Below are 288358 nucleotides of genomic sequence, written 5' to 3' on the forward strand. Positions count from 1 at the left end.
ATAAATGACAAATATTTGTATGTGCAGTTTCAAGTTTCACATACAAATGTGATATGTTAATATCTCAGCTCCACTAATCAAATACCTAGTATGATTTTAAACTATGTCTTAGCCATATCTACATTTTAAATTTGAAAGAAATAGTGAATAATATTTTGGTCACTTAGGTGCAGAAGATGAAATCAATGTAAATATATACATTTGTTAATGAAATGTTTCACTGTTTTTACATTTCTACTCTTGGAAATCATAGTGTATATTACATTGATAGTTTGTTGCAGAACACATTGATCACATTTCCATCCTTGGTAGTTAGACCCATAATGTTTTGAATGGTAACATTTTGCATAGTTTGACATAGAAATGTATTATATGAGTAAAGATGACATGGATAAATAAGTGATTAATTTAAATATTTTCAATGTATTATTATATAGAAAAGACACACAATTGAAGTAGTCAGTGTGCATATTTTAACAAAGAAATTTGGTTTCCAGCTGCCCGTTAGATCTTACATCCCTAAGCGTTCCGGAGCTGCTATAACAGGACCACCAGCTGGGACCAAGTTTTTACAAACATGCGTCTGTGGGGGACATTTCAAATTCAAACTGCATAGTTAAATGCATATTCTTTAGGCAAATTTTTATTATGTGAATACCCATAAAGGAAAGTATGAGGGGCAAGCAATATTCCTTTTTACTACTAAATATTCCTTTTTACCATTCATTTCTCTGTCAGTCTTGAAGCTACTCAGAACATGCCACTGTTAGACAAGCACAGGATGCTATTCTACAGGTTGCAGGAGAGGGTTTTGATCAATTAATTGTCACTGGCCAGGGAGCATTGAAGACTTAAAAATGTAATTGCACAGTTATGCATTCTCTTTTGTGTTGGTAAATTTTCCAGAGAGACGTGTCACTGTGAGACGAAACTGCATTGATTGCCAGCATAGCTTGATATATTAAAAACAAAATGAAGCAGAACATAATTACAAAGTTTTATAATGATTCAAATTTTAGCTGATGTAGTTTTCTGCATCTGTGCCGCGGACATGAGTTTAGTCTCCTTTCGTGCATTTGTCAGATAGAATGTCCTGAATCTAAATACTTTTGCATTTCTTCATTAACCTACATTTTCGGGGGATTGTGTCTTTTTAACTCACTGGATTTTATTGGCTAATATTTAATGAGTGTTTCCTGAATATCCATGAGATACTGGTCTGTGATTTTCTATTTTATCAATCCACATTTTGTGGTAAAGATGATTCCTTATCATGAAACATATTGAGTATTTTAATGTTTTTTCTTATTTCTTATTTTTTAAACCTTTATTGTAGTAAGATTTATATTTTCAAAAGTATTACTAGTTAGAAGAATATTCCGAAAATCAATCTCTTTTTCTAATGAATTCCAAAAGTTGTTTTATTTAAAGATTGTTTTTCATCCACATCAACTTCTTAGTATTTCTATAATAAGTTGTTCATGGCATTGAATTTTGATTTTAATGATCAATAAATTTGTAGTGATTCCCCCACTCACATTTTTCGCTTAGCTATTTCTTTTTTCTCTTAGTTTATATCAGTCTTGCCAGGATTTAAAAATACTTACTTCTTTATGTATTTGATTGTGATTTAATTTATGTGTCTTTTAAAACACTCAGTGTGTTCTTCTCTTTTTTTCTTTATTGGATTCAATTTGTCAGTATTTTATTGAGAATTTTTGCATCAGTATTCATGAGGAATATTGGTCTATAGTTCTTTTTCTTAGTGTGTCTTGGGTGATTTGAAGTAACATTTTATAGAGAGATACTTCATCACTCATGATCCAGGATTATGAATTTATACTATTTTGATTTTGCAATAAGTTTGTATAAAAGAAAATATTAGGAAAACTAGATGTTACAGGATACATAAGATAATTAAAAAGCCAAGTATTTCTAAAGTAATGGCTCAGAGACCTTTTAAGTAGTTTATAATAATGTTATAATAGAAAATTATTTATAAATAAGCACACACTTAGATTTCCTTTGTAGGAATTATATTTGTGATAGCAATAAAAATAAGGAAATTTAAGTTCCACAATATGAACTTTGTTGATGTATCAGATGCAACATATAAACCAAGAATTAAGCTTCATTGAAATTGTGTCCAGCATAAGTCAACATGACAAATGTTATAGTACTTCTAAGAATCACAGACATGAGTATGTTATGTACTTTAATGATGGTAGGTAGATTAAAATCACCCCAACTCAATTTTACAGTTGAAAGCACTGATATAAGGAGACAAAATACATTATAATAAAAATTCCAATGATAATTGACTATAGATTTCTAATAGAAGATAGAGTTTATACTCATTTCTTATGCTCCTTTCTGAAAATTAAAAGTACAGTGCTTGAACAATGGCACCTTTATTAGACAGGGTCATGTGAGAGGGAAAAACAACATAGAGTCATTACCCTACATACAGGAAGACCTAAAGGCACCTCATGACTTCTGAATAAGGGCGAATTACCCTCTCCCAAGTTGAGTTTCTTAAGTGGTTATACAATACAAAGTAGTCAAACCTGAAACAATATACTTATATACAACAAAAACAGACATCAGTTTATATTTACATATCTGTGCACCTATATGTACATGCAACAATAATAATCAAAGGAAAAAGAATCCATGTAATTGAAAGACAGTGTAGGGTATGGGAGGGTTTGGAGGGAAGGGACATTGGGAGGGTTAAAAGGAGGAAAGGGAAGAGGAAAGTGATACATTTAAATTTAATTAGAAATTACTAAAACCATGATTCTTAAAAGAATATTGTTTTCCAATTTTTGAAAGCCCAGTTTTGTCTTTTTCTGTAGATTATTAAGTAAAAGTCTCTTTCATGACTTGACTTTTTCTTTCTTTTTTCTTAATAGTGTTCCAGCAGGAAACAGGAGATAGATTTAGAAAGTCTGGACTCAACACATACAATTTACTATGACAAGAGTATCAATGACTGGCTGTTATGAAAGAGACATCTATTCCTCAGGTTAGGAAGACCATGATCAACACTCCCGTTTGGTGTCTTAAATGGGCCATCACTAGACTCTTGGGGGAGACATTTCTTGCTGTATGTCCAGATGGTAGGCCACTCTTTGGAGTCTCCTTATAACGAACTAATTCCACTTGTGATCTCTCTACTCTTAGTACCTAGTCACCACCCAAAATCCTACCTCTCTTCATGACTTACCCTGTGGTTTGGGTTTTCATTGGGGATTTTAGAGGGATAAGCCACCCATCTGTAAAAAGCGACCATTCACAGTGTGGGCAGATATAACACTCCTCAGCAAATGATTCAACACAGCAGCATTGATTACAGAGTAGCTGTTATGTCCTGACACCTGCAGGCAAGGCATATGGAGACAGGGGCATCCAACTGGATATGAAACCGTGATGGGCTGGGGTCAGACTGGAGAGCTTTGATCTTCAATCTAGTGAGTAATCACACTAAGGCTACCTTTCTAAATTGAGCCAGTGACTGATAAATAGCCTGACCTCCATGCCAGATTCTCCACCTGCTGAAAATAACTGAATTTAGGAGCCCAAAACTCTACTGATGGGATCCAACATAAAGCAGGGTAAAGCTTAGTCATGAAGAGTCAATGATAATTCACACAACAAAATCGTACATCACCCTTGCATAGTGCTTTCCAGTGTTTGAATTATAATGCATATTATATGAAATATAAATACCTAATATTTCAAAATAATTTTGCATTCTACTTATGGTTTTACTAACACTTTAAAATAAACATTATTGATGATATTTCTTAAAGTTCATTTTGTTGTTTCTTGCAAGATGAAAATGTATACTAATATAATACATAATTATAGAAAAAGTCCAATGACAAAAACCCGGTAAATATTTAATGAATGTACAACAAAATGTCCAACATTTTTAGTAATAAATAAAAATTACACTGAAATCCACAGCACAATGTTTCTACTGTGTTAGAAATATTGTGCAATGGAAAGATTTTTCAGACATATTTCAATTAATCAAGGTTTGATGCTACAGCCTAAAGGTTAACACTAATGGCTGAAAGAGGTAAACATTCAGAAGCAATGTCAGTATGTAACCCTTTTAGTAAGAAATAGCAAATCCATGTATAGTGATTACTATATTCAGGGGCATTATGATAAAACCTTTTTCTTTCATTATCTCAGAGATTTTCACCTTAAAACCCATTAAAGACATTTTCTTCATTTTAAAATAAGAAACTCGAGATGTAAAAAGATAGCAATTTTGTCACATGTAATTTTTCAAAATTTTAATTCATGGTTCCTTATTTAAACTGTGTGTTTTACTAAGTTACAAGCAGAAAACTGGTTACAGTCACTTCTTGCCTCAATATCTGTGCATGGTACATGAGGATAAAAGGATGCTTCCCATCAAAGCATGGTCAAGGCAAAGAATTGGAGATGAGTTAGAAGCTGGGAACCTACCTAGTACATGGGAAAGCCTGGGACAGTATGAGAGGAATTTTCTTAATGTTGAAAAAAAAAAGAACAGTTTTCATCTGGTAGGTATTATGTAAAAGCAGAAGGAGTTATCCTAAATTTAAATTTGAGAATTGCCCAGAAAGAATTGAAGCAAGATTTGGGTGTTTGTTTGATTTTGAACTAAAGATGACTAAAAACCCCAGTGTTTTCTTTCTGGTGTGGTTTGGTTAGGCAAAATTAAATTAATAAATCACTAATATAAGAAGAGATGTTTTGATATTTTTTATTGAATTTTGAAACAAGGTTGTTTTAGATGTCAACCCCAGTTCCCTTTCTCTCCCACCCTCCCCTATCACCAACTCCCAACCCATCCCATCCCCTTTTTGCTCCCCAGGGAGCCTTCCATGGGGAGTCTTCAAAGTCTCCCATATCATTTAGAGCAGGGCCTATGCCCTCCCCCATGTGTCTAGGCTGAGAGAGTATCCCTCTATGTGGGATGGGCTCCCAAAGTCCATTCATATACTAGGGATAAATACTGATCCAACACCAGAGGTCCCATAGGCTGCCCAGTCCTCCTAACTAACACCCATGTTCAGATAGTCTGGGTTGGTCCTTTGCTGGTTTCTGAGCTAACATACTGGGGTCCATGAGCTCCCCCGTATTCAGATCCTCAGTTTATGTGGGTTTCTCCAGCCTGCTCTTGACCCATTTGCTTATCACTCCTCCCTCTCTGCAACTGGATTCTAGGAATTTGGCTCAGTGTTTAGCTGTGGGTGTCTGCTTCTGCTTCCATCAGCTACTGGATAAAGGCTCTAGGATGGCATATAAAGTAATCACCATTCTCATTATAAAAGAAGGGCATTTAAGGTAGCCTCTCCACTATTGCTTAGATTCCTAGTTGGGGTCATCCTTGTAGATCTCTGTACAATTCCCTACTGCCAGATTTCTTTTTATAAGTATAATGGCTCCCTCTAATATGGTATCTCTTTTCTTGCTCTCCTCTTTTCTTCCCTGGACTCAATCTTCCTGCTCCCTCATGTCCTCCTCTCCCCTCCTCTTTCTCCTAACTCCTTCTCCCCTCCCTCCATGCTCCCAATTTGCTAAGGTGATCATGACCATTTCCCCTTCTCCGGGGGAACATGCATGTCTTTCTTAGGGTCCTCCTTGTTTCCTAGCTTTTCTAGTAGTGTAAAATGTAGGCTGGTGATCTTATGCTCCATGTCTAAAATCCATATATGAGTGAGGACAGATCATGTTTGTCTTTTTGTGACAGGGTTACCTCACTCAGGATGGCTTCTTCTAGTTCCATCCATTTCCCTGAGAATTTCAGGATACCATTGTATAAATGTACCACATTTTATCCATCCATTCTTCAGTTGAGGGACATTTATGTTGCTTCCAGGTTCTGGCTATTATAAATAATGCTGCTGTGAACATAGTTGGACAGATGTCCTTGTTGTATGAATGTGCATCTTTTGGATATGTGCATAAGGGTGCAGTTACTGGATTTTGAGGTAGGCTGATTCCCATTTTCCTGAGGTACCACCATAATGATCTCTAAAGTGGCTGTACAAGTTTGCACTCTCACCAGCAGTGGAGGAGTGTTCCCCTTTCTCCACATCCTCTCCAGCATAAAGTGTCTTTGGTGTTTTTAATTTTAGCCATTCTGACAGGAGTTGTTTTGATTTGCATTTCCATGATGGCTAAGGATGTTGAGCACTTTATCAAGTATCTTTCGCTATTTAGTTCTGTTCCTCACTTCTTAATTGCATTATTTTGTGTTTTGGTGATTAGCTTCTTGAGTTCTTTCTATATTTTGGAAATCAGCCCTCTGTCAGATGTGGGGTTGGTGAAGATCTTTTTGCATTCTGTGGGCTGCCATTTTGTCTTGTTGACGGTATACTTTGCCTTCCAGAAGCTTCTCAGTTTCAGGGTGTCACATTTATTAATTGTTGATCTCAGCATCTGTACTACTGGTGTTATGTTCAGGAAGTGGTCTCCTGTACCAATTAGGAGCCACTGTGTATAGTATTCAGTCATCATCTTGACCTTGCTTTGAACATGTTTGATTAATGCTTCTATAATTGTGTTTGTAAGATAGCCACCACAAAGACAAGTGACAGAATGCCTGAGTATCTGAGAGCAGTTTCATAAAATCAGTCATCTCCAGCACAGAACCTATGTGCTGACTGAGATTCCTACAGGCATGACATTGTGACCAGGGTTGAAGTGTGCTTTGTTGTGCCCATTTCTGTGCAAGGCTTGGATCTGTGCCTAGAACTCTAATTCTGAATTACTATCCTGGTGTGTCAATTACCACATGGATAGTCAGAGCCACCACTGCAATTTTTTTTTCTTTTTTGCTTATTTTTATTTAAATTTAAACAATCTTATTTTATGTACCAAACCAAATTCCCTCTTCCTTCTATCCTTCCACACCCACTACCATCTCCCCATCCCACCCCAACCTGCTCCTTAGAGAGGGAGAAGTCTCCCATGGCGGATCATCAAATTCTCTCACATCATTTGGGGCAGGACCAAGGACCTCCCTGCTGTGTCTAGGCTGCTAGAGTATCACTCTAAAGGGAATGGGCTGCAAAAAGCTAGTTAATGCCCTAGGGATAAATACTGGATTTGCTAGGTGCTTCCTCCTTTCCACCAGGCTGTGTTTACTAGCTTGCTAAATTCTATTCCGTTCCCACCAGAACACAAAGACCATATGAACTTAGACTTCTGATTCTGTCTCAAACTCTTATTTCCTAAACTGTTCATGTTAGAAAGTACATGTACTTAGAAGCTGATTCAGGCTTAGTAAAACTGGAGACACATTATTCTAAAACATTAAGGAAAATAATATTTAAATATCAAAATTTACAAAATATTAATAACTGCCTGATCTTGGTGCCATAAGCTTGTAAATCTGCCACTAGGAAGCCTGAAATAGGAGGACTGGGATTTGAAGTCAAGCTGGACTACAGAATTAGTTCAAAGACAGCTTGAGAATTTATTGGGACCTTCCTTCAGAATAAAAATAAATTTTAAAAAGAGGCCCTGAGATATAGTTGTGTGGAATAGTGTTTTCGTAGCATATGAAAGCTCTGAATTCGAACCTCCAAAGCCATAAAAAAGAAACTAATAATAGAAATACAGAATAATAAAGATAACAGAATATAGTAATAATAGAACTAAATTATTTTGTTAAATTATATGATATCTCATTATAGTATTTTATATTTAAAAGGCTATATATTCTTGATACTTTTTTCAAGTGATATGAAAAGTAGAAAAATATCAAATATCTCTTTTAATGTTGTGTTTTTAAAATTAATGTTATATGGGAATTTGTTTTCTTATGTCTACACTGAAGTGTGGTTGACAATTTGTTTCTGTAATTGCAGCATGTGAAACATTCCATTTTATGAGATGCCTCACAACATTTTCAAAATGCACGATGTGCTACAAAGGTAGATTGTATAGCTTATTATATTCTCTATAAAGGAGGGACAAATCATCAAACTACTGGTCTCCAAAGAAGCTTGTGGCTTGGCAGCATCTATCTTTGCTCGCCTCAGGTGCCACCTGGCAAGGTTACTACTGCAAAAGTGTGAGTCCCTACCCATACATCTGGGAGAACCACACGGTGGCAAGCCACGCTTTGTAGCCATTCTTCAACTGTATATAAGGAATAATATGTGGCACCCTCAGTAACCTCTAAACAAAGTCTGTCTTTACCGCATACCCTGAGTAGTAACTGTAAAACCACCAGATCATCTTCAAAGTCCTCTAACAGAACACCACATATGGTGGAGAAGCCAGAGCTGAAAAGGGCCAAGGTGCTGAAGGTCCAGTTAGAAGGCCTCACTCTAACTGTCCCCATAGTTTTTCTCTATCAACGTGGATAGTACTGCTGGTTATTTCTTTTACCTTGATACCCCTGGGAAGTCTTAAGAGGAGCTGACTCGTCCATTTTGCTTGTGGAGTACTGGTTTCATTATAAACTTAGCTGTCATTATCTACTCCAAAGGTAGGCTGCACTGTCCCATTGAATGGCCCTGCACTGTCCAAGAGTCCCTGTCTTCTTTTATCCTTCCAGGTGAATTACTAGTCTGGGTTGGGACTGTTCTTTGACTTGTGGCCTTGAATGAAGCAAGGATAGAGCACACTACTCCTGGTTCAAGATGCAGAAATCCTACATTTTTGTATTAGTTACTTTCCTTGTTGCTCTGGTGACTTGCTTGATGAAAAGCAGCTTAATAATAGAGACTATGGTAATCAAAAATCAGAGAGGATACAGGTTATTAAGGCAGGGGTAGAAAGAAGGCAGGAAAAGGAGGAGGTCGGTCATATTGTACTAACAGGGAGCTAATCTTGAGCAGAAAATTGCCAGGTTGTAATATGTCAATGTCCACCCACAGTAACCAACATTTTTTTCTTTGTCATCAATGCTTCTCCTCTTGAAAATCCCATAACTTCCACCAAAGACACTACTACTCTGTTGGTACTAACTATTCACATAAACAATACCGTGTGGATAGTGAGATATAGGTAAAACCTGTGGATGCAAACCACAGAGGACTCAATGTTACCTTAGGTTCTTCACACACTTAGCCATTAGAATGAAAACTCATGATCGGAAAACTAACCAGTTTATGTATCTATTTATTTTAAAATATTTATTCTTATTTTGTGTTTTTATGTACTTGCATGCCTGTGTACAAGGTGCAGGCATTGTACCTGGAAGCCAAAATGGCCTGGAACTAGAAATTACAAGTGGTTGCTAACCACAGTGTGGATGCTGGGAATCAAACCCAGGTCCTCAGAAATTTCAGCAAGTGCTTTTAACTACTTTACTGGGTCTCTTCAGTCGTATATATTTTGTTATTATACATTTTGTGTGTATTGGTGTTACGTCTACATATACGCCTATGCACCGTAAGAATGTCCGGTGCCCGCAGAGGCAAAAATAGAGTAACAAATGTTTTATAATGAAAGTTATAGTGAGCGCCATGTGGTACTGGAAATCCATTTCCTAGCTTCTATAGGAACAGTCCGTGCTCTTAACTGCAGAGACATCTCTTTAGCCAGCAGCCAATTCATTTTTAATGCAAATTACAGAATTCAGTTAAGGTAAAGGAGGGCATTTTTGTCTTTTGTATTTGCTGACCCATTTTAAGTTATTAAACAGAAAGGCGTTTTAATATAATCTAAGTCCCTGAAAAGTGTGTGGAAACACGCTATTTATATTTTAATTGTCAGGAAAATGTATTTACAATATGGAAAGTTAAGTAGTTAGCCCCTTAACTAACTAAACAAAGTGTACTTGCTTAACTACGTCTGAAACATATGTCTCACTTAATCGCTTATTTAAAAAGGTATTATTATGAAAAAATATATTCAAATTAAAAGGGGGATGTTCATGAGCTCCTGTAAAATGATGGGAAACCTGCATTGGTGACAGATACAAGTGACTCATCTGTTCCGTGCACCAAGTATTACCTTGTACCAAAAAAACAACCAACATATTTAAATACTCTTACAAAGGACACAAGTAACAAGATTCCCTAACATTTCCTAATCTAGAGTGCCAACAGTCTCCATCTCATCACTGAATGATAAACTTTATCAAAACAGAAGAACCCTAGCTGTTCTTCCTGGCTGTTATTTATTATTTTAAAGGTTTTCTTAACCAGGCCTCTATTTATAAAATGGCTTTGCTGGTCACAGTACAGAGCTCGAGGTCCATTAATTCGCAAGCATTGTGTTGCTTCCCAACCGGTCCTGTTTACCCCATTGCCTTGGAGACAGGTCATAGCCATCAGCCCTGACTTCTGTTGCCCAGAAGAACATGTTTCATGCAAGTTCTCCTCCACGTCTGTCTTTTCTATTGTCTGAAGGAAGATAATATTCTTTTTCCATTTTCCTCCATCTTCTCCTACTCCTCTCTGCTCAATCTGACTGTACCTATGGGTTCTTTATTCTGGCATTTTTATTATAACTATTGAGCTACTTTCAAAATTAAGGCAGAATATTATTTTTTCTCACTTATGAGATAAACTATAACACAATGAAGTTTTCTCTGTGAAAGATCTACCCTGATTTTTGAAGATAAATTATGTTTAAAATAATACATTCTGTTTCAATGCCCTTATTTATTCCCTGATAAAATTTCAGTACATTCAAGGTTTGTGCCAGGACACAAAAATAACTTTTTTAGTGAGTTTGGAAAGGCTCACAAATGTATGGGTTAGTTATTATATGAAGTTAGAGAGAAAAGGAAAGATCATTATCTATGAAATAATTTGGGTTTAAAGCTAGAGAGGTTAAAAAAGTACCAATACTCTAAAATTTGCAGTTTCTGATGTTATTCTTAAGAGAAAGTTCTTTCACAACTATTTTGGATAATAAAGAAGTTTATTGCTAGGAGAATGAATATTTTTTTAAATTCATTTACAAATTGAAAAATTGCATCGAACATTAAATGAAGTTATTTCCTTCTTTCCTAGATTGAAAATGCATAAGGATTTATTGCAGTCATTAAACAATGCATTAAAATTACATTAAAGAACTTCGTTTTTCTTTCTAAAAAGCCTAAAATACTTTGAATATTAAACTCAAATATCTCCCCTCAAGGTATATTTAAAATAGGCATCATATTCTTAGGGAATCAGCAGTATGATTTTTAAAGTTTATTTTACTTAAGAACAAGATGTTTAACAAGAGCATAGCCAAACTTAGGGCAAAAAACAGGAGAAAAAAATCATGAATGTAGTCTATAAATGATGGAGTTATTAAAAAGAAAAAGAAAAAACAGTGAAGATGTGTGCTACAGTGTAAAAACAAATAATAGCAAGTTAAATTTATAGATGAATAATATTTTAATGTCTACCATTTTGTTAAAGGTTCTTTTTTCCAAATCAAGCCATGATTGTTTCAGTCTACATGACACTCAGTGACATGTTCATATGAGAAACATTTATGTTTTCTGGTGTACTTAGCACTGGCTGATTATGTACATTTTGCATAATGAACATATTAAAAACATGACTTTTCATTAACAATTTAAAAAGTATATTCAAATGGAGTAGCTCTTGGGAAGGGCTTAATGGGAGGACTGGTCCATTCTGTGCTTCCCTTGGGCTGAATATCCAATGCTATGGCTCCAGAACCATCCTTTCCATGGAGCCCAGCACGCAGACCACTGGGAACAAGCATCTGCCAGGGAACCAGGCAATGCCAAAGAGATGTTTTTCACCTACTTTCTAGTGATCTTTTGATTCATGGAAAATGTGTTAGCTATTTTCAACAGCAGCAACAACAGCAACAAATGAACCAAAAGTTAAAAGACAAAGTATCATTAAAATGGAAAAAAGGTAAATAGACCTCTGTGAAATAATCATCACAGGAGACTGAAGTGCTTTATGCTCAGGGCTTACTTCCTTCAGCCACTAGAATAAATTTAGAACAGAAGAAATATCAGGCAATGGAATCCTAGTATCTGCATCACAGAAATTCAATTTCAATCTGTGAACAATATCTCCACAGAGAGCATGCATAATGGACTCATGTAGATATGCTTGGGTTTGACATTCCTTCTCCAGGTACATTTTCTGCAAAGAGGTTAGAGAAGGGATGGTGAGGCCAGGAAAGATGAATAGTGATATAATGTTAGTCTGTAACATCTACACAATAGCAAAAGCAATTGTTACATTTTTCAAACTCCAGGGTACAAGATTTTTAATTATTTCTGCTAAAGGAGTACATAAAATTCCTCAGTAATTTGCAGAACCTTACACTCATTAAACATAAACATTAAATTTAAAAATAATGCCATAATCTAGAATTTTCTTTTGTAATACTAGGCTCTCTTAAACTCTGTGCTGTCTACAATTTGTGAGCATCTTTACACATTGAGACATTTACAGGCACAAGAGGCGATGAGAAAGAGACAATTATATCCAGATGTTTTTTGCATGCATACAGTTACTTCCACTATAAGCATAGAGTCCAATCTGTCATGTACATTTCTGTTCTTGTAGGGCTATTTCATACTTTTAGGGACTTTCAAGTAATTTAAATCATGCATATCCCATAATTTGTTACCCATTTTCCTCCTGACAGACTTAGTATTTTCTGCTTTTTGCTATTATAAATAATAGAGCAATAACATTCTTATAATTTTGCATTTATGTATATTTATGAGTATTTTTGTTGGATAGACTTAAAATGCACATTTTAAAGCTTGACAAATTACTGTCAGCTTCAAAAATCACACCGGCTGAAAACGCTGAACCTCTTCGTACTTCCATCAATGGAATGTGAAAGCAACAGTTTTCTTAGAGTATTTTTGTTATTATAATTCATTGTTTTAATTTCCAGTCCTATAATCTAGTCAATGAAAGTTGAAATCTTATGATCATACTTATCTGCATTACTTACTACTAACGAGAAAAACATTTTCATTTATTTGCCATGAATGACTTAGATGAAAAATCCTGTTTTTCTACTTTCCAAATTTTCCCATTGTTAGCTTTCTATGTCTTGTGAGTTACAGAATCTCTTTATAAATATTAAGCATTCATCTGCTGTCTATGAACTTTTCAGTCAGATTTTTGTCTTTTACCTATACTTATCATGAAAGTCACAGGCTGTTTCCAATGCTATAGATTTCTCTCCACGGATTGAAGGTAAAGCACTATTGCTAAAGGCATCACATGCTTATGTCATAAAACAAATTAAAAACAGATGCTGCTCACACAGTAGACTCATCTGTTCTGGTTAGCATTCATTGTGCTCAGTTTCTTCTAACTATGGACCCTACTGCTGCTATGATGTGGCCACCTGTGCAATGGTACAAATGTTACAAGAGTAACCAACCGTTTCTATTTGAATTTAAGGACTAGTCTGTGAGATATCCGACACTCTCTTACTACATGACATGGGGACTATACATCTTTCACTATGTCTAAAAGTACAACACCCTTTTGAGATTACTGGCAGGGCTGTGAAACAGCTAATACTCGGTGCTCTTAAGAAGCTACAGTGATAAATATATTTTAGAAAGTGCCTTTGTAGTTCCTTCAAAAGGAAGGAGTCAAGAGTCAGAGACTACATAGTCATAGACTATTGGTAAAAGCTGTAACTAATATTCTGTTAAGTGACCATAGCCACAATACGACTATGACTTGTTGCTGTACACATAGGTTATTGTGGCACTCAACCCTCATAGAAGAAAACTCTTCATTCCCTAGATGGTAATTAGCAGGGAGACCCCTCCGAACGGAAAAAGAATAGGGTTCACTTTACTTTTTCAGGAACCACAGAGATGCTTTCTAAAATATATTTATCACTGGGGTTTCTCAATAGTATGAATATTTATAGTTGTTCCATAGGCCTGCTAACAATCTAAGAAAGGTGCTGAAGTTCTGAAATTGTGAAAGATTCATAGTCTTATTTCATTTTGGTTTCAGATTATAAACTTTCATAATTAATTATGTTGAGCAAAATTTCAAATATATATTTGAAATCTATATTTATCAGAGAAAAAGGCAGGTCATTTTTATATTTGTTGGTCTTTCCTTTTCCTTCTCTGTTTTAAATTTCATTTTTTCTCTTTCCCTTTCTATAGACCCAGGGATCAAAAATAACATTTATGTATGTTATAAAAATGTTCTAACATTTATACCTTTATGTTTCACTCTTTCATTTCAAAATTTTAAGATAGGATCTTGATAAATTACTGGGGCAAGTCTTATGCTTGCCCTGTAGTCAAGGAAGACCTAGAACTTAGTTTATTTTACACCAGTTTCCTCAATAACTGATGTCACAGGATTGTGACTCTAGTCTCAGATAAATCTTTCATACATTTCCTAATCAACTTTCTTTGTGTTGTTGGTTTTCTTCTTTATTAAGTTTTAGATATTTGCTGCTTATTAATTTTCAGACAATTAAAAAAAGATGGATGGAGTAATAGTTGTTTTATACATTTATTAAATTTAATATTTAGCCTCCTTTTGATCTATTTCTGCATCTTTTAATACTTCATCTTCGCCGGGAGTTGATGGTGCACGCCTATAATCCCAGCATGTGGGTGGCAGAGGCAGGAGGATCTCTTGGAGTTCAAGGCCAGCCTGGTCTACAGAGTGAGTTCCAGGACAGGATCCAAAGCAATACAGAGAAAGCCTGCCTTGAAAAACCAAGAAAGAAAAAAAATATCTCCATAAGTATTCCTTTGCCTATATTCCCATAAGTAACCACCAATGATACTCATTGATTCACCAAAAATTAAAAGATTCTTTGGAATTTATGCATTATATCAGCATCTTATGTATTTATCTACCTTGTAGGATTATTAACCAAGGTTCTTTTGTTTATTTTTTAAGTGTTTGCTTTTTCTTGTATTATACATTGAGCTTATCGCTACTTATTTTCAAATATCACACTACTGTGCATATAATAAATTGATTTTATAAATGCTTCTTGCTGCTTTTCTCTACTAACCATTTTATCAACTTGTTACATATACATTATAAACCTCACAGGACAACAGCATTTTTGTTCAAATCTCAGCTGTCTTTGGATTGTATTTCACACACATGTAATATTGTTTATCTACCCCACTGTTTGGTTTGTAGATTTTTGTCCCATTGTCTGTATAAAGATTTCAACTTCATTTTTTTTTTTTTTTTGGACAGTTTCTTCACCATTTCTTTCCAAAGTGGGAAGGTAACAAGTGATTTTTGTTGCAATTGTATGGCTTCATCTTTGATTTGGAAATTCATATTTATATGGAAATGTAATTTTATATGCGTTTGTTTGACTCTGTTCTCTTTTCCATACTGCTTGGTTACCTCCAGCCTGGCTTCTTTTCTGTGAAAGATATACTTGTGGTAAATCCATTTATCACTTCCAAATGCTGCCCTCTCTCTTTCTGCATAGTTGGGTCATATATAAATGCACACAATAGCACATAAATGCCTTGCCATGATTATATAGTTTGACTATAATCAGATTCGAACATTGTTATTTATTATTCTCAAGTTATTGGAGGAGCGTCATTATCTCTAACACTCTTGGGCTCCTATCTACACTCAACTGAGTACACTACACAGGTCCTGATGGCAGCTAGGTTTCTCTGCAGCCCTGTAAACCTGCTGCCTTACAGACGCCCAGCTTCTCATCTCAACTATAACACCATGCTGGTCTGAATTTCATCTCATTGCAATGCTCTGCCTGCAAATTCATCCCAGAAAGGCTACCATAGAAGTCAAGGAGCTCATTCACCTATTTCTAATGTTTAGAAAAGATACTTTCTTTGCCTTAAATGTGAAATTCTGATTTGGGTTTTAGCTAGCTGTAAATTTGTATTCTATGCTTCTATCCTTATCATAAGCTAAAGTTATTTTATGGCTGTCTTTGTCAAGAATGAGACACAGTAAATCCTAAGAAGCATATCAGAGCAGTGTGTAGTATCCAAGAGAATGAAGAATATGACAACACAAGCAAGCACACTTAAGCTAAATACAGTCTTTCTCTAGGCATGTATAGTTTTTCTGTAGACTAATTATTCAAAGTTACAGACAAATATCTGTGTGTGCATGTATATGTGTGCGCGTGTATGTATGTTCTAATGCAAAGAATCAACTAATCTAAGAGCCGGTCTTTTGCAAAAATAAACAAGCATGAGAGACCTACAACATCTAACCAAAAGAAGGAAAGGCTCCAAATGAACTGAATCATAAATCAGAAATGAACAAGGAAACATACAACAAACACCAAAGAATGCCAGGGCATTATAAAGAAATACTTTAAAAACATTTCCCCTTAAATTGACAAACCTAAAAGAAATGAATGAATTTATGCTTCAGACAAACCACCAAAATTAAACCAAAAAGAGATCAACATCCTAAATATATTGATATATTGTTGATAACAGGTGAGGAAACAGAATTGAAAATAAAAAGCTTTCCACCAAAAAAAGAAAGTCCTGATACAGATGGATTCACTAAAGGGTTCTACCAAAATTACAAAACTATATGGCCAATCCTTCTTAGACTATTAAAAGAAAACAAACAACAAAGGGAGAACTACTGAACTTCTTTTATGAAGCTGTTATCACTCACACACTCAAACAAGGTGAGGACACAAAAATAACACCATAGCTGATATTCCAGCTGAATATGGATTTTAAAATGCTCAGTAAAATAAGTGAAACCCAATTACAATAATTCATCACAAAGATTATCTACCATGATCCTGTTGGGTTTACCTCTGAGATGTGTGTGTGAGTGTAGGGGGGATATTCAAAATATGGAACTTAATAATTGTAAGACAAAAATCACATGATAATCTCAATAGTTGTAGAAAAAGTGACAAAATGCAACATACATTCATGATGAAAGTCCTGGAGAATATAAGACTGGATGGAACATCCCTCAACACAATAAAAGCTAACCATGTAAAACATCATCATCATCATAAATGGTGAAAATCTTAAAACAATCCAATTGGAATCAAGGATGAGGCCGGGCTATCCACTATCTGCACTAACTTTCAACATGTGCTTGAACTATTATTTGGAGTCATGATGGAAATCAAAGGGTCACAAATTGGAAAATAAATAATTGCCGATGATATGATTATATTATAAAATCCCAAAACTTGTTCCAGAAATAATAAACAAGTTCAAAAATGTAGCTGCACACAGAATCAATTGCACAACTAAATAGCTTCTCTATACACCACCTACAAACATACAAAAAGTACATGGACATATTCCTATTCACAATAGCCTCAAATAACACAAAGTATCTAGTAATAAACCTAACCAAGGGGGTGAAGGGCCTTTATAGTAACAACTTTTAAAGTTGTGAAGGAAGATAGGGACACTACAAAATAGAATGACATCCCATGCTCATGGATTGGTAGAAACAGTATTAGAAAAATGAACACTCATTCTAGCAAAGACTGTCTACAAATACAACACATTCCTAATCAAATTTCCCATCACTCTTCATAGGAAATAAAATAATAATTATTTGCTTAGTATCAAAACCAACAAAATGGACAAGGAACATCTTTTAAACAGAATGTGTTTAAAATTATACACTTATTTATAAATACAGAACTTAGAATAAGCTTTCTAAAAATTTTTCCAGAGGCATCACAAATTTAAGTGTAGAATCTCAGGTAGTTATCCAGCACTATACCTTACTACCTGCTACCATCCTTCCTGATATTATGATCTTTCCTCTAGAACCCAAAAATCCAATAAATATTCTTATTGTGATGCTTATATACTTAGTTTTTAACAGCGTGAGTCATTATATAACCCAAAAATCTAATAAATATTCTTATTGTGATGCTTATATACTTAGTTTTTAACAGTGTGAGTCATTATATTTAAATTAATTATAAGTACTGGTTTCTTTTCAGATTGAATACATTTAAATCCTTTAAATAGTAATCATGTCTAGACTCTGTATTAACAGTATGATGCTTTGTTTAAATTAATTATTTTAAATAAGGCAAACACCAGAACAAGAATTTTCATTATATATTGCCAAAAGGACTGTGGCTTATTTGGTAAGTTTTCTGCTTAATTATTAGAGAAACTAATTCTTGTTGGCAGCCAAAGTAGAAAAAAATATTTTTTAATTGAATATTTCTTATATTAGTTTCTTGCCTAAACTTTAACTGCTTATTTAAAACTATTTCTTCCACTGAAACGTTAATTCCTTCATTCATGGTTATATTACCTTACTATTATGTACATTACATATTTTGATATAATGTTAATGAATTCTACATCTTCTTTAGTGATTCTGAATTATTTGATATTTGTTAATTTTAAAATGTAATCTTTATCAGCTTTGTATATTTCTGAGTTTGATTATCAGTTCAATAAAGACATAATTATAAAGATTATTAATAACGTTGCTAGTATTTACAAGTAATTCTATTTGGACCAGTCTGATGACTCAGCAGCTAACTACACTTGCTACCACACCTGACAATATGAGTTCTATGTGTGAAATCCACATGGTAGGAGGGAACAGACTTCTACCTTCTTGAAGATGTCTGCTGTTGTGTACTGTAACTTCATGGTATGTGCATATTCACACACACACACACCACACACTTATACAAACATACACACTGTAGAACAATCTTTATAAACTGTATAGATGTATTGCTCTCATTGTTGATAAAAAGCTGATTGACCAATAGCTACAGAGGTATTTCAGGGCAGAGAAAATGCTTGGAATAAGAGGAAAGAGTCAGAGGAGTAACTGGCTAGACAGAGAGGAAACAAGACATGCAGGAGAGGTAAAAGCCACAAGTCTCAGGACAATATATAGATTAATAGAAACGGGTTATTTTAGGTAGTAAGAGCTAGTTAGTTAGTAATAGACCCAAGCTATTGGCTAAGCATTTACAATTTGTATTGCGTATCCACATTGGTTATTTGGGAACTGGCAGATAGGAAGAATAGTCCACCTACACATACATATATAAACACTAATTAAATGAATAAATGTATATAGTAAAATAATTGAATCTAATATAAAGCCAGAAGCATATTAATTGTATAATTTTATATTTAATCAGTTTATTACCGACTAACCCTATCAACTTATCCCTTACAATTAAGTTTGCATTAAATATTTTACTTTACTTACAACTTACAGAATGCTCTCTATAACTGGTTTAATTTTGACCAATGTTAATTTCACTGCTGCCTTCCCAGCTTAATTCGTACTTGCCTTCCCTTTCTTAAGCATAGACCTCTAGTCCAAAGCATCTCATTCATTTGTTGGAGGCTTTAAGAGTTAACAGCTCATGATATTAAGCAAAAGTATATTTCCAATGGCTTCGATGCATAGATTACCCTTTTCTTACACACATTACCGGGGGACCAGGCCTCTTATTGTGCTGGTTAAACATTTACTCTTCTCTGTTGATTAAATACTAAAATAAATTAGACCTTTCCCATAGCTTAATTTTAGATATATGTGAAACCAAATATTACCCATTATCTCATATTCACTAGTTATGTCAGATATGCTTTGTAATTACTGCAATAGGAATCCGTACTTCAAAATTCATCACAATTGATTCAAATATTACTTTATTCAAATTCTGGTTTAAATGTTAATTTAATAATAATCGCTACCTTAGGCTGCATGGTTTCTCATTAGAACAAATTCTTTATCATGAATTGAATAATACAGTCTTCAAATAGAAATAATCTAAATTCTCCAGAAGACGAATGAAGAAAGCATAAACAAGTAAGTGGATAATACTCTGCTCTACAAAGCATGACTTTGCCTTGCCACAATGTGTGTGAGCATGGGGCGACATTACTCTCAGCTAACTTCTATATTGTAGTCATCATCTTAATATCTGCATATACCTCGCAACATCATGGTGTAAATCTAAATATACACATGAAAACATACTTGAAGATAAATGAATCCGTATTCTGCTTCCTCCCAGTGAAGAGTAGCAAGGTGTGGAAGCCTCACTATAACACACATAGGAGCATTCTTTCAAGAGATGGCTCAGCAATGAAGGGCACTCACTGCTCTTGCCAAAGACAAGCACCGCCATAATAACACACAATTACCCACAACTCCAGATCCAGGGAATCAGATGCCTTCTTCTGAATTTTCTGAGCATTAGACAGCCACACAGTACACTTACATATATGCAGGAAAAACACTTATATACATCAAGTAAATGATGTGAAGTAACCACAGAAACCAGAAATGTATAAAGGTATTTATTTTATGCAGGGATTGAGTGATTTGAGAAGGAAACGGCTGCCATGAACTGGTAAACAGAAAGAAGAGGATGTGGTTCCAACTAGGCAGAAGCAGGGAGTCTACATAGAAAGAAAAGGGGAATAGAGACAAATAACTCCAAGGCTGTTTAATAAAGCCTCAAGAAATCATATTATATTAAGCTTAACTAAATTTATGATATGTATGAGTATCAATATAAGCCATCACCCAAATACAGGGTGTTTAATGTTTGGAACTCTTCATTCTCCTGAGGGCCAGGACTCTTTTCCATTACCTTGCCTTTCTCTACAGAGTTTTCTGCTCATTCTGCCTTTAGTTGGACCTGCCACCTTTCTCTTCATGACCTTTCTCTTTCCCTTTCTATTTATGCTTCCTTGTTTTCTCTGTGTGACTGTATTCCTGATGAGTTTTCTTACAAGGCTGGCTCACTTTCTACTCTTGCCCTCTGTAACTAATGCTCGAGTTCTTAAAATACCACCATTGCTTTTTCATTTACCCCCAGTTCATTGGGGCTGCAAAGCTGATTTGTTTTTAATTAGCTCCTACATTTCTGGGGTGTGAATTCTACTCTTGTGTAGATCTAGAGGTCTGTCGTGGTAAGTCCCTAGAGCACATAGGCTGAGCTTGTAGTTTGTAGTTTGCTTATCAATTGGCTTCAATATATGGCCATCTTTATTCATTGACATGTGTAAGGAGTAATAGCGGCTTGCTTCAAATTTATGTTTTCTTTGGGTGGAGGCAGGCAAAATCAGGGAATAGTACTCTCCTCCAAACCTTTCTTCATTTACCTACATCCACAAAAATGTAATATCTGCACAATTTCTGAAGGATTCAACTATTGTCTTTGATATTGATATTGTATGCATTCTAATTTTTTCCTGATTCAATATGGATACAAGTAATTATCTTCTACATCCACTGTTTTTCTCATTATTGAAATTAATGTGCCCTTATTTTGTTCTTAATTTCTATTTACCAAAGGAAGAACCTACAGATAAGTTAATGAGATCTCCCTTAGGGAACGAATTTTTGTAATACCAGTTTAAATAAAATTTAATACTATTTCACAATTATTATTACCAATCTATGCATTTTAAAGTTTTCCCTCAACTTAACTGCAGATCAATTACTCCTTTTATTCTAACTTTAACATATGGGTGAATTATAAGGATTGCTTTCTTTCTCAAATTTGAAGGGATTTTCATAGGGACTTCCAACTATTGATTTTTTTCAGCCTAGAAAAATAACTGCTTTTACATATATTGGATTGTATTAAGTATGCACATTTATTATCTTAACTATTTAAGTATGCATACACTTTGCTCCAAATACAGTCTTGTAAATTGTTGTGTGGACTTGAAATGAATGCATACTCTGATAAACACATCTGTCGTTTTCTCTCTGTGGCAAACCTGGATGATTGCCATGTAAAACCTTTCATGCATTCATGCTTAACTTTTCCTATTTATTATCAAGGGGAAAATACTGAAATTTCTTGTCTTAATCCCTGGTTGTTTCTATGCTTTTCTTTGCAGTGGATCTTTTCAAAGTAGTCAGGCACAAACATATTTAAATTGCTGAATATGCTGTGTTAATTGATTTCCTTACTGGTACCTCATTATTAGTTATATTTTGACTCTGAAATCCATTTGATCTTGTGTTAATAAGTCCACCAAGTCCACCTCAGTGTTTTTGATTAGTGTGAAGTATATTCCATTTACCCTCATTTACAGTTCTGTGTCTTGGATGTTTGCCTTGCATGATACTGTTCGTATATAGACCTTTTTGTTTTTCGTGAATTCCAGCCATCTCGCTCCTCTAGTCATGTGTTTTAGACATTTACTATTACAAAATCTATCTAGTTAGGATTTGCCCTTTTATTACTACTCATTTTATCTAAACGTTCTTTCATTTCCCTAACATATCACTTCCTGAAATTCCATGAATTCGTTTTGAAGGTATTCCATTCAATTCCCTTTTTACTCATTTCTTAGTTATTCTTGGCACATTTTATATTGCATTTTAATGACATTCATCCTTCTGTCCCTAACTTTCACAGAAATCACTCACTGCTCTCTACTTATTTCTCTCTGCATGTTTTTTCCTTTTGTTATATTCTCTTTAAAAGTAGATTATGGAGATTAACACAGAAACCCACAACTAGTTATGATGCTGAAATCAAGAAACTGCAGAATGCTCAACCATAAATGGGACCTCTCTAACATGCCCATGCCTCCCAAGTCCCGCAGAGAAGCAGTCAACTCAACATCACCATTTCTGATACCATCTTTAGGAGTACTTTGTTGATTATGTTATATGTCATTAATTATCCCAGTGTGTTTTCCAACGGCACTACAATTCATATAGAAGATTGAAACTTTGTAATTGGATTCTGTAATTTATCCCCTTCATTTTATGCAATATGGTAGTATATTTTATTTGCAAACGTTTCATAATTTATTTTTGTTATTATATTGCTCATAGAATATTAACTTATTCATGTTTCAGCTGATTTAAAAATTGAATTGTCTTTAAGCTATACTTAGGTTGTGAGAAACAAATCTGCACTTGCTCATGTGTAGATAACATTTACATTTCAGTTAGTGTTTTTTCAGAGCCATCTGCCTGTCTAGGTGCATTTTCCCTGCAGTTATTTGGCATTTATTTTAGTGTAAGCCTGGTAGTCATGATACCGTTCAGCTTACATGTACATAAAGTATCATTTGGTTTAAATTTAGGCTTTCCAGGCTCAGTGCTCTGAAGTGACATCTTCTTCTCCTTCAATGCAATGGAAAATCTGCTTCATGAGTTTCACAATGTTTCCAATAAGATCTGCTCTACCGTGTCTATATTACCATTACATAACTCATTGTTTTTGCTGTAATTGATTTGGGGAGTCTTTCCTCCCTCTCTGGTTATTATTTGATTTTTTTTTAATTTTTGTCTGTTGTTTTGCACTATGTAGCCCAAGATGGCATCTAACTGAAACAGATCCCCAGTCTCAGCTTCCTGGCTGCTGGATCAGAGGTGTGTGTGACCACACTAAATTACTTATCTCTTAGTTGCATGGAGACACAAGTTATTCGTTCCTTTTCCTTTTCCTTGGGTCTCATTGAGATTCACAGATCTGTGAGTTATGCAGTACATCATATGCAGACACTATATAGTTTCCATTTCAATAATATGTCTACATCTTTCTGTGCAGAATACTCATATATTTCATTTATTTTTTCATAAGACTTTTTATTCAAAATCTTAAATTTTCTCATTAGTTGAATGTTTAATCTCATGAAATCTGTCACTAGGCCTTAAAGTTAACTAATAATTTCCTCTTCAGTATTTATTTTGTATTATATCTTTTATTTCCATCTCTAAGAGTTTTATTTAATTTTTTTCTAACCTTTCATGCATTACTAGTTAACTTGTGGAACTTATGTGATCATGCTTACTTTTGGCTGTGAGCCTGAGCCATCTCTCCAGCCCATGATTACTTTTGAACTTGATAAAACTAAAATCTACTTCAGTTCTTCATGTTTCTATTGGCTTAGCTTTCTCCTTGTTTTGTGTATCTTCTCACGTATTTGCATCACTGGTAGCCACCACTTGAAGACCTCAGGAGTCCAAGGGCTTGCTCTGAAAATTCTGTCCATTCCATTGTGTTCATTTGCATCCAGGAATGCATGGCTTCGGTTCAGAAACATGTCTGACATCTGTCTGCTTCCCTATCATTTTGTCATGGTTTAGGGAATTTTTTCACAGTTCTAAGTTCTATATATATGTCTTTAATTTTATTTGATGTATTTCCACCAGGTATCCATTGTCTGCTAACAGCAGTTTCTTTTCAACTTGTTGCATGATTTCATGCACTGAGAAATTAATTTGTTTTTATGTTGTTTGTACTTAAGCAAATGTGTAATTTCTATTTTTAAAAAGCATTTCCTTTATGTACAACATACAGGTATTCATAAAAAGGACAAATTGTTAAAAATATTTAGCAAAAACTTAATATTGGGGAGTTATTAATTTAATCTTAATATTTACATCTGATTGAAAACAATTATTTTGTCAAAATACACTTCAGTAAACAGATATGGTAGTCCCAGAAAAAAATACCCTTAGGAAAAGAAAGTAATTTCCTGTATTTGAATTACTTTTTTATTTTTAATATTGAGGTCTACTTTAAATAAAATATATTATAACTGAGTAAATTTTACTTACATCTGAAAAATATCCTAAGGTTATAAATGGATTTTATTTTATTTTACTGACTAAGGTTAAATATAGTCAAGAGGATATATTGTTCTACTGTGAAAGCAAAGTCATTGCAAATATTTGTGTTCTTAATAATAGATGATATAATTTATCTATTTGTTATTTTACTTTATGAGAAACCTTTAATATTTAACTGGTTCCTTTTTTAATATTGTTTCCAAGTGAGTAGATTATATACAATACACACTGAACAAAGAGTGTACTTAAAGCTGACATGGATACTGTATCACACAGATTTTTAAAATCACTTGGCAGTTTCAGATATATACAGTGTATATTTTGGTTACCCCCCACACACACACACACGCCCTATTTTTCTCTCTCCCACCATGAAAGTCTGATGGGAGATGTCATTCTGTATATGTTTCTCATTCTGTATATGCACACACACACACACACACACACACACATAAAGCACTGTTGGCCAATAGGAAAGCTAGATAGGCAGGACTAGGAGATGAGGAGGAAGGAGGAAATAGGAAGAAGGAGTCAAGATGAAGAGTCTGGAGACAGCAGGACGCCAGGCGGCTCTCAGAGGGTAAGAGGAGACCATGTGGAAATACATATGTTAGCAGAAATGGGTTAATACTTAAGACAGAGCTAGCTGATAAGAAACTAGTACCTGGCTAACAGCATTATATCAAATACAGAGTCTCAATGTGTTAATTGGGGCTGGCGTGGCGGTGAGACAAGACCAGGTGGCTTTAGGAAAAAACTTACTCCTTACAACAGACCCTCTTCTTTCCCATAAATTTCTCTCTCACAGATTCAAACTCTTCATTTTGTTTTGCTTTATGGTTCCATGGAATTTAACTAAGTCCATCTGTGACCACGGTTTTTGAATTATCTTTTAAAGTATACTGTGCTCATCAGTAGGTATTCAGTGGAATATTATGGCTCCCTCTCTCCCAAAGTTTGTCAGTTATCACTAGCTCTGCAGAAAGCAGTAAGGGTCTGTGAACCATTTTTTCCCCACTGTTCGATGACTGATGAGGAGGCATCAACTTCTGTACGCCCAGTGCCGATAGGAGCAGATGCTATGACTCCACAGTTACTACAGCTGTGCTTTCTTGAGATGAGAAGATGGCATCTGGGTGATGGGAGATGTCACTCTGTAAATGTGTTTCTCTTATTAGTGAATAAAGCAACGCTGGTCAATAGAAAAGCAAGATAGGTGGGACTAGGAGAGGTAGAGGATTCTGGGAAATGTAGGAGGGAGTCATGATGTGAGTCTGGTGTTCTCAGTAAGATAAGACTGTGTAGAAATACATGTATTGGTAACTATGGGTAAATAATTTAGACAGAGATAGCCAGTAAGAAACACTAGTAACCGAACAACAGTTTCATAATTAATACAGTGTCTCTGTGTGTTATTTGGGGCTGAAGTGGCTGTGGGACTAGGCTGGCAGGAAAGTATTGGTAACATCTGGGGTTGGGAAAGATTGCATAGCCTGTAATTGTGGCTGCTAGCAGGCCCACCAACCCAAGTTCTATCCCCAGCACATACATAGTAGAAGAGATCTAATTCCCACATACCCTCCCACATGTACACCATGAGGCATGTGAACACACAGAGATTAATGGGTAATTTGAAGACATTATCTCCATTCCTTAATCTATTAATACATTTTCTGGCTTTCTGTATTACAGATAAATAAAATATTTGAAAAGTAGCTATAATATATGAAAGAATATGACATTCTGTACCTGTTTGCCTTTCTTCATTTTGTCAAGCAAACCTTATTCACCAGAAGGCTTGGTGTTTTCCTCTTTTGATTCTGCGTATCTCAATAGCAGGGATAGTTTTCCTTTCAGAGATAAAACACTGTCACCAAGTAGCCACTTAGATTCCCACTGACAATTTTGTCTGTGAAAATGAGGCTTCCGGGGAAAAGTAGTAATGCTGCAACATTACCGACAGTTGATAGTGAAGAAGACACAGGCTGCACTTCCGAGGTTCCTGTGTCTGTTCCAGTAAAGTCTTAAGTGTGACTTAGCAGAGACTGCATAAAATAGAATTATAAATAAGGGCTGTCTGAATACTTGGCTTGCCTCTTAATGATTTGTCAGCTTGCATAAATTACCCCCTTCCTCTTAATTTATGATTCCAAAGCTAAAGAGTAAATCTTAATAAGTCATTTCACAAAGAATGAATCACTAGAATAATGCTTAACCTGTACCTGTGGCCTGAGACTTTGAATACCGACTCGCTGATCATGTGGAAGGCAAATTCTTACACAGCATGCCAGGCTCCATGTGGGGCCTATAGTAGAATTTAGAGGGTGTTAAATGCCGACAATGCCAATGTTTGTAACTATGCGACTACCAAAAGTTAACTTTGTAAAATGGCTAATGAGTCCAAAGTGTCCTAGTAGTGTTTGCCTTTTGTATTAGTTGGCTTCACACAATCTTACTTCAGGACAGACGGCATGCACGTTGTGGTTGTGAACCATCATGGCACGTGATGCCAGTATGTACCACCTGAGACACTCCAGCTCAGATTCCAGGCCAGGCTTTTCTTGTAGATCCGTTACTAATTTAAGTGTTTGCACAGTGCATGTGACGTTTCTGGGTCTTAAAGAAACATAGTTGTGTTGGCATGGAAAGTAAGACTTAGATTTTTTTCTACCAATGTTCTTGGCATGCATGCAAGTGTCAGACTGACATATTGTTAATCAACTCTCTCTGCATTGGACTTATTTTTAAGCTATTTTGGTGGCTCCTGATATGTATAAACACATGCAAAAATATGCATATGTTTAGTTAATATTGATTTAGAATTAAGAGTTTACAACTCTTTTTTTGAGATGGCCCTAAACATACTTCTGATGTTTTGTGTTATGTTTTCACAGGAAACAATGATCTAAACACACGAAATATAAAATTAATATAATGACGAATTGGGAAAAAATTGAAAATTCTCTCTGTATCAAACATTTAGCCCAGTTTTAATTCTTTATGTAAACTGGCATCAATCTCATTACTGGGCAGATTTGCTCTCCTATTGATAAATGGCAAGGTGGCAGGAAAACAAAATATTATTTTGAAATAAATATCTCTGGATCTTTATCACTCTGTATGTAAAATATCAAGTTGCTTGTTCTGGCCCGGGTTTCTGTCACTTTTCAACAAGGCACAGCTCAACTATGAAGATTATAGAGCTTATTGCATGTCTTGTATACATTCTGAGAACATGGTTTTCATAACTAAATTGGCTGCTTCAGATACAGGATTTCATTAATTAGGAAGATGACCACTTTTATGAGATATTAAAGTGAAGATTTTGATGAACCAATTAATCTTAAAAGATGCCTCATATTTCCTATAGAATAAATACTGGAGAGATAAATTTATTTCCCAACATCTGCTTAAAGGAGACATCTCCCCTTTGGAACAATGGCTTCATCTAATCTCATTTAAGATAAATTTCAGCTTCTATTATTTCCAATATTGTGTTCATCACATTTTTCTATAATTTAAGTGATAAAATATGCCCTGGAGGAAAACTAAGTTTTCTGTTCAAATAAGACAGACCAGGTTCTTGATACAAACTGCTATGTTAATATTTTGCAGATAAATTTATTATGAATAATGATTCATTTTCTTTGGAATTAAGGAGCTATTTCATAGCTCCATTCATCTTCCCTGGCAATATTCTCTTCCTCTTGCTCTGAAGCTTTAGTCCCCAGGCTACTAGAAGATACAATCTAATAAATTTTTATTTGGTAATTTTAAAAACTCCTGAAATAGTACAACATATATTCATGTTATCAGGAAAAATGTAGAATGAAAGCATATATATGGATCCATTTATTTAAAGCAACATTTACTTTGCTATCTAAGACAGAGGTGAGACTTATCAGTTAACAGCCTGATGTAATAAAATATGGGTCAAGTGTAACTGGGTAACAAAACCATGTTTATTTTCTATCTACCCTTGGTATATCACGAATATCTGTGTTTGGCACATTTGTCCTGGTGATGGCAGTCTTTCATAATGTGATATGCTGAGTCTTTTGATCTAATATTTAGGGAGGTAACTAATAGCTAGCAGTTCTGAGATAGTATAATGGTAGCCTGTTCAGTTAGAGGAAGATTAGTGGTAGACAATGCTGTTTCTAGAGTATACAAACTTACACTCACACCTGTATGCTTGAATATTGCCAACAATGAGGACTCACACACACACAAAAACAACTCTGTACAATCTACCAGAAAATGGACAAAGTTTATAGACTGATTTTACTTTAGAGAGATGTATAGTCAGAAATTGCAGTGCAATATTCACAATTATCTCATCCTCGATGGGAGATGTCATTCTGTAAACATGTTTCTCATACTGGTTAATGAATAAAGCACTGTTGGCCAATAGGAAAGCAAGACAGGTGGGACTATGAGACAAGGAGGAAGAGGAAGGAGGAGGGAGGAGTCAAGATGGAGAGTCTGGAGAAAATAGGACGCCAGCAGGCTCTCTGGTAAGATGAGACCACGTGGAAATACTAGATTAATAGAAATGGATTAATACTTAAGACAGAACTAGCCGATAAGAAACAAGTAACTGGCCAACAGCATTATATCAAACACAGAGTCTCGGTGTGTTAATTGGGGCTGGCGTGGGGGCTGGACAAGACCAGCGGCAGGCGAAAAAACCTACTTGTTACACTCCACATTTAATAAAGTATCATACCCAACCTCTACTACTATGATCCACACATTACACCTATATAAAACATGACCTCATCACAAGAAGATGATTATAAAGCTCCAATCCTATGACACCTACCTCTTTGCAAATAAAACTGACTTCTGTGAGCATTACATTGCATTGTTGATGGTCTATAAAGTATCATTAATTTTTGCATTTACATTTTTCTATGTGCTTCACAGTAAAGGCAATAACAGCACTAACAGATGAAACAAAACACCACTTCCCCATTTACTGAATGAATTTTGTACATGAGCACCTATCTCCTCTTCAGAATCTGCCACTATGCTTGTAAACATAAGAGAGCAGTCTCATTGTTAGAATAGAAATTAAGAGCAAAGAGTAGAATTCATGAATCCCAACATGCTAGCTTCTTATTGTTCCATTAATATTTTATGTAAAGCCTAAACTTCATGTGTAGGCTGCAGGTTTATATAGTTCTATGAGAAAAATAGTGACAATGGGTATTATATACACACATTTTAGAATTGAATTATGAGTAGAATGATCATGGCCTTATGAGCATTTTAGAAATTTATCTATGTTGTGCAAATTTAGAGTTCTTTCTTAAGTGCTGAAATTCTACTTATTACATTTATAATGTAGAAATCCTCATAATAAAAGCAAACAATGGAAAATTTAGGAAGAAATATTTTGGATAAGAATCAGAAACTCTAAATATATTAATATATTCTATTATGATTGGTATTTTTAATACATTCAATTTATATTCATAAATTCTATTAATAATTTGCTAGTGAAAACATTGAATAAATTAGGCAGTAAATACTATCTAGACCAGTTATAATTCACATATAGAGACCTTGCATTAATGATTACTATATAAATTACCTTGGTTACTGTAGTAAATACTGATGTTAATTATAATATTTGAATTTAAAATGGTTGTAGACAAGATGTGTTTTATTTGTAAATGTTTTTAAAATGTTTGTATATTAAGCAATCAGAATTTATCTTAATTTTTTATTAGTTTTTCCATTTCCATTTTAATGTATTAATAAAACAAAAACATTGTGTTTCTAATTTGCAATATATATGTACATATATATATTTCTTATAAATTGAAATTACAAGACAAAATATACCTTCATAGAGTATATTGATATTTCATTGACATCTTTTTACCTCTAACATAGGAACAGTCTGTGAATAAATACCATTGTGTAGGATGAATGAAAAGTTTTTAACACCATGGTAATCTCTGTGGCATAAAAGGAGAAATAATGACAGAAATAATGAGAACTTGCCTCATGTCATACATGCTCCCATTGAAAAAATAACCTCATGTGTGGTATTAGACAGAGGTATGTTATATATGTAACCACGAGCATTACTGAGTCAAATATAAAGCTAGATATGCAATTGCAACAATCTTATATTTATTTGCAAATTAACTAATTTTTTTAATAATTGGATTACTGAAAGTAGAATATCCCCACTCCTTATCTGGTGCAGACACTACTCCATTTCTGAGTGGATCTCACTCAAAGTGAAGGAGGACAGCCTCTTATTTAATGGCTATTCCTTTCAGGTTGTTTCCTGTTTAAAAAGCCACAAATTGTGTAGTATGGCGAATTTGCATCACAGTACACAAGGACTGTGAACAATAGTCTTTAGCTAATATTTATATTGAATTTATTAGTAATTTTTTCTTGACCTTTTAGGGTTTATTTCGAGTTTTTTAAGGTAACAAATCTGACAAGTAGCACTATAATGTATCTTTGTCCATTTCTGGATATTTGTGCAATTTGGAAACATTCTCTTTGCACTCTTGTGTGCTCACATTGCTGTTATGAACACATCTATTCTTTGTGTGTGTTTGTGTGTGTGTGTATGTGTGTGTGTGTGTGAGAGAGAGAGAGAGAGAGAAAGAGAGAGAAAACCTAGCTGATATTTATGGACTGAGTAGTGCTAGATAGCATGTCTGTGTCACAATACAATCACCCTGCTTAACCAGTGGGTACTCTATTTAGAGATACCATGATTTGACCAATACAGATAAACCTACAGCGTTTCCAAGAAAACCTAACTGTGAAAACAAACCATCACAAAGTAAAGACATGTAAAACATAAAGATTGCTCTTCAGATGTGTAAATACAAATATCACCTGTTTCCTTATGAACCTGAGCAACATTGTTCTATAACTCATGCCATCATATTGTATTTGAGACACTGGGAAAAATGGCTATAAAGGTAAATTATGAGGATAAAGATTGGCTATAGATTTTTTTTAATGAAACAGCAATGTTATAATTGTTTATGGTCTAGATAGAGTAATTATTCAATGCAGATTTATTTGATAAGGAAGTTTTGCAAAACGTATGCTATTATTTCATCTTCTTTCCTATTTTTCTCTTTTTGTTTAGTTACTCATTCCCCCCACTGGTATGCCTATTATTTCAAACCATTCCTAAATTGTCTATATAATAGAATCTAGTTATAGCTTTAAATATCACTTATTTTACAAAGTATTTCCATTTATGTAAATTGGCAAAATGGTATAGAGTTTTCAAACTCTTGTTATAAGCTATGTTTAAAAAGAAATTAATTCCCCAGGTCTGATATTTGCCTTTAGTCCCATTCCGTGAAAGATAGCTATGTTCAATTAACCATAGTACTAAAGTTTTATATATACCATAATGGTAGTTACAGATGTTTGAATCCTAAATAGGTTAAAGATTCATCATGCCAATTTAATATTATCATTATTAAACTACCTCTTACATTCTAAAAGGCTAGAATTTTTGCTAACTTACAGCTTCAGTAAAAAATACAACTTGAGTTTACTGAAGACTTAAGAATTGCCTGGAGGTGTTGGCAAATACCTTTAATCCCAGCACTCGGGAGGTAGAGGCAGGAGGATCTCTGTGATTTTGAAGCCAGCCTGGTCTACAATAGCCAGTTCCAGGGTGACCTCCAAAGCCAAAGAAGAACCAAAATAAATAAATAAATAAATAAATAAATAAATAAAAATAAAAAAGATCTAAGACAAAGCCTAGTATGTACTCAGGCTGTTTCTTTAACCTATCTTCAAGAGAACAATGTAATAGCCAACTTTTCTTTCATTGGATTTACCATGTGATCAACTTTTACATCCTATGGTAAAGTGCAACTGTAATCTTAAGCTATATACTCTTCCATGCTCTTGATCCAAGAGTACTACACGTGTGTCATAATAATTTTCTGAAAGCCACAAATAGGACAAGAATGGCCTTGCAAATGAATATGCACAATAAAGTTTGAATAGAACATGTGGATATTGCTTAGTAAATAAGAACATTTTGTATTACTGTTTGCTATCTGTGCCTGGCCATGTCTGTTGGAAGCAGTGAATCAATCCCTACTAAAACACTGTTTAAGGTATCTTTCTTTCAGCCTTCATCTAGTGGTTGATGGCGGCACAGGCAGACACCCACAGCTAAACACTGAGCCAAACTGGGATCCAGATGCAGAGAGGGAGGACAAGACCAGGCTACAGAAACTCACAGAGACAGCTGACCTGAACAAGGAGGAGCTAATGGACCCTCAGACTGATAGATGGGAATCCAGTATTGGACTGACTCAGACCCCCTGAGCATGGGTCTCAGTTAGAAGGCCTGGGCAGTCTAACAGCCTCTGACTGTGGAACCAGGATGTATTCCTGGTGCACAAAAGGACTTTAGGAGCACCTTCCCCATGGAGGGATACTCCCTTAACCTAGAGGGAGGAGGGTGGGCCTAGACCATACTTGACAGATTTTGTTGATCCCTTCTGGAAGGCCTCACTCTCCCTGTGGAGTGGGTGGGGAATGGGATAGTAGGGGGGATTACAGAGGGCAAGGGAGTATGGAAGGGAGAGGGAACTGGGATTGATATGTAAAACAAGAAAAATAAATAAAAATTAAAAAATTCTTTTTTTTCTTTCTTTCTTCCTTCTTTCTTCCCCCAGGTGATATTTTTTGTGCTGTTCAGCAAAGACAGCACAGGAAATATTTATAATGAATTAAGACACAGTGAGGCCAGAGTAGAAAATTGAAATGTGAGCTGTCTCTTCATTAAATGACAGCAAGAGATGGGTGATTTCTTTTCTTAATGTGACACTCCTGCATTGTTGTTGTCTCTGAGTTTATCATTAATATCACTAATACATTAGAATTTGCCATAATTTGCATGCATGACAGAACTCAAAGTTAGCCTGAAAACATGTACAATTTTTCATCTGTCAACACACTCTTGCCATATTCAGCAAAACCAGATACATTTCAAAGCTGTACAGATTTTCAGAACTTTTTGAGGACTCACGAAAGTATGTTATGGCAATTACTTTAGGTTTATTGTTCAGTTGTGCCAGGTCCATTACCAAAATTTAAAAATAAGTCACTAGAATTCTTTGCATTTTGTAAAAATTAACCTGTCACTATCAAACAACTCCTTGGCCCTATAACTATTACTGTTCCTTTGCTTTTTCCTCCAGACCCCTATTGCTAGCTATCTGGTTTGCCTCTGATTCTTGGCTAGAGTATATAATGGTTCTATGAACACAGGCATGCTACGTTCTGAGCTAATGTCGCAAAATAATTACCGCATAAAAGGATCTATTAGTTGTGTCAAGTCACTGAAAAAAAAAAAAAAAAGACTTAAACCCAGCATGTTTTAACAAAGACTAGAATGAGTATTTAGTCTTTACAAATTTGGAAAAAAATATTCTGATGTTAAAAATTTGGGCAGCTTGGAAGAGTCTAAAATTTTATTATCTTATAAAGTTAAAATTATATATAAGTAATAAAATGATTAAATTTTTTAATAGTGTAGGAGGAAGTAATAAACACACAAAGACTTATAGTATTTATAAACTGTTTGGCCTATTGGTCAGGCATATTACCAATAAATTCTTACAACCCATAATTCTTATATATGGTTAGCCACATGGCTTGGTTCCTTTTCTCAATATGGCTTTCTCATCTTGCTTCCTCTATGTGTGCCCAATGACTGAGTCTCTGTCTTTCCCAGAATTCTCCAGGTCTTGTATCTCCAACTATATGTCCTGCCTGGCTACTGGCCAATCAACATTTTATTAAACCAATATGGATAACAAAAATTTGACAGCGAATAAGAACATTGTCCCACATCAAATGCTTTACATGACTGTTGATATAGTTTAAAAAGTACATATTTTTATTTTTGCTATAAAGGTTGCATGTTTGATGCTAGTTGGTTCACAGGATTCATATGATTCTTCTGTTAGTTTTATAACAATTTAAAGCTTGAGATAGTATCAGAACATACATGCACACGCACACAAACACACACACACATACACAAATATACACACGCACAAAATGAGTACTATCCTCCTAGTACCGTCCACAAGGATGACCCCAACTAAGAACCCAAGCAATAGTTGAGAGGCTACTTTAAATGACCTTCCCAGATAATGAGATTGATGACTGCCCTATATGCCATCCTACAGAGTTCATCCAGTATCTGTTGGAAGCAAAAGCAGACTCCCACAGCTAAACACTGAACTGAACTCTTGGAATCCAGTTGCAGAGAGGGAGGAGTGATGAGCAAAGGGGTCAAGACCAGGCTAGAGAAACCTACAAAAACTGCTGACCTGAACAAGGGGGAGCTCATGGACCCGACTGACAGCTGGGAAACCAGCATAGGACCGACCCAGAGCCCCTGAACATGGGTATCAGTTAACAAGCCTGCACAGCCTGTGGGGTCTCTAGTAGTGGATCACTATTTATCCCTAGTATAGGAATGGAATTTGGGAGCCCATTCTGCATAGAGGAATACTCTCTCAGCCTAGACCTGCCCCAAATGCTGTGACAGACTTTGATGATCCTCCATGTAATGCCTCACCCTCCCTGGGGTGCATTAAGAGGATTGGATGGAGGGTCAGTGTGGGGATGGGATTGATATGTAAAGTAAGATTCTAAATTAAATTAAAAATACAAATACATTAAAAATATCCAAGAAAAGAAAACAAACTTACTAGGAAATTAATAAATTAGTATATTTAAACCTATAGCTGAACTGACTTCCATTAAGTTCCAAGTTATGGGTGGAGGGCAAAGCAACCCTCTGTGCTCATCTGCCCTGGCTGATTGCAGTGAATATGCAAGAGTCTAATACAATGCCATCTTAGTTATATACTAAAGAAAAGCCATTTGGAGTTGATGTATAGAGACTCTTCCTCACCCAGATGATGTATAGATTCTCTTGTATTCTCTTTAAAAAACTGCAAGTAAGGACATGTTCTGGGAATACTGTTATGTTTCCACAGAGAACCTGCTAGATTCAGCTTCCAGTAATCTCTGAAAAAGAACAACTTACTGTCTATTTCTTCATGCTACCCCACACTCCAATATCATAGACAGTTAATTGGCTTGGAGAAACAGTACTGATGAAGCAGTCTCACTGAAAAGAGACAATTCTGGGTTTGGGAACTTTTGCCAAAGCCTACAGAGCAGATGAGGCAGTACCAAGGTACCACAAATTCTTATACTACTTAGAATTATGTAAGCCTTTCTCAGCAATATTTGAACACAACTTTTGTTGTTGTTGCAACTTCTTATGGTTTTCTATGGATCTTTGTCATTGGAACGGAAATAAAGTTTGTGAAGTAGGAATGTCTATTTTGCAATCAATGTTAATGTAGGATGCCTGATGTTCTCTACGTGGATTTCAATCTACTTCTGCTATAAGTCAAGATTTTACCCCCATTCCTTTCTAGTTTCTTTAAAAACTTACCTCATTTGGGGGAGAGTATTTGCTCACTTTTGTGTGACATAAGGATTTTGTTCTGCACATTTGTAATATCTTATTCACATTTACTGTTTTCTCGTGCATTGCCACTTGTAACTATTCCCGGCTTATGTTCAGTTTGTTTACTTGAAGTGCTTCCATTCTTTGGTTTTCTGTCTCCAGGGGCGTTTTATCACTGACCTTTGTGCAGTGAAGGGACTAGTCTACCAGCACGAGGACTGCTCTCTGGTCTTCTGAACCCAAGGGAAAAACTAACACCATGGACACTCTATCACCCCAGCACTAGGGGAGCATGAAGGTGTTTGATTCTGAGCTCACTCACCACTGAATCTAATCAGTGATCTTCATGTTCACTGTGAGAATCTGTTGCAGAAAAAAATTGTAGAGGAGAGTGAATGAGGAAAGACCTGACATCAAACTCTGATCCCCATATGTAACAAGAATATCTCACACACACGCACACACACACACACACACACACACCTCACACACCTCTTACAGTTATCATCCAGCCAGTCTACATCTTCTTTTTAATTTTCAACTTTTATTTTCTTAAATGTCCATATTGAGCTATTTCTCCCATGCTTTCCAACCTTCCCCTTTTAGCCTTTCCCCTCCTGTCAGTCACCCATCCCCCTAGACTGACATGCATAAGTAATTCTTTGTATACAGTTTAAAAATCGAAAAAGCACAAATAGAACAAAACATCACATTTGCCTTTCTGAGACTAATTAACTTTATAATTATCTCTCATTTCTCTGCAAGCAACATAACTTTATTCTATATCATTGCTTGAAAATCACACACACACACACACACACACACACACACACACACACACACAAACACACAGAAACACAAAGTCAACTAGTTTTTGTTGTTGTTGAACTCCTAAGTTTTACCTTTAACTTTGCTATTGTGAAGAATGTCCATGTAAACATGGCTGTGTAATTATTTTAGTCACTTTTACACGTAGGAGCTATAGCTGGGTTATAGGATAGATTTAATTTTAGTTTGCAAAGGGTCCTCCATACCTGTTTTTGATATATACAATTACAAAACAAAATAATTATTGTTATGGACAAGCTTCTTTAGTATGCTTCAGCTTTGAAACAAATGTCATTTTAAATTTTCACCTTATTAAAATACTTGTACATGTGTGCAATTTTGTGTCTATGTAAAATCAGAGTACAGCTTTCAGAAGACAGTTCTCTCCTTTCACTGTGGGATTCTGTACTGAAATGATATCCTTGGATATATGTAACAAGCATTTTACCCTTGAGCCTTCACACTGGCTCCAAGAGACAAAACCTAAATCTTAACCATATTAAGGATATTATCTAATATCTTGTGTATATTCATAATTAGCCAAAGGTACCAAATCTTGTTTGTTGAAGCCTTATCAGACTAAATACAACTAAGTTCTTTGCATTGAACTTGATTTTGTCATCAATAGCATTTTAAAATAAAACACAAGATCTTTCATAAGAGGATGCATACAATCTAGAATTTATAACAAAAATATGAACATTTCAGAAAATGTTGATTGCATACTTGTGAAATTCATTACTAAAAATTCTTTTCTAAAATTTATGGCTCTGGAAATATGTGTGTGTTAATCACTAATACAAATGATGTCTAACACATGCCCTGGAAAAGGACTATTCTGCCATGAACTCCAGCCTAGAAAATACAGAGTAACAAAGAATGCTCCAATAATCCATATACCTAATAGGAAATGTGGGGATGATAAGTTTTTTATTCTGTGAAATATGTGAATCATAATAGTAACAGTGAAGATTTATTAAAGGTAGCAATGTACTAAGGATATTTTAAACTTTATTATGCTTTTAAATAAAATGAAGCTACCATCCCTTACAATAATGTTTGGTCCTGATAGGTGGGACCCTCGTGAAAAAACCTAACCATATTAAATTTAATAAAAGTCCTAAGACAAAGAACTTATATGTTTCATATTGTTGAAATAATTTGTATGTACACTACCACAGTAAATATTATAGAAGTGATTTCATGCAATATCATTAGGGAAATGGCCTTTGAGAGGTAATTATGGACTTTAAAAGGGACTTGCCTGATTCTTTATGTAAAAGTATTCTAGCCTTTATTTATATACAGAGTTAAAGCAGCAAGAATTAATTCAATTACCTTTCTTTGCTGAAGCTATATGATTAAGATGAGTTTCTTATGCATGAAGAAGTCCGTATTGATTTTTTAATTTTCATAATAGAAACATGAATTACTTCCTTTTAAAGGAATAAACTTCTAAAATGGGCTATCCGAGGTGCCAAACCGTAGATAATGAAACATTAAAATTTAGAACCAAAATGAGGCTAGAAAATTGATTCATTAAGTTCTCACAACTTCCATCAAATTATAAAATGAGGGGGAAAATTACAGTATATATGTCAGTAATTTAAAAATGATTTAACAAAAAAATGCAAGTAAAATTTTGTAAAATCCTGTACTTTATTACTTGAAATAAAATGATATTCTTCAAATACTGCTTAATTGAAGATTTGAGATATAGTACTTGAGCCAAGTGGTAACGACAAAAAATAAACTCACATGGCTCATGAGGTAATCCTACATCTAATTTCAGTATTCATTTATGAAAGTTAGAGCTTGGATTTCCAGAAACAATCCTTAGAAAGACTGAGCAAAGATCCCCAATTTTAGCCAGTGCAAGTGTAAGATATATCTATAATAATTTTTGTTTTAAAGAACGTTTCAATGCTTCCACTGGATAACTTCCAAAGTTGACAGTACTCTTCCTGTTCTGGCCTCTTACAAGAACTTTCAGTGCAGGAAGCAAATTTATCACTTGTTAGTTACCAAGTTCATGACTTCTCTGTTGTCACTTCCTAGGAAGAACTAAAACTTTTTTTTTTCTTTAAATTTGAAAAGAGCTTGATTTACATGTCAATGCAAGTACCATCTCCCTCCCCTCCTCCCCTACCCTCCCCCAACAAGCATCCCACCATTTTATGCTCCCCAGGGAAGGAGAGGCCTTCCATGGGGAGTCTTCAAAGTCTGTCATATCTTTAGCAGCAAGGACTAGGCCTTCCCCCATGTGTCTAGACTGAGAGAGTATCCCTCTATGTGGAATGGGCTCCCAAAGTCTATTCATATGCTAGGGATAAATACTGATCCACTACCAGAGGCCCCATAGACTGCCCAGTCCTCCTAACTGACACCCACATTCAGGGGGTCTGGATGGGTCCTTTGCTGGTTTCCCAGCTATCAGATTGGGGTGCATGAACTCCCCCTTGTTCAGGTCAGCAGTTTCTGTGGGTTTCTCCAGCCTGGTCTTGACCCCTTTGATCATCACTCCTCCCTCTCTGCAACTGGATTCTAGGAGTTCAGCTCAGTGTTTAGCTGTGAGTGTCTGCTTCTGCTTCCATCAGCTACTGGATGAAGAGTCTAGGACGGCATATAAGGTAGTCATTAATCTCATTATCAGGGAAGAGCATTTAAGGTAGCCTCTCCACTATAGCTTAGATTGTTAGCTGGAGTCATCCTTGTACATCTATGGACATTTCCCTATTGCCAGCTTTCTCTTTAAACCATTTTCAATGGCTCCCTCTATTATGGAATCTCTTTTTTTGCTCTCCTCTATTCTTCATCTGGCACAACCTTCCTGCTCCCCTTCTCTTTCTCCTCAATATCTCTCCCTTCCCCCATGCTACTGATTTGCTTGGGAGACATTATCCTGTTCACCGTCTCCGGGGACCATGTGTCTCTCTTAGAGTCCTCCATGTTTCCTGGATTTTCTGGCAGTGTGGATTGTAGGCTGGTAATCCATTGCTCTATGACTAAAATACATATATGAGTGTGTGCATACCATGTTTGTCTTTTTGTGACTGGGTTAACTCACTCAGCATGGTTTTTTTCTAGTTCTACCCACTTGCCTGTGAATTTAAAGCTTCCATTGCTTTTTATCTGCTGAGTAGTACTCCATTGTGTAAATGTACCATAGTTTCTCCATCTACTCTTCAGTTGAGGGGCATTTGTGTTTCGTCCAGGTTCTGGCTATTATAAATAATGCTGCTATGAACATAGCTGAACAGATGTCCTTGTTGTATCAACATGCATCTTTTAGATCTATGTCTAGAGTGGAATTGCTGGATCTTGAGGTAGACTGATTCTCGTTTTCCTGAGGAACCACCATACTAATTTCTGAAGTGGCTGTAGTAGTTTGCACTCCCAGCAGCATGAAGGGTTGTACCCCTTTCTCCACATCCTCTCCAGCATAAAAGGTCTTTGGTGTTTTTAATTTTATCCATTCTGGCAGGGGTAAGATGGTATCTTAGAGTTGTTTTAATTTGCATTTTCTTGATAGCTAAGGATGACAAGTACTTTCTTAAGTGACTTTCAGTCATTTTAGATTCCTCTATTGATAACTCTCTATTTAGATCTGTACCACTATTTTGAATCAGATTATTTGGTATTTTTGTAACTAACTTCTTGAATTCTTCCTATATTTTGGAAATCAGTCCTCTGTCAAATGTGGGGTTGGTGAAGATCTTTTCCAATTCTGTGGGCTGCCGTTTTGTCTTGTTGACTGTGTCCTTTGTCTTACAGAAGCTTCTCAATTTGAGGAGGTCCCATTTATTAATTGCTGATCTCAGTGTCTGTGCTACTGGTGTTTTGTTCAGGAAGGTATCTGCTGTACCAGTTTGTTCAAGGGTACCTCCCACTTTCTCTTCTAAGAGATTCAGTGTGGCTGGATTTATGTTGAGGTCTTTGATTCTGCAGTCTTCTACATGCCAGCATCCAGTTATGCCAGCACCATTTTTGAAAATGCTTTTTTTCCCCCATTGTATCATTTTAGCTACTTTGTCAACAATCAGGTATTGTAGGTGTGTCGGTTAATTTCAGGGTTTTAAATTCGATTCCATTGGTCTGCCTGTCTACGTTGTTTGTGGTTATTGTGAATGTTGATGTTTCTCCGATATCTTTCTCAGCCTCTTAATCATCTGTATATAGTAGGACCTGCCACATTACTGAAAGTATTTATCAGCTGTAGGAGTCCCCTGGTATAGTTTTTCAGATCACTTATGTAAACTAACATATCATCTCCAAATAGTAAAAGTTTGACTTCTTTCTTTCTAATTTGTATGCTCATGATTTCCTTTTGCTTTCTTATTGCTGGAGCTAGAACTTCAAGTACAATATGGAAGAGATATGGAGTGGACAGCCTTGTCTTTTTCCTGATTTTAGAGTAATTGCATTAAGTTTCTCTCCATTTAGTTTGATGTTGGTTTTTAGTTTGCTGTATATTGCTTTTATTGTGTTTAGGTATGTTCCTGTTATCCCTGATCTCTCCAAGACCTTTATCGTGAAGGGATGTTGGATTTTGTCAAAGACTTTTTTAGCATCTAATGAAATGATCATGTGGTTTTTCTTTTTCAGTTTGTTTATACGTAGTATTAAATTGACGGATTTTCATATGCTGAACTGTCCCTGCATTCTTGGGATGAAAACTACTTGATCATGGTGGATGATTTCTCTGATGTTTTCTTGGGTTAGATATGCCAGTATTTTATTGAGTATTTTTGCATCAATAGATCTCAAACTTAAAGAGCAACTTTATTCCTGTATTATTTCTTTACATAAAATTGAGATAACAATACATGTTGTCTGGTGCAGGCTGAACTGTGGACAATCAATTGTGACAATGGATGAGGGAATTATCTTTATCAATATATTTTTGTGTAAAGTATTTTAAATATATTTAAGTCACTGTGTATATATTGTTAATTTTCTATTATTAGAATTAAGGGCCCAGTGATATATTTAATCATGTGGCATTGCAAAGTAAAGATACCATGTAATAAGACAAAGAGATGTAGTTATTTTTAATATTTTTAACATGTTTCCTATTTATGAGTATTTTTTGTGTCTATGCACATGCATGTAGGGGTGCCCAGGGAGTCTAGAGGAAGGGACAGAGAAGTCTCTCTGTCCCTGTGGTTATGGATGGTTAAAATTAACCAAATATGTGTGCTAGAAACTAAACTCAAGTTATCTGTAAGAGCAGCTAACAGTCTTACCTGGGGGGGTCTTTCCTCTGTTGGTGTCATTCTTGGGTATATACTCAAAGGATGCATAATTATACCATGAGGACATTTGCTCAACAGCATTACTTGCAATAGCCAGAACCTGGACGCAAACTAGATTCCCCTCAACTTAAGATGGATAAATAAAATGTAGTAAATTTACACAATAGAGTACTCTTCAACAGAAAACTTGCAGACAAATGGATGGAACTCTAAAAACCATCCTTAGTGAGATAACACAGACCCAGAAAAAAAAAACACAGTATGTACTCACTCATAGAGGAATAACAGACATAAAATAAGGGATACCAGCTTGCAGACCACAACCCCAGAGAAGCCAGGAAACTAGGAGGTCCCTAAGGGAGACATACACGGATCCCTCCAGGAAGATGAAATAGACAAGATCTCTTGAGTAAGTTGGGAGCATGGAGGTTGAGGAAAGCCTGGATAGGGAGTCGGGAAGGGAGAGGGGAGTATAGGAGGAGAAAGAAGACCAGGGGGCACAGAAAGGATGAGTTGGGGGGAGGACAGAGGTAGAGCAAGGAGATACCTTGATTGGGGGAGCCATTATGGGTTTAGTGAGAAACCTGGCTTTATGGGAATCCCCAGGAATCCACAAGGACGACCCCAGCTGAGAATCTAAACATTAGTGGAGAGAGTACCTTAACTACCCTTCTCCAGTAATCAGATTGATGACTACCTTAATTGTCATCATTCCTCTTTCAACCAGTAACTGATGGGAGCAGATAAAGAGACACACAGCTAAGCACTGGGCAGAGCTCCTAGAGTCCAGTAGAAGAGACGGAGGAGTGATCAAATGAGCAAACGGGTCAATATCATGATGGGGAAACTCACAGAAACAGCTGACTTGAGCAAGTAAGAGCTCACTGACTGGACTGACAGCTGGGGAAACCGCTTAAGAGTGAACTAGGCCCTGTGAATGTGAGTGACAGTTGGATTGCTTGGGCAGCCTGTGGGGCCACTAGCAGGGGAATCAGTATTTATCCCCAGTGCAAGAATTGGACTTAGGAGCCCATACCCTATGGAGAGATACCTTGCTCCGCCTCGATACAGTGGGAGAGTCCTTGGTCCTGCTTCAAGTGATATGACAGAGCTTGTTGTTTCTCCATGAGGGATCTCATCCTCTCTGAGGAGTGGATGAGGGATGGTGGGGGCAAAGGGTGAGGGAGCAGGAGGGTAGGAGGGAGAGGAACTGGTATGTGAAGTAAGTTAGTTTTAAATATTAAAACAATATTTTTTTTGCTATCACTATCTTTATTTTTTTTCTTATTTTACATATCGATCCCAGTTCCTTCTCCCTCCTTCCCATGCCCATGAAAGAGTATTTTTACAAATAAAAACAACAAACCATGTAAAATCCTCATCTCGTAAGCCACATGCATTTAGGCATATGAAGAACCTGAGGATACTGTTAGAAACCGAGTAGGATTATAATTTTCAAAAGAGATTTTTATAAAATAGTAAGGAAGTAGAGAATACACTTGTGAAAGGATAAAAGCGTTATTAAAATAAACAAAATACCACTTAAAAGAGGACTGTTGGATATAAAAAGCCAAGTAGATGTCTGCTGACTTCGTGCTCAGAGTCACTCAGCAGTTTTTAACATTTCCCTCAGGAATTATGAGTAGTCATATTACCTGAAGCCGTCCCAAGATATGGAAAATAGACCATGTGCATGTGTGACAGAAGACAGTTATTGCAATAATAAAAAGGGTGCCTCATCTGGTGGGATGTTAAGCCTGTGTAACAGCCATTCATGGAGCCACTACTAAGCATTCTTACCCGAAAAAAAAATTCTTAACATTTTCAACACATGGTGATTTCAAAATCTCCATGCTAAGTGGAAGGAGGCTCACAAAAGGCTCATCATTTACATGGCATTCTGAAAAGCAAAACTTTTGAAATGGTGTCATAGTATCTCTAAGGAACTAACCCATGAGTACTTTTTAGAAATTCTTGTGGCATTTTTGCATCACTTACACATCACTTACTTATCAAAACGTATCAAATTGCACATAAAAAAACATTAGAGTGATTTTATATATATATAAAATCTTACTTAGCAAATAGAAGAAAATAATAGTAAGCTTAATGGGTCACCAAATGAAATAGATATCCATACATGTACATAGCTGTTAATTAGTATTAGTCTTGGATGGGAACAAATAGGATTAGTTCATAGTCACACAAATGAATAATGATAAGAAGCATTCGATTATAAATTTGATAACCACAAATCTATTTTATTTAAAAAATTCTTTCACAAGGTGAACTACATAAAACACACACAAACACTTAATGTTTTGTGTAAAATTGCTGCAAAGATTATCACAGCTTTCATTTTAGATATACTATATACATGTAAATGCATATATGTCTTAATTGGGGTTTCCATTGCTGTGAAGAAATAGATGACCACAACAACTGCTCTAAAGGAAAACATTTAATTTGGTTGGGCTACTTTTTCACAGGTTCATTCCTTTATCACCATTGCGCTACATGGTGGGTTTCAGGGAGAAAGAACTGAGAAGCATATATATTGACCCGTAGGCAACAGGAATTGTTCTGTGATGCTGGGAATAGCTTGAGACTTGAAGCTTGTCTCTACAGTGACACACTTTCTCCACAAATCCCATACCTACTCCTAAAAAGCCACACCTCTTAGTAGTTCCACTCCATGAGATTTTATGGAATCGATTACATTCAAACCACCACATTCCTCTCCCTGGCACCTATTAGACAATATCTAATATAAAATGCAATTGGTCCAACTTCAACTATCCCATTAGTTTATCACAATCACAAAACTGTTTAAAAATCCAATGTTCAAAGTCTCTTCTGAAATTATACAATCTCTCAACTGTAATCCCCCATGAAAATTAAAATCAGAGCATACACTTCCAAGACACAATAACAAAAGGTACATTACCATTCCAAAATGTAGGGAAGGGAACACAGAGAGGGAATCCTGAACCAAAGCAAAATCAAAAACCAGGGAAAACTCTCCATCTCCATGCCTGATGCCATAGTACTGCTCTTCAGAACTCCAACTCTTTTCAGCTTTGTTGACAGCAACACACTTACCTCTTTTGAGCTTGTACCATTCCTGGTTAGTAGCTTTCTGTGCCACGTATCCCACAACTCTAGCATCTCCACCTTCTTAGGGTGTTTGAGGCAATCACAGCTTCACACAATGGCCTCTCCTAGGGCTCCATTCAGGGACACCCCTGACACAGGTCTGGTCATAGTGTCTTTTCTTAGTCTTGTAGGAATATTCCATCACCATCTTCTTCTATTTTTAAAGGCAGAGCCACATGGACAAAGCTGCCATGTTCTACTTATTGGGGCTAGAACATGGGACAGTTTTTCAAATATAAGCAGCCACTTTTTATTTTTTCTCAAGCTTTCTGTATTTCATGGTTCCCTTCACTGCCTAAGCTGGGCTGTTCTGGAACCTTATATGTAGGCCAGAGTAGTCTCAAACTCAGAGATCCACCATCAATGCCTTCCATATGCTTCTGGTATTATAGACGTGTACCACCACACCTGACTCTAAGATTTTCTTTAATTCTTTTCACAAGTTGGAAACTTAGCTGGGTGAGATCTTGCCCAGACATTACTACTTCCTTTATTCCATTTCTTGATCTATTTTATCTTCTTGAAGAGAAGATTTAGCTCTATTCACTTCCTGGTGCTCATTTTCTCCTCAAATTGTACATTTTATATTTTTCCTCTCTCACTTCACTATTTTTCATTATAAGTATTTTTCAAGGTTAACCATAACCATATGACAGAGTCTACACTAGGCTCTTTTGACATTTCCTCGGCCAACACAATTAATACAAAATCTCTTCACTTTAGCCTTAGGCATACTATTCAAAAAAGGGGAAAAAAGCAACCACACTCTCTACCAAAATATTCAAGACCAGTCTTTAGACCAAATACTAACATTTTTCTCCTCTGAAACCCTTTGATTTATGGCCCCACAGTTCAAAGCACACTCAACATCACTGTCTTTCATACTCCTACTAGGATAACCAATATTCCTTCAAACAAAAGTGTAGTCAGGTCTATCACAACCATAATCCAGTCTTTGGTATCAATGTTTGTCTTTTTTTAGGGTTTCTGTTGCTGTGAAGAGACACCATGACCACAGGAATTCTTATGAAGTGAACAAATTTAATTTGTTCCAGAGGTTACATTTCCAGAGGTTTAATCCATTTCCATCATGGTGTGACATGGTGCCATTGGAGGCAGACATGGTGCTGGAGAAGGGGTCGAGAGTTTAATATCTTGACTCACAGGCAACAGCAAGTGGTCTGAGACACTGGCCAAAGCTTTAGCTTACATGAGATCTCAAAGCCAGCATCCATTGTGACATGCTTACTCCAATAAGGCCAAACCTACTCTAAAACTACATGCCATAATAGTGTCACTCTTCATGGGATTATGGGAATGAATCACATTCTAACTGCCACAAAATTCACACACACACACACACACACACACACACACACACACACACACACGTTATATACATATATATGTAAACAATTTATCTCTCTATGTGTGTGTGTGTGTGAAAACATACACAATTACATATAATTCTTCTCTTGTTAAAATCACATATGCAGATACTTCTCATCTCAATGAGCTTTAGTGAGTCCTGTTGATATGTCTATGTTTACCTGAATTTCTCCATAAGTAAATCTCTTAATTGAAGCTGTAACTTAATTACATAATTTTATAATTGTAACAGTGATTCTATGCATGGTAGCATTCAGCATAATAATTATCTCACTTTTTTATATGTGTGCTATTTTTTTCACATTTCAATGTATACTTAGTAGGAATACTCAGAAACATTTTGTTTCTTTTAACTCCTGCCTACTGGTTTTTATTTTAGAACACTCCTTTGCTCATGATTTCTGACTAAATGAAATAAATTATTTCTCACTAAATGAGTAAACTATTATTTTTTCTCACTATGCACATAAGCAGCATATATCTGCAGGAAACACTTTCAAAGAAAAAAAGTCAGTATGATGAAAATAAAATAATTACTTCAAATCATTCAAAATTGTTGATACGGCTTCTTTTGTCTTCTTCTTCTAAACTTGATCCCATGTTCTACTCTTTTAACAATGTAGTAATTTAGAATTCATCTACACAAGTTTTCACAAATCATGTAGCTAGTTATTATTAAAGGGAATTTAATTAATTTCTGGGGTAAATTCCAGATCATTATAAAAACCTGGAAGGGGACCATTTGTTCGTTTAATTAATAAATGGTAACGTGTGTTCAATTGTTTCTATCCAACATGAGCACAGTGCTGCTGATTATTGCTAAATGTGAAAATCTTGCCAAATGCAATCATAGGGAAACACTCAGGAAGATAAATGAGCATAAAGAAATATCAGCAGTGCCGCAGAAAGAATTCGGTAGAAATAACAGTAAATTAGGAGTAGATGTAATTCTACATTCTCTTTAGAGCTCCCTAGTTGGAAATAAGCAGAATCCTGCATCTATTAAATCCTGATAGGATTTACTTAATTTGATCTTGCTAAAGACAAATAAATGTTACATGATTTATGAAGATATTTTGCTTATTTTTTGTTTATGTCTCACTCTGTGTATCCCATGGTGTCCAAGAACTTATGATCCTCTTTTCTCTACTTCCCATATGTTGGGATTATTGGTATATGCCATCTAGATAAAGGGAAAGTTGTGTACTTCTTGTGCATGTTCATAGATGTTGAAGTGTATGAGCATGCACAGGCATGTATGTGTGACCATGTGTACTTGTGGGGGCCAGAGGACAACATCAGATATCATCATCAGGAATTCCATGCCCTATTTTGAGGCTGGGTTTCTTGTTGTTTGAAGCTCACCAATTATGGTAGAATGGATCTTAAAGAAGCCTTTCTGCTTACCCAATGATGGAATTACAAGAGCATGTCATCAATTATGTATTCTTATTGAGCCTTTAGCCCACCCACTAAAACCAACTTATGATGGGAGGAAGATTTTTAAAAAGCTAAATTAGGCAAGGATCATTAGTTCTAGGCTAGCATGGGCTCTCACTAACAAGCCCAACCTCAGACAAATAAGCAAGCATCACATAAACCAGGACAGTGACTCCAGAAAAAAACAGTAGAAAGCTGAAAACCATGAGCGTGTTGGATGTTAAATGATCATGTAAAGAATAAATGGGCAAACTTTACTAAAAATTTATTACATTAGTTTCTCCAGGAAGAAGATTGAAGGAGAAGTTATTCACTGGAAATGAAATATTAAAGGTATGTTAGGAAAGCAACATCAGGAGAACAGAGGTACTACTATTTAGGTCCCTAGACACAGTGGGTGACTTGTATCTATTTATATAGGAAATATGGAGAACAAAATTCCTTTACCCAGAAATGCCATGCTTGTATCAAATAAACTAATACAGTTTCATTTTTAGCAACATAAGAAGTATAGTTATACTCATGTGCTCAATAATGAGGCTGAGAATATTGAAACGAAATACTGTCTTAGAGTCAAACAGGAAACTAAAATTGGATGAAGATGTTCCAATTACTTTTCAGTTAGTTTTGGGAAATACAAACACTTAAGGATAACAGAATATGTTTAAGCTCAATGAAAAACATTAACTCTATTGAAAATTTCATATCCAGCAAAGATATATAGCATTAAATTAGTACAATAAAGGCAATTAAATAAAAATAGTACAATAAAGGCATTAAATTAGTACAATAAAGGAAGTATTTATAAAATGATAAATGTGTAAGTTTCTGCTAAAAGAGTTCTTAAGGTTTGGACCTGAAATGTGCCACTCACCTGTGTATTGAAGGATAGACCTCCAGCTTTTGGATTTATTGAGAGTATAAGAAAAACCAGAATGTAAGACTTAAGAAGAAGAAATCTGAGTGTGCTTTTAAGGTAGATCTTTGTTCCTTTTATATCATCTATCTATCTATCTATCTATCTATCTATCTATCTATCATCTATCTATCTATCTATCATCTATGTATCTATCATCTATCTCATCTGTCTATCATCTATATATATCTTTATCTCTTCTTCCCTTCTTTCCTCTTTCCAACCTCCTCTTACTTTCTCTCCTCCATACTTTCCTGGATCCTGCCTTCATTTCTAGCTATCAAGAATGGCCTCGTCACAGGCCCATTAACAGCAGATCCTAGGGACCATAGACCAAAATCTCTGAAACCATGAATCATAACAACCAGTTCCTCCTTATCATTGGTTTTATTGGGTGTTTTGTCACTGCAAAAGAAGACAAGCAAAGTTGAAACCTGATAATGGATGCATGCAGCTAAACTAAAAAGCAAAGAATAACGAAGGACCAGATAGCACTGATAGTACTCATCATCATAACCAGTGCCACTAACAATTAAATATAGCGGTGTTTCAAAAACTGTCTAATGCACAGAAGAAGACATTATATATTTACCACAGTCCCTGTGAGACTAAAATGATTGATTCATTGTTTAAATAAAGGCTGGAATTTTTTATATCACAGGAGGAAAGAAACCCTTTTTATATTTTTCACAATTATACAAGTGCTTATGTTTTAAAGAAAATTTACACTTTCTAGATTTGAAATATTATTTTCATTAGGTATCTAAATATGTTTTATTCATTGTTATGAGTTTACCTTCTCACTTTCAAAGTAATGAATAGAATAATCAGTATACATCAATTCCAGGAAATCTTACATTGGAATTATTTCCAAGGTAAAACACCCAATATTTTTTCAGTGTTTCATAATCAATAATAATTTGAGTTAGCAATATACCTTATAGTGTTTTTTTTTAGCTTTACTGTAATTCTAACTTCAATCCCATTTAAGAATACTTTCAGTATTTCAATAGTGATGCTGAAGAAAATGAAACCTGGACCTTGGCAGATAAGAACACTACAAAAACACTTGAGTTTGATTGTCAGTACCCCTTTCAGGCAGCCAGATCACAACCAACTGTAACTCCAGCTCAGTAGGATTGTGCTCCATCTCTAGTCTCTGTGGACACACACGCGCGGGTGTGTACACACACACACACACACACACACACACACACACACACACAATTTAAAAATTGAAAATAAATTTAACAAAAGGAAAGAGCTACCATGTTCTGGGGCCTACTCATGTAAATATTTTATTTGCTTTCCATAAAGTAAAAAAAAAACATTAATACTAAGGTAGTAAATTATTTTAACAAAAAAATTGAAGTCATTATTCCTCGACCTTATGGTAACTGTCACTACTTATGAGCAGTATGTGGTTGGTCTATAATGCATTTTCTTCAATGATGCGGCCACCGCCTCTTCTGAGTGTCAGCCGTACACACTTGACTTTTTCCACGGTTTCATTATGATATGTGAGGCCATGGTGGTCAGAAGGCAAACTCCTCCCTTTCAGCTTCTTCCCATCACATATTCCACATCTGAAGACAGAGGCTAGAGACCCAGACCAATTCATCTTTAATTTCCCCATTCCCTGTCTATCTCTTCACCTCTATCATAGTCTTCTTTGTGTTTCCATTTCTTTTAAAGCAATTCCATATTTGTATATGTGTTCATCTTTGTGATGATTTTCAATGACTTGGTCTGTTCTCCAACTTGCTGTTTCAATTCTCAGTTGTGTGAGGTGAACGTGATAACCATGACACTACGGAAACAGACCTTCAATTCTGAGTTGTAATCTGGAGACAAACTATTGACACAAAGCATAGTCTAAGGACACCTATGGCCAAAATGCAGAACACAGTCTGTGAGTGATCCGGGTGCCTCCCTGGAGACCTCGGTGACTTTGGTAGCACCACAGTCATGGTATGCCAGACAAGGCAGTTCTCACCATGTCAAAGACTGGCTTCATAACAGTAGCCTTTAAGTTCAGAGATGGGAAAATCAACAGAGAAAAAGGTAGCCTTCTGATTATGTACCCACATTTCATGTTGTGCAACTGTGTACTCTTCAGCTCATTTCTAGAACCACCTTGTTTACGATGCTAAAGTCATTTGAACTTGTGTGTTCACGTGCATGCCTCCCTGTGTGTCTCCATGCATAGATCACCACAAACTAAATGATGGAGGCATTAATTAACTATTACAAACAAAGTAAGAAATGTAAGTGTGTGAGTCAAGAATGTATACTTATAGCCCACAGTAAATTGTTGAGCCTAAGCTTCTCTGTGTGTGTATTGAAAAAGACATTTCCTCAGCCTGTGTCTTCATAGGTGCCAAAACCATCAAAAGATTTATCCTAAAACAGTGTATATTGGAAATTACCAAGAAGGAAAGCATAAATGCTAAAAACAGCATCTCCTGCCACCACCCCCCATAGATGTGGTTACCCCCAGGACATGTCTGTGTTGTTTTACATAAGGTCCTGTTCTCTTTTGAATAGTAGGACATATGTAGGAGGCTGATTTGCCAATGTAATTAATCATGTAATGACGACTCTTGTGTGTTCAATTTACTGCTGTTATGCTTGATTACACTTTACAAAAATATACCACCATTTCTAGTTCACATTTATTCCATTTGCCCTGAGCTAGAAGGCCAGAACACTCATAGAATAGACAAATATGAGAAATGTGAAGATATAATTTTTTTTCTAAAGCAGGATGTCAAGGACATATTAATTTTGGATGTCAGAAATGTTAGTTTGTTCAGTGAAGCTAAAAGCATATAAACATTTACTAACTGTATAACTTTGTGATAACATCAGCTTTTATGACAGCATATTTCAACTTCAGTATTAATATAAAGAACTTGAAAGTGACTTTTAGAAAGCTTCTTTACATTTCTTAAACATATGGCAGACAGATTTCCACAAAATGCTTACAGTGTTTACAGTTGAAATCATTCACACAAGCAGTATCAATTTTTAACATAATCTCTTGAGAAAACACCTCATTGCAGTTTAAAATGTATTTAATACTCTTAAGAATACTGAGACTTAAGGGATGTCCAACGTGGTCTTGCTTTGAGGACTCTTCATGCATATAAAGTTTATTATTCGAACCAAGTTAGCTGGATTTTTTTTTTGACACAGAAAATGGATGACTACAAGAAAACAGTCTCCACAGGACCCAACAGGAAAGTTGCACACAATAAACTTACAGTGGTTATGACAAGATGCACAAGACCTGTGCAAGTTCAAGCCAGACCAAATGTAAGCAGTCATCACCTGACCAATTTTCTTATATGGTATACAAGTGTTAGGGGGACCTTGGTGGATGTATGTGGAAATGGTGCTATTAGATGTGTGGAGTACTGTCACTCAAATATAGAAGGTTCGTATACACACTCTTCAGTGCTTTATGTGCGGAGATAAAATGAATAATAATTGGTAGTAGTGTGCATTGGCATTAGATTAATCAAATTATCCTATTGGTATGTTTCAGATCCTTAAAAATCAAAACAATGTTTCAGATTTAGCAAAATAATAGACTATCAACACATGGCATGAGCTGAGAGCCAGATGTTTCTAAGGAGGAACTACAATATTCTCATCATTTCCTATCTCCAAGCAGATATGTTAACATATTGTAGCATATTGAAACATAAACTTTAGTTATGTTTGTTACATAGTTATTATCTTTATTTAACTTGTAACCTGAGTTGGTTTCTCACATGAAATTTGAGGATCTGAACAGTTAGGGATGAGTCCTGGAAGCATACAAAGAGAGTATCAGGGAGGAATTCATTAAAACTGGGAGTCAGTCACTCTCAAACTCTAGGATTATTTAAGGAACTATTAGTTTCTGTTTATTAGCTTAGTACTAAATAACTTTCTGACCATCTCATATGAGGAAAATGCCTTAACACAGTCATACATTAAAAAAAATCCATAATCACCATTGTTCCCTGTTAGCATTGGACCTACTTCTAAACATGCATCACCATCTATGAAGTCAAATATATTGTGAAATCACAAGACTTTGTGAACAAGGTCTTCCTCCACATCCATAGCCATGCATCCCTTACTTGTTGCATTATTTCGGGAAATGCTTACTAGGAAGTGAAAAATGCATTAAGAAATGGCATGCCTTCAGTTGGAACGCTATATCTAGATCACAACTTGCCATGGGCCAAATGGACACATTAGCCATCAAAATGCACGGGTTTCATTCATCTTAAAGACTTTCAAAGCTCTGTAAAATGTATTTTGGGCTTTGGGGTACTTGCAATGTCAAGGACTTAGGACAATCCAGGAATCTCACTCATGATTGATGAGTTTCAAATTGGTTCAGGCACATCAAAAGATATTTTGGCAGTCACTCTCACATGGGGGATGTCCTTCTGTATATGTATTTTTTCTTATTGGTTGATGAATAAAACACTGATTGACCAGTAGCCAGGCAGGAAACATAGGCAGGGCTACCAGATGTGGAGAAAGCCGTGAAGAGGACACAGAGAGAGGTTGTGTGGGAGACACCATGTAGCTGTTGAAGGAGTAACTTGCTGGAGCATTCTCTTGTAAGATAAGACAATATGGAAATACTTAGATTAATAGAAATGGGTCAATAATTAAGAGAGAGCTAGCCAACAAGAAGCCTGAGCCATTGGCCAAAATGCTTATAATTTTAAGTCTCTAGGTGTTTATTTGGGGCTAAAGCAAGACAAGACCTTCTGTCTACAATTGTCATGTCAAAACCTAGCATCTTCATAGTTCTAAGCTTTTACTCAACAAATATAAAAAGTTAAGTATTAATTGCAGAAAGTTAAATTTGAAAAGTTAGTATTTTATGCATAATTAATGCAAACTAAAACAACACGTCTTTCCTTAAAGTACAAACTCAATGGCAAACCATGGTACTAATAAAGGATAACAACAATTAGGTTTTCAGCCACAATAATGCAATGGGAACCTCAAGGAGGTGAAAGATGCCTAAGGTTCTACACTACACATGACTCCGACTACGCAACTTTCTGAAAAAGGAAGAAATATAGAACAAGGAAATGCCAGTGGTTGCTAGGCAGATGTGAGGAAGAATAGGCAAACCACTGGGGAACCAAAGTACCAAACCAGCCCTGGGTGTTACTATAACAAGAAATGACTGGGCAATTGGAAAGGCCTAAGGAAGCTAATAAGTAAGCCTGCCACAGCTTTCATGGACTGGAACAACTTTTCATTGTTTACTTCTAAGACACAAACAGCCCTTTGGCAGTCTTAGAACAGCACATTTGCATGGCCTCCAAGAAACACCAAGCTTGGAAAACCCCAGTTCTTTGTAATGTGCAGCACAAAATCCTGTTTGACCTTTCCATGGGATGGGGATATTTGGTTTGCACTATGGTAGCAAGTAAACAAACCTGCCCTCTGTCTTCCAAGATATTATTCTGCAAGCCTCCTCAGAAATGAAGCCTGGATCAAAAGAAACAAGTGCCTGCAGTTGACAGGAAGGCCAGACATCATACCTGTCTCCCATAAATCTCATTTTCTAGAGGCATATAATTGTACATCAAAGCTATGATAGTATCTATAACTTGAATCAGGTAAGATTATGAATGAGCCTTAAAATTGTTGAATGGCAGATGAAAGAGATTCCATTATTATATTTGTTTGTAAATTCAATGAATTTGCCTGAACCAGAAGCTTATCCAATCATTCTAAACATGTTCAAATTGCCCTGAAAAATATCACTGAAAATATAAGTTGATCCCTGCATATTGTATCTAATGTATCCCCAAATAACCACTCTATTAACCCATTCATTAATTGGTTCCACCAAAATGTGAAATTAAAAATATATAAATAAATAAGCCACTTCCAAATAGAAGTTCATTATTACAGAGAAAAACGAAACTCCTGTTTTCAGTAACAAAGATAGGATGAGAAAATGCTTAAGTAGAAGAAGATAGAACTGAGGAACAGTTTTTGAAGGACAGAGAGTCATCAGTTATGTTCCCGAGTATTCAATCTAAATGAAAAGAGAATTAGGTGGTATTCAGACTTATTTTATACCCATGTTTCTACTCTGCATGTTATATTTTCCTTCCATGTTTTCCTAACACATTATGGGTGTTAAAATAGCCAAGATAGGAATTTCTTGTCAGAACTTCATCAGTCAGCAGTTGGGTGGGTAGGTAGGATGTCCATGGCAAGAAAAACGACACAAACTAAGCTGGACAGATTGATGTCCCTGTTCTCTATCTGAAGGAGCCAACTTTAGGATATAACAGAAGGGTTGCCTCATCATGAAATGAAGGAAACAATAAGGATTAGACAACAACATACCAGGTGGGTAATCAAATAGCTCACTGAGGAAAGGTACTGGCAGCCAAGGCTGAAGTCCTGAGTTCAATCCCTGGGGATCCACAGGGAAGAGACAGAGAACTTACTACCATACATTACCTTCCTACTGTCACAAACACACCTAAGTGTTTACACATATACACATATGTGCACATTCACACAAACACAAATAAAAAAATTTTTAGATCTTAAAACACAATAGAAAAGATGTTTACATTTTGAGGTAAGCAATGGATTGTAAAATCAATAGTCAATACAATCAGTGGTTTGTGGTAGGGAAAACATAATCTTTTTGCCTGAGCTCTAACAATCAGAAGAGTTGTTACTGATTTTTTTTCAGTCTTACCATTTAAGCACTCATGAAGATAAGCAATATAAAGTCATGAAAACAACTTCAGATATGACTGTGTTAGATTATAAATCATTGTGTTTATGGAATTTATTGAAAAGTTTGGAACTTCAGTTGTGTTGACTAGTGTCAACTTGATACAGCTATAGTCTTCTGAGAGGAAGAACCTTGATTAGGTAAATACCTTCAGGAGATAAGCGGGTAAGAATACAGGCAATTTTCTTAATAACTGATTGATGCAGAAGGGCCCAATGCATTGTGGGTATGGGTACCATTGGGTTATATTTCCTAGATTCTGTAAGGAAACTGTGAGAAGACCAAATGGAGGAAGCCAGTAAGCAACACTCCTTCACTGCTTTTACATCAACTCTTGTGCCCAGCCTGAATTTCTGCCTTGGCTTTCTTCAGTGAGCAGTGATGTTTGGACATGTGAGTCAAATAATCTTTCCTTCATCACAGCAGTAGAAAATAAGTAAAAAAAAAAAAAAAAAAAAAAAAAAAAATAGCCAACTCCCAAAAACACAATTGCTATGGGAAGAATCAGAACTTATCCAACTTTAACAAAGAAACAGACAAAGCACAAAGATTAAGAAAATGCTTACATCTGCCTGATGACTCAGCCGTAATCCAGTGCTTGAGACTCTTAAGACAAGAACTCTCATGTGCGCCTGTCTGATTATCGGCCGCATGGGGGGTATCATCCTAATGTGGGCTATAAGATATTGCTTCGAGAATATAAATCAATCAGTAAACCAATAAGCCATCACAATTACTCTCTATGCCTATGCAATGCTATGATGACTGAAGGAAGGTGATAAGAACTGCCACACAAGCTTCCCTGATTATCACATAGAAATTATCCCTCTTCTCTTGACAGCTATTGATTCTTTCTACTGAGTGTTTCTACCCATGCCTCCTACCTATGCATTGCTTGAATCAGGTGAGTTTCACAGTATAAGTTTCAGAGGTGCAGGGCCCAGAGTAAGAGCTCTGGTTTTCATAACACTATGCTAAGAGTTCTATCATTGATCATTGGCACTGTGCTAAGATCTCTGTATTTGATTATTAAAATGATAAAACACACCATCTTAAACAGTATAGGCAGTAAAGAAACAAAACAGTACAAGCGATATAGAAACAAAAATCTGATTAAAGTCAGGAAAATAAAAATCCTAAAGTGTAGAAATAGCCCATTTATCAGAAAATTTAACATGCTTGCATGCACCTATCAAGCAATACTAGAAATAGTATATATTGGTCCCTTGAAGCCCTTACTTTATACTACAAATTGTTTGCTTCTAAGAATGTTCCCATTGAGCTACCTAAGGACTGGTTGTTCAACAGAGCTGAACACATTAGAATAGAAGTGCTATAAGATTATGCAAACAATATAGCGATGTCATTGAAATCTCAAAATATATTTTAGAAGTAATGAAAATTGTAACTATCATCCCAGCACACCATGAGTGGCTAAATACATTTGAAGCCATGGAATTATTAAATAATGCAGTCCACTTTTGAAGATTTGGCCATGAATACATCCTACAAGTTGGCTCATAAAAACACAATTCAGTATACATAGATTGAAAAGAAAGCCAGATTTCTTTGCCATGGGATTTGAGACCTCAGTTTGATAAATTATAGTATTTTCGAAAACTTATTATAATGTATTACATATATGGCATATACTCTAAAAATAAAACTACATAACAGCTTATGTATTTTATGTATAGCATACTTTTTTTTTACAATATATTTAATGAAATACCTATCAACTGATACTCTGTGTTTCCATTTGGTCAATGGACAAACTTCAATTTCTAATAAATAATATCCAATCATGGAAAAATTCCGTAGAATTTCATCAATTCATCCTTTATCTTTGATTGACACCTAATAAGGTTTAACTAATCTGGTAAATTGGTACTTCAAATATATAATGCATATTTAAGTTCACCCTTAAATCTAAATACGGTCACTTATCAGCCAGGTATGCACTCTGTCCTGGAAACTCCCTTTCTCATAGGCTTATGATTGTTTTTGTTAAATAAAAAAGATTATATTGAGGAGCATAATATTTGTTTTCACGTTAAAATGTTCCTCAAACCCCTTTTAAAAATAAAACACAGTAGGTTAGGAAGACAACGGTTAGTAAAGAGATACCTTGAACATATGAGGTCCTAAGTTTAGTCTTCAGAATCTACATGAGAAAGACGCATGGTATGGTCAATGTTCATTCAATACCAGTGCAGGGAAGACAGAGCCTGTGAAAAAAAAAGCAAATAAAAAGTTTGGTAGCCTCAGCCATCAGGAAGAAAGAACGCTTGAGGCTATCCTCCTGCCTCCACACAGACATGTATTTACGACTACATACTCAAACACATTTGCACATATGCACGGACGTACATGTGGAAGTTTAAGAATAGGAGCAATGGAGTCCTTGAGTCTTCACTCCCTAAGGTCTTGACAAGCATTTTGTTCAGCACTCTTAGGTGGAACTCTTCAAACAAGATAAACGAAAGAGGGAGAAGTCGGGATGGATGTGAATAGGACTTCCATTTTTAGAATGGAGGATTGACACATGAAAAAAAAAAATCGAAATACAAATTTTGAAATGTGATGAACTGGAATTTGGAAGATGAACGGTTGCCAAAAGATGGCTTACTAATACATTGTTACTGACACACAAAAAGACATTTTCAGTCAATTGCTTTGATAATGATTGACTTGACAATGGCATTACATGGTCATATTTTCTACAAACAGGATAAGGTAAAACATGGCCTTATTGTCTTGATTCAAATACATTGAAATCAGTGAATAGATTGTAAGCATATGTTAAAATGCACCAGCGTTGTCATGGAAATAGAGTAATTAGTTCTATATTGATTTTTATTACAACCAATGCTTCATTTATCATGTTAAACAGATTGGTTATCGGTTGAGGAAGAAATAAAAGGGATAATTAGTAGTCTTTTAAAAAGACTTAGCAAAGCCTATTTCATTATAAATTCTAGACCCTGGGAATAAGATTGGATTTTATGACTAAGAAAAAAAATCTTTGGACAACTGATCATTTACAAGTCCCATATCAATAAAATCAGAGAAGGAAGTAATTAAGTCAACTGATAGAAAAAATTACAACAGGATTGTGAGAACTGAGTACTTATGGAATATACTTCTAAAAAGTTTGAATAACTGTGTAATAATTCTGATTAAAAGCACAATTCATATTTTTCTCCACATTTAAATTAAGTAATTCTCCAGTACTCTTATGTATAATGGATTAAGTTAGGAATAATAGTCATTGTAGCAGTAAGCAATAGTTACTGTGAGATGCACGAATAAAGACTTGTCCATCCTCATACTTAGAAATATCAAATATTAGAAATATTATTATTATTAAAATTAGAAATATTATTATTATTAAAGCTTTAATGAATTTGTAATTGGTGTTGTTAAATTTAAGTGAAAATATTGCAAAAAATAATTTGAGAACAGTTCTATAGTCAATTATATTTTATTATAGCTGTAGCCATACATGATACAATATGAACACATAAAATTAATATATGATTTGATTAGTAGAAAATAAAACTGGAGATTGAGATCATCCAGTTCAAATTTTATTTTCATACTGGTATAATTAAATTGTCTTAGTGTTTTGTTTCATTGTGTATTAAATAGAATAAGCATATTTTTCTGTGAAGCCCAAATTTTAGAGTATATAACAAAATTTTTACCCTATGAAACATTTAAATGTTTATGAAACATCAAGCTCATTGTTATAAAGAAATGCAACAGTGAATTATTGTAAGAAGACATTCAAAACTGGAGAGATAGCTCAATGTTAACCACATTACTCTTGTAGAGAACCTGTTTGTTTCTCAATGCCCATTGTAACCTCCTATAGCTCCAGTTTTGGACAATCCAACAACTTCTTCTATACAGATATACACACATGCACAAGCACATACACATACAAATATACAAACAATTAAAATTTTAAGAAAATTCAAACGAAAATGTGGAGGCGGGCATATAATTCTATATAATTTTTTTTATCAACATTTTTATCAGTCTTGGGATCAGAGGCAATTACATCAAAATGAAATACAAGAAACCAATAAAATGCCTCAATAAAATCTGGGTTGCTTAAAAACAGCTCTATTATTGACATTTATATATGTGAGAAATTATTTTAGCGGTGAATTAGATACTGACTACTGACAATAAGGTATTAAGTTTTTAAATTAATCATGGGAAGACGTAGTTGACTGCATACATGTGGCAGAAGTTAAGAGCATTTGTTGCCCTTTTATAGGGACAGGGTTCAATTCACAGTTCCAGGTGGTTCGAGGACCTCTTCCGGCCTCCTTTTACACCTCTGCACACAAGTCCATGTAGACATAGACACAATAAACAAATCTAAGTACTTTAAAAGGAAGAAACAAAGCTAAGGTAAAATATTCTGCTGCTGCCCAGATTGCTCAGGGAGTAAGATGATTGCGTTGCATATGTAAGATTGTGAGTTTGAATCCCCAGAACCCTTGGTCAAGCCTGGATGCTTCATAGCAGTGCCTGCATTCACTATTGTTCCTGAATGTACGCTGATGGTAGAGACAAGAGAGTTCTTCTCAGAAGCACAGGGGTCAGCAACCCTAGAACACACTTCAGAAAATTCAAGACAAAATGTGAGGACTGACCCCTGAGGTGATCCTCTGATAGCCACATGTACACTGTGCATATATGAACCCACATTTTCATTCCCAATAGTGTACACACAGAGGTCACACACACACACACACACACACACACACACACACACACACACACATTTTTGCCGTATAACTTCCCTGTCTCTACATCACCATGATGTGGTGAAACAAAGCAAGCAAAGGCAAGAGAAAAATCCAAATAAAAAATGTTACAGCCATACTCTGCTTGGCCCCGCCATGGCTGGCAGCATTCTGGAAATCTCTCTTGGTGAATTACAGATCATTTTTCCTCCCTTCTGTCAGGTGCCAATACCCCTCAAAAGAACTCCACCATGATGATCTCAACCCTCCTAAAGACCCCTGCACTCCCTTATTTTACCTGGGCAGCTAGTACTTCATGCATGCATTTTACAGACAAAACCATCTAGCCCATTGAAGGTCCAGAACTTTCAGGGTTGAATGATCAGAAACACAAGCAGTAGCACACTTGTATTCGTGCACAAAGGACACACAGGAAAGGAAATGTATCAACTTTCAAAGGCTGAGTTGAATTTTCTGTTTGCCTCTTCTTCTCATTACAATAGCATCTGTAAGGGGTCAGCTCTTCCTAACACATAAGAAGCAACTGAAATCAAGAAAGTAAATGTGAAACATTTGTGAGAAGAAGACCTTGGTGTACTGTCATATCTTATTAACTGTGTTTGTCGGTCACAGATGTGAGTATGCAGCTGAAACTAAGTATTCGTTTTCTGTTTCATCAGTCCTATTTTTCAAGCTTCATATAGCCATCCTCTGTAAATACCTGGAAAACCTTATTCATGACAGTTGGTAGACTTGAAGTTATTTTCTCCCATCTCATAAGTCTGCAGCACAACTTCAGAGTGTGGTTTTCCTGGGTGTCCATTTGATAGACTGAATTCCTCACTTTGCAAAAGTAGAAATGCTTTCCCAGAGGCCCATGGAAGTCCTGACGATGATATCTGTTAGTCAGGAATAGGTGAATTGGTACAAAGTTCCTGTGTCTATCACATAAGAGGAGACTTTTATGACTGTTCTTAAATTTTCGCAAAGCTCCCTAGCAGTTGAATCCCAGTACCTGTAACACTTTCTAACAGTTTCAGCATTGGCCCAGGGATAGCACCATTCACTTCAAACAGCACAGGATTGATTTTGAAATAAAAGGTTCCCTATGGGATTCAAAGGTTTCACAGTGACCCAGTAGGAAGCAATAAGCCTGAACTTTTAGGGGTTTATTTTACAACCAGGAGGTGTCTTAGACATACACGCCCGTAATGCTACTTGATAGACCTGGTTGACATTGAAACACTCAATTTGTTTTATTCCTTTTTCTTTAGTGAAACAAGACAATTGGCCTTTGGAAACAAGTTTTAGCCTATGGTGCCTAATACTTATAGATCCACACATAAAAATACGTTTATAATTAGCTATGTCCTGACTTTATACAATTCCATTTGAATTCAATTGCTTTAATGACTTAAACACATTAAGATGATAATTACCTGAATAATTGCCAATAATATTAGTAATAAAATATTTATGAGATTTATACCCACAAGTTTTAACATGGTGGTTGTTTAATTCCTCTATTTTACGGTAAAAATTATCTTTGACTTATTTTTTGCCATGTTAAATGTAAAAATGTAAACCATAGGTATAAATGTAAAAAGAGGCACAGTAAACACATAGACATTGTTGTCTTTTTTTTAAAACCCTGAAGATGATAATGTTGTAGACAGAAGTTTCTGCTCTCCAGCTGTTCAGCCCAAATAAACACACAGAGGCTTATGCTAATTATAATCTCTTTGGCCTGTTGCTCAGGCTTATTACTAACAAACTCTTACATCTTACATTAACCCATAATTCTTACCTATGTTTAGCCAGTGGCTTGGAACCTTTTTTGAAGTATGGCATTCTCATCTTGCTTACTCTGTGTCTGGCTGGTGACTCTGTCCCATATTTCCTCTTCCCAGAGTTCTCTCCTAGTCTGATGGCAGCACCTATCTTTCCTGCCTGGTTATGGGTCAATCAGTGTTGTATTAAACTAAAGATCTGAGTGACAATTCTTTGCAGTGTACAACAGCATTATTCCATATAATGTAATATTACTACTTGTAATAAAAGTAGTAAAATTGATAAAGAAAGCCTTAAAAGTCTATTTATTTTCTCTAAATCATGTCAGTCAGAAATTCTGTTACAATGACTGTTACCATAATAATAAAAAGGAATACTGCTCTTTTTGTAGATATATGGGTGTGTGTGTGTGTGGGGGGGGTGAATCAATACTCTTAAGCAGCTCTATAAATAAAAAAGCCAATATTCAGATCAAGAAGTGATCACAAGTGCAGCAGTGGCGGGATTATTTGGTAGTCACCAATTGCCTAGAATTTTTGAAAAAAAAAAAAAAAAGAACTGCAACGCTCTGCATTTAAAAGCTCTGTGTTCATTCATTGAGCCTCCGGAGTTCATTAAATCATGGGCACATGATGCTGTTAGGTACATCACACACACACATACACACACACACACACACACACACACACACACACACACACAAAAATAAACAAAATAAAACACATCTCAACACATTTCATATCAAGTAAGCATTCACTATAAGATGCCATTAACGCAAAGGAGTTTGTAATGGAAAATACATCAGAAGCTTTGTAGAACAAAAGCATGATTAGGTAAGTTCAAAGAAGTCTTATTGAAATGACTCCTCTATAATGCTAGAACATTGACCATGAGAAGGCACTGTTGGGTGAACATATAGGAATGGTGGGTAATAGTCAAAACAGATAACTAACAAATATCTCTTCAGATGGTCTTCAGTGGACAAGTTGAAATCTTCCTGGGTTTATTGGAGCATTTGGCAGAGATATAGTGTAGGGTTAGAACAGGATAACCTATGTTCATTTATTTTCCTGATTTTTAGTTGATCAGAGATAAGTATGAAGCTTAGTAAATTTTAATAAGATACATGTTTCAACTTTTAACACAGTCAGAGGAGGCATTTTCATCACTGAAATTCCAAGAAGTCAACAATATCCATTTTAAGAAAAATTTTCTTTAAAGGAACCTTATTTTTTTTCTGCTGCCAATACCAGGGGAGTGTGGAAACTGGGTTCTTTATTTTGGCAGTTTAACTCAAGTGGTAAAATAGAAGATTGTGAAGATTGAGCTTTCATTGTTACGTGTTTTTTTTTTTTTTTAAGAAAATACTGTTTGATTTTAGTATGACATGACACTATTGCTACTTTTTATTTGAACTTGACTCAGTAGATCCATAGTTATTTAGAGTGAAAGTGTTTATGGCACAAACATGAAGGAAAGTCTGAGGAACTTGAAATAGGATGTTGTAGAGCGTCCTATTGACAGGTAGTATAAGAGGCCCATAACAGAGACTGGCCTGGTGCAGATGCTCAAACAGAACATGAATTAACTTGTGGGATGATTGTTATTATATCAATACCCTTTGCTGTGGAAATTGTGAGCATATGTACTGTGGGATGGAGAGAAGAAAGAAGTTAGGGAGAGAAAATAGTTGTTAAGATATAACAATATCCCTGATAATAAGTTTGGATTAAAGGTTGGCTAATCTCCAAACCAACACGAATTGAGAAGCTATTCAGGAAAAAAAAAAATGTTCTAATTTGAATGGTACATTGCTTCCTTGCTTCCTTAAAGGGACCAGTTATATATTTAAAATTGAGTGTTAATGAGAATTCATAACAAAGCTTATTATAGTTTTAAAATAAAAAAAGAAGAAAATTGAATCTATGCCCATCAGAACAATTGTGAATACATCTCAAACGTATGGCTCATGTGAAAGTAAAGACATAAGGGCACGGTAACTATGAGAATTTAATTAAATGTGTGATTCCATTAAGTACTGTACAATAAGAATGGAGTAAGACAAACTATATACCTACAAAGAAGAGGTATGTGCCATAAAACAGGAAACAGGAGCATTAAAGATTTAAAGAATTACAATTAATTTCCACTTTTGTCTTTTGAATGTGTTTAAACATATTTTTGTAATTATGCAGAATAATGGAACTCTTTTTCATTGGAGTTTTGTTTATTCATTCATTCATTATTGTATGTGTTTGGATGTTTTGTCTCCATGCATGCCTGTGTACCTCATTCTTTCAGTGAATGCAGAGATCAGCAGACAGTGTTGATCCACTGGGACTAGAGTTTCTGATGCCTCTTAGCTGCTTTTGGAGCCTGAAATCTAAACCAGGTCTTCTGGAGGAGCAGGCAGTACTTTTCCCTGCCCAGTAATCATTCCAGCTCTAATAATACGATTCTTTATGACATTCTCCACATCTCCTGTTCTACTTTGTGTACATCCTTTCCCATATCTGCCCTCCTTTCTGCCCTCCTCCATCATTCCCTTTCCTTTCTCAGTGAGAATACACTCTATTTTCATGTCACAAACACATGCACACACACTTATACACACACCTACACACAAACTCATATGCATACAATTTGAAACAGAAACAGTGATACTTGATTTACATAGTATAGCTCAATTTTGCTTAACACGTTCTCCTTGTATATTCATTTTTACACGAGATGCAATTCTTTCATTAGAGCAACATAAAACTGTTGATTATAAAAATATAACTGTGTTGCCTCCTCCCTACTGTTGATGGACATCAAGGCTGTTTTGATAACTTGGTTTTTGTAAAACGTACTACATTTAAAAATGTTCAAGTGTCTCTATGCTGTGCTGACTTAGACACTCTGTAGTAAAAAATCGACCATATGATATAGTTCATTTTTATTTCTATTTTTCTGAAAACACTCAGTTGCTGACTTCTATGAGAACTTTGCTAAGTTTCATTCATATAAGTGATATGTAAGGACTCCTCTTTACTCAACTCATCAACTTTTGTCTTCACATATTTTCTTACGGATCACCACTGTGACTATGGTGAAATGGAATCTTGTTGCCCTGATAGAGCTGCTGTACATTTTTGCATGTATTTATTGGTCATTCCTGTTTCTTCTTTTCCAGATTTTTTAAATTTAAAATAGATATAATCTTATTTTATATATCAATCCCTTTCCTCCCCATTCTCCCATGCCCCCTACTGACCCTTATCCCATTCCTTTCCTGCTCCATAGAAAAATGAGACCTCTGGGGGATCAGGAAAGTTGTCACATTCGGGACAAGGCCAAGGCCCTCCCCCATGTGTCTATACTGAGAGAGTATCGCTCTATGGCGAATGGATTCCCGATGTCCATTTGTACACTAGGTATAAATGCTGTTCCATTACCAGGGGCCCCATAGACTGCCCCCATAGACTGTCTCCTTTCACCCACATGCAGGAAGCCTGATTCCTTCCTATGCTAGTTTCTGAGTTGTCAGTTTGGGATTCATGAGCTCCCACTTGTCCAGGTCAGCTACTTCTATTGTCAGTGAAGCTAGAGGAAATCAAAGTCTTAGCAGATTCATCAATTATGGCAAACAATTAGGGTCCATATACTATTCTGTGATGATTCCTTGTTCAACACAAAACAATTAATAGAAATGGATGCTGCTAGAAGAGTTGAGTTGGTTTTCTATAACCTAGGTTGTTTTCTTTGAGTAAGGAATCAGAAAACAAATGAAATTCTAAATTTCTTCCACCCAAACTGAAATCATCAAGGAAGCTTTGAGGATGACTGAGTATATATAATAAGACATTTGTGTTTATACTCATAACTGTCAGTTTATAGGAGGAAAATAAAAACAAACTGATATTGATATGTTATCAAAGTTGTACATAGTTTATCTTTGATCTTTTAAAATAATGTCTTCCTATAATTCATACTAATACTTTTGAGAAACATCTGCACTGTACTATTAAATGATTTTATGCATAAAGGCATAATGTCTTTCATCTACATTGAGACAGATAGGATATGCATGGATGAATGTTAAGCCAAGTGTTTTATCCTTTAATGCATTATCAAACTCCAGAATCATGATAATGAAGATAGTCAACTAATCATGTCATTAAGGAATGAGCCCATTTTTCTCTTGTTGAGTAACTTAATTATAAATTATAAGTTATTTAGAGATTTTCAAAATACCATAATACCAATCAATAATTTAGTGCCTTTTGAAAATTTTAATTTTTTTCGAGTTTAACAAAAAGTAAAAATCAGTTTTTAGACACTCAAGTCACATTCTACTACCATACACAGAAGTAAGTTCAATCTCAGTACACATTTATTTATTTATCTCCAAATGGTTGTTTCTAAATATTGCACTTGTAATTGTAAAAGTACTTCAGCTTTATTTCAAATAAGGAATTCTAAAGTGTTACAAAATTATGATGGTATCTGACTGATTCATTTTCTGTTCTGTGATAAAATACCTGTATAAGAAATGGAGAAAGTATTTGTTTTATCTCACAGTTCTAGGTAGGGTCCACTGAGGCAGGTGGTCAAGGCATCAGAAACTTGAAGCAGCTTATCACATCTTACCATAGTCAGTGAACCAAAGCCTTAGTGAAAGCTTCTATTCAGTTCACTTTCTTAATTCATGCTGTCTTGAGTTCCTGCCCAACACTGAGACAAACTTTTCAAGATCGTTGCCCATAGTAGGTATGCTCAGAGATCCCAGTTTGTTTTTAATTGTGTCAAATTGGTGGTTAACACTAACCATCACACTGACTAATTTAATAAGTACAAAATAGGATGAACTTAAGCTGAATATTAAATTCATACTAAATAATAATGTAATTTATACAGTAAAGAATAAATTACTAGGGTCTAAAATAAATTTAACACAAAAGATAAATGTCTTAACTAATACGTAGTACTTGGTATATTCAATCAATAATAGGTCGATATAAAAGCCTGTCAGAACTGTGCACATTAATTGGAACTAATTGATCATATTGTGCTAATTAATTTAAAATGATTAACCTACTTACCGAATAAATCTAAGAGAGTTTTTCACAGAAAAGGTGGTGCTTCAGTAAAATTATAAAGACCACATAATAGGCCTTGGCTCCTTCAAGCAAATAGTACAAACAAAATAGTGAACAGTTTGCTTTCAGTCTTATAGATTAAAAGAGAACATGCAGATGCATTTCTCAAAAATGGCCTATAGTGGCCAGACAGTATAGTATATGGTGCTCCTACCCATTTCTCATCAGAGAAATGTAATTCAAAAGTACATGGTAATGTTATCTCACATGTTTGCTGAGGTTTTGTGTCCTAAAGATGACCAAAATTTACTCAAAAAAATGAAAATAAAAATAAAAAATATGACTGCCTTAATAAGACTTGAACAATGAAGGAAAAAATCTCATGGAGATCCACTCTTAAACAAAGAATTTCAGGTAACTAATGACTTCTGAGAAATACAGAATCAGTCTTTCCTAAAGTTGAGCCACATAATTGATTATCTAATATTAAAGGATTAGTTCTGAGATCATTTGCATAAAAGCAACACTTAATAGATTCAGTAGGCTATATATATACAAACACACACACACACACACACACACACGGATACACGGAAATATATGGCATATGTATATGGAAATAACAATTAAAATAGGTCATCATTTGAGGTAGAGTGAGTTGGGACAGGAGTAGTTATCAAGAGTGACCATGAAATGGACTAGAGAGCAAACGAGACGCAGAAGACCCAGGAGCTATACAGTGCTGCTTATCGTATTTTAATTAATATTTTTAAAAGTGTTGATAAAAAGACAAGTTCTTCAGAAATTACAATACCTTATTCCAAAATATTCTATGTGGACCCCGATTTTCGGAGAGACGTGCACATGTATGAACAATAAAACAGGAACGTTTAGAAACCCAGAAATAAAACCAGGTTATTAAAACAATGTGTTTTTGGTAAATATGCCAAAAACTACATTGGAGAAATGAAGTCTCTTCAACAAATGGTGCTGGAAAGGAATGAAGAAGAAATAAGAGGAATAAGAAATAATAAGGAAAAAAGAATGAAACTAATTCACTTCTGTGCAATCTTTTAAAGAGGAAAATCACTTCCCATACAGACACAAGCAATGGCTCTCTGAAAAGGGCATTACTAGTTTATTAAAAGACAAGAAGAACCGATGAGCTTATAGAAAAGAAAAGAATGATTTGCATTCAGAAACAACTTACTGAATGAGAAAATATTTCCATAACTATTAATCCAATAGGTACTTAATATCTAGAATTTACTCTCAAATATTTTGCATTATCAAAACACTCATTTGAGATAATGGGAAAAGTAAATTAATAGACTGTTCTCAGAAAAAAAGAAAGGAAGAAAAGAAAAAACAATAGTCAATAAATACACACAAAAAATTCCAGACCTTTAATCATCAGCCAAATTTACATCAAATTTACACTACCATCTCACTCCAGTCAGAAACATAATTTCAAATAAATAAAATAAAATAAATGATAGAACTGTTGGTAAGGATGGGAAGAAACTGGAACCATTAAACATAAACTGTGGAGTATAGACTGTCATGGACAATATTCAGAATACAGATTCCACAAAATTGAAAAAGACAGAACTTCGATATAATCTAGTTCTACCAACCTAGAACATATTCCCAATTATTCTAAGTTGGTGCCAACATAAGAATACCTGAACATCTATGTTTAATGTAATGTTGTTCATAATAGCCAAGGTACTAATCAGCTTAGATGGCCATGAACAGTTAAATATAGACACACAGTAAGAATATACTCATTTAGAAAGAGAAGCATTTCTTATTTTCAGGAAACTAAGTGAAAGTAGATGGCATGATATCAAACACAAAAACCAAAAAAGTGATTTTGCTCATATATAAAACCTAAGTAAATTCTGTACATATACCACACATTTATGAGTTATATACATCTATACATCCACACATGTACACATATTTACATATACACACATACACATCTAAACATCTGTACATATATATACATGCACGAATACAGATATATTAATATGTACATATACATATGTATATGTACTGAAATTAAAATCGGGGTGATGTCAATTGAAGGGGGACTAGTTGCAAGGAGATAAAAGAGGATACTTGGGATTAACACACTCCATTTCTTCTATTTTATTCATCTTAAAACACTGAGCAGTGTTTCATTTTCTGATGGATATGATTGGCATTGAAAATTGACACCTTGGAGCCATGACCTAATTCTCATTCACTTTCCATCTTAGCCATTTGAAGAAGGAGAAAAACAAAAGTTGTGCTTCAGTTCAGTGGAAACCTCATTGAATCTGGCAGGTACTTAACTATAAGTATACCCACCCCTCAGAGGATTAGGAATCTCTTATGCATTTCTCCTCCACATCACTGCCTGCTTCAACACAAGGTTATTAACACAACAGAAGCAGATTTAAGCATCTGCTCACTTATTTATGTCCAAGTTCTATTCCTTCATGTAGCAGCCCACCTTGCATTAAAGGACAAGTGTTTTAATTGAATGAGACACTATCAACTGACCCCTAGTTATCAATGTCTAATGCAAAATGACTATTGTGTGCCATAAGAATTCAGGGTTTGCTGCAGACGAGAGCACTGGGGTTTCTGTGCTTTCTTTCTCCTGTGCCAGAATGTTCTTTGGGAACTCAGAGGAAGATGTTACGAAATGTAAAGATGGAAAATAATAACTCTCACAGAGAACAACAGAGGATTGCCTGACACCTGGTTTGCATTGGAGAAAATGACAGGGGAGCTTGTCAGGCATGGGCACTGTACTCAGTAGAGAAACAAAGAATGATACAATGATGGACCTGGTGTGTAAATATAAAGAAAAGCCCTACAGTGTATCTGCATCCAGGTAAGAAACTGTCCATTTCCAAATTGAAGTTCTTAAAAGTCTGGAAAATTTTTTAGACATTGTCAGCTATGGAGCTATACACTTAAAAAATAATTTGTTAATGCTTTTACATATAATTTTACACTACAACTACAGTCCTTCCACTCCTTCTCCAGCCTCCCCTTGCCTCTTCCCCAGAGGCTTCCCCCAGTCCACTGCTCATCACAGGTAGGGGCTCTCATGAGAATTCAAGAAAGTGTGACCCAATAGGTTGGGGCAGAGGCTAGCCCCTCTCCCATGAGCACAGCATCCCACTATAGGGAATAGGCTCCAACAAGATAACTCATGTACCAGGCTTGCATCGTGGTCCTACTGCCTGGAGATTCACAACTCTTACCCCCATATGGAAGGCCTAGACCAGTCCCCCAGAGTCTCTACTACTCTCTGTCTCAAGTTCATGAATTTCGAAGGGCTTGGTACTACTGTCTCTGTATATTTCACCACCATGACCTTGACCTCCCTTGATCATATATTCCTTCTTCTCTCTTTTCAATTGAACTCTTGGAGTGAGGTCTGGCGTTGAATCTCTGAATCTGGTTCTATTAAATGCTGGATGAGGGCTCTATGTTGATAGCTGGGGTATTCATCAATCTGATTACAGGAGAAGGCCAGTTCAGGTACCCTCTCCATATTGCTAAGGGGTCTCAGCAGGAGTCATCCTTGTGGATTCTTGAGAGTTATCCTAGCACCAGATTTCTCCCTAACCCCATAGTGGCTCTCTCTATTAAGATATACATTTCATTGCTCTTCCAACGCATCTCCCCGTCTCTGACCATCCCATTCTCTCATGTTCTCACTCCTTCCCCATTCCGTTACCACCACCCATCCACAGTTTACCAAAGAGATCTCATCTAATGATCCATGTACACCAGTTACGGTTCTCCTTGTTTCCTAGCTTATCTGTAGCTGGAGACAGCAGTAAGGTTATCCTTTGCTTTACATCTAATATCCACTTATAAATGAATACATACCACTTGTGGTGCCTCCCTTTCTGAGTCTGGGTTATCTCACACAGGATGATTTTCTTTTTCTGGTTCTATCTATCCATTTGCCTGGAAATTTCCTGAGGTCATCATTTTTTTTAACAGCTGAGTAGTACTCCATTGTGCAAATCTACATAATTTTCCTTATCCATTCTGTCGTTGAGGGGCATCTAGGCTGTTTCCAGGTTCTGGTTATTAACAAATAATTCTGCTACAGACATTGTTGATCAAGTGTCCTTGTGGTATGATTGACTGTCCTTTGCGTAAAGGTCCAAGAGTGGTATCGATGGGTCATGAGGTAGATTGATTCCCAGTTTTCTTAGAAACCACCATACTGATTTCCAAAGTGACTGTACAAGTTTGTACTCCCATCAGCAGTAGAGGAGTATTCCCCTGACTCCATATCCTTTCCAACATAAGCTGTCCTCCGTATTTTTTATCTTAGCCATTCTGGCAGGTGTAAGATGGCATCTCAGAGTCATTTTGATTTGCATTTCCCTGATAATTAAGGATGTCGAGCACTTCCTTAAATGGCTTTTTTCCATTTGAGATCTTCTGGTGAGAATTCTCTACATAAATCTATACCTCATCTTAAAGTTGGGTCATTTTTTATTTTGATGTCTAGCTTCTTGAGTTCTTACATATTTTAGAGGTCAGCCCTCTGTCAGATGTGGGATTGGTGAAGATCCTTTCCTATTCTGTAGGCTGTCCTTTTGCCACAGCTTGGTATTGACATAGAAACAGACAGGTGGCTAACTGGAATAGAGTAGATGATCTTGACATTAATCTACACAACTATGAACACATGATTTTTTTTTTTACAAAGAAGCCAAAGTGGTATAATGGAAAAAAGAAAACATCCTTAACAAATGGTGCTGGCATAAGTTCATATCAACATGCAGAAGACTGCAAATAGATTCATATATATCGAAGTGGATCAAGGACCTCAACATAAACCCAGGTACATTGAGCCTTGAACGTATTGGCATGGGAAGACAACTTCCTGATTATAACACCATTAGCACAAGTACTGAAAGCAGCAATCAATAAATGGGGCCTCCTGAAACTGAGAAGCTTCTGAAAGGCAATGGAGCGATACTCTTTGTACTCAATGTTTAACTGGCGTGCACATGTGCAGAGGGCCAAAATATAAGTAGAGTGATGATTTGTGCTTGAAATATTTACACACAGGGGCTCTGTCACACAAAGTTTGTGATCTTGGTTAATTGGGTTGTAACAAATGCCACAATCATATACAAAATAGTGGTGCAGGTGTTCATGACATGTAGAGCCCTGGGGTTTTATATCTGAGCTTCTCTATCTATATGTATATTTCCTCTTTCATCTTGAAAATCTAATTTACCCATTAAAAACATCAAATAATCTAAAAGTTACAGTGTATATGAATAAAATGAATAGGTAAGTAGGCAAAGGAAATGGTATTCCCATATCTGATACCAATTCTGCTTTATGTAAAGGTGAATTCCATCTATGTTTCTTTCATTCAATAAAACATTTTACCCACAAGAGAGGAACACCTATAAAACAGGCTGTAACTTTTACTTACCTCTATGAAGATGTCTAATTTTATAAGGAAAATAATCATAAAGCTATTTAAATAATACTGCTGGTAATGTTAAATTTTAATAATACTTCATATTATGATATTGGAGAAGTTTACATTTCACATTTGGTGAATTAGCAAGATGTAATTCTCAACCTCTACTTTAACTTTTAAGATCCATGATTATTTAAAATAATAGGCTACAGTTAGCGATTAGCATAAAAGTTCACCTCATAGATATTTTTATTACCGGGATCACACATTCTACCTGCACTACCAAAGGAATTATACATGCATTACTTCATTCACACTCATAAGAGAAGTAGAAAATATTCTCGGACAGTTCCTTTGGCCTCTGTGTGTGTGAGGGAGAGTGAGTGCCAGAGTCAAAGAACCTGCTGAAGGGAATAAGATGGAATCTTCTGTCCTCTCTGGACCTAGACCCATAAAGTTTGAACATTCAGAAAATTAAGGTAGATAATAAACAGTACTCAGAGTAAGGTAACATTTGAGTTTCCTTAAAAATAGTTTATCATTCATGTTTAAGGCCTAACATATAAGAGACACATATAAAACAATATGATGGGTATCCTTTGAGTTTTTTACCAAAAATATTAACAAAATTATTTCTATTTTGGAAAATTTAAGTCCCTTAGACTAACATTCAAATCTTTGTTTTCCTTACATTTTACAGTCCTCTCCCATTTTAAGTTGTTTAATGCCTATTTTAAACTTTCAAATTATTTGCTAAATATTAAAATACAAAATTCATTTGTCAGGTTAACTATTATTTTTCATTATCTTAAAACTCCACTTCCAACAGTAATGGCAGTTGGATAAACTTGCAAAATATTTTAAATTGACAATTAGTAATGGAATTCCAACCTTTGTTAAATAACTTTCAAAAACTAATTATATTCCTAGTAGTAACAATGTACCCTATGACTAGGGGCTCTTCACAGTACTTTCGTCTTCTCAGAAATATTATAATATATATATATATATATATATATATATATATATATATATATAAATTTTATTTAACCCACAAGGAAGCTGAATAACAGATAAGTCTGCATGTGGGGCTGGGAAGTGATCAGAAGAACAAAAATGATTTTGTCATATTATAGTTTTGATTTATTTGTGCTTTGAAAATATTGTCTTTACTGATTGAAGATTTAGCCGCTCTAAGATGAACAAATGTGTCATGTATCTTTTTATAAAAGCATGTCCTGACTTCATTCACAATTATTATTATTTCTAATAGGATGTTATCAATGACCTCACTTGTTGTTTTTGAACTCACAAAGCAAATGCCTTAAGCTTACTGAAATGTGTGCTTCTGACTGCTCCACCAACTAACGTCCTCGCCTTTCTACCAATCCCTTTGTTCCCTGCCCCCATTCCCAAATACATAACATTATTAAAATTAGGCCAGATAATAGCCTAGCCCATAAGTGTTCAAGTGAAAAGAGTAACTACAGGCTTCTTGCTGGAAACGATTCTTTACTATGGAATCTATGTTGAGAAAAGAGAGGCTAGACCATGGGCATCATCCATGAAACAGCAACCTTGTGAATTCAATTTTAAAACATTATTTATATAAATCAAAAGTTTTGCTTCAGTAACCATCAAGTGATAACAACTATATTACTGACACATAGAAAGGTTTATTGGTCTGGATAGAAGAAACAAACAGAACATTTCCCTATGTCAGGTACAGTGATGGACAAACCCATAGGAAATTTGAGGGTGGTGAGGTAGATACAGAAAAAATCTGAATGCAGCATATTGATTCATAATACTTAAAGAATTAAAAAAAATTTTACTGTAATAGGCAAGGTCAATCAGAAAGACTCGATATAGAAACTAGTGTCCTGCACCATCCCTGCCTGTCTCTTGCCATGTTATATATCATGATGGTCATGACTCTAACTCTCTGAAACCGTAACTCCAAAATAAACTTTTCCTCTACAAGTTGCCTTAGATATGGTATAGTATCACAACAATAGAAAACTAACTAAGACAACTTTTGTGTTGCAAGATGTCATCTAATACTAATAGCTAGAGGGAGATGTCAAAATTCAGCATCAGTGTTCCAAGAATATTTTGATTCCTTACAGAACTTACTATGGTGACTGAAAGTTGATGTTTTTCTCAATGTAGAGCCTTTACAACAGTAAGTCTTATGATAACCTAATCTTTTCTTCCTCTGGTCTATGTATGGAACAGGAATTTTATATGCAAGCATAACTGTTTACCTTATACATCCACCTCTGAGTACTATATTACCACAATAATTTTGTTCAAAATTTACATTAAAATGTACGGTATGAATGACATTTGGTCATACAAGATCAATGTTGTGCCCATGCCAACTAACAAAATAAATCCCATACATATCCCATACGTGAAGAAGTAATTTACAACTTAGAGACTAGGGACATGACTTGGCTGTGGTATACAGACATTCTTCATATATCCTCAGGAAAAGTCACAGAACAGAAGGAAAATAATCTCATTAACAAAAAGAACTGATTGCTCTTGGGCATGCTTCTGACGTCTGTTTTGTAGACATATTCAGAGACTCTACAGCACTTGTTTCATCTGTATATGAGAAATTCTTAAAGTGATAAGATGTCTGGTGTGAGTAGACTTACATTTTGTCAAAGCCCTTCATCTTTCTCTTGCCTCACCCTCACTATAAAGCAAGTTTGACTAGTCTTTGCTTTTGACTTGGTTGTCTTCTTATTTTAGACAAAAATAATTTACATTACAGATAAAAAACTTCATTGGAGAGAAAAATGTAGGATGGGAAGATAAACTTAGCTGACTATATCGGCTTTTCAATATAGTTTAATTTGGCCTGCAGGCTCATATTGTTTAAATGATTGGGTATCCTCTTAGCATGTGGCAATCCATATTTTAATTTCATCTCCTTTTGTGTTTCCACCATAAAACAGATCTTTAATCTAGTAAAGAAAAGGCATCAAATCCTTAATGATGAAAGTCTATTCTCGGTGCCTTAATTTCAGGGAACATTGGCATAAGTGTTTTCTGATGAATAAACATTCTCTATTTTCCATAATGGAAAGCTCATTCAAACAGTACTGTTGAATCCATGTATGGAGATGTCCATATTTCAAACTATTAGATTTCTACTATGGAAAAAAGAACAAAAGCAACTTAACACACTTTGCCACAGTGCAAGTTATAGCCACTACCTTTTAAGTTAAATCATCAGGCCAAATTGTTTTGATAAATGGTGTACAAAAACTAACAACAAAAATTTACCTGAGATTTTAGAAAGATATAGCAATGGAGGCTTATACAGGAAACAATCTACATGGCATAAAAATATATGCGGTTAAGGAAAATATGATAATTGGGGAGCTACTTGAGAGAGAGAGAAAGAAAGAAAGTGAGAGACAGATACAGACATACACACACACACAGACACAGAGAGAGAGAGTCAGACATACAGAGAGACAGAGACAGCGACACACAGAGAGAGAGAGAGAGAGAGAGAAAGAGAGAGAGAGAGAGAGAGGACAGGGGAGTCTGCAATGCTCTTCCCAAGTGCAGAAGTTGGGATAGGCCCTTGGAGATCTGCTGTCTTTGTTCCTCAGGAGCCTGTGATGTGAACGTCAAAATCAAACTACTGAGTAAGGCTCTGGGTCTGAAACCTTACAACTTCTGAGAATTTTATTATCTTCACATCTGTGTTCTAAACTTCTGACACGTTTTTTTTTTTTGTTTGTTTGTTTGTTTTTTGTTTTTTGTTTTTTGTTTTTGTTAAAAAATGTGTAAACTATGTAGAAGGGTAAACAGTACAGGTGTAACCAATTGTCACAGTGTGAACCTAAACAAAGATAACATCACACATCCATATGCATGTACACATGTACAACGCTAATTCTACTTGGTTGGTTATAAAATAACAATAGTTGAAGTTGAGAGGAAGACATGTTTGAATAAAGAATCTTGTGGTGGTTGGAAGTGGAGAATGGGGTGGGGGGGTTTGTTATAATCAAACATCTGCAGGCACAAATGAAATCCTCAAATAACAGATAGAATTGTTTAGATGTGGCTCAATAACTCTAGGAACCCATATATATATGAAATGAGAAAAATTGCTTAATTTTACTAGAAAGACCTGAAGTAATATTAACTAAAACGTTTGAATAAATATGAAAAAAATAATTAAATTCGCATTTTAGGAGTTTGTACAGAAATAGCAAGTGAGATATAAAGCAAGATGAGCAAATATAATAAAACGTGCTCTCAATTAAAGAGGAGAATTGGGTTACTCTAGGTACTTTCTCGGAACTGTGCTCAGGGACCATGCAGATTTTACATTATAACGGTGTATTCTGTTCTTGTTTTATTCATAAATATTGACTTCTACTTAAAAAAATGCATTGACAAGGAATTTTCCTAGTTAATTTATGTTCATTTTTGAACATGCAGTTGATATTGTAGTCTTCTGTGTAGACTGATCAATAAACCAGAGTACTGGAGTTGATACATAGAGTATAGAGATTAAATGTGTAGATTTGATGTTCAGCTTTGTTACTAATTTACTGCATGGACCACTTTTACTGCATGGAATAGTAGGATAACTTATTTACCTGTGTCTCACTCATCTTTTTATTTGACGTGATTATTTTTGGAAGACATTAAAAGCATCTAATGAGATTCTTTTTGCTTAATTCTCAGAAGAATCCCTGGTAAACAGGGTATTTGCATGCTAAATTGGTAACATGGCATGAGCAACAGACTTTATGACAAATAATCATTATTTTGAAAGTTCTGTCTCTTGATGTAGCACGAAACAGGATCCAAATGTTTCAAAAAAAAAAAAAGTTAATTTGTATTTCCTTTGGTCTGTTCTATCTTGTCTCATGTTCTTGGCTATCAGAGCAGTGCCAGATACAAGTTTCATCTCATGAAATAGTCCCTAAATCTATTCAGATATTGGTTAGTTGCCCCCACAAGTGCCTCCATTAAACTAGAGATCAGAGGTTTTATAGCTGGTTTGGTGTTTGCCTTCCACTCTTGTACCATGCGGTATATCTTCTACTAACATGAACACTAGTTAATTATGAAGAAGGCAGGCATAGATAGTCAGACACCAGATTGATTTCCCTATGTTCAATGTGTTGTATAGGTGTTGTCTTCAGGGTCTTATCCTCAGTTTGTAGATAGACCTGAAAATAGCCTGGGTTGTTTGGGAATATTCCTGGGACCCTGTGATGGCTATTATTGCTTGTCAACTTGACTATATCTAGAATGAACTAAAATTCAGAAAAGGAGTTGCTTATTTGCCAAGGAGATCTTGATGCAGGAAGACAACGCATCTTAATCCAGATCTCGAGGCAGAAGACACACTTTTAATCTGGGCCCACCTTCTGCTGGAAGCCTATGTAAGGACAATAAAAGAAGGAAGATTTCTTTGCCTGCTTGCTCCTGCCTTGCCAAAACACCCATTCTTTTACTGGCATTGGAGCCTACTTCTTTGGGATTCCATCATATACAGAAAACCGGCTGGGACACCCAGCCTCTTGGAACTGAGCAACTACTGGGTTCTTGTATTTTCTAGTCATAGCTAGTCATTGTTAGATTAGTTGAATAGTAGCTTTTAAGTCATTCCTATAAATCCCCTTTCTATATAATGTATTTACAATATATTCAATCCATGTATGTGTGTGTGTATATATATATATATATATATATATATATATATATATATGAAGCTTCTACTGTATTTTTATATCTACATGACCCCTCAAATGGGACCTCAGTTTTTTCTGTGCCTTAGCCATCTAATCATTTGTCCATAACAATATATTCCATTTACCATTTTTAGGGAGATCCATCCTCTCTCCTAGTTCCTTACTCTAAAGCAAACTATTGTGTTTGTATAAATTGTAGACAGTTTGTAAAACACTTAACAGCTGACATCAACCTATAAGTTAATATATACAATATTTCAGTTATGAGTCCAGGTTAACTCATTCAGGATGATTATTTTTTAATCCATTGAAATATTCCATTGTCTAAATGTACCACATTTCTACTATACAAGGATTTTGCTAGAAGAATGCAGCAATACAAATAACCAAACAATATTCTTCTATATCATAAATCAGTGCCTTGCTTATTCATCATCATTGAAGTTTATTCTTGCTAAAGCGAAGACACAAATGCACAACAGAATGAAGAATAAAGAGTTAGAGGCACTGGAACATTCAGTCCTCAGTGGAATGGCTCCATCGATTCCCTCCACTTTTGGCTCAGTGAACTCAGTAGAAGATTAAGGCAGAAAGATGGTAAGATTTAGTAGAGATAGAGGACACCCAGAAAACAAGGCCTTCTAAACACTGAAGGAATGATGCACATACAAACTTACAGAGACAGTGTTAGCATTCATAAGAACTGCACAAGTCAAAGCCAGATGGAGTTCCAGTAATGAGAAAGGGGGATACAAGTTTCCATCCCTAACAAAGAAGCTATCATCATCTATGAGATAATGTGCTTAGAAATGAAAAATTAGCTTCTCTCAATGGAGTCTCACTGGATACACAAACCACTCTAAAAGACAGACACCATGTATAGCAGTAAATAATGAACATAAACATGCAAAACCAACCAATACACAAACAAATAAATGTAAACAAAAAACCTCAATGACATTTTTGGTGGCTCTTCATATTGTAATCTTTTGTCTGGGCATTATTTTAATTTTATTTGTTCCTTTATTTCTCATTTCCTTCCTTACTCCATCCTTCCTTCCCTCCCTCCATCCTTCTCTCTTTCTTTCTTGCTTGCTTTTGAATATATATATATATATATATATATATATACACATACACACATACATACATACATACATATATATATATATATATATATATATATATATATATATATTGTGGCTTCGGGTGTTGTGTTGTTTTGGAATATCTCCATGTAGATGTTTGTGTCTCTTTCTACATCTGTTCTTATTTTATTTCTTTGACCCCTTTTCTCTTTATGGTTTGTTTACGTCATCCTATTCCAGACTGTTTTTGTTTTATCTCGTTTTCCAATTATTTTCAGATGCCTGTTTGTATTCTAATGAGAAAAAAATAAAGGCTGTGGATTGCACAGAGTGGGGAGTCTTGGAGGATGTAGATAGAGTTGGGGAAGAGAAAACTGTAATCTGAATAGATGCATAAAAACTTTTTTTTCTTTCTTTTATAAAAGAGATCTTGTCAGACTTTGTTTTCCCTTTATTATTATTTATTCTCCTCTCATAAAATGCTAGACATATACCCTCATATCAGGGCTGAAAGCGGCATCCCAGTAGAAAGAAAGGGGTTTCAAGAACAGGCAGAAATGTCAGAGACATTCCCTCTCCCACTGTTGGGTATCACACAAAAACACCAAGCTAACTCCTGTAACATATGCAGAAGGCCAAGCAGAAACCCACGCCTTTTCTGTGATTCCTGTTTCAGTCTCTGTGAGCCAATAGGAGCTCTGGTTAAATGGTTCTGTGGGCTGGGTTCTCCTGATGTTCTCAATCCCTCTGGCTCCTCCAATTCTTCTTCCCCCTATTCTGAGTGGTTTATGGATATCCAAGGGGAAGGATCCAATTGAAATCTTCAACCTGGGTTCTCTCCTGACCTAATGTTTGGAGGTGGATAATAAAATTGTAAAATGCCTAATTCCATACAACACTTCAGTGTTAACAGTTAGACTCCCCGAATTTCTCCTTTATGCCATACTCGACTTCCTAACATACATACAGATCTGAGTGTATTCTTCTGAAAGTTAAAACATAGTTAATCCTTCATCTTCATAAAACTGGCCAGTGGCTTCTCTGTTTTTCCAGGCATGTGTTTTGGTTCCTGTGCAAACAGAGGACCTCTAAGGACCACACCCCTGTTCTTAGTGTCCTCGTTGGTGTCATTAATATTATCCTTATGACTATGGCACGGAGCTTCTCTTCACCATCCGGCTTTTGCACTGATGCTAACAAAATGTGACTCCAAGAACTCCACTCAGCTGTGTCTGCAACTAGGTCTTTCCTGACCACTTTCTAAAGCATGGTCCTTATTTCCCACCAGCCATGTGGCCCATTTTACCTTTTCCTTGAGTTCGACTATCTGAGGCCATAGTCTAGCTATTATGCTTGATTGCATTTCCTTGTTATATCAGTCATCCTTGCCAAAATCTAAGCACCACAACTGTAAGGATGTCTGTTTCCATGGTTTTCTGTTGTCATGTCCTAGGAATTTCCATCACATAAGGCTCAGGGTGAATGTGAGAGCACTGTAAAATTGGAGGCAAGGGTGTGTGTAACCTCCATTGCAACAGGTGTAGTAACATCACTTCCTCTAATGTGCTACACACACAAGACTCTTGAGTCAGTATTTTCCAGATGAACATAATGTAATAATGTTTTCTCTTATAACTCTACAATTTCATTAAACCCTGTTGGATTTATCATTAATTTCCAAGACATCCTCACTTTCAGGTTTGGTGTTGGGATGTAAGTTTTATTCTTTCTTTTTATAGTGAATGAAGAATATTTTAATCAATGTATAATGAGAAGCAATCTGGCCAGAGTTGGAATCTCTGACTGTCCTTTAGATCAAAGTTGATATTTTTATGTGAACACTATACTTAGTCATCAATATGCATTCTTTTTTTAAAGCAAGCTTCACAAATGATTATAACCTTTTAACTCATCAGACAAAAATAACTAATATTTGTAATCAGAACTTTGGATACTATTCTTTCCTTGAGTGTAATTTTTTGTTTAAACATTAAAATATGCAGTGGTTAAAAATAATGCCCAATTTTCGATGACCTAATCCAAGTCTGCACATTCTTGTTTAAATCTGCATTTTAAAAGGCTGTTTATTTGTGTTTAGTTAAGTTTGGCAGAACTATAGCAAATCAGTAGACAAAAATTTATAAACAGTGACACAGAGAGATATCAGATGCAACATTAAACTGAGAGCTTTGAGCTCACAGCTAAAATCTCACATTTGTATACAAAATCATTAAGAGTATTTGTCCTTTCTTTAGTATAGTAATTACATAATTGCTTCATTAAGTAAGCTCTTCTTGTGGTCCTCACACTTCTCTGGTTTATTTGTTTCTAATTAACTCCTTGAAACTAGTGCTTGAATTTGTGTAGATTGAATCATAATGCTATGAATTCGTGTCGTATGGAATTTTGGATCAGTAAATGAATTGCTAAGGAAAGTGCTTCAAAGGAAACTTATTTTAAGAGAAAACTCACTTGGCAAATAATTAGGTTGTAATTTGAATGGAAATATATAACTAGGAAAGAATGAAGTCTGTCAAGGAAACTTCAGAATGTACTAACTTGAGTAGTGGGAATCTAGACAATTTCCTTCTTCATGTAAGTAAGAAAATACCTGAGATCATGTATACTGTCCTTGAAGACTTGCTTCTGACCTGCTCACTTTCTTTTGTCCAAGTTACAGGTGATGAATAAATTTATTACCTGTCTACAGAAAAGACAGAGATTATGCCTATGAATGAGTACCTCACAAAGCATGCAGACAAATGATGCCTGAAAATAACTTTACAAGACAGTGAAGAATTTTCATATTCTTCATATGCCAACTCTAATTTGTGATATACTAAAATTCTTTTGGATGTATATAAGATGCTCTTCTACTAAGCTATATAACTGATGCCTATTTTATTCTAAACTTAGAAATCATTAGGTTTCATTGGTTATAAACGTTTTTACAAACATCATACTTTAAGCTAGCATGGGGTAAATGAAACAAATTTCACATCTGGTCATTTGAAATAAGCATGAATGCATGTGTTTTTCTGCTTTTTTTTGGTTTTGGTTTTGTTTTGTTTCAATGTTTCCCTCTTACTGTCTAAGGATCCCCTCCATGCATAGAACTGAGTTGAATCAGTTGGGACTCAGGAGGCCTTTCTCATTGTTACAAATAAGTGCCAAGCTATTTATTTCCTTAATTACCTGCAACAGTTTGTGACAAAGTCCTGATAAAGGTTGTGTTTGACAGAAAATGAGAAGATATGCTTGGAATTAGATTCACAGAAGCAGTTAATACCTCTGCTTATTCTGAATGTGAACAAACAGAAACTGAAGTGAAACTTTTGGTTTGGATCTGACAATCAATTGGAATTTGTGTAGTCTCAGGAGAACAGAACAAAGCTAGGGAGATGAATCTGTGTTCAGAAATGTTGGCAAAGTGGAGGAAGGTAAGAACATGGCCCTAGAAATGCTTAGTTTGGCCAGAATTCATTGGAGACCTCTTAATTAAAAGATAAATTATAATCTCTACAAGGGCATTATAATGTGTTTTCCCCACATTGAATTCATGTTTTATTTCAAAGAACTATTACCTATGTCATTACAGATAGAATACAGAATATATATATATATTCAGCTTCACAATCTTCACACCAATTATAGCAAGTACTTTAATTTTTCTTTATGGTTACCAGAGAATATGTTGAGGAAAATGTCTTCACTGTTACTTCCCCCACTTGACTAATGAAATAATAATTCTATTGCTCCCTTATCTATACAGTGCATCTATGCCTCATGCCCTTAACAGCCTATAGTTTTATATTGCGCTATGAATAATGGTTACAACCAAGTTCATCACACCTATATAAAGAGCAGTTTTCCTCTCTGTTTTTTTGCCCACAAATCTCAGTGAAGTTCAGTTAATCCCAAACATTATTAATCCAAATGTATCGTTCATATTAGTCAGTATTATCAGAAAGCACAATTTCTCTGGGTATGTTATAAAGACAGTGAAACCAAGACATTTTATTTCATTTGATAATTTGAATAAGCAAAAGTTAGTAAATACGCAATTCTTTGAAGAAGGACAATATATATTTATTAGTAATTGTGAGAGTTAATCTTGGATGTGAAGTTGACTGGCTCTGCGATCACCTAGGAGACAAGCCTCTTGACATGCCTACAAAAGAGTCTTTAACTAGATTAACTGGAGTGTGTATGGCCACATTAAATAGGTGCAGCTATCTTGGAACCAGAATTCAATTCCCTCTGCTTCTTACATGTGATCACCTCGTGACCAGTTACTGCCTTGGGCTCCTGCACCCTGGCCTTCTCCACCATAGAGACTGTACCTTCTATGAGACAAGAGTCACCAAAGTCTAGAATACCAAGTCGAGGCAAAACCAAACCCCTGCCTCCTGAATCAGGTTGAGCATTGTATCCCAGAACTGGCCCCAAAACACCAGTTCATGTACCTGGGATAAGTCCTGTCCTTACAGCCAGCCCCTGCACCCCAAACAGATCAAGCCACATAACCATCATTAAACTTACTTGGAAATCTTCTTTCCTTCTGAGCAACCCTGTTGGACCTAAGTTTTCTATAGACACCACATTTGTTAGTCAAGTTAATACAATGTGTATGTGCACAAACACGTAAATGAGAAAATGAGTTTCATTATAGTCATCTAGTGTTCTGTACACCTGGGAATTGACAAGCCTACCGTGTTTCTAGAAATAGGTATCATTTTATATGCTTCAATAATGGCAGTAGCTGAACTGGTCATGAAAATGCAGTCTGTAGAAAAAGTAACTATAATCACTTTATAAAGATACATATTTTGAATTAGGTGGTTATGAAAAGGTTCTCTTTGTACCTTTTGAGTTTTATTGTATGATTGATTATTGTGTCTAGTAAACAATAATGTGGCTAGGTATAGATGCAAAGAACTTTGGGGCTTATCTATCACCTGATTTTCAAGGGATCATTTTATGTAATGTTCTTTATTTATTTGACAGTATGTATTTTAAAATTTATGTTAATTTCAAATTGCTTGAAGAGTGTGTTTTGACAGATTTATAAAAAGAACACAAAGTATTGTTCATATTCGTATGTGCAAATAAAATGATAGCTAGCAGTAGCTTGAGTATATATTTATAAAACAAATGAATAAACACATAAAATGAAACCATGACTTCCTTCTTTGTCAGTAATTTCTTTTTATGTCTATTAATTGTGAATACATAAAGAGCACCTTGATATCTGTCAAAGGATTGCAAACCAAAAATTAAATTGCACTCATTTCAAACCAATGGAATTTCTACTGTAATATTATAATTTTGTTTGTGTTTTCCTTGTATTGAGAATAGATTTTTTTTCTCATATAATATAGGCTGAGTATACTCTCCCCTCTTCTACTCCTCCCAGCCCCAGATCCTTTCTTTCTCTCATTAGAAAAGAATCAGGGTTTATGCACTAATAAAAATATAAAATTATTAAGGTAACATAAATACAAACACACTACAATTAAAAAAAGAAAAAAAGCAAACAAAGGAAAAACTCCAGGAGAAATCACAGGAAACAGAATCACTCATTCACAAATTCAGAAATCTATAAAAACACTAGCCAGGAAGACTTAACAGATATGTAAAGACCTATAGGATAAAAAGAGAAGAGAAAAATTACATAAATTAAATTGGTGTTTTTGATTTTAGCTATTATGCATGATGTAAGATAGTATCTCAGAGTTGTTTTGATTTTCATTTCCCTGATGGCTAAGGTTATTGATCAATTTCTTACATGTATTTCAGCCATTTGAGATTCCTGTATTGGGAATTCTATATTTATTCATGTACCACACTTTTTAATGGGATTATTTGGTGTTTTGGTGACTAGCTTCTTGAGTTCCTTCTATATTTTGAGAATCAGCCCTCTGTCCGATGTAGGGTTGGTGAAGATCTTTTCCCATTCTGTGGGCTGCCATATTGTCTTGTTGACTGTGTCCTTTATCTTACAGAAGCTTCTCAGATACAAGAGGTACCATTTATTAATTGTAAGTCATATTGTCTGTGTTACTGGTGTTATATTCAGGAAGGGGTCTCATATGCCAGTTCATTCAAGGGTACCTCCCACTTTCTCTTCTAAGAGGTTCAGTGTGGCTGGATTTATGTTGCCTGAAATGCCTTTACCCTACATTGAGATTGATGACTGCCTTAAATACCATCATAGAGCCTTCATCCAGTAGCTGATGGAAGCAGAAGCAGAGATTAACAGCTGAGCACTGAGCCAAACTCCTGGAATCCAGTTATAGAGAGGGAGGAGTGATGAACAAAGGGGTCAAGACCAGGCTGGGCAAATCCACAGAGATAGACGACCTAAACAAGTGGGAGCTCAAAGACTCCAGACTGACAGCTAGGAAACCTGCATAACACAGAACCAGGACCCTTGGAGAATTTGGTCATTCCAATCACCTTGCCTGACCAGTATCTAAACCAGTACCTAAAACACTGGATAGCACTGCAGGAACTTAAGATCCAGATTTAGCAATATCCTTCCATCAAATTCTTTTTTAAAAGTGCTTTTCTAGCATGACTATAGTCTTCAAATACAAAAGTAATAATAATAATAAATACTATGTTTTCTGCCCTGTCCTTCAGTGTGTTATTTCAATATGAATCTCTAGTTAGTTTTATTGCAAAATAATGCTTAGGATATAAGTGTGTAGGATGTAGATATGCCCACTGTTGCTAGGGTTATTACTTCTAACCCTGTCAGTAAACAAAGCTGGGAAATATGTTGATGAACAGGCAAACATCATTCTTCTTGTCTATACCTGGTATCACAAGACATCATAGAACTTTCTGGGAATGCAGCTCCCACTCATCACAAGCTTCATTTCCACTTTCCCTTGTTTCCCTTAATTTTTTCCCCTGATGGTAGTCTCACTGTCAAGACATTGTATTTATCTGTTCAATCTTATTGTATTAAAAGCCAAGTGCATAGAAGCCTCTGCAACACCTTTTTTAAAAAATTGCTCTTTAAGTTGGTGGAAAGCATTTCACATTTAATTCATCTTTTTACAAGTATCTTGGGCCTTGTAATAGGAAGACTCTACTAAAATTAATTCCTGTTCAATTTTTCTTTGTTTCTACAGGTTACAGAAAAGTTCTTATTGCCGTTGTCCTTGGTCATTTGAGCTTATGGTGCAGAGAGGCTTGCTTTTATTTTCTTATTTCTGCATGCCATTTTCTGGTCTTTACAGATCTACACTATATGGTATTTCAAATTATTTTGTGAATATGTAGTCATTGACTTTTCTGATATTTTACCCATTTTATATCTTTGATTCTAATTTTGGGCATATTTCTTGATATTGGCTATGACCAATCAAGCTCTATTCTTCTGTTGTTGACAATTAGGTTTTCCATTTGTATCTGAAGTTGGTTTTGTTTTAACCTTCCTTTCAATAAACTATTTCCCAGTTTGCTTCCAGCTCCGCTGACATGGTCTTGAGACATCTCTTTGTCTTATGTTTGCTGCTGCCTATTTGTGACCACATGCTTTGCTAGACTCTTGATGACATTCGTATGGCTTGGCACCATTTCTTCAGAGACTTTTCATGTGAATATAGAGAAGGAATCCATTTATGCCAGAGCGCTGTGTGCTAGTTGCCTTTCACATTAATTGTTAGCATCTCACCCATGCCCTTTGGGGGTGGGGACAGGGGTGGATGTTACCTGGGGGGAACTAAGTCTGAGGACAGAGCCCCTGGAACTTTCTTGCTGGCAGCATGGGGTCAGGAGAGCAGCTGGAGGCATCCTGGGGACCAGGAACCTGCTGGTGTCCACCTGTCTCTGTTGTTGTAAGTTATTTCTCCCTGAATAAACATCTATTTGGCGTATTTGTTTCTCCTGATCCTTATTAAACCCCAGTAGATACGAAGAACAAACTCAGTCTTCCTCTGCTGGAGTTTAGTTTATGCTATTAGGTCAGTCTGCTCTGCCATTAATCTATTTGTAATGTTTGTTACCACTATGGTTAAAATTTCTCCAGTTCTTCTTAAGTTTTACAGCATTGTCCTTCAATAAGATGAAGATGGGAGGCTGTTGACTTTATGTGTTAAACTATTGTTTAATGTTGGCTTTGAGGTGTTTGGGGAATGAGCTATTAGAAGAAAGCTCCATTTATTTGGCCACTAATCAGCAGCGAAGTGATAGCTAGTAGATTTCAACCATGGAGATGTGATAGGAGATAAAGGGCTGCAGTGTTAGGTGGACTGCTGTGGTATAAGGCAAGCTACTATGGTGGCAGGTGGACTACTATGTTTGTAGATGTGGGGTTGGGCTGTTGTTTTTGAAGATGACTACAGTAGCTGTTGTTGGACTGCTGAAAACTGCTGTGGTAGTAAACAGACTTCTGTACTAGGAGCTGTGGACGAATACTAAAAACTGGAAGGGAGATATCGGGGTTCAAGATGAAGATCAGAAGGTCAAAGCAGACAGCCAGCATCTCTCACCTCTACCAACGCCAAAATGGATATCCTCTTTTCCCTGTGACTGGAAACTGAATCTCACACGAGACCCTTTGCTTCTTCCCAATGTACCTCTCTAGTGCTGGAACTAAAGGCATGGGCTCTGTTACTCTTTTAGATTGATTCACGCTCATGTATCCCCGGATGGCCTTGTATTCAGAGACCCATCTGACTTTGACTCCTGAGTCCTGGAATTAAAGGTGTGTGTCACTACTGCCGGGCCTCTAAGGTTAACTAGTGTGGCTGGCTTTGCATTCTGATCTCCAGTGGCTTTATTAGATCATGAGCAATGTGTCATCACAGGAGGCACTCTGGGGTGGTCGGTGCTCAAGTCTAAGCTGGTCTTCTAGATTTTTAAGTTGCATTACAATATAGTGATTTCACGTCTTTATAATACAGAGAATTCATGCCTTCCAATATTCATCTATGTGTGATTTTCAAACAATCCATGGATGTTTTTACTTTTAGTATTTTTTCCTTAGTGTCATGTGTCTTTGACAGAATGTATGCTTGAATTTAAAATAATAAACCTAAACTGTTTTATATTTTGTTAAGACTTTAAGTATTTTCAAGCAGATATAACAAAACTATATATTTTTTATTTTAAAAGATGGGTTTATTAATATGGTCTAGTGCTCACTCTGACTCATATAATACATGTGAATTAGCAATGACCATTCTGTTAATGACTAAACAAAGTTGTTATCAAATTATTGAGCAAACATAAGTGACAAAAAAAATGTTTTTCATCCATTGTACAAAATTGTTTCTCATCTGAATGCAAGCTTACCAGTGATTTATTGTTTCATAAGAATATAATACAAAGTATGTTGAATGAGTATGAAATTCTAATCTCAAAATAATAAAGGTTTAATTTTGTATTCATTATTTACTGAAAATTATTCTGGGAATTTTAGCTATTCTACTAATTAGTGTTAGTTAGATAAAAAAACAGCTTACAATAGTTATGATACAAGGGAATAGAGAGGAGCACAAAGTCCCTAGGTGTAGGTTATTTTGAGGATTCCTATTATTTATCTATTTTAATAAATGTTTAAACCACCTTTCTTAGGGAGATTTATTTTTCCATAAACTGCCAACTATTTTCTTCATTCTAGCAGTCCTGCTTCTGTAGATTATTTACCTTCAAGATAGTAAACTTATAAGAAAGTAAACTTATAAGAAAATAAATTTATAAGAAAAAAATATTGAGTTTTGCATGGAAAGGGTTTCATTTAGTAAACTAAAAGTAAACATTAAAAGTAAACATGAATAATCTATTTAGTTTTAAATCCTTTTGGGGGGGTTGAGGGTCATGCCATTCTGGCTGGGTACCAAAAGACTGTGGCTAATCCTTAATGCTCTAGCTGATAACTACATGGCAACACTGTTTCCTTTTTCCTGCCTCCTCCTAGTCTGGTAGCCCTGCCTACACTTCCTGCCTGGCTACTGGCCAATCAGTAATTATTCATCAACAAATAAGAGAAACATGTACTCACAGCGTACTGGAGAACCCCCATCAAACTGTTTTAAAAAGTAAAGTTAATTTTAATGTGTAAAAGGAAAGAAAAGCCAAATGAATATAGATAACCAACTTTACCGATACCTGAAAAATTCTTACAAGAAGCCTCTATAGTGTCTCCCATGTGCAGGTGATGAATGAAGGTACTGGGTGTTTGAAATGCAAAGATGTTAAGAGAGTAAACTTCACGTCATACAATTACATTATAACAATCATGAAATATAACAAAAATCTTCAATTCATTGATCAGAACGTGACAGGCATTAGTAGAAAGGAAGTTTCAGTAGAAGACAGGAAGTTGACACTGAAGATGGGCATTAGGTTTAATTTTTTAGACATGATTTTTTTTAATTTTAAAACAATCTTTCCTAAGTTTACATACCACTTCTAGTTCCCTTTCTACGCTCTCCCCTCACCTTCCCTCAACCCTACCTCATCCACTCCTCAGAGAGGGTAAGGCTTACTAAGGGGAGTCAGCAAACTCTAGCACATCTCTTTGAGGCAAAACCAAGGCTGCCCCCTTTTTTGGGGACAGGGAAATACGTGGATGTAAAAGGACAGGTTTTAGAGATCAATTCTCTCCTTCTATCATGTGGGTTTGGGTTCCAGGGTTTGAACTCAGGTGGTCAAGCTTGTGGGCTTAAGTCTTTAGCAAAGGTGTTTTGTGTTATAAGGATAATCATTTTTACAGATAGTTTCATTTCCCCCCCAAATTATAGTGACAACATCAGGCATTATAGTGTGTGGGTAAATATCTGAAATGCAAGGAAAAGCCAGGACCGAGGTTCTTGATCAAAACAAGTTGTCACAAAGCAAGGATTATGAAGGAAGTCCATTTGGCTTAATCATGGTGATCATGTAGGTGTCTTTACTCACTGTCTTAAAGTTTGTAATGCATTTTCTTATTTGCTAAGATAGTGATGAAAATATAATTTAGTAAAATAAAAAGGAGTTTTACCTTATTTCTTCTCACATTTTATTAATCTTTTTAAAGTTTGGTTACAAAGTAATAGGTTTCATTATAGTATTTTCATACTTTGGATTTTGTTCCCATCAGATGTAGACCACACATACACACACACACACACACACACACACACACACACACATTTAAAAACTGATCTCATGTGGCTAGAATTGAATATGATTTTTTGTACAATATCAATATTTTTTATTATTTTTTCTTATTTTACATATCAATCCAAGTCCCCTCTCTTTTCTTCCCTCCCTCCCTCTCATGCTCCCTGGCCCCTCTCCCAGCCTACCCCCCTCCACTCCACAGGGAGGGTAATGCTTTCCAGGAGGGAATAACAAAATCTGTCAAGTCATTTGGAGTAGGGTCTAGGCCCTCCCTCATGCCTCTAGGTTAAGGGAGTATCCCTCCATGGGGAATGTGCTCCCAAAGTCCTTTTGTGCACCAGGGACACATCCTGGTTCCACTGTCTGAGCTCCCTTAGTCTGCTGAGTTCTTCTAACTGAGAACCATGTTCAAGGGGTCTGAGTCAGTCCTATGCTGGTTTCCCAGCTATCAGTCTGGGGTCCATGAGCTCCCACTTGTTCAGCTCAGCTGTCTCTGTGGATTTCTGTAGCCTGGTCTTGACCCCTTTGCTCATCACTCTCTCCTTTCTGCATCTGGTTTCCAGGAGTTCGGCTCAGTGTTTAGCTGTGGGTGTGTAAGGAGTAAGGCTTTTCCTCCTGCTACTGGTCTTGTCCCATTGCCGGGCCAGCCCCAAATACTGCACTGAGACTCTGTATTTGATATAATGCTGTTGGATAGTTACTTGTTTCTTATCATCTAGCTCTGTCTTAAGTATTAACCCATTTCTGTTAAATATAAGTGCTTTCACGTGCTCTAATCTTGTGTGGGAATGGCACAGGTGTCTTGTCTTCCCAGTCTCTCCATGCTGACTCCTCCTTATTCTTTCTTCTTTCCTCCTTGTCTCCTTGTCCCTCCTATCTTCCTTTCCTATTGGCCAACAGTGCTTTATTCATTAACCAGTATGAGAAACATTTACAGAATGACATCTTCCATCATGGGTGTCTGCTTCTGTTTCCATCAGCTACTGGATGAGGGCTCTAAGTGGCAGATAAGTTAGTCAACTCTTCTAATCAATACATCTCAAGGCAAATTTACATTTTTCCTTTGCAGTCCACTTTCTTTAATCAGCTCACATTCTTCAACTTGTTCTTGTTTCTGTTAGTATAATAACGACATCAAGGCACTTTGTATACTTTTGTTTCCCATACCCTCCTCCCCATTTATTTATTGATTGATTGATTTGTTAGTGTTTAACTCTGAGAATTTCATACAAATTGAGGAATAGATGTGGTAAATGATCTTCAAACCCCACCCCATACTGAAGAGATATTGGTAGTGATTTATTGCTGGAAGGAGCAGAATCGTTCTTTCTTGAAAATACGGAAAGTGGTAGGATTCTCCTGAGCTCATTTTCCCCATAAAAACAGTCCTTTCACTACTATTTCAAATTCTCTGCTTCAAATTTGTGCCCCTCAGAATTCTGTCCTGAGAAGTTCTGTGTAGCCTCCTGGCTCTCAGGTCTTAATCTAATACAGTACAAGACTTTCACATTAATTGTGATGAATGGTAAGTTCTTCTGTTAATCAGACCCAGAGGGTTAAATCAATAACTGTGAACGATGGGGTTACAGCTACTGTTGAATTTTGTCTTCAAAAAAAAAAAAAAAAAAAAAAAAAGAACTTCATCTCTGTCCCCTCTGAACTGGGTAATAATTTAGCCCAGGCTCCATGAAAAGCTAATTGTATGTTAATATGTGGCATTTTTAGTGGGTTTCAATACTGTTCAGCCAAAGGCTTCCTTCTAGTACTCTGTGAATCAGCACGAAAAGTAATGAGAAGTTGACTGTAGGGGTAGAACAGTCTCAAGGTATGCAGCCTACAGAATAAGTGGAAAAGCTTGATTGATAAGGATGCCCTTAAATTCATGAGGGCATCTTCTGGGTCCAACAAAGGACACATTTCAAAAGAGTCCAAGTGTTTCAGAGTATGAAGAAACAGGAAGTCTATTTAAAAAATAAAAGTACAATTACATTTGTTTGTAAAAAATACTATAAATATAATATGTAAAATATTCCATCACTTGAAATATTTTATGAAAATATTGATTCTGAGGCATCTCAAGGGTGGGAAGCACAGAATAGTATCTTGCTGAATCCAATCACTTAAACTTACATTGGACTTGGAAATGTGCAAAGGAAAAGTAATAATGAAATAAGAAGTTAACTTACGTGTAGAGAGCTTTGCTTTACAGTAAAGAGGAATTGGATTACAAAAACTGAAAAATGTCACGTGGAATTGTGTATATTTTTTGTGTATATGCATAAATATGTATGTGAATGTGGGCCTGTGGATGCATGTATGTGTGTAGACAATATGTGGATACCAGATGCCATCCCTGATCACTCCTCACCTTATTTTGTCAAGGACTTTCACTGATAATGGAACTCATTGGTTCAGCTAGTCTGGTTGACCAATGGCCTTGAAGGTCACTCACCTCCCAAATATCTATCACTGGAATTAGAAGCATACATCACTTGCACCTAATGGTTCACATGGGCTCTAGGGGCTCTCATGGTCATTCAGATTGTACTTACAACAAAGCCATTTCCTGGGCATTACATGGAATCTTGTGAGGCACACATCTGCTTATCTAGTTTTTAATTTAACAAATGGTTTCCTCCAACTCATGCTGTTTCTGTGCTTATGAACATTCTGGTTTGTGGGATAAAAGAACTTTACTAAAGTTGATTTAAAGTCCCATGGCCTTGTCTTAAGGTTTGGTTCACTCTCATTTTAGTCAACTAATTCATTTCACCTTCACAACTTTCACTGACTTTACATTTGAATGATTTTGGTAGCTAGGTGATCTCTAGAGGCAAAGTCTATAGAAAGAAAAATCATTTTGAACAAAGAAAGAAGTAGAAAAAGATTATATGTATATATATCTCCACATAATTCAATTTGAAAATTTGAAATGGAAGCTCAGTTACTACAATTATTTCTATTAAGTCAAGGTTTATAGATATGTGGTCAGAGCAATTCTCCCAAGGCCAGCCTTGCATGCAATGTTCACTTTATATGAAATCAAAACAATAATTTAGAGGGCTCCAGAGATATGCAAACCCACTAGAAAAATCCACTTGGCTGCTTTTACTACAATTAGAAATGAAGAGAGAGGGTGGAAGGAGATGGAGGAGGGGGAAGAGAGAGAGAGAAGACTCAATCATCTGTAAAAGCCTGTCTTCTGAGAAGCTTAAATGTTCTCATGCAATTGTCCTTTTTTTTTATACATTGATAGGATTATCACTATGTTCATAATTTAGCTACTGCTTTGAATTTAGCTTGGCAAGCATATCATTAAAAGTTATACAAGACTATTCAACAGAAGTTATTAATAAAGCATACATATTTTACTTCTCTACTATTATGTTAATTATATTCAAATATACAGAGAAGGATATTTCGGCTTAAAGTAAGAACTGTAAGAATCGCACGTTAAATGATATGGCTACCTGTGTTTTAAATTAAAAACTGAATTATAAAAATAATGTTTCAATATATCTTAAATGGTATAAGGATTATGTGCCTGAAACCCTATGTTTTCATATCTCACCCCACCCAAGTGATAACCAAAAGAAACATAGAGAAAATCTGAAAAAGTATTTGATACAGTTCCAAGGTGTTTATATGACATCCAATCCCTATATCACACATGAGGTTGACTCGCATTACATAATGAATGATACTTTCAAGATATAATTAGTCATAGCAATTATCCTTATATTCAAGAAGTTATTCTGGATAGTTGACTTTAGTCAGCTGAGTTTTTAGAAGTAGATCTTTCCCTGATGATGTCAGTGGAATTTAGAGATTCTCAGACCCAGGAGAGACATGATAGTCAGAGACATAGGACTACAGCGCTATTCCATTACCAGCTTGAAGATGAAGATGGTCATGTATAGAGCACTTTCATGGCTCTTAGAAATGAAGAATGATTTCTCAGACAGCACTGTACCAGAAATGAAGGCCTTAGTATAACAACCTAATTTTACTAGATTCTCCCATGATACTAAGTGGACCCAAATCTCCTTCCTCCTCAGAACTGGTGGATAGGAGCCTGTTCCAATGAACTTTAGTTAAAACTTATGAAAACATAGGGACAGTATAAACTGCTCCTCTTATCAATATATAGGAATTCATGAATATTCTTCCAGATGCCAAGTTGTTAGTGATTTGTTTTATAGAAATAAAATACCATATCTAAAGTCTCAGATTAATATTATACACAAAATTAAATTCAAATTGATGAGATTCTAAGGCAAATAAATAAATAAATACAACTGTAATATCTTTGAACAAAGCATAGGAAAATATTTTTATGGGCTCTGAACAAGGAAGGATATTTTAAATAAATATTTTAGAAACATACTCCATAAAGTGAAAATATAGTAATTATTGTAGCTACATCCAAAAATAAAAAAATATATTAAAAAAGACAAATTACGAATGTAATGTTGTTTTATTAACACATTACTTCGTAAGTGACTGCTGCACAACAAATAGAATGGAATACCAATCATTAAGAAAAAAGTCAATGCATTAGAGATATGGAAAATTTTGTCTAAAAGTGGAAATTAAATGGAGCTAAAGTGGTATTTGTATAACAGAAGCAATTAGATAATTATGGGTATTTAAAAATAATTTATTTCACAGCTATCATATTGACCAACAAAGCTGGAGTATATCGATGCAAAACATTGAACTGGTTATCAGATGAAGGGGCATTTAATGTAATTGTTTAGATACCAATGAGAAATAGTCACTTTATAATGTAATTTGGTACTATCTAATAATATTAAGGAGGCTGATTCCTCATCAATCAACAAGTCTATTTCAAGGGTCCTCTTGAGAGAAACACTTGCTTACCTGAAGAAAAGTGAGAAAAGTGTCATTTCAAGTTTTATTTCTACTACTCAAGAACGTTGATATTTAAATCAGGTTACTTGACATGATGTGTGCTGTTGGGTGATATTAACAAACCAGAATGACATATGGTCCTTTTAATTGATAAAGTGCAATACACTAAATTTAACAACACATTATCAAGTTCCATGAATTCTCTCCTATGTCTCTTCTCTTTAAACTGCATATATAACATAAGGAACACACACACACTCACAGATTCATACAGCTACATGCTACATTCACACACACACACACACACACCTCTATCAAGTATTTCATTGTCCTGGCAAATTAAATATGACTGTAATACCCAAATACTGGGTATTACATATGGGGATGGATGCTTGTATTGATTAGTCATGTCACTGCAAATTCAAGGCAGGGATTATATTGTCTTATGAATGAAGGAAGAGGCTTGGTTGCAAGAGGGTTTTACTGGCCATAATTACGATGAACCTTGAAATGAAGACAGAGAAAACCCTGGAAAAGAAAAACTTTCTGTCACTGTGAAAGCTAGCCAGCAGGGAGAAAGTCCCCCAATTGATTTGAAATGGATTCCTCTATGCCCTCCATCTAAAGCATGGGATTTTGAGCAACATTGTTTAACCCTGTAGTTTTGGCAGTTAACAAAGGGAAATGGCAATAGTGTGTGGTTTGGAGACTCCTGGATATTCCCTGTTCTTCTTCTTCCACTACTTCTGCCTTTTTCTGATGCTTCTTAGACAAATGTCCCATTTCTCAAAATACAATTTTACATTAACAGCCCTGGTTTTCTGAGATCAACATTATCCATAAGGCTACCTATGGCTTGTAGAGCCTGGTCTACATCTCTGTAATTACTGTTAATTTCATTCAGTGAATAAATATTTGTTTAAGTCTTAAGCCATTGCCTATGCAGGCAGAGTTTTTGAGGAAAACCTGAGAGAAAATAATTTGACCACAACTGTGTGGCTTAAAAGTAGCGACTACCCTATCAAGACATCTCTATGTTACTCAGGTTGTCTTGATTGATAGGGAGTGTCCATTTCTGTGTTAGGGAGAAACCTGGTGGCATGGAAACCCCCAGAAACCCACAAAGATGACCCTAACTAAAACTCCTAGCAATAGTGGACAGGCTGCCTGAATTGGCCATCTACTGTAAGCAGATTGGTTGACTTCCCTAATTGCCATCAGAGAACCTCTATCCAGTAACTGATGGAAACAGAAGCAGAGATCCAGACAAGCAGTACCACTGAGCACCGAGAGTCTTGTGGAAGAAAGGGAGGAGTGATTGTACCAGTCGTCAAGGTCTTGATGGTAGAACCCACAGAGACAGCTGACCTGAGCTTGCAAGAGCTCATGGATGTTAGACCAATAGTAAGCGAGCTTCTATGAGGCCAGCCTAGGCCATCTGCATGTGTGTGACAGTTGAATAGCCTGATCTCTTAGTAAGGCTTTAACAGTGAGAGCAGGATCTCTCCTTGCCACTTAACTGGCCTTTGGTAACCTGTTTCCCTCTCGCTGGATTACTGGGCCCCAATTTGACAATGTAAGGGGAGGGTTCTGTCCTATCTCAACTTGATGTACTATGCTTTGTACCAGCTCACGGTCTGGCTGTCTCTTTCTGAATGGAGATGGAGGAGGAATTGATGGGAAAGGGAAAGTGGTTGTTATGCAAAATATATGAAACATATGTTATTTAGATTAAAAATGGAGTGACCATGCTTGAATGAACCATCAGTGCAATATTCTTGCAATAACAAAGTAATAAATTGTGCATGCTCCTTATTAGTTGTAGTACGCTATGGATGGTGTCATTAAGTGAGATCAAATGATTACAAATGAGGAACTTGAATGAGACATCTTGTGCAGAAACAGCTCTGCACTTGGTGTGGTGCTGTCTAGACAACTGTACAAATGACAAAATAAGAAAACTATGCACACCAGAGTTTGCCAATGTCTGATTGCTGGCTTTTGAAAGTGTGCTCTAATTATACATGGTGAATTGGTTACTGGGTGTACACCATGTAGCACCTCAGTGAACTTTTATGTGACTTTGCAAATAAATAATTATTTCCTAATAAAAGAAATAGAAACATGTTTTATCAATGCTAGTTATTATTCTACTATTTTCTTTGTAATATTAGCAACACCTTAAAGGCATCTGTAGACTTCTAGGTCAGGAAAAGGAAAAAAAAATAAGAAATAAATTTGTTATGATGAGCCTCATTTCTGTTGTAATAAAGGAAACATAGAATTATTAATGAAATATAACGTGTTTAGTAATCCATGGTGCTAAAATGATATAAATAATTTCTTTGTGTCAGTAGAATATGTATTAGGGATTTATAGAATAAATATATATTGGGATGAGGATAAAATAAATATTTGAACCAAGGCTGAGTCTTGAAAGAACCTATTCTTCATCCATAATTATTGCTAACTTTACTCAGTGGATAAATATTTATATTTTCAGGCATTACCTATATAGAGATGTACTTTGAAAACACTGAGATTAAAACATTTGACAACTGCATGGCTTTATAACAGTGACTATGCTTAAGTGAAAATGGAAGGCTTCACTAAGAATTGTTGACTGTGAGAATTGATCAAAGAATATCAATGGCTCTAGTTGACCGGTTGTCTATCTACATTATACTTGCTTACAACAATGTTATCATGTTTAACCCATAATAAATCCTCATTCTAAGGTGATTAAATGATGGATCTGAGGACTATGAGAAGATACTTCACTTTGAATATGATTTCAGGAAGGATTCTTTAGTGCAAGGACTTTGTAAGGTGGCATGTGTTCCAAGTTCTATCAGAAGGTCAATTCCTTCACAATGGCAATTATCAAAATGCATGTCATACCATCATTGTAGCAAAGTTTCATTTTAATCATGTCATATTCCTACTCACTATTGCTCATCCTGAAAAGACATATTCTTTTTTTGTTTGTTTTTGTTTTTGTTTTTTTCTGGTTTACTCAACCTAGTCATACTTGCCTGACCCTTGTAGTAACCTACACAGCATGCACTATTATTTACTTCAGGAAGGCACTTCAAAAGTACTTTCTGTCTTCACTACAGTGATTTATGTATGATGATCAAATCCTCACCAAAAGTCCCTGTCCAGTCTCCTGGATCCCACAGGTATTGAAAATTATAAAAAATGGTGTTAAGATCCATGTATGAGTGAGAACAGATGTCATTTTTCACTATGTGTCAGGGTCACCTCACTCAATGCATTTTCTGTTTCCATTCATTTACCTGAAAAATTAATATTCCCATTTTTACGGATGAGTGTGTTTCCACTGGAGTGTTTGGAGTCACTTTTGAAGGAGCGATGACAGCAGAGCAGTGTGATGGTAGAGTGATATGAAAGGAAATAGTGAATAATAAAGAGGACATTTTATGTAGGGAAAGGATGGGTAAGTAGGGCAGAAGACAGGATGATGAAGAATAGTTTGTTAGAGCCATGTGGAAACACATCAGTTTATAGTCTTCCTAAATGTGTTTTTACATATACAAGTATTTAATATCTTGGTTGCTATTGGATAGTAGTTATTAACAGTCTTACCAACAGTGAAGGCTATGAACTACAACTATTGTGGCAAGCTGTCTCTGTGGATGTAACAATGGTATGGAAATTATTGGAGTAAGCAACTATTTTCTTTTTGGAATTATGGCCCTCTCCATCTATCCAAGAACTCATGGTTGAAGATAGCAGAGGCCCCAGGTTGACTCACTTAGTATAGTTATTTTAAGTGGACAGTATCAAACTGCCATGTAAAATTTTACCACATACACTATCTGAGAACTCATCAGAGTAGTTTCTTTATGAAGTGGATGGTGGTTAAGACAGACACATACCATAGATCAAAGCATAGAGAATAAATGTCAATAGAGTTCTCAGTTCTCAGCAGCAAAGTGGACTCTTTTATTTCTATCCTCTATCTAAAGGTTCTACACTTATAAAAGATGTTTTTGTTTTTTTTTTTTACATTTTGACTATACTAATTGTCATCACTTTTAAGTTTTTTTTTTATTTTTTTATTTTGAGAGAGGGTTTCTCTGTGTAGTTTTGTAGACCTGGCTGGCCTCGACTACACAGAGATCTGCTTGCCTCTGCCCCCTGAGTGCTAGGATTAGAGACATGCACCATGATGGTCCAGCTACTTTTAAATTTTAAATTAATTATTCTGTGTGTGTATGATACAAGTTTCACTGAAAGTTTTAAAGTACGAAGGTCTCAAGATGCTGGCTTTTGATGTAGACCATGCAAGAGATTAGCAATTCATAATTTTCCAATGTTAGCCTCCTGAGTATTGGAATCGGGGTTATTTATCAGTACCAGATAACCCTGTGATTTTTGTGTGTAATGTTTAAACTCTCTCCAGTATTTCATGTTCTAGGCCTCAACACTAATTTCTACGATTATGCCATCATCTGGAAATTTTATAATGAGGATTCATCTCAGGCTAGTAATCAAAATGCTGGCTGGTTTTTATGTTTGCTGTATTCAAATTGCTAATAAACTTTGTTAATGGGAAGCACTATGTTGACTAAGATGCATCAAATGTGGGTCAAACATACTTGTTACAAAGAAAGCATGGAATATCAATCAACCGTAAGAGGATTTCAAAGTGGCATAATGCCTCAATAAATGTGCTAATCGGGCTTTTATTCATGGCTTCTATGACAGAACTGGGGATTTGGGGTTTTTAATGGATCATGGATTTCTGGCCCAGCAGGTTCCGCTGACCTTCACAGGCCCCAAAGAAACACGCAGATGCTATATTAATTAGGAAATTGTTGACTGTTGGCTACGGTATCTTATTGGCTATCTCTGTCTTAACTTAAGCCATTTCTATTAATCTAAGTGTTTCCACATGGTCTACTCTTACCGGAGAGAGGTACGGGGACCTCTTACTCCTCTGGCATCCTACATGGTGACTGTTCAATGTCTCTGCAGAGAACAGAGCCATTTCCTGTTTTCCCTTCTTATATTCTGATCTGCCCAGCTACTATACATCACTTCCTGGTATTGCATGATGACTCCTCTCCTCTCTGTCTATACTTCCCAGAATCCTCCTTGTCGCCTAGTCTCGCCTATCATCCTGCCTTGTTGGCCACAGAGCTTTATTCATCAACCAATATGTACAGAAGTTGTTCCCATCATTATGGCTTATTACAAATGCTGTTTTTTTTTTTTGTTTTTTTTTTTAATTTTTGGAGGGTAGCTCAAATATTCTACTATTTTGTTTGACTTCCAAAGAATAGAATTGAATATTATTTCTTAATAAAAATATAAAGTTTAAAAAAATTTCCCTCTACCCATAAAGCCCTGGCCCATACCATAATTTACGGGGACATTCCCGTTGTTTTCTTTCACCCTCCCCTCCAGAGAGTGTGAAACCACATGTGAAACGTGCCCATTGTCTTGAAACGTTTGTACTTACTTCATCTCTTCCCATTGCATCTCTGGCCACATTGCAGGAAGAAATGGGCTGTAGTTGCCCTGAAGTGCTATGTTAGGTCAGAACTCCTGCTGTGAGCCGAGCATTACCAGACACAGTTCCCAACTTCCTCATTTGTGAACTCCTACAATCAGCTATTGGGGCACAGAATGCACAAGCACAAACCCAGATTCAGGTGTGTGTGTGTGTGTGTGTGTGTGTGTGTGTGTGTGATCTACTTACCAGCCTGTTTGTCCATCTGGCATCTAATTTGAACATCTCACCCTATGGGGTGGATAATAGTGGATGACACAGTATTCCTGACTTGTATTTATATTATCCACAAACACCAGGTGTGAATTAGAGAAATCAATAATTTCAAAATGTGTTTTAACCTAACAAATATCACACACACACACACACACACACACACACACACACACACACACACACACTTGATGAAAATAACTCATATTTATGATAGGAAACATTTAATTTGTTCAACAAGCCTGCACAGAATTATGAGTTTCACCTTGAAATTTGATATGAAAGTCTGCACAGGAGTAAATATCCACGACATTTGAGGTATTTAAGAATGCAACACTTTCTGAAACAGATTTTTAAAATATTTTAATTAATAAATATATTTTTAAGATTTTGTTGTATCAACATAACTTGCATGCTATTGGTTTAAGCTTCGAACAAATATACACATTTAAGCAAACATAAGGAGACAATTATTTTATTGTTAAACAACATATTAAACACTAAACTGATAAATGTAAATAAAAGTGAATGCATAAAGCACAGTAACATGGTGAATTATAAACATGGTGAATTATAAACGTGACTTTCTAGAAAAACCACTAGTCCTTAGTGCCTGTGCAAATCCACCCCTTGATCCTAGGCTTGACAAATGAGCTACACCCAGTCCCGGGACTCTATTAACACCTAAAAGGTTTAATGTCCAAAGTAATTTTAGAAAGATGAGATATACACCTATAATTTCACTTAATTCATGTAGGAGCATAAAAATGAGCTGGGATGTCCGAGACAAAACTTTCATTGGTAACTGAAGATAACGTGTTTAGAAGATTGACTAAGGAAATGCTAACGATTGCTTTGGAATTAATTTTATTTTTACTATATGTATATGTATGTATTTCTGTGTAATGGTATGTGCACATGTGTAGGTGGAAGATTCTGTCACATACTGTCCCACGGGTGTTTAGTTCTAAGTAAACACACAGATGATTGTATTAATTATAAACTGTTGGGCCTCTGACTTAGATTTCTTACTGGCTAGCTCTTCTCTTAATTAGTAACTATTAATCTGTATATCCCCACATGGCCTTACCTTACTGAAGAATGCCCGGATGTCTTACCTTTCTGGTGGCTACATGGCATCTCTCTTGTGACTCTCTGCGTTCCTCTTCCCAGAATTCTAGTCACATAACCACGCCTATACTTCCTGCCTGCCCATTGGCGGAAACAGCTTTCTTTTTCAACCAATAAGAGAACCATATTCACAGCATTCAGAATGATATCCCCCATCATAATTAGTAAAGTTCTATGAGAATCCATAAGAGAACATCAGATATCCTAGAAGTACAGTCACAGACAATTGCGATTTGCCCAACATGGGTGCTAAGAAAAAAACTGAAGTCCTCTACAAGAGTAACACATGTTCTAACTGTTGAGCCGTCTCTCCAGCCCCACTATTTTATGGTAGCTAAAGAACCAGTAGACTTACTTTTTCACATGCAGCTGTGACTAAATCCTAATACAGTGAGTAAATAAACATTTTATTTTATTGTTTTATTCTATCTTCATATCTCTCAATGGTGCACTTCGATAAGAAAAATACGCTTGAAAATCACTTCCACCGAATGGTTCACTCCATTTATTCTAGCCATATCAATCTAAAACAACAGTATTATCTACAATAGATTTGCTACCTTCTCTATTCAATAAGAGTTATAGAACTTTAAACATCCACCTGGATATTTAAAACAGTTGTAAAACCTGTCCTCAAAACAAACCATTCGGGGGGGGGGGAGGGAGATTACTTTCAAAATAAATGCTTGAATTTATGAGAAAGTTATAGAGTTTTTGGAAAAAATAATAATATCCTACTTGAAATTTGCAGGGTAAGAAACGGTGAAAAATACAGCAAGAATGATTTAAGTATCTAAGTTGATGAGAATCAAGTGATAAAGGATATCATATTAAAAATTAATACAGGCGTAGGCTCAGGATGTCACCACCACCATGCAAAACAGTCTTTGGTCCTCAGGATCCATGTGATAGAAGAAGATTTAATTTGTCCTAATCTTTATACCCACACAAAAGCCTTCACACACACACACACACACACACACACACACACACACACACACACACAATAAATGTAATAATAATTTAAATAACACTACACAAATCAGTTCTGAAAATGACCATAGGATGCTGTGTGCTGTTATAAGACGGGACCTTATTTCTTTTGTGTGTGTGTGTGCATGTGTGTGATGGGTTTATGTCCCAGTGCCACTTCATGTGCATTGAAGTGAGAAGAAAACTTGGGCATAGACCTCACTTTTGACTTTTTAGTGACAGTGTCTTTTCTTGGTCCCCACTGCCCAACGCCAGGCCATCTAACCAATGGGCTTCTATGTCTCCTTCTGCCCATGTCTCCTGTATCACTGCAGAAGTTCTGAAATTCCAGAAATGTGCTATTGCTTCTAGCCGCACAGGGTTTCAAATAATCAAACTAAGTCTTTACCTTTGTGAACCTAGAGTTTTATCCGTACAACCATCTATGTCTCCAGCACAGATTCCTACACTTTATGAACCTCAAGTTTTTGGCACTCCATGATATGACTTCTATGTACTGTGACATACAGACATCAGTGAAGAGATGGATATGTGAAGGAAAAATTTCATTTGTAGACCCCAGCCATCACCTTTAAGTGTGGACTCACTTCATCTCTTGAAAAAGGCAAATGGACAGGTTCATATGAGCAGTGTTATTATGGAGCTACACGGCCGTCTCACAGATCAATTGTGAAAGTTTCACAAACCACAGCCTAAATAACAAACTTGGAATAGTGAGCACATGATAAAACAGGGGCCAGCAATCCTCTGGATGAAGGTTTTGTGTATAATTTAACTGTAAATATAATGACATAGAGTAGATATTATTCTACTTGCTTATTTATTATGATTGTTCTTATTTACTTATTTATTTATTTAGGTTTTTTGAGACCAGGTGTCTGTGTGTCTCTGGATGTCCTGGAACTCACTCTGCACACCATGCTGGCCTCCAACTTAGAGATCTACCTGGCTGTGCCTCCTGAAGGCATGGATTTAAGGCTATAGATACTGGCTAATTAGAATAAGTTCTGCATTGGTCTCTTACAATAAAACCTTGTGTAGTTAAAACTTATTCCCTTATTTATTGTGTAACTGAACAGTGACATCATATATGAGTTGTTTGGGATTCTTTTCTTAAAACTCTAGTATTTTGTGAGCATTCTTCCATGCTTGTATTGACCATCTATCCTTGACTAATGAAACAGCCTATTTTCCACTCACAATAGCTGTAAACTTGACTTTTCTCCTGATTAGAATTATCTCAAAATAACAATATTATCAGCAATATTTAGAAATACACACCCATGACCTCACATCACAGCAGACAACGATATCCAAATGGGTGTCCTAAAGCCTGTGTGCTTCCACAGAGGAATTTTATCCCCTTTTTATTTTCCTTACACAAATTATAATCCTGTTGGTGATGCTCACATGATCAATAGCAATTAATGTCACTATGATGCATCTACATCTATATTAGTAAATAAAGGTATGGCATGCTGACATTATTTGTGTGTCCAGAGTCTGTCTTATATTGCATTTAAAAAATTATTTTTACACAAGTTGTATTCTCTAAGACAGATATGCTGAGTTGGATACATGAGTAGAAGGGGATTAACCAGATACGAGCCCAGAAAGGAAATAGGATTGCCCAAGAGATCTGTTAGAGCCCAGGGAAGACTAACCAAAATCCTTTGTAGCCCACAAAGGAGTTCAGAGCTCATATTTCCCAGTGAAGAGTTCTCACACTCCAAAGAAATGGCTAGGAAGTTTTACAACCAGTTTGGTTAGACACTGTCAGCAACCTAACCTGGAAAATTAAATGTCAACTACCTCTGCCTTGCTCAGGCCCTCAGCATCCTAAGAAAATATATCTCAGTTTGTAACTGATGGAGCAAAGTCTGAGCAAAGTAGTCAAGAGTAAATTTGTCCCTAAACATTTTTAACATGGATTTCTCTAATCCAAGTATAAAGTAATTTCACAGATTACTATAACATTTGCTTGTAAGCTAACAAGTGATGGATAAAACACAGGATTCAATAATACTATCCCAAAATCTCTTCTGTTTCTTAAACATTTCACCTCTCATTTTAGTTCATACAAGATTGAAAATTACATTGAAAAAGTACCCTTTATTAATAATGTTTTTTAGACCCACAGGGAAACGTAAAAAGAAAGGTTGACAGGCAAAAATCTAGCAAACTTAAAAGAGAATTTATGTATTTGGTATCATTTTTAGCAGTGTGCTATACTCAGTTATAGAAAAAAAACATTTAGCTATTTTAAGATTAATTACACTAATTAGTACAGAAGAAAAACATGATGAAATACAACGCGTATGGGGATAATGGTTGCAAGAGTTTTTAGCTTTTCCTGTTGGGAATTACATGCAAAACCTGCCTGATCGTTTCAAATGAGCTGAAACGCTGCACAATGCCTTCAAAGTAAGCATGTTGTTAACAGTGGCTCTTGCTGTGTTCTGTGAATGGACAATAATATTCTCTATAAAATAACAGTTGGAAGTTAAATATGCGTTTCTGTGATAAAACGAGAGTCTGTCAAAAAGTTACTTTTTATTTAAAAAAAAAATTAGGGCACTGCTAATCAAATGAAATGACTTCCCTTTCTCACCCCCTACCACAATTATGACACTAAGAGTAGATACAAATTTAGTTTTTGACAGGCTATCACACTTGTGACTTGAAGAGAATTAATTTACTTACAAAAAGGTAGAAGTAATGGTTTGGACATTGATGTGTTAGATTCTATCTTGAAGCAGTTTAAAATATGAACTGCATGAAAACTCCGATAAGGATAAAAAATTATACAGTAGGCTTCAAAGGGAAAGCCATGCTGTGAAACACAGTCCCATGCAAAGGATTTTGCAAAACATTTCAAATGAATTCTACTTAAGGGAAAACCACAGAATCAAAGAGGCAGTAATATAAGCACAGGATTTGGAACAAAGCTTGGAGGCAAAATGCTTTTTGAGTAAACAGAGGTTAAAGAATTGAAAATCAGTTAAACCCAGGTATCATGTAAGGTACCGAAAACAAAGTGCTGGTTCTGTCACTGAATTGTCTATTGTATCCATAGCTCTCCTTGGATATACTCACGCCATATTCAAACTGTATATATTAGAAATGTTTCAGAATCAGTCTTCCTGTCTATCAGAGTAAAATCCTTATCAAGAATGCCACATTGTCTTATGAAATTTGGAATTACACTTGCAGTTTTCAAAATAGACCACATAGAAATTTCACTAAACTTATACATAACATCGGGAATTAACGTCATCACATTATATGGGCCCTCCATCTATGAATATTGTATAACATTGTTCTAGCCAGTCACAATTATTTTCTCCATATTACAGTTTCACAATTATCTCATGAATTCAATGTGTTATTTATTTTTTTGATACCTCCAAAGGCTGGGGAAAAGGGTAACTGGAACAAATTCCATCAATAAAATGTGTAACTCTTGAAAGACATAAAACAGTAAATAAATGTCAGAATAGCAATGACAGTCCAATAAAATAGGAAAAGATTTTGCAAGAGAAACAGTTAAAAGGATATTCACATTGCCAATGAGCACATTAGAGGGATTAAAGCTTATTAGCATTACTATAAATAAAAAAAATGTTGAAGCTTAAATAGATGCAGTTACACATTTGTCAGGGTAACTAAAGCCAAGCAGATAGGCAGAAATAAGTACTTGGAACAAACAGAATTAATGAGAATTCAACCCATGATCAGAGTATGATTTGTGTACCAACTTTGGAGAATTGCTTGGCACAGTATATTAATGTTGAGAATATACATATGGTTTATTAACATCCCCCATTTCATTGGCAAAGAATCTAGCATGGATATGACTGAAATTATTCCAAAACTACATCTAATAATTTATCTCTCTCAAACTTTGCTATTCTTTTTCTGTGTTGACAAAGGTCCATCAAGAACTAGAAAACAAGAATAACTAGAATATATATATATATATATATATATATATATATATATATATATATATATCAAGGAGGGACAAGAGATTATTTACCAACCTATAATTTAATAAAGTCTACTAAGATATCATAGAACCTGAATAGTATGCCCAGTGGAGAACTGAATTTGCCACAGGATTTTATTCTTCAACACCAACATTGAATGCTTCTTAGATATGATGCAGCTATTGGGTAATTTTTGTTGAAGACATTACAGAGTTGTCAGCACAGATTTTCCACAGCTGCTGACTGTCAAGTGAGAAGCCAATGCATTGGTAAAAATGGTGGCCTGTATTTCCATTGGCAAAGCTGGCTCCAAGATGGTAGATAAACTCTGATGATCAGAAATGGTCCTGCCAGAATGCCATCAGGCTGAGTCTGGCAGGTAAGGCACCACAGCATAGGGTTGGCAAGTGAAGCTTGTGGGAGGCCAAGTCCTGTGTGTGTTTGTGTGTGTGCTTCTGGTGTGCACACTTCCAGATCATGAGAAGTGAAAAGTCTCCTGCCATCTTAACTGTGTGCCAGCTGTCCAGAAAGAAATATATTATCTTAAGGTTTATAAGAAAGGCCTTGCAGTGTAAGTGCATATTGTACATACTGGGCTATCTGTTGATAGCTCTCCAACACTTTAGTAAACAGTGCACAGCAACGTAACAGAGAGCTACATCCTGGAGAATGGAGAACATTTGTGTCTACAGAATATAGTGTCAGCATTCACTGTGACACAGAGTTGGACATAATGCCAGCACAGCTCATCAGTTATTGAAATTAGCTGGTGGAGACATTGACTCCATCCCTCTTTCAATAAGTTCACTGTGTCTGTAGACACATCCATCAGTGTTAACATTTACTTTATATTAGTGTTTATTCATTGTGCAAAACTTTGGATGCCACAGGGTTTTTTTCATATATATGATATAGTTTTGCCATATCTATATCCATTACACTTTTCTGGCAATTCTGTCCAGCACTTTCTTGCTATTCCAACCAGCATTAGTCTCTATTCTCGGAGAAACTGTTTGACATTAAACTTCAAGGCACAGGAGATCTTACAACATTCCTATCTCCTCCTCAGTGATGTACACTAACTATAAAAGTAGCCTCATCAAGTTGTATTTTACTACATACATACATACATAATAAATATAGTCATTTGGAGATTGGCAAAACTTGGGAAGAGATCCTGGAGAAGCTGGAGGAAGGAAAAGGAAGTAGGAAAGTGATATAATTCTATTTCAATTAAAAAGATGTTTACAAAAATACCTGGGTGGTGGTATATGCCTTTAATCCCATCACTCAGGAGGCAGACGCAGGTAGATCTCTGAGTTTGAGGTGAGCCGGTTCTACAAACAGAACAGTGAATTCCAGGATAGCCAAGGCAACACAGTGAGGCTCGGTCTCAAAAATCCAATCCCCAAAGGTAGGAGGGAGGCAGTAATAAAAAGATAAATTGTCAACATTCATTCATTCTAGGAAAAATTAATTCTAAAGTAACATGTCTCTAAAACAAGTTCATAATATATTACCACTGTGCGTATCTATATCGTTAGATTCCTGTAATCCTATAGCACATGAAAGGTGAGTACAGGAGAGTTTTAAATTCAAGGTCAATTTGGAATGCATAATGTGTTCATGGTGAGCTTGAGCTACAAATTAAAGATACTGTCTCAAAATGAGTGAGTACAAATTTAAAGGCTATCATCAAGTTGCCTATTTTATAGCAAGAGCTACGAGGAAATAATGAGCGCTGACATGGGTGTGGATTGAAGTACGAAGATTAGGTCAAATGTGAAGTAACTTAAATTATCAACATGAACATACCAGCCTCAGCCTTGGAAGTCTAAGAAAATCTTCTAGCAAACACAAATAACATATTATACAGAGGGCAAAGTCAACCTTGATCACAGCAATAGAAGGTCTACATGGATTATATCGTAGCATTGGTTTATTAGCTTTTGTAATCTGCAACTCTTGGTCCACTCCTATCTGCTTATAAAACCCTGGTCCCCTGAGCATGCGAAGCACATCCCAGTGTTACCATTTTTATGACTGTCTTTGGGAGAATTTTTTTCCAGAGTTCCATGTGGCTTCCTCCAATCACATTCTTGTGTATGTAAACACAAGTTCTCTGTTATGGTGCTTCTGAAACTGAACAGCTGTCCTCAGTCTTCTCCCCTGCTCAGGCCTCATTTGCCATTTGCATTAATCACAATGGGGCATGCTATGTGCTTTCACAGAGGCATCTGACGATAAGGATAGTTTTCCCTGAGTCCGTGAAGCATGGTTTACTAGAAAAGAAATGTCTTTCCCTACCAAGTTCAGGGAGTGATCAATCTTGGTGAATGGCAAGTCTCAGGTTGTAGGATCCTGCCACACAGGAGACTATTGCCCATTTTACTTTTACATCATTACCAATGTCCAGAAGAACAGGAACGAAGTCAAATCCCTTTCTGTCAATTTGCTCTTGTTGTCTAGTTCCTAAGCATGGCATGGATGTATTCTATGCTTTGTTAATGATGGAGTTGAAATCCCCATGGTTACAGTTAGAGTCTAGTTTGGCTAGTTCTTTTCACTTCCTTAGTATAGAAATGGTCAAGAGGGCGCTCATTTAAACACTAATGACCCAGGCCCTGCAGACTGACAGTGTACTGTTAGACCACTTTTGTTTATTTTCAGACTATCTGCTTCAAATGAATTCACATATTTTTCATTGTTTTATAATGAGAACCTAGAAAATGTCTGTGTACAGAAAAAAAATCTGGAAAAAAAAACTTGTGACAGTGTATCTTCAAGCTCACAGAATTCCATCTGTTAATGGACACGAAGATATAGCATCTGACTGAATCTTAATGGCATTAGCGTAAGGGCATAGAGGAAAGGGTTAAAAAGAATGGCAGGACAGCAGCAAAAGGTCATGCACTGAAATTGGGACAATAAATACTCACCTGAAAGAGGCAATAAAAGTGTCATGGACTATAGGGAGAGGCAATATACAAGGACTGGAGCTCCTAGTTTGAGAGTGTAATTAGCTACAGGTGGCATCTGAAAGAGTATTTCTGTGATGGGTAAGAATCTTGGCCAGATTTCAAGTGACTAGACACATGGGGGAGGGCCTAGGTCCTGCCACAAATGATGTGACAGACATTGATGATCCCACATGGGAGGCCTCACCCTCTCTGAGGAGTGGATGGGGGGCAGATGGGAAGATTGGGGGGGGGGATGAGAGGGCAGAGGGAGAAGAAACTTGGATTGGCATATAAAATAAGACTTTTCTAATTTAAAATTAAATAAATCTCCATTGAAAGCATTATTTGCTATTGGTCAAAGATTCAGGTGTGTCAGTTAGGGTTCTAATGAAAGACAGAAATCATAGAATATACATAATTATAACAGGGGATTTGTCAGATTTATGAGACTGGAGGTTGATTTACATACTCCACAATGGGTAAACAGACACATGCAAGCATATACATGTTTTAGTGAAGATAGAAGATACTAAGGAGTTAGGACAGTTTCATTCTCAGGAGGATGAAACTTGATGGGAAAAAGTACTGTGTAAGATTCTTCTGTTTAAGACGTATAGATTCAAGGACAACAAAACTGAGAGTTTGAGTCTTTATGGCTCAAAGAGTCAGAAGACACCCATTTGTGTTACACAAACCTGAAGTCCTAGTCTTTAGGGGACTGAAGGCAAAGGAGTGATGGGAGTTTCAAGTCATCTGAGATACATCATAAATAACAAACTAGATGCACACAAACTAAAGTTTCAAAACTTAATCAAAAGATAAAGTATTGCAGGTAAGAAATCCATGATTCATGGAAGAGGCTAGGAAGAGAAAATGTTAGAATCTATGTTATTCTCTTCTCAGATTTTGTCTTCAAGGAATAACACTTGTGAAAGACAGATTGTGAAAATTAAAAATGTATACTATTATCTCTGGAACAACTACTACAAAAATAATACAAAGAAACATATCTGAAATGCCAATAAATAAATTATACTTAAATTATTAATAATATATGAATGGTACAATAATATCAGGGAGGCAGAAATAAATAAACAGAAAAGAAAGACACAGAAAATATCGCCGAAAGGTAGAACTTACAGACAGGCTGTCTACAAGATTCATACAAAATATAAAAATACAATCTCTGGAATTTAAATAGAAAGGGAAAATACTATTGATACCAAAGACAAAATAGACTTGGAGATATCAATGCCTCATGGTGTACAATAAATTCTTATACAATGCAATAAATGCAATAAATTCTTATATGAGGAACATAGAATTTTTCATAAAGAAGCTAAGAAATTTTAATGTCAAAACTATATATACATACATACACCTGTAGCAGAGATTGATAATATACCAAGTACAATTAGCATTAAACTCAGAAATACCTAATTCCTCAGTCAGATTTGAAAATTCCAGCATCTTACATTTTTGCTTAGTTTATGTAATAAATGACAAAATTTGTGTTCTGGAGTATATGGAAATAAAACTTTTTAACTGGGACACAATCCTGGACCATGAATACAGGTTTGTAAGGAGTAATAGGACTTAGGTCATCACAGTTTGTTGCCTGACAGTAATAAATTGAAAATCCATAAACACAAGGTATAAACACACCACAAATATTAGATGAGTAGTACTTTAATGTTATTTACTAAAATGTTGTAAAAATGTTATATGAAAAATAAGAAAAAAATTAAAAGTAAAATTATAAATATACAACAGATAAAATTTGTGGGATACAGTTAAATCAATTATTACTGAGAAACTTACAGCTTTATACTTCAAGTAAGATAAAACAATCAGAACAGATGGAGGGTCTGGAGAGCAAGGTCAGAGCAAGCACTACTTTTGCATAGGACCCAAGTCCCAGCACACAGGTCAGACACCTTCCAACATTTTATAATTCCAAATTCATGGGGAACCAATGCCTCTTGCCATCAAGGGCATCACATTCATGTGCACGGTACATATAGACACACATGTACAGACACAAATAAAATAACAAAAATAAATCTTAAATAGCTTGAAAAAGAACATTTATAAAAATAACACACATGGAAAACCAAATGGAGCTTGTAGGCTTTTTATGAATGTGAAAGACATTCAGTCCTGTAGAAGGAATGTTTAGTTCTCTTGAATGCTAAGCAAGTCTTCCTACTAATTCAGAGCTCAGCACTTCCAGCCCTAGTCACTCAAGGCTTGGAAAGCTGCAAGGAGTACAAGCGCACTTAAAGACGATGAGTATGCTCAGTGCAGATGAATCCACGGGGAAATGTCGAATTGTGGTATTTTTATACAGAAGGGAACCAACAGTCACCTAATTGGACTTAAGGGCTATGCAATAAGAGGAAAGGCATGCTCTGGAGCTGCAAATTTAACCATGTACCTGTGACTGGCGAAGGAATTAAAGGAGATTCTACCACTTCCACTTTGCTAAACTAGGATATTCTCTAACTTTACTGTAAAACATTCATCCATATATCCACAGATACACATGTTGATCTCACCCAAGATGAGACTTTTGGCAGCACACAGACATCATTACAAGAAGACCCAACTGGCAAAAAAGTAGAAATCAACTGACCCTGAGGTGTCCATCCCCAATGAATACCTTTACTGTATAAGGCTCAAGAAAACATCACAGATCAGGGATAGAAAGTCTGTAAGAGATAAAGTACTGGGATATCTGCTCTGACATTGTTTTTTCTAAAAGAAAAAAGTAGGACAGGAAGGCTGGAGGAAATGGTAGAATTGGGAGAAATTGGGAAAAATGTGTTCTGATAAATTTTATGGGAGTCTCTAAGATACAAAATACATATTTTATTATTTTATAAATAATATGAATAAAAGAGTATATAAACAGTATATTTGAAAATATAATATGAATATAGTGGATAATGTGTGTATGATAAAACAGAATAAATTGTGAATGGTACAGCTTTGGAGAGTGTGTTTGTAGATATTTAGTATACACGATCTTAGCAAAAATGCTGAAAAGAAATTTGCTATAATCATTTTGTTCCAACTTTTCTATTTGGTTTGAATATTTCATAATAATTTACTGTAGGTTGATATGTAAAATGAATGAATACATGCTATTTAAATAAAAAGGAATTAACACAAAATTGTTGAATATGATTATAAATGTTATTTGTGTGTGTGTGAGAATAAGAGATCGTGAATTTAAGAAGGAGACTAGGGGCACAGACTAATTTGTAGGAGGGAATGAGTGGAGTAGAACTGATGCAAATACACTAATAATATATGAAATATTCATAGAAATAAGTAACTAAAAATAAAAGTAAATAAATGTTTACATACCCAAAACATAAAAATGTTTCTCTACATGTTCTTCTAGAAGCATCTGTTTTCTTTTCTTCTTACCTCTGTGCTTATAATACATCTGTAAAAGATATAGATTCATATTTTCTTACTTTCACAGACATTGGTTCATCAAGCTTTGTGTATTACAGTTGTCCTTCATCCTCACCAAATTGTCAGCATGTTTTCCTACAAACTGAGCCTTTGTAAAGTCCTGGATCTGGTTGAGATCCGCATTCTATATTCTTGCACTACCCCCCTTGTATTTGCTTATGCTTCTTGTTCTGAAATTATTCTCAATAATTCTAGTGCATCCTAATCTTTGAAGCTGAGTAACATCAATTTGCCAAGTTTTTAATTCTTTCTGTAAGATTCTTTTGATTATGATCTGAGTTATTTGCATTTTCAAATAAATTTTAAATTTGACCACTCATAAAACTTACTTTACCAAAAAGAATTTGCTAAGAATGTGATTGGCTTTCAGTAATACTGTAAGTTGTATTAGTCTAAAAATAACCCCTGTTCGATAACACCAAAGAAGGCATATCTAGTATGCGACTAAACTTTTTCTATGATTGTGTGACCTTATGAGGTATACATTGTCAAATCATTAATCACCTTGTGTTAAGTGTTATGCAACTTGCTTATATTTATATAATTAAACATACATACTCATCAAGTTTCAGAGTATACATTTTCTGTCTATAAAATGTGTGTTAGGTTGTACATGGAAAAAATAACACTTTTTTATATTTGAAATTTTGATATTTTTGAGGGAGGCGGGGAAATATAGATTTGTGCTCCAAGCCTAACTGAATGCATTGAATTAATGTCTTGTGAGTGATGGAAAACAAGAAATGATCTTAGTAACCAGAAATTTCCTTGAGTTTTCATTTTACCAGTTCTCACAGACGGATTTGGGTCTTACAGTTAGACTCTTTAGTGGCTTGGTTTCTCATTGCTTAAGTAGCTTCTTTTATTTTTTTTTTAATTTAAATTTGAAACAAGCTTGTTTTTACATGTAATCAAAGTTCACACACCCTGCCATCTCCCCCTGTTCCCCCTATTAGTCCCTATCCCCTTTCTGCTGCCCAAGGAGGGTGAGGCTTTCCATGGGGAGTCTTCAAAGTCTGTCATATCATTTGGGGCAGGACTTAGTATGCCTTCTTAAATGTGATGCACAACACCAAGTGGTAGCAGTCAGCGTACTTGGAATGTGAAGAAAACAGATGAAATTTTATTGAATGAGAATCCAAAGCAGCTAGGGGGGAAAAAGGAAGGGAAGACAGCATGTGGAAAATATCAATGAAACTTCCCATCGCAGTGGAGAAAATTTGGATCTGGATGAGGGAAACTTGAAAGAGCTGAGACAGTCACATCTGTCTCTTAGAAACACTGGCAGATGTGACCACAATGAGATAAGATTTAAAAAAATAACACAGTACCATTTCATACTTCTTGAGTTGCAGACATTAAAATAATATATATTTAGCAGTGTTAAGAAAGTTGCAGAAAGACAGGGTTGTTCATTGATCCATTTAACAGTCAATTGAACACAGACAGACTAACCTAATGGATGAGTCCCAGGTAAGTAATGGCCTATATAAGGTTGGTCTGTGGGTATACTTTTGGTGGATTGTGGGGATTGCATTATTTTCATTCATAAAGGAGGGACTAATCCATTGTGGGTATTACCATTCCTATGCAAAAGATCCTGATCTATGTAAGGCAGCTAGCAGAATATTAGATGGCCAGCAAGGATAGTAATCTATTTATACTTAATTTCATAGTTACACGTAAAACTGATTTTAAAAAAATGAAACGCAAGCTCATTACTGTAGTGTTATCTAGTAACAAAACACATGTCTAGAACCCTAATGTATACCATAAGGGAACAGTAAATATTTCAAATATATCTACTAAATTATGTTTTCTTATGGAAGGATCAGGTCTATTGTGGGATGTTTCCATTTTCAGACTTCTGTTCATTTTAGTTTTGAGAAATTGTACTTGCTCATTTTCTTAATTCTACATTAGACGTAAAATTAAGTAAAAAAATAAAAATACAGCAGGTCAACCTTCTTGTGGAATAAAATATAAGAATGTAGTGATAATAACAGCAAAATATCAGGACATTGTTATTAGATATAATTAAAAGTGGTGTTATATGTATGTATAACTGTCATAGAAAGTTAAAAATGGAGTTATTCAGTCTAAAATTAATTTTGCATCAATTAAATATGATTGGATTGACAGCTGTATGGGAAAATGCAGGAAAATGAAATTCAACATCTTCATCATACGTGAGGAAAAAAAATTCTAGAGAAATGCCAGACCCAGGATAAATTCAAAGAGCGCTGAATTCATATGCTCAATTATGGTTCTTTGTATTTTGAGTTTTTCTACTTTAGGTGTTATACACATGGTGTTATTTAAAAATAGTTTAAGTATAAAACTGTAGTTGTGAATATTAGCGATTGTAGAAATGCAAACTATTTCAACTCATTGATTCCTCAGCCAGAGTGCTTTATCTTGAAAAATGAATACAGCACTTCTTTGTTTAAAGAGTCAGAAGTTGCGGAAGTTGCATAGGAAGAATTGGGCCAATCAGGTGGGAAGGTGTCAGCACAGTGTGAATCCATTGCTCCTTCTTCCTCTTTAGGGACTCTCAATGCAGCAGCTGCATTTTAAGCTACTCACCTAGGACAAAGTTCACCACATCACAGAGCATCCTGATGCCAAAAAAAAAAAAAAAAAAATCTCCCCTCAAATGGTGTTGCTTGTTCCTTCTGAAAGTTCCTTCTGAGCAGACACTGGGAAAATCTACATGGGAAGATTGTGTCATTACACTACATCATAGCCTGCACTGAAACTAAGGCAATTCAAAGGTCACTGGGCAGTTCAGCCATCGGCCATGATATCATAGCCACAGATGCAGTACAGCTCTTATCAAAATATCCTTCACTGGTACATGACAGAAGAAATGCAGACATGAAGTCATTAGTCATAACACTTGAGAAAAGCATGTTATCTGAATTTATAAAAGAGATTGGGATTAATGAGTTAGAAAAGAGGCATGCGGAAAGGACTTATCCGAGGAAGGGAAGAGAATTCATTGGGGTGAAAATAATTTTTTGTTGTTGTTAGTTGAGAATGTAACACATACATATAATGCTTCTTGATCAACTCTATTCCCATTTTCTACCCTCAAGTCCCTTTCCCTTTCCCCTTCCACCAGCATTCTTTTTTCTCCATGTCTTTTAAACCAAATGAGTCCACTTAGTGGTGTCAGTATGCTCATGGATAGCTGATCATCTTCTGGAGCACGGGTAGCCTTTCAGGGACCACATCCCAGCAGAAAAACCTACTGTCCCTTTCCTAACAGGCATCCGTTACAATGAGTAGTTCTAAGACTGTCTTAAATTCTTCCCTGAAAATCCATGTGGCTAGTCTGCCACATTCCCACATGCTCAAACCATAAATCCAGATGAGATGTAATTATGAAATCACAAATGGCACCAACTCAACTAAGAACTTTAAAGACAATCCTCCATTGTTACTCATGAAGTACTTGTTCTTATTCCAAGAACACTCAGTATTTACCTGTTGTGTCTGCAGTCCAGTACCCAACCACATTCAGTTTTATGCTATTGAGTTATAAATTACTGTTTGATCTAATAAGTCTCTGTTTAAATAAATCAACAGAATAAAATAATACAAACCATCATTTTAAATCTACAGTAATGGTTAAAATTATAAGATTTTTTAAAAATAAATAATAGCATGTAAATATTCTTTTTTATTTTTAATTATTTTGAGAATTATACACATGACCCTTGTTTACACAACATTCCACCTACCTCACCATTCAACTTCTGTTGCTCTCATTTTCTCTCAAATTCGTGAGCACTTCTACCTCTTCTTTAATTAATGTTGTATACAAAGTGACTATAGGGTACTAGTTGAAATTAAAATACATAACAGATATAAAAGTTCAAACTGATAGACTGTTATCTGTAACTTGTCAATAGCATATTTCAAATCAATAACTGAAATAAAAATACCAGTGCTTAAAATTAAGGTCAAATCAAAACACCTGTTACTAACTCAAAACTGAGACAACATATTGAAGAAATTATCAGACCTGAGAGCAGAACATTCCAAGAAATCAAGGGATGAACCCATGCTCCAATATGAGAGTCAGCATCAAAACAAATTTCACTTTGCCATTTGAAATATTCAGAAAGAGGAGTAACTGCTTCCATATAAAATAGAAAATTATGATGAATAAGAACAAAACATGGTATGGTTTCACAACAGTGTGATTCAAAGTATAGAGCTTCCAGTATAAAATTACAGGGAGAGAGTCACAGTGAATTAAGATTCTGACATCAAATCCACAGTGAGGGAAATATATGGCTGATGTAGATCTTTAAAAGAAGTATTTTTAAAATAGCTCAGAGAAAGACATGAGAGATGAAGAGGGGAAGGGAGCAAGGACAAGAAACAACAGGTAGGTGAAGAAGAGGCCAAGGAAGAGGATAAAGAGGAAGGTAGAGGAGGTGGAAGAGAAGAAGGAAGCAATCCAGGAATGGAAAAATCAAGGAATAAAGGACCACTGAATTACCCCACGAGAAGTGTCAGGGTAGAAAATGACTCCTGTCCATCAAACCCTAATCAGCCATTTCCACCTCACAGAGCATATTTATCAATATTAAGTAAACGGAGTTTGATGACATACCATGCATATTTCTCTACATAACTCAGGTGTCCACACTTCCTCAGAGGTGGTCAGGGGAAGATTCCTCCACTGCTAGTGGGAGCACAAACTTGAACAGCCATTTTGAAAATCAATATGTTGGTTTCCAAGAAAATTGAAAAATAAATCTACCACAAGACATAGCTATACTACAATTGGGAGTTTACCCAAAGGATTCTCAATCATACCACAAGAAAATTTTCTCAACAATGTTCACTGGAGTATTATTCACAATAGCCAGAACCTAGAAACAACCTAGATGTCCCTCATCTGAAGAATGGATAAGGGAAACCTAGTACATTCACACAATGGAATACTACTCAGGGGTTAAAAAAATTTTTTTTGACTTCATGAATTTTTCAGGCAAATAGGTGAAACTAGAAAAATCCACCCTGAGTGAGGTAACCCAGATCCAGAAAGACAAAGCTGATGTGTATTCACTCATAAGTGGATATTAGAAGTAAAGCAAAGGTTAACGAGAGTAAAGTTCACAGCTCCAGAGAAGCTAGGTAACAAGGAGCACCTTAAGAGGGACACATGGATCACTTTGGGAAATTAGATGACATATACAAGGCAAACTGGGGGCCAAGTGGTGGTAAGGGAGGAAGGATGAGAACAGGAGGAAACAAGATTGTGTAGTGGGGGGAATGCAGAGGAAGAGCAATGAAAACATATCTATTAATAAGGAGAGCCACTAATAACTTAGGGAGAAACCTCAGATAACTCCCAAGAACCCACAAGGAGGACCCCAACAAAAATAACCTAGCAATGGTGGAGAGGGTGCCTGAACTGATCTACTTCTGTAATCAGATTGAGGAACACCCCAACTATCATCATAGAGCCCTCATCCAGTAATTGATGGAACCAGTAGAGATTCACAATCAAGAACCAGGCCAAGCTTCAGGAACCCAAGTGAAGAGAGGAAGGGGAAAACATATGAGCAAGAAAGGTCACGATCGTGATGGAGAAATCTACAGAAACAGGTGAACCAAGCTCACTCGTAGAAACTCATGAGCTCTAGACCTACAACTGTGCAGACTCCAGGGCACTGAAGTAGTCCCTCCATATGTGGAAGGGAGTTGTGAAGCTTGGACATCAGAGGAGCTCCTGGCAATAGGACCAGGATATACCTGGTGCATGAGCTAGCTTGAGGGAGCCCGTTTCTTATGGTGGGATGCCATGCTCAGTCTTAATATATGGGAAAGGGACTAGGCCCTGCCCCAACCTAATCAGCCAGACTATGTGACTCCTCATGGGAGCCCTTACCTCTGAGGAGCAGTGGACTCAGGGTGTGGTGAGGGAATAAAAGGGGGGTGGAAGGTGATGAAGAGAGGTGGGAGGAGACTGGGAGGGAGAACTGTGGTTGGAATGTAAAATGAAATAAAAAATTTTAAAGAGAGAGAGAGAGAGAGAGAGAGAGAGAGAGAGAGAGAGAGAGAGAGAGAGATTTTTAGGACCAAAGTCTATCCTTCCTCTCTTGAATGGGATCAAGATTCTGCCTCTATTCCTTCTGCCTTTTGCATAAGTTTTGGAATTCAAGGCTATCTCAGAACCAGCTGAGTGAGCATTGCAGGCCATGTTCCTATAGCACCTTGGATCTTGGGGGTCATGATCTCCAAAATTATGAGAAATGAATGCCTCCTTTGTTTTAGAAATCACCTAATCTGTGGTGTTCTGTTGTAACAGCACAAAGGAAGTTGAGAAAATACAACCAAAATCTTGTTTTCTAAATCACATGCTTTATATTTAGGGAAAACAACAACTTTATCTGTGGCAAAATTTTGAGCAAAACAATCAGCAGAATTGTCTTAATTCCCTTTTATTCTAACATCGACAATACTTTCCAGCCTTGTAAATAGGCTGTGGCAATACAATGATAGCCCCATCATAATGAACACTTTTTATGTAATTTCATCCTATCCTGCAAGTCAGAAAGTTAAAGGTGCAAAAGCTATTTATACTTCAAATCAGAAATGTAAGTACCTCAGCCATAGCATAAAATTAGAGAGTGAAAAGAGGAAAAATCTGAGGCAGAGATGTGAACAATCTCATCCTGGAAGGTAGAAAATGAGAATAGTTAGTTAAAAAGCTCAAAACTATAAAAGAAATTGCTGTTGAGTAATGTAGAAACGTTAAAGCAGACATGAACATAGCATTGTAATTATATTTGTTATGTGTGTGAGCCATCATAACAGAAAATGGGGCAAATTTTCAGAATTCATGTTAGGAGCATATTATGGAATACTGACAACTGGAAAATCTATGATATATTGTTAGTGGTATGATTGCTTGAGTTCCCTGGTTTCAATTTTCTTATGTGCATTTGTTTCCTTAATAGCTAATGAAGGTAAATTATAACGAAGAGGCAATATTCTGAAGTAAAATTTCTGAGATATAAGCAGACAAAAAAAAATACTAGGAAAAGGGTGGAGAGGGGCACAAACGTTTCCAAGAACTAAAAGAAAATTGAGGAGAAAGATGCTAGCTGTGTAGGTTAGCAACAAAAAACAGACAGGGGCTGCATTTGTAGCTTAGCTGCAGAGAACCTGTCTAACATGAATAAAGCCCGGTGTCACATCAAAAACACTAGGAGGAAACAAACAAACAAAACCTAAGAGGAAAAAATAATGAACAAAGCCACACACTAAAAATGCGGGGTATAGCAGAGAAAGTGCTTCATTGTGTTCAGGATGAGTTGAGGGAAAGAAATAAAAACAGAAAAGAAAGAATAAAAAAAAAATGAGTTATGAGAAGCATGTTCTTCACTAATTTGCACAAAACAAATAAATGCCACCCTGGGGTCTTGTAATGCAAAGATCAAGACAGCAGCCCAGGCAGGATAGACTACAGGAAGATGATATAGCAACAAGGCCCGGATGTTGGACCGATGCTGAGCAATTACTGAGGGTGTGGACAAGCTTCCTAGAGAACCCTGGTGAACGGTGGGTTCTGAGCTGTCCTTTGTGAGCTGAACATGAGCCGCTGGGTCATGAAGAGCTGCCGGAATTAAGATTGGTTGCTGGTGAACACCCCGGAACTGATCCAGAACCACAAGTTCTGCTGTTCATCGTTATTTCATCTTTCTTTCTCCTCTCCTGGATACACTGCATGGTTTTATTCATTTCTGACTGGCAGGAAGAAATTTCAATAAATTATGATTGCCACTTTATGAATCTTCAGAACATCTGAGTAATGGAAAATGATATATTTCAACAGAGGAAACGATTCAGGTACTGAGCAGGCATTTTCAATAGGTTTAGAGAGCAGATGAAAGATGATATTTCACAGACTGTCCCGAATGAAGTATTCGTCATAGAATGACTGCTCAAGTGAAAGTCACTCTTGATATAACTAAGATAACTCACTTTAGGGGGTCATCTAGAGAAAAGAATATGCTTATGCTAGGAAAAAAATACTTATATTAGATGTAAATGTTAACTGCACCTTTAAAAAATAGTTTCTAACCCCTATGGTTGCCTTGGGAAAGAAAAATTATCCACATTTCATCATTGTCCTGTGGGATGGCTACTCTTACTTATTTCTGGGAATTTTCAACAGGAGCAGAGAGGATACAAGAGCAGCCTACACATTCCTAACCTATGTTACTGTGTCAAATTTCATCTCACAAGTGAGAATGGGTTAATGTGTGCTATGATATCTGCAGATAAACTTAAAATCAGAGTCAGGACCGCATATTATTTTTGGGGCTAGATGGTTGCTGAATTCAGTGTGATGCTGGACCTTGTAGAATGCTGAACCCTATAGGATTCTGGACTACACCATATGCACTTACACTTTCCAAACCAACTGAGCACTGTAGCATATAATCCAGAATGAGAAAGAGAATAATAAAGGCAAAGATTTTGAAAGCTACAAGAATAAATTTTTGATCACTTTGATAAGGTTATGGATGAGAACCAATTGTAATTACATTAGCTTTGTTTTTAAAAGCTTTCACATTTTAGTTTAGAGTTGAGTTCATTATTGTGAAGGGGGAAAGGAAGTGTGGAGTTTGCTTCTAGAGTTCTGATCGTGCTGCGGAAGTGATCTGCCCTGAGTCATAGCTCCCATCACAAATGTATTTTTGATGGAGAGAAAAAAAAATCTGTGCTGCAACAATGACAGGAACCTTATCTTCAAATTCATTTTAACTTAGATTTTCAGAAACATGACATGCATATGGGCACTATAGCTTTCAATATTTTTTTATTAATTTTCTAAAAGGAAAAAAAAGATGCTGTTATGATATTCAAAGACTTTCTAGGTATTTATTACTTATTTTTGTTGTAAATATTACATATATAGAGCCACAAGGCTAAAATAATCTGTTAAGAAATTTGTTTTTTATATTTTTGAGATTATAATTTGATTGTATCATTTGTCTGTTCATCTTCATTCCTCCAAATCCTCTCATATACCATACCCAGTCTCCTTCAAATCCATGGGACCTTTTGTTTTATCAGTTGTTATTACACATACACACACACACACACACACACACACACACACACACACACACTTCGAAAGAAGTCATGAATACTAAATACAGGTGTTACTATGTCCTGATGGATAAAATCAGAAGCCAAGGGTATAAAGTAGAAGATATGTAGAGTAAATCAGTCCAGAGACCTAGAGTATGTGTAAAACAATAGTAGGAAAACTGACTACATTGCAGTTACTTATTAAATAGATTTTAGCAACTCTTAACAGAAAAGAAGTAACTCTGGAATATGACAGACATGGTAATCTATTACACGATAGCAACTACACTACGGACATGTAGTATGAAAACTACATTTTTTCATGATATCATATTGAAAACCTCGAGAAAACACAATACATTCATTAAGAAAAAGAAAAAGGTATAAAATATGGACAACACACCTATAATCATATCTACATTAAATTATATTTATGTACATAGAACATATACTAGGAAGAACACCACAAATAGTATATTTTCCCATATTATTGAACTCTTTTTTTACATCAACATGATATGCAATGTGTGAGTTTTGACATAGATATATCATCATGTTACCACCAAAACATTAAGCTAAAAGTTCATGTATTATTCTTCAGAGACAAAATATGAAAATAATAAACTGAGAAATATGATAGAGACTGGTGGGGGAAGAAAATTATCTTTAGAGTAAGTATTTAAGTTTAAAGTGATGTTTTTCTTTTATTTTATTTAAATTAGAAATCTTATATATCAATCCCAGTTCCCTCTCCCTCCCATCCTTCCATGTTCCCTACCAATCCCCATCTATCCCTCCTCTGTTCCTTAGAAATAGTGAGGCCTTCCATGGGGGATGATCAAAGCCTGTCTAATCATTTGAGAGAGGGCCTAGGCTGTGTGTCTAGGCTGAGAAAGTATCCATCTATGGGAATGGACTCCCAAAGTCCATTTGTGCACTAGGGATAAATACTGATCTACTACCACAGGCCCCATAGACTGCTCAGGCTTCCTAACTAACACCTGCATTCAAGATTATTTTGTGATTTAAAAAACACTTTAGTGTACATTTATGAATGTGTGTGTGTGTGTGTGAGAGAGAGAGAGAGAGAGAGAGAGAGAGAGATTGTTCATATATGTGTAGACATGAGGTACTTTGCTTGTGTAGGTCGTAGGAAAGTTTTCATGAGTCAGTTCCCTGCTTCTACCACATGGTGCCCCAAATAAAACTTAGTTCATTAGAATTGGGAACAAGCTCCTTTACTTACCAAGCCATATCTGCTATTTTCTTTCTTTCTTTCTTCTTTTTTTTTTCTGAGACAGAGTTTCTCTTTGGTTTTGGAGGCTGTCCTGGAACTAGCTCTGTAGACCAGGTTGGTCTCGAACTCACAGAGATCCACCTGCATCTGCCTCCCAAGAGGTCACATAACTTTCAATGTGCCACAACAGCTATTATTTATAGGAGTGCATATACAACCCCAAGTGAGTTTTAAAGATTTTTTTATCAACCATTTTTCATCCTAAAGGGGCCTAGAATAGCAAACTCTGTATTTGCTGAGAAATGAGAATTAGCCAAAGTTTAAAGTATAAAATCCTTCAAATCTGCAAATCTTGAGAAAGAAATGTATTAGGCAAACAGTGTGAGTGTGAACAGACAGTTTGACAGTCAGTGCTATTAACTTGACCTCAAGTGTTTTTTTTTTTTTTTTTTAATCTAGTCTCCATCCAGTTTAATCTTTTGGCATATTTGGGAGATAACTATCACAGTCCAGAAATATGAACTGACTATGAAGAGTATTGTCCCTGGATAAAAATTAGAACTACTATAGTAGATGAATTTGTTTCCTTTCAAAACCATCAGCATTGATAAGCTGTATTTAAAGGACCATTAGGACAGGAGCATCATCCTTCCAAGCCTACCCATAAAACATCATGTGGATATCAGTGCTCCAAGCAAAAGTCCCAGCACTGCTACTCACAGAGAACTGGAACCTCACTCTTATCATAAAACTGTGTGTATGTTCTTATCGACAATGTGAACCATTCACTGAAGGACTGGGTACAGTTTACTGTGACTCTTCCAGGTTGTGAGCTAGAACAGTATTCCATAGTTCCTCTGTCCTGTGATCAAGCAGTGTGTAAATTACAAGCACAGGTTTCTCTCTCTTTGGATAACAAGTCTTAACTTATTACATACCAAACAGCCACTAATCTTGATTATTCATTTTGACAGCCTCATCCAACATCCTGCTTGTCTTCCAAAGCTTAAGTCTCCTGTAAGTTTTCTCTTACCTGGCATCCTTAACAAAAGTCTTGATGGGCCTATCCTGAGTGGATCTCCGGGAAGGGGTAGCCACAGACCGCTTCTAAATTTCCATTCTGTGACCTGGACTGGGCTGGATTGGCAGAGAGAATCACACTAACACCTGGTACTGAGAGATGATTGGCATAGACATCGACCAACAGAGTTCTTCAGCATCAATTAGTGTGGGCAAGAGCAGACCCTGATTAATGATTGCACTAGAAGCAAAGTTTCACATTTTAAACAATGTAAGATCTGCAACCTAGGAAGGTCCCTGTGCATCTTGAACTAATTCAAGCACATTGCTATCAGAAATAGGCATTCTGTACACACATAGCATTTCTGTCAATCATTATTCTGAAAGATGGCACGGATGTTCAAATCAAATCAATATTCTTATTATTGTTAGCAATGCTACAATTAATAACCTTTCTGTACTTCATAATATCCCTAGGAAGAAGATACACATACCAGCTCCTTGCTTCACCCCTGAGACTGCATGCCTGGTAACATCCATGTTTGTGCAGTGATTCTGAGACAGAGCAGACACGCCTGATGCTTTTGACCTTACATAGGTAACTTTCTCAAAGCAGTAATGGTACCTTAACTCTGAGAACAGACTTCAAGCTCTCTGGGTTTGCCTCTTCATTCTGTGTTGTTGTATAATACTGCACACCTCAGAGAACACACACGCCTAAAGCACTGGCCCAGAACAGACAATGAAGACATCACACATGCCAGAAGCTGACCTACAAACCCAACCTAACCAGCAGTAAATAATTGTTTTTGTTGCAAGCCATAGAGGTTTTCAGAGGGGTGATTTCTCCCATAAAAGCACACTATTGGAGATGGACTGAATTCCCAGAAGTGAGATTGTTGGGTCAAAGGATAAATGCAATTTTTATTTTGATGGGTGTCACAAAATGCCTTCACTGCATCTATAATCTGCCTGTCTACTTTCCTCTGCAATGGTTAATATTAAACTTCGGGATGTTTGCAAATATGATAAGTATGAGTTAATACTTTAGTGTTGTTTGAACTTGTATTTCTGCAGATAGGACTGAGATTAATACTCTCCTTAGTTTCATACCTTCACTCCCTTGTCTACGGTGATGGGGACCCTTTCTTTACAATTTCTACATGTCCTGCTTGAGCAAGGTTAGTTCCAAAGGGTATGGATGGCAAATGTTTAAATGAAATTTTCTTGTCATTTGACACATACCACAGCTTTTTCATTGGAATCAAAAAGGTATTTTTCTATTTTAACTTTTATTGATTCTTTGTGGGTTTTATAACATGCATTTAGATCCCACTAATCTTCCCATTCACTCACATCCTCCCTCTTCCCTTGCAACCTCACACTCAAAACAAAACTAAATTTAAAAGAAAAACCCCAAACCAAAACAAAACAATTTAAATGGGAAAGAAGAAGAAAGAGGAGGAGGCAGAGGAGGAGAAGGAGAAGGAGAAGGAGAAGGAGAAGGAGAAGGAGAAGGAGAAGGAGAAGGAGAAGGAGAAGAAGAAGAAGAAGAAGAAGAAGAAGAAGAAGAAGAAGAAGAAGAAGAAGAAGAAGAAGAAGAAGAAGAAGAAGAAGAAGAATCCTGTCCTGGAAGCTGTGGTGTGGTCCAGTAAGTCACAAAGTTTGGCCTTTAATCTATTCATCTTTACGTGCAGGTGTTCATTACCCTGAGTCTGGCATTAGTGTGCATAGAGGCCTCTGGCTTCTGCTACTCCACAAATAATGGGCTTTCATTGTGTTCATCTCGGGTATCCTGCTGTCTTCTGTCATGGAGATATTGCTGTTTTGAATCTGTAGGTTTTTCACTTTCACATGTTTCAAGTTAATAAATGGGGTATTTATTGGGTGGGCCAACTCATAGCCCAGTTCTGGGCCTGGGCGTTTGCTTCGCTGATTGGTCAGTTCGCTAGCTTTCCCTCATGGTCTCTACTTGGGCTAGCTCTCCAGCACTGCCTTGGTTAGCTTACCCAATGTAGCCTTCAGCAAGGAGAGGGCCAGTTCTTCTGCTCTTAGGTCCTCAGTATTATTTTATTTAACATGAACAAATGTCTGCATTTTTCTAATATTAAAATTAAGCAGAAATCAATGGGATGTTGGCAAAATGCACCGTGATAGAGACAATAATCTTGGTAAGCTCTTTTAATGGAGCTGTATGTTCATTGTTGTATTTTACCACACTGAGTCCACTCTAAATATGTATTATATGTTTCATAGTAGAGAGTTATCTGATGGGAGTTTGTCCTACCTATTTGAATCAATAGTTCTTGGCTTAATACTTGAAAAATAAAATTCTTTGCATTACTAATTGTTAAGAAACATGGAATTAGAACTCCAACATGTTATCCATTGTTAATTAGAATGAGTCATAAAGAATCCATAATCCGAATATCACAAGAATGTCCTACCACTATATTAATTAGTATGACAACACTATTGTATATTATTCTCTATGTTGACAATATAGAATATTTCAAAAAATTCTCTTGTATTTCTTCACTCTTCCTTTGTGTGGATACAGAGTCATGTCAGCTTTAATTTCCACAACTTTTAACTAATCTTCTAATATGTTCTCATTTTAAAACAATAACAGTACAAACAACTGTATTGTATGCTGTGCTATCTCACATATTATTAAGTAGTAACCTAAAATTATTTCTTAACTCCAAACATACAATATATAGTGTAAAATAAAAGATGACTAGTTTCAAAAGTTTTATATGGACAGTTACATATAAGTTTAATTTATTAGATATAATTTGTGGATACATCTATGTTATTGACAAATTAATATTCTAAAATGTTTAAATAGCATTTATTTTAATTTCTAAAATATGTAAAACCAAATACAATAGTAATAAAGCATAAAACATAAACCATGAATGGAAAATTTAATAAGGTTAAATACTTCTTAATTATGCACTTAATTGCTCATCTTGACATGTCTAGATTAAATCTGTGAACTCACAGAGATGTTCAGATATTGAAATATTGTCCATTTCAACATGTCTTTCATAATAAATGCTTTGGCTAAAATGCTTTAATCTTTCACATGCTTTGGTATATATGTTTGTCAAAACCTGGACCCACAGATTTACCTTAATCAATTTGGAAATCATCAGCCATATCATCTAATTGGCAAAACCAGTCAATATTTGCTACTAATCAGAAAGATTAGAATTCTTTCTGTCAGAGGATGTCTGACTTCATTTTTCAATTCCAATATACATATTAATATGTATTCCTACATTACCCATCTCACTTTCAATTCGTTCAAGGATGGATAGATAGGAAAGAGGCTGCCCATGAATATCTTGAATTGGTGAGATAGTGCCCTGCCACCTCCAATATTTCTTTTTGAAGCTCCTTTGTTTGGCTTTCATGTGATTCTCTCAGGAGTGATTAATTTCTTGGTGATATTGGTGAATTGGAGAGGCAGGATCTCCACATTAAAACTGTCATATCTTTTCTGCATTCTCACTATGGAATTTATTTAGATTTCAGCAAGTGTGCTTCTTCTGAAGGCCACACCGAAAATAGAAATATTCGTAAATAATTGCAAACAATACCATCTATTGCAGATGAGTTCTGTGGGTAATACCATACCCAAACCTTTGATCATTTATTCAATATAGGGCAAGAAAAATAAAGGTATCAATATTATACCTCCTTATATACCATGATACCACATTGATAAAATTTAGGGAAAAGTGTACGTGACTTCAAATTCTACATAAAATGCTTGTGAATGTTTGCCATGCAGAACATAGCACACGGGGAAGAAAGTATCAGTGTTGCAGTTTAAAGAACACTGTCTCAGGGCATAATAATAGACAAGCCACACTGTGTAAATATTAAAAACAAAGCTTTATGCAGAACAAAAGAGACTGGACACCCACATTTTGAGTGCACTGGGGTGCATGTTTTTCTAAAGCTCACAACAGCTTGTAAACTTTGGATGATTTGACCTGATTTGTAAGTAGTGGGTCTTACTATGGAGATGCATCTGCTCTGGGCTAGAGTTTGCCCTGTGCCTAACAAAGCTGACGTTGTTATAAAAGGGACATTTGCACTCAGAGTTATAGCACATAAGGAAGTGACCATGCAAAGACAGAAGTAGGGTGACAGCCATCGTGTCATAAAATGAGAAGTTTCAAGAATCACCAGCAACCACCAGAAACCACAACAGTCAATAGCAGGCTATTCCCTCATGCCATGGGAAGGAGTATGAACGAAACGCATACCAGTCTTGCGTTTCTTATTCTGTAAGGGATACAGAAAATGTTTCCATTATTCCTCATTGATGCAGCCCTGTCAGCAGAATTTCATTGACCAGTGTGAATAACCTAAACTTTGAGTAGCTACATACATGCCTGTTTTCAGATAGTATTATACACATCCTAAGGACAAAGGGTAGTGACGGAGTTAAGAAGCAGCATGTTCTGAAATACACAGAATTTGTCTTTGGTCAATTATTGAATTGTGGCTATACATGGCTAAAAACCAAAGGGCCGTTCTCAGCATTTGAACAGTACTCACTCCCCTCCCTACGAGGTATGATTGTATGGCTCCTCTATCCACATTAGAACTAAAATTAACCCTATGAAAATGATCCCAATAAAGGAAATCCGTGCTGAGTAGACACCAGTTTGTGATGCAGAAATTCTTTCAAGTTAAAATCAGATTCTTACCCCTCAAAAACTACTCAAGTGGGGACAGCATATGTTGATAGCAATTTTATCTGTGATTAAAATACTCCAGCTTGAATTGAAGTTTATGGCCACACTGAGGTCCAGTGGTGGATGAAACAGCAGTGTATTTTAAGACAGGAAGTAAAGAGGGAAGTGAAATAATAGGGGTTGGAGGAGTCCATCTTGCAGGGAAGCTCTTTAAGCTTAGGAGGGAAACAACCCAAAGGCTTCAGGAAGTCCCTGAAACCGACCAGATTCATTAGGCCCCTCCCTCTCCACGCATCTATAAGCAGTAATGAGACCAGATGAAATGCCCAGAAGAAGCAAAGAATAGCTTACCCTCCTGGAAGATTCTCAGACCACGAGAGCTACCTGAAAAGTGTCCTCTAACCTCTTGAGCTGTCTGTAGCTTATTCAGTATTCTGTGGCATTCCAGCCTTCACGAGCTGTCACTCATACTGAGGTTGGTTTTGGGTGATGGTACTGTCCTTGGGACATTCTTGCTTCCCTGATCAACCCCTCACCCATATTCCTGTAGGTAGTCCCAATGAGATGCATTGGTTTACCAAGTTTTATAGTGTCTCTACTTCGGTCTGTTTTTGATTTCCTACCAGGGGTCAGTAAACCTTAATTTACATCTCCCTAGAAATAGTGTCACCTAACAGTATACTGCAGAAGAATGATGTCAACAAAATACCACTCAACCTTCTGTAACCATTACTCTCATAAGTCATTTATAAATATCAACTTTTTCCATTATATCAGAACCAACACGGGAATATCAACCAAGCAAAATATAACAACAATATGCTGAAAATTGTCACTCCCAAGAGGTGCCAGAGTAGGACTTAAAATATACTTAGGTGTTCAAAGGTAAAGATAGAACAATGGGTAAATGCACTTTTCACACTTATTGTCTTGAGCGTGACCACCAGGACCATAACAGTAAAAGGAGAGAACATATTCCTACAAGTTTTCCTCTGACTGCTACATATACAACAGGTAGCATATGTACACTTGCACAATTAATAAATATAATAAAAATTTCTTAAAAATATTCCTGAATCAGTTAGTATATAACTTTATAGAAATAGCATAGTAACTCTCCAGAATTCAATATTACACTAAAAAAAAAATGAATCACTACAGGCATCACCAATATTTGTCATACTTAAAGCCCTGTCACTATCAGCCTGCATCATATCATCCTTATCTAATGGAATACAGTTCTAATCTGTCTTACAGATGGGACACTGACTTGGGGAAAGGGGAATATCAAGGCATAGACCACACAGACAAAAGACAAATCTGGAGATCCATGAAGCTCACACTATCAGTGACTCTGAATACAAATTCCTATCCACGTTTTGTAAACCTAACAGTAAGCATGACTTAGCTTTATGTTTCTTTTTGTTTTCCTAAAAGTCAAGGGTTGAAAGGCAAATAGGGCTGTCTTCAAAGCTACAGAAGGGGCATGGACCCATTGTATTTGGCAAAACAACTTGCAAGAGGGAATCTACAATGATCTCAATTCACCACTCACTCCAGAATTCCCAACTATCAAAATCGGAACCTCTTTAAAAAGAAATACACTTTGAATCACTGGAACACTCACAGATGAAGAAAAACAATACCACAGCACCTAACACGTGACTGCCAGACTTCAGTGAAATAAGTTATCTTGAGTCCCAGAAGCAAGTGAGGTTGAAAAGGGGACTCAAATAGCAAAGACTAGTTTAAGTAGCTAGACCAATAGAAGGGGGGCGGAGGGAAAGACCATGGATTTTACAGGGAGGAAATCTTTGGTGCCTGGTTCTAGATAGCTCGACTAATGCTGAGGACAGAAAAACAGAATTTTTTGAAGCATACCTTAAATATTTGCATATTTTTTGAGACAGGATCATGTTACATCATCAAATACCTTTCACCTTTTTAAAAGTGCAAATTATACTCAAGTTCTAACTTTGCTAAGAAAAAGAGGATCTTCAAAGTTTCATGAGAGAATCCAAAATAGTTAAGTTTTAGTATTCATTTTAGAAGACTGTTGCAAAATTTACTTTGTTTCACACCTATTGATGATTTACCCACCAAGTTACTGTATTTTCTACAAATAATTTTAATAGTCATAGAGTAAAGTATAATACAGCAAAAGATTTTTTTTTTATGTTTGTCTGATTGGTCTGGTTTCTTACGTAGTATTTTAAGATACACTGCATAGATGCTTATTGCTTCAATAAAAGCTCAGCAAAACTCATGCATTTATGCAGTGAATACCTATAAAAGAAAATAAGCTGGATGCTATGCTTTTAAAAATATATTAAAATTCCTATTAATTTGTTGACTCATTATTGGATTTTTTTACCCAGATATCAAAATATTTCCATTTTAGAATAATTTGGGTAGGCACTATGTGAACCACAAAATTGTAAAATATCTATAAAAAATTGTCAACTTTTAATGCAATCTTTCAAAAACTTTAGTATAGTATTTGGGCATAATTCAACTTCTAATGAAATCTGTTAAGGGAAGTTTGCATGGCCTTGCCCAATGTAGAAAATGAGTTTCAAATATTGTAAGTATTACATTATGTTTTCTATCAAAAACTTTTCTACAATTTTGAGTTTATATATGCATGCAATAAAACATGCCTCTACCTATTTTCCTCATCCCTCCTGCTTCCCAGTCCCCTGCATATTTAGCCCAACATGACTGACCCTCTCTCAGTTTACAACCCTCAACCCCGTAAGTTAATATTGTTCTTCACTTCATGTGGTGGAGCCTTTCGCTGGAGCAAGGGAAACCTACCAATAGCTACATCTTCCAAGAAGAATGTTGCTCCTTCTAGCAACCATCAGCAGCTAATATCTCTTCAGCAAGTGCTGGGGAACTGTTCATACTTAAAAGCATGATGACAATAAAAATGGAACATCTGCAAATGTAGGTATGAACTTATGATGACTTTTGCCTGTGTATTTAAGGGGAAACTTAAATTTTTGTTTTCTGATGATAGAACCTTTTACTGTAGATCAAGCTGCCCTGGAACGCATTATGTAACCCAGGCTAGCCCCAAAATCATGGCAATAAGCCTGACTCCTGTACGTGAGTATGATAGGTATGTAGCACCACATTTGACTGCAACTCTTGTTTGTTTATTAATTTATTTATTATTTATTTACTCGTTTAGCCTCTGTTAGTATCCAGATACCTTCTAGCATCAAATCCAAATATTAAAACCTAGTGCTGTATATGACTTACTCAGAAAAGCTTCAGAATGTACTAAAAAGGGATTTTGATGTTGCAGGTAGGAAAAAAAGAAAAAAGAAAAAAGAAAAAAAATCACATAATGCCCTAGTAAAATAATGAAAGAAATAAAACTCATTTCTTATTATACACCCTTCAATATAGGTATCAATATTTCAACGAGTATGAATTTTATTCTCACTATTTTATAGTCAATTTGAGATACGGGGAGTGTCTCATAAATCAAATGTCAGGGTGGTAATGGTATTGAAGTTGGGACCCTGTTTCTATTCTGCTGACAAAGGCTGTATGTCTTCAGTGTCCTATCTGGACAATGCCATTTCTCTCACGACTGAATAATTGTTGATAAATGAAATAAGGCCAATACTGTAGCTATTCAATAGACAGAAAATCCAACCAAAAGACATACTACCGCACATAAACTAGAGTAATGGAAAGTAAATTGAGGACTAGGGAACTGAGCCTGATCACCAGTGCAGTGGGCGCTCCCTGCTTTCATCTCGAAAATAGCTCCAAATTCTTCAAACCATTTTAGCATGCTGGGCAGCAAGAGTGTTACCCACCGAGTCTTCTCCCAAGTCCAATTCAATACAATTTTAAAGCCTAATGCAATGAGTTCATTTTAGGGTGTGGACCACCACAGTATTGCCAAAAAGCAAGACTATCTCTCCGCAATCTCCCAGGTCATCCAGGATAAGGCTATTATACTTTATCTCATATCGATTATTTCTGAGAAAACTTAAAGTATGCCAACAATGGTCTGTGTTTTCTCTTAATGAGACTATGTCTAATACTGCAAGCTGTGAAGCATTTTTCACACCGCTACCCACATTTTAGTTTTCTTCTACCCAATATCGTTTTCATAAACACTTACATGCTCTGTGGTCAATGATGGCCAATTTCAATTTCTTCCTAGACATTAAGGGTTGATGATGTCCACAGAACAGGAAAGGCATATCCCTCACACATACCTGCATCTCATATTTTTTTAATTCATTGAAAATCGATAATTTTACTTTTGTGTATTATGTTTCTATATCTTAAATAAAGAAAACTGGACAAATGCTTGACACTTGTCAAAACTAAAGAAAAACTCCTTAATCACCTTTTTCCGTGGTTCCTCTCAAAGTGTTATACACATCACTATTAGTAGGTTGCTTAAAAAAAATGAGATTTGTCTACAGGCTTGCCTACCATAGATTACTCTTCCTGCTTATACGACCCAGAACCACTTAGCCAAGAGTGACACCACCTGCAATCAGCTGGATCCTCCAACACAAATTATTAATCCAAAGAAATGTTCACAGAGTTTCCTACAAGCAAGCAAATGGGGTCTTTTTCTCAATGGAAATTATTATTTCTTGGAAATTCTATGTTTGTGTAAAGCAGATAAAAAGCCAACTGAGACAACCTGCTCTTAAGGGTTCAGGATTCCAGTGTGTACATCCAGAAGTTTATTGCACCACAGATGAAGTTCTTTGAATAATTTTTTTTTCAAAAATTAGGTGAGGCTATGGGTGGAAAGATGAATCTTTCAGGAATTAAGGGGATGAGGTGAGTTGTGTATATGACCAAAACGCATTGTTTGAAATTATCAGATATAAATAAAATGCTCATTAGAAATCACTTATGTTTAAAACATTTATTAAACCTTCCAAAATGTATTCTTTTACTTTTAATTTATTTCTAATATGATAATAACCAGGGCTGTTGAAAAACAACCAAGTTAGCATAAAGTATATACTACATAAAAGGAAGACAATAGGTATAATACACACAGAATTTATTTTAGAAACTACAGGCTTCAACTCTTTAAATTAGAGAAAAGAGAGGCACGTCTTTTATTCTTTCACTGATTTTCTTTTTCAGGTTATTAAGGCATTTTTAATATGTTAGTACTGAAGAATCAGTTTGGAGTGATGTAAGAAAAGTATGAAGGCATTTGAACTATTTTTTTCAGCAGGTGAAAATGATTGAGGATGAAGCATGTCTCTTGAACCATCCTAGCACCCAATTTTAAGGTATTGAGTATTTATGTTTAATATCATGACAACCTAAGGTTTTGGAAATTTTGAACATACAAGGCTTACTTTTAACAGAGGACTGAAGAATTCCAGGTATTTCGGGGCATTATTATTTTTCTCCTAATAGTACTGTACATTTCCAGTTTACTGCAGCAAAAATAACACCCATGCCCTCATTATGCCTGGGTAGCTGGCTAGGTTTCTAATACCAGGCACTCCTTCCAGTAAGTGGGCCTTAACACCAAGTAGAGAACTGTTGTTATCCAACCAATAGGGAGTACCACTACTACAACTTTAGGAATATCTTGCCATGCTGACCATTTTTATAATTCACAGGCATCACAGCTGGATAGGACTAATGATTTCTTCCCTCTATGGCAGCTGATGTAGTACTGTTTGGTACTATGAAAGCAAGACCTTAGTGTAGTGAGATATCCACCCCACCCGCACCTGTTGTACTGACCACGCCCATTGAGGGTGGGGTTAGGTGCAGGTGTGACCTGGGGGAACTAGGTCTGGGGTCCCGGACCCTAGCTCTCTCTTTTGCTTCCTGGTCAAAGATAGAGAGCATCAGGAAATATCCTTGGGACAGGAACCTGCGGGTGGTCATCTGTTTCTGCTGTAAGTCATTTTTCCCTGAATAAACATCCATCAGCCTGCTTTCCGAGATTCTTATTTATCCACGACTCCTTAGGAAGGAGGCTTTCAGATTAGACCCAGCCCATATCTTCTTTTGGTCTTAAAAAGAACATGCTTCCACCACTTTATTAACTAGCAAATTCCTAAGTGAATTCTAAAACATGCCTGCACAATCACTGATCACAGTACTGGGCACGGCCTACAGGATTTCTTTCTTGTGGTTGTTTACGAACTGCCTAAGTTACGTTAGGCACACACACCATGCAATTGCTGTGTTTATTAATGGTGGGACATTTTCGTCTCTATGCAGTTTATTTTTTTGTGATAATTTTTTTATGTAAATTTGAAATAACCTTGTTTTACCTGTCAATCCCAGTTCCCAAACCCTTCACTGTTCCCCCCATCAACACCCATCCCATCCCCTTTCTGTTCCCCAGGGAGGGTGAGGCCTTCCACAGGGGGTCTTCAAAGTCTGTCATATCATTTGGAGCAGGGACCTAGACCCTCCCCCATGTGTCTAGGCTGAGGGAGTATCCCTCTGTGTGGAATGGGCTCTCACAGTCCATTCATATACTAGGGATAAATACTGATTGACTACCAGAGGCCCCATAGACTGCCCAGTCCTCCTAACTGACACCCACATTCAGGGTGTCTGGGTCAGTCCTGTGCTGGTTTGCCAGCTATCAGTCTGGAGTCCAAGAACTCCCCATTGTTCAGGTCAGCTGTCTCCGTGGGTTTCCCCAGCCTATTCATCACTCCTCCCTCTCTGAAACTGGATTTCTGGAGCTCATCTCAGTGTTTAACTGTGGGTGTCTGCTTCTGCTCCTGTCAGTTACTTGATGAAGGCTCTAGGATGACATATAAGGTAGTCATCAATCTCATTATTGGGGAAGGGCATTTAAGGCAGCCTCTCCACTATGGCAGCCAGAACCTAGAAGAGACCTAAATGTCCCTCAACTGAAGAATGGATAAAAAAAAAAAAAATGTACATTTACACAATGGAGTACTACTCAGCAGGGGAAAAAAAAAACCAGAATCTTGAAATTCAAAGGCAAATGGATGGCACTAGAAGAAACCATCCCGAGTGAGGTAACCCATCACAAAAAGACAAACACGGGATATAGCCACTCATATATGGATTTCAGACATAGAACAAAGGATTACAGGCCTACAATCCATACCACCAGAAAAGCTAAGAAACAAGGAGGACCCCAAAAGAGACATACATGGTCCCCTGGAGAAGGGGAAAGGGACAAGATCTGCCAAGCAAATTGGCACCATGGGGGGAGGGAGGAGGGAGTTAGGAGGAAGAGGAGAGGCAAGGTGGTCACGAGGGAGCAGGAAGATTGAGTAAGGGAAAGAATAGAGGAGAGCAAGAAAAGATATTGCATAATAGAGGGAGCCTTCTAATAACTTTTAAGAGAAATCTGGCACTATGGAAATGTCCAGGGATCTACAAGGTTATTTAATTTTTATTTACAGAGGTTATTTTCAAGTTTGTTTTGTAAGTACATAAAATATTTATTTGGTCTAAAGCACCAGATGAATAAAGACCAGTATTTTTAAAATCCTGACTTCAAATCCAGTTCTTTCTCCCTTAGTACATTATACACATTCAGTTTTTAAATCACTTATTTGAAATCTAAAACTTTTTAATGTATTGATTGAACACATTCTATTTCTACCATGAAAACACAATATAAAATGTTCCCAAACATTGGATATTTGGTATTTGTACCATTAGCACTAGTGAGTTCTAGGACATGATTCTAACAGTATATGTAAATGAAGCAGAAAAGTTCATATCTATTCAAGAAGTGAGCAAGGAAGAGAGGGCTGGAGCTGGGCTCAATGGGACCAGATCTTATGAGACATCTTATATTTTACATATTAAATTCAGATAACCACATTATTGGGAGCCCCTTTTGGCTCAAACTTACAAGGGTAGTAAACTCTGGATATAGACTGAATCCACCTGAGCTCAGAAAGATAAAATTGACTTTTTCCATAATCACCATGATAAATTTAGGCCTCTACATAACTGAGACCTGGGTAAAAGATAACTCACAGGATAAACAGCATCAACTTTCACAAGCATAACATGGAATCACAGCAACCTTCAAAGCATTGAGAGCTGTCCCTCATGATAACAGGGGTCCTGCCTTCACGGTCTACCAGTAGATCAATGATCCCTACCTCATAGTGTAGGTGTACCTGTTCCTCCACCCTGCCGTCTCCTAGGATGTTAGAGCTTAGAGACAGCAAGTGTAAAGGCTTTTTTTTTTTTCAGTTAGAGATTAGTAGCAATGTTTAATCCAAGTCTGAATAACACATACATTCTCATAAGCTTAGTCCTGAATCACTCAATTCACTTCAACATTCATCAAATATTTGCCAGAAGCCAGAAACTACACTGCACTCGGGATGAAAAGACACACAAAACACAGGCTGCGTCCCTATAGAGTGAATAGTGGCAGGAGGCTAGCACAAAGATCATTGCTGACCTGTGTGATGAGTTCTACAATGAGAAGTCATTCATTATGTTAGGATATGCTTTCCCTGTAAGAGGAGAACAGCATTCAACATCATTCGAATCAGTATCTTGGGGATTGGGAAAAGAATGAGAAAGGTATTAGAGAGGTCAGGGATAACAGGAACATACCTAAACATAATAAGAGCAATATACAGCAAACCAACTGCCAACATCAAACTGAATGGAGAGAAACTTAAGCCAATTCCTCTAAAATCAGGAACAAGACAAGGCTGTCCTCTCTCTCCATATCTCTTCAATATCGTACTAGAAGTTCTAGCTAATGCTATAAGACAACAAAAGGAGATCAAGGGCATCCAAATTGGAAAGGAAGAAGTCAAACTGTCTCTATTTGCAGATGATATGATAGTTTACATAAGCGACCCAATAAACTCTACCAGGGAACTCCTACAGCTGATAAACACCTTCAGCAAACTAGCAGGATACAAGATAAACTCAAAAAAATCAGTAGCCCTATTTTTTTCAGACGACAAAGAGGCAGAGAAAGAAATCAGAGACACATCACCCTTTACAATAGCCACAAGCAACATAAAGTATCTTGGGGTAATGCTTACCAAACAAGTAAAAGATCTATATAATAAGAACTTTGTGACTCTAAAGAAAGAAATTAAAGAAGATACCAGAAAATGGAAAGACCTCCCATGCTCTTGGTTAGGTAGGATAAACATAGTAAAAATGGCAATCTTACCAAAAGCAATCTACAGATTCAATGCAATCCCCATTAAAATCCCACCACAATTCTTCACCGACCTTGAAAGGATAATAATCAACTTTATATGGAAAAACAAAAGACCCAGGATAGACAAAACAACCCTATACAATAAAAGAACTTCAGGAGGCATCACCATTCCTGACTTCAAGCTCTACTACAGAGCTATAGTTCTGAAAACAGCCTGGTATTGGCATAAAAATAGACAGGTAGACCAATGGAATCGAATTGAAAATCCTGATATTAATCCACGCACCTATGAACACCTGATTTTCGACAAAACAGCTAAAATTATACAATGGGGCAAAGACAGCATCTTCAACAAATGGTGCTGGCACAATTGGATGAGGGTGTGTAGAAGACTGCAGATAGACCCATGTCTGTCGCCATGCACAAAACTCAAGTCCAAATGGATCAAAGACCTCAACATCAATCCAGCCACATTGAACCTCTTAGAAGAGAAAGTAGGAGGTACCCTTGAACAAATTGGTATAGGAGACCGCTTCTTGAACATAACTCCAGGGGCACAGACACTGAAAGAAACAATTAATAAATGGGACCTCTTCAAACTTAGAAGCTTCTGTAAGGCAAAGGACACAGTTGACAAGACCAAACTGCAGCCCACTGACTGGGAAAAGATTTTCACTAATCCTATATCCGACAAAGGGCTGATCTCCAAAATATACAAAGAACTCAAGAAACTAGTCAGCAAAACACCAAATAACCCTATTAAAAAATGGGGTACAGAACTGAAGAAAGAATTCTCAATGGAGGAAATCAAAAAGGCTGAAAGACACTTAAGAAAATGCTCCACATCCTTAGCTATCAGGGAAATGCAAATCAAAACAACTTTGAGATACCATCTTACCCCTGCCAGAATGGCTAAAATTAGAAACACCAGTGATGACTTATGTTGGAGAGGATGTGGAGAAAGTGGAACACTCCTCCACTGCTGGTGGGAGTGCAAACTCATACAGCCATTTTGGAGATCAGTATGGTGGTTCCTCAGGAAAATGGGAATTAGTTTACCACAGGACCCGGCAATCCCCCTCTTAGGCATATACCCAAAGGATTCACATCAATGCAACAAAGCCATCTGTTCAACTATGTTCATAGCAGCACTATTTGTAATAGCAAGAACCTGGAAGCAACCTAGATGCCGCTCAATTGAAGAATGGTTAATGAAGATGTGGCACATCTACACAATGGAATACTACTCTGCAGAAAAAAATAATGGTATCTTGAAATTCGCAGGCAAGTGGATGGCACTTGAAGAAACCATCCTGAATGAGGTAACCCAGTCACAAAAAGAGAAACAAAGTATGTACTCACTCATATATGGATTTTAGAACTAGATCAAATGATCACCAGCCTATAATTCACATCACCAGAGGAACTAGGATACAAGTTGTATTCTAAGAGATTCATATAAAGTCCCTCACAGAACTGGGAAGGGACAAGTCCCCCAGACCTCAGGTAAAGTGGGGGAGGACAGCCAATGGAGAGAGAAGTAGGAGAAAATGAGAGGGAGGAGAGGAAGGCATGTGCGACCAGGAGGATTGAGCCTGGTTAGGAATGGAAAATAGGAAAGAGAGAGAGAGAGAGAGAGAGAGAGAGAGACAGACAGAGAGAGAGAGAGAGAGAGACAGAGAGAGAGAACATAAAAGATGGAGCCAATATTGGTTTGAAGATAAAGTTGAACACAAAGAAAGGTCGAGGGAACTACAAGACTGCTCCCAACTAACAATCTCAGCTCCCGTGGAAAGGCTATCATAAATGCCCTTCCCGGAGAGTGAGATCAACAACTAACTTCTCCATGGAGTCCTCAACTAATGCCTGTTGAAAACAGGAGCAAACACCCATACATAAACACTGAGTCGAACTAGAACCCAGAAGCAGATGGAGAGGACAAGACCATGCGGTAGAAGTACATAGAGACAGCTTACCTGAACAAGGAGGAGCTAAGGGCCACTAGCCTGATAGCTGGGAAGCCAACAGGGGACTGACTCGGACCCCCCTGAATATGGGTCTCAGCCAGAAGGTCTGAGCAGTCTAAGAGACCTCAGATAGTGGAGCCAGGATGTATCCCTGGTGCACAAAAGGACTTTGCAAACATATCCCCCATGGAGGGATAACTGCCTTATTCTAGAGATAGGAGAGAAGCCCTAGTCCCTACTTCATAGGACCTGTCAGATCTACATGACCCCAACTGGATGGCATTCCCCTACACATGGAATTGGGGTGGGGGGATGGGAGGGGAGGGTGTTTAGAGTGCATGTGAGAGGGCAGAGAGGGTCAAAGCGAGGTTAGGCAGGGAGGGAAGGAGGGAGGGAGAGGGAACTGGGATCGACATGTAAAATAATAAATTAAATTAAAAAAAAATGCTTTGACTCCAAAATTTAAGTTCAAGTCAAGTTACTGGGGAAAAGGATTTCTATTTTTATTTCCACAGAAAATGAAAAGATGTGGATTCCTTCCAGACTAATGTGGTTTGATCACGCCAGACTGCCTGAAACAGAGTACAAGCTGATCCTACATTCCAAACAGCTGGACAAAACAGCCCTGCAGACTACAGCTAGGATATCTGAATCTTCTTCGAATCCCCCAAGACAGCGCCCCTTACCAGCAGGAAGTAGTTTGGAAAGAACGACGCCCAAATTCCCAAATATTGTGTATAAATGTTTGTTTTCATTTAATTGGACTTTGTTATATAAAATTAAATAAAAATAAATAAATAAATTAAAAAAAAAAGAAAATAGGCTGAATTGTTGCTACTATCTAAGGCTAAATATTAGTGATCAGGACATGCTTTTGGCTTTGTTTCATTTCTATTTTGATCTACCTATTACAAAATATGGAAATTCACAAAGAGATAGTTACATGCTTAAGTGTTACATTAAATGAACTAAATAAAGTATAAATCATATTCTTTATATTTTCAAGCAATATCTTCAGCTTGGACTTCACATTCAAACATAAATTCACTATTAACAGTCAAGACTGCAAATGTCTTTTAAATAATAGAATTATATATTTTGACAAACCTTTTGGAATAGCTTTATCACTCCAAAAAGAAATGATTGCTTTATTATCTTGCTTCGTATAAATGCACTTTTATGGACATTTCAAACAGTCCAAACTGTGACTGGTTTCTTATTTTTAACATAGCAATTCTAGGTAAATATCCACAGCTTACTTGGGGATGGGTGTAATGTACTGCCTCAGTGATGGATAGTAGCTGGTCTATTTAGTGTATTTGTTCGGCATTCTACCAGACAAGCTGTCAGTGACTTGGAATGAGGGAAGTCAAACACCCAATATTGATGACCTACAGGATCACACATGGGGTTGTAAAAGAAACCAGCCTTGGAATTTTAAGTTTCACTCTCCTGGAATCAGCTTGCATGGAGCTAGAGTCAGGAATGAGAAAGAGATGCTAGTTGCTTTTATCTCCTGGGAAGATATTGTAGACAAAGCATAGGAAGGGGAAAACCCATCATCTTGTTCATGCTCAAATGGAGGAAAGCACCTGACTCCCTACTTTGGATGGGGAAGAGAGTGGTGATGAACAGCTCAGCCAGTACCAAAGAATCTTACTCTTTCTTACTGAATTTACTGGAATTCCTTGCAAAGATGTTTCCATACCTGTGGCATGACCAAAGAACAAAAGTCTCCTTTTTAAAATCACATGTGTATTTCATGATTGTTTGCTTGACAGAGTACCTGAGAAGAGCCTCATATTATCACTGAAGAAATTTTACTGAAGTTTAGATCATTTTTTTTAAGTTCCCGGTATTATTTTTTAAAGTGATCAGCGTGCTCAAAAGGCTGGAATAGGGAATTTTTGCTGTGTGATGCATTTAATTAATGACTTGTCTGTTGTGCACAGTTGATCTTAACCTCATTCAAGAAAATCAACAGTTTAAAGTATAAAGAATTAAATAAACAGTTCAGTGCTTGGTATTTGTAACAATTACATTTTTGGAGCTCAAAGGTTAAACAAAATAACTAAAAAATTTCCTTCTATATAATGGACAGTAATACTTAACATAGTGCTATCTTTTAATTAAAATACAAAATGGACAGGCATTGATATAATAGTCATTGCTCAAAAGTATCAATTCATAATAAGTCACTTTAATTTTAGTTCAACCAGTATTATTATAATATTCTTCATTTGTTCAGGAAAAAAATGTTACAGGAAGAACATATGAATGTTTTTCTAATTTTAGGGGCATAATATAATTGAAGATAAAAAGGGTGTGTGTGTGTGTGTGTGTATGTGTGTGTGTGTGTGTGTGTGTGTGTGTCAGGGAAAGAAAAGTAACTATGCATCCATTTTTATTAAGCTTTTCTGTATGACTGTTTCTTCTTTAGTTCATCTATATGAAACCTCTGAACAAAACACATTCTTCTCATTTTCAGGTGAAAAGGAACTTGCTTGCTGTCTTACCCTAGGACTCCCTGAAGCAAGGTTCATGGTTCATTAGAGAGAAATCAGTACATGAACTCACAAGTGTGGAAAACAGAACAGGTACACATTGTTCAGCTGAGGATAGCCTGTGAGACTTCAGCTCTCTCTGACGCTCTCAGAATTATGCATCCTGAGACATTTACTGATTCCTTATTTATATTCAGCAACCGTGTCCCACTGGTCTATTCACTGTAGAGTGCTCTCGGCTGAGGCTGGAGAGATGAATTAGTGTTACAATTACTGGCCATTCTGCCAGAAGACCTGGGTTCTGTTCCCAGCACCCACATGGGGCTCAGAACTGCTTAGAACTACAGTTCTGAGAGGATCAGAAACTGCTTTGACCTCAGCAGGCACTAGACACTTGCATATATTCAGGCCAACACTTACTTACATAAAATGAAAATTAATCCTTTACAAAACTCTTCTTTTCTAGCAGCCTCAGCCTATCAGAAAGCCAGAATGGAAAGTGTAAGACCCCTATGCCAGACACCAGTGTGGTTGCTAGACGAGCCCATCAAAGACTGGCAACTCGACACATTCGTTAGCGGTAAAGAATACAGTGGTGAGAGCCGTGAAAGTAGAAACTTGAATACAGTTTGTTTCCAATGAACTATGACTATATCGTACACGTCATTCAGACAGTGAATTGGTTCAGCCAAACGCAAGAAGGAACAATACATTCCATGGAATTCCCACTGTTGGACTAGACTGAGATTTCCTCTTTTTTACACCCAATCTGAGCTGGTTTTTCTGTGAGTTAAAGTCTTTCCCACTGTTATTGTATGTTCAGTGCTTCTTTTTCCCACACATCATCTCCTACACAGCCTTCAGAAGTTAAGATACTGGATCAGACGAGGACTTTGCTATGTGCCAACATTTTCTCCATTAATGGGTGCCAAGTACACAATACCCAAATCCAATAATACTTTTGTTTCTTTACCCTTTACTACCACAGTTACTCTACTCGCTTTTCCCCATTATCGAACACCTCTTTGGGGTTTCCTTCTGTTTTGATTTAGTTAATTTACTTAATTTATTTTATTCTGACCACAGTTTTTCCTCCCTCCTCCCCTCCCACACCCTTCCACCTCATCCTCTCTTCCTCCCCTCAATCTACTCCTCTTTCTGTTCATAAATGGGCAGCCCCCCCATGTTTATGAACAAAACGGGGCATATCAGATTGTATTAAGACTAAGCACCTCCCCTTGTATTTAGGCTGAGCAAGGCAATCCAGTACAATATAAAAAATATGAATTAAGAATACCTAAATGATAAGGATAAAATCAATGAACAACAAATGGCCAATTTTCACTATCAGTGAAATTATATAATACAAGTCATATATCCTTATAAAAGTACTTCCATATTATTAAACATTGATGTTTAAATCTGAAAGCATTTAGAACGTCTAGTCATGTGAGTGAAAGCCTCTGCATGGTTTTGATCAAAACTGAGAAATCTCTTAGAAAGCCATGGGTTAGGATGTTCAACACAAAAGTCCATACTAAATGGAGAGAAACAAGCCACAGGAAAAACTCAATTCTGGGTGCACTGAGGTGCTAATTTTCCCAAGGCTGGAATATGTAAGAACACAGACTTGAGCAGCAGAGGAAATCAATAGTTATTAAAATAGATTTTGCCACATTGAATATAAAATGTGAAGAATAGAGTATGATTTCACAAAAAAAAATGAAATAAGAGCTGCTAATTTTAACAGTGCATAAAATAGATATTTCAATCGGGAAAGCAGTAGGCAAGATAAAAAGTTGTTGCTAACAGATTGAGAACACTTGATTAGAATGTGAATAGAACAAAGCAGAGTAGAATTCTGGAAGGAAGTCCCTTTCCATGCCAGAGGTGAGGACTCGGGATAAATGCAATGGAAGTAAATAAAAGTGGTTACAAATTATGTACAACTCATTTTTCCCCCCATGGGGTGTATCAAGTCCTCAGTTTAAGTTAGAATTGACCTTAGGACTACCTTTTCAATAACCGAAATGAAAAAGTTGTGGAACTCTCCAATCCAGATTTAAAGGGACTTGGGAGCTGCATGTCTGAATAATACCATCAGGCAGCTCAGTCTGCAGCCACACCATTCTTTTGCATGAAGGAGCTCCTCACAGGCCCTGATACTCAATGAGCTGCAGGGGAACACAAGCCCTGGAAGAGGAATGGCAAGTCAAGCAGGGCTGGAGAGAAGAGAAGAGTACTTTCTTTGATTTCATAAAATTGATGTTGTGGTTACTACACACACACACACACACACACACACACACACACGTAGAGTGACTTTGAAAGCAATGTTGTAAACGTGTAAAACAGGATTATTTTTTTAATCTCATATTCTCCAGGTAACATTAGCAGGGGAAACATTGACCATCTGTTCCTCTCAGCCTTCACCTCCAAGCGCTGAGACTACAGGCAAGTGAGTCCACGCTAGTATGATGACAAATTTGGATGCAATCAACCAGAAGCTGGCAAAAGTCTAGCTGTAAGCCAAAAGGTAGGGAGGAACTAAAGATGGTAAATGTAAGAAAACAGCAAATCAATTGTCAAAACAGCTAACAATTATCAGTGAGAATGAAGATAGGATGTTTAATTAAAGCTGGATATTTGGATATAGTTAAAGAGATGTCTAGACAGGTAAGATAGGAATGCTAGAATGCTAATTGTTTTGTATGATAGTTACAAAAATATTGTAACAGTTCAATCTGCAATCAGGTTTCAAGGGACATATAAAATATAAAATCAGAGGAAAAAGCAACACAGTGATTATATATATATATATATATATATATATATATATATATATATGGAGAGAGAGAGAGAGAGAGAATGACATACTCATTTTGAATAGAAAGCAGATATTTCAAATGAAGAGAGTTTCTGCAAATAAGTAATCTTGGATCGGGAAGCTAAGAAAACACAAATGAACTATTTCTCTTCATAAAAGAGAAAGAAAAAAATTAAAGGTTATAACAAAAATGCAAAGGTTTTATCAAGAGACTTAAAGTACAGCAGGCTATAGAATTCCGAATTATCTGAATTGGCTCTCGTATAGAGGAAATACGGCCTGCTGCCTCAGCAGGCGACTCTGACATACACAAAACATTTTTTAAAAATTACTTCATGTCAGCGAATGCTATGGAATCATCCTTTCCCTTTGGAATGGCGTGTGACACCAGCATAAAAATTTGTATGCCTAACTTTCATCAAAAAAAAAAAAAAAAAAAAAAAAAAAGCAGAGCCTCTTCCTCATCCCTTGAATTTAGACCTGCCTTATAAGCAGCCTTAACCACACAGCATGAAGAACTGTGTTTACAGGTCTTAACCTCTCCTCTTGGCAATACTCCAAGAAGACTAGGTCTTGAGAAATTAAATCACTCCCCAGCACCGTCCACCAGATGTGTGAGAACCCACATCTCACACTTGCTCTCATCTCATTCTTGGTTTCTCATCCTTGTTACAAAAACACTCCAACAAAGCAACTTAAGGAAGGGTTTATTTTGGCTCACAGGTCCAGGTCCAGTCCATCACTATGTGGAAAGTCACAGCAACAGGACCCTAAGGCACCTAGTCACATTGTACAAACAGTCAAACATCAGACAGCACCAGTATTTTTTGCTCAGCCAGCTGTCCACTTTTAATGTAGTCTAGGATCTAAACTCAGCATCGTTGAGACCACTTTCAGTAACAGTCTTTCCATCTCAATTTGTATTATTTATGTAAAGATGAATAATCCACCACTGATGTGCCTCGAGACGTTCTCGCAGTTGAAAAGATAACAGGAATCACTAACCATCAAAAACACCATTGGCCCCTTGGACACACCACCCCTTGGAGATACCACTTACAGATGTTCAGTGAATAACTGTAGGGAAGTGCAACTGAGTAAGAAAATCACTGGGCCCAAAGTCAATCACAGAGCTAACACTTTTGTGTGTAAGCAACAAAGTTGATTTTTTTAAAATATTGAAATCAGAAAGAAGTCATACTAATCTTTTATAACCAATCACGATGGTATTAGGCTATAGGTAAATCCTCAGTTTCACTTTAGATGTGTGGATCAGAGCCAAAATTCAATTCATGAGGGATATATACTGTTTTTCTTACACAACTCTGAAAAGATCCTTTGTGACTACAGAAGAACATCATGAAAACAGGCTAATATATATATATATATATATATATATATATATATATATAAAATTTGGAATATTCTTTTTTATTTGATGATGTCATTTCTTGCTTTACCTGATTGGTTTATTATTTTTCCACTTTTCAGAGACATCACTGCTGTGGGATAATCTCTTTGTACATGGTGAAGATGTATATCTGCTTAGGGCACCTTCTGATTGGATTAATAAAGAGGCCAGTGACCAATAACTAGGCAGGGGAGAATAAGTGGGGCTTCCAGCAGAGATTCAGGGATGAGTCTAAGTGAATTAGAGACACCCAAGAGATGTGAGGCAAGTCAGACATACATAATGGAAGAGAGATGAAGACCAATGGGGCAGAATGTAGACGAATAGAAACAGGTGCATTTGAGTTATAAGAGCTACTTGGGAACAGGCCAAGCTTTCATAATTCACAATAAGTCTCCATGCCATTATTTAGGGGCTAGTGATCTAAGAAAGTCTCTCTACACATCGCAGATTGCTACACTGACATTTAGATCGGTTAGAAATTTTGAGCTTTGGTTCTATTTACCACTTTAACTTTCAGTAGAAATTGAGATGTAGAGAAACATCCAGGGGGCACAGCAGAAACAACATATAACAGTTTCAGGAAGAAGATTCACACTTAATATGCCATTCTAAGATGAGCCATAATTGGTAAATAGAACTTTGCCAATGGGTATGAATGACAACAGATAACTTAGAAGGTCTTTTGTATTTCATTCCATATTTCTCTGGATAGAAAGTTCTAGAAATGCTACACCACAGCCAATTCAAAGTAAGGAAATACTTGACCATGATGGAAAAGCTGTTGGTTGCTACAGTGAAGTTTATCATCCATTTTTACTTGGCAATTGTCCTTTGCAAAGACTCTTCATATTATGAGGTCTGTGGTTTGCCACTGTTTCTCATTTTGGTTTTGATGTGGGATTAATGTGTTTAAAAACAATAACAGTCACTCTAAAACAAATATGAGTGAGAATAATTTTATGCCTAGCACAGCAAAGCAGAAGCCACAAAAACTAAATGTAAGGCATCACATCAATGAAGGGTGATGAATTCTATACGACCAAGAGCTTTCCCTGTACCCGGAGACACTGGAGGCAAATAGAAAAGTTGACCAAAATGTTGGCATTAATTCATTCAATGATCATCAAAGTGATAAACGGATAGTAAAGGTGTACTAGCTGATTTTGCATGTCCAGTTCTTACGAAGTAGAGTCGTCAGAAAGAAAGGAGCCTCAGTTGAGGAAATGCCTCCATGAGATGATCCAGCGTTTTGATGTTTTTTTGTTTGTTTGTTTGTTTTGTTTTGTTTTCTTCAATTAGCTATCAGTGGGGAAAGGCTCAGACCATTGACAGTAGTGCCATCCCTGAGATAGTGTTCCTATTCTACACGAAAGCAGGCTGTGCAAGTCAGAAGAAGCTAACCCATTAGCAGCAACCTTCCCTAACCTCTGCATCTACTACTGCCTCCAGAACCCTGCCCTGTTAGAGTTCCTGTCCTGACTTCCTTCAGTGATGATCAGCAATGGGGACCTTTAAGCAAAATAACCCTCTCCTCCCAAATTTACTTTTTACTCATAGTGTTTCACTGCAGAAATAGAAACCCCAGCTAAGACAGAAGGCTACCCGAGTATCATTAGGAAAGGACATTGTCTCAATCATGTGAGCACTGATCCTGAGTTCTGGTGTATGTTATAAAAACATGAACATTCTCAATTGGATGTATAACATGTGAAAGTCTAGGGGAATATCATACATCAACTGGGGACCAGGGACCCTAAGGGAACCTGGAGAGTCAGAACCTAACTCAGATGGCAGATGGTACACACAAACCACTCATGTTCTGTTTGGAACACAGTGATCCCACCATGGGACTGAAGATGAAAGTTAGAGCTATATGGAAAGAATAATGTTTCACCCTTAAAATATCCTAACTTCTGATAAAGAGTTAATCTGGAACTATTTAACCTAGAAGTAAAATTTCTGAAGTAAACATAAAGAAAAATGTAATAGATTATTATTCACAAATTAGCTCCCCAGTTTTCCAAACAGATTTGCTGAACACACACATAAAATAAAAAGAAATGTGAATTAGTGGCTACCAGAAACAATGGGCATGGAATTAGAGACATGAGGCCCAATTAGCTGCAAAAGCATCAGAGAGATTCTGAAATGTTTCACTGTCCATGTATATAATGGAAAAAAATTAGAATGTCAGCAATAAAAATGGAAATAATTAAGATAATTGGAAATTTCATAACTGAAAAATATTAAGGAATCCTTGCTGTCAAACTGACATGTAAATATTTATGCTCATGATATAGTTATTTCCTTGCTTCACTAAATAAACTCAGATCCGTTGGATAAAGTAGGGCTTAGCTAGATAACAGGATAATGTAAGATTCTAAATTAATTCTGTCTGTGGAGTCCTTTTTATCCCCCTTGAGAAATAGGCACATATTCAATAGTTCTGGGAATGAGACAACCTGGTCCGGGTACTATGTATCCCCATTTTCTAAAAGAAATTGTCAGAGAAGAGTGGGCTCCATGATGATGTTTTAAAATCAGCATTAGAATGTATCATAGGCCAGCTCAGCTGGCCCTCTTCCTGGAACTTTGAGCTTGCCAGGGGCCTCAGTTCACCTTGTCTATCTATAAAATAGGCTAGGAAGATGGCTTGAGAGACACAGAGATTAAAGTTTTTCTCTCTCCAGTTGTTTTGAATTTTATATGTCTTCCGTGGTTAAATGTTGCTGATGACTGTTTTTTTTTTTTTTTTGTTTTGTTTTGTTTTAATCTCATTTCTATTTGTAGTTCTCACTATGTGAGACTGTCCTGGCTACTATAACAAGGGACCCTAGGTTGTCTAACATATAAACAATAGGATGTATTCCGTCATCTCTAGAGGTTGAGAAGATCACGATAAAGGCAGGGTATGTGGTGAGGACCTACTTCCTCATGAGCGGTACTTGCTGGAATGTTCTGGCATGGAGGAAGTACAAACCAACTCCTGGGGGATCTTCAATTAAGAATCTCATCTTATTTGTCTCTAAATGTCTCAGGCCTTCTTGCAAACACGTTAGCAATTTTCCTCAGCATACAGTTTCACGAATGGAAAACGTTAATAAGTGTTAGTCCACAGGAAAAGTGGAAAAGTGCCACATTCTCATGCATCCATTTACAACATGCATTTTATTTTGTTTGCGTATTTTTGATATAAATGAGATACTGGTAACTAGGTGACAACTATTCTTCTGTTAAGCATATGTAAAGAACATTTTTTTTTTTTTTTTACTGTGAAACATTAATCTTTCTCTGTTGTGATGGACTACAGTTTTTTGTGTTGCTTTAGAACAGTAGTTCTCAACCAGAGAGTCACAACCCCTTTCTCCGAAATATTCATATCATAATACACAGATGTAGCAAAATTACAGTTATGAAGTGGCAACGAAATATTTTTTATTAGAGTCACTACAGCATGAGGAACTGTATTAAGTGGAAGCACATTAGGGAGTTTGGACCACTCCTCCAGAGTGTTTGACTTTGACCCTGCATGCGGCTGAATTCCTTGTTAAACTCTCTGTTCCCTCTGAGGATTGACTTTAGCTTTTGGGAGACAATTCAGGACAGCTTCTTGTTCTAGCTGTGTAAGAGGAGGTTTACTCTGTCTTGTAGTTTGAAGATGCAGTTTGAAGATGCAGGGAAGGCATAGCTAAAGGAACAGGAGGCTTCTACCCACACTTGGGGCAATAATTTTCATATGAAACCTGAAAACATAATCTTAGAAAGGGATTCTGAGAACAAAAGAACAAAATCAATCACGGTGGCTTCTTGGTAGATGCTCTTTCTCGCGGGGGCGAACTTTATGAGAGGCTTTCTGATTCTGTATTGGCTGTATTGGCTCCTTTAAGAGGCACCGCTACCAAACACTTATGTGGTGTTTACCAGTAGCCCATGGCATGCTTCTTGTTGGTAACATGAACCTAGAATCTCTGTAGGCCTGTGGCAATAAGCATGGCTCCCACCAGTACTCTGCCATGAAGCTACTCTCAGAAATCCAAGGAATAGGGCAGGGCCAGCTGCTGCCTTAATTTTAGCCATGCTGTTTAGCAGATAAGACTCATATGGTAAAAATAAGAGATATACAGTAAAGACTGAGAGATGAAGAAAAGTCTCTAAAAGGTCTACAGTGTGTTTAAAAATATACATAGGCTTGGGAGAGAAGACAAAAAGGACAGTCCTTGAAAAACAGTAGCTGGGTGTGGTGTTGAACACCTTTAATCTCAGCACTTGAGAGGGAGAGGCAAGCAGATCTCTGTGATTGCAAGGCCAGTCTAGTATACAGAGTGAATTCAAGGGCCAAAGTTACAAACACAGAAACCCTCAAAAATAAAATAAAATAAAATAAAATAGAGTAATAAAAGAAGCCATGTAAGGATGGAAAACACACAGAGTATGCTATTGTGTTGTCTTTCCTTGATTGCTAAGGAAGGAACAACAGCTGATAAAAGGCATTTGATTATAAAACTGCTGGATTAACCCAACATGTGTATTTTTAAAATGCCTTGACTTCAAAATTCAAGTCTAAGGACACGTTACTTTCAAAAAGAGATTCTGATTTTGTTTCCTCAGAAGATAAAAATCTGTGAATTTCTTCCAGACTAATATGGTTTGATCAAGCAAGAACCCCTGAAGCATTGGCCAAGTGATCTAATATCCAAAACAGCTGAGATGATGCTGCCTCAGACTACTAAAGCCAGGATTTAGACCGGTTTCTGAATTTTTTCAGGATCCCAATGGTATTGACAGCCACCCCTAACAGCAGAAAGTAATTCAGAAAGAACTATTCCACATTCCCAAATATTGTTTATAAATGTTTGTTTTAATTTAAACAGTGTTGGTTGTAAATGTTTAATGATTGCAGTCAATCTCTTTCTAAAGAAAAAAGACGGAATGTGATATAGACATGAGCACTTTGCATTGGTATGGATTTTGGCTTACTGACACAGATTCAAGGTCCATTTTGTTATGTGCATATTTTGAATCTTGTTTAAGTATTATGTTTACACAGCTCTTTTAAAAGTATAATGTATAATAAAATACAGATTGCAGATAGTTGCCTACAATAGTTAAAACTTATGGTTATGTTGCTTAGGTTTTCTAGCTATACAGAGATATGTTTCAAATGAATAGATATTCTTCAAACCTTTCAAAGACCTACACTCAGAATATGGTGTTTAAAATGGTTTATTAGAGTTTTTCATGACAATAAGAAACAACTGCTCCTGGCAACATCAATTATGTCTGAGAGGAAGATGGGCATCAAAGAAACTTGTTATGGAGTTTGCTTTTAATATAGCAAGACTAGCCATTTGGGGAAGAAACTTGTCTGGGCTGGACTGTTTGGCTGTATGCTGTATAAACTGGACATGCAGGACCCACAGGAAAGTGACTGTTGAACTTGCAAAACAAGATGGGACAGTCCTTCAGGGTCCCAGATTCATGAGTCTGCCAGAAGTTCTGCAGGACACAGAGAAAAATGACTGACAAATTGCCAGTACATGTGGGACAGTTTCAAGTTTCCTGCTTCACTGAGAAGTTTGCCAGACAATGTAGGCCTGTAGACCGAAGATGGATGCCCCTATGTCACAGTAAAAACTCTGGGTGACTGTCAAGGCAGAGAGTACTTTGTAGGTATGAACTTGTCTGTTTTTATTCCCGACGTCACCTGTGTATCATCATCGGACCTCATTTTTTTCAATGAATTAATTATTTGATACTTGGAAAGTCAATTGATTTGAACATGTTTATACCAATGCATTTACAACAGAAAAAAAAAGTATATCTTGTGTGACGCTGTATGAACTATCAAAGTTTAAGAGAAGGAGAGGGAATAAGGGAACAAGAGAGGAGAAAGAAAGGAAAGAATAAAATACGAAGAACAACAAAAAAGAAGGGGAGGAAACAGTAATAAATAAAAGGCAGTAAGAAATTGTGAAAATATAATTTAAATTTTAGCTCAGTTGTTCTAAAATTTTCAAGGAAATTTTATATTATATTTTTGTGACATTCAAAAGCAAAAGTTTACCTTCTATCGTTGATATACTGTTGGCAGCCATGAAAACATAATCACCAGTTATCTAATTAAGTGGGTCCATCTAGTCCTGCTTTGAATGAGTGGGACAATAACTATGGGTAGTGTTGGTTTATTCTTCTGCAAAAATGGGGAACATTTAAAATTAAAGTTTATCTGGTGCCCCCTCATAAAGCCACTGGAGCTGTGCCTTCAATGCAACCCAAAACTAACTTATATTACTAACTGTCCCTGTTTGTGTTCATACCTACAAAGTACTTCTGCTTTGTCTATTTTGTATGCTTGTAACCTCTTTACGATGTCACAAAAGTTTACAATTGTTTTTCCAGAAAAAGGGGAGGGCAGGGCATTACAAAAGAGCCAAGCTAGAGTAGGGGTTGGTCCTTTCCTTACCTATTCCTTTCTCACATCTTTGTGGGTACTTTGGGCTCCACTAACAGCCAAAACACTTTTCAACGCAGTGGCACCAGGTAACCATGGCAGTAATTTCTGTTGCTTTGTGAGCAGCAGGCTAACACTTACCTCCTAGGATTGAAAAGAGTTTGCAGAAATGAGCAAATCAATGAAGCTAAAATCAGAGAAAAGGAATTGGCCAGACTCCCTTAAGTGTTCCTGTCTAACTGTGGCTTGCTGTTTCTCTTTGCTGCTCTCTGGCTGCCCCCGCATTGAAGTTTATTCTATCTTGAAAACCACATATTAGGAATAAATGGAAATGGCATATCAATACTCTGAGATGGACAAGTTTACCCCAAATCCTTCTCTTAGATTTCTACCTCCAGAAATGATTCTAAAATAACATTGATATTCTTATAGTAAATGCTTTTATTACCACTTATGAATCGATAAATGCTGGTTGGCCATCAGCCTAAGGTAAAAATTCAAGGAATTCAAGATTTGTTCTGTACTAGTGTCTACACTTGTGGCTGGTGTCTGAGACTGAACTCTACACACACACAAGGGAAGCATCCTTGGAGCTCAGAGGCAGTATTCAAAGAGCTTGGGAGCTGAGATAATACTCTTCCTTTAAGAACTTCATGGAATGAGAATGGGAATCTGTCCCTCCTCCTCCTTTTAGGTATATTGAGCTAAGTTTGCACATTACCCTGCATTTTTTTTTTTCCTGAGCTTAGTTATATTTCTCCAGACTCTCTACAAAGAAAACAAGGTGTCCTTTGAGAAAGTCCATCTATCTGAGAGTCATTTTCTTCACATTCAACATTCAGTATTGCTTAACATAAATCAAGAAACAGAGATATAGGGTTGATTTTAAGAGTTAAGCATGGTTCTCCAGTTAGACCCAGATGCTTCAGAAATGTGTATTCCCTGGTTTGTGTAATATCAGCGTTCTCAGTTGGTGGAGACACGATCTTTCATGGGTGAAAATGTTCTTCTGTACAGGGAGTTACTATAATAAAGGTCAAAGCTACAGTGGCAGCTTTTCAAAGCATAGCATGAATATGTAATATCTATTAAATATTCCATGGCTTTCTTGTCTCTGCTTCCACAGCAACATTTACATTTCCAGGCACTATTGTTACTAACATTATTGACTTAATGATATTAAAGCTAAAGTTAGTTCTATATTTAAATTTTCAAAGAACCTTGTATTATTAAAATCAACATAATGGACTTTGGGCCATCAAGCTGCCACATTTGCACAGGACCAAAGACCTGAGACTCTGAGCTAAGCCTTGCTGATTCTATATTAGCCATTTTATTTTAGTGCAACCAATAATTGTTTTGAAGTCAACTTTGAATTCAGCATTGGCATTAAAAGTTTTATTGTCTAAGACACATTGTGGTAGGTAGCATCATATGAATATAAATTTTGATGTTCCTTCAGTTTTCATAGTTTTCTTTCCCGTATGTTTGCCTCTCACATGTGGAAAACTCTGTGTTTCATTGTGTGGTCTAAATGCTACTAAATTACTGAATAGAATTTAAGATTGTAGTTAAATGGGTCAACAGTTAAGAGCACAACCGCTCTAGCAGAGGTCTGAGTTTCAAATCCTAGCACCCACATGCAGCTCACACATGACCTGTAATTCCATTTCTAGGGGATGCCACAGCTTCTTCTGCCATCCTCCGGCACTAGACAAACACCCTACGTGGAACATGTACATATAAGTAGACAAAGTTCACATACGTGAAAATAAGACAGGTAAATACTTCACAAAAGGAATTCAGATGAACATGTGTTTTCTAAATTTAGATAAATCTAACTTCTACCCCAGGCTTTGAAAGTGCTGACCTGTGAGGCTCCAATTTGTCTCATATGTTCATTTTTTTAAAATGTAAATAGTTATCTTGCCAGCCAAATGAATTACAAAAAAAAAAAAAAAAAAAAAAAAAAAAGATTTGTGTTGGTTGAAATTAGCAAAATATTGGAGAACATAATATATTGAAAAGAAGGAAAGTGTCAGAACTGTTAGAGTCATGGACTCTTGGCAGCTACAGTTGCCTGTGAAAGGCCTGCGTAAGATCAAGCCAGGCAACAGTACATCATGGGACAGGGAGGGTAGCACAGCACTCCATCCCAATCTATGGAGCTGCAGACCCTGGAAGGCTTCTGGGAAAGAGTCAGTTTCCTTCACCACTGTGATTCTTAGTCTGTCACCCAATAGATGGCCTAATAGTAATGTCATCAAGCCACCCTGTAACGGCCTAACACCCAGAAGAGCATGCACAGTACGAAGTCAGGTCCGTGATCTATTGGATTTATCTGAAAAGAAGACATGCATTTGGATTGGGAAGTGAAGTGAAAATGTGTCTGGATCTGGGACAATGCAAAGAGATGATGTATTCACAACACATTGTATAGAATCCTTACTAAAGAAGAAAGTGATCCTGTAAGCATACTCCTTGTCTGGCATATGTAAGGGGCATTCACAGTTAAAACAGTCCAAGAAATTAATATTATCAAAACAGTAGACATAAAACCTCGCCTATTTTATCATCCAGGTTTTTTTTCTCTCATATTGTCACCAGGCTTTATGAGTGCCATGTTAAAATTGTGATAAGACAAACACCTGAACCCATGGGAAGAGTGAATAATTTATTAATTGTCTTCAGGTGGAGATGCTTAGGGAAGGGAAGTGGGTATATCAGTGGCCCAGTGGTTCTCGGCCTTTCTGTTGCCAAAGTCTTTTAATGCATTCCATCATGCTGCAGTGATCCTCAACCATAAAATTATTTTTATTGTTACTTCATAACTGTAATTCTGCTACTGTTGTGAATATAAACATGTGTGTTTTCTGATGGTCTTGGGTCTTTTGATAGCCAAAAGGGTCTTGACCCACAGGATGAGAACCACTGCAGTGGAGCATTGTGGATGCTCTCTTACCTCTACATTCTGGTAAAGACCAGGACCATGCAGGAAACTCATTTTATTTGTAGCAGTACGTATAAACCTCTCCTTCCCCATGCGAAGCCCCTCTATACTGTAGATCAAGTCCCCTTCTCCTAGATGTCCTCTTCAATTTAAAGTCTCAACATCTACATCAGATACACAGTTAATGCCATCTACATGGGGCTGTTTTCCTTTGGTTGGATCCTAATAGAGGCGAGCGTTGCTGCTACAGTCTCTACGGAGGAAGCCTCCTCTGTGCATACAAATTCAAGTGATTACTCCGGTGGCTGTGTACACTTACAACTGCATGATGTTTATTTAAAGGGCATAACTTCAATAAGGAAACTCACCTCTCTATCATTTAATTAAGGGCAAGTGATTTTATCCTGCATAGGTATGCTAGTTTCAGAACCATTAGGCACCTTTTAGAAAAAAATGAGTAATGAATCTAGACATAGAGGCTGCAATAAAAATGCCTTCAGTGTGATCTACTTAAATAGGGTAAAATTGGACTACTTTTATTATGGAAAACATTTAAGAACCTATGCATAAATGATGAAAGTATATCTTTTTAATCTCTGTTTTTCTAATAATAATAAAATAAACTCAAGGAAAAGCTAAACAAATTTAATTCAAACCCCTGGTTAATACTGCTTGGTGACATAAATTGCTGCATGTACACTTACTTCTTACTTGAGATTAGCTAACCTTTTATTATTAAACAGAAATGGCTATAGACATGCAGCCAAGAATGAATATTTCTATGAACATAAATCCCTCCCCTTTTCTGAACATAGGTCTACCTTTAATCCCTGGACTACTTATGTGAGGTTATCCAAGCTGATGAACACTGTCTCTTAACCATGAAGACTGGTTCTTTGGAATTTTGTAAGAAATCAGAGAACCAAGAGTATACTTTTTCAGCAGGATTTATAAGAAGTTAAAATCCTAGCACAGTATACTATACATTGAATGTGCAGTAATACCCATGATCAGTGTGTTAGTTTGATTGTAATTTTCCCCCATAAGCTCATAAGAAGTAGTAGAGATAGGAGGATCTCAATGGGTGAGAGGCCAGCCTGGTCTACAAATCAAGTTTCAGGACAGCCAGACTGATAGGACTGATACACATTGAAATCCTGTCTCTCAAAAAAATAAATAAATAAATAAATAAAGTTGACTTGTTATATAATTACAGTTCACTATCTATCTAGTCATGATAGATAGTAAATACATAATTTCTGTTTTCAACAGCCTGCATATGATAACACCAATAGGAAAGCAAGATAGGAGGGACTAGGAGACAAGGAGGAAGAGGAAGTAGTAAGGGGGGTCAGGATGGAGAGCCGGGAGAAAACAGAACCGCCATTCCTCCGCTCTCGGTAAGACCAAGTGAAAATACATAAAAATGAGTTAATAATTAAGACAGAGCTAGCCGATAAGAAACTAGTAACTGGACCAACCGAATTATATCAAATACAGAGTCTCTGTGTATTATTTGGGGCTGGCGTGGCGGCAGGACAAGACTCGGCAGCGGGTGCAAAAACCGTACTCATACAACCATCAAAGACTTGGTGGCTTGTGGTTAAAGTTATAGAAGCTGAAATTAAAGTGCATAACAAAATCATATACAAGTAGTAAATTAAGGAATTAGGGTCAGAAGTTTGAATAGCAATACAATTGAAGTATATTGGATATGTAAGGGTGGTTCTAAAGCTCTGTAATATGTCCTTAAGGAAAATCATAAAGCAAACAGAAATTATGTGAGGAACTGAAGGGTGTAAAAAAAAAAAAATGTGTCTCAGAGATGGGAATTCGCCATTTTAAAGATGGTGTTATATTTTCTAAAGTACTTATGAATTCAATATAAGCCCAAACAGAATTCTTCCTCAAGTATATGCTTTTTCATTGGGTAATTGTATAGATTAATATGTCTTCTGAACACTGAGTGGAGTTCCAAGTGGCCACCTATAAAACTAAAGTGAGAGGATTTGATATATTTAGATTTACTTTGCAGTAATCATTTTGGAAAACAAAACTGGATATGAAGCCTCATCTCAAAAGAACTCTGGTTCTTTGTATACTACATGAAAGTGGTGGACAGAATAATAAGGATAAAAAACACGCATAAGCATAAGGTAAAATTTTAAATAGCTTTAAAAAATATTCTAAAGTGTCTTTAACTGTGACAGTTTTGACAGTTTAGAAACTCATAGTTTGGATATTATGGTGCATTCCTGATGAAATCTACTTCATGTAAAAGTTGTCTATTGTTTTGCTTCACCTGTCTATTGCTAAGCCAAATTCTGATGAACTTTTATTAATAAATTTATATTCAGCAACAAAAATAACATGAGTTAATAGAGTCCAAATTGATCATCATTTAAAAAATTTTACCTTATATTCCTGTTCTTGTTTGTGCCCCTGTCCTTTTAAACTTCACATTTTAAATATAGGACATCTAAACATATTTGTGTTTTATTTGCACTATCATACTCTTGCAAATTCCTACGCTACATTAGTACATTTTAATTCCAAGCAAAATGAATAAGAATTGTAAAAGTAATCAAATAAAGTTTTAATGATATTATTTATACTGAAATATAAATATAATATTTATACTAAAGAATAAATAATAAAATTATTGCAAGACTGTAGATGATGTCTATAAAAAGCAGCCAACCATGTAAAACTATATGGCCATATTTTTGATATAAAATTGATATAACATTTTTTATATTTTTAAAATAACATGCCATTTAACATATTCACAACATATATATATATGTATATAGATGTAAATGAAAATGATATCCAAGTATAAATTGCTAAAGTAAAACTGCAAGTTGAGAAGACATTTATAGTTTTAATTATTTTGATAAATAACATTGAAGTCCTAGTTTACAGCAATTTATGAATATGAACATCATTTAATTTACAGTATTAGAGTAATATGACAGGCAAAGGAAATGTGTTATTCTACCTTATAGAATATCACAAATCCTCAAAAGGCATTACCGAAAATTTAAAAGTAGTGATAAATTCAGTATAAATACGAAAGTGTAAATGTAAGTATTAAGGAAGATAGTTTCTTGAGTCTGATAATTCTCTGAAGTTGGATATGTTTGAAAATGTGTGGAATTATATTACCGGATTTATAAGTGTTCCAAATCTCACACAACGGTTAGTGGGGTATATGATTGGGAACATAAAGCTCATAGATGAAATTCACTAAGGAACTATTTGGCTTTCAATTAACATATATGGATGACTGGACATGGTTCAGCACTGGACAGCTCATATGGGTCTTCCCTATAAAAGGAATTTGGGCCCTAGAGCATACATTAAATGGCTTGTAACTACTTGCTACTTCGGGGATTTGACGCCCTTTCCTAGACGCTGCAGTTATCTGCACACATGCACACAAACTTTCCCACACAAGAAACACACACATTTACCCATAATGAAGGATAAAGCAAGCACTCCAAAATAGAAGATATAATAGTTCAAATGAAAAAACAAAACAATAAATGCAATCCAGTAAGACAGAAAGAATAAGCAAAATATATTGTACCATGTATACAAGCAAAAATATTAAGGTGTATTTCTATGTAGACATAACCTAGGGATGTAAGCGATTACTTTTTTTAAAGCACTTTCATTTTGGCATAGTTTAGAAAACATTTTCACTACATGATCAACATAGAAGAAAGTTTTCCAAGAACAAGTTCTACTCTTGCCTCATGACATTAGCCATGCTATTCAAGAGAGGAAGAGCTAGTGTAAAAAAGGTGCCTGCCATATTCAACAAATAAGTAGACAAAGGCATTCTCAGTGTATGAGTTATTCATATACCTTGTACCTGCTCTTGATGGACATCTAGGATTTTACTATTGACATAAAGCAGACTAGAACATGAATGGATACAATGAGCGAAATGCACCCCACCAAATGTAATCTGAAAAACAAAGATTGTCCACAGACACAGAAAAAAAATTAAAATATGAGCCCTTTCAGAACATTCTAGATAATATTTCTTTCTCTAAAGCAAAATAATGGCATAAAATTAAATGGGAACTGACTCTCAGGAAAAAAAAAAAAAAGAACCTTTGGAATTTAGAAATATTTAGACAAGATAATAACCAGAATCAGCAAGGAGACAGACAAACGTGTACATACTCATACAAATCGAAATGTATAATAAAAAAGGAGAACTCACAAAAGAGAGTGGAGTGGTGGGTACTAGGGGTCCAGATTACAAAATATATGGTACATGGGAGATTGGGTTTGTTTTTGTATTTTTGTTTGTTTGTTTGTTTGTTTTGTTTGTTGTTGGTTTTGTTTTTTGGGGGGAAGCCTTTAGGAACAAAGAATATCACTAAATAAATATTATCAATCCAATACCCAGGGCTGTGAGAAACATTCCCACGGCCACAATAAGTGGCGAACTGTGCATAAAAGTGAAATTTGAAAGCATACCTTTGGAAGATTCTAGAACAGCATGTTCTAAGTGCTCTTCCTGCCTGACACCCCATTGTCATCCCAGGACAGTCCTGATGTTTTCCCAGAGTGCCCTCTGCAGTTACACTCGTACTAGACCATAACCAAACTAGTAGCTCCACTTTCCCATCACAGAACTATTACAGTTGTTCAGGCTTCTCTTGCCCAAGACTCTCCCCTGCTAATTAACCCCATTGATGTGTTCGCCAATTATTTTAAACGTTAAATGAAAACTTGCAACACTGGTGTCCTCTGGTTTTCATTATATGTGACCAATTTCTCTGGAAGCTCTGAAGTCTTCTCAATAATGACTTAAACTCTAGTTAATACTGAAACCACTTAAATATAATTCGTTGGTTATCACTGAGGAAAATAAACAAAAACTCTTCTGCAGGCTATCCCGAAGGAGTATATGGTTTACACTTTGCACTATGGTATCTTTTTTTCAGAAAATACCTTATGCATTCTTTGAGACTGAATTTTTGGCAGACCTTGCAACCAGTTCAATAACATGCCTTGATATCATATAAAATTATACATCTAACCTGCTGTCCTACTATGTACAGAGCCTGTTAAAACTTTACCGGCTTTTAAATAAACCAATGGGGTTGGGACTAACCCTCCCCATTATTTGGAGACTTCATCAGGATTGCCTTCATAATATAATGTTTTAGGAGGTTTCCACTGCACTAGATTTCTGTACCACCCCTTAAATAACCCCTAATTCTAGTTGTCTCTCATAGCATCCCCTTCTTCAAACCCATATCCTCTCCCTGTCCCAAAGTTCCCTTTCTGGTTGCTCCATCCATCTCACTACCAATTTGCCCATAAAAATATATATTTTACATTTATATCCTAGGGAAAGATTAATAAATGTGCAGCCCAGGCTGGCCTGGAACTCATGATGCCCTTGCCTTTGCAACCTTCAGCAAATCCTACCAGCATGTGCCACCATCTGTCACCAAACAAAGCTTCCAATATCAGGACTGAGCTGCATCCAATCGAGTTCTTGGCCTTACAGGTCCCGTGGGAAATCCACAATCAACCCAGGCTGTTACCAAGACAGTAGTTTGCTCTCCACAAACTTATAGTGAGTCCCCATTGCTGAACACAACACCCACACAGCTGATTGACCATTGAGCACGCTTCACTCCTATGTCCCAGTGTTTTATTTGCAAATCCCTAAGCTACATTAGTACATTTTAATTCCAAGCAAAATGAATAAGAAATGTAGATGTCTGTAAAAAGCAGCCAACCATGTAAAACTACATGCCATATTTTTTATCATATTTCTAAAAAACAAGGACAATATGAGCTAGTGATGAGGAAAATTTCCTGGTGAAGAAATGAAAAGGTAAGCATTCCATTCTACTGTCTCTGAGATTTCTAGTGCAGCAGCATTTTCAGTAAAAACTGCTGTAAATTTGTAGACATAAAGGCAAACTAAAACTTGACCTACAATCCAACCTGTATCTTCTGACAGCAAGCAAAATAACACAAAATCTAAGTATCTTTTGGGATTTATTTCTGGGTTCTGGATATTTTTCTAGATGGGTTTATTTAGTGATGATAGCAGAGCTTTTCATTTTATTTTAGAAATCGCCCAAAGCTCTCCACTTTCACCACAGCCAGAACTCATACTCTGCTCTAGAATAAGAAGAGACAATTCCAAAATATTTACCCTCAGCATAGCTTTAGAAATTACACCTGCAAATATTCCTCATTTAAAATATAAAAGCTACTTAGTAATAAAGTTAATGCTCAGTTGATAAAATTAAAGTAAAATGTGATGACTACAGCTGTAAGAGTTGTAGCCAAATAATGTGTACTTGGCTACTTTGATTGCAATTGTCAAATGATTATAAGAATTCAGCTCAAAATTGTAATGCTCTATCACTGATGCCATCATCATGATCACTTTACCTTACACTTTATGGTCAGTAACTAGAGTTTCCATTGTTGTTATACATATAGGGAGTGAACAATGAGCAAGTAACTATTGATGCCTAAAGATGTCACCATTTCAATGCAAAAGTCTGTTCTATTAAATATCAAAAAGGTGTACAGGCTTCAAGCTGGAACAGGTTTGCCAGAATTAGAGTATTAGTCATTTGAAGAGGAATTAACCATAGCACTCTTATGATCATGGGCAAGGCAGTGTAGAACACGACAGGGCACAGATCCAAGGACCTCTCCCATATTGTGAATTTGAACTAGCAAAACACAACCATAAGCCACTAAATATGGTGGCTTTTAGAAGTTGTAAATAAGTCTCAATAAACAGCCAGAGACATGGTATTTGGTATTGCAGCCACAATGAGCTGCAGTTGCTAACAACATGAATAAGCATAGAAACAAAATCTTCCTGGGACTCTCCTGTCACTTGAATGCAATCTCTTGGGTCTCCTTCTGATATCTAAGTCATGTAGCTTAAACTAAGTTGGTGTCAATTCTTAGCAGCAGTTAAGAGAACTAGTACACCAAAGCTTATCAGTCTTCAAGTGGGAAAAAATACCTATTTCAAATAAATGGTTATAAATATGATAAAACATGCATGTTCACATAGATATTCAAATCCACTTGAAATACTTGTGAGTACTGAGGGTACTTTGAAAATCTTCATAGTGAAAGCAATTTAAATTTTAAAAAGAAAATGCCACTGGGATCTTATATTTATTGAAATATAGTAAACACTAATATTCCCTCATTTCAATTTAATGGCACCCTTCAAGTGTATGCCTTATTAGTTTAACCTTTATTCAATCTTTTCCAACAGGCTTGGGAAATCTGTCTTGATAGAAAATTCACACTCTAGCGTTAGCTACTTGTTTAGTCTTGAGTGAAAATGACATTAGATTTTAAAATCAGGATCTTTAAATAAAGCGATATGTTATGATCACATTTTTATGACATGCCTTAATTATTTTCTGGATTTTTTTTCTGCCCTAGATTGTTAGGTCAAAGGCAGAGAACTATACCTCCTGGATGATAGACAGATTATTGACAAAAGGCACAAGAATAGCATCCTATAGTTCTAAAATCTCCCAGTGTGGATATCATTTGAAGCAGAAGTATGACTACAGACAAAATATCATATTTATACAGTGAGTATTCTATGCCAAAGAAATGTCCCATTTCTGTGTGGATTTTTGTTCTTACAATATTCTTTGTTTTGGGTAGTTTCCTGTCAGCTTAACATACCCTAAAATCATCTGAGGGGAAGGAACCTGAACTGAGAAAGTCTCCATAAGATTACCCTATGACCATTTCCTGAGAATAGCATAAAATACATCGTACGTAGTTTTCATTATAGATGACATAATTCTCGGGATTGATTGTTAGAAGTTTTCCTTTTTATTTTCTGGTGTTTTCTTTTCTCTTTTAAGACTTGGTCTTATCACTGGCACAGATTAGCATTTAACTTTGAATCCCACTCCCACAGACTCCCTACTGATGGGTTTACAAATGCGATCACCCAGATCTTCCCACCTCAGCTTCACGCATAGCTGAGTCCACATGTTCATGTGCTGATCCTGCTCTGTTTCTATTTATCAAAACTACAGCATGATCAAATAGGACTGCTGCTGTTCCCAATCCATAATCACCCACATAGTGGCATTTAGTGAATTAGCCCATTACTATTGACAATATAGATTTAAAATAACTTTCCATGCTCTGAGTGGCTCAGAACCTAGCAGTATCAAGTCTGAAATGAAGAAATGTTGAGTAAAGACTCTAACTATGCAAATCAAGTCAGAAGTCTCTATGTAACTCAAAACCGTATGTTGATATTTTCTTATTTTCTATTTTTCTTTCTTTCTTTCTTTTTTTTTTTTTTTTTTTTTTTTTTTTTAGCAAATTTCAGTCTTTCCTTCCATTCAGGGTTAGGTAATCCTGCACGTCTTATGTTAGCAATGCACTCAAAGTTTATAATAATCTTTGGGTTTATGTCCAATAACTGTATAGTAGGAGATTTTTCCAACCATCTTCTCTGTTATGTACACATTAGCTTCATCACATCCACATAATTAAAGATTCTGAAATAGAAAAGACAGGAAATAGCAATAAATGCAGACCAGCTCATGCTTTTAACCAACAGAGTAAACAATTAGAAATGAGAGGAAATTTAAGGCATAGACAAAAGACAAGTACCCAGTGGGATAGTTGTTAGTGTTGGAGAATATTTAAAAATATAAGCACATCACCCTAATATCTAAATTTATCTTTTATATTAGGACATTAGATTATGCAGAAAACAATATAATAATATGACAAAGGAGGCTGTTGTCAGTTAGATGGCAGGTGAGGACTTTCCAGTACTAGTTCCTCTACAGAAGCATAGCCTATGCTAACTACATCCATAAGTTCACCTTCAACAGACATAGAGAAAACAGGAAAGAAACTATAAAACCAGCTTGTGAGAGTAGACACAGACACCTAGATATCGCATGGTGGACAGAGTTACATTGTCCATGCCATACTTGCCCTAACCTGAGACAGAACGCCACAGAGGGAGGGGGAGAAACCCTATGAAGAGGGGAAATAAGCACCAGTGCACATCAACAGTTCTTGAAACCAAGTACTACAACACACCAAACCTCTAGGCTTGTCTCTGATCCAACAAAAACAACCACATGCCACATTCCAGGCATAACCTACAGATACACTCCAGGATTGGTCCACTATCATGTTGACCAAAGTTGGGGTTCAGGCAGAAAGATAAGAGCAATTGATGCTTATGGTCAGATAGCTCTCTCCTCCCCATGAGGTCCTCAGAATATACAATAGCACATTTAGGGTGGATGTTCTTACTTCAATCCAGATTATCTCTCCCAGACATAACTAGAGTCTTATATCTTTTGTAGTATTAGATCTGATCAAGTTGGCAATCAATTGGCCATCACAGCAAGAAAAGCATAACAGACAAGTGAAGCTATGTCAAAGTCATGGTTTATGCATAGCAAGTAATCAATGGAATGAAAAAACAAGCTTCATAGCAGAAGAGAAGTATATATATATATATGTGTGTGTGTGTGTATACAAATATACAAATATTCACTCTAAGGAAGTTAATTAAATAGTAAGGAAGAAAACACTTAAGTAATTTGAAAGAGCATTTCTCAAAAGAAGAAATACAATATACAGATGCACCTATGTTGTGCAGAAAATATCCAATATCACTAACCTTCAGAAAAATAGCAAATCCATCATATGATATACTACACGACATTTGTTAGAGTGAATAATTTTTAAAAGACAGGGTGCCAGGCACTGGAGAAAAAGGAATGCTTGCACGGAATGGTAGAAATATGAAGTGATACCATCGCTGTGAAAACATCAGAGTTTCTTAAATAATAAAAAAAAATTAGATAGAAACATTGAATTAACTAGAAGTTACTAGTGAGCATATACTACAAAGGAAGAAGGAAAGAAAGGAAGGAAGGAAGGAAGGAAGGAAGAAAGGAAGGAAGGAAGGAAGGAAGGAAGGAAGGAAGGAAGGAAGGAAGAAGACACCACAGAGTTGAATAGATGTCTCTAGTCACTCACTTATGGTACCAGTGTCAGGATGGTCATAGTGGGAAATCAAATCATAGAGGTGTCTATAGTGTAGAATTACGCACATCACAGGCAAGTATCTCATAAAGGAACTTGTGCTGCTATCTATAGCCAGACTGATAGTTCTCAACATTTCTTTTGCTATAATGAGTTGCTATGGATCAGACCCTGCCTGATTAAATTGCAAATAGTAATCAATAAGGAAGGAACAAAAAGGATAAAGAAGGGATTAGAAAGAAAACTGACTGTGTGTGAATACAAGCATAGTCATATATAAATACGTGAAAATGCCATAAAAAACAGCCATCATTGAAAACAATTAATATAACTGATAAAACTAATATGTTGAATTTCACAGTCTTAAAAATGTGGGAAACTAATTATGGAGATTGACCACATTTACAATATCCTGTAATGACAACACTTAGACTGATGTTTAGGGAGACTGAAAAGGTGCTATAAACTAACCAAGTTGATATTATGTGCCATCACATTTCGAATAAATTTTCTACTGACTACAGTAAAATGTGTCAGTAAAATGTAATTATTTTCTTAAAATCATCACAATGACAAAATAAGGAGAAAGTACAGGCAAAGATTAAAAGAAAATGGCATGTAAAATATGGATGAAAATGCCTAAGCAATAAAGGCAATTTTCCTTAAGAATTAGCTGTCAATCTTAGCAAACTTGAGCTTGAATTTCAGGTAACTTACATAAGAAAGCTTTGTCTCACTACAAACTTTTTCAAGAATTTGTTCATTTTACTTGTGGTGAGCTTCCAAAGGCTTTGCCTCTCGGTGTAAGAATAGACCAACAGAACTGACCCAGATAAGCACACAGCAGATTAAAGTGAGAAGTCCTTAATTCTAACAGGGTGGGTCATCCTTGGAAATGTTATAATAATGAAAAATCTTCATGGAAAATTTGCAAAATGTAACGGTACCAGGGAAGTTTCAGTTGAAGGACTTGTGAGCATCTGGTCCTATAATCAAATACTCTATAAAGTCATGGAAATGATTCCTTAAACTAGATAAAGAAGAGCACAAATAACTATGTAAATATGTAGCATATATATAATATGCTACATAATATAACATAATATCATCAAATCATCAATAACAATATTCACACAAATGTTTTTAATCAAATTAAACTAAATAACAGAATCAGAAGTCATCGTCAGGTAGGTGAAAAAGTGACAGATGATGAGTATATATAATGCTATTATCAAACAAGCTAAGAATTAACCACCTATAAAGAATTTTCATCAATATAACAGAAGTACAGACAACGTACCAGAAGAACAGACAAAAGTGTCATATGTTTAGCTTAAAATAAAATACTCAAGTGACAAACAGGCAAGAAGAAGTCAGGCTACACTGATGGGGTTGCACATTTTAGACCTACAGAGGGGCTGGGGGAGAGGTCTTAGCACATGAGAACTCATATTACTCTTCCAGAGGACCCAAGCCCAGGTTGTTGAGCCCACACTGGGTAGCACACGGCTACCTTCAACCTTTGCTGCTGGCTTATTCAGACACCTGAACTCATGTGCATATACCTCCCCATATGTACTCATAACTAAAATAATTACATTTTAAATTTTAGAAAATAGTGTTAGTATGACCAGAGATAACATTCTGTAATAAACTTCATTATGTTATAGGGAAATTAACGAACTATTAAGGCGACTCACTCCAAATAAGCAAATAAGTATTAGCAGGCAATTATGTTATATACTCAGCTTCAAATGCTTTTGAAATTGTGGTACTCCTTTTGAACATATGCATCCCAGCTGCACGGACAGGATTTTTTTAAATAAACTACCAGCGCTAAGAGCTTGGAATCATACAGGTCAGTGCATAATAAAATTCACTGATTTTAAAGGATTCCTTGGTGTAAATTCTAAAAATTAGTTTGATAAAGCTTAGTAAAATTTAGATGCACACAACTTTTAATTAGCAAGTCTACTGTCTGCACTGCACATACATCCTAGCGAAATTTCTATTTATTTGCATATTTACCAAGGTAAATATGTAAGTACATACAAGAATGTTATTCAAGAATTCAAGCATTCTTGAAAAAAAAATGGAGAACATACATATGCCATGGTAATCTCACAGACTGAAACATGTTATAGTAAAAACAACAGATCAGGTAATTGAATGCTTTTTAAATGAGGTATCAGAACTGAAGTAAGATAAATGTATTATAGCATAGAATATTATAGTATAATTCTCTTTTTCTTAATTCAACCCAAATTAAGGTAACTATATTTTAACATGGCAAAATTATTAAGCAGAGCTATTGATATAATTCAGCATAAAGTGATTGTTTGTATGTGAATTCAAGGGCGGAATATTGATATATATATATATATATGTATATATATAAAACTTTATTATAATTATATGATTATAATATTATATATGCACACAAACTATATAACAGATAAATCAGAACATGTATCTGGAGGTGGAGGTAGAGGAAGAAGAAGCCAATAGGTAAAACTGATCTGAAAGTCAGGTAGCACTGTACTAACTGGACCATAATACATATATAAATGTGTCTTTAAAATTAGTTCTTGCCATTATTAACTTACAGATTATTTTTCTGTTTGATTTTGAAATATTTTCCTGTACTTACAGCTCTGAAAAATGAAAATTAATAGGTGAAGTTGAATAAAAATGAAAACTAATAAATAGTGCCTGTACAGTACTAATATATTTTTAGTAATAAATAATAATAAAACATTCAGACTGACATCTTCTAAAGGGTCTCCAGGTTCCATTAGTGTGTATACAAAGTTGAAACTGCACGGCAGGGGCAGGATTTCTGTTTGTGCTAAAAGAACTCTATGGATTGTGAAAGCTTTTCAGGACAAGATTTAAGACACATGTTTGGCAGACTTAATGAAGAACCTGTTTTAAACATAACACATTAATTCATTAAGAGATCCAGACACTAAATGATATTGCATTTATTATCACCTTTAGGTGATTTTGACAAGTAATTAATCACATTTCCACACAGTTTAATGTTTAATCAATGAAAATATGACATTTTACATGGTTATCCAACATCTGTCTCAATGAACTTTGCCTTACATGAATGGATATTTCTTTCTTGTTTCTATTGTACCACACTCATATAAATAAACACAGGCATTAAATGTGTTTGCACATATAGAATAAATATGTACAATAACCTTCACCTTGCTATTTTCACTGAACAGCTAAGACATTCTGAACAGATAGTACAGGCATCATGATCAATAATTAATAAGCAGTATCTCATGAAATTGAAGTTTTTTCTGCATGAAAAAGTACAGTCATTCACACAAAGCAGCAGTAAACAGAACGGTGGTCAATGAAAGTAATTGAACCCCCAGACAAAATTTCACACACCTATGGACACCTGATTTGTATAAAATGCCAAAAAATGCACTCTGGTAAAAAGACAACAATTTTTAACCAATGGCAATAATCAAACTGAACAGGTGCACATAGAAGTATCTGAACATATGCATAATTATAACCCTTCATAAAACTAAACTCTAATGGATCAATTAATTCAGTATAAAGTCAGATAAACTGAACTTGATAGAAAAAAGAGTACAAAACAGCCTTAAAATTATTGGTATATGAAAAAAACCTGCACAGGTCCTAAGATCAACAATTAATAAATGGGACAAGCTTCTATGTCACAAAGGACATCATGATTTGGACAAAGTGGCAGCCCACAGAAGGGGAAGATTTTTGTTTTGTTTTGTTTTGTTTTTAACCAACAATATATCCTATAGAGGATTAATATCCAGATATAAAAAGAAACTCAGAAGATCAGATATCACTAAAGCAAAAACAAATACTCCATTTAAAATGGGGTACAGAGCTAAATGGAAAATTCTCAAAAGAGAAAACTCAAATAGCTGAGAAACACTACAAGATATGTTCAGCATCCTAGTCATCAGGGAAATGCAAATGAAAACTATTCTGAGATTTCATCTTACACCCATGAGAACGGCTAAGATCAATTAAAAAAAAAGTGACAGCTTATGTTCGAGAGGATGTGAAGGGGAGCACTCATCTATTCCTGCTGTGAGTGAAAACTTGTATTGCCACTATAGAAATCAGTGTGGCAATTCCTACAGAAGATGGAAATTGATCTACCTCAAGCTCCAGCTACACAACTCTTAAATATATACCCAAAAGACGCTTCATTCTACCATAGAGACACTTTCCCAAACGTGTTCACTGATGCTCTGTTCAATACATCCAGAAATTATAAACAACTTCTATGCCTCTCAAGAGAAGAATGGATAAAGTAATATGTATATACACAATGGAGTATTACTCTGCCATTAAACATTAAATTCACAGGCAAATGGATGAAGCTAGAAAAAAAATATCTTGAGTGAGATATTACAGACCCAGAAAGACAAATGTAGTGTATATTCATATATATATATATGGATAATAGCTGTTAAGTAAATGACAAGGAATCCATAGACCCAGAGGTTAGGTATACAACAAAAGACTGGGGTGAAAGATAGATCTCATTAGGAAAGCTAAATACAATAGACAGTTATGGGAACATCTGGAATGGGAAGATCAGGTGGGGAGGAAAAGGAGAGAGAAGGACAATAGAGAGAATACTAAGAAAGATAGATAGATTTAAAGGCCATTATGGGGGTAACATTCATGGCCGTATCTGGGGTAGTAGTTTGAATAGCAGAGGAGCAAGAACACAAGAAATACAAATGGGAGTAGGTATATTGAGATGAATTATAATAAGAATGAAGTAACAAGAAAATTGAAGGGTGAAAGGTCATATATTGCCCTCTCTTTCTTCCTGAGAAGCAGAGTGTAGAGATTCTATGTTTAATTCCGAATGGTCTTGTCCTTGCTGTGTGACTTCTCTGACCTCCTTCTCCACTTACTCATCAGTGCCATATATCATGATTCACACTGCATAAAGGATTCTAGAAACTTATAAGAGAACAGGGAGGTGGCTCAGATGGTAAAGTGCTCACCGTGAAATATGAGGACCTAAGTAAAAATCACTGAAATCCACATAAAGAAACAAAACAAAACAAACAAACAAAAAGAAAGCCGGAATTGTGTGCACATCTGTAATGCCATCACTAGTGTTACAGAAGCAAATGGACTCCCAGAACTTGCTGGACTCATTGTAACTATCAGTAAGCTCTGGGTTTATTGTGAAAACAGACAACTTCTGACAACAACCTCTGGAGTCTATACAGACACAAAAGGGTACATGTACTCACATGCACACACACACACACACACACACACACACATGCACACGCACACGCACAGGCACACACACACACACACACACACACACACACACACACACACACACAAATTTGTATAAGCGAATTCTGCCTTTAGTTTTTAAGTGAGATTTTGTGGCTCGAAAAATATTCCCTCAGATAAGACCATTAAGTTTCACAAAAAGCCGGGCATTGGTGGTGCATGCCTTTAATCACAGCACTCAGGAGGCAGAGGCAGGGAGATCTCTGTGAGATCGAAGCCAGCCTGGTCTACAGAGCGAGTTCCAGGACAGCTAGGGCTACACAAAGAAACCCTGTCTAGAAAAAAAAAAGTTTCATAAAAGACATAGTACATAATAACACTCTTAGATTAGACAAGAAAGATTTATCAGCTATCATTGAGGTTGGGAAAAATGACAGTGATTTCCTACAAAATGGAACGGAGGCATGTTCTCTAGAGGAATAATTGTCAATATTAGAAAATTACTTTTCTTCAAGCATGCCTGCTATTGCCACCAGGATGACTCTTCCTGTAAACTTATTAAGCATTTTCAAGCTGTTTTCCATGCATAATCAACACAGCAAATTATTTTCTAGGCAGGTCAGTACTTTACTCTGGTGAGAGCTACATTGTTCATTTGACATGCCCCGTGTGTTGCCATGTCTGTTATTAGCCCTTCACTCAAAGTCTACCAAAAGAAAGTACCATGTTAATGTTTCGTTTATACAAATACCACCTTTAAAGTTACAAAATGAGATGATCACCTTATGTCATGAACCAGAGGGAAAATGAAGGCTCTTAAGAGGAAAACACAACATAGTGAGGGCTTCAGTTTGTTGGAGAATAATTGCCTAAGATTAACTTCTATTTAAGAGTGATAATTCAAAATAACTTTTAAAGAAAGAAAAGAAAAAACTCATAAAAGTTGAAGATACGGACAAGAAAAGGAAGGAAAGAACTATGAAGAGAATTGCCAACAAAACAAAACAACAACAAAAAACAAACACACACACACAAGAAAACAAAATTGAGCCAATATCAAAACTACTGTGTACAACTAAACCACTATTAGACATGAAAGGTTGCAGAGACTCCATGTGAATAGAGAACCCAATCTCTTACTATGAGCCATCTGTTAGGTTCCTAATAACATTATCAAAGCATTGTCTTCCCTTTTTTTGTTGTAAATATCTTCATAACATATTATTTGGGAGTATTCATGCATTTTTGGAACTATTGGTTTAGCTAGTTAGAACAAAGGACTGAATAGTTTTGTGACTTAAAAATGAAAATATTCATAATTAAGGCCAACATATGGAGGTGGCAGGTGGTCATCTCACTCGATAATGGCCATGACATGAGTTCATTTAGAATTTTAAATTAAAGAGAAATCACTTCCAAAAGTGTGTAATCCATGTAAAGGAACATCTTCTTGAGAACTATACCCATCAGTTACTGTTGTTTCCAAAGGGTGACTTATTTAAAACTGGTGCTTTTTAAATCAAATAGCATATTCACTATCAAAGCCTGGTAGCCAAAACCATGACAATAAGTAGGAAAACACAAAATCAATCCCATTTGAGTTTGGAAAGGTGCAAATCACTGAATGTCACCCTTGTATTCCACTGGAATAGTTTTTAAAAGTCACTTGAATTAGGAGTTTATCTAAGATAACAGCATGTGTTCTGTTCTTCTATTATAGGGGCACAATTAAAAAATGAGACTGTAGTATTTCTAAGTATAAAATGTCTTATGATTGCCATGTGTTTCTCTACTAATAGTTAGAATCAATATCAGTACCAGCACCACAATGCCAAATAGAAATCATACAATAGCCTCATTTACACTGATGATCATGTTGTTCTCATCACAAAAGAATACTATTTTCATTTGGAAGAGGTATAAAGCTTCACATACAGATTTATGACAAAAATTAGTAGGGTGGCATGACCGTTTGTTTGATTTGATTAGTAAGTGGTACCCCACGCATAAGCACATCCCACCAATGCCCATTCATAGGAATACATAATACACATTAATAAAAGGAAATAAATTGAAGTAAATAAAGGAAGTGGGAAGTAGGGGGGAAAAACTTCAAGTCTTTGAAGAATGAAATTGAGAAAGATATCAGAAGATGATGTAAATATCTCCCATGTTCATGATTCAGATTAACAAAAAACTATAGCCATATGCCCACCCTACCAAGCAATTATGGATTCAATACAATCCCCATTAAATTCCAACATAATTATTTACAGACCTCAAAAGGATATTTCTAAACTTATATGAAAAATAAGGATAGCTAAAACAATGTTGTACAATAAACGAACGGCAAGAGGTATTCATATTCCCAATTTCAATTTGTACTATACAGATATACTAATAAAAACCACATGGTACTAGCATAAAAACACACAAGTTATGCAATGGAATTGATGACCCAGATATAATCCACACCCTAAGGATTCCTGCTTTTTAATAAGCAATCCAGAAATATATACTGGAAAAATCTTCAACAAATAAATGTCTGCATGCAGAATAATGCAAATAGATCCATATTTATCAGTCAGTATTAAACTCAGTTCCAAATGGATAACAACCTATACATAAAACCAGACACAGTGAACCTGATATAAAAGAAAGTGGATGACAACGTTGAATGCATTGGCGCAAGGGACAATTTGTTGAACAGTGCAATGATAATGCAGGCATTAAGGTCAACAATCAATAAATGGAACCTCAAGATACTGAAAAACTTAAAGGCAAAGGACACTGTCAATAGCACAAAATAGCAGCTTAGCCGGGCATTGGTGGCTCATGCCTTTAATCCCAGCACTCGGGAGGCAGGAGTAGGCAGATCTCTGTGAATTTGAGGCCAGCCTGTTCTACAGAGCAAGTTCCAGGACAGTCCTGAAAGCAATGCAGAGAAACTGCATCTCAAAATAAAAAAAAAAAAAAAACAAAAAACAAAATAGCAGCCTAGCCTACTTGATGGGAAAGTATTAAAGTATTTAACCTACTCCCCTACTCCATATATGGTGGAGGTCTAATATCCAATGTATATAAAGAACTCAATAAACCATATATCAAAAGACAAATAATCCAATTAAAAATGTGGTACAGATCTAAACAGAGAATTGTCAGTAGACAAACATCAAATGACTGAGAAACAAAGAAATGTTCAAAATCCTTAGGTATCAGGGGATTGAAAATCAAAACTGCTTTCAGATTCCGTCTTAAACCCGTCAGAATGGTTAAGGTTTGTAACACAAATGACAGTTCATGCTGGCAAGGATGTGGAGCAAGGGAACATTCCCCAATCACTGGTGGGAGTGCAAATTTGTACAGCCACTATGGAGATCAATACGGCAGTTCCTCAGAAAATTGAAAATAGTTCTAACTCAATAACCAGCTACCCCACTCTTGAGCAAATACCCAAAGCATGCTCCATCCTACCAAAAGGACCCTTGCTCAACTATGTTCATTCTGGCTTTTTTCATAACAGCCAAGAACTGAAAAGGATGAATAAATAAAATGTGGCACATTTATGAATAAAGCATTAGTCAGCTGTTTGAGAAATTGAAATTTATAAGCACATGGATGCAACTAGAAAAAAAAAAAGCACGCTGAGTGAGGTAGCTCCAACAAAGAAAGACAAATATGGTATATATTCATTTATAAGTGGATAGTAGCTGTTAAATAAATGATCATTGTGCTACCATTCATGGACCCAGAGAAGTTAGGTAAAGTGGAGGCTTTTGGTGGGGCAAAAGGTTGCTTGGATTTCCCCAAGAAGGGCAAATAGAATAGACTCTATATGTGTGCTCCCAGAAACCAAAGTGGCAAGCACAGGGTCTGCATGATTCTGTGCCAGGTATGTTATGGTTGATAGCTTCATGCTTTTGTGGGAGTCCTAACAGTGGGAGCCAGTGTGTGTCTATGAGTCTACTGACTGCTTTTAGGACTCTTTATCTCCTCTTGGGTTGCCTTGCCAAGTATCAATATAAGGGTTTTTTTTTCCCTTTATCTTACTGTATCTTGTTTTGTCCTGTCTGTTGCTTCTTGGAGGCATGCTCCTTTCTGAAGAGAAATAGAGAGGATTGGAGGAGGGGAGGTTGGAATGCTGGGAAGAATAGGGGGCATAAACTGAGAGAAGAATCTATTTACAATTAAAAAAAAAAAACAAAAAAAGTAAAAGGGAAAAGAAAGACAGAACTCTAAATTTAGATATATAAAATAAAAAGAATGGGAATTGTCTTAATGATAACAAGCAACCCAATGCAGCCTCCAATGTGTTCAGTTCATACATTACTTGCAATAGGGAAAGGAGGTCCCATCTGTTCATACTTGTGGGAAACATATGAAGTTTCCAGTTAAACTCAACTAGATCCAGTTCTGCTCAGTTTATGGTTTTGCTCTGTTCTACCAATTAAATATATATATTTCAACAACTCAGGGCACTGCTCTAAGTAGTGATGCTTTTGACTGGATTACATCTGGTCTAATGCTCTGTAATTAGATATTTTTATGTTCTCAATGCTTCTATCATCAAGAAAATTCTATTAATTTTTGGTTGAGGTTATTTTGTAAAAGATATTGTTAACCATACTAAATGCATGTTATATAAATTGTTGAGCACTCATAGAAGTCACTGAATCCCAGGGGCAGGCTAAGCATATTTAGGTTATAAATACGCATCTATAACATAAAGGATAGATGAGAACATAGGGAGATAGATGAGATCTGATGGAGTTTGACAGATAGACAGTAAGGGTGTATCATAGAGAAGGACAAGTAAATGTTACAGAAATGTATATGAGAACTCTGTGTCTTTACTTTATTCCTAAAGTTCTCAGTTTTCCTATATTGCCTGTCTTTTAATCCTAACCAACTTCAACATCATTTATTACAAAGGATTTATTCATGACACATCTGTAGTTTCTTTACAACTAAGAATGCCTTTCTGTCAGTCTCATTGGTCAGTGTCACAGGATTCAGGAGTCAGAATTGACACATATTTCTTCATGCTGTTTGGCGATTTCGGTTCAGCCCTCAACATCCATGTTGTTTTGTTGCAAAGCTGTTTTCCTAAGAAAGATTAGGTAGTTCGCATGTCAGAAGTATCAATTGCTCTGCCCTGCCTCACCCCCATCTCCTTCTATAGTGAGAGGCATTCACATTATTAGGTCATTGCTGCTATTAGTCTCTCTAAGATGTTGATTTGGAAGAGGGAAAGTTTTCATATAATCTTGCTTCTATTTTTATTAGTTAATAAGGAGCTGTGAACAGAGTTTTGAGTAAATGCTACCTGGACTATTACATAATTCTTGATACTTAGAAATTTACAATTTTAAAATACTTCACAGAAAATAATGTATGAAAGAAGTCTCACAAAGTTTCCAAGCATCTTATTGTTATGTCAATCAATGTGTGCTTGATTTAAAACTGATGTCTGTTGCACAGAAGATGCAGAAACACAGGGAACTTGATATAAAGCTGTGTCTCCATCAATGTCAGAAGCCACACCCATTTTTCTCACCAATATGGTTGCTTAAATATCATCTGGACAAGAAGGACACCATTAGACATCCTAACATGAAGAGGGGATGCTCACAAGGCCTCAACTCTAGACAAAGTCCTAGGAGCAATCATGAACAGTGAGAATGGGAGAAATAGTCTTCTCTAAGGAAGAACCCTCAAACTTGTTATCCTAAGCTAAATGTCTGCTCCACAACCATACACATACAAATAATTCTATAAAGACTTAACAGGTTGTACTTATATTTAGGAACACACATGCACACACACATATAGTCATATATAACAACAATTAAAGAATAAAAGAAAGCCATGAGTTTGAAAGAACACAAGGTACAGTATATGGAGAGTGTTGAGAGGAGAGAAAAACTAAGGGAAAATGATGTGATTGTATTCTAATATAAGAAAATGAAAATATTTTAAAAAATAATCTAAATGCTAAAAAAACAGAGCAATAAATTGATAATAATTGGGTATAGGATAAATGGATAAGAGGAGGTCAAAATGAAGCTAAAAAAGAATAAAATTTGCATATCTATATATATATACATAAGAATTTTTAATTACCTGAAAAGAATTTTAAACCTTACAACATTTAAAAGCAAACAGAAAGTGAAGGACTATAAAAATACTTTGAGGGTTAAACTGGAAAGGTAGAAAGGAATTTGGCTAGACCAAACGAAAACATTTTGTAAAAAGCAGTGTTTTAAAAATCCTTAATATATCCTAGTGACATAAATACAAAAGAAAATGAAGTCTATATAGAATCTAATGGTTTTCATGGTCATAAATAGCACAGTACATGCCATCCCAATGATCCCAATGTGGAGTGCAGCTTCAGTGTGAAAGGCTTACAGAGGAAATCAAGAGGAACAGACAAGTGTGGAAACTGGGAAGCAACTTTTGATTTTGAATCGACAAAAGTAACAACATTTTATGCCAAATGTTGGTGGCATACACCTTTAATCTCAGCACCCAGGAAGCAGAGGCAGGCATAACTCTTTGAGTTCGAGACCATCTTAGTCTACGGAGTGAGTTCCACAACAGGCTCCAATGCCACAAAGACAAACCCTGTCTTGAAAAACAAACAAACCATAAAATTAAATAAATAAGCCTAGCATTTTATATCTGATGTTTTGTGAAGTTAATTTTCGATGCTTAAGGCAACAGCCTGTGGGTAATAGTTTGGATCCTAAATAACATCTACACAATACCATATATTAAAATATTTGGAATCAGCCACGGAAAGCTGATATAGAGTGGAATAAACACGAGGGGGATGGTTTTTTAATGTGAGATACAACACTGTCATCAAGAACCATGTTATGAAGCCAAGGATGAGAGTACTGAATACTTGCATGGGAGAGAGAATGTATTTTTGTCGAATGTCTTTGTGTAAAAAGAAAGGTACAGGCCCATGCACAGGTAGATTCTTTCCTCATGGGAAGAAAGGCAACTTCCTTCTACAGCCAGACATCCTTTTATTCCCCAGAGTGACCAAATCCACAGTGGGACAAGAGGTACAGCTTCAAGTTCCAAGGAGAACTTTTGCAAGATTTCATTTCCGCCCATATGCTGAGCCGATGACTGTCTTCAGCTGCCTCTAGCAACTCAGAAAACACTTGAGTGAACAGCTAATTATGCATTTGACAAGCTCTGAGTACAAGCCAAACGCAGATGTAAATGTGAGCGCTTCTCCCAAGCTTCTGGAGAATCATGTGCCCAACAGAGCCAACAGCCTTGTGGTCTGTATGACAAAGTCAATAAAAATGAATGGAACAACACAGGAAGTCATGATCTTCCATACTGTATTTGCTCTTTTATGCTGGGCAGACTGAAAAGGAGTACACAATTTGGCAATCCAATCTGTGTTTCTTGTCATTCTCAGTGTGAGACAATATTATTGTTTGTGTACATTTTTACAATGTGTATTTTACCATACTTCCAGGCTTTATGGGGTGAAAAGCCAATGGCCTATGTTGAGTCTTTATAAACAATGAAGATATAGTAGACACAATTTCAAACTCACCAATTAAATGTATTATGATAGGTAAGATTTTTAAACACAAGATTAAGGGAAGGTGTTATTTTTAAAAAGATTTTCAAGTGAGAGTTAATAAAGATGAAGCCTCATTATTCCATGATGGAAACTAGGTAAAACCAAGGTGATTGTTAATTATATTGCAGGAGATGAGAAGTGATTGTATTTCTCTACAGTTTGCAGACTCACACTGATAACAGGGCCAAGAAGAATATCAATCACAAACTTAGATATTCCCAAGTTTGCCTCCAATAAACTTGAATTACCGGAGTTATTTTCAGAATTTGCAGGTGTCAATTTCTTGACATATGATGGATAAGTCACTCTGATACATTCTAAGATTCATTTCTGATGTGCCTTTCTCCAAGTACAATAAATCATTTATTCATATTGAACTGGCTCTCCTTGAGTCTCTTGAGTCCTAACACACACACACTCACTCACACACACACACAAACACACACACACACACACACACACACACACACACACCCCTTTCCTTTGGGTTTTGCACTTCAATCTATCAACAATCTCCGTATCTGGCTTTCTGTCTGAAATCCTTTACTTACAAAGCCTTTCCTGCTATTAACATGCATTAAATTAATAATGCCTAGAATTCTTCTTTGTAGCTCTTTTATGAATGTTTCGCCCATCTTGTGTCTGTGTACCACATGCATGGCTGGTACCAACAGAGGCCAAAAAAAGCCATCGGCTCCCCCTGAAACCAGGGTTACAGATAGAGGTGAGCCTTAGTGTGGTGGTGAGAACCTGAGTCCAGTTTTTTGTTTGAAAAGACTTCAGACGTTCCTTAGCATACAACAAACAAGACTCAAGTGACATGTCAATCACGATACATTCCAAGATCCCACCCACCCTCATTTTCCATTATTTGCCATGACATTTCCCATGTGATATCAATCATAAAATGAAATGGTTTATTGGGTCTTCCACATTCAACTGGATGTTTTTCAAGCCTGTATTTTCTCAGTGTGGATTATCTCTAACACTCTTACCCATCTATTTTGTCATTATCTGTTCTTCATGAGCAAATTTAAATGTTACACAAATCTTTTCTGAAATGTTAGTAACCGGATTCTCTTTTTTTAAAAATTGCATAATGGCTCTCATGATGCAGAGGATTTTCTTGCTGTCCCATTTAGTCTCTTCTTTACTTCCTACTGGCACATAAAAATATCATCTACCCTTTGAGGTTTGGAGACATTTATCCCAACTTCTCTATTACTCCAAACACTTAGCATTTGGCTTTGTGTTTAGAAGCTCATAAATACTTGTTAATTAATAGTGGGAGAAACTCCAAAAGAAAGTTGAAAAGTTTTGTGCTTGGAATAGTGATACAGTGTTCCTTTCTTTTGTACCATTGTATACCCACTGTGCTTCAAGATTATTACTATGCTAAAAGTCATTTTATTTCACAATGTCTATGACCAACTAACATGTAACACCTGAGTGTAATTTTTTTGGAATGACAATTAAAGGGTTTTTTTTTTTTTTGTTTTGTTTTGTTTTTAAGACATTTCCAGCAGGGGCTGAGGGCATGCGGTTACTCTCACATAGGAACCATGTTCAATCACCAGAACCCAAATGGCAACTGCAATTTAGAATTGCAGTTTCTGGAAAACTGACATCTTTTCTGACCTTTGCAAGCACCAATCATACATGTGATGCATAGATATACATGCAGGCAAAACACCAATGGACATAAAAAGAAAATGAATAAATCATTTTTAAAAAATGTACGTCCTCAGTAAGCAAACATGCTGCTTGTTGTTTGAAGAAAGAAAATGACAAATCGGTTTCCAAACACACATTCTGTGACAGGGTCTGGAAAATGAGAACTAACTGGATTTCAGCAAACTATTTTAAAACTGTGTGGACAGAGAAATATTAGAGTCCGGTTGGATTTTCTGGTGGACACAAAGTTACCCAGGGGTCAGTGAGTGCCACTTGAATACAGCTGAAACTAGCAGATATCCTCAGTGGAAATCTTACTACAACGTCCTCTTGTAGCCTCTCACAAACACTCCGCAGAAGTTCTCCATTTTTAACCTATTGCAGCAAGACTTTAAGAAGGCTCATGTAGTCTATCATTTAAGCACATTGGGACTCTATTTTTAGTATTTTAATTCTACAGGTATATTTCCCCATATAGCCCATTATTTCTACATAATGTTCTTTCCTCTTCCTGTTTTCTTTCTCTTTTACTTTTGAGTCACGGTTTCACTGTGGGGCTGTGGATATCTTCACACTCACAGACATACTGCGTGGCTCTGTTTTCTGAGTGTCGCCTTAAAGTCACTACCATACCCAGAAAATTTTACTTGCCAGTCTAGTCGAATTTTAAATTTAAAGCCAATGAAAATAAGACGATAAAAAGTAAGAATTTCTAAAATTCTATGGAGCCTGATCTTCATCAGGAGAAACTCCAGAACGAAGAATTGTGAACGTAAGAGCATGACTGTGGGACAGTACAAGCAAACGGTAAACAGAGAACATTTCCATGTTATGCTGAAGATTCTGTATTAGTTTGCAACTGTCCAGGCCGTAGTAAGAGTTAGCCTTATACACATAATGCTATGCTTATAATTTTGGGTCAGATGTGGAAGTGCATGATGGCTCCTTCCCCATTAACTGCATCATTATGAATCGCAAAATTAAAAACTGAAATTATGAGGTCCTCTTTGTAGCAGAGTCAAAAGACATGATTGGCTGCCTGGAGTCTGGAGACAGCTTGCCACCACAGCAAAAGGCACTGCCCCAAGGGTATGCAGTCCAGAGTGACGATCTCCTTAGAATTCTGCCAGCGTGGGAACTCCCTACCTTCAATGAGCCAAGGTGACAGAGCCTCCAATTCTGTGTGCACCTCATGTTTGTTGGTGGGGGAGGTTGTAACTGGGCGCTCTAAAGCAATTGTGGAAATTAGCAACTTGTTGTTACATGAAATTTTCATTATGCCATACTGATCAACTTCCAATTCTCTTATTTTGTATAATGATTCAGGATATAGTACCTCATTGAGAAGAGACGAATAGAAACTTTTCAGAGTATGTTAATATGCAATTGGTAAAATAGTGAATACTAAAATGAAAGTTATTTAAATATAATATACAGAGAAATACACTAAAATTCCTGTGTATTGCGTGTCTATTAGTCAAACTGGCAAAAGTAAGATTCATTGAGTATTGGAAATGGAACCGAAATAACTCACTCACGAATCTTGTGTCTATGAGTTAGAATTGATAATATGATTAAATAATTGACCATATGTCTAAAGGCTACAGATGACTTCGCAAAGCGCACTTTAGTTTTGTTAGCAATTTAGTTAGATAATTTTCCATTACATTATGATAAACACTTATTTTAATTGGCCTTTATGTGTTCAATAGTTTTCCACTAAATAACTATATTACTGATTTTAAAAAAAATGCACTGCTCAAAGTAAAACTAACCAAAGCTGTTTTATTTCCTACATAGTAGAATAATGTATTCTGAAGTTAGATACCCTTTCATTTAGCCAGACACAAAACTGAGGAACAGAACAGAAAGAAATGGGGAACTAGAGAGATGGCTCAATGGTTAAGAACAGTGGCACAGATGTCTGTAACTCTAGTTTCATAAGATCCAACACTATATGCAGACCACCATGTATAATGCACACATGTGACACAGAGACATACATGAAGACAAAACACCCATACACATAAAAATTAAATTAATAAATTTAAAAAGTCAATGGAAGCAAAAGAATTAAGAAGCAAAGTTTCTAAAATGAGTTTTAAGTTTTCCACATGATTACACTAACGAAGACAGTTCCTACACTAGGCACAGCCAAGATAGCCAAGACAAACTTTAGGTAGTAAAATTAATATTCAAATTTAACATCTGCTGTATTGGGTAGAACAAGGAAGTCATCCATAAAAAGGATGATGCTAAGGATTTTCTGGAAACTTCCCATTAACTCTCAGACACAATGATGAATTACAACCACCAGGTATTAAGATACAGTTGAATATTCAATTATAAAAAGATTTATATATTACTAAACTTTTGTTTGACTTCTTTTAAATTGGTAAAACATAGTTAATATCAAAAAGAGTAACTTGTGATATTTTATAATAATATTTAGCTTAACTTGTAATATCCTATCTCTTCATAATTCATTATTTCCTTTTGCTGCTATGCTATCTTAATAGTCATGGTGTCTTTAGACAATACTAGCCAATGAATTTTTTTTCACACATTTATTTAGTTTCTCTATGAGATTGAAGTTATAAGACCCTGCATAAAATAAATACATACCTCAAAGATACTATGAGTTGGGATATAAACCCATGCATTACAACTAAAACTTCCATGAATTGCAACATTTAAAAACTTATGCATCCACTGCACTGAAGCCTAGATGTTCAAAGAAGTTTTCAGTCCAATCTGTTTACTGGGAAAACAGCAAAGGACTGACCCAGACCCCCTGAATGTGGGTGTCAGTTAGGAGGACTGGGCAGTTTATGTAGTGGATCAGTATTTATCCCTAGTATACAAATGGACTTTGGAAGCCATTTCCACATAGATGGACACTCTCTCAGCCTAGACACATGGAGGAGGGCCTAGGCTCTGCTCCAAATGATGTGACAGACTTTCAAGACTCCCCATGAAGTCACCAACCTCCCTGGGGAGCAGAAAGGGGATGGGATGGGGTTGGTGGGAAAGACAGGAGAAGGGAAGGGGAGGGAATGGACATGTATAAAGGCTTTTTTCAAATTTAAATTAAAAAAATATTTAAAAAACACTTACAGATGCAGGTCCCCTAAAAACAATGATAGTGATCAGCAGATTTAGAATCACTGCTGTTAGGATCCTTTCTCTGCAGAGCTCACATCTGACCTAGCAATTGATGGCCTACCAGAGTTGTAGGAGCTGAAATTTGGAGTGTCTCAAGCCATCTCTTCGGATAACAATGATGATTGCTGCATTCACAGATATCAAAAACACAAAACAAAAACAAACAAAAAAAATAAACTTACTCTGGTGCATGAAATGATGTGTGACACATTTGGCCTACACTGAGATTTCTTAGATAATGAGATTTTATCCCCAGTTTCAGAAAGTGCTTCTACTTTACCCAGAAAATTCCATTACGTTCTGTATATTACTTTCTGAATCCTTTATTTCTTAGCATTGTTCATACACTTTGGGTTAACCTTAGTTGTCAACTTGGCACAGCCAGCCTTGAGTCATCTACAAGGAGAAAGGAATTACCTAGATCATGAAATGTCTGCAGCCATGTCTGTGAGAGGCTGTCTTGATAATTAATTGATGTAGGAGGTCCCAGGACACAGTGGTTTACTCAGTTCTATGTAAGCATAGCTCTGGGGTGTATAAGAAAAAGCCTGGGCTTGCACAAGTAAAAGAACCAGAAACTGAGTTGGCTAGCAAGCATCGACCTCCTTAGCTCCTGCATGGCATATGGGACTGTGCATGAGTTCCCTGTTCAGAGGTAGTGCTACACAAAATAGCAAGCAACTCTGCCTTCACCTTCCATTCTTGAGCCCCTGCCTTGACTTCCCTTAATGGTGGATTGTGCTCTAAAGTATAAGATAACATAAATCCTTTCCTCTAACTGTTCTTGGCCAGTGTTTGATTGGGGCAACATAATGAAACTAGAATGCATAGTAATTTCAGCAGAAGATTTCACGCCCTGAAACTCCTCTCCTCTTCCACAAGAAAGAAACCCTTTATTACTTAAAAAAAAATCAAGAAATTGCAGCAACCTTTTTTCCAGGTTCAACTTCTATTTCTATGGATATTCCCATCATGTCTGAAACTACGTTTTTGGACCTCTGTAACTGTCTTGAATCCCTTAAAGTAACCATAGAGACTGGAATCAACTTCTTCCAAACTTTCATGTATTTAGAGATTTTAGCATCATCTCATAATCATAACATCATCTAGATCCCTAAGTCCTCTCCAGAAAGGTTTTAATTATCTTTGCATAGATCCCTAGAATTAATCACAATTCAATCTTGTCCGTGTGTTTGTTGGATACTTCAATGAACAGCCCCTCTTCTGTGTGGTCCTGTCAGCTAAAGCCCAAAGTAATCTAGCCAGCAGACCTTGGAATAAATCTTTTGAAAACACTTCCAAACAGGATTTTTGGACAGTAGCCCCAGCAGACCAAATGTCCTCTGTTGGGTTATAATAGGCGTTCCCTCTTGTGTCTCTCTCAGCTTCATGAGCTTAAAGGGAAAAAGTATAAATAAAATAAATAAAAACAAGAGTTCCAAAGCTATGAGACTGCAGCAACATAGAAAATTCAAAGGTAAAGATAAAGTAAGAATTCAACCATAGCTCAGCCCTGGATGGATTCAAAATCTATGTGGGAGAGGGGAAATCAGGGGCTAACTATTGAAGATGAAAAACTCATGTCATAGCTACTAAAAGAATGTCCACAGGCAAGGTAGAATGAAACAAGTCGATAGCATCAGAAACTCATTCAAACCCAGAATCCATCATTTTCAAAAACATTGTTCTCAAGCAACTTATTTCATCTCTTGGTGCTTTAGTTCCTATTAAAAAAAAAACAGAAGTCATGTGTCAGAATGTAAAGTTTTGAGAACACTTAATTAGTCAATATCTGGAAGTCAACAAGAGTCACAGCAATCACTTGAAGATTGGGATTCATAATTGAACTATGAACTACATAACAGTTACTGTGAAAACAACATTAACGCAGTTGTATAGCCCCATCAAAGCTCTTGAGTGATCAAGTACATTGTGGGAGAGCTATAACACCTTCAAAAGGAACTATTGTCTGAGCAGTAAGTCTCAAGAGAGTTTAACAGTATTCAGTAAACCATGCTGTAAACACTTGTACTTCAGCTGAGGTTTTAATCTATTCATATAGCATGCTCTGAGTAGAGCTGGTTTAATTGCTAAAGGCCCTAGGATTTTTATGACAAATGAACATTGGCTTCAGCTTTAAAATGCCACCTATGTCAGCCAGATAAGAGAATTGGCCTATTCTTTGAAGCTTTGGAGATGTGTTAACTGCTGTCAAGCTACAAAAGTCTTAGATGATAGCCTCTAGAATAAAATTCTTTCATGTGTGTTAGAAATTGGTTTATTAATGTAGCCATCTTCATCAATGATCTTCACCACACCTAGGCTGCCTGCTGTAGCTGCCATACCCTCATGGAATGCTCTATCTTTTCTTCTTGTGCTATGAAGACAGCGTCTTTCCTGAAATCCCTTGAACCAAATGCTACTAGCTTCAGGCTTTCCTTCTGTAGTTTCTTATCTTTTTCAGCCTTGTTGTGACTGAAGAGTTTGGGCTTTGACTAGGATTAAAATATTTTTTTGAAGGCATTGTTGTGACTGACAATCATCTCATTGAAACCTTCTCTTTTTCAACAATAGGTCTGTTTTGCTTTGTTATCATTATTGTATCACTAGTTACTAATTACTTGAGTACCACATATAATGTTTTCACTGTATTTACAGCTTGCATGTTTGGTAGTGGAAGCCAAGCTCTTAGCCTGTCTTGGTGTACATTCTCATTCAGCTCTTATTTTTTATGTTTTGATTTCTGTTGAGATGTCTGAGAATCTCATTCCCTTGGAGATCATTTTAAATTTAACTGACCTAATTATAATGTTGTATAAAAGAAAGAAAGAGGTCTAAGAGGAGGAAGAGATGTCAATAAGAACAGTCAGAAAACTGCAAATATGGTGATTTTTCAAGAAAGTCCGGCATTGCATATAAGCACAGCTGATGGAACACACTCTGAGTGATATATATTGCTATAAAAAATGTAACGATGATGAACAATGTTTGAGATTCTGTGAGAAATGGCCAAATATGACATGGATAAATAGAGCAATAAAAAAACTGTTTAACAATCTTTTAACAGAATTGTGGAAAACAAAGTTGCCACACACCTTCATTTAACAAAACCAAAACCAAAAATCCTCTGCTGTCTGGGAAATGCAACACATTGAGGTATCCCTGTAATATGGAAACAGCATACTAGAATAACTTTTCCATCTACAGAATGTTGGTACCTCTGATGCTCAATTGCCTGCTCGATTTTCCCTATTACCTCAATTTGCTTTGCTCTACAGAACTCAGTTTTACTGCCATAAAGAGAAAAAACCAACAAAACAACCTTATAGTCCAATAATAACATGGATTTTAAGTAATGATGAAACGCATTTCAAGAAATGGTAAAAGTTAAAAATAATTGTAAAGGGTACTTAAGCAATCTTCATATTTAATTCACGAAGTAGAAATGTTTTGCGCTTCATGACTAAGTAACCTGCTGTGCAAAACAGCTTAATGTTTTGTTTTTCTGCCTCAAGTTGTCTTTTTTGATGCTAATAAAAATAACCCTTCTCATTTTGTCAACAGGTTAAAAAATTATTCTGTGACCCGTACAGTTCTAAAGGCTTTATACGTGTTACCCTTATTGTCATGTTTGCTATGTAATGTTAAGAATGCTTTGCTCCATTTTATAGCCTACATGAAATCTGTCATAGCTTTCTTAGAGGGGAAAAAAATAAAAATTAGTAAAGATAAAACTAAAATACTACACAATTATAATTAAAAAATAAAAAAGAGTATTTACCTGGTTAAGCATGTTGTTCAGTTTGAGGAATCTTGGTTAATGGTGAGTATCCATTTAACTCTCACTATAGAAGTCAGGGGAATAATGAGTCTGTTTGCAAAGACTTTTGATGGTCCAGGGTTGTCTAACTTCCCTTCTTACTAAAAGCCTCAGTAAATCCGTATCTGTATTCAGTCCATTAAAGATTTTACTGAAATCGATCTGAATATTTGTTTGTATTTTAGTGTGTTAAGTTTTAAGATATGTGTATTACCTTGTCCATGCCATATTTTTTGTACATGAGTAATGGGGATTGGAACTCGGGTCTTCATGCATGCCTGGCAAGTTCCTAAGCTTTAAAGTGCTCTATGTAATGCGATAACTAATTCATCAAACAATGGAGCACTAGGGAATTTGCTCCTAGCGTGTGGCTCTATTAAGAAACATCACCCAGTTTGACCCAGACAAGTGAAAAATAGTTTTAGTTTCCATTTTAATATGTTTGTTTTCCTTCTAAAAAACTTTATCTTGGTTTTTCTTAAGGTTTAACTTTTAAATTTAGCTCATTGTCAACTTTAAAATTGACACACATACACACACACACACACACACACACACACACACACACACATATATCTTATTCCCTTTTCCTCCTTATTTTCACATAGTCATTTCCTGAAAGCATCTTTAGAAACAGCATTTCCCTGCTGCAGCATGGTCCTATAATTCCTGACAGACAATATCAGGCCTAGCTTGTTCAATGAAGTAGGCTAGGTCAAATCAAGAGTTCTTTAAAATAATAAAGAAAATCCATATCAAGTCACACTGACCACAGTCAGCTTCTGATTCGCTTGACTCACCTTGATTAATGCTAATTATGTGGATATAGAATACTGGCTCTCTGTGAGCCCAGAGAGAACATTAACCTATCTTGGCAAATGTTTGAAGTACAAATAATTACCATTAATCTAATATTAACATCAGAATGCACGTTATTTAACTAAAATTACTATTTTGACATACACATATGAAAGTAAGTTTTAAAAAATGTAATTTTGGTAATGCTAAATTTGACCTTGCATTCCTAAGGTTTTCTGTGACATTAATTCTGGGAATTCTTTCTGGCTGCCCATATGCATCAGCTCCGGTTGCTCATAATACTGAATGGTATTTCAATTTCAAACTTGCCCTCAACAAACAGGATGAAGAATGGCTTCACTCATGTATAAAGTGCTTTGTGCTTCAATATTTATCTACTATAATCGATAACACCCGATTCAAAATGAATAGAAATGCATGAAATATAAAACAATTCCATTTCATACACTCATAAAATTATTTGCAATTTTCTGGAGTAGAAAAGATTACTAAAATAGTAAATGCAACAAGGAAGCTTCCCCTGTATATATATAGTTCTGAGGTAAATTAAGCAGCAAGGCATTTTACCTCAGGTGATTTCTTTTTTAATGTACTTACTGATTTCATCCAGTGTGACACCTGCTTTCCCTCCTGTGTTCATCAGCCCTAATGTCTTCTACAAACCCTCAAATGGTGTTACAGACATTATTTGTGAAAATACATTAAGCTACAAAGTAGTATCTTCCTGGGTAATGATACATATAGAAAACTCAAGCAATCTAAGTAGCCATCAGATTCCCACATTGAAAAAAAATAAACAATCTCATTAACACAAAAGCTTCAACTATTTTAAAACACAATCTATAGTATTGTTTTCGATTTTTAAAATGTAAAATCATAAGATGACTCCTGCATTACCCAGATAATTCTGATCATTGTTGACCTGTGAAGACACAGATGGGAGGATAATTTTCTAGAAATCTTTTAATTATTGCATATTGATGAGAAAGAATACTGAAGAGAAGTGTTTGCAGCACTGGTTTCCATATGTTATCTTGAATCCTTACAATAATGCAACCAATTAGTTAATGACAGGTTGAGACAAATACCGAGATGTTGGCAATTGATTCTTGATTCTACCTGTAACCTGTTAACCTGCCCTCACCAGGAACATACATAGATACCCTTAATGCTTGTGGTGTTAGTGCATTTTTTTAAAGCATGTGTCAAGTGGCCAGAAATACAAAAGTAATGATTGAAATTGAAATAAGGACCATGACTAGCTCTAAAAGTGGAATGATATTATTTGAGCATTTGGGGACAATTTTGATGTGTGTTTAAAACGTGGGTATCAAGTACTGGTAAAGGAAGCAATGTGTGATGCATGTAATAGCACGCTGAAACAATCATTCACCATTATCAGCAAGGATGCAACCTTCAATGATGGGAGAGATTAACGTGTGGAATCAAGGGAGAACATTAACCAGTGAAAGAGTAAAGGGTAAAGTGATGGCAATGGGAACACCAGTAAGAACAAATACAATGATGTGTGACCTAGTTAATCTTCATTGTCAATTTGACTGAGCTTAAGATCACCATCAATGCACACCTCGAGGTATGCCTATGAGGATGATTGCACCAACTGGACAAAGAAATTCCCACTCTACCTTCAATGTGGGCAGTGCCATAGATGATGTAGGACTGAATCCTGTAGGATAGAGATAGGGATGGGGACATGGCTGAGCATAGCCATTTTATTTCTCCATCTCCTAAGTACAGATACGACATGACCAGTGACTCAAACTCCAACTTCCATGTCTCCTACCACCTTAGACTGCACCCTAAAACCTTGAGTTAAAATAATGCCTGTGGTGCTTAAGTTGTTTAGTAGGATATTTTATCACAGTGACAAGTAAAAAAGTACTATGAATATGCCTATGAAAAATGTCACACTGTAACACATTCTTTTGTCTGCTAATCACCATCAGTTTTAAAATCAGAAGAAAAAAAAGAAAGAAAACCAAGGTGAATGACTTCTGAAAAGCAAAGGAAAGAAACCATAGGCTTATCATTGTGATGGAAAAAGTCCTCCAAACACATTCACATTAAAACTCTCAACACAGAAAACATGTTTTGTGTATACCCACAAATTTTCAAAATAAATTTCAGTGTTCTATGTCCTTATAGGATAATTCATAATTTTCTGTTCACTAATAGCACGATGTAGAATAAATAAATTAAGAAAATTGTCCATTTATAACAGCAACATGAAGTAAAAGTCGTTTTCAGATACAAATTAAATCAAAGATGTAAACTATCTGAATAATGACAAAGACACTAATAATAAACAGTTTGAGTTCATGGATCACGAACTTAATATTGGTAAGTTGTCCATAAAACCCAAAATTATTACCCACAGACTTAATGCAATCACTATGAAATTCCAATGACATTTATCCAAGAAATAGGACAAAAGTCCTTGTTTGTTTGAAACTACGCACAAACAGGAAAGCACAAACGAGCAAACAAACAAAAAAGAACAGGATACATACAAAAAAAGAAGAAAGTTGGAGATGTCACACTGCTTGATTTCAAGGTATGTTCTTTAGCAACTGTAACCAGGAAACCGTGGCACTATCTTAGATACAGGCACAGAGGATAAAGAAGCATGTTAGACATCACAGGGGCAAACACCTGCAGTCAAAGCAAATTGATTCTCAGCACAACTGCCTAGAACCTGCAAAGAGGAAGGGACAGTGTATCCAATAAAGCTGGATCCCCACCTGTGCATGACACAATTAGTTCCTGTGTCAAACCGTGAAAACGGAAAACAACCGAAAATACATTAAACATTTAAAAGCAAGACTCAAAAATATAGAATTAGTAAAAGAAAAATATCATGAACCCTCCATGATATTACCACGGGCAAGATTATTCTGGATATGACCCTAAGATATAGTAAACACAAAGATAAAGTTACCAGTGACAGCAGATCCAACTAGAATCAGGAAAAAATGAAACAGGCTTTCATAGCAGGAAGACTTACCATTAGTCAACAATACTTTATTGTGCATTCAAAATAACTAAGGATGATTTTTAAATGCCTTGACATAAAAGTGGTAATGAAGGGATCTGGTGGTTACTTTAAGTGGCTTGATTTAACCATGAGGCATATTCATATGTATCAAAATGTCAGAGTATATTTCACTAACATCTACTATAATGGATGGCCTTTCAGTGAAATACAATATTAATTTTAGAAAGAAAACTAAGGGCCAGAGAAAGTTAAAAGGTTAAAGGAAAAAGAAGGGCCTGTACATCAGTGGAGCCAGAAATGCAGAGTGGGTTATCTGGGTATCTTGGTAGCCACAAACTCTCTTGGCTTCTTTTCTAATCTCTGTTCTGCATTTTTGGCTCCTGTTATATGTCCTCCCTTCCTCCATCCATCCATCCATCCATCCATCTGTCCATCCATCGCTCCTTCCCCCCGCCAACTCCCTCCCATGTGTTCACTATCTTGTTTTTGAAAAAGTCTTCCTTAGTGATTAACAATGACAGAGTTTGAACTTGAAATCCTTCTGCACCAGATCCCAAGAAGCTAGGATTGCATGCCTACATTACCAAGATCATCGTTTGCCCTATTTATTTCCCTTTGCTGGTTTTCTACCTCAGTATGCTTTTTATTCTCTTTTAAACTCATGTATATTTCTGAACCATAAAATTTCAAATTCCCTAATTTACTAATATGTCAAATTTAATAATTGCAAATCACTTAATGTATTATTTATATAAGTTGTAACACGACAAATGAGAGACACAGAAGCAGATATCAGGGTTCAAGTTGAAGGTCAGAGAAGCAAAACTGCTGGGCATTAGCTCCTACCTCTACCTCAGGCTGAAAGTGCTGATCTACATACCAGCTCTTTACTAAGTCTCAATCTGCTAGCCCCTTCAGTGTGGCTGAAGAATGAATGTCTCATACTGACTACAGAAGACCCTGCTTCTATCTTTTCTAGCCCATTAGCGCTGGGATTAAAGGCCTGTGATCTGTTCCTTTTTAGAGTGATTCAATCTTGTTTACCCTGGGTGGCTTTGAACTCAGAGATCTGTCTACTTCTTTATCCTGAGTCCTAGCATTAATGGCATGTCCCAGCACCTCCTAGCTTCTGGCTGCTTGGATTAAAGGTGTGAGTCACCACTGCCTGATCTCTACAGCTTGAGGTTGACTTTGCTTTTCTGAATCCGCAGGCAAGCTTTAATAAATCATAAATAATATATCACTACAATAGTAATCATGTAAAATAATATCCATTGTTGTATTTCTTTTGTATAAATCATTTAATACAATTTATAAGAGAATCCATAATGGACTTTTGTATCTGCTTGTGGTTTTGTTTTTTGGCAACAGCTATAACATGTGGACAATAAAACCACAGATCTGGTGAAATAATAAACTTAAAATATTATCATATGTGAATCATTAGTGTTTGTTATAAATATCACAATACAAGTATATCAAGATATCAAAATCTGCCATTATAATGCTCCTAGAAAGATAAACGGTATTCTTGACTTTGCTATGGAGTTAAAAAATTTAAGCCCATAGGAGATGCGAACACTCAATTTTTCTTCTTTCCCTGGAATAAGAAAAGGAAATTATTTGTCACTTAGGCTGATTTTGATTTGTTAGCTCCGTAGCACTTCATCTGATTGTTTTCTGCTCCCATGGACATTCAGCAAGTGCCTACTCCATGTCCAAGATCTATTTAGAGTCAAGAGCCACACAGGGGGACAAGGTAACAAAATTGTGGTCTTTCCTTCAAGGAACACATGTTCCAGTGGATGTGACAGGAATTGGAACATTATTGGACAGCTAAATCAGACACAAATTTTAAAACACCAGCATGGAAAGTGATGGATATATGTGTGACTCAATAGAATGCTCACAGGAAACTCCGAGGACATGACATTTAATAAGAATCATCTGAAGTAATGGAATAACAAAGCTGTGATCATTCCTGGCACAAGGAATACTCAAGTACCAAAGCTGTTGTGTGAGGGTGTGAGTGTGCTCTGATGGTTTGGGGATGGAAAGGAGGAACAGAGCCAAACAGAGTGTGTCCAGAAGAAAGAGTAGGAAACGAATTCTGATACACTCGTGTGAAGTCAGATTGTGTGGGGTTTACAGCTTGATGGGTTGCACACTCTATATGTTGGGAGAAAATTTCAAAATTTTGAATGAAAAGTGATTAGAACATGCATTTTCTGTAAGGAGCTCACATTTGCTGTACAAGTTAAGTTTCCAACTTCCAAATTCTTGCTTGTAAAATAGGCATTACAGAGACTGCTTGATTACTGTGTCTCCGGGACACTAATTGAACCAGCCTGCAAAATGCCCAATAATATAAGATCTCAATCACAAACATTTAATTTCTACTTTGTTATTGTAAATAATTCTCCTGAATTGGATGAAACAATTCACCTATTCCTTTTTAAGCCAGTTTCACTTACTATCACCATTTTTCTTATAATGCAATTGTTTATTTCATTCTATTTGTTTTATTTCTGGATAGCTTGAGGTTCAAACCCAGGGGCATCTCAAAAATACTCTGCAGGAGATTTATGTCTAAGTAGATCTCACACAAACACATGCACACTTACACACACGCATGCATGTGTACACACACTCCATTAATCTATTTCTCTACATCTACATTCTTCTATTTCAAAATCTCCCTCTGTCAGCTTTCTTGCAGATGTCTTATCATTTCAGCCTTCTGGTGTATGTATGGTTTTACCTCAAAGCTGACAATTTTGCATTCAGTCCTGGAAATTCAGCTGGTACATCAAAAAAATGCACCATTTCCATTAGTTCTATACCAAATTTATTTTAAAAGCCAAAAGTCAATGTATAACATTTTCATTTCTTCAACACTCCATTGTTCTTGTACATTACAGACTGGCATTTGCCAGTACAATTCCAGGGAGCATAAATCTGACCACTACACTCAGGACAGAAGCCAGAGTATACTTTAATCACAATGGCAGCTAAATAACTCTGCCAATGTAGGTTCAAGACCCCAAGATTTTGCAAGGTAGAAATGCACTGTTAAAAAGGCATGCATTTGCCATAGCTCATTTCTGGAAGAGGCAACATCATAAATAAGGTAAAGAAATAAGTCAGTTAAAATTAGTTCTTCCAAAAGGACAGTACTTTAAAGAATACCATCTAAATACTTTCATACGATGAGGGCTACCTCCTGTGGTGATGGGAAACTAGGACTTCACTTTGTAGCACAGACTGAAAGGGGAAATAACACTAACAAATGGTTAAAACATTAAAGACATTACAGCAATCTGAGCCATAGAATTAAGGGAACTAATGGAGTGGTGCCAAGGAATTCCTTGTAGGTGGAGTTTTCCTGTCCTGCCCACTGGCCAAAAAATAACACAAAAGTCTTACATTAATTACAAATCCTCAGCTGATAGCTCAGGCTTATTACCAGCCATTTTTAGTGATCTATATATTGCCACATGGCTTGTAGCCTTGACTGTCTTCTAGCATGTCTTGTTCTCTCTGTGTATCCCTGGCACTCCTCTGACTCTGCCCTTCTTCCTCCCAGCAATCTCAGTTTGCCCGCCACCTCCTGCCTCACTACTGGCCAGTCGGTTCTTTATTAAACCAAGTTGCTTGACAAGCCTTTAGAATATTTAATTCGTCTCTAAAATTTATATCTGAACTACACCAGACAGAGTGACCAAATGAGGACATAGGGCTTTCAGTGGGGTGAAAAGAGACCTGGGCATTCATTGAATGACACCATGTTGACGAGAACTGAATGTCAAGAGGAATGAAAGGAAAAGAACTATGCATTATAAGAAAGGCAGAAATTTGTAGAGGGGTCCCTTTGAATGTATTCTGGAATAATAATCCATAAACACTAAGGATAGAGGATGTTAGGGAGCTAAGAGACAGGAAGTGGTTCCTGGAATTTATACTGGGCCAGGTGGTCTCTGAGCTCCCTCCAGTCAGAGCACCACATTACTATGAAGCTCTGAGGAGAAGCCCTCCCCCTCTCCAAAGCCACATGTAAACAGAGGACAAGTTCTCACTGGTGTCATGGATCTGCCTCATGTCTCAGCCTGAGCAAATCTACACTAGCCTTCTGTTACTGCCTTGCACTGGGCCATCAACCTTTCGTTACCTTGAGTCTTGAACGATACGAAGTTATAGAACTGACTCGATCTCACATGAACAGTTGTAGTTTGATCCACATGTCGCTAGAAATATGCCCATGGCTCACACACTATTATACAGATAATTTTCTTATCTGTGTCATTTTAAGGAGAAATCTTTCTAGATGTGAGTAGTTAAGGTTATGAAGATGAGGGAATCATTTATAGGCCTGCTTACATCAAAAGACCATTTTGCTCACAATAAATATCTGGTTTTTATATCAGCATTCCACAGATAGTTTAGAAACAAAATTCTGTGTCAAGGGTTATATATTATTCAGCAATAAGATCCACTATCCATGAATGTAGGGAGAGTGGAATTTTCTAACTGTTCCTGGATAGTTAAGATAAAACACTGAGCCACCAAATAACTGGTAAGTTTAAAGACAACACAGAACCCAGTAGAAGATAGAGCAGGATGCATGAATACATAGGTATATGGCAGAACATAAAGAATCACTTAATATCATAAATTAAACAAAAGATCACAGGAAATCAAGAATAAAACAGATGCCTTCATATCAGATGATAAATTTCATTGATGATGAAAGGAAATTTAAGGTGAAAGTAAGCTTAGACACCAGTCCTTACAACCCAGAGATAAACGATATATGTTTAGAAATAAAGGTCACAATCCTGCCAAATGCTGTAATACAAACAGTGGTCATATCATGTCCCGCGCTACCGTCTCGCCAGCAAGAATGACGCGGCACACTCAGGATCCTTCTGCAGTAAAGCTTTAATGCATCTTGAGAGGGAGAGCATAAGCTTACAGAACGGAGACCCCAAACATCCAAAACCCAACCCTTATATAGGTTTACAACCTTCGCCTCGGATGTGTTACCTCCTGATTGGCTGCAGCCCATCGGCCCATATGACGCCATGGGAGAGGCAGAGGCCAAGGGAGGGAAAATCACCCTGCACTGTAGTAATTGATAGGAAGTGTGCTAGAAGCCTCAGAGTTTCATAAGAAACACCACGTGAACAGCAAAGGTTTAAAAAAGGATTTTTCTATCACTTGGGAACAAGCCAAGGAAATAGTAAGGAAATGTCCTACTTGCTCATTCTATAACCAAACTCCTTTACCACCAGGCAGTAACCCTAAAGGTATAAATAGGAATGAAATATGGCAAATGGATGTGTTTCATTTTGCAGAATTTGGAAAATTAAAATATGTACATCACACTATAGATACATTTTCAGGGTTTCAGTGGGCTACTGCTCTGAGCTCTGAAAAGGCTGATTCTGTTATAACGCACCTTTTAGAGGTAATGGCCATTATGGGCATACCTGCACAAATAAAAACTGACAATGCTCCAGCATATGTCTCCAGCAAATTGAAACAGTTTTTTGAGTATTACAAGATAAAGCACATAACTGGTATACCACACAATCCTACAGGACAAGCAGTGGTTGAGAGATCCAATCGTACTTTAAAAGAAATGCTCCATAAACAGGCAGGAGGAACCAAAACACCCAAACACAGATTACATAATGCTTTATTAACATTAAACTTTCTTAACGCTGATGAAAAAGGAAAAACAGCTGCAGAAAGACACTGGACAATAGAAAAAACTTCTGAACTAAATCAGCCAGTGTATTTCAAGGATGTACTGACCTCAGAATGGAAAGCAGGATATGTGTTACGTTGGGGTAGGGGTTTTGCATTTGTATCTACAGGAGAAGAAAAACTATGGATACCATCTAAGTTAATCAAGATCCGAGTTGAACAAGAGAAGCATCTTAATGAAGAGAAATGACAAGTCATCCAACAAACTAGGTCCTATGAGGTGTGCGGAGGCCTCTCAAAGGTAGGGGAAGTGTTCTGTTCTTGTTTTTACAGGAAAACAGAGAAAACCTATCATCAAACAGCCAAAAGACACTGAACATGTAGGTGCCTACAGAAGAGAAGACAGCTCTTCAGAAACAATCACTTAAGGAAGCAGAATCTGATATATGGTAAAAAAAAAAAAAAAAAAAAAAAAAAAAAAATTTAATTGTAGTAAACTATTTCTATATAGAAATCTATTTCTCTCTATTATCTAGTATTCCTGAAGTCCCAAATTTTGTAAACCAATGCTGGCTTTGGAGTTGGATTTGGCTTTCCTTCTCTAAATTCAAGCATGTTGTTAAGATTAAATTCATGGTTTCTGCCTTAAATCAAGAAGCCAATTGGTGTAAGGCAGAAGACACAAAATCTGGGGACTCATATCTTATGCAATTTTCTCTCTGAAATCCTAATTTTCTCACATACTTTTAATGCTTATTGTTGTCTTTCCCTAATGCATACCTTAAAACTTGAAAATTTTACTTTAATATTGATGTGTAACTTTTCCACAAGGAATAATAACGATTCCTAACAGCAGTCTTTGAACTTTCCGGAAAGAAGATGGGGCCCCACATCATCATTTCCACTTGACTCAACCTGATGCATCGGAACTACAAACATCACCCTAAAACCGGTTTGAGACTGTTTTGCTCGAGACAACTCATGACTAGCTAGCTGTAATGGTGCACCTTTTTATTACACCCTGGCCAGTTTCAAATAGAACTACAGTCAAGAATTTTCTGCCACACAGTGACTAACTACATATGTCACAGCCAGTTCTGTTGAGAAATTTGGTTGCTAAAAATTTTCTTCCTACAGGATCCATTGGAGCAATCATCGTCCCATTTCAGCAGGAAGTAATCTTAATATGACTACGCCCCCTTTCCCTACCCTTGGAAATTTGGGATAATAGTCATCGTCTTTGGGTTGGTTTTAGTTATTTGGGATTGGGTGATGCTTACACACGGGTTTATCTTTTAGACAGGAATAGGGAATGGTGGGTAAAGGTATGGTTTAGATGGGATATAAGTAGATTAGCCTATTTCCTTGAGAATTTGAGTATGAATGAGATAGTATTTTACAGCTTACATTGTTATGTATTCCTATGTGGTAAGATATGTAAAATTAAGTTTATATTTTGTTATATTGTGTTAAATGTTTCCACTTATAATATTTATGCACATTATTTTTTACCATATTCTATGTATGTATACTTTTCTTGTGTTCAAGACATTTTGTATATTGATACAATTTGGGATATTTATCTTGCTGCCCTTTATAGTTCTACCTCTTGTCTTGACACTTATACTCTACCTCTATTTTAGGGATTTACATGTAGGTATATGTAAATAGTTATATTGTTTAAGTATTTGTTCCTGCTTTACTCAGGAAAGTTTTAATCAGGCTTTTAGCTAAATTCCCGAGTATTACAGATTATCTTCACTCACATTTCCTGTACCTATGAGATTAGTCAGATATAGATGCTTAATCTTCAATCCTTCATAGACATGCAGAACATGGCATTTAAATGTTTTAATATTAGTACTCCATTGACATGAGACACTGTTGCTCCTGACAGCACCGTGCATTTTCCCGAAAATATGTTGGACACTGTTGTTGCTCCTGCTGGAGTTCAATCTCGCCTCAGCTAATGGCCTGTTGGGCATAGAATTGCCCCCACCTTGACCACTGATTTGGACATGCAGTCCTATGTGCTTGCAGGAGACAAATATAGAAGACTGCTTGACCTTGCCAAGTCAGGGTAAGACAGCCATTCTATTTCCCTGCTGTTGTTGTGGTCTGTCAAGTTCTCTTGGCCTTAGCCAAATCTGGGTGTACCAACGTCGCTGTGAGACCTAGGGTGACTGTTCAGGTGGCTTGCTGTTTCTGTCCTTGCTGCACCGTTTTGGAAGTTGTCCATCCGCATTTCCTGTCTACTCTAGTATTGTTATTTTCCTTCTCAGGTCTTGATGAGGTTGAAGATTAAACTATCACAACTATTATTCTCTCTTCCTAGTTAGATATATTAGGTACTAGACTTACGTTTTCCAGCTTAGGACAACTCTATTGTAAACTCCATTATGCCCTCACCCTAGGACTAGATCATTTTGTTCTCGATTTTCCTTTTCTTAGAGCACACTTGTTATTCACTGTTTTGTATATAGTTTTGTATTAAGCCTAAATCTTTTCTTTAGACTAAAAGGGGAATTGTAGTGAGGTAGTCCTTCTGTAGCACTGACCACGCCCATTGGGGGGTGGAGCTATGGGCGGAGGTGACCTGAGGAAGGAGGTCGGAGGGGGGGCCAGGAAGGCGCTCTCTTTCTGGCGTGACTCGGACAGGAGAGGATCGGGTTGAATTTCCTGGTGTTCATCTGTCTAGGTTGTAAGTTATTTCTCCCTGAATAAACATCTATTCGGCCTATTTGTTTATCCTGATCCTTATTTACCGCAATACTGCACCTGCGCACTGACTTGTTTATTCTCAATGCCAGCCGGATGCAGGCGCCATCTTGTAATGGAGAATGCAGGGACGGCTCCCTACAATATCACATATTTCTTCAGTCAGTCATAGAAGAGACAGAAGCTGCAATCGGTTATTATATTATTCAGGAGTCCAAGTTTTGGAACCATCTTTTGGATATGTCAGAACAAATATGTTTTCCAATTTTTAAGCATATATCTAAGGTAGTTATTGAAGCTTTGATTATAGTAACGAAACAATTGAAAAATCCTGTGTCCATTTATCAAATTGATAAAGCTTTTTCTTAACCACATAGAATAAACCACGATGGAAATAAAACACTAAGGCATAAAATGATCTATACTGTACTAGGTACATAAGGCATCAGATAATCTATACTGTTCTATGCATTTGTAAGAGACAAAGATGAGTAAAAGGAACTGTATCAAGGATGTCCTTTTTCGATTTGATTTAAAAAAAAATAATAGAAAGAGTTATGTACTGCTAAGCACACAGTTGGTGTGGTTCATGAGTAGTAGGACTGAATATAGTTTTCATTTGACAAATTTTGAAATCACATTAATTTTGATAAGATTTTATGTTTCATTTAAAGAAAGTAAATAATTTAAATAAATGTGAATTAAGGTGGGAAACCTCCCATATGCATTGCAAAGACTGCTCCATGGATTGGAGTCCATAACTAGAAGAACAAGAATATAAATTGTGTCATCATTCACTAGCCAGTGGCCTCACACGTTTTCTCCCATGTCTTTCTTGGCATAGTTGACTATATCCCTTGGAACTACCAGTCAAGATAAATCTTTTATTACTAAAGTTGTCATTCAGACTGACCTAACCTTGGACTCACTATGTTTCCTAGACTGGCCTTGAACTCACAGTAATCCTATTGTTGTGTTTCTCTGTCAGTAAGATCATGGATGTAAGATGCCATGCTTCAGTGTATTACTTTTCTATTGCTGTCACTATGGAATACTATCAACTCCAAGTTTAGAATAATGATACAGTTAAATTTGTCACGTGTCACTTTTACATACTGCAAGGCTGAGCTGAAGGACTGGTGTCTTTGGTCTATGACATATTGAATGAAATTAAGTAATCCCCTGTCCATACTATTATGAAAGACTTCTGCACAGTGTTATCTACATCTAAATTCTCTTGTACTTATAACCTGTGGACTCCTATTAACTTGTAGAGGCCATGCTCTGCTGTTTTCTCATGATCACGGCCTCCCATAGATAAGACAGACTTTTGATCCTTGGTACCCTTGGCATCTCTGGTCTCCTACAACCTATCCCTCCCTCCCTCTCCCTTCTCTTTCCTCCCTCCCTCCCTCTCTCTTTCTCTCTCTCTCTCTCTCTTTCTCTCTCTCTCTCCCTCCCCCTCCCTCCTTCTCTCCCTGTCCCTCCCCCCCTCTGTTCCTAGACAGATGAAGGTCCCTGTTTCAAGGGGCTCATATAGTTAGTCCATAGAAACACATACATTCAAAATTGTGTTCAATCTAAAGGTCAAAACTGAAATTAAATCTGCAAAATAGTTTTTGTCATATAATATCATATCTTTACAGGGTTTAAGTAGTGTGTGGATGTACAAGGTTTGAAGAATGGAAGTAAGTAAGCTGTTGTTTGCTTACATTAATTAGCAAAAAATTCCTAAGATACTGGTTATCTCTTATGATTAACCTCTACCCTGATAACCACTGCTGTACCCAAAGCCAACTGTTTCCTTAATTGGGAACACATCTTTGTTATATTATCATGTGGTATGTTATTGTATCATATGAGCAGGAACATTTTTGCTGGAAATTATAAATGTTAAATAAGAAGGAGGTCCCTTAATAAAATACTTGTGCTAGGACAGAAAAATCAATTCGGTTCCCTATTATTTGCTCTTGTTTTATATTCCAGATTCTGGTATATATTTTAAAAAGCTGCCCTATTTGTCAATCTGTCATGAAATATATTTCAGCTTCAAGCTTCATGCTCCTGGGGAAATCACAAACATCTCATTCAGCTGAAGAGGCTGAAATTCTAAGCAGTGCAATTAATATCTTCCATTTTTTGCCAAAGGCAGAGAAAGCAGTTCCTTGGAATCCTGAAACACTAATTGTGTCTAATAGCTTACATCTGGCTTGTACCAAGTTCAGCACATTAGGAGGAGCTTATGTGTCCTGATCACTCGGCTCTAGCGGGCTACTCTGACCTGAACTTCAGAGTAGCTGTCACATTTTAACCTTTCTAGGCAATAGAATATTCATGAGTGAATGAAATCTGGCTCCAGGATACCATCTGTAGAAGTTCTTCCCACCGGATGCTGCTTTATTGTAACTGGCGGTCTCTGATAAAATGACAGAAACACCATGAAACAAAATCTTTTCCCCCGAGTTTCTCAAATGAAGTCTTGTTTAAAATAATAGGCAAACAAGGATGCGATCCTGATATACTTAATTTCAGCTTCGTGCTATGAAAACTCAAGAATCTTACATTTATTAACTTTAATAGATGCTTCAAAACATAGCATCTAAGAGCACCGTTGAGAATATACACAATGACAAGAGCCCCTGCTCACAAAATACCCCTTTCAATTAAAAATAAATAAATTCCTAACATTTCCCTTTGTGAGTGTCCTAGCCTTCTCCATGTGGGTTTTAACAGCAGAGTTTGTAGTTGGGGTCCTAGTTAATAACCTTCCCCTTACTAACTTGAGGATTGAAGCTGAGGATTCTGAGGGGGCATCCTGATTAAAGACAGTGCTGTGTACTTGCAAGGCTCCTCTTTGGATGTAAGCTATCAAACCACCATCCAGCCTCAAGGTAGGCAGGAAGCAGAGAGAAAGCACCAAAAGATGTAGCAGGGTGAGACAGCTTGCAAGGGTGGAAATTTTACTTTCTTTTTAGCCAGGAGGCTAATGTAGTAAGCAAGATGACCTGGACTGGATAATTTTTTTTTCATCTTACGTATTCATTGTTCTGAAAAAGGTACATGGTTTGCAAAAAATCATTGAATTCACAAAAATCTATGTAAATATCAAGCCTGATCAATCGAAAAACTAAGATGGTCAATCTGAGCTGAATGACAAACAGGAATGTTGACTTCAGAAACAAAGGTCTATGGAAAATGATTTCTTAATGCATTTCAGCAAAAGAAAATATATCCAGAAGAGCACACATTTGAGGCATGACAGATTGTGATAGTGAAAAGTGTGCAAACATGAAGTTGGGAGGGAATAGGAGTCTGAAGTAGACCCCTATATATACACACAGACAGATAGAGAGACAGAGAGAGAGCAGCAAAAGTTAATTCTGAGACTAAAGAAATGTATTAATCAAAACAAGTGGATCTTATTTGGATCATCAAACAAAATAGTGTAATAAAAATATTTACATTAATGAACAAAAAAATTCCCATGCTAAATATATGAGTTTACTTTAGATGCTAACAATATTGTAGGCATGGGTTATGGTGGCACCTCAGTACTGTCACCTTGATGAGATATAAAATTACCTGGGCATTTGGGGACTATCTCTATTAGATGCATGGAGGTAGGAAAACATACCTACTGTAAGTACATGCCCACTGTGGGTAACAACATTCCATACACTAAGGTCCTAGACTTCATAATAAGGAAAAAGTTGAGTTGAACAAAGTAATTCATTGTTTTCTACATCTTGAATATGGGAGAAATTAGACCGGGTGCTTCAAACTCCTACTATTGTGATTCTCTACCTACCATAGACCATAACCTCAAACTGTGAGTCAAAATAACACTTCTCCCTAGAAAGTCCATTATTTGAATACCCAAGTGTGTTCGGCATACACTGGAAGGGAATGTTATCCATGCGCTATTATCCTTGCCAAAGCTGAGCCTACACCATGTAAGCAAAACGTACTGTTTTTACAGAAAAAAATAAGAGAATAGTAAAAAAAAAAAAAGCATCTAAAAATATAGACTCGTATTTCTTCATGGAATGTTTTATATCTAACTACATTTGTGAAGAATACATGGAAGATTTGGGTTTTCACAAATGTGGCTGTGCGTTATATTGTGAGGGGTTCTGAGAATTATCAGTAACAGCTTGTCAGAACTGCAGTTTTACTTTAAATTTACTATGTTAGTGGTTAACTTGCTCTTTAAAAAAAAAAAAGGTTGGTGTATATTAAGCCATTTTATGTTTAGATTTTTGAAGAAGCTATAATACAGGCACCCTTAGATACTAAAGACATAGAAAATATGTAGAGCAGTACTTTATTAATCAGTTGTGTGAAAAGAGTTGAAGAATAGTAATAACAAATTTCATATTAGGTATTTAGTTAAGTAGTGATTGCTACTGAAAGTCGATTTAATGGAAAGATGTGCAACCCCCATGCAATCAAGGTCGATATTTATCCTGCTTTTGGAACACAATGGGTTTCCCTTCAGATTAAAAAAACCAAAAATCTACAGCACTGGCCAAAACCATTCACTTACTTACAAAGGAAGAAAATAAATGATGGGAGTCCTTCCATATTTCACAGAAAAAAAAAAATAGAGTCCAGGTTTCACTTTGTTCATCTCTGAAAGTCACCTATTGTCAACCAGGTGGTGACATTTTCCTCAGAATCCAATTTCTGTGGCATTACTAATCCTCTGTAATGTATTCATCCTCAAGGAGAACAAAAGGACAACGCCGTGGCTTTATGACGGTCTAGATCTTTCTTTCTCTCTGTTCCTCACATCTCATTTGTCCTGTCCTATTTTTCATCCCATCAAAAGTGGTTACTTTAAAGTTCATTGTAAATTTCTGTAGAACTTAAATTTTCAAATGTGAAATAAAGATGGACTTAAATATCTTGTAGGAACTTTTAGTCTTTAAAGATTTTAGGTAATAAGTTAACATAAATATAATAAAATTATGGGAATACGTTCATTCTGTTAACAGGATGGTTTAGTGTGATAAAATATTGAATCCAAGAATAGGCAGTATATGACATTGCTTTCATGTGTATCCTCATAAATGCATTTTATCTCTCTTCAGGTCACATTAAATTGCTCTCCTCTGAAAACCATTGTTGAGACTATAATACTGCTAGATTCAGAAAGAAAATGTACTTTATGCCTTTTTGAAAGAAAAATAATAAAATTGATTATCTATGATTTACTGTACATGTTTGTATTTGTGCTATTCAGTGGCAAAGTTAGCCATCTTAATTCTCAATTTTAATAAAGTTGTATCCACATTAAGACAACTTCAAAAGAGTGTTTGCACTTTGCCTCAGAAGAGATACTTTATAAGATTATCTTTCATAATGGGAAGCAATTCACAGTGTCAGCTAATCATAATGCAAAATTGGCAAGGCCTTTTACTCATGAAAAACTGGATGTAAATGGAATTCAGATAGAAGAAAGAAAGATGCAACTTGAAGATAAATGGAAAAGAAAACTAGTTGGAGGGTAAATAAACACTAAGAAAACAAGAAACTTAAAACATGTTACTTTGGATTTGGTCCTGGAACATAGGAGGGTATCAATGAATGATAGAAATGTTGATTTCTATATAGAAGAGATAATTTCTTTATTTTGATAGGTATGTATATACATGTATACTCACAAACATACACACAATTTACAAGTAAACAAAAGAAAGCTATATAAAGAGAAATGTTTGAAATGTCTACTTTATATGAAAGATGACATAGTACAGTTTTAAAGAAACTAATAAAAGAAGATGCAAAAAAAAAAAAAAATTCCAAATTAGTCAGTCATCTTGAAGTAAGCATTCTTGGAACACAGCTTCGGTGTATTGATACTGAAGAAATATTGTCATAACTCCCCAAAGAATCACTGACAGTATTAATTTAATGGTGCTAATTGCTTATTAATCACAACGAATTCTTTAGTCCTAACTATTCAGCAAATATCTAAAATGTCATACAAAGGAAACTTGTAGTCCACTCTGGCCCAGAAAGCAGGTAAGCTAACTGCCAACCTTCATCTGTTCCTCCTCTTTTACAAATCTCCTAGTCTTACCCTAAACTGTAAAAGAGGAGGAACAGATGAAGGTGGCAATATACTACTTGAAATTTTAGATAGAGTAATGATACAACTGAAGGAGATGAAGGAGATAAAAATATGGAAAGGAAGAGGCCTTTGTTTTCAGACCTTTAAAAAATGAAATTCTCAGGTAAGTGGATAAAACCAGAAAAAATGAATCTTCCTGAGTGATGTGCTGCAGGGCCAATAAAGACAAATGTGGTATGCATTCAGTTATATATGGGTATTAACCATTAAGTCAATGACAGCCTAACTACAATCTGTAGAACCACAGAAATTAGGCATAAAATTCTGGAGACAACTAACAGATCTCCATTTGAAAGGTGAATAGAGTAGATAGTCATGGCAAAATGGGGATGTGAGACAGAAAGATGGGGAGTAGAGGAGAAATATAATGAGAGAGAAGGATATTGGAAGGATAGTATGGAAACCCAAGACAGTAGAACCTTCCTAAATTATATGCATGTATGAAATTAATCCAAAAGTAATCACCAAATAGTTAGGAAGATAGACTCCCATTTGGGCGAGGCTTCCTATACAAGTAATGAGTTACATATAATTAACTTACTGTCCAAATGGCCTCAATCCCTTAGGAATCGTAATCCACTCAGACTTTAGATTCTCCAAAAACCGACAGTAAAGTCTCAAACATAACACAGAGAAGTCATGCTGCTGAGTACATAGTGCCTTCACACCTACATTCTGGTATCTTTGGTATAGAAAGACGTTCTATGTGCTACCAAAGGAGAAAAGTACACACCAACCCAACCACAAACTTGTGTCTACAATGACGTCCTGTGTGTAAGATATGCTAATGCTCTGACCCTGAAACAGGGTCTAGGGTGGTATCCATGGCTTCTGTTGGGCTCTGCAGATGGCCAAGGTCTGGTCAACCACCTGCAACTACGGTGGTTCCCAAGATCCATGCTGCCACTAGGGCTATACTAATCTGGTTGGCCTGTGTGCCACCAGGCAATGATGACATCCTGGCTCAAGCTGCTGCAGTTGGAGTCTTTGTGCTATAGCTAGTATTAGCACAGGGGCTCTTGGAACCATACTGTCCTGAGCCAGAGCCAACCCCACCCTGGCATAGCTGGCCCTGACCTTGCTGGATATTTCACCCTTTTGACTGCACACTAGAGCCAGCTTTGAGGGTAGGAGAGCCACAGAGCTGATGCTGCCACCCACCCCCCACCCCCACCTCCAACCCCCGCTCCTTCCCTTGCTACCTGTAGCATGCCAAAGAGTTGGCCCTGGAGCCACAGTTCCAGTCACAAGAGTGAGAGAACCAGAACATCAATCAGGAGAAATGGCACTGTACCTTCCCTGGGACAACAGTAGAGCTGGCCTTAGTGATGGGAGTGAGTGTGGGTGACCTGGTATGAGTTCCTGAGTGCAGGGAAGCTGGCCTGGCTCCTTGCTAAGGACTGCATCCGGTGAGCTAGCTGAGGCAGTGCTGGAGAGCTTACCTGGGCAATGACCATAAAGGAAAGTCGGCAGGCTGACCAACCCCCCTACCACCCAGGCCCAGAACCAGGGCTATGAATTGGCCCACCCAACATTTACCTTGTCTACGAATTGTTGTAGCATGTGAACAGGATGAAACTACAGATCCAAACTGGCAGGGTCTCCATGACCCAGGACAAGAGGATATCCAAAAGGAACCCCAGTTAGAGGCCATTATCCATGGCGTAGCGGAAACCAGAGGCCTCCAGCCAGACCAATGCCTTGAGGCAATGAACATTCTGCAGGTAAAGATGAATGGCTAAAGGGTAAACTGTGACCACATTACAGCTTCCGACACAAGATTCTTCTTCTGATTTCTCTTTGTTTTTGTTTTGGTTTGTTTTTTTCTTCTAACTGTGGTTTTGATTGGGTGGGGAGGTTTGACTAGAGAGGATAGGGGAGTGAATGGGGATGGAACCTGAGGGAGAGTGCGGGGAGAAGAAACTGGGGTCCATATTTAAAATAAGAAAAAAATTTAAAGGAAAGGAGGTAGATCTGGATGGAAGGAGATGTGAGAAGGGACTGAGAGAATCAGAGAGAGGAAAATCATAATCAAAATGCATTATGTGAGAAAAGTCTATCCTCACTGAAAGGTAAAACATAAAAATAGCATTTAACTTGAAAAAGTAAAAATAAAGCATTGCCCAAATGAAGCTTACACCAAGTTTCAGTACATTTTATTTTATTTTATTTTATTTGTATTTTTTTTTTTGCTTTTCTCTGAAACCTCACAATTCAACATCAACTGTTGGTGTATCTGTTATTGTTTTACCGAGGTCCCACAGAACAGCGTATTAAGCTGTGAGTACCCAATAACTTGCCTAGACTTAAGTTCCAAAGTCATCTGTAGTCTTCCAATGCAATAGTTGAAAGGCATGAAAAGTCACATGATCAGGTCTATCGCAGCAACGTCCTATTGCTGGACTAGTTTCACTATTTTATTGTGACAAATACTATGACAAAATATCAACTTAGAGAACAAAGGGATTTATTTGCCTTGCATTCCCTGGACAGAGTTCATCGGTGATGGAGATCAGGGCAGAATGTGAAGCAGGAACATAAAGCAGAAATTATGAAGGAATACTACTTGTTGGCTCCTCCACGGGCTTATGTACAGCTCACTTTCCTGCTATGGAAATATTTACTTGCTATTTTCTTTGTGTGTGTGTGAGTGCCTGTGTGTGTGTGTGTGTGTGTGTGTGTGTGTGTGTGTGTGTGTGTGTGCATGCACAGGCGCTCATGTGTATGTTACTGCATGTCTGCCATGTGTATGCAGGTACAAAAAATAGAGAAAGAATCTGATAGATTCTTGAGAACTGAAATTACAGGATAATGTTGTGAGTTGTCAAACCAGGCACTGGGAACTGACTCAGGTCCCAAGAAGAGCAGCGACTACTATTAATACCTAAACATTCCGTTCCTCTGCAACTTTATAGATCATATTCTTACATAGCCCAGGACTATTTATCCAGGAAATGGTGCCATCATTATAGTTTGGTCCTACCTAAACCCCTTAACACTTAAGACTCTTCCCTGCAGACTGTTACACAGGTCAGCCTGATCCAGTAAATACCTGACCAGAGACTCCCTTCTCAGATGATTCTAAGATCTGTTAAGTTGAAGGTTCAAGCTAGCTAAGACAGGGGTGGTCAGGAGTACAAAGAAACAGCAAGTGGTGGTTGGATAATATCCAAATGCATTGCGCATGCGCTTGCGCGTATGTGTTTCTTGAAGAATATTAATTATATTAATTTGATAAGATTTTATGATTCATTGAAAGAAAAGCAATAATTTAAATGAATGGGAATTAAGTTGGGAAGCCCTCCCATAAACATTGCAAAGACTGCTCCATAGATTGGAGTCCAAAACGAGGATACAAGTTGAGTCTCCTCATCCATTAAGCTCTGCTTTGTGATAGAGAATGTATGTAGCAAGGGGCTCACACATTTGCTTCCACACATTTGCTTCCATATCTTTCTTGGTATGATTGACTATGTCCCTTGGAACTGTTATCCAAGGTAAACCCTTTATTACTAAAGTTGTCATTCAGACTGACCTGACCTTGAAGAATAAAAATATTTCTAAAGATTGGTAATTATTTAGAAAGCCTCACTCATCTTTAGCATCATTTATATAGAGGACATTTACCAGCTAATGAACATTACTAGAACTATAACTAGTGTACTAGATACAAAGATAACCCTGTGCAATGAATAGATACTGTTCTTGATAATAGTAACGATATCACTATCAAATGTGATATCTATCAAAATGTGATACCGCACACATGAAATATATAACAAAACAATAAAGGTATCATAGTGTCAATTTTTTGTCATTTATTTCAGCTCAGATATGTCTTTTATTTCTGATATTTGATGAGAAATTCAGGAAGGTAAGTTCAGGATTTTTACTTTTGAATACCTTTTGTCTGGAGTTATTATTCAAAATTTGTACTTGTTTGTCTCCCTGGCAATCTAGGCATCTGTATACATTCATCTCTGCATTGTTTTAGTCAAAATACAATGCCTGGCTTAGAAAAATTATTGCAGAGTATGAAGACAAGATAAGATTACCTTTGTGAAACTGAAACTTACATTTTAGCCTGAGTCTGTAAATTTTAAGCCTTTTAAATAAATCAAACTGTGAAGAAATGTAAATTTTTGACACCCCATTCTCTCTCTCTCTCTCTCTCTCTCTCTCTCTCTGTGTGTGTGTGTGTGTGTGTGTGTGTGTAGAACTATGCATGGGTACACACATACACACATATGTGCAAAGAAGCTATCAATCTGGGGTGCCCTTCTTAGAGCCCCAATCAGCTTTAGGTTCTTCCTTCCTTCCTTCTTTCCTTCCTTCCTTCTTTCCCATCCCTCTCTCTCTTTCTCCACACCCCCTAGCCCTCCTCATGACTTTTCCTCTCCCCCAGATCTCCTACCCTCTGTTTACTCCTCAGATAAGAGCAGGTTTCCAAGAAAGGACAACCAGACAGGACAAACCAAGATAAAATAAGACAAGGGGATAATCCTCACACCAAGCCAATAGGCGGAAAGGAGTCTCAAAAGTAGGAAAAGACGTCAGAGCTATACTTGTTCCCACAGTTAAGAATCTCAGAGGAACACCAAGCACTGCTTAGTAAGTCAATGGACCATGTTCTCCTGTTGTTCTCCACCAAATCTGACTCCTAAAATCTTCCTCCCTGTCTTCTTCGGGGCTTCACAATCTCCAAAGGGAGGGCCCAGATGGAGACTTCCTACTTAAACTCTTTCTCAGCACGATGGCTGGCTGTGGGTCTTTGTATCTGATTCCATTTGCTACCGGAGGGAGCCTCTCAGATAAAGACTATGAGTGTGGTAGATCATAATTAGTAATCATTTCATTGATAGCTTTCCCAGTTGTGTTTGATTCTATCCTAGGACCCTGGGCTCTCCAGTCCCTAATTCCTGAGACGAGTTTTCTCACCGTGGCTTGGGACTTGCTGATTTATCCAGGCTGGTTGATCAGTGAAGAACAAAGATCCACATGCCCCTCCCCCGGAATATGATGGAAAACATGTGACAGTATCCCAGAGCTTTTATGTAGATTCTTTGGTTAAAACTCAGGTTGACATAAGTACATAGAAAATACTTCACCAACTGAGCCATCCTGTAGGTAGAGTTTATATCAAGACCGCCAGCTCTAAATTGGACAGAGACTTAACGTTAATTATAAATGCTCAGCCAATAGCTTGTTACTGGCTAATTCTTACATTTTAAATTAACACATTCATATTGATCTACATTCTGCTGCATGTCATTACCTCTTTCATCTTGCTCCAGGGTTCCTCTCTGAGACTGTCTGGTGACACATCTGACTCCACCCTTCTTCTTCCCAGCATTCTCTCTGGCCTGGAAATCCCACTGAGCCTTCAGCCAAACAGCTTTTTATTAACAATGAGAGCAATACATATTTACAGTGTAGAGAGATTGTTCCACCACACCATCCCATTAGTCCTTGTGTACAAATCAAAAATAGAAACACGCATTTTTGCTGCTTGGTAGAAATAAAGGCGGGTTGGAAGATTCAATTTATTCAGTCATTAAACCAATAGTGTTGATGTGTCCCATTGCCATGCATTGTGCTAGGCATTATTGAATCTGGGGAAAGAACACAAATGAAGTTTGAAGCTGACATGCTGGTAAAATTATCTCAAAATCGACCCCATACAGACACATGAAATACTCATGAAAGATAACGTTATTGTTGTTGAAGCTATGAGAGACCAAGTTCCTTGGTGCCTTTTCTCAATCACAGAATAATTTAGTTCTGAAATAATCCTACTTCCTGAACTATGACTGTGTGAATTAAGGTTTCAGACTCAGTATTGTGTTTTTCAGTTGGATTTATGTTGCCCACGAGAGAAAGCGCCATGAAGAATCATCTGTCCTTGCTGAACATGGCAGCAGTTACAGAAGGGAAAATTCTGCTCAGCACTGAGTGGATATCCTGAGAATGTATAGCAGCTGGCAATCTTCAATGACGGCTACAACAAACAGAGTCAACAGGACAAAGAAAATACAGTCCTGTAGCTATAGTATGGCTTCAACTCTCAAATGAGTTTCATGCAATTCATAATGAGAATAGTCTTGTCTGTATCTTCAGTGCTGTGAACAAGCTCAGACCTCATGACCTCGATTTCTTGTTATTACACTGAGTTTGCATTATGCTACATGGAAAAGAGATTTTGAAAATGTAATTTAGAATCACAACTGGGTGCTATTGAAAATGTAGTCAACTGGGTGGGTCTAATGTAGTCATTTGAGTCACATAAAGCCGAAAATTTTTCTCTACTACAAATTAAAGGCGGGGATTTAAAGCACCAGTGATGATGACACCTGTTAGCTTAAAGGTACAGGGGTCCACGTGGAAAAAAAATTGAAAGGAATCATATTATGTCAACAACCCATAGTGTTAGAAGAGAAGGGTTCAAATCTCAGATTAGCTATAGTTCCAACCAAGTCAGCAAATAAACAACTGATACCCTGAGCAAGAAACCAGCAACATGGTGTTAGTCTTCTGACCTGAAGAAATTATATGACATAAATCAGTGTCAAGGTCATTTTTTTCTATTCTGATTTTATTGTTGTTATTTGATAATGTTGTATATAAGTGTCAATTTAGGTGAATTGCTTTCAATATGGTGATATTTATCTTTAGGTTTATGCCTTTCAGAAAATTTGGGAAAAAAAGTTATCCATTAGTCTATCAGGTACACTACTGTGTGTGTGTGTGTGTGTGTGTGTGTGTGTGTGTGTGTGTGTCTTTGTGAGGTGTATGTTACAATCCCTACCTTCCTGGTTCTGCACATGGAGAGTTACATAGCATATTTTGCCTTGAAAATGTTTAATATTATATTTAAAATTTTTTGCATTTTGGGGCCTTTATTTAAAATTTAGTAAATTGTATTTGAACAATTTTTTTTTGCCCTATCACCTTACAGTTTCCTAGAACTGGACCACAGGTTTCACTCGGCCAGTTTTAGTTTGTGGTTTCCAGGCTTTTGTTCATCCCCTAGCAATCACTTCTCCATCCTCCAGCTCAAAGTTGTGTTTGGCTTTCTCCTCCTACCCTGTGCTTTCTAAAAATATAGCCACAGTGAGGCCAAGCAGAAGAACAGAGAATCAAGTAACGGAAGGGTGGTCCCTCTTCTGGGAACTCCAGCTTCTTTGATCAGTGCAGGGCACTTCCCTGCCTCAGACCCAGCTCCATCAAAGTGATCTGCCAGGCCCTGCTCTCTTGGTCCAGTGTGCTTGCAGCATGAGAAAAGAGAGAACCCATCCATGTTCTCACTTGGGCTTATAGAAAACCCATTTATTTGAGCCAGAATTAGATGGCTTCCTCTGGAAATCTTTCTGCCAACTTTCTGATTTGGGGTAGGTTTGATTGGCACATTGGGAGAAAAGCGATGATAAACTTGCAGTCGGGCTGGTGATACTTCATCTTTGAATGGCTGCTCCACACATTACATCAAGGTTTATAGTGTGGTTCCATGGCAGTGATGGGGTAGAATGAACTGGCTTCATTTTCCCTCAAAATGAAACTCTTTTCCTCTTAATGCTAAAACTTTTTAAAAAGTTAACTTACAGTTTTCCACCATTCCATAGGAAAAATATATATTTAATGAGAATGCTTTCCCTGTGATTTATTGCATTGTCTTAAAGTAAAAAAGAGTCATCAAGAACTGGCCGAGAATTCAGTTTACAGCAAATGGACCATGAGAGATGACAGATAGTGTGATGTTGATGAGAGTGAATGAAAGGAGAGCACATTAGGGAAGGACAGATAAGTGGAGATTAATCAAATTATCAACATTAACATTTTATTATTAGGTGTGCATATGCATAAGTGCATGCTTGTGCATATGTGTGTCTTTGAGTATGGGTGTGTGCATGTTATGACTTGCATGTGATGGGCAGAGGAGAACCTCTCATGTTAAGTCCTTTCCCCCCACCTTGTTTGACATAGGGTCTTGCTTCAGCATTTGCCAGGCTATCTGGGCTGGTACTTCTAGAGATTTCCTGTCTGTCCCTCCCATCTCACTACCTCACCATAAGAGCACTTGGATTACAAATCTGCAATAGCATACCTGGGTATATATGGTTTCTGCGGGTTCAAACTCATATCCCCATATGTGTACATCAGGGTACTTTATCCACTAAGCCATTTCCAACCTTTTCACAGCCCCTACCTTCAAAATTTGCACAATAACTAATCTATAATTTCAAATAAAGATTCAGTAAACTTAGATATAGTCAAAAGAAAATCATTATTAAAAAGAAATTTGTTTTATTTATATAAATGAAATTAAACAAAAGGAACTATAGCCCCTTTAAAGCACTTTTAGAGAAGAGTTATTAATTATATCTTCAGCAATGCAGCATTGTCTATCTTTATTGAACCTGGTGCATACCTTTCCACACTTGGTACCTAAGACTGAACACATCAGAATTCCAAGGCTACTACATTTGGGATTCTACCTATAATGGTAGACATACAAGAATTCCAGTGGAGGCCCATCCTTCATCCAAAATTGCTATCATGGAGCCCTTGTTCATAGTTCCTCAGGCATCCAGCATTTCCCTGGTGCCCTGGCTGTCCTTATAAGTACCCCACCATACCACCCTCTTCAAGTTTCTCTGTGCAACATTATTATGCTGCCATCAAAAGAAGTTCCTCAGAGAAATGGGAATCTGTCTACCTCAAGATCCAGTAATTCCACCTTTAGGCATATACTGAAAAGATGCACATTGGTTCAACAAGGACATCTGTTCTGCTATGTTCATAGAAACATTCTTTATAATAGCCAGATCCTGGAAGCAACCTAAATGCCCCTTAACTGAAGAATGGATTAAGAAAATGTGGTACATTTACACAATGGAGTACTACTCAGTAGGAAACAAACAAACAAAATAATGGAATCTTGAAATTTGAAGGCAAATGGATGGAACTAGAAGCAATCATCCTGAGTGAGGTAACCCAGTCACAAACAGACACATACGTTATGTACTCATTCATATATGGGATTTAGACATAGAGCAAAGGATTACCAGCCTACAATCCACACCACCAGAGATGCTAGGAAACAAGGAGGACCTTAAGAGAGACATACATGATCCCCTGGAGAAGGGGAAAGGGAGAAGATCTCACAAGCAAATTGGGAGCATGAGGAAGGGGAGAGGGAGTTAGGGGGAAGAGGAGGGGAGAGGTGGGCATGAGGAAGCAGGTCAGGGAAAGAATAGAGGAGAACAAGAAAAGAGATACCATAATAGAGGGAGTCATTATAGGTTTTAAGAGAAATCTGGCACTAGGGAAATATCCAAAGATCTACTAGGATGATCTCAACTACCAATCTGAGCAATAGTGGATAGGCTACCTTAAATGCCCTTCCCTGATAATGAGATTGATGACTACCTTAAATGCTATCTGAGAGCCTTCTTCCAGTAGCTGAAGGAAGCAGAAGCAGATACCCATAACTAACACTGAGCTGAACTCCTGGAATCCAGTTGCAGAGAGGGAGGAGTGATGAACAAAGGGGCCAAGACCAGGCTGAGGAAATCCACAGAAACTACTGAACGGAACAAGGAGGAGCTCATGGACCACAGACTGATAGCTGTGAAACCAGCATAGGACTGACCCAGATTCCCTGAACATGGGTGTTAGTTAGGAAGACTGGGCAGTCTCTGGGGTGTCTGGTAGTGGATCAGTATTTATCCCTAGTATAAGAATGGACTTTGGGGAGCCCATTCCACATAGAGGGATACTCCCTCAGGCTAAACACATGGGAGAGGGCCTAGGCCCTGCTCCAAATGTTAAGACAGACTTTGAAAACTCCCCATGGAAGGCATCACCCTCTCTGGGGAGCAGAAAGGGGATGGGATGGGAGTTGGTGGGGGTGGGGGTATTAATGACTACTATTGAGCTTCCCAGGCTCCAACAGATAGTTCCAAGCCATAACTTACTATTCTCAGTATCTTAGGCATTCACAGTCCTCTTGATTCGTTCAGAATAGTATGTGTGTACTTATAAAATGAATAAACGTTAAAGAGCTTATAATAGAGTGCAAGAAGTTTCAGAAGTGGGTTGGTAGGAAACAACCTGTATTGTTGAATAGTCTGTATTGATGAATAATGAGCCCAAACAAACCAAGGGAAGCAGCTGTTACTTCAGTCATCAGACCTACAGGAGAGTCAGGCTGAGAAAAAACAATTCCCACAAACTGCAGGGTTGTGTCTACAATAGGAGCAGCAGCTGCAGAGAAGCGAACAAGAAAACTGCCAGACAAGTATTTTTGTCAACAGCTAGTGGACAAGGAAAGATAACGACCAGGAGACAGATGCGACATCTTTGCATTTTGGTTTTTGTTTCACAGCAGGTATCTTGTGACAGGTCAGATGTCACCAAGCTTTATGCTAATCCTGGGTGAAGGAGTTATTCCCTTTCTCAGTCTGCTATGACTAACAGATTCTTGGGTCTGGATTGCCTGATGTAATTTTAATATACATTTTTTATATTCTCAGTGATAAGGCATTTATCAGTCTCTGCTTAGTGAATGATACCAGGAAGATGATGTTTCCTGAGGCTCCACCCAGGTGTACAATCATCCTCTACCCTAAAAACTGGGTCAAATCTGTTTGTAAAATAGAGACACTGTGGAAAGGATACAGCCAGAAAAAAACAAAAACAAACAAACAAACAAACAAACAAAAAACACACTGTTTTAACAACATAGAGTAACTTAGAGTGAGTATGGATTTATGATAATACCCTTTGGCACTCATACTATAACTTACAAACACAAGTATGAAGATATATTACTGTATGCTATGATATTAGTAATTGAAATTAGAATAATGCACTTGTGTTTGCCTCTGGTCAGCTACCAAGAGAAACTGGGACGATTTGGGAAATTGTAGCCAAGGAAATCAAACCAGCTTCTAAATTTATTCAATTAATTCTGACACTGTAGAAAAACACTAATATGTTTGTGTATGTCTCTGGCTTAGCAATCTCTATACACTGTACACTATAGCCATTCATATTTGGTTTGAAGAAACTACTTTATATTACATTTTTTCATAGTAGTTATTTTACAATAACATTATTCACATTCTTAGCAAATACTTGCTTGAATTACCAAAGTATCCAATAAACAATTTTCATTGTATACTTACCAAACGGTATAGGAAAAATAGTGGAAATTAAATCTCTTTGTATTTCGCATTCCTGATTTTATTTCACCTCCCTTTTACTGGTCCTGCAAATTACTGAAAGCTAAAAATCCTTTAAATATCTATGCCTGACACTTTCTTTCAGGAGGAAATTAGAAATAATCAATCATGAGAGCCTGAGGGAATTTCCTATAAGCAGTCATTTGAATATCTGACTTAGAACTCACCACCTAATTTCCTATGAATATGCAGTACTTTTTTATGAATTATGAGAACTTTCAGTCTCAGTATGTAGAACAAACAACTTTGTAAAGTGCTGGGTTGTATGTTGACTCTACATTTAGGAAAGGTTAAGCAAAGTGCACATTAGTTACAGTCCAACATTTATTCTTCCATTTATTTTTTCTCTATTAATAAATGCCTTTGTTTTATACTTATATTATTACATGTCCATGCACATGTGTGTGCCTGTTACTGGTACATGGAGACCAGAAGAAGACATCAGGCCATCAGAACTGAATGGAGTTACAGACAGCTGGGAACTGCTGTGTATGCGCTGAAATTTGAACTCAGGTCCTCTGGAAGTAAAGATAGGGTTAACTACCAAGCACTCTCTCCATCCCCAAAATAAAAAAAGTTATCATTTTTTTTTATTTTAAAACAACCTTTCCTCATTTTACATACAAATCCCAGTTCCTACTCCCTCCCCTCCTCCTGCTTTCCCCAATTTCCCCATCCCCCCCATCACCACCACCTCCATCCACTCCTCAGAGAGGGTAAGCCTTCTCAAGGGGAGTCAACAACGTCTGGTACATCACCTTGAGGCAGGACAAACACCCCCCCACACACACACACCATATGTAGACTGAGTAAGTTATCCCTGCAAGAGAATGTGTAAGGAGTAAGGTTTTTCCCTGCCAGCCGTGACCCATCACAGCGCCAGCCCCCAATAACACACTCTATTTGACACAATGCTGTTGGCCAGTTACTAGTTTCTTATCAGCTATCTATGTCTTAAGTATTAACCCATTTCTGTTAATCTATGTATTTCCACGTGGATTCATCTTACATGGAATGGGCTGGCGTTGTACTCTCCCTGGTCTCTCCATGTTGACTCCTCCCTACTTCCTCTTTCCTCCTTGTCTCCTAGTCCCTACTCTCTTGCTTTCCTATTGGTTAACAGTGCTTTATTCATTAACCAGTATGAAAAACATATTTACAGAATGACATCTCCCATCAAGAATGGGCTCTAAAAATTCAGTTCAAGCACCAGGAATAAATACTAAAATTTTAGTATGACAAATATATGTATGTATGTGTGTGTGTGAGAGAGAGAGAGAGAGTGTGTGTGTGTGTACATAGTCTTGTAAGTCATTTTTATAGTAAGTTATGCATGAGTACCTGAGCAAGGAATAAGTGGAGTCTCAGCATATTGAGGATATTGGTGGCTTTGGGAAGAAAGTACTATTCGTGTTCAGTATTACATTTCCATAATATTGGAGATCATGCAGTGCTAATCAAGTGTTCTACCAATGCAGTGCTTTCTCTGCCCTAGGCATTTTCGATTGCTATATAGTGGCCACTGTTGGAATCAGACTAGGTTAGAGAACTTCCTCGGTTCCTAACCCAGTTAGCTTGCTGTCACTCAAAATGTACCTGTGATAACTAATAGAAGAAGATAAAGACTTCATTTTAGCTGTAATGTGGAAAGTTACAGTATCCTTTCAGTTGCCTCTGTTGTTTTTGGGTCTGTGGAAGAACGAAAATACTGTGGCAGGCAGATCCAGGGTGGAGCAAATTCATCCCTTGGCTGCCACCAAAGGGAATTAGAGCGAATGAGAGCAAAAGGAGAAGGGGAAGAAGGGAAGGATGAACCATCATCAAGAGCACACGTCAGTAACCCACGGACCTCCTACTTGATTCCACCCATTAAAGGCTTATGCTCCTTCCAACAATGCCAAGCTGGGGACCAAATTTCAACTTAATCACTTTTGGGGCACGTCCTAGACTGAAATTTACCCAAATACAACTTAAGATATGGTTGGGTGATTTGTACAGGGATAAGATAGATGAAAGTTGGTGTTAGCTAAGAATTCCATCTACGTTGGGTAGACATACGGCATCCAAGTATAAAACCAAGTTTTATAAAGGAAAGGCTTCACCTTGTGCTCACAGAACTCCATTTTCAAAGCTGCAGATCGTGAAGAAAGAAAGAAGGAAAATAAAATGATGGATGTATTTTACGATGGGAAACTCCCCATTACAATCACAAAGTGAAGATAAGTGGTAAACTGGAACTACTGATCTAGATCCTAACTGATAGTCAGGTTGCTCAGCTGGGAAACATCATGAAACATTTATTCCTGGGTCTCTTTTCCCAGACTCTGATTTATTGGCACTATTCTTCAAAACAATAGCTTGCTTTATTATTTGTATGTTTAAGATGTAAAACCTTTTATGATGGGGTTAACGCGCCAAAATTATTATTGACAATGATTATGACTTACAAATTTAATAGTGAATTTAATGGTAAAGATTATCATTATCTCTTATATTAGGACTAATAGGGAAGTAATATAATCTAATAAAATTAGCATGGTTTATGTGCTATCTGTGAGTCTGAGTTCTAATTTACAATTCTGTAAGCCTCTATTCTGGAGTGTATGTCGAGAAGTCACCTTCTAAGATGCCTGGTGAGATCATGTGGTCCAGTTTATAGGGAACCATATATCAGAACAAAATAAGAGAATGACTTGAAAAACCCCATAATAAATGAGAGCCATGACTTAAAGACACATTTCTGTCAATGAGGTCCAAGGACGTTGCTTTTGCTGGTGGTGACTAAAGATTTGAGTGAGACCATGTGAACTACTTCATACCATCTTTTTCCTGCTCTTGTAAGGGAGACTAGTAGGGTGTGTCAAACCTTCTGGGGTTTAGGATTCCATGTGGGGCAAAGCTCTTCTAAACTAAGCAAAAATCATTACTAACACACTGATGGTGACACATGGTGGCTCACTTTAAGCCAAATACTAGGAAGACAGAAATAGGGGAGTCACTGTGGTTTCAAGTCTACCCTTTTCTATATTATGAGTCCCAGGCTAACCAAGACTACATGGAAAGAACTTGTCAAAAGAAAATATATTTACTATGTAAGTAAGTTTTAAGAGTCATCAGTGTCATATAAAAATTGTCTAGTATTTATCATATCTAAGCTAATTGTTTCAGAATATCAAAGTAATATGAGAACTTTCTTCATAGCCAAAGAAACCAAAGCATAAGGGATTTTTTTATATATTTCATCTTACTTCTTTGTTCAATAAAATGTAATATTATAATAATCCAATATAAAAGGCAGAGTATAGATCCTGAAGGAGCAAAAGTTTGAGTCATTCTGGCTCCTCAAAAAAAAAAATAAAATAAATAATAATATTGCCTGTGGTGATGCTGACTGAGCACAAAGGGAATATTAAACCAACAGTAGAAGAGGGAAATGACAAATATCAACTATGTCTTTGTGACTTCTTATAGAAATACAAAAGCTAGACTAGATATTCCTACACTCCTTCATGCATAGCACTTCTCCATACCTTTATTATTAATTTCCCTAACGTACATTTTTTAAGGTCCAGAATGACAATAAAGGATGCTATCAACAAAAGGGAAATGCCATGGCACTGTCCATCCTCAACACCCAATGACGTAGAGAAAACAATATTCCATCCTATTGTCTGAAGAATATCTTATCACCCCCCTTTTTAAGGAGAACCTGTGACAAATTGGGACTTTGTTCCCTTTAAGTTAATGAATATGCCACATTTGTAAAGGATAATTGAATTCAGATGTTTCAAATTATGGCAGGAATGCTATCATTATTCGCTTTTCAGTATTTATTTTTGCTTTAGTGATAATATATAATAATGTTTCATTATGATATATTCATGCATGTATTTCAGCTTCCTTTCCTCACCTTCACTCTCTCTAGCCCACACTTGGCCCTCCGTGCAGTCTTCCCACTAAATACTTCTCCTCTACATCGATGTTGTATTTAGATTCCTTTAATTTCAATAGCAATATGAAATGACCACATTTGGAGAATTGTGGTGTCTCATGGTGATTCTTCAGCAGCATAACACAAAAGTAGATAAATATGAAAAAATGCTTATGAGGATATTGGTTTCTTGAGATGAACACCCCTGGAATGAATGGAAACAAAACACATGGTAAAACTGAGGGACAAATCTGTGACACCGCTTCAAGGGTCATAGTTGAGCCTATAGGCAATGCTGAAATGGAATAGGTAAGAAGTTGAAGTGATGTGGCTGGACTTAAATGACCATAGTCACCAGCTGGTTGGAAGAGGTAGTTTTGGGGTTACATTGTGCTCTTCAGCTGCTGTGTTCCAAGAGAGACCATAAAGTAAGGAGAGCCATAAACACCAGTAGAGGACAAAACCATCCATTCCTACAAATGAAATGAGTGGGCCTACCTGCACCCACCCAGGCTAGAATTCTAGGAACTCCCTGTCTCAATTTTCCAACTGGATCCCATTTTACATGTTTCAATGATAGGTACAGTGTGTATTTAGAAGTCAGAAGACACGCAGAGACATTGGGTGTTGTTTCTTCATTGTCATGACAATTTGCGTCCTCACTTGATCTCCACCATCTGTTCTGAGTCAAGGCTTACCTCTGAACCTTGATCTCACCAGTTGGATAGACTGACTACCCCATGAGCCCTTGGGATGCTGTCATTCTACCTCCCAGTACTGGGTTCCTGGGATGTGCACTTGATGCTATGCTAAGCTTTTGACATTGTTGCTGGAGCTCCAAACTCAGATCCTCATGTTTGTGCAGGAAGCACCTTAACCACTGAGCCACCTCCCTTGTATGAGCTGACATAAGATTTTTATACACAGCGACAACATTGTCTTTATCTAGTGACTTGTGAAATAATTTTCAATTGGAGGAATCTATATTATAGCAAAATCAAATATCCTCTCCTTCTAGTGTTTTTGACTAAGCAACACATTTTGTATGTCAATGACAACTCTGGTTTATTGACTGACAATGATCCTGACGTATCTTGTTTATAAAAGTAGGATGCACTCCTTTGCTAATTTTGAGGACAAAGAATTCTAAACCAACATTGAAGAAAAATTTTTGCTCATTTTATTTAAGTTAATAATTTCTTAATGAACATCCTTTAGATATTCTTGTTCAAATGCCAAGATGGAGAGTCATTTCCCAGTTACAGTCACATAGTTAAAGACTATTTATTTACTTTGAGATCTTCAATGACTGTAAATAAAATACTTAACCCTGGCAATGTCTATGTAATTATATAATCTTAGATAGACCATTGCTGTTTTATTATTTTATTAATCATAATTTGCACGTTTAATTATATCCATATATCACTCACTAAAAATAGCAGATGAATTACTTGGAAAATTGGTGGAAATTTTCAATAGAATGCAAAAGAAGTAAATGTAGAATAAAATATATAAGAAAAGTAGAAACAGAAAATTAACATAAAAATTTAAAGGGCATTGAAGATAATAAAACACTAAATTAACATAGTTTTACCACGAAGACTAAGGAGTAAAAGTCATCATTGGATCAAAAATGAAAAGAAAATTAGATGAAGTGATTAGAGCATGTTTAAATCTTCATAGATAAATACAATGCAAAAAAATAAATCCAGCTTGAGATTTAGTGCAATATCTATGGGAGTGGTCAGCAAATATAAGTTCCAACATTGAGTGTGCTCACTGCAATTATACTGAACATGTCTGAACTATGGAAGGAAATTCAAAACATAATCTACTTAATGCAGGAAAATTAATACTAGCTTTAGATGCTTCTTCAAAAAAAACTAAAATTACAGATGACGAATAGAAAAAAAGAAATGCTTAGTGTGTCCTAGGCAAAAGTCTATGACCCAGTAGACCTTGATTCTAGTTTCTTTTTTCTTCCTGTAAATGCATCTAAGGCATTTCCAATTTTCATTGGAAAAATGTCAAAAAAACTATACAAACTTAGGTACATAGGCACACATATGCATGTATATGTGCATATATCCTATATCCTCTGTAAGAAAACCTTCCTTTAAGACACACCTATAAATCCTAGAGCATAAAATCATTAATTAAGAAAGTTGTACTTAAATATTTCAAAACTTTATATATTTCTGGGCAGTGGTAGTACATGACTTTAATCACAGCATTTAGGCCAACCTGGTCTACAGAGCAAGTTCCGTGATAGCCAGGGCAACACAGAGAAACCCTGTCTTGAAAAAAATCAAAGCCAATAAAGAAAGAAAAAAAACTTTATATCTTCTCTGGGACTATAAAATCTTAACCTTAGTTCAACATTAAGTACTTGAATAACTTTTATTCTTTCACTGAAAGACTCAATCACTGAGGTTTCACTGTGATCCTATAATATGTTAGAGAGAGAATTGAACTATGAAGAAAATAAGACACAACAATATAGAAGAGAGAGTGTGTAGTAGATACTCAAGGTAGATAAATCACCAAACAGGCAAGAACATGCAGATAAAAGCATTTTTCATAAACACTTACATAATTCGTTGTTACTGATAATAGGACTACACTGTTACTTTACTACTAGCATTGCCATTAGCAAAATTACCAATAGCATTCTGGCATTCCTCTTAGCACAGATTATCAACATTATGAATGATCATTGTCACAGTTTGAATACAAATGAGATTGATCTCCATAAAGATTTATGTTTGAATACTTGATCCCAAGTTGGTGGAACTGTTTGGAAAGTATTAGAAAGTGTGGTATTGCTTTAGCGGCAAAGATCTCCTTTGCAGTAAGGAAGAGGCAAATGTCCCAAAGCTGTGGTGAGTCCACCTGGTTAAACCCTGTCCGTTGGGGAAGGTGGGGGAGGGGGGCGGCTTCTGCCGCCTGGGGGCAAAACCTAGGTAAATCCCACTTCTGACACCTGATATTGCGGTAAATAAGGATCAGGATAAACAAATAGCCTGAATAGATGTTTATTCAGGGAGAAATAACTTACAACCTAGACAGATGAACACCAGGAAATTCAACCCGATCCTCTCCTGTCCGAGTGACGCCAGAAAGAGAGAGCGCCTTCCTGGCCCCCTCTGACCTCCTTCCTCAGGTCACCTCCGCCCATGGCTCCACCCCCCAATGGGCGTGGTCAGTGCTACAGAATGGTTGGTAAAGGTATGGTTTAGATGGGATACAGGTAGATTAGCCTATTTTCTTGAGAATTTGAGTAAGAATGAGATAGTATTTTACAACTTACATTGTTATGTATTCCTATGTGGTAAGCTATGTAAAATTAAGTTTATATTTTGTTATATTGTGTTAAATGTTTCCACTTATAATATTTTATGCACATTATTTTTTACCATATTCTATGTATGTATACTTTTCCTGTATTCAAGACATTTTGTATATTGATACAATTTGGGATATTTATCTTGCTGCCCTTTATAGTTCTACCTCTTGTCTTGACACTTATACTCTACCTCTATTTTAGGGATTTACATGTAGGTATATGTAAATAGTTATATTGTTTAAGTATTTGTTCCTGCTTTACTCAGGAAAGTTTTAATCAGTCTTTTTAGCTAAGTTCCCGAGTATTACAGATTATCTTCACTCACATTTCCTGTACCTATGAGATTAGTCAGATATAGATGCTTAATCTTCAATCACTTCATAGACATGCAGAACATGGCATTTAAATGTTTTAATATTAGTACTCCATTGACATGAGACACTGTTGCTCCTGACAGCACCGTGCACTTTCCCGAAAATATGTTGGACACTGTTGTTGCTCCTGCTGGAGTTCAATCTCGCCTCAGCTAATGGCCTGTTGGGCATAGAATTGCCCCCACCTTGACCACTGATTTGGACATGCAGTCCTATGTGCTTGCAGGAGACAAATATAGAAGACTGCTTGACCTTGCCAAGTCAGGGTAAGACAGCCATTCTATTTCCCTGCTGTTGTTGTGGCCTGTCAAGTTCTCTTGGCCTTAGCCAAATCTGGGTGTACCAACGTCGCTGTGAGACCTAGGGTGACTGTTCAGGTGGCTTGCTGTTTCTGTCCTTGCTGCACCTTTTGGAAGTTGTCCATCCGCATTTCCTGTCTACTCTAGTATTGTTATTTTCCTTCTCAGGTCTGCTTTAGCGGCAAAGATCTCCTTTGCAGTAAGGAAGAGGCAAATGTCCCAAAGCTGTGGTGAGTCCACCTGGTTAAACCCTGTCCGTTGGGGAAGGTGGGGGAGGGGGGCGGCTTCTGCCACCTGGGGGCAAAACCCAGGTAATCCCACTTCTGACACCAGATATTGCGGTAAATAAGGATCAGGATAAACAAATAGCCTGAATAGATGTTTATTCAGGGAGAAATAACTTACAACCTAGACAGATGAACACCAGGAAATTCAACCCGATCCTCTCCTGTCCGAGTCACGCCAGAAAAGAGAGCGCCTTCCTGGCCCCCTCCGACCTCCTTCCTCAGGTCACCTCCGCCCATCGCTCCACCCCCAATGGGCGTGGTCAGTGCTACAGAAGGACTACCTCACTACATGGTATTGTCCAAGATGTTTCAATGGGGACAGGCTTTGAGGTTTCAAAAGAGTAAAGTAGTTTGAGGATCAAGACATGAACTCTCTTATCTTCCTGCTACCAATACTTTGTTTTCCATCATGGGCTCTATCCCTCTGTAATTGTAAGCTTGGTAAGTTGCTTTGGTCATGGTGTCATGTCACAACTCTAGACAAATAACTAAGACAATATATATATATATATATATATATATATATATATATAGTATTTTTATTTAAATTTTAAACAAGCTTGTTTTACATGTCAATCCCAGATTTCTCTCCCTCCCCTCCTCCCCAGTACCTCACCCCATATCCCATCCCCTTTCTACTCCCCAGGGAAGATGAATTCTGCCATGGGGGAATCTTCAAAGTCTGTCTTATCATTTAGAGCAGGGACTAGGCCCTCCCCCCCATGTGTCTAGGCTGAGGGAGTATCCCTCTATGTGTCATAAGACAATCTTTTATGTTTTTTATTCCCTCAATCTCTGTAAGGTATGCTTTATAACTTTATGCTGTTATATTTAATATGAAAATGTAGATACTAAAACTCAGATTTTGAAATTCTTCCTAATGGTCTTACCATTCTATCACCATGTAATGAAAGTTTAAAAATCAAAACAATTTTATTCCCAAAACTTTATTAAATAAGCTTGCAATTAGATTTTAGAAATACCACTGGAAACTCATGGCTTAAGGCAGGATGGGTCAGCAGATTCACAGTTTCATTTTAATACAATTATATTCATTTAAGTAAAAACACTCACCAAAAGATAAATATTCCAAAGTGCTAGTCAGTATCATATCCCTGAAATGAATATTATTAGAATTAATTTTACTTTCTGCAAAACTTTAGGTACCATGTATTTTATAATGAAAAACAAATATGAAGAAAAAGCAGAAGCAGGCACAATAGCCCAGAGGTCTTAAAACACCCACATCATAGTTAAACTGGTCAATAAAACATTTTATAAATGTCACCTCTCCTTTTGGCCAATGTTACCTTGCAGGGAAGAACAGTAATAATGAAATTATAGAAGGGAACAACTTATCATCTTCATTTCATGATCAGATTAAAGATGTGGACCAATTTTTGAAATTTCATAATTGCTGAGTAAATTTCAAGGAAAGCTTTGAGAGGCAAGACCATTCTTGCCTACTAGCGAAAAGATGTAGATGTCACTGGGAATTACTTTCTGTTCCCCTAAGACCCAAGGCCCTCAGCCATTATCAGACAAGAATGAGAGTTACAATCTTAGCTTCTCAGGAATCCAGTCATGTATTAATATGTCATGAAGAACTTGAGAGAGATAATGTGTCCTCTAGTTAGTCTAACTCATCATACTATTTCCTTCATAATATCATAACTTGGTATTACATGGCCCTTTTGTTGCTCACCCAATTTTTCAGGTGGCAAAGCAAGACATCTTGGACTGGCATGGCCCCAGCAGCAGTGTGGCCCTTAGACACCAACATGGTCCCAGGTGACAACCTAGGCCGCTGGTATTGGTATGGTCTTATTGTGTTCAGAAACCAGAGACAAAAACATAGATCATGGATACAGTAGGACCACAGACTCAGACATGGCCTTTGGCTGCACCACTGAACCAAACAAAACCTGACCCCAGGTGACAGCCCTGACCACCCAAGTCAGGCTGGCACTGACAGTGGCACAGATCTTGAACACCACTGTGGTCAAGGTTGTAGCCTTAGACCCTGTGTATCCATGTGAGCCCTGGCAGCAATACGTTATGAGACTTGAAAATAGCCATCAATCACTACAGCCTTCTAACTCCTGTTAGTGATCCTGCAACCCTATTTCCCTCCAAACTTCATGACTTCTCTTATTGTTATTAATAACCCAAGTCCAATTAGTACTGCACACATACACATGCGTATGTGACCACCCACTAGGGCACAAGAAACCTACCAGTTGTCACATCTTCCAAAGGGAGTGACTCTTCATCCCTCAGAAATTGTCAACTAGGGGTGGGGACTTTAGAGTTCCTCCCTTATTCCTACAGGAATCTAAAGTGGGTTTATCTTGTGCAGGTAAAAATTGTATAAATAAGTGTGTGCATGCATGGTCATGCACACACACACACACACACACACACACACTCATGTTTAGAATTTTAATATTAGAACCTAACCATGTAAATTTTGTTTCTATGTAGACCTGCATTAAAAGAATGCATGCACCTTCTATATTTAAAGTGATATTTATATTGAAAATCATAGACTGATTAATTTTGAACTGGGTATAGAATTTTACAGGAAGCTGCCAAAAGATGTGTCCTTAATTGCTGCAAATACCTGAGGGCATACAATGGAATCTGCATCCTGCCTTAGAGTCCACATAGACTGTGTTAATTTCAATTTCATAATACAAAGTTTTCAAGTTGGTGCCAATCACCCTTTCCTTGTTTAACCTCCTGCTTTCAACTGTTACCTAAAAACTAGAAGGTAGAGATTCAAATGTTAGTAGAGAATGCCTACCTCAATTCCCTTCTCTACGAAGTTACAGAGTAATTAATGTCTTCCTGCTTTGTGACCCTCACAACCTCTCTTCCTGACTTGTTTTGTTGAAGGAAAAGTCACTCCCTCTGATGCTGCAAGATTAAACATCTTAAAATACGACTTTCATAATGTCTTCTGCTCAGCAGTTTCCACGGGGTCCTTACACTGAGATTATGAAACCTATTCCTCTTGATTTTTAAAGCTATCCACGAGCTGGCACTGGCTGCCTTTTCTGACACTAATTTCTTCTCCTCAATAAAAATAATAAGTTGTTTGTCCATGCACTGACCTCTAGAATTCTTGCTTTCTCCACTCCAATCTCTTAGTTTCTGTCTCCTCCTCATCCTTTCTTCGGCTGCTTCTTCTCTATAATATGAAGGGTATAAATGGCAAGCATGCAGCAAGAAAAAAATAATAACGGAAGTTGTGTCTCCCGTGACAGTGGTGTCCATGGTTCCGATGTTTGCAGCATATAGTGGACAATATCAACCCCTTAGTGATAATCTCCAATCAATCTTTCAAGGCTTATTTATATGTCAAGAAACCAAATGATCAGAAGATACAATAAACAAATAAACATTCTGGAGTTTATTATTAACAATAAGAACATAAAAACTATATCATGTTGAGTGGAATTATCTAAGTGCTGTGTATAAAAACATTTCTAGAATTTAGGGAGATGACTCAATCAGTAGGATATTTGTTAGGATATTAAGGGTCTAAATTCTGATCCATAGCAACCATACAAATGCCTAGCATGACAGTGTGGACCTATAATCCTGGCTTGTTTGAATGGAGAGACAAAAAGATTCCTGGAGTTTTCTGCTCAGCCAGCTTACCTGATTTGGGAGAGACATGGGATAAAAAAATATGAGATGCCAGATAATGACAATCACACACACACACACACACACACACACAGAGAGAGAGAGAGAGAGAGAGAGAGAGAGAGAGAGAGAGAGAGAGAGAGAGTTCCTGTTGATACAAAGACACGGAGAAGATAAATATTAGAATTTTCAACATGGTGTCAAAGAAAAAGTTTACTGGTTTTATCAGCTCATCTAAATGTGAGTAAAAGTAAAGGAAAAGATCATTCAACCTATGCGCTTAAGGTGCTTGCACCATCATGATTTGAGAGAGCGCACTGCCCTTTATTGTTCTCTAGAGCCCAGGGGGTAAAAGAGAGCCTACTTCTTCAACTTTCCCCATATATATACCACATGCTCTCTGTGACAGATATGCTCTTGTGCCCCCACACTAATAACTAAACATTTTCGATGTTTAAGACAATTTTCATATTGAAGGAAGAAATGGGTTAAGGCCCCAACTGAAAGAGGAAAGAAGACAGATAGCAAAGAATTAGGACCTTGGAGAAAAAGAAATTATAGTCTTCTTTTTTCAATGTTTACTTCTGTCATATAAATCAGAGATACTGGGAGACAATGGGATGGGAATTGAAACGCAAGCACTGAGACCACTGATGACCGTCAGATGACACGTCCCTGAACTGAAATGTGTGATGTTCCTCCCACGCTTTAAAATGAGCTGGTTAGCAAAGCCAGGTTGGGGATGCTCACTTTTCATTGGATGTTTGAGAGAACCAAGAGCTGCATGGGAAGTCAATTAGGTCTCTCAAAAAAGGGTCATGGGCAGGGCTGCTTTCATTTCAGCCTTTGTGTAGCCGATGGTGACTGACACCTCACTGATGTCAGTGAGCAATTTAAGTACTTCCAACACTTACACTACCCATCCACCCAGCACCTTCCACAGGACGGGCCTTCAGTAAACACTCATTAACTGGCAGCACTTGTCACTCACCGCTGCATCGACTGTCAGGGAAAACTCTACCATGACAAGTCTTCTGGAGAAAGCGCCGCCCTGGCTGATTTGGGGAGTAATTTGAAGGCACTACATCCAATACAGGCTCTGAAAGTCTTCCAATTAGTATAAATCCTTCAGGTAAGGTACCCATTTCCAAGCACAAAGTGGCTGTGGCTGAGTGGCGATAGATATTCATCCCAGCCTATCTTTTATTCATGTTCACTTTAGTCACATTTACCGTTCAAGGAGTCTATTACTTCAAAATGCCTCCCAAGAGGAAGGAAGGGGTATTAAATAAATCAGTATATATATATTAAGTATCGAAGAGTATTCCATATGAACTTTTCTTCTTTAGGTTTTCAGGCCAGAAACTAATCTAGTGTTACTGGAGAAAAACAACCGGGTGGAGAATGTGCTTCTAAGATGTCCCATCATTTCTACATGGAAACTGGATATTATCTGGTGCTCACAATAACCCCCACAGATTGGAGACTGTGGGGGACTTAATAAAACTCATTCCCCCCTGAAAAGACTCAAATGCATTCTAGTTCCAAGGTCCTAGCTCACAATGTTTCAGCAGTTGCTGTTTAGGAGTCTAAGAGAGAACCAAACTTTCCCGATGCCTGCCTCCTTGCAGGCCAGATGACCTTTATAAATGACAGCAAATCTCAGTTGAATGAAAGATGAAGGGAAAGAGGAAAACATTAAGATGTTTTGTCCTATTTTTTTGTGACTTGTTGGAAATAATCATGGGGCCTATTTGTCACACTGGAGCTTTGCCTCTTTTTTTCCCATCACGGCTGACAAGCTCAATGAAAAAAGTGTAAGGGGAGATGAATTGGCAGCAGCGTCATTGCTGCTCTGTCTCCTGGCCTTTCTAATTTTTCTTCAGATGAAATATATATACAATACCAAGCCAGTTAAGTGGGAGAAACATCTACAGGGGAAAATGGAGTAACCGAGTCCTTTCTCTAGTCTAGCAACAGCTATTTAAAAATATCTGTCTCTTTCCCTTTCAATAGCCCAGGCATGCTGCTAATCTTTACATCTGTGAGATGAAAATGTGTTTTTCCTTGGAAAAGAGGTGTGACAGATGGTTCAGGAAGAAGGAGACTGAAGAACAGTAGAGGAAGGGACAGAAAGCTACAGCTAAATAAGTACTCACAGTAATAAATCAAGATCAAGACTCAATTCTACAGGACACTGTCAGGAAATGTCTTAAGTTCAAAAATGTAACAGTAGAGAATGGAATATACCTACAAATTATTCTGAAGAGTTAATGCAATTGGGTGTAAGGTTTTCCTGCCTGCTGCGAATCTTGTCCCGCCACTGCACCAGCCCCAATTAACACAGAGAGACTCTGTGTTTAATATAATGCTGTTGGCCAGGTACTACTTTCTTATCGGCTAGCTCTGTCTTAAGTATTAGCCCATTTCTGTTGATCTATGTATTTCCACATGGTCTCATCTTACCGGGAAATAGGGCAGGCATCTCATCTCCCCAGTCTCTCCATCTTGACTTCTCCTTCCTCTTTCCTCCTCGTCTCCTAGTCCCGCCTATCTTGATTTCCTATTGGCCAACAGTGCTTTATTAATTAACCAGTATGAGAAACACATTTACAGAATAACATCTCCCATCAGTTGGGGAGGTAAAATCACACAACCAAAGGGGACCTTCATGCAGAAAGGCTCATCTGCTTATATTATGCCAAAGGACAGGAGGGATAATTGTCCCTTAGTAAGATAATGTACCTGTCCTGCCCAGAACTCCTGCCCTTGGTGCAGCCCACCCAGACCTGGCATGAGATTCTCTTGACTCTGCCCACCTTTCAGAGTCCCATTGCAGAAAGGCACAGCTCTTCATTTTTCTCCTTCTTTTCCTTTCTTTACATGCTAGCCAAATCCTAAATTGGCTTTCTCTTGTACTCTGGACTTCTTTACTCCTGCTGTAACCTCCCACCTCAGCTATGTAACTGCTTGCCTACATAGCTAAGCTCCTTGCCAGCTTAACTAAATGACGTTCTTTTGTCCATCTTCTTCATCTGAGCAGCTGCTAAGATATACAACTTGCCTATATTTTCCTGTGAGGTTTTTCATTTAAACCTTTTGTCCCCGAACACATTTATACTCCCCTCTCCATATGACTGTGTGTGTCTCCAGAATTTGCAATAGTAAATGTTTTGTCTATGAAACTAAATGATGACACAGGTTCCTTTGTGGTTCCTCTTGTTACCTGCTCTACATTGGTTTTGTAGACTGTGTCTTTTGCTCAGTGCAGCTCTTGTTGGCTGTAGGTCCTCATTGTATATGTTTTTTACCTTTCCTTCTCTTGGAATATACTTGATATTTGTTATCATCATATATAGTTTTGTATAAGATGTAAAACCTTCTTCTTTAGACAAAAAGGGGAATTGTAGTGGCATCTTGCCTTGCCAGGGAACTTGTAATGTTGGCCCTTTGGGCATGGTTTCAGGCACAGATGTGACCAATTAGAATGTAGAGAGGAGGGACTGGCTCAAGCTCTCTTCGGTTGTGGAGAACTCAGAAGGGCAGAGACTGCATCTTCTGGAATAGGAAGGCTGTGGCAGTTATTTACTCTTATCTGTGTAAGTGTTCCCCTAATAAATATCTATTTATCATTTATCTTGGGTCTGGTGGACTCATTTAAACTCTGTTTTCATGCTTCATGGTTGAACTAGAATGTTCCCATGCAATAACTCAACAACAGGAATCCCCTTCTTTAGGACACTCATTGTTCAACTTTCACCTCCTTATTTGAGAGCAATACTAGTTCTTTCCATCATTCCCATATTAACTTTGCCTTGTTATTCATGGCAAGCTAATTTCTTCATATTTTGAGGAAGAAAAGTTTCCTGAATCTGAAGTCAAATATTCTAGTAAGGTTTACTTTGTCTTTATAAATACTTTATTGATTGGAACCCATTATTAATACCACACATAGTTGCTAGTTTTCATTTACTGATTTTAAGATAGTCTACCCAGTATTAATACTTTATTTTTGTGTGTCAGTTAATTGCTTTCCATATTGTTACAGATACAACACTTGTATTAGTATTTAAATAAACTAGAAGAGTATTTTCTTTCAGTCCTTTATGCCCTGAGTAAGAGCTGATTAAATTTTACTGTAATCTCTGCCTGAACAATTAAGTTACCTCTGCTGTTGTGATTTTACAATATTGAATTAAAGGACAGAATGAAGACATCATGTTTGCAAGATGTGTGCCCTGAATAAGACTTTAAGTAAGGAAAATTTAACCTCAATAAATCCTAGCTCATCTGAGCCAATGAAATCAATGCATTAGAACCAGTATAGGAAGTCTACATTTTGTACATTCTGTACTGAATGTACCTTAGACATATGGACATTATAAGAAGGAAGATTTCTCTGGTAACTATTCCATCTAGTCCACAAAGTTCTCATCTCTGTGTGTTCCCAGTATGTAAGTTCATACAATAGCCATTCAACAGAGATTAAAATAAAAGTTTGGCAAACAAAAACCTTAGTGTTTCTTAACCAACCTCTCAAAATTTTGGTGAACAAAACAAACACAACTGCTTGTGTACTATCTTAACTTGTTTGTGTTTTTTGCTTACACGATTGTCTTTCATGGCTTGCTCAGTCTACTTTCTTCTATTACCCCAAACAATCAGGACAGGGGTGGCATCATCTGCATGTGTTGTATCCTTCCACACAAAGAAATGTACTTCATATTAGCCATTAGGTCAATTTGTGAAGATATTTTCTCAGTGGAGAATCCTGCTTCCCATATGACTCTAACTCGTGTCAAGGTGACATAAGTATATAAAATTTTATAAGATCATAGGTAAATGTTGACATCATTGACTACCACTGATGCCTAGGCAAAGTCTTACTCTTACTCTGCCTTCCGTTGTGAAATAAAACCCCACAAAGACAATGTAGCAAATGACTTCATAAAATTACTGTAAATTACTAGAAAGAGAAACAGAATAATCCATAGGAAAGTAATACTTGACCATTATTTTCTTGAATTCTGGAATACTAAAAGGTGGCAATGGTTCATCACTTGTATTGGTCACACTTCTTCCTTGGCCAAAAGCAACTTAATGAAGCATGGGGGAGGTGTATTATGCACACATACGATGGGTATGATGAAGAAGGTGTAACGGTGGGAGTTTGGTACAGGAGGTCGCACTCCTCAACAGTCAAGACAAACAGAGAGGTGGATACTGGTACTCAGCAACTTTTCCCTTTTATTTCAATCTAGGACTACAAGACATGGAACAGTACCACTCATATTCATTGTGGTTCTCCTTCCTCTTTTAAACCTCTCTGAAAATACCCTCACTGACATGACCAGAGGTCTGTCTTATAAGTGATTAGATAACCCATTATGTTGCTAACAGGATTAATAATATGCCCATTAAGAACTATTGCTTAAATACCAAATCCATACCTCCATCAGTTCAAGGAACTAATGAAGAAACAGGAACAAACAAACAAACAGACAGACAAAAATCCACACAAGCAACTCAGAAAACAAGTATCAATAGGCCCTGGAAATATATATGAACATTATATTACAATATAAATATCATATGAAATAATAAATATATAAATACAAATTGATGACATGGGTGAGTTAAACAGGAATTTAAAGAGCCATTATTATTTTCAAGGATTTGGACATTCAGAGTGATTAAAAACTTATTTCAAGAAAATTACATTGAGTCACCAATAATAACTAAGATTGGCACGCGTACACATCTATATATAATATACATATCTGCATGTATATATACCTGTGTACATGCATATATACCTTTGTGCATTTAGTAGAAAAAGACTGAGACATGCAGGCCTAGTTAATAGTACATGATGCAAGGTGATTATAAATAAGCGTTTGCCATACAGTTACCTCTGATCTCATATAGATTTTATTTCTCAATGAAAACACTATTTGTAATAGCAAGAACCTGGAAGCAACCTAGATGCCCTTCAATTGAAGAATGGTTAATGAAGATGTGGCACATCTACACAATGGAATACTACTCTGCAGAAAAAAATAATGGTATCTTGAAATTCGCAGGCAAGTGGATGGCACTTGAAGAAACCATCCTGAATGAGGTAACCCAGTCACAAAAAGAGAAACACAGTATGTACTCACTCATATATGGATTTTAGAACTAGATCAAATGATCACCAGCCTATAATTCACATCACCAGAGGAACTAGGATACAAGTTGTATTCTAAGAGATTCATATAAAGTCCCTCACAGAACTGGGAAGGGACAAGTCCCCCAGACCTCAGGTAAAGTGGGGGAGGACAGCTAATGGAGAGAGAAGTAGGAGAAAATGAGAGGGAGGAGAGGAAGGCATGTGCGACCAGGAGGATTGAGCCTGGTTAGGAATGGAAAATAGGAAAGAGAGAGAGAGAGACAGAGACAGAGACACAGAGTGAGAACATAAAAGAGGGAGCCAATATTGGTTTGAAGATAAAGTTGAACACAAAGAAAGGTCGAGGGAACTACAAGACTGCTCCCAACTAACAATCTCAGCTTGTGTGGAAAGGCTATCATAAATGCCCTTCCCGGAGAGTGAGATCAACAACTAACTTCTCCATGGAGTCCTCAACTAATGCCTGTTAAAAACAGGAGCAAACACCCATACATAAACACTGAGTCGAACTAGAACCCAGAAGCAGATGGAGAGGACAAGACCATGCGGTAGAAGTACATAGAGACAGCTTACCTGAACAAGGAGGAGCTAAGGGCCACTAGCCTGATAGCTGGGAAGCCAACAGGGGACTGACTCGGACCCCCCTGAATATGGGTCTCAGCCAGAAGGTCTGAGCAGTCTAAGAGACCTCAGACAGTGGAGCCAGGATGTATCCCTGGTGCACAAAAGGACTTTGCAAATATATCCCCCATGGAGGGATAACTGCCTTACTCTAGAGATAGGAGAGAAGCCCTAGTCCCTACTTCACAGGACCTGTCAGATCTACATGACCCCAACTGGCTGGCATTCCCCTACATATGGTATTGTGGTGGGGGGTTGGGAGGGGAGGGTGTTTAGAGTGCATGGGAGAGGGTAGAGAGGGCAAAAGGGAGGGAAGGAGGGAGGGAGGGCTGAGGGGAGGGAGGGAGGGAGGGAGAGGGAACTGGGATCGACATGTAAAATAATAAATTAAAAAAAAAAAAAAACACTTTGACTCCAAAGTTTAAGTTGAAGAACAAGTTACTGGGGAAAAGTATTTCTATTTTTGTTTCCACAGAAAATGAAAAGATGTGGATTCCTTACAGACTAATGTGGTTTGATCACACCAGACCGCCTGAAACAGAGTGCAAGCTGATCCTACATTCCAAACAGCTGGACAAAACAGCCCTACAGACTACAGCTAGGATATCTGAATCTTCTTCGAATCCCCCAAGACAGCGCCCCTTACCAGCAGGAAGTAGTTTGGAAAGAACGACGCCCAAATTCCCAAATATTGTGTATAAATGTTTGTTTTCATTTAATTGGACTTTGTTATATAAAATTAAATAAGAAAAATAAAAAAAAAAAAAAAAAAAGAAAAAAATAAATAAATTAAAGATAGCACCGCTGCAGAAAACAGCAATATGCTGAACTGACAGAGAGAATTTAGGAGTGGAAAGTCTATAGAGAAAGCAGGACTGAAAGGGAGGCTTGATTCCTGGGAATTTCATGCCTCGGTCCTAATAAGATGATCACCACCTCTTTTGTGTAGCTACATCAGCGCTCAAAACGAACCAACAAAGTAGCCAAATTAAAATTTTCCTTCAAAACAGAAAAAAAATTCAGCGAGCAACATCTCAAAAAAGACTCAACTATTACTAATTATGGTTTAAGCAAACCTTTATTTCTTTATGGAATAAGAGTGGATAATAAAATAATGAAAGAGCTCACACATAAATACACATACAATCCCCCTTATATTATATTAAAATTACCATATGAAACTCTACTAAGGAATGAGACATACCCTTTGATAATCTGAATTTTCAGTGAAATGTGTGTGTGTGTGTGTGTGTGCACGCACGCGTTGGAAATCTAACAAAAAGTAAATACTAAAAACTGACTCCATATAAGCCTGCAGGGCCTTTAACATATCCAACACTCCTTTAAACAATAAGAACATCTCCTGTATCAGTGTATTAGGTTGTTCAGAATACCTTAATGAAGTACCACAGTCTGGGTATCTGAAATAAAAGAAAAAATATTTCTTCATTATTATGGTAAGTATAACTGTAAAATCACATTTACCCTTCTTTGAGACCTCTTTCCTGGCTTGAAGATTACACTCTCCTCCCTGAATCTGTATCTCTGCCTCTGTCTGTGCTGTCTCTCTGTCTCTCTTTTTATCTGTTTCTCTCTGCCCCCTCCTCTAATCTCCAAATTATTTCATCAGTCCAAATCGATTAGATCCCATCCTGATGATCCCACTTAACATTAACTACCTATTGTGTGAGTTAAATCCAAGGAAAGCTTCATTCTGACAATGGGTTAGAGCTTCAACAAGTGACTTAAGGGAAGAAGCAATTCAACCCACACCAATGAGGGAGTTCCCATTTCTCACTTAAGCTCTTCCCTATTCTGTCACCCCCAACCTTCTATGTATAAAAAACTGACAAATCCCTGATTCACTTCTAGAAGTCCAGAGATCCTCTTTTATTTCTGGATCCAAATTTTTAGAAAATTTATTTCAGAACCTATGAAATGAAATTTTTTCACAAGTAGACATGGAATCTTTTCTTGAGGAATTTTGTTCACACATTATTTTTCTAACATGAGTCGCTAGTGGTTATTATCCACCCATACATTGGAATACAAATTTAGTGTAAATAGATTATAATTACAAATTGTAATGCTCTCCTATAAAAGAAATATTGAACTTGTATTGAAGATTATAGCAAATGAATGCATGTATAGTTCAACACTCAATGACTGCTTGTCATGTTCTGAACACTGATCAGGGAGCTAGTGATACAGTTCAGGCACATTTTCATCTTCAAGGAGCTGAGCATCTAATGAAGACACAAGCCAGTGATGGCTATGTATGGGAAGTAATTAGACTGTCTTTTCATAATAGTGTGACATCTAGAACAGGAAAGAGATGCCAAAAAAGTAATTTGACTGCAGAAGGTTTATTGAGAGTAATAATAAAAGCATACAACTGAAAAAAGGTAACATGAAGTTATATAATATAAACAACAGTATGAGTGACAGAACACACATGTTGAATGATAATGGTTGGAATTAAAGAAATAAGCAGGGATAAATCTTCTGATGCTGAGTAGGTGGTAAATTTTTCATAAGAATTGCTGTAGCCCTAATGCATTAGAAGAAAGGGTTGAGAATGGATTGGTATTTCAGAAGCAAGCAAAAATAAGAGGCTATTGCAGCATGGGAATTGAAAGTGTCAAGATGCCTGTCATTTGCAGAAACATTGTTGAACCTATTGTGCTAGGCTCAAATTATCAGCGTCTTCTAATAGAGTGTTCCCAGAAAATAGCTCCATGTTGGTGCTGAGCAGGTTCCTGTCAATTACACAAATATAGGGAGCTAATTAGAGTTCTGTATGGACTACACTACAAACAGCAATTAGGTGCAGCAGCCAGGATTCGATGTGCAAATGTACAATGGTGAGTTCTGATAATCTAGATATTAATTTTGTATCTAAAAATGTCTTAATTGTCTGAAATACCAACTGCTGGTATGCAATACATAAAAGTTATTTTTCTATTACTATAAACCCAGATGTTTGCTCTTTTTATTTAAACACATTATGTTATCAGTACAGTTTTCAAATTCTTACAGTTGCTTTGGCGTTTGTACTCAATCTTTTTAACTACTACATACACTAAGCCACACATGATAATTCTTTTTGGAGACTTACAGTTGGTCTGTTTTGTAGGCTGCCTCAGCACCTTGCCAGGTTCCCTTTATAAAAGCCTTGGTAACTGTGTGTTCTATGATATTTGATTTCAAACAATTCAGAAGACTTGAAAAGTATAGGTAAGATTCATTTGAACCATAAAATAAGGAAATATAGCCCAAAGAAAATTTGAGTTTGTTTCTGAAAAGCATGACAGTAGAAGATTGAAGTATCAAAGTCAGATTTGAGCCTCCATGGATCCCTGGACAATGTACCCTATAGTTCCCATTTCACATGGTTCTTATTTACTTCTGGCTCAATCCTATGTGTTCTCAGGCAATGGAAAGGAATATTGATGTTAAAAGTTCTCTTTTGTGTGACACCTTTGCTTCTTCAAAAACTATCTTCTGGATACAGCGTGAAGTACAAGTTCAGTTCTTAGTAAGGTGCTGCACTTTGTTTAACTCTCTGAATTCATGTTTTGTTTTGTTTTCAATAGAATGTGGGTATATTTATAATGCCAAGACATTTAGGATTTAAAGAAGGTATTTTTGGTGTGTGTGTGTGTGTGTGTGTGTGTGTGTGTGTGTGTGTTTCAATGATTGAAAACAATTTGGGTGTCTTAAATTATCTAATCTAGTATTATTAGACTGGAAAGATGAGACAAATGATAGATAGGTGATAGATATATAGGTGATAGATAGATAGATAGATAGATAGATAGATAGATAGATAGATAGATGAAACATAGTAAAGATGAAAAAGCTGATGAAAAGTACCAAATATTGGGTCAAGAAATCATGAAACATTTTTTAAAAACATATAAGATTTTGAAGAAAGGAAGAAAGTAGTAGAGGAAAATAGGAGGAGCTGTAATAACAGTGGGAGAATATCCCAGGCCAAATGTAGTAGCAACTATAAATAATGCAAAGCTAGAACAAGAATTAATGCCATGTGCATGTGAATGTGTTAGTGGTCTTGGTAATAGCACTCACTTCCAAGAATGGAGGCGACTGAAGTCATATCCGCACATTGTGAGCATTAAGTGGTGATGAACAACAAGCCAAAGACACTCTCAAGAGATTTTATGGACATAAAGAGCAAGAAAGGACCTGGGAGGCCAGAATGAGTACTTTATCGGAGAGGTACTTGGGAGTATACACTTTCTTTGAAAAGGAGTCATGATGGAAAAAGTAGCTCAAAGCATCTGGGAAATGTATCGGCCTAATTTTGTTGAACAAAAGTAAACTGAACTCATTTAAAATGAGCTCATAAATGAAAATACTGTACTAAGTTGTGTAATTGCAATGTGACACACCTAGGCTCCAACGTTATCAGCAACAATATTCCATCTCTCGGGGAGAACAATGGCAAGATGTGTATCTTACCTACCACCTTTGTACTTTTAGTATTCTAACTTTCTTTTCGTTGCCGTGATTAAACGCCTTGAGTAAAAGTAACTTTAAGAAAGAAGGAATGCATTTCTGCTTACAAGTCACATTCTATCATTGAGGGGACCCCAAGGGGGAAACTGAAACAGAAACCAACCGAGGAAGAATGCCATTTGCTAAATTAATTGTAGGCAACCTTGTCTTTGGCTATCTTCATGGAACAGGACCATCTTCTCACAGTGGACCATGCCCTTTATGTCACAAAGCAACCAAGGCAATCTCCCGTAGACATGCCCACAGGCCAGTCTTACGTGAGCTATTTCTCCATTGAAAATCATTTCTGGTATGACTCCAGGCTGGGTCAGATAACTACGATAAATACCTTCAATATCTTTCTCAGTACCTGTATTAAAATGATCTCTGGGAAGACAATAGTTTCAGGAACAAAGTAGGTTATGTCTACAACCCTCAACCATTTTATCTGAGTGACAGTAGAACATAGAAAATTCTATCCATTCTTGCTTAGATTGTAAAATTGCACAACTTCTTGAAAACTGAATTTGGTAATATAGTTTAAAAAATTTCAGTGTAATGTTTATACCCTTTGACCTCCTGTTATACTTTGAGAAAACCATACTGAGTAATGCAAATAAAATATACAAAGAGGTTCATTACTTCTAATTTGGCAGTGATGGAACATCCATATCTATATAAAAACTGGTGGTGTAAATATGTTATTTAAATTTAGTAGACTTATGAAATAGAACTGAAGCATTTCGATGGGATATGATCGATTTACACATATTCACATTTCTACTTATACAACCTATGGATAAAGGAAAATTAAAATGAGTATTGTAGCAGATTTATAATTAAGTATGAATATATCCAATTAAATATTATCTGTAAGTAAATTAGTAAAACTAAATGATCAGCGACCCAAAAATCAGGTTTTAGAGACAAACTACACTTTGAATACTACTGATTCCTGAACATTTTTATACCAACTATATGTTAATTTAAGGAAAATATTAAAAACCAGTTTTAATTTATTTGAAAATAAAATGAATATTGTAAAAGAGAAATTTAAGGCATTGAAGGAATTGCTGAAGATATTTGAGTATTTGATATTATCCTATGTGTGCACACGTGTGTGTGTGTGTGTGTGTGTGTGTGTGCGTGTGTGTGCGTGTGTGTGTGACAAAGATACCACAATGAGGAGAAATATGTAAGACCAGAAGACTTTGTTGGTACTGAAGGGTGATGTCAAAAACACTAAAAACCATTGTTAATAAAATTAGTCCATTCCTCATTTTAGTTGTAACATTTATCTCTTTTTATTGAATCTCTACTGAGGCTATTAGAATCATGCACTTTTATTTTCTCTTTTGCTTACAGCAAGTTTTACCTCATAGGCACTCGATAAAGGTCTGCAAAATTAATAGATAAGTTTTGGTTCTAGGCTTAAGAAAGGTCATATCTTTAGCCATAACTTTAAAGTAGATTGGATTCGGGTGAAAATTTTAGACTTAACATTAAAATTTTGGGGTGAGTTGATGTTGAAATCATGAGAATGACAGACTTACAACAAAATCTTTAATTGAGCAGAATAAAGATGGGAATAAAGGAGGCAACCAAGTGTGCTCCTATGTGAAGGAAGAAAAGGTAAGTAAACAAGCTGAATAAGCAGAAAAATTTTAAAACATAGGTTTTTTTTTTTTTTACTCTTTTTAAGTTTAGTTTTTAAAATCTCAATTCTCATTCCAACCACAATTCTCCCTCCCACTCCTCCTCCTACTTCTCCTTGGCCTCTACCTTCAGCCCACCCCCCATTCACTCCTCCCTCAGGAAAAGGGCTCTTGTAGGGTGTCAAAAAAAAAAAAAAAAAGCCTGGGCTATTAAATAGAGGCAGGACCATCTCCCCCACCTTCTTGCAATAAGTATGGCATCCCACCCAAGGGAATTAGTTATGCCAAGCTAACTCATGTACAAGGGATAGATACTGATCCTGTGGTCAGGGGCTCCTCAGATACCCAACTGCACAAGAGGGCTTAGTTCCGGTCCCACAGATCAAAGACTGTTGGTTCAGGGTTCCTGAATTCCCACAAGTTTGGTTCAGCTGTCTCTGTAGATTTCCCTTTCATGATCATGATCTCTTTTGCTAATGTATTCCCTCTTCCCGCGCTCTTCATCTTCAACTGGATTCTCAGAGCTCAGCCTGGTGCTGGGTTGTGGATCTTTTCTGGTTCCATCAATTACTGGATGAAGGTTCTATAATGACAGTTGGAGTATTCGGCAGTCTGATTACAAGGGAAGGACAGTCCAGGCATCCTCTTTACCATTGCCAGGAGTCTTAGCTAGGTCATCATTGTGGATTCCTGGGAGTTAACCTAGTACCAGGTTTATCGCTAGTCCCATAATGGCTCCCTCTATCAAGATATCTTTTTCATTGTCCTCCTGTAAATGGCACTCTTAATTGGTCTAGATAATAAAATGCCAGAGTCAGATATTGAGGGAAATGTTGAGAGATCACACTGTACACCTTACCTACTTAGTGTCTCAGTAGACAAGAGAGCAATTGCCTGTTTCTCTATGCTTATATCCTGTTTCTACACAGCTATCTCACTTCCTGTCTGTCTATACAGACCTCCAGACCTCTATGGTTAGCTAGTGGCAAGCTCGATTCTCTCTCCCCCACCCCAAGACAGGCTTTATTTGTACAAGCAAGATATCATAACACTCTCCCATTTTGTCCCTCTCCCAACATGTCCTTCCTGTTCCCTCATGTTCTCAACCCCTACCCCCTTCCCTTTACCATCTCCTGGGTGAAGAAAGTAATTTTTAATTAATTAATATGTCATACAGTAAACAATCTGGAACATGAGCATCATGTTTTGCAAGAAAATCACAACTGGGATTTGAAAGATTTCCTGAGACTGGGATAATTTAGAAAACAAAAATCGGAGACTACACCAGAACAGCTATATGGACTCAACATTCTGTTCATGGAAAACTTTTAAATTTTTAATTAATTATCTCAATATATTTCCCATTTGTTCTTGTACTAGTTTTAGTAAGATGTACATTCATGGGATTTTTTTTTTTCATTTCAATTAATGTCGAATTTGTACTCTAGATGCTGTTTATACATTCCTTATTGATTCCTTCAAATTTGGTGACAGTAACATTTCTTTTGCTGTCACTGATGTTCATATCTGAAATTAAATGCTAAGTGATTAATTATGCATGGCTTTATTACTGTAGCTAATCACTTTAGGCAACAAGGTTTCTGTTTTCTTGTGGTGTGTGGGATAGAACCCATGGCCTGGCCAGTACCTGCCACTGCCTCTGAGCCACTGCATTTATCAATCGCTTTAGCTGCACCAGACTAAGAATGAAAAATGATGCACTTAATAAGAGAAAAGAGATTAAAGAGATATATAACTTCACAGCAAGACTTACACAACAGGGCTTACTTTGCTAAGAACAAGCAAACTAAATTGTAATAGCCAAATCCTCCTTAAAATTAAAGTACCCCAAGAATCATCTCATTAGTTGGTCTACATTCATTCAGTCTTTTAAGAAATTATTTTGAACATTTATATTATAACAGTATTCTTCCAACAGTCACATATACACCTTTGCAATAGTGTCAGTCAAGTGCTTAGTTAAGTTATAGAGTTTATCATTATGAGGTCAAAGAACACAAAATCTACCTCCTCGCAAAAAAAATGATAAATCAGGCTATGATCTGAATTATCAGTGCTGACTCAGAAATATCTGGGCCATTTCTCCTCTCTGTATGTCTTTCGTAAGTTTTTCTTTATAATCGATCACTTACAGGCAAACGCAGAAATAACTTCGTAAACAGATCCTATATACAATAGTGAGAGAAAAGGAAAATTAGTTCCACAACGTAGCTATACACACATCACAGAAAGGGGAAAATATTAAAGACAATATTTTTGTTGTTTCAGCTAGTGGCAAGACTATGGTCAGAATCATAATGATTTTTTATTTCAATTCTATTTTCAGTGTGCTTTAAGCCATGCCACAGAACTTGGGAATTATTTTACAGATGGGGTAGAAACAACAATTTTTTCTGAAGAAGTCTGGGCTCATTTAAGTCCTGTCCAGGCAGGGCTGTAATTGTCTTATGTTTTATGTCTGGCCATGAGGAATCCCTCAAGTTCTATCTGATTATCTCCTCTCTACACTGTTTGGCTTTCTGTAACATAGTCAGAATCACCAGGCCAGTAGAAACTCTGAGGTGATTCCTGGCTCATACCATATGAACATTCCAAGGCTTGCACAGGTGTTAGCATTGTCAGGCTAAATGGGAGAAAATGTGTTGCATTACCTACAACAATCATTTACTTCTGAAGCATATGATGTTTTCTGTGTGCATGTGTCTCCTTGACTATAAGTGTGGTATATGCACACATAAATATGTAAGTCACATATCTGTGAGTTCAGAGGCCACAAGAGGCAATGTGTGTCCTCTTCTGCTGCTCCCTTTCAAGACGGGTCTCTCCCTGAATCTGGACTCCCATGTTCTCTCCTAGACTAGAATCTAGGAAACCACAATCACTCTCATGTATCTGAATTCTCATATGTGTCACAGCTGTGTTCAGAACACTTATGTTGGTGTTTGGGTACAAGGCTCTATCGTAATGGTTGCACAGGTGGCACAAACCACCCCCTAACCAACACCATTAGATAACTTTATATGCTATTATGAGCAGTACAAAAAAATAAACAGAAATCACAAGAATGTATAGAGAGAAGATGACATCCAATTTTACTTGTTGATACATTTCTAAGAGCCTTATGGTAGTAGGTAAGAAACAGTGCTGAGTATTTAAAGGAGTACAATAAACATGCCTTATTCTAAATAATAGCAAGATTCACTCTTACCATGATGCCAATTAACGTGTCTCTAGAAATAAGGCCTCTGTGCCTTGGAGAGATGTAGTTTAATAATAGATACAGACTTTTGCCTGTTTTCCTGATTACATAGTTCCTTGATAAAGGATAAATAGAATGGTTTGCAAAACATGCTAGCTTGTCCACCCTGCAGCAACGTTTCTGATGTAGAAATGATCATGGAGGAAAGGTTTACCTTAATTTATTATAGCTTCTCTTTTGCACAAATACTCACAAGCCCCCTTTTCCCAGTTCTTCAAGTAAATAAGTTGTTGACCAACTACATAAAATATGAAGTAGTTTGTACCGTTAGCTCACACTGCCTCATCTGTGCCATGTGGAAAACAGAGTATCTATTGTAAGATTCCCTGCTTCTATGGTGCCATAAGTATTGACATTCTGATGCTGCAGACTTCACATTCAAATGTGTTATTGTATTGAGCAAAAAGAACTGATTCTACTTCCGTCAATAAGAAGCTTCCCATAAAATTAGAACCTTCAAAATTAAATTTCTGTCATGCTATCAATTCAGTCCACTTTGTATGTTTTCTCTATAAAGTGCAAAAATGAAGTCACTTTCAAGGAATTTGTTTTATCTAGAACCAATGGGGGCTAAATGGTTTGTAACGAGTATGGGTGTTTCCGCCCACCGCCTGGTCTTGTCTTGCCGCCACGCCAGCCCCAATTAATACATAGAGACTCTGTATTTGATATAATGTTGTTGGCCACTTATTACTTTTTTATCGGCTAGCTCTGTCTTAAGTATTAACCCATTTGTGTTAATCTATGTATTTCCATATGGTCTTCTTACCGGGAGACGGCTGCCGCATACATCTCTCTCCAGACTCTCCATCTTGACTCCTCCTTCCTACTTCCTATTTCCTCCTTGTCTCATAGTCCCTCCTATCTTCCTTTCCTATTGGCCAACAGTGCTTTATTTATTAACCAGTATGAGAAACATATACAGAATGACATCTCCGATCAATGGTTCATACTTATTTTTTTCCTGATAAGTCTGCTTTCTAAAGAACATCAGGAGGATGAGTATATCAACACAGCAGCAAGGACAATGCAAAGTCCTTAGGCATGAGTATTTGGCCTCAAGTGTCAAGAACTATAGTGGTGGGAGTCGAGCAGAAAGTCTCTCTGTTTGAGAGACTCAATTAGCTTTATGTTACACTGTTATTTAACATCTCCTTCAGCATTTTAACAAGCTAAAACATGTCTCAACTAACTATGGACTCTATCTTCTCTAAACTGAGAAGTAGATTTTTACATTACTTTAAGATGTAACAACTTCAAATATATGTACTTTGCTATACTTTTTATAAAGGTGATTTAAAACACATACATAGAGTTTCCATGCAAAGTCAACCAACCACAGAGTGAACCACCTGAAGCCATGAGCCAATAATAAATTCTCCCTCTTTTATGATTTATTTTAATCTAAAATTGAGCAGATATGCACAATAGCATTGCCAATCAATAGGATCCCAGCAGGAGAGAAGCAAGGGTTTGCCCACAGTAGCCACACCCACTTAGAGAATGGCTCTACAATCTAAGTATGGAGACATCTGAACACAAATAAAATGCTTATCTTGGTCACTTTGTGAGCAGAGAGCTCTGAAACTCTCTTGTGAAAGAAGGCTCAAAAGAATTCACATAGTTAACCTTGTGAGTCTGTGATGACTATCTGGTGAGTCTATGAAGATGACCATCTGGTCAACCTTGAACTGCCCTGTTTCTTTACTAGTGTGAGTCAAAGCAGCTGGTTTGGTTTTAGTAACGCTAAACTCTTCAACAGCTGGGATCTTCCTTCCAACTTTAGTAACCAAGACCTCCCATCCAACTTTAGCAACCAGAAACTTCCACCCAATTTTAACAACCCAGACCTCCCATTCAGCTGTAACACTGAGGCCCTCCCATTCCCATTAAGGCTGATCCTTTTCTGGCTGAACAACATGCACTCTGATGTTTACTCTCAATTCTCACTGTAAACCCAGCTGAAAGCAGTCTTGGATATTTTTCTGTCAATTTTAGTTAGCTCCTTGCTTATATAAATTCAGCCTCAATAAAATGTTCTGTGTATGAGTAAAACATAGACCAAGTATTGACAAGACTGTAACACCAGTGCCATTTCAAACAATGCCCAGTTCAGATTTTGTTTCCATGTGTAACCTCATGAGCTCAGCCCTCACTCTCCACATTCCTGTTTGAGCTCTGCTCTTCTCAGGTACCAATAGAGTTGTCCATTAAGCTTAGCTTTCAACATTTTAGACTATTGCTAGCCAGCATTTCCAAACATTTAGAAATTATTACCACAAACTAAATATTTAAGAGTTATATGCTTTGCATTAGCAACAATGGTGGTTCTCTGACAACCATTTTATTGTTAAAACAAATATATTAACCAGTCTAATTTTGTTGCAATCAAAACAAAGGCAATTTTTAAATTAACTGTTTATTATGGCTCATAATTTCAGAGGCTTGGGGAATGGGTTCTCTTTCCACACTCCCCCAGACAATGGGGTGTGGGACAGAGGATCTTCACCTCAGAACAGAAGGTACTAGAAACCAGGAAAAACCTGTAGATGCATCTCCCCATCATTCCATTTCGACCAAATAGGCCTCATACCCTTAAGTTTTCATATCATCCAAAATAGTGCTATTAGTTAGGTACCAAGCATTAAATATTTGAACTTGCCAAGCAACATGCATATTTAAATATATATGGCATGTTTAGAAGATAATGACTAGGGTGTAGTTGACTGTATTGTAAAAAAAAAAAATCTGTCTCTAAATTATATGGTGAAAACATTGAAATATTTCCCTTGTTCAAAATGTTTGATTTCAGTCTTCATGGATTAAATTTCAAATGGCAGATACTACTTGATGTACACTACAATTATACCTCACAAATCCATCCTTTATATTGCAAATGTCATAAATACCATAAATTTAAACTTCATTTAAAATATATGTCCCAGTGAACATCACAACTTAATCTCACCAACTTGTTCAGAATACTCATATTAGCCATTCATTTAGCACAAAGTTTATAGTTAAATTAGTAACTCAATATCTTATGTAATTTATCAAGACTATACTGAAGGTGAGCTATGAAATAGTTATGCTCACCATAAGCATGCAGTTAATATTCATTAAAGTATAGCTCTATGCATAGAACCTTCACAGCATCCTCAAGTGTAAAACCTGAAGTGTAATCTTCAATATCACACATTGAGGAACATAAGAGCACCATAAACAAATTCCAAAATTGTAACGTTCAGGTAAGTATACTAGTACAAGAAAATTCAATGTAGCCTAAAATTATCTTTTCCACACATGGCAAAAATTCCCACAGATTCAATTTCCACCTGTATCTCTCATTATTCTCCCAACTTCACCTTACATTAGGAATGTTCTGATATCTCTTGCTGTGTGAGCCGTCTCCACCAAGTGTGACAAAGTACCTGTTCTGCTTACACATATGGGAATAGGATTCTATTCATAGGTCTGTAGATAATGAGGGGGTGATGGAAGAGGGACATGAGGAAAATTAACTTCCTCTTGAATTATAAACTTCCCTGACAGGACACCAACAGTGTCTTTCTTCAAACAAGATAAAGAAAGCATTATCAGATACAGTGGGAGCTGTGAAAGGGAGTTGATTTTGATATTCCAACTTTCTTCATTATCATACTAAGAATCTGAATTTCCACATATTTTAATTTACCACTGTATCAAGATCATAAATCTGGAAAGTACAGTATTTTACCACCTGACATCACCATCTTTAGTCTTTTTTGTGGAGCTTATAAAGTTCTCAAAGACCCAAATTCTTTTATACTTTTCAATGTAGGCAAAAGCTGATGTGAAAACATTTAAAGCTTTATTACTTATTCTATAGCATTAATATAAATCTGATTTCAAAATTATGTTTTAATATAAAATCTGAAAAAGTCATTGTACTGATTTAAATTGTAACGTGAAAATGTAAAGTATAATAACAGAACATCAAAGTAGCCACATTAGCAGTAATGACCTAGATTGGTCTGTCTTGGTATTTTCTAAGAAATACAGTAATAGTTCACATTAGTAATGAGGATATGGAAAAATGCTAACATAACTTTCTCAATAATATTCAGCATCTTTTCTCAGTTTAAAAAAAAACAGCATATTTGAATAGAAACAACCTCAAAAGTTAATGTAGGCTACATACTTGAGAAATTCAGCAAACATGATTAATCACATTCTTTTAAATTCATGACCAAGAATAGTTACTGTTGTCTCAACAACATTCCTATCTATTAGAATACCACAGGAAAAATAAAGTACATACACACATGAATATGTATAAAAGCCAAACTATAACTAATTACAACGGACAGCCTTTTGCACAGTGGAGAAGTGATGTTACTCAGGGTTAGATCCTCTCTCCCTCAACCAGTAGCGAATGTTGCCTAGGGAGATTCACTACTCCCCTTTTGTGGATCCATATGGATGAGCTTGAAATTCATTGTGACCCAGTTCTCCACGAAGCAGATTTAATTTATTAGACTTCCTTTCCCACTTGTGGGCCTCTTCTTTGACTTTTGTCCTTCACTGTGGATGCCTCCTCTCAAGCAAAATGTATTTTCCTTATAATGTGTGTTCCAGTGCCCAGTGAAGTGGGTGTAAGTCCTGCTGATACCCTCTCTGATGCTGGTCAGATGGTTTGAAAATACCTCTCTTTCATAAAGAAGACCAGAGGGTTTGATGGTGAGCTCAGCTTTAAAGTATATTTTACAGTTAAAACTCAGTAAAGGTGAGATTTTAAAAACCACATCTCTTTGTTTCTGTAGTTTTGGGGATCACAAGCCTGAAAAATTTAAATTATATCATTTTAAAGCCCAAATATCAAATATTTATTAATATAATTATCAAAAATGTTCCTCAAATTCATTTAATAATAGTATCTTAATATTTAATATACATATCATGAAAACTGATCTGATGAAATATATCATACCCTTCAATTATTATAAAGTCAGAAATAAAATTAAGATATTGAAGTTGTATGTAAGAAAAATGTTAATGTCTTGTTGACAATGTAGCTCAGTGGTAAAGACATAGGCCTGAAAATACTTAGTTTTGATATCAAGTACTAGACCACAAACAGACACACACATACACACACACACACACACACACACACACACACACACCACAAACACCTAGAAGGACAGATACATGGATATATGATAGTTGATAGTCTGAGTAAGAAGAACAAAGGAAAAACTTTTGAGCCACAAACTTGCAAACATATTATGAAATTACTAAATGACTATCAACAGCACTAAAACCATTGAGGAAGAAACAGACTATAATTCAACAATGTAAGCATATGGAGTAGCTCACTCACAGGTATAAAACAGTAGATAACATGTATGACATTTAGACAGGTAGAAAGAATAACAGAGCTGCACATAAAATGCAGAAGACAAAGGAGACCTCTTCTACTAAGCAGTAAACACCAGGTACCAAATAAGTGCCCACAAACCTAACTGAGAACAAAGGTTTGTGGCAGGACTTTTTACATTAAAATGTAGTGGGACACGAGATAGTGAATTCAGATAAAAACACATGGCCATTGGACCCTTGAGATGACCTCTATCACCATCATGATGACCCAAGTTTCAACTTTGGAACTTACATGGTGAAAGGGGAGAAACAATTCCAAAAAATTGTCCTTGAACATCTGCATTTATAAGCATGGCACTGGAATGCACAACCACACACAATTTAAATTTAAATGTAATAAAAGCACACAAAATTGAGCAAAAGAACATATTTTAAATATTTACAACCAGACATTAATATTGGCAGTATGGCGTATAGCAAACTTCTTCAATTATAAAGACAAAAATTATTTAATCAAGTGCTTCTGAGGCAAAGGACAAAAATATGAATGCAACAAAGCTTGCGAATATTAATTAATCCACTAAATTATATTAAATTCTACTGATGAGCAGAGAAGCATAAATTTAAAAATAAACTTCAATTAGTCATAATTTATGAAAGGGTCTACTACTTAAAACCTTCACTAATGTTTGCTTGATAGCAAGAGTGCCTACATGTTGTAATTGTTGGTTGGTTCTCAAGTTGGAGAGCATTTGAGAGTGCTATTGGAAGGCACTCCTTTTCCTCATGGTTTTAAATCTGCTACTCTTCACACAATAATAACATTTGAAAAAAAATAAGCTGTTAGCAATTTCACCAAAGTAACCATCAAGGCTGTTCATTGTAGTACCACTTGCTACGTTTTAGAACTCTTTACCATATAATTTCAAAAATCTAATATATGATTAATTATATATAGCTATATTTCTCTGGAATACTACACAGCAATTTTTGGAGAACAAATAAATATTAATGATTTTCTGAAAGATCACTTGGAAAAATAGAACCAATGGGGGAAAACAGAGCTAAATGTTGCATCCTTACTCTGTAGGCTGGACAAGAGCATCAGTGTTTATTTTATTTTGTTGCATGGTCACACAAAGTACACCAGGCTGGCCTTAAACTTCTTCCTGCCTCAGCCTTTGACTCCTGGAACTATATCATTGACTCCCAGCCTCCTCTCAATGTTACAGTCATTAAATCCTTAAATATTTGTTTCATGACAGTTTATCACATTTTTAAAAATGTAGTTAATAGAATGCTGATATATACTATCATTGATCCAAATCTCACAATCATGGTTGTGTTCCTGTTACTGACATTCATCAAAGGCACTCAATTTCATACAGTTTGAAATTGGTTCGGCACTAACATATGAACCTTAGGATATTGATCTTAACATCCATTCTAAACTTCAGAAGAGCATAATAAAATATATAAAGTATTCATTTATCAGCCATGTACCTCAAAGCTTCAGAAACCCCATCTATCTTCCTCCTAGTTCTTCCTTAAGAATAAACAAAGGAGTCCACGGCAATGACAAACAACCAGTAGTTTTAACGTGCAGATGAATAGAATGAGAGGTGCAATAAAATACCAAGTGATCATTTTGTATCTTACACTCCATCAGTTCTCTTGAGATTTTTAGTTCCTATTATTTTCTGATATTGAGTTCATATGTTAAGGCTTGAGTTAGCTTGTCATTGCTGTCTTAAATAATCAACTGTTATCTTAGATAAACACCTTACTGAGGGTGGAGAATGTCTTGGCTCTAGTTTGGAGATTGCACTCCATGGTAGATTTGGCCCCTTGCTTTTGAGCCTATGGTGAACCAACACATATTTCTGTGATCACAGTATTGAGAAAGATGATCACAATGAGGCTGGGAAGCAGAAAGAGAGAGTGTGTAGAGGTACGTGCTCCTGTTTTAATGTCTCCCTCATGTGTACACTCCAATGACCCAACTTCCTTTAATTAGTCTCTATCACTTAGAAGTTCTTGCCTTCTCTTCAGGGTACCCAAGCTATTAACAAGTCTTTATCTTGGACCTTTGGAAGATGATTATGATATAATCCATAACATGTCCTAAATAATAGCTGTGCTTTTTATGTTTGAGTATATTATGTCTAGTATATGGAATTTCTAGCTATGTTTCTATACAAGGTTGTTAAAGTTCTATTATCTTTAAGAACCAATATAGCACTAATTCATATTTAAATACATTAATATTGTGGATACATGTTAATGTATGAGTACATATATATATACATATACACATATACATGTATTTATGAACTCGAAATGGTTCCACTGAACCACACTCAGCCAGATTTTAGAATTATAATATGATTCTATTTTAATTTATGATGAAGGATCAACATTCCCTTTACTCTTCTAACCTTTCATCAGACACATAGAGTTACTAGTTTGATTGCCTTTCACACCAAGTTCACCAACCTATAAACAGGCTTCTTGCAGGGTTGCAGTTAACACATAAGCTGATAGTAGAGGCTGCATTAATGTCAGATTATATTGTATTATTTTGAATTTGTAAATAATTGTAAATAGTAAATGAAGGAGTGCCTAAGCAAGGTCATGCTTTCTTCATCTGCAAAACAGCTTTGGTCACAGAGAGTGAAGGACTCTGAAAACCAGACTTTCCCTACAATTCCTTAGGCAAATGTATTTTTTTGATAAATCTCCAGATGCCTAAGATACTAATTCTAAATTAAAGTCCTTGATCGAGAAGAAAGGGTAGAGGTGTCCTTCCTTAGTTACTTTTATGACTAGCCCCAAACCTTAACTTCAAGAAAAGAGTTCATGCCAATGATTAACCCTGCAACAAAACTCTTCTATGATATTAATTGTTCTAATAAAACATTCTTCCTTGGGCTGCTTTTCATGCATTCATTTTATTATCAAGTAGGCAACCAGTCACGGGAGTTATAACTCTCTCTTATTTTCATATCCGCATGCTGGGATGAAGTAATAGATAGTGTGATGAGAAAGCCCTTTATAACACTGCTCCAGAGAAACTGAAAAAAAATAAGGTTGTAATTTAGATCACAGAAATTACCAAGGTGAAATTTTCATTCATAGTGTCCTGTCCAGGGATGGAATGATAGTCTGTCTAGAATTTGTCCTCCATTAGCTTCTTCACATGGTCCCCTGGCTTTTATTGCAGCTATGGTAAAGGACACCTTCATAATTTGTTAAAATATTAAAGTGTTGTCATTTTAAACCATAATGTAGTGGGTAAACCTAATCTTAAGTATAACATACTCTGCAAATGTTATCATAGATACTTCTTATCAAAATTTATTTATATGATTTTCCTCTTATGAAAGTAATAGTTTTGATGGGAATGCTATAAGCATCATCACTACCATGCCAATAATCTGAGGTTTATATATTTACTTCATAACCTCCAGGAAAATCCCTCCTAGGCTGCCATCTGGAGGAATGGCCAAGTGATTATTTTTCTTTCCCCTTAGATTTAGTATTTCCCCAAGACTTACCTTGGAATATATACTAACAATTTCATCAATCTGGACTTGTTTGCCAGCCCTTGCACTAAAGGAAAGGTTTCTTCTCACAAATGAGTCAGAGTCCAGTCTTGACTACAAACCCATATCCCATTTCAGCAATGACATCAACAACTATCCACTCATAAAGGGAGATTCCTCACATCTGACTGCACTTTGTCAAATACAATGTAATATTTTTAATTTTTTTTTTTTTTACAAAATCCCAGGGCTATTTAGAAGGCCAACCTTTCTGACCCTGATGTGTTCTGATATCTCACACACAAAACCACTGAGTTTGTTAACAGTAAAGATTTCCTGCCTTCCTGGGTCTCCATGATCTACAACTTTATTGAATCAACTAGAGCTTTTTTTTAGTGACCTCAGGAATAACTCCATTATCTCATTTAAATACTATGGCATTACGTTGAAGATGACTGTTTCAAAAGTCCTATATGTAGCCATTGTAAAGGTGATAAAGAAGTCCACACCCATGCTCCCGATGTCCCTGTTTTCTTCCTAAGGATAAAGGCTAACACTTTCTGTTAGCCTTCGGGTACTTAATATCTCTGTGTTTAAAATGTTTCTTAATAAACTCTAACTCTGCTTCTCACTGGGGCAGCTTGGAATTCTTTTCTGTGGTAAAATGAAGGACCTGCCTTTCCCTGCACAAAGTTCAACACAGGAAAAGAAAGCTTCTGACCGTGGTGTGACATTTCTGGGCTGTGTTGTGCTGCTCAACAGGTAACATCCTAAATGACAGCAGCAGCTAGCCAGAGAAAGGACACGATTTACAGATTCACCGTCTTTAATTTCTGAGCACTTTTCCTCAAGTCTGGAGGGAGTGCATCACAGGCTCAGGGCGGCGTTTACTTCCCGTGTGCAGTTTGCTCTTATCTTTTCGTTTTACTCTTGATTATTCCTGGTTGTGTTAGGTTGCGTTCTGTTGCCCTGATAAAATACTGATCAACTTCAACTTGTGGAAGAGTTTGTTTCAGCCTACAGGCTGTAGTCAGTTCATAATCATAGGAAGCCAAGGGAAGAAGTCGGAGCAGAAGCTTGGAGCTGAAGCCAGGGAAGAAATGTTGCTTACCAGTTTGATCCCTCTGGCTTCATCAACCGCCTTCATACATTCCAGGTCCACTTGTGGAGGGATGGTACCATTGACGGTGTGCTAAAATCTCCCACATCAATTGGGAATCAAGAAAATGCCTCCACATAGATGCAAACTACAGGCAAACCGGATGGGGGCAATTCCTCAAATAAAATCATCTTTCCCCACGAATGTCTGGGTTTGTGTGAAGTGGGCAATGACTAACAAGCTCATTGGCCCAAACTAAGTTAGTGAATTCAGTGAAACCTTGATAGTTCTTTTACCTTCCTATTACACCTAGAGCTGTGTTTCTGGTGGATAAAGAAATAAAGAAATGCTGCTTCTATTTTTTTTAAGGGAAAAAAATGTAATATATACTGCAAAGTTGACGTGCCTCGTTGCTACTGGTATTTAATTTCCAGATTTTTTCAAAGTAATATTTTTATTTTTGAAATTTTATCTGCTTCATTTGAACAACTGACTTTTTTACATAAACATAACCCATACAGCTGGAAGAGTAAAGAGAAAAAGAATATAATAACACACCATTCAGCACACTTATCCCACAGTTGGTTTTATTCTCTTAAATCATGAAAAAAAATGTCAAGTACCTTTCAAATACATCAGCCTATACACTGAGGATTCAAACTTAGTTTGTAGATTCTAGTGTCTTCAACAGTTTCTCTTAAGTAGTACAGAAGGTTCTTCAAGATCAAGGGTCCCAAACCTGCAACCCTAAACATTTTTTTTTCATGCTTTCCTGAGAAGGCTCGCCCAGGTCATAGCTAGCACTAATCTCTTAATTAAATGATGCTTCCTGGTGAAGAATATGGGAAAAGAATGATGTCTTTGTCAAACAGACCATTCATAGTGTGCTACAGTCATATCACCCATCTAAAGCTTTTTGCTCAGTGCTAGCTAAGATACAAATTACTTTCTCATCTTCCAAATTCATGGGTCAAAATACCAATCTACCGGAAGATGGTATTAGGGTATGAGGCTTTGGAAAAGGATAAATCATCACATCACAGCCATCAATAACATGGTGAGTATTCTTTTAAACTAGACCACAGAGAATTAACTGGTCTCCGTACACTGCAAGAAGATGCCATTTCTGAGAAATATATGCCTTCACCACTATTACCTCTGTTAGTGTCTTAAACTACAAAAAGCCTTTAAAATTCTTTGTGTTTTCTATCAACCACCAGCTGTATGATAGTTTGTTATGGCTAGACTGAACTAAAACTTTTAGATCCCTTCTACCCTGCACGAAGTATAAAATTTTCAGCTATGGCTACTACATTTTATAACATGGGCGATTATCAGAAAAACAAACAAACAAACAAAAACAACTTCATAAACATAGAATGAAGTCTATCTTATTATTTTGGGGGTGGGGGTAAGAAATTTCGAGACAGGGTTTCTCTGTGTAGCTTTGGAGCCTGTCTTGGCATTTGCTCTTTAGAAGAGCCTGGCCTTGAACTCACAGAGAATCATGTGCCTCTGCCTCTTGAGTGCTGGGATTAAAGGCATGCACCATCACCCGGCCTATCTTTTTCATTCTTAAATTCACCTACCATTACATAAGTACTTGTTATTATGTTGCTTTATAGTTTCACTTAAACATCTAAATTATCCATGTAAGAGTGAAAAAAACCCATTTTGCCACTGAGAAAACTAAAATAGAGAACTATCTTTCCCAATGCCTTAGATGAGATCAGGAATTTTAAATAAAAATAATCAAATACCCAAATCCCTTCTTTTTAAGCACTGTATTTCATTCCCCTTTTTCTGCTCAGTATCTTGCTGGTAACTGATACAGTTTGCCAAAGGTGCTGTGTTGTATGAATTTTTCCTTAATATATAGAAAGTCGCAGTCTTAAACTGTCAAAATATCTAAGACTCAGATGGCTTCTCTGCTGATTTTTTATTTTCTGAAATCAGGAGATAACTATGTATTTGTGTTTGAAATAGCTTTCTCAGTGTGTTAGTCTTTGAACTAAATTTCTCATCATGTTAATTGGGGTTAACACTAATTAACATTTGACAAAACCTTAGGATATAATTGATACTCATTTCATTAGTAGGATCAATTCATTTAATTTCAAATATTATATCTGACTTGGATTGCATATTGAGAATTCTTTCTTCTCATTTTTTTAATTGTGTTACAGTTGCTAGTTATGTGAGAAAGTGATTGTCCTAATTCAGCAACTAAATTTTGGAGACTGAGTCATATCCCTTGTTATTTTCGCTTCTGTGTCTGTGTTTGGGGTTGGCCAGAAGCATTGGATTTCAAAATCAAATATCATTACTGAAATCACAATTATACTGACTTAAAAAAAAAAAAAAGAGCTGCTCTATGAGTGGTTGGTTAAACCCACATTAGTTAACTATAAAATAATTATTATTATAAATTATATTGTTCTCTTTTGGAATGAATTAAAAACAAAGCCATCCTCCAATTTCAGGTTAATATAAGGATGTTGTAGTTTTCTACAGCTGTGGTCAATTACCATGGTTAAATGCCATTTGGGGGAAAGAGGAGCTCACTTCGTTATAGGTTGTAGTCTGTCATCTAGGGGAGCTAAGACAAGACAGGAACCAACAGCAGAAGCTTGAAGAGAAACACGGAAGAATGTTGCCTGTGGCTTGGCCATAGCCTGCTTTCTTACACAACCCAGGACGACCTGCCCAAAGACACCGTTGCTCACAGTGAGCTGAGCCCTCCCACACAAATCATTAAAAGTGAAATTCACCATATATTTCCTACCAGGCAATCTGATGAAGACAATCCCTCAGTGGAGCCTCCCTCTTCCCACACAGCTCTAGTTCATAGCAGATTGGCAAACAGACATACAGGTTATCAATTTGGATTTCTGCTTTCATCCATCCTGTTTACAATACCTGTAACTCCTTAAGGAATGCACAATGAACAGATACACATCTTATGTCAATAGACATTTAAATTGACAAGTATAAATATCTATGTATGATAAGAATATCTGCAAATGTTACCTATAAATGTTTAATGAACAGATAATTATTAATATAAGCATAAAATCAACATCCAACATGTTTGGAGGTGATTGTTTACATAATTAAATATAAATGCTTATTCCTCAATGGAATGGGAAGAAATTTTACTTGGTAAAATAGTATACTTTAATATTATTTAAAGTATTACTATGTGTAAGTAAAAATAAATCCCCAATGTCAAATTCCTTAGTATAAAAATACCATATATCAACAACCTAAAGGGTAAACGTGCAATGCTTTATTAAATGCATACCCTCTTACCCAGATTCTCAGCTTGTAGTTCTAAAGTCTAGTATTTTCTCATCTAATTCTTGGGCCCAAATAAAGTCATCATGAGTTTAATAGAAGAAGAATATATTTGACAACACATTCTAATACATATTATCCTTTATAGTTATAGTTAGTTATATTTATAGTTATAGTTTTCCATGTTACCAGATTCAGCAAAGAAGTTCATCACAGAGGTGTAAAATACATAAGGTTGAGAAACATAAAAAGATAATTTTGGTAATGCAAGTTAGAATAGAAAGTGATTTAGGTACAACCTTTTAGACTCACCAAAATAGGATAGATAGGAGCTATTCTTTCTGAATTTTTTGATTGTCAATGGACTAGATATTGTTGACATATTTATTGGCTATATAGTGTACATAGTGTATATATTTTTCTTACATTAGTTATAACTTTTTTTATTTTAGACAAAAGGGGTAACATAGAGATACAATATTAGTTTTATGCATGCATTCTCATCCAAAACAAGAAATGAAAAGTTCAACTTTCTACATCCATGTGTATTGGAGTTAAATATTTGGCAATTTCAATTAAATTCACCTAGATACATTAAGTTATCTCTATAAGAAAGCATTATACATATATGCATATGTATAATAAATGTAAAGAAATGCTTTCTGAAGATAGGCTACAGAACAATTTTCTATTCTTTGCATTAAAATATTTAATATAAATATTTCTCTGAATTACACAGAATGTTCATGTTTTTTAAATATTTGACACCATGTTATAAAATATCTTTATGAACAATAATTAACACAACACTCTTTGATTCCATCCAGATGCATAGACTCACCATAACCTGGTTTCCCATATCTAGTTAAAAACCCTTTTTATTTGGGTTAATGCAGAGGCTAACTTGAATGTCCTTCCCCTATAATGAGACTGAGGACTACTTTATATGCCATTCTAGAGCCTTCATCCAGTAACTAGTGGAAGCAGAAGCAGACACCCACAGCTAAACATGGAGTCAAACTCCCGTAATTCAGTTGCAAAGAGGAAGGAGTGATGAGCAAAGGGGTCTAGACCAGGCTGGAGAAACCCACAGAAACTGCTGACCTGAACAAGGAGGAGCTCATGGATCCCAGTCTGACAGCTGGGAAACCAGCATAGGGGTCTCTGGTAATGGATCAGTATTTATCCCTAGTATAGGAATGGATTTTGGGAGCCCATCCCAGATAGAGGGACACTCTCTCAGCCAAGACATATGGGGGAGGGCCTAGGCCCTGCTCCAAATGATATGACAGACTTTGAAGATCCCCATGGAAGGCCTTGCCCTCTCTGGGGAGCAGAAAGGAGATGGCATGGGGGTTGGGAGGGGGACAGAGGAGGAGGGGACGGTGAGGGAACTAGGATTGACATGTAAGACAAGTTTGTTGCAAATTTAAATTTAAAAAAAAATTGTCAAAAAAAAAACTGTTGTATTTCCATGCTTGTATTCCTAATCAGGGTTTATGCCTAAATAATGTCCTGTAGTTAATTCTTTCCTTTTACAGGTAGTTATTTGCAGATAGCTTTTAGAGTGTTTAACATTAACTCAAGGTCAATGGGCAAAGGGGTATAAAGGATCACACTGCTTTTCAAGTAGATGATTGGCTTCCATCCTCCACCTCAAACCTAATGGCTCTCACTGTAATTTCTAGCCTTACCTTGCTTTATAAGAATATTTATCTGAATCTTGTATGCGACCCCGAAACAACAAAGTGGAAATAAAAACAGAATTCAAGTAATGGGCAGCTATTTTAATAATAATGAATAGGTAATAATTAATCACAGTCAACTCACATGATCTCACTTGTCTCCACCAATAATGCTATGAATTGTGTACACACTCTTGACTACAGATAATTCAAAACTATATGCAAATACTTATGTTTGCTGCCTTTGATATTTAATGATCTGCCATAGAGCTGGTGTTCATCAAATTGATGGGATTTTGAATCACCCTGAAAGCAATCCTCTGGGCATATTTTTCAGTGAGTTTCTACATTAGATTAATCAAAGTGGAGCATTCCCTGGCTGCTGTCCTGAGTTGATGATAAAAGAGAAAATGAGCTGATCATCTCCCTGCTTCCCTTTCTGCTTCCTGACTATGGATACAGTATGACCAGCTGCCCCATATTCCTGCCACCACAATGCCCCCATAATGATGAGCGCCACTCTCAAACCGGGAGACAAAGTAAACCTTTCTGTCCGTAAAGCATTTTTGTTGGATACTTTTTTATTGTTGTTGTGAAAAGTCTTCTGAACACTGTGTGTCAGGACATCGTCACTTATTTTATGGTGGAAACTCACACTTAATCTAAATAGCATAAATTTGTCTTTGGGAAGGCATGCACTTCATCTGAACATCAGGAAAGAACAATGATTTCAGAATCATATGCATCAAGTCCATGGGTAGAAGGAAACATGGGCCCTAATAGAAAAAAATTCAGACCATTTCTTATGAAACAAGCCTTTCATGTATAGGTAACTCCTAGTCACACTTCTTTAAATCCTCATATCTGTGTAGAGTCCTTTGTTTCCCCAACCTTCTCTGACAGCAATTAACCTTTGACTGAAGAGTTTTTTTCTGTCCCTAGTGACTTTTTAGTTTCTGTGTCAGAGATATAGCCTAGGGCTTTGTCCTTGCTAGGCAAGCACTCTTCCACTGAGCAGTATCCCCAGCCTCCTAACTCATACATCTTCATCCCATTGTCTATATTCTTCCCTATCCACCTTCCCTGTCCACCTTCCCTATCAGCTCACTTCTCTTTTATGGTCCAACTCCAGACTTTGCAGGAAAGAATCTATGTGTCCTCTTACTCAGGCTCACCACTTATGACTGTCAACTGTATGTTAGACTCCACACTAAGCCCTTACTCAACAAAGAGCACATTCCCTACTCAGTGCCACAGGAGAAGCTAAACCAGACAAGGATGCTCCAGCAGCCATTGTGTGATTTCTTGAAGGTTGGATACTCTCTTGAGCATATTTCGATTCCTAGTTTCGGCATATTCCTTCTGCTCATCCTCGCGCTCATCGCTTCTCCTCCATCACTCTGACTTGAGTAGCTCCCATTTTTTTTCAATACCTGTCTCAATTTAAGACTGAGTGAAACTCAGAGTATTTTTCAACCCCGTGAATAAGGTCTTTCCTAGTTTGACTTCTCTGGCTCTTAGATGGTGAAAAGCCATTTCACAACGTGCTCTTTATTGTCACAATATCTCTGGAAGAACACCTGGATTCTCTTTTGTCCCTTCTTGTGCTTTAGTTGGAGCTCACCACTAACCACTGCAACCATTGCATTCATCAGTTTTTGTTTGTTTTTTTTTTTTTTTTTTTTTGTTCTTTACTTCTATCCTGGAACCTTTCCACTGTCTGGTACCTTGTCATTATGCTTTCTTCATTTATATAAACAACACTGACCATATTGATAAAGACGGGTATGTGAATGATGTTTTTCATATGTTACACTGCTGTAATAAGTTACTAATTCATATCACCCTCAGAATTTCATTTCATCATGACAAAAATCTACATAGTAAACTTATTGTCCATTGTATTCTGAAAACAGACACACCTTTATCGGACCACATTTTTCAATTAACAACTGAATCAGGAAGGTGTTTCCCCCAAGGGGCAGTTTATATACATTATTATTATCTAAATCATTTTGGACCAATTGTAGATGTTAAAGTGAACTGAATAAAATAACTGAGAAATGTAAATGGATCAAATATTAAACTGCTCCCCAAATTGGCAACTTCAAACCTCGAAATCTTTTATCTCAATTGCTTTTCTGAAGATCAAGTATCCAACTATATATAAACAGGTAGCGCAGTCCCATTAGATTAAAATGTAGGTGGTGGTCTCACATGGGGTCAAGGGACAGCATATAGGGAGTATTAGAAATGTGACAACTATAAAGAGTTTCTGAAAGTCCAAAACTCAAAAAGTAATTTAAATATATAATGAAACTGAAGGGGTGATTTATGCTTGTTTAATTTGGAGAATTGCTTACCTGTGTTGCATTGTGAAACTCCAATTTGTGAATAAATTGAAATTCAAAGTGTGAATACTTTGCACTGAGCATGGAGTCATACCACCCAACAGCAGGGAACCAAAAGAAAAAAAGAAAAAAAAAGACTACCCAAAACACCTCAACTCAATTAAGAAACTACATTTTATGGGTCATAGTAAGCCTTCCATTCTTATAAGTAACTTCGAACCCTTAGCTCTGAACACTCAACTGTTGATAAATATCAAGAGAGAGTGGTTACTGTCTTTGTATGTACCACTGTTGAGTCCAACAGTCTCCAAAGCATAGATCCAAATCCATGGGCATGTGCCTTCTCTGGCTAAACTCAGGGCATCACAAAAAAAAGGTAGAAATGAACATGAGAGATTTGTGGGGATGGGTATGAGTGAACAGGGGTGTAGAGAGGGTGTTTGAGAGTAATAAGGGACTACTAGATCCAGTCCATAGTCAAAAGGAGGGAATTACATGATAGCGTAGGTTAACAGTTATATGGAGTATCTGAAATCTTTCTAGAGACTGCCCACAATATGTAGCAGTTTGTGAAAAGATTGTACAGTAAAACAGGTTCTGAGGAAGTTGGAAGTAATACGCATATTAAACCAGAGTACACAGTTGAAACTAACTGTACCAAAGATGATTTTGTGATATTTGCAACTAACACAACTTTGAAAGTTAATGACTAGACATATTACATTCAATTTAATGTGGTTTACATAATGCTAGAATCGTTATCAGAAGAAGGAGAAGAAAAAAAAAAATACTGGGGCAATAAGCCAAAACCAATCACCTGAAAAGCCATTCATATAACTTAGCAGAAGCACGTGCTTTACCGAGACATCTTCTTTCTTAATATATTTCATGATTTGCTTACATTTATTTATCATGAGGTGTCAGACTGAAATATGTCCTCCATGAATATTTACTCCCCTAGAACGCATTTATTCTGAAAAAAAAAAATAACCCATTACTGTGAAAAGCCAATAAATGATTTTCCAATATCAAATTATTAATTTCTTAAATATAGTCTCTTCATCAATTACCATGAATGCAGGAGTGTTCAGATCTGTCTTCAATATTCTTTTCTGTCCTTATGCCATAACAACAGTCATCATATCATTTGGGGCAGGGCCTAGGCCCTCCCCCATGTGTCTAGGTTGAGAAAGTATCTCTTTATATGGGATGGGCTCCCAAAGTCCATTTGTATACTAAAAATAAATAGAGATCCATTACAAGAGGAGGCCTCATAGACTGTGTACTCCTCCTAAATAACACTCATGTTCAGGGGTGCTGGGTCAGTCCTATCCTGGTTTCCCACTGGGGTCCATGAGCTGCGACTTGTTCAGGTTAGCTGACTATGTGGGTTTCTCCAGCCTGGTCTTGACTCCTCCCTCTCTGTAACCAGACCCCTTTGCTCATCACTCCTCCCTCTCTGTAACTGGATTTCAGGAGTTTGGCTAGTGTTTAGCTGTGGGTGTCTGCTTCTGCTTCCATCAGCTACTGGATAAAGGCTCTAGGATGGCAAATAAGGTAGTCACCAATCTCATTATCAGGGAAGGGCACTTAAGGTATCCTCTCCACTATTGCTTAGATTGTTAGCTGGGGTCATCCTTGTAGATCTCTGAACATTTCCCTGGTGCCAGATTTCTTCTTAAATCTATAATGGCTCCCTCCATTATGGTATCTCTTTTATTTTCTCCTCTATTCTTTCCCTGTCTCAGTCTTCCTATTCCTTCATGCCCACTTCTCCCCTTCTCTTTTTTCTAACTCCTTCTCTCCTCCCTCCATGCTCCCAATTTGCTCAGGAGATCTTTTCTCTTTCCCCTTCTTCAGGGACCATGTATTTCTCTCTTGTTTCCTAACTTTTCTGGCAGTGTGATTTGTAGGCTGGTAAACCTTTGCTCTATGTCTAAAATCCATATATGAGTGAGTGCATACTATGTCTTTTTGTGACTGGGTTACCTTGTTCAGGATAGTTTCTTCCAGTTCCATCCATTTCCCTGACAATTTGAGGATTCCATTGTGTTTTTTCACTGAGTAGTACTCCATTGTGTAAAACCACCACAGTTTCTCCATCCATTCTTCAGTTGAGGGCCATCTACATTGCTTCCAGCTAACCAACAATTTTGAGGTCCTTGATAGGCCCTTATTTCTTTCTCTAGAACCCTTACTCTACTACACCACACTACAGACCAAATCATTATCTAGCAAACAATCTAGTAAGAGACGTGATATTTTATTAACTAAAACAATATGATGATCCTGAAACACATGCAGATGTGCATATACTTTTCTGAAATTGTCTCAGATCACCCTACTCTAAATCAGGAAAAAAATATCTTAACTCATTTAATAAATGGAATAGCTATCGCATATTGCACATTGATTACTATTAATAGGTGATACTTGTATTTGTTAAAGACACTAAGAATTTCTTCACTCAAGGTTACCCAGCTAAGAGTAGAAACGGCCCAGGCTATAAGTTAAATCTGTCTGGCCCCAAACCCTAAATTCCTACCACAATGCTATATCATCTACCATAATGGAAGTCGGACTAAACATAAGTTATTACAAAATGTTGGAAAGGTATATTCACACACACTTATAGACATAAAAGTACATAACATTTAATATACTGACCAATATTTTCTTTGACTAAATTGTCAGAAATGCATGTTAATTCTTAACCAAGGGAATTGTAGAGTGCAATCCTAACATCACATCCTTAAAAGATATATCATGTTTCAAAATACTTTTATACGATCTCAAACGACCATAATAAAAGACAATGCACATGGTTTGGGTCCCCAGCACTCATATCAGCCACCTGGCAGGTCACTCCAGTTCCAGGGAACCCGACAACGTTCTCTGGTCTCTGTGAGCACCTGCATGGTACATCTATGTAGATTCTGGCTTACACATACACATAAAATAAGCAAATATACCTTTAAAGGACTATGTATGAAACATTGAAGCAATTCAGCCACCCATGTTTTGAACTTGCATTCACAATCTTGACTGTTTTGTGTTTCTTTACCCTCCCTGTCTTCCTGCTTCCCTCCCTCCCATGCCCGCCGACCACCCTCCTATTCCATTCCCCCCCCCCAACCCCACTACATAGGTAGTGTCATAACCAGGGACTGACGTCAGTAATTTTGTCTTTAGTTCCTTTCCTAGAGTGGAACTCTTTCCTTCTAGACACTGTCAGTTCCCTGAAAGGTTGGTAAGATTGGCAACTAGTTAGTCTCAACTGGAAATGACCTCATTAGGCACGGTTTTAGAACTTAAGCCTCTTCCCATAATATTGTTGCACCTTCCAGGAGCAATATGCTGTTGGTTACTGTTCTTACTTCAGTCAGCATATCTTTATAATGGCTTCCCATAATACCACTTTTAAAATCTGTGCTACCAATTTGCTATTGGCTTGAAATTCAGTCATTAAATGTTTAAAAAAAAAAAAAGGACTTCTTGGCTATAAGAGTTCATTTTAACATAAAGGATATGAGCTTGCATTTTATAGGAGATATTAGTTTGCTTTTGTATTTTTCTAACTATAAAATTACTGTATGTTTATTATTAATATTCACAAAGTATAGGGGGTTTTAAGTATGAGAAATAGATATAAAATCCTTGACATAGGTATCCAAAAGACCAACCTATTACCATACTGGCATTTCTCTAATACTTTTTCAATGTAGTTATCATTAATTTTAAGGTAGCATCCTGGTCCTTATATTTTCTTGTTTTTAAAATATCTGACATCTTGCATCCTACTTTTTTTGAGTCAGAGTTTTTCTGTAGCTCATGCTAGTCTGACCCTCACAGTGATGCCCTTATCTTAGCCCTCCAGAGTACTGGGATTCCAGGCATGATCCAATGTTTTAATTTACTACATAAGTAGAACTATTTTGCTATGTTGGTAAATGGCTTTCCAACACATGGACTTTGATTTTTTTCATAAACTTAATGATGTGAATATGTCATAGCATATTATTTACCTTTGTTCCAAATAGTATTACTATTGTTCCCATGTGGGGCCATAATTCTATGAAAATCACTTCTAACCAATCAACAATTTGATTTAGATTTCTACTTGTGAATTCAATAAAATGAAGAATTTGGGCCCTGGATATGAGTAGCCTATTCTCAATTGTTTTATAATACCCTCCTGCTCACATTAAATTGACTTTAGTCACTTTAATTACAAACTAATCAATAGTGGAGAGGTTACCTTAAATGCCCTCCCATTATAATGAGATTGGCAACTACCTTATATGACCACCTAGAGCCTTTACCCAGTAGCTGATGGAAGCAGAAGCAGACACCTACAGCTAAATACTGAGCCAAACTCCTGGAATCGAGTTGCAGAGAGGGAGAAGTCATGAGAAAATAGGTCAAGACCAGGCTGCAGAAACCCATAAAAGCAGTTGACCTGAACAAGGGGGAGCTCATGGACCCAAGACTGATAGCTGGGAAACCAGAATTGGACTGACCCAGACCCCCCTGAATTTGGATCTCAGTTAGAAGGTCTGATCAAACTATGGGACCTCAGACAGTGGAACCAAGATGTATCCCTGGTGCACGAAAGGACTTCAGGAGCACATTCCCCATGGAGGGATACTCCCTTAGCCTAGAGACAGGAGGTGGGGTCTAGGTTTCATCCCAAATGACTTGACAGATTTTGATGATCCCTCCCTGGGGAGTGGATGGGGAATGGGAGGGGGAGTGAGTGTGGGGGGGTACATGGGAGGATGGGAGGGAGAGGGAACGGGGATCGATAAGTAAAACAAGAGAAAATATAAAATAAAAAAATTAAATAAAGAACAATTTCTTTCAATGTTTTAAGATATACAAAGTGGTCACAAGCTTATAAGAATTCCTATACATACTCAGAGTAGGGAAATACATCTGCTCAGCATTCACAGGGTCCTTCCTTCATTCTCTGGATAGTGGGGTCATCTGAAACCTCAATAGCCACTCTACCAAGGTCCTAGGGAAGCATGGCAACCAGACTGTGTTAGCCAGAGGCTCACATGCCAGACAGCCTGCGAAGGATGCTTGCAGCACTGAAGTAAACAGCAGATAATATGATGATGTGTGTGAACAGTACTGTTTACAAGCAAGTTCAATGGCAGTGTGGTTTTCCACCTTCCTCCTGGAGGTGGGTTATTTTTCAGCTTTTTATTTATTTATTTGAATTCTTGCCAAAAGTAAGAAAAGGAATATGATATCTTGACAAACTTTGGTATTTTCCTCTTTACTCATGTGCAGCAGCTCTCGATTGGATCCAAGTACTTCAGTTTTTATTCTCTGAAAAAGGTTGTGCCGTTGTTCTTAAACTAATTTTCATGCAGTGTAGTGATTTCTAATGTAGTTGCTGGCAGCCCATCACTCAGCCTACAAGACATAGTCTTTTTTTTTTTTTTCTGAATAAAATTTTCACATTGTCCATTGTCTCCCTTGATCTTTTCTTCTAGGCTACATTACTTTCTTTTCCTACTCTTTAGGTCTTTTCCTCCCAAAGGGACTTACCTTGTTTTTAAAATGTGCATTTCTTGAAATTGCTGCTGTCAATGGGATATTAAAATTTGTTAATGGTCATATAAGAAGACAGCTCTGGAAATTTAACTTTTGTAGAAGTGGACACAAATTACTCCGTTAACCTTAACATTTCATATATGGCAGAGGTATAAACGCAGGATCCTATTAAACTACGTGGAAGACAGAATGAGCGAGTAAATGAAGTATTTCCTAGTTTTTCTTAATCCAGTTTCTTCTTGCTACATGCACACAGAGATTTATACCACCACTGTGACATCTAATTCTTTCCAATGAGAGGAGAGGGAGGAAAAAGTTTTCACAAGAAACAAAATATAGGAAGAAACAAGAGCATCCATTTATGCTAGTTGCAAAGGTTAAGCACCCTCTGCATTCAGTCCCAGATGAGCAAAGTAGATGAAACAGTGTCTCACTGTATTTAGGCAAAAAGGCAACATTCTTGAGGCTCATGGATCCCCAGACTGACAGCTGGGAAACCAGCATTGTACCGACTCAGACCCCCTGAATGTGGGTCTCAGCTAGAAAGCCTGAGCAGTCTAAGGGACCTCTAACAGTGGGACCAGGATGTATCCCTGGTGCATGAAAGGACTTCAGGAGCACATTCCCCATGGAGGTATACACCCTTAGCCTAGAGACAGGAGGGAGGGCCTAGGCCCTACTCCAGATGACTTGACAGATTTTGATGATCCCTCCTGGAAGGCCTCACCCTCCCTGTGGAGTGGGTGGGGAATGGGATGTGAGAGGGTTCAGGGGGAAAGGGAATATGGAAGGGAGAGGGAACTGGGATTGATATGTAAAATAAGAAAAAATAATGAAAAAAATAAAATAAAAATAAATATTATCACCCAAAGTTCTCTAAAGAAACAAAACAATACGGGAAAGGGGAGAATTAGTTAAAGTACGGGCACACCAGATCAAGGTATATGACAGGTAAACATCAACAGGGCAGGCTGGTGAACTAAAATCTCAGACGGAGTTTCCGTGTAACAATCTTGAGGCAAAATTAGATCTGCAATATCTCACATTTTCCTTTTAATGTCATCAAGTGAGTAGATAAGGCCTATCCCATTAATGAGGGAGATACCAAACTCAACTGATTTCAAGTGTTAATCAGCTTTACAAAACCTTCAGGGTAAAACAAAGCTTAGTGCTTGACCAAAGAATTGAGCATGATAGCTTAAGATCTAGTCACATAAATAGTAAACTATTGTGCATGCAATTCATGGTTCCTTTTCCCTAGTCCCTAAAACACTGCAGACATTAGTAGTTTAGAGAAGAGTCATATAATTCCCAGTACAGTCCTACATATTCATAAGAATATTGAGTTTGAATACAAAGGTATTTATCCAAAATCATAGGCTGAATGAACAGTAATATCTATCAATTTTTATCATTGTTGTGACCACATTCATAGTAGAAGCAACTAAAGGGAAGAATCCTTTACGTTATCCCATAGTTTCAGAAGATTTAGTCTATTTTTGTTCGTCCACATGCACCTAGCAGGAAATCATGGCAGAGGTAGAATATGATGGAGAAGATCATTCATCTCTCCATTAACCTTGTGGAAGAGAAGACACATGGGTAAAGTTACACGGTAGTATGCCAGAGATAGATACAACCCCAAAGCTTTGTCCCCAGTCATCAACTTCCCGCAGTGAAGGCCTCCTCCTATCTTTACTACCTCTAAACACTGATACAACTTATGAATCTATCAAGATATAAAGCCAACATATGCAAGTACTCTCATGTTATCACATGTGAAGTGCCTCCACAGATACATGCAGAAGTGTGTTTCACTAATCTCCTATCCATGTAGTTGACAATAACATTAACAATCGACACTAATTTCCTAGATATGTAAAACCTGCACAAATCTTCTTAAACATTCCTTAACAAGCAAAGAGAATGAACCAATAATAAGAAATCCTCCTCACAAAGAAAAGTTCATAGGTAAATGTATTCAATCTCAAACTTCTCAAATCATTTAAGAGATACTTTTCAAGTGTCAGGAAAGAATCATATCTTACTCATTCTGGGAAACCAGTATAGTCATGGTGATGCATATGTGTGTGCATGCACGCACACACACACACACACACACACACACACACACACACACACAGGAAGAGGGGGTAAATATAAATGTACAGACATAACAGAGAAAGAAAACTGAAATCCAATACCCTGATAAACACAGATAAAACGTTTTTAAATAAAATATTGCACATCAAATTCAAGGACATATTAGAATATCATCTACTATGGACAAAACAGTTTTATCTCTGGGATGCATGCTTGGATCAACATAAACAAATAGTAGGTATAATGTAATACATAAATATGCTCAAGGATTATTAGAGGCTTTTGGCAAAATCTAACACATCAAGATAAAAGCTCTGAAAAGAAAAAAAATTAGAAGGACTGTAACTTTGCATAGTATGTGTCCAAACTGCGGGCAGCATTATATAAAGTAGGGGACATAATGAGGCTTTTCCTCAAATCTGCAACAAGACAAAGATGTCAACATCCTTACCTTTTGTTCAATGTAAGTCTTGAATTCTGAGTGAGAGCAAAAAGATAAACCAAAGAAATAAAAGGAAGTATAAATAAGGAATGAAGAAGTTTAAGTACCCTTCCTTTCAGATGATGTGTTCCTCGACTTAAAAGACCCTAAAATTTTCACTTGAAAAAAACCTTATACACGGTAAACACGTAGAGCAAAGTAGCAGAATATAAAATAACACAGCCATTCTGTACACTAATAATATACTTCCTGAGAAAGAACGACCAGACAAAAGGCATTAACAATACTTTCGATGATTTCTTATATGTATTTTAGATACTGTGAACTAGTATCTAACATGTATTTTAATTGTCAATATTAAATACTCTAAAAGTAACACATTCAATACTTGTACAGAGATGTTTTTAATTGTTACATTATCCATAATGGTTAAGAAATGGAACCAGTCTAGATGTCCATTAACAAATGAATGGATTAACTAAGTGGAACATTTTTAAACTTAAAATGAAATTTTGAGGAAAATGGGGAGAACTAGAGTTCATTATGCTAAACAAAATAAGACAGACTCTAAAAAGAAGAAAATCATGCATACCCCTATTGGTTGTGGTGGTGGTGGTGGTGGTGGTGGTGTGTGTGTGTGTGTGTGTGTGTGTGTGTGTGCGCGCACGCACATAGATCATGAAATTAGAGATGGGACAATGACGGGAGTAAAGGACCTCGAATGAGTAGAAGAAGAGAGGATGACAGAATATGATGTCATGAAAAATGAAAACAAATGTGGATTAATTGTGGGGAAGAAGAAGAGTGAAACCACAATACAGTTGGTTATTGCTTACATCTTTTCCCCAAGCCCCTCCTTATCCCCCTGCCCCCTTTCACTGCACATGGAGAAAGGAAGCTTTTCCTCTTTGCCTGCCTGTTCCTGGCTTGCTAGTAAGTCTTCTTCACTGGCACTAGAATCTGCTTCTTTGTGATCCCAGCTGAGAAATTACTGGACACACACGCACACGCACATGCACATGCACACACGTGCACACACACACACACACAGAAATATTCATTTTGTTAAGTTTTTAAGTTCTGTTCCTCTAGGCAACCCTGGCTAGTATAGTCGTTATTTTAGAACAGTGTACCGCCTTTCTTTTAGAGTGCATTCTTGCATTTTAAAAAGAAGTTCTTCCACAGACCTTTGGGGTTGGATGTGTGTTGGGACAACTCAGAAACATGTTTTGCAGGTCAACTATGTACTTACAATGAAGAAGACACCAGCTACAAAGAGGAAAGTTCACTTCCTCGGTGCTGTGTTTACTGTGGCTTGCATTTGGAAGGGTTAACCCATCCTATGGGGACGTCCTGGCAGCAGGACCTGGGGACACTGCATGCAAAGGGGAAATGGTAGGAGAGGAATGCCTCTGTTCAGCTTTCTCTCTCCTTTTTATTCAGTCAGAACCCGGCCCACAGCAGGGTGCTGCCCACAGCCTGGGAAACTTCCCCTCACCTATAATTCTCAGTGACATTCTCAGAGATTTGCATCTGTGGTGATTCTAAATCATGTCAGTTTGACATCCAGAGGAAGCATCACACCAACCATGATAAGGAATTATGAATCTGTGAACTGGAAGAGAATCCCCCCAGGTTTTGTTTTGCCCACAAGCCTTTCATCTGCATTTGTATCATCATGAAATAAAATGTGATTTAGTGGCGAAGGAAAAAAAAAAAAAAAGAGCTGAAGCTAAGAGTAAGGGACTCTGCTGCCAGATGGCCAGTTCTGCAGTGTCTTGGCAATGCTTCTACCTACCTCTGTAGGAGGAAGCAAGTTCTTGAAACCATTGGCTCCTGAAAAATGATGGAGTTATAGAAGAGTGGATTCTTTCTATCTCAGGCATCAGCTACGACACTGACCATTTGCAGAATCGTTATTGCTGCTGCTGATGTCAGGGACCAAAGTGGCACAGCCTGATTAATAAATGACAGTGAAGCTTACTTTACTATACTGGCAGCTAAGAATGATCTTTCAGTGTGTAAGCCAAGAAACTTCAAAGTAAAATATCACTGAAAGTGAATAAATATATGAAAGGACTCACAAGATAATATAAAAATCATAAGTCTACTTTCAATTAAAGTTTAAATGTCATTGGAAGGCTCCTTTTTTTTTGCATTTGAAAGTTTTAAATTAAATCTACTTATTTATTTCACATCTGAGCTCAGTTTCCCCTCCCCCGTCCACCCTCCTGTTTGTGTTTGTATTCAGAAAGAGGCAGGCCCCCTGTGGGTATCAGCAAAGTATGGCCTATCAAACTGTACTAAGATTAAGCATCTCCACTTATACTGAGGCCGGACAGGGCAACCCAATATGAAGAATAGGATCTCAAATGCCAGACAGCATTAGGTACAACCCCTGTTCCCAGTGTTAGGATTCCCACAAGCAGAGCAGGCTTTACAACTGCAGTGTATTTGTAGAGAACCTAGGTAGTTCCCATGCTGTCTCCCTGGTTGTTGGTTCAGATTCTGTGAGCTCCTGTGATACCAGGATAGTTGTTTCTGTGGTTGTCTTCTGATGTCCTTGACCTCTGTTTATTTTATAGTCCTTCCTCCCTCTCTTCAGCAGGGTTCAGCCTATATGGCTGACCTGTAGGTCAGAGGCTAAACTCAGGTACCTTCCTTGATTGTTCACAGAACAAAGATGTCACAGCTTGAATAGACTTACTGGCCAGTAGGCTCTCCATATTTGCCTGTCTCTACCTTGCTTACCCTGGGGCTAAGCTTCCAGAAACATTCCATCACAAGCATACCTTTTGGGGAGTGGGCTACCAAACTCTGGTCTTTATGCTTTTATGTCAAGCATTTTTCATACTGAGCTACACTCCCAATCCCTGTAGTTAACTTTGAATAATCCTCCAAGTATAAATAAAACAGTGTTAGAATATCCCTAGATATTTTGATATCAAGATGTTACAAAAAGTGCAAGAGCACATTGAGAGCTCACACTTAAAGTATTTCTGTACCTTTAACATTTTAGATTCATACTAGGACAATAAAACATTACATATTTTTAGTGTAGCACATGCTGTTTTGAAATATGTATGCACCACAGATGGACCAAATCAAGCTAATTATTTCTCGTGCTTTAGAGGCAGACCATTCTCTAACTCAGATTGCTCTCATTTCCCTTTATTGACATAATAACAAAACTCTTCCCTTTTGTGTGAATTGAGTTGCATTGCCCATTTATGCACATTCTTTCATCAATCTAACATTAATTAGTGGAAATTCAGATATTGAACTCCACCAGGGATGGAATAGAGTATCAGTCAAAGATAAGCACAATGGACTTGAGGGTAGGCGTTCAGATAGTATGGCACAATCAGGTCTCTGTGCCTTAGGAAAAAAAATTCAACCTTTATTACTTACTATATTACTACACTCTATTTCCTTAAGAAAGGTAGTTACAGTCTGGAAAAGTGGCTTACTGGGTAAAATGCTATGCAAATCTGACAAAAGAAAAAGAGGAAACAAACCCCTGGACTACATATGTGTTGTGTGTGTGTGTGTGTGCGCGCGCGCGCGTGTGTGTGTGTGTGTGTGTGTGTGTAGCTTCCCTAAATTTTTATCTTCTGATAATTTATTCAAAGGCATAGCAGATATCTTTCTCAAGGAGTTAACAGACTTGAATTTACAGAAAATTCGAGGTTACGTTCAATTGTCTCAAATTAATTTTGAGTCACTCTCCTGCTAAGTTGGTATGACATCCATCTTAGCCTTCTCAGGAATGGATTTGTGATGATGCTTAATGCCTCAGATATGTCGAGATTTGTGGTGGATAATCTATTGTGAAGAATAAGATACAGGCACCAGCTGTCTTCAATTCATGTATCCTCAAATCAATAGAGATACAGACCTCCCTCTGAACATGACCTTCTTGTACTGTTTGCCAGGCAACACATCAGAATGTGTCTGACGAATCCCACCAGGTCATACGCACTGTGGAACAGTACCACCTCATTAGTGTCTTCTAGAGTGAATCTCTAACTTAGTGGTTTGCTGTTCTAGAAAAAAAAAAAAAAAAAAGAGTACAACTATTATTTGTAGCACCTGTATGTGTCTGTGGTACAAATGCTTCTACCATAGCAAATCTCGAGATATCCATGCAAAGGCACTGAGCACAACAGGTACACAACTAGTTCTTGAAATTGCTGAGTTGGATCTGTCTTATCCCCCTTTCATCCCATTTTTTTCTCTCCACATCTTTCCTACAGTTACTGTGGGAAAGCACCTAAGGAAAAGCCAGTGAAGGATACTGCCCTTTCTATACAATTTTGCTACTCCTTTTCTTTTTCAAAAAAAAAAAAAAAAAAAAAAAAAAAAAAAATTCTTCCCTAATCCCATATTCTCTTCTTCCTGAATTTTCAACTTTAGAACAAATGATAAAACCATTTACAGCATATCCCTATTTTCTGCATGACTGCATATTTTATAAGCCAAGGAGCAAATGTCAGTTGCTTGAATAAAAGACACAGGTAAAAAGAAACTAAATAATTATTCAACCATCCTATCTTAGGGTGTTATAACAAGTTTAAATCGCACATATTGAATAAGAATAAGCTTCAACATATAAATAAGAATACTATACTCTGAAATTTATTTTCCTTTTGTTTATATAAAAACAGAGAGTAAGACACAAAGATAGTTCTCCTGCCCTCTGCCTCAACATTAGCACTGTGGGCTTCACACTTAACATTTGCCTGCTATTTTTGTTGTGGTTTTAGTGAATCTACATTGACAATGTTGCCACCTAAAGTCCATAGCTTACATTAGGCTTCCTTATTGGTCTGTAGTCTATGACTTTTGACAAAGATAAAATTACCTGTGTCTAATATTGCAGTACTGTACAGAATGGTTTTATTGCCCAAAAAAACCCTTTTTGCCTGCTATATTTATTCTCTCTTCATTCTTATTATCCTAACTCATGTTATTTTTTTAATTGTCTACATATTTTTTCTTCTTGATTACCATAGATTTAGAATAAATCATTGTGTGGCCTTTGAAAATGGTTTTATTAATTTACTAATATGTATTTAATAGAATTCTGTGTTTCTTTCACAAATTGATATTTATAGCCCTTTATAAGGTACTATCTATTTTCTACATGGGCCACTTTTACCCAGTGACGAAATGAAGGACATTTGGTTACTTACAAGTTTTAATACTTATGCATAAAGCTTCTATCAATATCCATATGTGATGTTTGTGTTTGTATAGAAACTATATAGTAGGGAGGTATTTAGTTTTGTCTAATACTACCAAAGTATCTTCCAAAAACACTATTTTATACCTATAAAAAATGAATTGTAAATGTGTATTCTTACCAATATTGCTAATGTCATAACAACATTATAGATTTGGGCCATTTTAAAGGTAAATAATTTGCTTTTCCAATGACTTGAGATAATGAGATTGATGACTACCTTATAAGCCTTTCAAGGGCTTATGTTGATGAGATATTTCTAAAGGTCCTTTGCCAATCTTAAATTTCATTATTTATTTTCACCTTGTTGATTTTTAAGCTTTTAAACATATATATATATATATATATATATATATATATATTGAATAATAGTCTTTTCTTAGACACTTTTGAAATAATTTTCCTTACTCCATGACTTCTTGGTCCTTTGTGTGCATAACTTTACAATGTTCATGAAGCCTATCTTAGCAATGAGTTATTTGATAGCTATTGAGTCTTTGGCATTTTATCTAAAAATCCATTATGATATCCATGTCACATAGATTATTTTTCAGTAGTTTTACAGTTTAAAAGATTCACATTGACTTTATTAAGCATTTTTGCTGACTTGTTTGAAGATACAAGGCCTGTGGGCGTCCAGTTCCACAGCATCCTGTTTTAAGGACTACCTCACCCCCACCCCCGATTGTGTTGCCTTTATGAAATGTTAGTTAGCTAACTATATTTATGTGAGCCTGTATATGAGCATTTCTGTTTGTTCCATTGATATTTGTTCTTTATGAGAATGATATTTTTTTAATTTATGTTTTCTCTTATAAAAATTGGAACCTTGAACTCAACATACCTTATCCCATAATTATTTTTTGCTTTGTAACTTGCACAGCAGGTATCAGTTTTAAAGAATACTGTTAAACCCAATCACACTTCTTCATTCCTAGGCCTATACTTGACATTCACAACAAGCATGTAAATGTTTCCTTGAGGATAAACTCCTCTTAGACAGTACTCCTTTCAAACTCCTGTTTCCATTTCAGGCTGTCGATTAGTCCAGAGAAGTTCTAGTTTGGGCCTTTATACCATTAGGGGTAATTGGGAATGTGAACTAGGAATTAGAACGTGTCATTTCCTGTCACTGCCCAATGCTGCCAATTCCTTCACACTGTCATTCATAAGGACCATAGTAAATGGAGAAATTTGAAAATTCTTCTATTAGAGTTTTGGGCAGTCTTTTCAAAGTTTTGTGTCTTTCTAAACAATCTCTGCGAGGATTAGAAGAAGAGCACTATACATTCAATCCAGGCTCTTCCAATAATTTTATACACCTTGAAAAAAGAATGCCTAATCTTTCCTAAGTCTATTTCAGAATCAGTTTTAACAAGACATGATGTTTGTCAGGCTTTGGTTTATTGGAAAAGACCATGTAAGGATTATTAATGAAATATATATGCAAAAAAGCTGCATAATTATCATACAACTGTTGATAATTGATTATAAGCACAAAGGCACAGAAATTACATTATCGATTTAATCATGTGGAAATTATTAATGATATTATATTGAAATATATCTTAAGACCCTTAATAACATATTATTCTGCAAAAACAACTATTGATAAGAGGGATTACTACAAGGAAGCAGCCCCTTGGGAACTCCTAAGCTCAATAAATATCCTACCATTCCAAGAGCAATCTTGAAAAACAGAATGCATTATCTACGTTAGGTAATTATTTTCCCTAAGTGATATGTATGTTGAAATTTAAATATTTTGAAATAAATTAATGAAAATTGCACAATATTTCACTGACTTGGGCAAACTGTTTAATAAAGTGCTTTATAAGATCTGTATATATAGTTTAAGGGATGTTACCATCATCTTCTCAGTAACCTGCCCACCTCTTGTAATCCAAATGTGGCTAGACTCTCAGTTTTTTACCTCAAAAAAAAACCAAAAATTAAATTTCTCTTTCCTCTCCAATCGCTAAGAATCCCGTTGCGTTCTCCTCCCTGCAAAGTCTCTGTCCTTTTTGTACTGCTGCAGATTCTCCTCACCCTTTATCTCTGCCTTTACAGCTCAGACTTCTGTTTTCCTTCCTCCCATTCACTGAGCAACTCACAGGAACAGGATGACCCTGACCTATCATTTTCCACTATAGCATAAATAATAAAAACCCAGAAACAGATATCGGGGTTCAAGCTGAAGATCAGAGAAACAAAACAGCCATCCACTAGCTCTTACCTCTACCTCAGAATGAAAGGGTTATCCTGTCTCCGGGAACCCTCAGAATCCTCTCCTAGACTGCACTGAGCTCCTGCCTTAAACTCTCTCTTGTACTGGGATTGAAGGTATGAGCCCTGTTTCTCTTTTAGACTGATTTACTCTCGTGTAGCCCAGAGAGGCCTCGGACACACAGAGATTCATCTGCCTCTGTCTCCAGAGTGCTGGCATTAAAGTTGTGGCCAGCATTGCCTGTCCTCTATAGCTAACTCATAGTGTAGTGCATGTGTGCTAACTAATGGCTTATCTCTTTACTATGTGGGTGGAGAACTAGTAGCTTAGCTCTGCATTCTGATCTTCAGGCAATGTTTATTTGTCAGATTACAAGTAATATATCACACTTTCCTCATTAAAACATTAGCCAATAACTTGTTTTCTTGAAAATAAGTTTCAAAATACTTAAATTAGTATGTACACAAGACATTTTTTTAGACTCCTTTTTAGTTGAAAATCGATTCTTCTATCATTCAGTATACACTGACAAGTTTCTCCTCCTCCGCTCCTCCCAGCTCCCCCACATCTCCCTCTTCCCCAGAACCAATCCCCTTCTGTTTCCCTTCACAAAAGAGCAGACCTTCCCCAGGCATTGGTGGCACACGTCCTTAATCCCAGCACTCGGGAGGCAGAGGCAGGCAGATCTCTGTGAGTTTGAGACTAGCCTGGTCTACAGAACGAGTTCCAGGACAGGCTCCAAAACTACAGAGACACCCTGTCTTGAAACAAACAAACAAACACACAAACAAAATAGCAGACTCCAAGAGACAGTCATTAAATACAACAAAACAAGGTACAGTAGTAAGACAAGGCAGGAGTCCTCATATCAAGACTGGACAATGATAAAAAGAAGTCCCAAGAGCAGGCAAAAAGAGTCAGGTACCTTATATAATTCTTTATCCACCAGTTTGTTTCTCAACTTCCTGGAAAATTACTAAGTCCCTTATAATGAAACCGAATCATAATTATTCTTTCATTCTTCCTTTATTTTCTGAGAGGTGGCTCAATTGTCACTGTTTAGAAGTATTCTAAACTTAAAAATCCATGTATAGAAGTTAAACTGATCTAAAGATCTCTCTCCAATGACCTCCCTAGTCTGTCTTCAGATCTTCGGGATATTAATATAAAGCTTATGTTTAAAGAGAGAGTCAGAGGTACTTATAACTCAGCATTCCAGAAGAAAAGTTCCAATCTCTCTCCTGTTATTTATTTACTTATTTATTTATCTAGTTGTAAATCATTCCCAGAAGGAAGACCCCCAAGTAGGCCTTAGCATGATATTCCTGGGAAAATTAGAGTTTCTGTGGTCCTTTGTTTTCATATTCTAATAGCCAAAGGGAAGGACGTAAATTAATAATGGTGGTGGTTGGTGGTATCGGGAGGAGAGAGATCTATCTATGTGTTTGCTCTAGAGACAGTAAAGTGAGGAGTGTTAGCTGCTTTTTAATATTTGAAAGGCACCCTAAGTAGAAAACACAGACAGCAACAGGAATTGAGTAAATGAATTGTAGAAATTTTCTCTGATCTGAGATCTCCTTGCTCTCCAAAAGAAACATTAAATAACTATATTGTCATTATTATTATTATTATTATTAGTAGTAGTAGTAGTAGTAGTAGTAGTTTTGCAGACGATCAGTCCTAGGGCCCCATGCATAGTCAGCAACACTCTTCTACCTCACCGCATTCTCAATCTAAATCTCAATTTTAGTTGGCATTTTTAAGAAAAAAAAAAGTATCAATTTATTATACCCTACTGCCTTATGCAGAACTTCTTCAGTCCTTACACCTCTGTAATACATTAAAATTGCTTACTCATAAGAATGGGTGGATTCAAAAAAAAGTGTAATAACAAGGCCAAGTTTTAAAATAAAAAAATTGAATCACTGAAATTGAAGGATGTGTCCTTCGCACCATGAGCTAAGCTGACAACTGTCCATTTGTTAAAGACTACAAGAAGTATCCCTCCGTGACTGAAGGGCACACATAGTTTAAATAAACCTTTCATTAATAAGATTTGATAAAAATCATTTGTTCATGAGCTTTGTATTAGTGTGTGTGTGTGTGTGTGTGTGTGTGTGTGTGTGTGTGCGTGCATGCACCTGCACATTTAATTTCTAGGGTTTATTTTTTAAACATTGATCTAAAATACCATCACACAAAGCATGCAATTCTTTGCTCTCTCTAGGGAATATGAATCCAAGGAAACTGATATACGTTTTCTTGGTCTGTGCTCCCATGCACCTTTCCAAGGACTTCTAGTAAAATTCAGTTTAGGAGATTAATGGCACTATATTCTCATGACATCTATAGTGCAGAATTAGCCTCTATAATGGCACTTATGTACCTTGGCCATAAAATTCAACACTATAAACTCTCTGCTTCAGGTTCCTCGATGGCCTCTATATTGTCCACTAAAATTATTTCCACACTGATAAATTCTTCTTTGACCTAAACTTGTCCAAAGGCTTACAAAGCTCCCTCAAAGTCAGAGAAAGCTTCCAGAAAGATACTGCCTTTAACTCAAACGATTCTGCGGGTTCCATGGTATATAAGTAAACATTTAGCATGGGATTATCAATAAATATTAACCAAAACAACCAACAGGACCTATGTCTATCTTGTTTTTGCTTTGTTTTTACCAGTGTCTTGAAAGCTTATTTCTACCACATCTGTGTTACATATAGTAAATCTAACATTTGCATGGACTTGCCTAGCATTCCATCATGGCTTTAAAAAAATAATTAAAGCAAATTATTTTAATTCTATGTGGTACTGTGTCATGTTCTATGTGCTCTTTATATGGTGGATACAATTGTCACTGTGGGTGTTGTGTGTGTGTGTGTGTGTGTGTGTGTGTGTGTGTGTGTGTGTGTGTGTGTATGTGTATGGAAATCATTGCTATCTATCTTTATTTGTTAAGAGTTCCTCAGCAAACCTTAAGTCATCAGTTTAGCCAGCCTGTATGGCAAATAAGATTCATGCATCATACTTTGTGCTTCTACTAACTCAGCACTGGGATAAAAGACAGATGCCACCATGGCAGCCTTTTCACCTGAGTCCAAGGGACCTAGAATGCTTGAGCCAAAGGCTCTCTCCCAAATCCTCAAATTGTTCTGTTTTATTATAACATCGCGTTTATAACAGGATGTTTTATCTGTGTTCTTCATGTTACCATTTTCAAAATAAACATTCACTCAAATACTTAGTATCCTATGAGCATTCATCATGTTTCATTCATCCAAAGATTATGTATTGAAAGAATAAAATTATAACTCGATAGTGGAAGGTCTCAAACAGTTACTGAGTAATGCTTGAAAAAACCAAATTTACCTCTCTGGGCACTGTTTCTAGTATTTGTTCAACTTAATATACTACTCAGTCTGCCACTGCTACCTTGATGCCAGCAGAGGAGTACCTCAGCTTTGGCAGCTCTATTAAAATGCCCGTCCTCCCCTAGAATCAGCCTCCTATGTCCATGAGTAAATCATCCCTTGCTTGTTTCTGCACAGTGAGAAATTTTCTTCCTGTTGCACCACTCACATTTTCTCAAGGTAGGGGTCTATGCTGAGCATCTTTCTAGAAGATGTTTTGATTTCAAAAGTATATTTATAATTTGCCTCCACGAGATGGATTTTTAGAAACTTAATCTTTGCCAATAGGTTGTTATAAACTCCCTTTCTGTTAGTCAATAAGTCTTTTGGTTCCTCAAGCTTCAGTCAGAAGAGTCAGTGAGCAGAGTTCAAGGGTAAACACAGCACTAAGTTCTGACTGTCAATATTTCAGAGAAAAGGAAACAAATAACTCCTGCTACAGAATTTAGCATGCCACTCACACTCTAGTCTAGAGATGTAACTTCGCACAATGTCATAAGTAAGTAATGAGCAAGGATCGTCTGAACTGTAAGCTTCTATTAGATATATTTGAAAGCAAGTGTACAGTGAAACAGAAGCAACCACAGAAACACACTTGAGTGTGCCTGTTCAGAGTTCCTGCAGAATTGTCGAACAAGATATATTATACCCAGAGAGATCATCAATATTTGAAATTAAAATAATCCCCATGTCATCTGTAACATTTAGCAGAACCAGAGAACTGATTAAGTGCTTATTCATTGCATATGTATATGGAGACTTTTTGATTAAAAGAAAACCCATATCACTAATAATTAGATTTTAAATTAAAACCTATGACTAATGTAAAAATCATAAGCAATGACATTAATTCATTTAACAAACCAGGAAGGTAATGATTTGGTGTTTCAGACCTGGTCAACCCTACTGGATTTATTTGCTGATATTCAAAAAATAGAAAATGCATTGCGTCTGTTTCAAGAACAAAAAATAAAAAATAAAATAACCAGAACTTATAATATAACTTGAAAATACTTTAAAGATGTGGATTCCTTCCAGACTAATGTGGTTTGATCACGCCAGACCGCCTGAAACAGAGTACAAGCTGATCCTACATTCAAAACAGCTGGACAGAGCAGCCCTTCAGACTACAGCCAGGATATCTGAATCTTCTTCGAATCCCCCAAGACAGCGCCCCTTACCAGCGTAGTTTGGAAAGAACAATGCCCAAATTCCCAAATATTGTGTATAAATGTTTCTTTTCATTTAATTGGACTGTTATATAAAATTAAATAAAATTAAAAAAATACTTTAAAGCAATAAACCAAAAGTTTCAACTCAGTTATATGAAGAATATATATGGAAAATGATAGGAGTTAATATTCAAGCACAGGTCTGCAGGATGTTGTTGATTAGGAATTGTTAGTGCTCAGTTTATTTCTACACATCTCCATTAGTATAGGAATTGAGCTCTCCAGAGCCTGCCTCTGCTGTACATGATTTCTATGATGAACTCCTAGGCTAAGTCTAGAAGAAGATACTAGTCCAAAAGTGTTGCTTAGTGGAGGAAGTCCTAACACTACTCAGACAAGATTGCTGGTATAAGAGCTGACATTATATTCTTAAATCTGATATTTATCAATCCTTCCTAACAGAAAGAAGATAGAAAGATGAAGCCTGGGTGCAGGTTTCATGGCCACATGAAAACGATGACATTTCCAAGCCCACATAAAATTCACATGTAAGAAAACAGTACAAATCAATTTGGGGGGGGGGGGACTATACGGTGAACAAATAGGAATCAGGAAAATGGGCAGAAGAAGAGAAAATGAGGCACGGATATGCAAATCAATTGTCAGATATGGAACTGTGCAATGTCACACCCCTTGCATTGTGTATAACATGAGTATGTGATATCATACTGTAATATTATAAACTAACGGGAAAAGCGCTATGGGGAATTTTAAGCCACCAATAATTCTCTCTTTGTCAGCATTCTCCTTCTCCCTCCCACTTTCCTCTCTCTGCCCTTCCCCCATTTCTGGTCCACTCTCCTGTTCTCATTGGCCACTCAGCTCCCACGAAGCTCTTTGGGTTATTGATTGGCAAGGGAATCAGTTATGTAATTTCATGTGCATCATTGCACAGTAGAACACTCAGTGTACACTGAATGGGTTAAACACATAAAGGAATTGCCTTAAGATCTGATACAGACAGCACGGGAAGTAAAAGAAGTTACATCGCATAAGGGTCAGTGCTGACAATGTAATCGGTGTGCCAGCACTAATATATTTGGAAATAGACAAATTTTCTCTAGTTATAGAGACATGGCAAAAAAAAAAAAAAAAAAAAAAAAAAAAGACATTCACTTTTCTACCTTTTAACATCTAATGGTTAACTTTTAAATGTAGCTCCCCATGACAGAATTCTAAAACCTAGCTATTTCCAACTTAGATATTCATTCACATCAAAACCCATCAGCCAGATTCGGGATCAACATCAAAGTACTGGAAGTCACCTCCCCTCAAAGTACAGAGAGGTAAGCAGGGCGTAGACTCCAGTCGGTGTGTGCTTAATCAATGCAGGCATCGTGGCCTAGAAACAAGGAACTACATTGTTTTCATAGGAAGAATAGAGAGGAACATCTTCTCTTTTCTCTCATAACCTAGAGGCTACATCCAGTGACATGTTAGGAGCTTTTAAAATTCTTTCTTCAAGATGAAGTAATGTTAGCTATGGGTACACTATCCCCACCTACTGCAGCAATAAAAATATCCTCATGATTGAAAATACATGACAGGTCTTGGATATTGTAGCAGGCAAGCTGGCCCCGCCCCTTAGGGGAGAGCTCACTCCCTCCCCTGGAACGGTGACCCCACCTCTCGCCATAGGTGAGCACCTCACCTGGGAAAGGCACTAGAGCTGGCCCTGTGGTTGGGGATGCAGGCTTGTCAGGCCTGCACGCAGGAGAGCAACAGGGCTGACCCTGCGCCACCCCTAATATGCCCCCTGCAGAAATATGAGCGAGAGGGACCCAGATCTGAGGGCCTGAGAACAGGGGAACTGGCCCAGCTCCTTGTAGGCTACCTTGGGTGAGCTAGCTCAGGCAGCTGGAGAGCTCATTTGGTTAGTGATGATGACAGAAAGCTAATGAGCTGACCAACTCAGCTACCACCCAGGACCGTCTGAGGTCCCTTAGACTGCTCAGTCCTCCTTGTTAACAAAATGATTAACTCTAACCTGGAATTGTGAGCTAAAACAAATTCTTTTTTTCCCCTTAAGTTAACTTCTGTTGGGGTATTTTGTCACCACAACAGAAATGAAACTGTGGCAAAGACTTTAAAAGAAATGCATTCCAATTCTTAAACACATAGGACAGTACGTTTTCATCAGAAATGTTCATTTTATAAATGATTACACACCAAGAATACAGTAATAAAAGAAACACTCAGAGAATTTATGAGTAAAATAATGAAGGAACTAATTTGTTCTAATTTTCTTTTCCATCTTGGCATGGCATGGCATGAAAAGTTATACAAAAGCATGAAACTAGTCAAGATTATTCTAAAACATTGAGAGTTTGCAAACTATAAAGTTTAATAAATAATAAAATTAATTGATATCAATGTCATATATACTATATCTACAAAATGCATCATTTAATTTTCTCAAGAAAATGATCAATTAAATATGATTCTTCTTTTAGCCTTTGATGACAGCTAATATTGATTGTCATCTTTACAAAACCAGGCAAGGATGTCTCTGGGCAATCCTATGAAGAATTATCTGCATCAGATTAACTGATACACAAAGACTTACCCTAATGATAGATAGTATTATTACGTAAACTGGAGGTATAAAATGAAGAAAGTGATCTAAATATGGACATTCACCATCCTCTACTTCCTGATTGCAGTCCCAATGTGTCCTTCTGCTGCAAAGACAGACTGCATCCACAAACTTTAATCCAAGATAAGCCCCTCTTTCAATGAGTGCTTGGGTAGGTATTTTTTCACAGACATGTGTAACAAACAAACCAAAACACTGGTACTAGAAGTAGAACTATTGCTATGACAAGCCTGACTGTGGAGTTCTTACTTCTTTAACTCATTTGCAGGAAGGAAGCAAAGGATTTGGAACTTTGAGTTAGAAAATCCATTGAATAATATAAGCCGAACTTAATGGTCCTTTCTGGTAGAAATTTGTAAGAACAGATTGCCAAAGGAAACATGGACAGTGAAGTCCTAGCTCATTATGTTTCAGAGGGGAACAGGAACTCTTATTGTAAATGAGGCTAGGGACCATTCGTGTTCTATTTTGGCAAAGAATCTTGCTTTATTCCATACGTACTGGTTATATGCACGTTGTTGTTTTCTTTGTATGATAGCTCACAGATATATGATTGCACAAATCTCAAAAGATATTCCTTACTTACACTTTTGTATAAGAAATATTAGAAGTAATAAAAACTAAGGGGAATTATGAAATTGAACTGAATGTATTTTGCACTATGAGAGAGACACAAGATTGGGGATCAATGAGTATAAAATTAGAGATTCAAAGTGATGGGTTTAGGACTTGGATTTTCAAAAGGTGCTCTTTTGATTGTTCACATTGATTGTCAACTGATGAGTCTCAGAGTCACAGTGGAAACAAACCTTTAGACCATCTATAGGAGGTTAATTGATATTGGTTAATTAATATGTGCTGCACCATTTTATAGGTTGACCACAGGCACTCATTAGCCACTGCTTCCTGATATGGAAGCCGCCATGTGACCTGTTGCCTCAAACTCCTCCTGCCATAATATTGTTTACAACCCACATTTGACTGAAGTCAGAAGTTACCAGACTCTGAGGAGACCCAGACTTATGTACCAAAAGCCACCACAGACCTCACCCCACCCAAAAGTACATCACAACAGTTTCATACTCAAACTCTCTCTTCAAATTTCTTTGCATTTTCCTCTTACTGTATTCTTGACCACTGGTCTCATGTGGGCATCTTACACATTTTCAACAGAGATAGGAATCTGAGTCCATGACCACAATGAGATCCAGCCAGAACTGGAAATCCTATGAACCCTACCAACATCCTTTCTGTATTCAAAATACTCTATGGACTCCTCTAATTATTTCTGAAATATGTGGTTCTAACCCTATTAAATAGTATCACAAGTGGACCCATTGGAGAGAAATCTATC

Source organism: Phodopus roborovskii, unplaced genomic scaffold (assembly GCF_943737965.1).
Source record: "Phodopus roborovskii unplaced genomic scaffold, PHOROB, whole genome shotgun sequence".
Classification (NCBI taxonomy): Eukaryota; Metazoa; Chordata; class Mammalia; order Rodentia; family Cricetidae; genus Phodopus; species Phodopus roborovskii.